Genomic DNA, 288,358 nt, shown 5'->3' with positions numbered 1-288,358 from the left:
TCAACCACTGCGCCACGAGGGAAGCCCTTCTTCATTCTTTAATGACTGTTTTTCTGGATATAGAATTCTTGGTTGATCATCTTTTTCTCACAGCACTTTTCATATATCATTCCACCACCTCCTGATTTCCAAGGATTCTGAAGAGAAAACAGCTCAGTCTTACTGAGGATCCCTTGTGTGTGACAAGTCAAGATTCTCTCTTTGTCTTTGACTTTTGAGATTTTGATAATGATGTGTCTAGGTGTGGATATATGTTAGTGTGTCCTACTTGGAATCCATCGAGCCTCTTGGATGTGTAGTTTAATGTTTTTCATAAAATTTGAGAAGTTTACAGACATTATTTCTTCAACTTTTTTTCTTTTCTGCCACTTTCTCTTTTTCTGCTCCTCTGGGACTCCCCATTATGTGTATGTTGGTATGCTTGATGGTGTCCCACAGGTCTTCTCAATTGACCCCTCTTCAAGTTTACTGAATCTTTCTTCCTCCTGGTCAGATTTATTGTTGAGCCCTTCTAGTGAATTTTCAGTTATTTTACTTTTCAACTCTATAATTTCTATTTGATTCTTTTTAGAAAATGATTTCTATCTCTTTATTGATATTTTCTATTAAGTGAGACACTATTCTCCTACTTTCCTTAGTTCTTTAGACATGATTTCCTTTAGCTCTTTGAGCTAGATTTAAAGACTTTGTCTAGGAAGTCCTATGTTTGGGCTTCCTCAAGGACAGTGTCTGTTGAATACATGTTCCCTTTTTATGGACCATACTTCCTTATTTCTTTCTATGTCTTGTAATTTTTTATTAAAACCTGGACATTTTAAATAACATAATGTGGCAACTCTGGAAATCGGAGTCTCTCCTCCACTTCCCTGGTTTTGTTGTTGTTTATTGTTGGTGTTTGGTTGTTTAGTGACTTTTCTGATGTAATTCTGTAAAGTCTGCATTCTTTGTCCTGTGTAGCTACTGAAGTCTCCGCTTGGTTAAGTTAATGGTCAGCTAATGATAGGACTGAGATTTCCTTAAAGGTCTGAGGGCCCTCTAGATTCCCCAGAATATGGCAGAGCTTTTCATATTATTCCTATTCCCCAGTTTTTACTTTAAGCATTTTGGTTAGCCTCTTTTTTGTCCCAGCTATTATCCACTCCCTCAAACATCCATGAAGTTGAACCATTACCTCTAAATGTTTTTAACATATGCACTAGAGGAAATGGCTTTTCTACTGGGGAAACTCCAAATCAGATTAAACAAGGACAGAGTTGCAGGTGAGGTCTTCCAGAGAACCACCAGACTGGTTTTTCTCATGATGGAAGCTGTTGGCTTTCAAGGTTACCGTGGAGCTGGAGAGAGAGAGTGATGGACGTGGGACAGGTTAAAATGCCGTAAAACTCACTGTTTTGTGTTGCTTGCGTAAATATTCCCTGGATAGCTGCTAGCATTTGGTTAATTTCCAGAGTTCTGAAAAAGTTGACTCTATTTTTATCCGTTTTATCATTGTTTTTATTTTTTATTTATTTATTTTTGGCTGCATCGTGTCTTAGCTGCGGCACATGGGATCTTCACTGTGGCATGCAGGATCTTTAGTTGCGACATGCAGGATCTAGTTCCCTGACCAGGGATCGAACCTGGGCCCCCTGCACTGGGAGTGTGGAGTCTTAACCACTGGACCACCCGGGAAGTCCCCTGCATTGATTATTAATTAATTGTTTCACATCAATTTTAACGAATTCATTTGGACTATGTCACCCATACATATTTTTATTAAAGTAAATAAAAGCTAATGAGGTTTCTGACTAAAGAAAGAAAGAAAGCCAAGAAAGAAACATGGCGATAAGCTGTGCCACATTCTTAGGGTTAAAGTCACATTTTCTAGTGGGCATTTTGTTAAATGTAGTATTTCAAACATACATGCAAATGAGCCTAGCCTCAACATTTGTCATTTGGTGGCCCCTTTTCTATATCACCCTTGTATCTGTGTCACCACCTACTTCACACCCCATTCCTGTATTATCTTGAAACAAATTTCAGTACTTAGATAACTTTGTTTGTAAAACATTCAGTGTCTATCTCCAGAAGATAAGAGTTCTTTTTTTTTTTTTTTTTTGGCAACAGCTTTATCAAAGTATAATTGCCACTTAATAAACCTTATATAATTAAATTGTATATTTGAGTAGTTTGGACATATTTATACATCTCTGAAACTGTCATTCCAATTAAGATAATGAACATATACATCACCCCCAAAAGTTTCCTTCTGCCACTTTGCAGTTCCTGCAGCCTTCCAACTCCCTCTCCCCCAAGAGGCAACTACCAATCTTTCTGTTACTATAGATTAGTTGCATTTTTCTACCATTTTATATAACTAGAATCATAGTATGTACTTGTGTTTGCCTTTTTTCTCTTATTCAGCATAATTATTTTGATATTCAATCATGCTTTTGTGTACATGAATCTTTTCTTCCTTTTTATCGTTGAGTAACATTCTATTGTACGGATATGTTACAAGTTGTTAATCTGTTCATTTGCTGGGGTCCTCTTGTGCTACTTTCCCAGTTTTATAATTTCAGAAAAAACCATTATGAACATTGGGGTGCAAATCTTTGTGTGAATATATTCTTTCTTTCTTTCTTTCTGTGTAATAACAAGGGGTGGAATGGCTGAGTCATATGGTAGATATATTTTTAGCTTTCTAAAAAAACTGACAAAATGCTCTTCGGAGTGGTCATACTATTTGCCATTCCCACCAGCAGTGAATGAGTGTTCCAGTTGCTTCACACCCTTGCAAACATTTCGTATGGTCAGTCCTTTTCGTTTTATTCACTCACGTGGGTTAGTCTCATTTTGGTCGTAATTTGCATTTCCCTAATGACTAACAATGTTGAGCCTCTTTTCATGTGCTTAAATTCCAATTCTGTGCATTCTTTGGCGAAGTTTTCTATCAGATCTTTTGCCCACTCAAAAAATTACGTTGTTTGTCTTCTTATAAATAACTTATTTATAAATTCTAGTACAAGTCCTTTGTCATGTATATGTTTTGCAAATATTTTCAGTCTGGGGCTTTCCTTTTCATTTTCTTAAGTGTCTTTTGAAGAGCAAAAGCTTATTTTTTATTTTGATAAGATCCAGTCAATAGATTATTTCTTTTATGATTTGCGTTTTATTTGTTGAATTTAACCAGTTGGTACCAAAACCGAGGTCACTAAGATGTTCTCGTATGTCTTCTTCTAAGAGTTTTATAGTTTTAGCTCTTACATTTATGTCTATGATCTATTTTGAGTTGACTCTGTATAATGTGAAGGATTTTTTTTTTCTTTTTGTATATGGCTGCCCATTTTTTCTTAGCACCATTTGTTGAAGATTACATTTCTATACTGAATTTCCTTGGTGCCTTGTCAGAAAAAAAAAATCAACCATGTACGTGTGGGTCTATTTCTGTATTCCTAAGTCTGTCCCATTGATCTATATGTCTATCTTGACACCAACCCCACTGATTATTTTAACTTTATAATAAGCTATGGCAATCATAAAGTAAATTATAAAGTTTTATAATAAGCTTTATGAGAGGATGTAGGGCTCGAGAGGTTCCTGGGCTGCTCCAGTGTGCCTGTCCCCATATCCTGGAGGGTCTTGTGCCCCTTTAGGCAGTGAGGCTGGAGTGAGGGGAAGCTTTGAGGTCCTCTCCTGCCCTGGCACAGATAAGAAGAGAGACAGGGACTCTGACTCAGGAGTCCAGTCCAGGCTGTACCATCCAGCGTGACCAGTTAGGCTAATTCTTTAGAGGGAAAGACCAGATGTGATGAAAAGTGACTGATGAAAAGCACCAAAGAGGCAGGTGTCATTGCCTCCAGACAAAGAAGACAAGGAAGACAGCAACACAGCAGCTTAGGAAAACCAGCCACTGGTAGGTTCAGCCAAGAGCGTGGCTATAGAATTCAGGAGACCCAAATATCCCCCTTTTCATCCCTGTCTCTCTTCTAAAAAAAAAAAATAATAAGAATAAAATCCCTGGGCTTCCCTGGTGGCGCAGTGGTTGAGAGTCCGCCTGCCGATGCCGGGGACATGGGTTCGTGCCCCGATCCGGGAGGATCCCACATACCGTGGAGCGGCTGGGCCCGTGAGCCACGGCCGCTGAGCCTGCACGTCCGGAGCCTGTGCTCCTCAACGGGAGAGGCCGCAACAGTGAGAGGCCCGCGTACCGCAAAAAAAAAAAAAAGAATAAAATCCCTACCACGGTTTTGGGTGTTGCAAGAAGGGGCTTGTTTGAATTATACTGAGGAGAAAGCTTCAGCTTCTGACAAAGGACTTCTCATAGGGCTCAGGTGAGAGGCCATGCCTGGCCTGTGAGGCACACACACCAGGGCGGTGTGCCTGGAGGCCACACTGGGCTTCAGGAAGATCCCAGAGGAGACTCAAAGCCCATAATCACAGGATCAACAGAGACGCCCCCCGGGGAATCAGAGGCGTGGACACTGTTAGAGGGCCCGGATGAGGTTGTGGTTGGCTCCCGGGAGGACAGAGGGAGGATGCTCCCGAAAAGACACCAGAGCAATGAACGGACTAGGAGATGGGCACTGCTTCTCCAACACTTGGGAAGTTCTGGCCTATGGTCTGTTTGGCTTATAAAGCCCAGGACGCCCAGGACCGCATCACTACATGTGTTGGGACAGAACTGGGACTAGGGTGCCTCTCTGTCCCCGTGAAGTGATCTCTGGGAACCTGGAGTCCCCAGTCAAGCTGAGACAACCCAGCGCAACCGAGATGCCCCGCACCACGTCTCCAGCTAAACCTGAACCATTTTGGGGGCAAAAGCATTAAGACAATCTTGCAGAGTTGGCCACTGCTGGCCACAAGAAGGGACACGGGGGTATGGGGGGTTCAACTTCCCCAACTCTCCCTGTCAAACAACAGAATTTTTACAGTTTTCAAGGAGATAGATCTTAGCCTGCTTTTCCCTTTTCGTTTTAGCCAAAATTACCCTTGACAAAGTTTCATGTAAAACAGCAAAGAGTTAAGAATTCTTTACTTTGAGAAAATCTTGTAAAAGTAATGCCCTAAAGGTGTTCCCCAAACTCACATTTCCGGGCACAGACAGCTTTGGGCCAGTGCATCCCAGCTTTGGACTGTGGGCTCGCATTCCAGGAGCTGCCCTGTGCAAGGGTGATCTGTGGTGCAATGCATTAGGAACTGTTGCGCACTGTGTTCCCTTTGGAAGATTCACAAAGCAATCAACATATCAAAGATTCCAAAGCCCAGGAAAAGATGCCCCACATCATTAGTTCATTAGGCAAATGCAAATCAAACCCCACTTCACACCCACTAGGATTGCTAGCATAAAAAAAGAGGGACAATAAAGGGCATTGGTAAAGACATGGGGAAATTAGAACTCTCATGCACTGCTGATGGGAATATAGAATGGTGTAGCTACTTTGGAAAACAGTTGGGTGGGTCCTCAAAATGAAATACAGAGTCACCGAGTTACCCAGGAATTCCACTTCGAGGTATATACCCAAGAGAATTGAAAACCTGTTCACACAAAATGTGCCCATGAAATGTCTACCAACTGATGAAGAGATAAACAAAATGTGACATCACTAGACAATAAAATATCAATCCTCAACAAAAAGGAATGAAGGGCTGATGAACTTAGACGAACCTTGAAAACATTATGTTATGGGAGCCAGTCACAAAAGGCCGCATGTTGTATGATTCCATCTATATGACACGGCGAGGACAGGCAAATCTACAGAGACAGAAGGTAGATTAGTGGTTGCCTAGGTGGGAGGGTCATTTCAGATGGCCACAAGGTTTCATTTTGGGGTGATGAAAATGTTCTATAGTTACCATGGTGATGACTGCCCAGCTATAAGTATACGAAAATCTATTGTAGATGCAAACTACTATATATAGGATGGATAAACAGCAAGGTCCTACCATATAGCTCAGGGAACTATATTCAATATCCTGTGATAAACCATAACTGAAAAGAATATGAAAAAGAATGTATATATATGTATAACTGGATCATTTTGCTGTACAGCAGAAATTAACAAAACATTGTAAATCAACTATACTTCAATAAAATAATTTTTAAATAAAACCTATTGGACACCTAAAATGGATAAATTTTGTTATGTAAAATTCTAGCTCAAGAAAGCTTTTTTATTTTATTTGGCCATGCCGTGCGGCTTACAGGATCTTATTTCCCTGACCAGGGACTGGATCCGGGGCCTCAGCAGTGAAAGCACCAATTCCTAACCACTGGACCATCAGGGAACTTCCAATAAAGCTTTTTTTTTTTTCTAAAAAAAAAGGTTTTCAAGAAAGCCTGTGCTAAAGAAATCTGCCTAAATTGGTCCTGAATTCATCTAACCACCACATTTTTTTTTTCTCACATTAACACCCAAAGAAACTGATATCCTGAAAAACATGCTTTAGGAAAAACTGCTTTAGAAAACAGGAGTTCGATGACAGAATTTGTTTCTGTGAACACAGCTTTGGCATGGTTGGGGTAAACCATTTTATATTTTATTTACTTTTTTTTTTTTTTTTCCGGTATGCGGGCCTCTCACTGTTGTGGCCTCTCCCGTTGCGGAGCACAGGCTCCGGATGCGCAGGCTCAGTGGCCACGGCTCACGGGCCCAGCCGCTCCGAGGCACGTGGGATCTTCCCGGACCGGGGCACGAACCCATGTCCCCTGCATCGGCAGGCGGACTCTCAACCACTGCGCCACCAGGGAAGCCCTTATTTACATTTTTGACGTGTCAATGTCTTGTCTTCTTGTTGGCTTTATGTACATTTGGGGAAAGAAAGTGTGATTTTTGTCTCTTTGAATCCCTGTCCCCTACCAGCCATAGAGTAGTTTACACAGTAGGCATGCCATAAATATCCAAGTGGGACTTTGTGTCTCTAATGAGTTTATTCAACCAGTCAAGCCAATCAGAAATTACTTATTAAGGGCCTGCAAGCGCTAGGCAGTGTCCTGGGGGCTGGGGATGCAAGAGTGAGGAAGGCGGATGTGGGGCTGCCCTCACTTATGGTCCAGTGGCCGAGTCTCTGCCAGGGACCACACAGTGGAGGCACCTCTACCTGGGAGCGAAGTTCTAAAGTCACCCCAAGGCACAGTTTTCACGTAGTCAAACCTTCTGAAAATCCTAACGGAGGCACCGCATTTGAGATCACCTCCTTTGCTATTGAAAAGTCTACACAGCACATTTTTTTCTCCAACGCTGGAAAAGATGCTTTCTCTGGTTGAGCCCCAGTTTCAGACTTCTACTTAGAGGCCGTACTATAAAACAAGGGGCCTCCAGCCTGAACAGCCAGTAGGAAGGACAGCATCGACGGACGGAGAGATGCACTAATGTACCCTCCCCTCCCTATGCACTCCTGGGTATAATGAGGATGACACACGAAATATTGGCACTGTCCAAATAACTTTGATTTATTTAGAAAAATGTGTTGAGTTTGCTTAAGTGAGCTTGTGATGTGACTCTCCTGTTTCTGGAAGTTCGACCTGATCAACAAACACTGGGCTCTGAAGGAAGAAAGAGGCCCCGGAGACACAAAGGACAATTGGTCCACAGCCGGCAAAACCTGAGGACAGAACCCACTAACCTGGGGTCTCCTAAGACACCCAGTGAATTCCTGGGAAAGGTGCCCCCAGGAAACCACCTCAGGAGGGAATGTGAATGTGATATGAGGACCCCACTGAGGGTACTCAGTACAGGCAGCCTCTCTCCTGTTTTAGAAGCAGGAGGAAGTCTCTGGGGAGAGCTGACAGGCAAGGTTACCAGCTCCACTGAGAGTTCCTGGGAAACCGGTCTTGCCAGCTTCTGTGGGGTCAGAGGGCAGCCTTCCCAGCAGGCCGCCTGGCTCTCTAGAGGCTCCCGGGACCCATCCCACCCCTAGGAGACTCTGGGGCAGGAAGTTTCAGCTGATTGGCCTTCTGGGTCACTGCCCAGCGATGTACCTTTTCATCCCCCCAAATGCATGTGAACACAGAAGAAATGCAAGCCTCAGCTGGGCGCTCGCACGAAGCTTTGCAGCCAAACACGTGGGGGGCTTGATGAACACCTGGTCTCTCACTGGTTCCAATGCTTGAAGCTACCCAATTTACATGTAATTAAAGACGCAAGTTTCAAAAGGCAGAGTCTGGGCTGGAGATAGGAGGCCTCCCCCATCAGATGGTTTTGTTTTGCTTTCCCTCTGCATATGGGCCTTAAATTTTGCCAAGAAAGGTTACAGGGGCTGAGATTGTTTAGTTTGGAGATGAGAAATCTCAGGCATGACTTAACTACTGTCTTCAAATACTCAGAGGCATTTATTACAAGGAGGGATGGGCTGCCTGTTTTCTTCTTAAACTGCAAGAACAGAAAGCAGTTGGAATAAAGGAAGGTCTGCACGCTGGGCCCTCCCTGAGGGCGCCCCCCTCCGTGGCTGCTGCTGCCAATGTGGCCATCTGTAGGGGGTTAACATCAGTGGAGTCACCCAGGTGGCCGCTGTGCACCCACTAGGACGGCCCAGACATCTAAGTCTGGTCTCTAGCGGCCAAGATGAAGTGCAAAGATTCTGTTGGTCCCAACTGGGCTTGGGAGCTGCCCCTGCAACCAGCAGAATGCTGGCATACTCTTGGGTAACAGACAGATGAGGATGAAATGTGAGAACCAGACCGCTCTGATGGTGGGTGGGGTTGAGGGTGTGGGGAGGAAAGACTGGTGAAGGAGCAGGTGGGCTGCTTGGGAGGCCAAGGCAAGGGGCTGATCAGGCATGGCCCCAGCTGAGCTGCAGCGGGAGGGTTCTGGATAGAGTGAACCTTCTATATTCTTTACCTGCTGTGGGACCAGGGCTGAGACCTCAGACACTCTGGTATTGTGATATGACAAGAAATATATATTTGATTTTCATCCTCTGTTCCAAGCGAAGAGCTCCAAAAACCTTTGGAATTTCCTGAGTGATAGGGGAGAGAAGAGCATCTTTTGTGATTCATAACGAGCCCTTTTAACCATACCTGAATTTATGCTAATGAGGTGATTCTTGGTGGGGTTTCTGGATAGCTTCAGGACGGGGGCTGGTTGCCAGAGAAACTAACCATATGACTAGAGGGTTGGAGCTTTCAGCCCACCCCCAACCTCCATGGAGGGGAGAGATACTGGGGACTAAATTAATCACCAAGGGCCAAGGATTTAATCAACTCTGCCTATGTAATGGAACCCCCATAAAAACCCTGAACAAAGAGGTTTGGAGAGCTTCCAGGTTGGGGAATGCATCCATGAGCCAGGAGGGTGGTGCACCCCAAACTCCATGGGAGCAGAAGCTCCTACATCTAGGACCCTTCCAGACCTCTATCCAGCTGTTTGTTTGTATCGTTTACAATATCGTTTACCATAAACTGGAAATAGTAAGTAAAACTATTTCACTGGGTTCTATGAACTGTTAGAACAGATTATCAAGGCTGAGCAGGAGGTCATGGGAACCCCCAATTTGTAGCCAAACCAGACAGAAATGTGAGTAACCTGGGGATCCACTACTTGTGATTGGCATCTGAAATGCAGGGAGTTTTACGGAACTGAGCCCTTAACCTGTGGGTTTTGTGTTAGCTCTGGGTCGTTAGAATCAGAACTGAACTAAATTGTAGGACATCCAGTTGGTATCTGCAGAGAATTTCTTGGCTTGGAAAACCCATGCATTCGCTATGAGAAGTATTGTGAGTAAAGGAACAACTCTCCTTTCAACAGCCTTCTCATTTGTGGTTCAGTCCATGGCCCCCTCTCCAACTCATCTTCTCTGTAAATTCCATCCACACTGAGATCTAGTTCTCCACCCTCACAACTGCTGATCAGTTCCACCTGTTTCTCTCTATTCCTTAGGGCTTGGTTAGGTCTTTGGGGCCCTCCCCCAACTTATTCCACACCCCCTGTTCCTAAGCAGATTCTGTTCCTCCCTCAAGATCCAACTCAAGTGCCCTCTTCCCCCACCCTTGCCCAGGCTGCCCTTCTGCAGCTATGCACCTCCATTCAGCTCCTCTGCAGGTGGGATCACACATCAAGGGCTGATGGCTCTATGCCTTGGTCTTGTCTTCCCAAATGGAAGTCCCTTAAGAGAAGTCTCCCGGGGACTCCTGCTGTGGCTGGGCTCCCAATCCATCATCACGGCCCTGACCAGTTCTCAGATTTTCAACCCATATTTCAACTGCCCATGGAGGATCTTCACAGAAACTATCTTCTCTCTCAAATTTGCTCCACTCCTGAGTTTTCTGCTCGGAAAACTCGCACGCCCTCGGTCAAGTCTTCACCTCCCTCCTCCCTTGCTGCCTCATGGCACATCTTCAGCCCTACCTCAGTAGCCCCTCTCCTGCCCATCCCCAGTGGTCCACCCCCACCACTCCAGAGCGGCTTCCCCTCTTCCCCTGACACTTAGGGGCCTCAGGAGTTCTCCTCTTGCCAAAAACTCACTTCCTACAGTGCTGCCCCAGAAATCTCCTTGAGTATGGCTCTGACCATGTCATTGTCCTGTTTGGAAATGTTGGTGGCTCCCACCACCTGCTGATCTGGGCAGCAAAGGTCCCCCTGCTCAGGCCTCCACCTTCCTTTCCAGCCTTCATTCCTCTCCACAAACTCTCTGCTCTGCCTATCACAAATGTTTGGAGTTGCCTATAAGGGCCTCACTCAGTGATGCCACATTTCTTTCACCTCTGTTTCCCCACCTGGGAAGTCGCCGTGGTCCCTGGAGCTCCCACCTGCTTCCCATGAGCCAGTTTTTCCCATTCTGCTAATTCAGGGCCGAATGACACCCACTGCATGAGGTCTTTCCCGATCTCCCCGTGGTTGGGGGGAGGAACCGTGGCCCCCGACTGTCACGGCACCTCGGCTGGGTCTGTCCCTGTGATGTGCAACCATCATCCACCCTCAAGGTTAAGATGTCCACCCTCAAGGAAGGACTTGCGTTGCTGACAGCTTCCTGCTGTGGCCCCTTCAGGGACCACCTCAGGTGCACGGAGCCAAGCAAGGTTAGAGCCCTTCCTGGGTGGCCACTCATCACTGTAGGGGTGTAAGCGCATCTCGACCCAACTCAGGACAATTCCAAAGGGTCATCCTAGCTCCAGAGTTCCCTGTAGGGTCAGCCCTATGTCACTGTCCTCGTCTCTCACCGCCTATTCTTACTTCTCCTCCTCCTTTCACAGGTATTCATCCTGACACCCCACAGTAAACATTCTACCTGCTAATCTCTGTTATGCACTGAACTGTGTCCACCTCAACATTCACATGTTGAAGTGCTGACTCCTAGGACCTCAGAATGCGACCTCATTTGGAGACAAGGTCTTCAGTGAGGTAGTCAAGGGGCAATGAGGTCATCAGAGTGGGCAGTCCTTGGGGCATCCAGATGAGTAGCTGGGGCCAACCCATCAGAGTGGACAATGTGATGGGACAAGCCAGATCTGGTGGGAGCCTCAACCTGGCTTTCTAGTATACCTTTTCCTAATGCATAAAAATTTCTCTTCCCCCATGACCTTGGTGATTTCTGGGGGGACTTTTCTTTGCCAGCCCTTCCAATTTTTCAAGTTGATCTATTGGTTCCTGCTTCCTAGCCTTTCCGTGAAGTCCAAAGGCAAATGCCCTGACCCATTTCCCACTCCTTCCATTTGACATTCCCTGGTTGGTGAGTCAGGGGCAGCCTCCCTTTCCATTCTTGTCCAGACACACATGCCAGCTTGTTCAGCTGTGCACAAGTGAGGATAACAAGAAACGTGTTCCAAACTGGCCTCGCCTCCATTCTGGATCACCTCGTCCCTTTGTTCGTCCTTCCTCTAGTCCAGGGGTCCCCAGCCCCGGGGCCGCAGACCTGTGCTGGTCTTCGGTCTGTTAGGAACAGGGCCGCACAGCAGGAGGTGAGCGGTGGGCTCCAGCGAGCAAAGCTTCATCTGCTGCTCCCATCCCCCGCCCCCGCATGGCTCTCATCACCGCCTGAACCATCCCCTAACCCCAGCCCCAGCCATGGAAAAAGTGTCTTCCACAAAACCGGTCCCTGGTGCCAAAAAGGTTGGGGACTGCTGCTCTAGCCCCTCTATTGCTGCGGTGCCAACACCTACACGGGCTCGCCTTCTGAATGAGTGAAAGCACGTCTTTGTTTTCCGAGGTGTAGAGGAAGCTGGTGAAGGGCAGATGTTGAGTCATGAACACAGCCCAAGGCAGTAGGAGACCAGAGAGGTGGTTTTTTGCTAAAGGTTCATATCCTAGACCCATACTTCCTCAGCCTTTTGTGTCCTAAAGAGTTTCTGGAAAGCTCTGAAGTGTGTGCTCTTTGAGGCTGTTTTAGAAGTGAGATTTTTTTTCATCCCAGGTCCTATAGCTCCTGACCTTTCTTGTCTGTGATGTCTTCGGTGGTTTCCCCTCCTTGTCTTTGAGAATGGCCCTGCCCCTCCCTCCCACGTGGCACCCGCAGTGTCTTCCAGGGATCGTGGCTGAATTCCAGGCTCTCTTTGCGCTGAGCCCGTCTGAAACCTCAAACCATTGTAATGAGTCCCAGGCAAGGGTATTCTTTTTTCGACATCATCATTCTAACTTTGTCTGTCCTGCAAGGGTCACAGACTCAACATGTTTATGGTGGAGCCACTGTGCGCAGGGTGTTGTCAGTGGTAGCAGGGAAATGAGGTCTCTGTTCTCAAGCTGTGTTCAGTTTAATGTCCTTCGGAGGGGTGCAGGGAGGAAGAGAGGGAGAGTAGAAACTGATTGATGGCCATCACGTGCCAGGTGCTCCCAATCACAACCTCCCAGCCAAGGCGTGCACCCCTCAACCAGGTTAACGGGCTGGACCTGTGTGGATTTCTAAACAGTGGAACTTCAATGCTCGAATTAGGTTTTTCCCTTTTCCCAGTTTTTAAATATATAACAATGGAAATAGAATGCTTCTGTTTCCCCCTCTGGATTTCTTGGTTTGAAATGGGGTTCCTCCAGCAAGTCAATTTGCTCAGTCAAGTCCTGGGTGATGGTTTCTCTAGGACTTTCCACTCTGTTGCCCACCGTGAGAATCAGCTCATCCACAAAACGCCGTCCTGTCCTGCGGCCACCTTTCCTCCTCTGTCTGGCAGCCTTGTCCTGCTGGACCACGTTCCGGTTGAAGGCCTGGGGCCCTGGCTCTCGGCTAGCGGACACAGCCTCATCTTGCTCGTGTTTCTCCTGGTTGCTGGACACAGGCCGTGGCATTGCTCTGCACACTGTTACCTGGAACTCTCCATTCCTTGGCTCACCCCATCTCCAGCCCTGTGGTACTCTATGTGGGTCCAGGCTCACCCCCCTCCACTGCCTGGGAAGCCCGCCTGAATGAAGGGATTCAATACCCATAATACTGGTGGTTGAGGAATGGGGGCCAGGAGAGTGTAGGTTGGCAGTGACACAGACATTCAGAGGGAAATTTTGCATATTCATAATATATTGGTAAGTGGAAAAGGAAGCTTACAAACAAGTGTGCGATAGGATCATGTATATATGTATATATGTCTATGTATGTGTCTGTATGTATATATGTGTGTATATATGTGCACATATGTATACATACAGATCATATATACATATATGTATGCATATACACACATATACATTTAGACATACAGGATAAATGCATTCCTCCGCAATTGCACGCCACTCAGATGCATAAGCAGAGAGAAAAATGCCTGGGAAGATTCTAGAAAAATTTTCGATAAAGTGTAAATGTAAATAGCAGTGGTTAGATTATAGGTGACTTTAATTTTTTCTTTTTACTTGGTTGTATTTTCTAGTTTTTCTGAAAAGAATGTATTATATAACAAAAAATAGTAAGAGAAGAAAAAACAAATTGTTTTCTATAGCTGCAGTCCCCAACCTTTTTGGCACCGAGTACCGGGTTCGTGGAAGACAATTTTTCCACGGACAGCGGTGGCTGGGTGCGTGGGGACGGGGGCGGGTTGTCCAGGCAGTAATGCGAGCAATGGTTCAGGCGGTGATGCGAGCGATGGGGGGCGATGGGGAGCTGCAGATGGAGCTTTGCTCCCTTGCCCGCCGCTCACGTCCGGCTGTGCAGCCCAGTTCCTAACAGGCCGCGGATGGCCAGCGGTCCACGGCCTGGGGGTTGAGGACCCATTTTCTATAGTATTTCATAAAATCCAAGCACTCCTCTTGGGAATGTAATTTTATCTGTGGATCCAAGGCCAGGGGGGTGGGGTTGAGGGGTGAAATAGAGGCTGCCATGGGTGGTTTTTGACCACTTGGTGGGAGGGTCTCTGAGCTGCTCAGTCTCCCGTGTCAGCTGATCTGGGTTCTAGATCTCACTCTGCTTCTGAACTCTCTGTCCCTCACTTTCCTCTGGAAAATGGGCAGATTCAGCTAGCATCCCAGGCAGGGATGGCAAATCAGAGAAGGTATATGAGCTTCTCAGCTAGGCTGACAAAGATGCTGAGCTTGATCCAGCTTCCTTGGGAGAGAATGCTGTGATTGATTAGTGATGTCTGCTCTGGGAAGCGCATGGTGAAGTTGCCTGGAAACCCTCCCAGCTGAACACACAGCTGCAGTTCTGCCCTCCTGGGCTCCCCTGACCCTCCTTCAATACCTTGATTAAAACTGTTACTGTGTTTAGCAATTACACAGTGGGAGCTCTGTCTTTTTTATTTTTTAATTGCTGATACCAGAGTCTGACTCACATAGGCATTCAGGAATGAGTATGAATTGTAGATGGATTACTCTGAAAGGAATTAACAAATGTGAGTTCAATTGCTAAACATAGGTGTGCAGCTTTCAAGGAACTCAAGGTCGTTGTTTGGATGTATAAATTCTGTTTTATTAGTGTACTGTTTAAAGCACACCAGGTTTTAAAATGAATATCTGTTAGAGACAAGAAGCCACCACATTCCATCGTCCTATGTGGGTTTCAGTGTGTGTTGGAGGATGATGTGGGCAGAGAGCTCTGACTACCAGCCCACCATCTATCTTTATCGTATATATTTTTATTGAGGTATAATTGATGTAAAACACGACGTTAGTTTCAGATATATTTGATATATCTTTGTCATACTTTTGACCTGCCTTATTATATAGCGTGACGGTTTGGGACTCAGGGTTTGAATTCAGGCTGGATTATTTGGGGCAAATTATTTGGGGCAAATCACTTTATTGTCAGGCCTCCGCTTTCTCATTTATGAGAGGTGCCTTCTGACTCTTAAAGGTCCGTGACCCTGTGTTGGTTCTCAGTCTCCACGGAGACTTCTTCCCTCCTGAGACCTCCCCTGACCCATTCTCCAGATGGATAAGTTGGTGGCAGCTTCTCTCTTGTGACTATTTTAATGAGACATCATTCGCACCTGAAAATTTCAGCGAAACCTCGGAGATCTCCCATCCTTCCCTTCCTCCCGGACCTGCACACTTTTCTTTCAAACAGACTCTGCCGACTTGCACCTGGAGCTGCTGTTCCTCATACTTCTCCCCACGACCCCAGCCTGCTTCTTTCTCTCTCACTCTCCCCCCACATCTGTCCTGTTCTTCTTTTTTTTTTTTGCGGTAATCGGGCCTTTTACTGTTGTGGCGTCTCCCGTTGCGGAGTACAGGCTCCGGACGCACAGGCTCAGCGGCCTAGCCGCTCCGCGGCATGTGGGATCTTCCCGGACCGGGGCACGAACCCATGTCCCGTGCATTGGCAGGCAGACTCCCAACCACTGTGCCACCAGGGAAACCCTTCTTTTTTTTTTTTTTAATAATACTTTTTTTTTTTTTTAAGATTTTTTTCTTTTTGATGTGGACCATTTTTTTAAGTCTTTATTGAATTTGTTACACTATTGCTTCTGTTTTATGTTTTGTTTTTTTGGCCGCGAGGCATGTGGGATCTTAGCTCCCCGACCAGGGATGGAACCCGCACCCCCTGCGTTGGAAGGTGAAGTCTTAATCACTGGACTGCCGAGGAAGTCCTGTGTCCTGTTCTTTTTCCTTTCTTTTTTTACAGCCCCTTGCTGTCTTCCTATCTTCAGCTCCCAGGGAAGGGAATGTTACTGCCCTTCTACCCTCTACAACAGAACCTTCCATCCCTGGTCCAGTTCCTCAGTCTACCCTTCCCCCCCCCCCCCCCCCCGCCCCATCCAGTGCTCTGACCTGGCTCCTCAACATGGCATTTCCCCCTCTGCTAGCGGGGATGGGCACCTGGACACCGTCTGGTTAGGAAAAAACAGCCCAGGCTGACAGCTCCAACTACTGTAATTGCTTTCAAGTGTTTGAATGCGTTATGGATGGGAGCTGGGCCACGGGCTGGGGCCAGAGAGCTTCGCATATTCACAGGATGTACTTGGACAAACAATCCAGGACTGCAAAGCCTTCTGGCTGCTGCTCCCACCCCAGCTCCATCTGACCTGATGCTAGTCAGAACTGCTTCAGCACAACACATTGGCGTTCTTGCTTTCTTCTCTCTCTCTCTTTTTTTCGTTTAATTTCTATTGGAGTAGAGTTGATTTACAATGTTGCGTTACTTTCAGGTGTACAGCAAAGTGAATCAGTTATACAAATATATATGGCCACTCTTTTTTAGATTCTTTTCCCACATAGGTCATTACAGACTATCAATAGAGTAGAGTTTCTCTTTTAAACAGGTTTCTAGTGTCTTCAAGGATGCTGCAGCAAGATTCAGCAGCTGGGGGACCAAAGGTACCCTCCATGTGGGGCTCCCCCTGGGGGAGAGCTAAGCCCCCAAACCTGCAGCACCGTGCATGTAAACGGCAGCTGGGAGGTGGGCACAGGGCTCCTCTTCTCCCCAAGTCCTGAGCAGGAAGATCTTTGTCCTAAGCCCAGTGGCGACCCCAGGGACAGAGCGAAAATAACTGAGTGGCCGCCTGACCTTGGACACAGAAGCTTCTGGAAAAGCAGAGTGGCTCAATGCCTGGCATTGTTAGGAGGCTAGGGGAAGCTGATTAAGTGCTCCCTGCTGCCTGGGACCATCCTGAGACATGGCGGCCTGGGGACTTAGTCCAGGGCCAGGTGTCTAAGTGGCAGGGCTGGGTGGGAGGATGTAGGTCTTGGGGCAGGTCTTTCGCGGTGCTCCTCTGTGGAAAGCGGCCGGGAGCTCTCTCCCCACTCTGCCGGCGGGTGGGGGGCATTGCATGTGATAAGATGAAGGGGCTGCCTCTCCATCCTGTCCCTGCAGCTGGATTGTGCTCCCAGGTCCATTGCCAGCCTTGCTCTGAAATGGCTCAAAAATCTCACTGGCCTTGCTGGTGGTTGGCCCTCACACCTCTGCCTGGGGTGAGAAACACACCCCCTCTCCATCCCCGTCCTCAGTGGCTCGCCAAGCACCAGATCTGAGCCCCATCCATATGTGATCTCACCAGACCCCACAGCCCGGGACGCAGGGGCCAAGGCCATGCTCATGTCCCAGGAGAGGCAGGTGAGACCTTGAGAGGTAAGCGGCTGGCCACCGTCACACAGCTAGAGTCGCCAGGCTGGGCTGGAACACAGGTCGCTGACTCGGCCCGAGCTTTATCCCTACAACTGACCAGCGTCAGCCACAGGTGGTCTGTCTTGTAGGAAAGGCACAGATTCCCAGTTGTTAGAAATGTTCTGGTTAATGCTCAGAGTTTGGGGTTTCCTAACCATACAACCTGAACAGATGGTCTCAGCTCAGGGTACCAGGAGGTTAACATCAAAAATGGAGAAGGAGGGCTTCCCTGGTGGCGCAGTGGTTGAGAGTCCACCTGCCGATGCGGGGGACACGGGTTCGTGCCCCGGTCCGGGAAGATCCCACATGTGGTGGAGCGGCTGGGCCCGTGAGCCATGGCCGCTGAGCCTGCACATCCGGAGCCTGTGCTCCGCAACAGGAGAGGCCACAACAGTGAGAGGCCTGCATACAGCAAAAAAAAAAAAAAAAAAAAAAAAAATGGAGAAGGAGTAGTAGTAATGGTGTAGTACAGATTCTATACTGAACACCTAGGTTTTGTTTGGTTTTGGTTTTTTTGCGGTATGCGGGCCTCTCACTGTTGTGGCCTCTCCCGTTGCGGAGCACAGGCTCCGGACGCGCAGGCTCAGCGGCCATGGCTCACGGGCCCAGCCGCTCCGCGGCACGTGGGATCTTCCCGGACCGGGGCACGAACCCGTGTCCCCTGCATCGGCAGGCGGACTCTCAACCACTGCGCCACCAGGGAAGCCCTGTTTCGTTTTTTTTCAATTGAAGTATAGTTGATTTACAATGTCGTGTTCATTTCTGCTTTACAGCAAAGTGACTCAATTTTCTATTCTTATCCACTGTGGTTTATCACAGGATACTGAATCTAGTTCCCTGTGCTATCCAGTAGGACCTTGCTGTTTATCCATTCTATATATAATAGTTTGCATCTGCTAATCCCAAACTCCCAATCCCTCCCTCCCCCATGCCCCTCCCCCTTGGCAACCACAAAACTGTTCTCTATTGAAGACCTAGGTTTTAATCCCATGTTTGTGCTTCCTAATTAGCCCTTAGGTGTGGGCCTTTGGTCTTATTAATGGAGGTGGCTTAGAACTCACACAGACCCTTACAGGCCTCAGTCTCCCCATCTAGACGGGAAGAGTAGCCCCAGCTCTCCCATGGGGTGAGGGCTAAACGAGCCCAAGTGTGTGAAATGCTCAGCCCAGCCCCGGCCCGGACGGGCAATGACTGTTAGTATTAGCGTGAAGGGCAGTGGCCGGGGGCCAATCACTCAACCTCTGTGAGCTTCCATTTCCTCATCAGCAAAACAGGGAAATAAAAATAACCATGACACAGGAGGCTGGGAGGGTCAGAAGGAAAATCCTTGTAGGCAGTCAATGATTTATACCCGCAGTAGCAACTTGTTCAAATCTCCTCTGAGCTTTACACGGCTCGGTTAGACGCTTACCGACCGTTTCCCAAAGCTGAGCGTTACTGAGGATTGGCATCCCGATCTCTCCACGTTTTTAAAGATGTCCAGACAGTTGTGTCTGAGAATGCAGTACCCTGTCAGTCCCAGCCCCCTCCCCCCGCCTTGTTCTCCTTCTTATGGGCTACATGGTCCACTGTGGTCAATGGGAACTCGTAGGAACAATGAATGGGAGACTTCGGGGGCAGGGCCAGCTCTAATCTCTACATCTTTGTGTGAATAGCAAAAGGAGCCCCTTCCCTGGGGTGGACATGCCGAGGATTGGGGACCCGGATGTGAGCTGGATCTCACCCCCAGCTCCTTGCTGTCAATAGCTTCCCGTCATGCCCCTGACCTGTGTCCAGGCTGTGAACCTATGTGTCAGGGACAAAGCAGGGCTGTAAAGGGATGGGAGAGAAGCCGGCCGAGCACGAGGCAGTCAGTAGAGTGGGGACATGGGGGCTGAGGGGCCCAGTCCCCGAGTCCCAGGTGCCACATGACCAGCTCTGGCCAGCACTCCAGGTGTGGGCCCACGAGGGCCAGGCCTTTCAACTGTTCAGGAGATGCCAGAAATCGAGATATCTATATAAAGGTTTCCCACTTTTAATGATCACGGTGCAGGTCAGAAAAACACATCTGGGGCTTCCCTGGTGGCGCAGTGGTTGAGAATCCACCTGCCAATGCAGGGGACACGGGTTCGATCCCTGGTCCGGGAAGATCCCACATGTTGCGGAGCAACTAAGCCCGTGCGCCACAACTACTGAGCTTGCGCTCTAGAGCCCGCGAGCCACAACTGCTGAGCCCACATGCCACAACTGCTGAGCCCACGCACCTAGAGTCCCTGCTCTGCGGCAAGAGAAGCCCGCACACAGCAGCAAAGAGCAGCCCCTGCTCGCCGCAACCAGAGAAAGCCCACGTGCAGCAACGAAGACCCAACACAGCCAAAAATAAATAAATAAAATAAATTTATTTAAAAAAAATAAAAGAAAGAAAACCACATCTGCAGTGGAATCCTGGGTGGGGGCCACAGCCGGCTCCCCTGCTGCACTTGGCCTCAGTCATAACCATAACCCTGGCACCAGGGGGCAGGGATGTGCCCCTCCCTCCCCCCACTTTTCCTGGGGCTTCTGGCCCAATCACCCCGGCCTGACACTTCACTGTTCCCCACTCTAGCTCTCCCAGCTCAGGGGCTCCCCTTCTACGACCACGTCTGTCCACTAAAAATGACTGCCACACCAAACCCTTGGCCGACATCCACCTCCTCGCCCCAGAGGTCCTCAACCCCAAGCCGGCGCTCAATGGCTCCCTCCTGACTGCTGACTGCTGCAAGCCAAGAGACACTTCCCTGCATGGCATCTGGTACCCAAGAGATATCTCTACGAACAAATCCACCAGGTGGGAGGTATCTGCGCCCCACCTCCCAGCTGGTGTCCCAGGACCCCAGGCACCAGCTCGTCACTCGAAGAGCAAATCCTGACCGTTCTGCTTCCCCGCCTTTGCTGTGGCCGTGCCTGCTGCATGTGACTCCCTCCTCCCCAGACCATCCTTCAAAACCTAGCACACGTCTCAATGTTTCCAGTGAGTCTTCTGGAAAGACCTCCCTGCTCTTCCCAGATCCCTGCTGTCTCGAGGAGAGTTTGACATCAGCGATTTTATACTGGCTATCACTACCTCTCCAGGGCTGCATCCTTTTCCCCACTAGAGTTTGCTGGGCACCAGAGACCCACCTGCAGCCTAAAGTACTTTGGAGTTCTGTTTGTCCTGCACCCAGGAGGTGGTCACCAAGGGCTTAGGGAGAAACTAGGAAACTCGAGCCTTGCTTATCAACCAGTATTATCCACCATTTTTCCTTTCAAATCTCCAGAGAATGGCAAGCAGCATCTGTGTTTCCCTAATTCAGAGAGCAACAGTCCTCTTTGTCTGGCTCCATACCCCATGCCCTGCAGTGCTTGTTTCTACAAGGTCTGTCCTGGGTTTGCAGGAGGAACCAGAGAACAACCTTTGTGGGTGAGTGTGGCCTTGTATTTTGCTGCTGTTTTTGCATGTGTGAGCTCCTGTTCGAGAAAAGATCCTTCCAAAAGCAACTCAGCCCGTGTGCCAAGGCCATGCTGAGCACACCCACCTGGCTCGCATAACTGTCAGACCAGGGCTGGCAGTGCACTGCCCCGGGGACACCTGTGAACAGCCAAAGCCAACTTCCGGAGGAGGCCAGCGTGCAAGTGGGGCCATGCACTGGATCCCAGAAAGGGTCTCTTCTGTGATCTTGCCCTTCCCTTCTCCACTCTGCTTCCTCCTTTCCATGGTCAGCTGGAGAGTGACAAAAGTGGTTCTCAGCTCTCAGACGTTCTGCTCAGACAGGACTGTTGCCCAGTAGTGCTTCTGCAGAAAATTCCTGTCTTCAGATTTTATAAGATGCAACTTGAATCAAAGGGTTCTGTGATCAAAGATGTTTGGAGAACACTCAACAAACATTCATCATGTTTCTGCAGGACTTCTCAGTGCCTTTAATGTGTATGACTCTTCAAGAGCATGACAGTTGCCGTAGCACTTCTAAGCTTTTTGAGACCGTGGTGTGTTTGTTCAAGGAGGCTCTTGAGGGAGTGTGCGGTGAGGGATGGGTGACAGGAGGTGTGGTTCTGCAAGACCAGCACCAGGCCTGAGCCTGCTCACCATACTGGGCCCTCATGCAACAGGGCCCTCTTCCCCGCTCCAGCCACGCTGGCTTCACTGTAATTGTATTCCCATATGTGTCCTGTCTGGCTCCATACAACTCTGGCCACTGACTTCCGGAATTCTAAGGCCTGACACAGGCCTGTGTGTCCCGAGGTTACCTCTCGTCGCTGGCAGCCTTCTCTACGAATTCCGGAATGAAAAGTACAAAAGCCAGTGGCCAGACTGGCACGGCTGACCACACGTGGGCAGGACCCATGCTACACTCTTCTTTGTCTGCCCCGTGATCCTGGCATGGCCAGGGAAGCCCAGGGCTCTAGGAATCCGGTCGCCCTGCGCTCACACCCACAGACATTTACAACAGGACATGATTTTCACAGTGGCTCCTGGGAGTCCGACGTGAGTTGGGCCTTCAGCTGCCACCCCATGATTTTAACTCCTATTTTCTTTGACTCTAAGATGCCATCAATTGTAAGACATGGCATTGTTTTCAGAAGAGCTTTTTTTGTGCGAGGGAGAAAAAAAAAAAAAGAAACACCCATGTAATGTACCAACTAATTGTAAGACATATCCTGAATCCAGAATAATTAAAATCTGAACAATTGTGTGCCTTGGAATTAAGGAAACAGACTATTTCTACAGGTCAGGGTCAGCTTCCTTTTTCATCACTCCTGAGGAAGCTGAGATGCCAGTTCCAAGGCAGAAGGCAGGAGGCGGGGTGCTGGGCAGGTGTTTGATCTCAATAACCACTGACCCTCCACGCTGCCAGGCTCTGTGCTAAGCGAGAGGAGCGTGGGGTAAAACGTGCCCCACCTCTACCCTCCAGCATACAACCACTGGATCCTTTCAGGAGGCAATGCATCCGCTGCAGCTTCCCAGAAGGAAAGGCAGTGGTGTGTAACTCCCAGAAACATAGCAGGACTGTCCAAGTGTGGATGAAGCCAGCTGTAGACTGAGCAAAAGGGCAACACTCTTTTCTTCTGATATGACATCAAAATTACTACTAATAAAGATAAAATTAAAACAGAAATTTACTATGAGTATTTTGGAGTAATTATGAACTGACAGTGACCCTCCAGTGGTTCCACATCACAGGGGACGCACCTCTGCTCCATCACTAACGTGATCCCCTGCCTGTTTGCCTCAGTTCTCACTAACGCTCTGTCACACTACTGATGGGGGCAGGTCCTCGGGTACCTCCCAGCGGCCCTGGGCAATAGAATCACATTGGAGGAAGGTCCAAGTGCAAGAGAAGGCCTGGATGGGGACTTCCCTGGTGGCCCAGTGGTTAAGGCTTCGCCTTCCAATGCAGGGGGTGTGGGTTCCATCCCTGGTCAGGGAGCTAAGATCCCATATGCCTCGTGGCCAAAAAACCAATACGCAAACAACAGAAACAATATTGTAACAAATTCAATAAAGACTAAAAATGGTCCACATCAAAAAAAGATCTTAAAAAAAAAAAAGGAGAAGGCCTGGGAGGAGTGACCAGTTGCTTGGGTGACCCCAGGGAGGATGGGAGTCTTCATGAAGTGATGATGTTTGAGGCGGTTCTTAAAAGTCAGACACAGTGGTGAGGCTGGAGATTTTAGCCAGAGAACCGAGGCTGGAGGCAAGTTGTGGACTAGTGAGAAGTTTGCTGCTGGGACGTGCAGGCTGGGAAGATGTGTGGTGGGAGATATGGGGGATCGGAGCTGTGCTGGGCTGTGAAGGGAGCTCGGACTTTGAATTTATCCTGTCGATCTGCATCACGTTTTTTTGTTTGTTTGTTTGTTTTTAATATTGGCGTATAGCTGACGAACAGCGTTGTGTTAGTTTCAGGTGTGCAGCAAAAATACATGTATCTATTCTTTTTCAAATTCTATTCCCATTTAGGTTATTACAGAATACTGAGCAGATTTCCCCTGCTGTATAGCCCAGGGAACTCTGTATCACCTTCTTGCTGACTGATTTCTAGACCTTATCTTCACCAAATCAGCCGAAGACACTTCACATGTTGCCATGGCTGCTGCAAGCGTCCGCGGTGCCCCAGATACTCTGTTGTTTCGTGGATCACAGTCCTGGGGGCAGAGCTCCCATGTAGACCGCAGTCACCGGCACACACACCTTCCATCTGGGGAACCTGGCTGTTCCTCCTTCTGGAATGCTCTTCTCATAGGAAAGTGCATGGCTCAGTGCCCATTTCATCCAGGTCTGAGCGGGCTTCCTTCCTGAACCTCTTAGTATGAACCATGCCCCCTCCTTCTGTCTCCTCCATCACGCCTCGTTATTCTGCAGGGAGCTCTGCATGCATGTGTTTGTTTTTCTCTGTCTCTCCACAACACTGTGAGCTCCGTCTTGGCTTCATGTTCAGAGCATAGTCTGACACTTAGCAGATGCTCCATGTTTCTTGTTGTTGAATTACACAGTTTTCTGAGTTCTTCCACATTCATTACTTTATCAGATCCTCAATATTTTTCTGATTTATAAATTGCAAAAACATCTAAAAGAAGCTAAAGGAATCACCCAAGATAGTATTGGGGCTGGGAAGGGGGCGGGGGCACAGAGCCCCACCCTTTTCCCACATGGCATTGACCTTCAGGATGACACGCCCTTGCACCCACTCAGCACTAGCTTGGGAGCCCCAGGTTCTCGGGACTTAGCAGCCTCCTGTTCCAGATGGGCAAGTCGAGGGCCCCTCAGATGAGACTGAGGTTGACACCCGCCGTGGGATTCCATCACTTGGTAAACAAGACCCAAATGTGAAGTGTGAGGTGCAGGATGTGGGTGGAGGGTGGAAAACCGAAGAGACTTCCCATGGCAGAGGCTAACTCTGGACCCACCTAGAATTTGCAACTTCTTAAAGGTTTCTCTAGCCAAGAGGAAGTAGCCAGGTGACATCCCTGAGAAGGGTTACAGGAGGCAAGAATCGAGCAAGAAGGCATAAGGAGATGACGAGGATTGAAAACCGGCCCCTTTATCTGGACTACCCCATTTTCCTCGGTCTTGGGAGAACCGGCCAAGAGAGCCACCAGGCTCTGAAGCCGGACATGGCTTACCCTGACCCAGCTCCCATCCAAACCTGAACGTGGACCCAGGGCCATCACTCCCTGAAGTGGCTCCTCTGGGCGCCTCCCGTGGCGTCGGGATACAGGTTTGCTCAAACCATCACTGAGATCCCCTGGGCCCAGTCTCAGGCTGGCCCAGGTGAGACACGGTTCTGCAGGGTAATCTCTGTTGCCGCGTTGTGCGTACCCACGCTTCACAGAGACCTAGCTGGAGCACCCCGACTCCAGTGTGGCTCTGAGGGCGTCACAGACATCATCTCTCAGTTAAGAAGTCTTGGAAATTGAGGCTCCTGAAGGTCGAGTAACTCCCCACAAATCCCTCACCCCATAACAGCACTTCGGGGAGGGAGGTTCTGACAAGTTGACCCTCTGCATCTCTCTCACCCATCACACTGGCTTCTCTATGGAGCCCAGCACTCCCAGCCCCAGACTCATGGAGCCTGGTGTCCAGGAGGTGCTCAAATGATGTTTTTCATGAAGCCCTTCCATGTCCATTTTTAATTTTTTTTTTTTTTTGCGGTACGCGGGCCTCTCACTGTTGTGGCCTCTCCCGTTGCTGAGCACAGGCTCCGGACGCGCAGGCTCAGCGGCCATGGCTCACGGGCCCAGCCGCTCCGCGGCACGCGGGATCCTCCCGGACCGGGGCACGAACCCGCGTCCCCTGCATCGGCAGGCGGACTCCCAACCACTGTGCCACCAGGGAAGTCCCCCATGTCCGTTTTTAAGCCCACGGGTTCAGACAGAAGCCCCTGGGAAAGAGTATTCCCTCCACCCCAGAACGGCTCTGTGGAGAGACCCAGCCAAAGGCGGTATCAACCAAAGAAGGGACTGAAGTTTCCTTGAAAGGAATCCCTCTCTTGACGTGACCATTTGAAAACCACCCAGTGAAATGGAAGTGGGCTTTTAAAGCATGGAAGTAGACACTGGGCCCACCATCTGGACTCAAAAGGGAGAAGAAATATACAATATTGGGTCTTTCTCTTTCTTCCCCTTTTGTTTTCAGAGAAACAATTAGCAGTCCTGAAGTTGGCAACCTCTAAGGTGGCCCTTGCTTCCATATTTAGTTGTTTATTTATTTATTTATTTGGTTGTGCTGGGTCTTAGTTGCAGTTTGCCAGCTCCTTAGTTGTGGCACGTGGGCTCCTTATTTGTGGCATGCGAACTCTTAGTTGCGGCATGCATGTGGGATCTTAGTTCCCTGACCAGGGATCGAACCCGGGCCCCCTGCATTGGGAGCATGGAGTCTTAACCACTGCGCCACCCGAGAAGTCCCCTAAGTGACTTGCTTCTAATGAGCAGAATAGGGCAGAAGTGATAAGCTGTCACTTCTGATATCAGGTTACGAAAAGACTGTGGCTTCCATCTTGGGTGCTCTCTCACCCTCTCTGGGATCACACAGCCTAGAGGAAGCCAGTCACAGTGCCCTGAGGCTGCCTATGGAGACACCCAGGTGGTGAGGGATGGAGGCACAGCAACAACCACATGAGTGAGCTCGGAAACACTCCCACGCCCCACATCAAGCTCTTGGATGAGACCCCAGCCAACAGCTTGACTGCAACGTCATGAGAGATCTTGAGCTACGGGCACCCAGCTAAACTGTGTTTATGTTCCTGACCCACAGATAGTGTGGGATGACAAATGTTTGTTCTTTTAAGTTGCCAAGTTTGGGGGTGATTTGTTACACAGTTAAAGACAACTAATATAGGTCCTTAGCCTGGTGATGAATAAAAAGGGATGAGGAATTCAGACAGGGTGATTCTGGTAAAAATGGGAAACTTGGCAGATGTCAAGGGTGAAGAGCTAACATCTGCAGAATTCAGAGAGGGATTTCCAGAGCAATTCAAGGTTAGAGTAGCGAAATGAAAGGCCAATGGGGCCTCATGGTTGCACCAAGCACATGGTGTAATCCCAACACAGAGCCACTCCGCTTCCTCTTAGCCTTTCTAGTTTACAACCCCGCAGCAACGTAATAGCATCAATGAGTAAACTTCTAAATCAGACTGCTGCCCATCTCAGTTAGATCAGAACCTCAAGCAGTGGTGTTTGGGCAATCACATGTTTTGTTTTGTTTTTTTTTTTCTGTTCAAATGATGTATTTATTTTCTTGTTTCTTTCTTTTACAAAATGTGTACATTTCACTGAAAGATATGTGTGTGTGTGAGTGTGTGTACATTTATATATTCACCACTACCACCCCCTGCCCAGGTGATTGCTATTCTGATCTCTATCAGCAGAGATTAGTTTTGCCTGTTCTTAAACTTCCTACAAATGGAATCTCACCGTGGGTCGATTTGCTCGCTAGTTGAGTGATTTGGGTGAGTTAGTGATTTTCAATGCCTCTGTTTCCTTGTCCATAAAAAGGGGATAGTCAGGGCACCTATCTCATGGGGCCATTGGGAGGATTAAAGGAGTTCATACATGGAAAGCACTAGGAATCGTGCCTGACTCATAGTGAGCACCCAATATATAGTAGCTGTTACTGTTAGTAAGCTTTAAAGTGTTCCTCATTTTATAAGACAAGAAATTGTGTCTTTGATGCTGATCTGTGTTTGCTCACAGCAGCCTCAAGGTGCTATAGTTTTGGTCAGTCTCTGTCAGTTTTCTGAAAACAGGCGAGTCTGATGGGACCCAGCGAGGAAGGGGAATGAGAGCGGCAGTGATAGCAGATACGCAACAAGCACCACCATCAGGACCCCAGCCATAGGCAGCCCACGGTCAGCTGCCTTGTATGGCACGTGTGGGTGCGCACTATGTCTTGTCACAGGTCCCAGGAACCACAGGACACAGGCATTATTTTTCCCGTTAAACAACGAGGAAGGCTCCAAGAGGCTAAGTAACAATCTCAAAGTTTCTCAGTACAAAGGGATAAAACCAGGATTCGAATTAGTTCTCTCCAGCTCTAAAATAAACAGGTTTGCTCATCATTATTATTTTAAAATAACCTTACAGTTGTAATCTTGTGCATTTCTTCCACATCTTTCTCTCTCTTTCAGTCCCATCGGCCCAAAACAGAGAAAGGGCAGGAGACAGGCAGCCTCTGTTAGCACCCACACGAGTATCAGACCAGGGATTCAGCAGTGTCCCTGCCTTCACAGCGACAGTCTAGTGACAGAGAAAGTAAGTACAGGAGGCTAGGGCTGGAGGTGAGCAGCTTTTCGCATCTCAAAATGCCGAAGAACAATGAGTTGAATAACCCTCAGACAACGTGAGAACCAGCGTGCCCAGGTTTTGTGAAAATCCAGAGGTTTTGAGGAGCATTTTGAACGAATGAGTGAAATTTGAAAAGAAACATGCATCCCAAAGTTCATAGCAGCATTTTTTACAATAGCCAAGCTATGGAAGCAACCTAAGTGTCCAAAGATGTTATATATACATACATATATACATATATATATAGGAATATTACTCAGCCATAAAAAAGAATGGAATAATGCCATTTGCAGCAACATGGGTAGACGTGGGGGATATTATACTGAGTGAAATAAGTCAGACAGAGAAAGACAAATACTGTATGATGTCACTTATATGTCAAGTCTAAAAAGTACAACAAACTAGTGAATATATCAGTAACAAAAAAGAAGCACATTCACAGATATAGAGAACAAACTAGTGGTTACCAGTGATGGGGGAGAGGCAATATAGGGGTGGGGGAGTAGGAGGTACAAACTACTGGGTGTAAGATAGCCTCAAGGAGATATTGTGTGACATGGGCAATATAGCCAATATTTTGAAATAACTAAATGGAGTATAACCTTTAAAATTATATAAAAAATAAAAATAAGTAAAGGAATGAGTGAATGAATGAATGAATGTGTGTATGTACATCTTTAAAAATAAGAGAACACATGACCACACTGGAATACAAAGAAAATCATAAATAAGTTTCCCAAATAGAAAGCAGATTCTGGATTCTCTGACCACAGTGGAAGAAGCCTTGGGTCAACTACAGAAAAGATGGCCAAATTACTAAGCAAAATCAAAACATGAAATAGTTCCAGGCTACATGAAGAATACTTGCAAGGCCGTCAGGTCTACCTATGATAATTAAGCTAAAAGTTACCCTAAGATTCTAGGAATTGGTGAACCTGGGATGCTACGCCTTGGTGAACAGGAACTGGTTTTAGAGAGGGAGGGGTATAATAAAAATAAATACTTGGTCTCTGTCCCCAGTTCCTGGCATAGACTGCCTAAAATGCTCAGACTTTACTGTCCTTTGTATGCTCATGAGATGACCCATGGGGAGGCCCTGGATAGCTTCAGGATGGGACTAGTCAGCCAGAAAAACCAACCACAGGATTACAGCGTTAGAACTTTCAGTCCCACCCTTGACCTCCTGGGAGGGGAGAAGGGTGGAGATTGAGTTCAATCACCAATTGGCCAATGGTTCAATCAACCATATCTATGTAGTGGAACCTCTATAAACATCCCTCAGCAATGGGATTTAGGAGCTTCTAGGTTGGTGAACACACAGGGGTGCTGGGAGGGTGGTACACCCAGAGAGGGCATCAAAGTTCTGCCCCTTCCTCCATGCCTTGCCCTACACATCCCTTCCCTTCAGTTGTTCCTGAGTTGTATACTTTATAACAAATCGGTAATTGTTAGTAGAGCGCTCTCCTTAGTTCTCTGAGTCGCTCTAGCAAATTACTGAACTTGAGGAGGGGGTGTGGGAACCCCTGAGTTTGCAGTTGGCCAGGCAGAAGTGTGGGTAGCCTGGGCTCCTCACCTGCAGCTGCCATCTGAAGTGGGGGTAATCCTGGGGGACTGAGCCCCTAACCTGTGGGCTCTGCTCTAACTCTGAATAGTTAGCGTCAGAATCGGTTGGAATTGCAGGACATCCAGCTGGCTTTGGAGAGTTGGAGAACTGGTGTTGGAACAATGTACTTGGTGTCAGAAGAAACCACACAGGGAGACTCAGGCTTCATGGCTCAGCTTTACCCAAGCAGTGGGGGGACAGCTGGAGACAGAGCCTGGCTTTCTGGTCCCTGTTCCCTTAAAACTCACATCAGAGCCAATATAGCACCCTCTCAGCCTCTCTGCTTGCTTCTGTTTTTGCTTATTTTCCAACAAGTCACTTTCAAGACATATAAATGGGCGTTTCTGCAACAAAATTTCTATGTTCATGCAAATGTATGATTCTATGAGAATATTTAATATTTAATTTTGGTATTCTCATCTTAAAGTGGGTATTCACTTGTACTGCTATGCAGAGATGTGAAAAGAATGATTTGGGACTAAAATTTGGCTTTATACTTGCTGTTTGCACTTACTTTGCTGTGTGACTTGAATTTTAAAGTTACCTCTCTGAGCCTGTTTCCTTATCTGTAAAAATGGTGATTATAATACTCAGGCAACAGGCCATTCCACGAGACAACGTGTGCAGGAGCCCCAGCCCAGTGCCTGGTCCAGGGAGGCATTAGATACAGACCGCGCGTGGTTGTTACCATAGTCTTTTGATTACAATATGCTTGAAATCTTAGCTGTAAAATAAATTTCAACCTACAGAGTGAACTAAATGACACACGAAGGTCATGATGTACTAATATGGACAGTGTCAGCTTCCCAGGGGGTTGGCAGACTCCGAGGCGAGGACCAAGAAGAAAGGGTCATGTTGGTGGGCAGAGAGACCCTGCCCCCCATCCCCTCCACTCCCATTTTAGTCGGAGGCCCCAGAACTCTAGCCTCAGGGGAAGCTTCCGGAATTCCGATCTGGGTTTCAGGCCAGTGCATTCCCGAAGGCCATCGGGTGGCTTCTCCAAACATGTACCTGGTGTGTCTTTGCTGCCCTCACACACATCGCTGAAGCCCAGCATCACATCCCTCTGGCCCTTTAATACGTTACTTATGTCGCATTAGCTGGCTTTCTCTTCCTTCTCTGGATCTCCGCATTTGCTGGGAAGGAGCTAGAAAGGCTCCATTCTCCTTTATTACCAGCCAGCTTCTCTGTTTCCAGACTCAAAGCAATTCATTAAGATCATCTACTTTACCCTCCAAATATTCCTGTGATTTCTGCTGAGTCACACCTCTGGGTTCATGGCACTGGAGAAATATCCCAGAACTGACACTGATAGTGGCAAGGGCAGAACGCAGAGCGTGTCGGGGAGACACTGGCTGGGCTGTCCCTCTGGGGTTTATTTGATGTCCACCCTTTAATCGATAACAACGAGGCCATGATGGGGGATGACTAGGGTCAAGCGTCTGGGCTCAACTGAAGGTGCCCGTTCCCTGTGCGGTCCATCCTTCCCTCCTTCCCAGGTCTGATCCAAATGAGGCGCCACCTTTATCCAGGAGACCCTCTGCTCCCAAAACAGACAAAATTCACTGCCCTCGTGTGCCTTACAATGAAAAATGTTAACAAGTTGCAGCCTGAGACCCTTAAACTCACTTTGAGTCAACAGATGTTTTCCCAGCCCATCCCAGCCCCGACGGAGATACAGCTGGTTCTGGATGGAGATACAGCTGGTTCTGGATGGCTTCGTATCACGACTAAGAGAAAACAACATCCTTAAAGAAAACGCCTCTGAATACTCTAAAATATCTCCTCCTCCACACGCAGAGGTGGAGATAAGCATAGCACTGATTTACTTCCTTCTCAGTGACTCACCTGCATGAAACCCCTGCGGTGCCAGCTGCCAGAGCCCTCAGGTCCTAAGAAGAGTCCCAGGGACCTGTAGCCCCAGTGGAAGATCTTAGTCTAATTTCCTGCTACCCCCAGGGTCCTTTTCTCATTTCTCGGCCCCATTTAAGAAACATGTTGAAAACCTAAGGGTTCAGTGCTGAGGTCATAAGAGTCAACCCACATGAGTGACTCAATTCTTTTCCTGTCAATAGGTCTCTTGGAGGGGAACTTGAACCCACTGGAACGGACATGGACCAGCCCCTCTCTGGAGAAAAGCACCACCGCGCTGTACAGTAATTAATTTCTACAGCCCCCAAGGCCTTGTGCGTGGTCCTCTGCACTGGCTGTGTCGAGCTGGACAGACCCCCACCCCTTCCTTTGCACTCTTATCTTTGTAGGGTCACCAGCCTCTGGGTTTCCACCGTGCTTCGTGCCCAGACTCAATGTACCACAGGGGGGGTATTGCACCCGTCACCTCCGTGTTTTGCTCCTCCTTGGGCTCCTGCAATGCTGTTCGTCTGTAAGGATTGCCACCAGCATGCAGGAACACCCCAGGGTCACAGCCTGGCATTTGGGGCACTTTTCTAATATCTTCTACTCCTGTACACTTATCTTTACTGGAACATCTCACCAGACACACAGAACCCTCTGTACACTTCTCTTGGGGAAATATTTCAAATACATGAACAAGTGGAGAGAAAAATATGACAAATACTCATGCACCCCCATGGCTTCATTAAGTCAATATTTTGCCACATTTGTTTCAAGCCTTAAAAAAAAATTAGTAGGTAAACATTATAGACACAGCTGATGGCCTCTTTGATCCCATTGCCCATCCCTCTTTCTCAGAGACTGCACGACCATGAATTTAATGTATATTCATCTCAAGCATGGTTTTTAGATTTCCCTATGGTGTTTTTCCATAAATATTATGTAGTATTGTTTTGCATGTTTTTAAATTTTATGCAAATCTACCCTACGGTATATATCCCTGTGAAACTAGGTTTTGTCCTTCACCATTGTCTTTAGGTTTACCCATGAAGGTATGAGCTGCTTTCACTTGTTTATTTTAACTGCTGTATAATATTCTATTGTATGAAAGTATCACTTTGAATTTATCTATCTCTTATTGATGATTTTCCAGTTCCGTTTCAGCTTTTCACTGGAGTCACAGACAAGGCTGCTCTGAGTATTTATGCATGTGTGTGAATTTCCCATTGTGGATCCCCACCCTCCAAAGAGATGGCCCCACTCTACATCATCAGCACAGAATAAATTCCCAGTGCTCCCTGTTCATGCCAACACTTGGTACTGGCACACAAACACTTTGGCCAATCTGATGCATAAGAGGTTGTGATGGTTCATTTTATGTGTCAGTTTGGTTGGGCCTATTCTGGATGTTTCTAGGTGGGTGTTTCTCCATGTTTATGTTTTAAGTGGTGGACTTTGAGTAAAGCAGATTGCCTTCCATAATGTGGATGAGCTTCATGCAATCAGCTGAAGGCCTGGAGAGACCAAAAGGCTGACGACTTCCCCAAGCAAGCAGGGATTCTCCAGCAATCTGCTCTTCAGACTTCACCTGCAACATCAGCTCTTCAGACTTGAACTGCAGCTTCAGCTTCTCCCTGGGTCTCCAGCCTGCTGGTCCACCCCACAGATTTTGGACTTGCCAGCCTCCATAATCAATGAGCCAACCCCGTAAAATAAACCTCTTTCCATACATATGCACATCCTATTGGCTCTGTTTCTGGAGAACCCAAACACAGAGATGGTATCTCTTTGTTGTTTGAGTTTGCATTTGTCTGTTTACTAGTGATGTTGACCATCTGATCAAAATTCGTTTGACATTTGGATTGCCTCATCCAGGACTTGTCCTCATCTTTGCCCATTATTTTTATTGAGCCATTTTTTTTTCCCAGTGATTTGTAGGTGTTCTAGATTCTGACCCTTTGTCGGTTACATGACTGCATGGCAAGCATCTGTATCCGACTTGACATTTAACCTTTTTTATAAACAATGTTTTTAAAAAATTAATGTAGTTCTGCTTATTCGAAATAGTCTATTAACTTTTTGCATTAATGTTTGTCTTCTTGTAACTAGTTTGAGAAAATAATTTCTTACTCTGAGTTCCTAAAGGTAGGTTTCTATATTTTCTTCTAAATTGTTTAGAGTGGTGGCTTTTTACACTTAGGTATTTAATAAACATAGGATTTATTTTTGCATGTGTTGTGATGTAAGTAACTAACTTATTCTTATAGGGATAACCTATTACTTCCAGGCTATTTATTGAATGCGCTCATCTGTCCCTTTTTTTTTAAACTAATCTGTAATGACCCTTCTGTCATAAATCAAATTTCCATATGCATAGGTCAGTTTCTGAGTGCTCTATTCTTCTATTGATCTATATGCTACCTCTGTACCAATATTTCACTATCTGCCTTATCGTAACTTTATAATTAGTCTTGATGGTTATCAGCTTTTCGAATTTTACGAAAAATACCCTTTGTGATTTTGGACAAAATTGTATTGAATTTAGAGAATAATTAGGGGATGATTGACATCTTTGTTAAAGTCTAGTTTTCCATTCAAGAACGTGATAAATCACTCCACTTTTTAATATTTTTTCATTTTCTTTAGCAGTACTGCAAAGTTTTCTCCAAAAAAAAAAAAAAAAAACCCCCAAACCAAATCAAAACCAAAACAACTTGCACATCTTTTGTTAGAGGCATGCAGAGATATCTTATAGCTTTAGCTGCTAGTATAAACGAGATTTTCTTCCTGTTATATTTTCTAATTGGTTTAACTACTTTATAAAATAGTGCTAATTGTTGTGTATAGATATTACATCTATAGCATATTTGCTGAATTCTCTTTCCATTGGACTAACTTATTTGAAAATTCTCTTGAATTTTCTATGTAGATTATTATATTTTCTGCAAATAAGGACATTTTTGCTTCTTTTGGGGTCAATTCTTATTTTTATTATCTCTTTCACTTGCTTTAGTGCCCTCAGTGAGGCTTCCGGGCTACTGATAATGAACATCCTTGTCTTTGCTCCTGACGCTGATGGGAAGATATCTTTGATCACGTTACGGAAGTCCCGTATCATTTCTATTTTGAACGCTCACCTCATTTACTTTAAATCACTTATGTTTTATAAATAAATTCATTAATTTATTTATTTGCTTCTAAGTATACTTTCAGTTGCCAAATTGTTGAATTTTGATACGCAGTACTTTTACTGTCAGTCTATCCAAGGAAATTTCATTTGTAATTTTCTCTTTAACCTACGAATAATTTGAGTTCCCACACATACGAGTTTGAGACTATGTTTTTAGTATTGATTTATAATTTAATTGGTTTGTGTTTAGAGAATATAATGTGTGATTTTGGTGAATTCTAGACATTTGTTCAGTCTTTCTTTGTGACCTAGCATGTGGTCAAATTTTCAAATGATCTATGTATCTCCAAAGAAAATGATGACGATTTTTCTTTGGTTGCAGACTTTTATACACACACACACACACACACACACACACACCCATGAAATAATGCCCATTAATTTTATTTTCTAAATCCTTTATATCTTAATTTTTTCCAGCTGCTTGCTTTATTAATTCCTGGTGAAGTTAGATGAGTCAAAATCTTTGACTTGTACTTCTGTAAATTTGCTTACTATATTTTGAGGTGTGTATACATTGGATGAGTATACATTTAGAACTAAGATGGCTTCTGATCTGATGTCTTGATTATTATGTGGTTTTTCTTCTTCTAATTCGTCTCTTATTGCTAGCAGTGACCTAGTGTATATTTTTCTGTCCCTCTATTTTAAATAGCCTTTCTGTGTGGTTTTGTCTTAGATGGTATCTTGGAAGCAGGATATAATGGGAGTTTTTAGAGAAATCCAATCAGCTAATTCCTCTCTTGGAGTAGATGAGTTTAAGCCTATTTATAGCTACTGTAATTATTATTTTGCTATTACACGTTTCGTGTGCTTTAAAAAAAATTGTTTTTTCTTCTTTCCTGCCTTCCTCTTACTTTGTTACATAACGACTAGAGTGAAGCTCCATGAAGAAGAGTTTGTCGGGGTCCTGAAATCATGAGGGACTATACCTGCAATACCAGTAAAACCTACTCTCTCTTGAAGCAGCCAATGCTCCCTGGGCTGAGAGCAGCTGAGCTGCTGACTCTTAATAAATTATTCCTTGAATAAAGAATGATGCTAATTCAAGACTCACCCGGCTCCAAAATTCTATTTCTAAAGTCTACGTTGTCATTTGACATCACTGAGCACCTGCTCTGTGCCTGCAGACAGCAGTGGGACCACCGCGTTGCCTTTTGGCAACAACTACCTGAAGCTGATTATCAGCCATCCCTTTGGGTGGATCCACTTTCCATTTTACCACTATCCTCACCAGGGATGGACTAAGGTGAGGCAAGTGAGGCCCAAGGAGCAAAATTTAAGGATGCGCTCACTTTCAGGTGCCAGCCCTGTACTTGCAAGGCCCTGAGAGTGAGTGCCTCCTTAAGATTTGTTCACTGGGCAACTTGCTGGCCTTGTCCTAGTCTTAGCCCTAGTCCCCACCACTCTCTACTCTCTCCCCAGCAGTGAGGCCGTGTGCGAATGGTCACACCTTGCGTGCTGTGTTGTTTTACTACAGAGTGAAGAGGAGAGTAAACTATTTCTGGTATTTTGTCCTCATCAAAATTGAATAAACAAAATAGAGACCAAAAAATGCCCTGGGTTTCATCTGCTGGATTCACCTATGACATTCCCCATGGTCTTGAGTTTGAGAACCCACGGTTCTCAGTTGGACCATGAAGGGTCCTGAGTGCCAGGCTCCAGGGTCCCAACAGTAGGAACTTTAGACAGAGGAATGACAGGAACAAATATCTCTTAGAAAAACAACCCTGGCTTCCTTTTGTCTGAGACCTGATATGGGCTGAGAAATTGAAAGTCTCCTGCAAAGGTGAGGGCCTGGGGAGGAGAGGGCGGCCAATGCAAGGCCTTCCGACGTGTCCCTGTGCTCACTGAGGGATTCAATAAGAGACTGAATGAGACAGGACTCAAAAAATTACTAAATAGTTCTATCAAGGCTTCCCAGTTAAACAAGTAGAGAGGACAGGAGAAAGTGGCCTGTCTGCTTTGGGTAAGCTGAGTTTGAAATCAGGTCAGGACAGCTGGGTGTAGTGGAATAACAAAGGCCAGGACTGGGGGGGCTCCACACCCAGCGCTCCCTCACTCCAGGGTCTCCCCAGGGGTGTCCCATCAGCCTTCTCAAGTCTGCCTCTGTTTAGAGCTACCCCCGTGGTCTGAGCCTAGCAGGAAACAGACCCCTCCAGGCAGCCAGTTATTTCACAGCAGAGATAAAAGTTAATCACAGATTAGAATTGCCCCAAAAATATCGATGACTTCATTCACCTGAGTCCAGGCCCCAGGGGGAAGTATTCACCTCTGCTGAGTGGCCAGACCAGTTCAGCCAGTTCTCTGCTCTTCAGAATGTAGCCCAGCCTTAAACAAAAGCCTGGACTCCTGAATAGAGGGCATTCATAGGCATTCAGAGTCACTCTGCAGACCTACTGAGTGCCCTGCCGTCTAGACGTTGGATTGGAGAAGGTCTGTTTACTCTGTGCCCTGCCTTTTCCCCAGACCCCTCCGCCCCTCTCTCATTACAACTTTTATCTGGCGGCACCATCACCCCGGGAGACTCCCAAACAGAAAACCAGGCATTGAGGAGAAGAGACAGGAGTTACAAAAGAAAAGTTCCTGTGTTCCAAGGCAGGGTGATTTCTCGATTCCGACTATCAGGTGTAGGATTAGGGGAATTTATCCCCTTGGGTCACTTGAAAACTGGATAAAATTCAAGGTGTGTTTGAAATAAAAAATTAAGTTATTATTGTTTGTTCTGAAATGTTCAGCCAGTCTGTAGTGGGTCATCGGGAACCAAAGGAGGAAGAAGAAAGCTCTCATGATCCTGGATTCCCCTGACCTCCCAGGCTGTGGCACCAACCCTGCCCTCCTGCGCTAGAATATTCTGATCACGCAGGAAAAGTCCTGCGCTCAGCTGGCTAACATGCACACAACAGAGACACTCCCCAACCCCACACCAGCTTTGGCTGGGACAGGGCTGGGTGGCCTGGATGCCAAGCTAGGCCACCCTGATCACTGGCTGGGTTGAGAAACTAAGCTTTCACAGAAAGGTCAGAGGCTAATCAATGCCAGGGGAAGGCGGTGACACAGATGCTTCAAGAATATGACAAAGCTGGTTGCAGAGGAGCAGTTGACTGGACGATTTTTATTCCCAAAGTTGGAAGAAAAATGAATCACCAATCAGAGTGAGAGGGATTCCTGCTGGAGGCCCTCCGAGGTACCCACCACCCACTAGAGGGGGTGCCAGTCCCCTAGCCCAGCTTTCAAGGCCCCGCCCCCCCCCCCCCCCCCCCCCCAGCCTGCAGGGCTGTTCTTCTGGAAGCTTTCTTGCTGCTGCCCTGCTCTGCACCTACCAACCACTCCAAGCATCTTGGCTTCATCCTCCAAGGGGCTAACCCTCCATCCCGCTCAGAACACACCCCCTCAGCCTTTTTCCTTGTCTACATTTCTGCTTCTGTCAGACCCCAATGTGACCCAGCTCCTCTGAGAAGCCTTCCTTGGGCCCCTGGAAACCCCTCCCCCAGCCCAGCCTCTGGACCCTCCTTCAGCACAGAAGCGTCGAGGGAGCACATAATGTATGTCTGAGGATGCCCCGCAGGGAAGAATATGGGTTAGAAGGGACCAGGGGAGGGATCCATCCGAATGTTTTAGGTGGAAGAACAGGAGGATGGGTTTATAATGGCATCAGTGCTACCATCAGAGTGGAAAGTCCTGGATTACTGAGGACCAAAGAGATGGTGTCTTGAGGATCAAGGGGAGACAGGTAGCAGAGCGTGAGGGAAGCTCAGAGCACGCAGGGCAGGGGCAGACTTGACTTCAGAGACTAAAGTGACCTCAGGAGAAGGCAGGGAAACTAAAGTGACACCCTCTGTGGCAGGGTGTTGAGATCCAGGATGCAAACAAGAGGCTCAATCAAAACTCTGCTCTGCGTCTGATGCGGCCCAGGTCCCCAGGCTCCCGAGAACAGGCGAGGCCACGGTGCACAGGCTTTACTGACAAGACAGTGCCCAGGAGCCCAACCTCCTGTACGCGGGAAAAGGAAGGAGAGGGTGAGATTCACACATTTCTACATTTTAAAAACATAGGGAGGGACTTCCCTGGCGGTCCTGTGGTTAAGGCTTCGTCTTCCAATGCAGGGGGTGCAGGTCCGATCCCTGGTCGGGGAACTGAGATCCCACATGCCTCAGGGCCAAAAAACCAAAAACATAAAGCAGAAGCAATATTGTAATAAATTCAATCAAAACTTTAAAAATGGTTCACATCAAAAACAAATCTAAAAATAAAATTATATATATGAAGCCCAAATTGGATTTTGAATGTGATTCTCATTTTTATTTTTTTATTTGTGATACACGGGCCTCTCACTGTTGTGGCCTCTCCCGTTGCGGAGCACAGGCTCTGGACGCGCAGGCTTAGCGGCCATGGCTCACGGGCCCAGCCGCTCCGTGGCATGTGGGATATTCCCGGACCGGGGCTTGAACCTGTGTCCCCTGCTTTGGCAGGCGGACTCTCAACCACTGCGCCACGAGGGAAGCCCTTATTTTAATTTTTTTTTCAGAGTGGTCGACGAGCTTACTCCTAGTAATGGCTGAATCCCGTCACAAAGGCGGCCTTACCACCAGGAGGGATCATTGCTGCCTCGTAGCACACCCTGTACATTGCTGGATGCTTCTATCCGGCCCATTGCCAAGATTTGGGGGTTGGCAGGACTGTTGTCTCATGGGGCCTCCTTTATAAAAGATCTCCCAGTAGTAGGTACTGTATTATAACATGTAAAGTGTGTCTCTCCAATCGAGCCCTCGAGAGACAGGGAGACGGAGGGTGTCAAGCAGGTGAGCGGAATGAGATGGGAGCCGGAGGGGTATCACAGTTCTCCTTATTCCCGAAGCCTGCGGGTCCAACCTGATGGAGCCCATAATAGAAGCTGAAGGCTTAAGATGTTCTAAGGATTTTTCTCTCCTTTTTAAGGAATAATAACACTTGCCACAAGTGTGGATGGAGGCACATACTCTCCTGAGAAGCAGAGCAAATTCCATATCTGTTCATTTTAGAAGAAAAAAGAACCAAAACCCCTGCTCAGTCACCAAATCTGCTCATTCACTGCTCCCGAATCCATCGGCGTGATTAACACGAGAACAAGACCCCACGTGTCCACGAAGCACGTGAAATGCTGTTTTGATACCAGAAATGACACAGCACGCTGTTGCAAGGTGTGCGTCCAATTGAAATGAACCATCTTAGTGTGGTCCCAGCACAAACCACATGAGAATGTTCATTTCCTTCCACCGGAGACCGGAGCCTTTGAAGTTACCTGGGTTGGTTAGGAATCAGAGTTTGCTTTTGCTCGGATACCCAGGCCCGCGTGGTATGGACCCTGACAGCTGCTCTGGGGCCTCTAGGGCACCCAGCACCCCCAAGGAAGACCCCTAAGTCCACCAGTGTCATTTTTCCAGCATCCCTCGCATCCCTGGCTGGGACCCTCCACTCTGCAGAGCCCTGAATTCAGGGACAGGGTGGCCACGGTCGCCTGGAAGACAGCACAGCACTTGGTGCTTGGAAGGTCCACACAACTCTTTCCTAAAGAACAGAAGGAATGAGTGAATGGACAAAAAAAAAAAAAAAAAAAAGCAAATCAAATAAAGAAAGAGGGTAAGACAAATATTACAGCTGATGTACTGTTTTCAGCCTGAAAACTGAGGTCACTAAGCTCATTCTAGCCTGTCTCTAAATGCAACTTCAACATCGATAATTCAAATGTAGTTTTTAAATTGTGCATTGGAAGGGGGTGGAAATTCTTTTCAGTCCTTTTAAGACTTGCATATCTGTAATGGAGCATAATGGTAGAACGGTGGTCAGAGCGTCTTAAATTTGGAGCCCATCCCTCCCAGCATCCAGGGTGCAGCCAAGGCCCGCACAGGCTACCAGGCACAGAGCTGCGAGGGGCGGGGCCTCCCTCTTGCAGTCCTGTTGCCTGCTGCCTCTCTGTCCTGTTTGGGTCCAGCTCTGGCCTTTGCTGCCCTGTAGTTGCCCAGCTTCACACCAGAGGTCTCATACCTTATCGATTAAGTGCTCCTATCCTACGTGTCGGCAAACTAATACATCACATTGCTTGGGTTCATCTTCAGGTAATTTTCTTCTTTATTTTTCTTTGTAAAATTTATATAAGAATAAGCTCTCACTGGAAATAATTTGCACCATAGAGATAAAGCAAGAGTCCCTCCAGACCCTCCCACTTTATGAACTGGGTGGTCATCTTTTTATCTGATTTTCCATTGGGTTGATGGTGTGGTCTTCTTTCTTACAGATTGCTAGGAGTTCCTAATAGAGTCTGGATAATAATCCAACCTTTATGTATATGTGTATACATTTCTGCATCTATGTAGATATATCTGTATATGTATACACACATATGCATAAATACACATACATACACACATCTATATATATATTACAAATATCTTCTCCCACTCTGTGGCTTTTCTTTTACCTCAGCTTCTAGTGATTTTGAATCAGAAGTTTCACATTTTGATAAAGGCTGACATCACTCTCTGTTTGCCTTTGTGATTTGTGTTTGCTTGAGGCGTGCCCTCTCTAACTCCAAGGTCATAAACATGTTGTCCCGTCTTTTCTACTACTTTAGTCTTTCTTCCATGGGTAGCCAATTGCCCCAGCACATTTGCAAGTGAGGAGAATTGCAATTGGCCCCAGATCCCATGGGCCTCTATTCAGGGAAATTTTGAGGTTGTTTTTGCTGTCCGCTGCTTGCTTTCAGGTCTGCCCCTCTTTGCTAAGGTGGAGAGTGGAATGTAACATGAGTTGGTGCAAAGGTTGACCTTTGAACCAAGTTTTACTTTATCTCCAGTCACTATTTGCTAACTCATCTGAGAGTTTTGCCAAAGATAACATAAGAAGTACCCTCTTCTGGTTTATACAGTCTGCTCCTCGGAAAACGAGGGCATTTGCCTGCCCTGCTTTTCTGGCATTTCTGGGAGTGACTGTTTTCTGCATGACTTTTCATTGGCCAGGCTCCCCAGAGGGAAACATTGACCAGCAGAAAATGTGACAGATCACAGAAAACAAACTCAGTCTCAATGGAGACTTGAAAACATGGCCCCTAGACTGTGAGTTCATCGTTCCTCTTTGCCGCTGGTTACTCTTCGATATTATCATTTCACAAGCCCTGTTATCCCTGTGCAACCACTTGTACATTTCATACATGTGGAACACATGGTTATTTTGGAGTGGGGCATGGATTCTGCATCCAACTCTCTTGGTTGGGGGTGAAACCAAGCAGGAGCCTGTGGGGCTCCTGGGCACGGAATCCTTTCTGTGTCCCGTGTTTCTTGTTTATAGGGAATAAACTCCAGCCTCCATGACCTTCCCTGGGTTCCAAAGGGCAGATTCGAACAGTTGCTAATCAGGGAAGGGAGGGGGTGCAGAGACAAGGGAGGAGCAGTCGAGACAATGGTGCAGCCTCGGGGCAGGTCCTGGCTCCACCTCAAGGGATACACAGAACAATATCTTTGAGCTCTTCTACAGAACTAAAATCCCCAACAAATGGAAGATATTAAGTACTTGATGAAGCATTATTCATTCCTTGAGAATCAGAGAAGCCATCAGGAGACTACCTGAGCCCAGATTAAAGGAATGCAGGCCCTTCACACATCGAGGTACTTATCAGCAAACCACCCTTGAACCATTGCTATAAAACTCCTCACCAAATCCCTCCTGGGTTGGAACACACAGTTTTTCAGGGCACGAGCACCCTGTGACCCCCTTTGCCTGGCAAAGAAATAAAGCTATACTTTTCTACTTCACCCAAAACTCTGTCTCTGAGATTCAATTCAGCACCAGTGCACAGAGGCTAAGTTTTTGGCATCACGGGTACACGTGCCATGCTCAGATGAGCCAACGGTGAGCCCTTCTCCCACTTTTGAGATCTTTTATGGCCAACTCTCCTTCTCCTCCTGGGGATTTTTAAAACCTGTTTTGCCACAAAAAGCAAAGAGGCTCAGGTCCTTCAGAAAAATACACAAAATGGAAAATCCACTCCCGGATCATGAAAAGTTAACGACAGGTCTTGGAACATGAAGTGGAAATGTTAAGATATGACATAGATATTTCCATGGGAGAGTAAGAAAAACTGCCTCTTCGTTTAGGGTTCATGTCACCCTTGAATGTGAAGACCAGCCCCCTCTGAAATGACGTGGCATTACATCTTTTCCTCATGTAAACATTCCAGGAGGAGGGCTCCAGTTCCCCCAAAGGAGCAATGTAGAAAAACGAACAACAGTAGGTGGGATCAGAGGCCAAGGGTGAGAAGCCCTGCTCTACCCCTCACTCTTGGGGCCCCTTGAGTGAGTCTCTCGACTCTTTGGGCTGCAATTTTCTCATCGACATAATGGAGAGGATCTCATCTAGAAAACTCCACAAGGTCATGTGAAAAACAACTCTGTCAACAAAAAGATACAGAATTGTTGGTGTGCTTCCTTGTTTGACACCTCAGGGCCTTTGCTGCTCCCTTGTCCACACAGCCTCACGTTTGGCTCCCTCACGACCTTCTGGTCGTGAATATCTTCCCCATATGCTGTGATATTGACCAAGTCTACCAAATTTTGCTTTTTTAAAAAAATTAAAGTTTAGGGCTTTAAAATTATAAAACTTTGGAACTCCCCAGGTGGTGCAGTGGTTAAGAGTCAGCCTGACAATGCAGGAGACATGGATTCGAGCCCTGGTCCAGGAAGACCCCACGTGCCGCAGAGCAACTAATCCCGTGCACCACAACTACTGAGCCTGTGCTCTACAGCCCACGAGCCACAACTACTGAGCCCACGTGCCACAACTGCTGAAGCCCACGCGCCTAGAGCCCGTGCTCCGCAATAAGAGAAGCCACTGCAATGAGAAGCCCGCGCACCGCAACGAAGAGTAGCCCCCGCTCGCCGCAACTAGAGAAAGCCCACGTGCAGCAAAGAACACCCAGTGCAGTCAAATAATAATAATAAGTAAATAAAATTGTAAGATTTTATAAGTTGGATGAAGGTGATCAAAAGGTACAAACTTTCAGTTCAAAGAAAAATAAGTACTGGGGTGTCACGGACAACAGGGTTAATATAATGAACACTGTTGCACGTTTCCTACGAAAGTTGTTAAGGGAGTGAATCCTGAGTTCTTCGCATAGGAAAATAAGACTTTTCTTTTTCTTTTATCTTGTAGTATGAGATGATGTATGTTCGCTATGTCTATGGTGGTCACCATTTCCTGATATATGTTAAGTTAAACCATGATGCTGGATGCCGGAAATGTATGCAGTGCTGTATGTCAGTTATGCCTCAGTAAAACTGGAAGAAAAAAAGGAGAAAAATAAGTTTTATACGGTTAAACCCAACTTGCAGATAGAAATGTGTCTTGAGGTTTACAGTTTTCTAAAACGGGGTCTGGGGAACGTTTGACCTCAGAGTTAGCACGTGGGCCCAGAGGTTCTACAGGCAGGGCTGAGGGAAGAACAGAGTTAGAAGCCACGTGTGTTTGCTGCCCTGACACACGTCCACACGAGGAAGGCCTGTCCTGTGAGAGCCCCTGCCCGTGGCGTGGACTGTCTATCTTCAGACAGGTCTAGTTTCCTCAGAAAACCTAACCGGATGCGTAGTCTAACAAAATTGTCAAAACCTGCCAGCACTGCACCTACCATTTGCTGTGGAGCTTGTGGTGAGCGGAGCTCCTCATTCTTTTTCTTTAAATTTTTTATTCTTATGCAATTTTTAAAGGTGACTTTCCATTTACAGTTATTACAAAATGTTGGCTATATGCCCCATGTTGTACGATATATCCCTGAGCCTATCTTACACCCTACGGTTTGTACCTCCCGCTCTCCCACCCCTACCTGGCCCCTCCCTCCTTCCCCCACCCCACTGGTAACCACTAGTTTGTCCTCTATATCTGTGAGTCTGCTTCTTTTTTGTCGTATTCGCTAGTTTGTTGTATTTTTTAGTGTCCATATATAAGTGATAACATACAGTATTTATCTTTCTCGGACTTACTTCACTTAGCAGGATGCCCTCCAAGTCCAGGGCCTCGTATTTAAAGGCACTTCCGAGGTGATTTGGAAAACCAGTGCAGGAAACTGGAAAGAATGCATTCCTAGAACGCTGTGTGACTGCTGGGTTCACTTACAGGTTCTAGAGCCAAGAGGGACACCAGATACAGAGCAGCTGATGACAGGAGAGTCTTGCCAAGTGGAGAGTTGTGGGGGGGCAGTAGAAGCGGGTTAGGGCTCTGCACCTAGCTGTCGGAGAGGAAGCTTCTGGAAGTCCACCGGGATTCTGCAGGTTTCTCTTGCTGAGCCAGTCCCGACAGAGCCCCCCAGCAGGTCTCGCCTCTCCTCTATGGGCCCAGCTCCTCCCTGAGCTCAGTGCCTGGGCAGGAGCTTCCTTCATTTTCCACCCCAACTTTCTCTCACTCAGTTTCCCCTCTTCATTTCCATTTCCCCTTTTCAGTGTCATGTGTCCTTTCCTCCCTCCCCGCTCCCCCGCTCCAGTGATGCTAATCCAAGAAATGCATCCAGAATGCGGGTCAACCCACAGTGGCAGCTGCAGACGGCCTGAGAGACCCAGGCCCTGGTGGAGAATTCCACTACACTGGGCCACGCCAGGAAGTTCATCTCTCTTAGTCTCCTCACCTGCAAAGGGTTAATAATGCCACCTCGCAGGCTATGTTGGTCACACCAAGAAAGAAGACTCAGGGTTTTTTTTTTAATTAATTAATTAATTGATTGATTGATTTTTGGCTGCATTGGGTCTTCATTGTTGCGCGCGGGCTTTCTCTAGTTGCGGTGAGCGGGGGCTACTCTTTGTTGCAGTGCGCGGGCTTCTCACTGCAGTGGCTTCTCTTGTTGTGGAGCACGGGCTCTAGACGCACACGGGCTTCAGTAGTTGCAGCACGCAGGCTCAGTAGTCGTGGCGCATGGGCTTAGTTGCTCTGCGGCATGTGGGATCTTCCTGGACTAGGGCTGGAACCCGTGTCCCCTGCATTGGCAGGCGGATTCTTAACCACTGCGCCGCCAGGGAAGTCCTCAGGTTTAAAATAATCCCTAAAGTGCTCTCCATATGAATCTGAGGGATTGTGAATAAAATGTTAAAATAACCTTTCCTCCTTCCCTGTGCCGCCTGTGATGGCACATTTATCCTTGAGAATAAGCCAAGGTGCTTCTGGGTAAGTCAAGCATCAAGGAGTACCTTGAAGTACTTAAATAATGCATGTTATCCTTCTAGCATTTTTTGTGACTGTATTTCTAAAACTACATATTTCTGTTCTTTAGAAACAGCACCCAAGGATCAGAGGTAAGTGTTTTTCTCAGGACCCAGGTCCAATTAAGAGGCGCCTCTACCTGATGTTCCGTGTTATGCAAATGAGCCCCACCCACCCAGTGTGGGGCCCCCCCAAGCTCCGCCCACCAGCCCTGGCCCTTTCACAAGGACATTCAGAGCTGTCAGAATTCTCCCGTCTGCCTTTTAAATCCATTTCTTTCTTTACCCTGCTTGCCTCTTGCCGCCAGCTGGCATCTCTCCTTTCTCTCCCAGCCTCAAACCGCCCTCCCACCCCAGGGGGCTGAGTCCTAGATTCTTAGCCCTGAGCACAGACTGGCTGGAGAGAAAGGCCCTGGCTGTGTTGGTATAAAACGCCTCCCACTTTGTGGCTGGGTGTGTCCTCCAGATTTATTTTAGAATAGTCATTTTCGATTTCTTTAGGGAATGGTGCTTACCAGCATGACCAGTTTATTGGAAGGATCCAATAATGAAAGCAGTGGGTGGTCTTTCAGATTTGGGTTATACTATAATCATATTATAATAGGAGGCATCACAGTTTAGCGGCTCCAAGTTTGGTCTGCGTGGTTTGAATCTCAGTTTTGCCATGATGAGCTCAGTGTGGTTTTGACCTTTTTAAATGACTTTATGTAAGGATGGGGGGAGGAACAGAGGCATGCGTCTCTGCTGAATCCTGTCCAGCCCTCACGTCAGGGCCTGCCACAGATTAGGGGGACCTTGAGGACACCAGCTCCTCCCAGGGGAACGTGGGAGCGGGGGAGGTGATGCTCTGCTCGCTGGAAAGCAGGGGGGCTTGGGGAGAGATGGCGCCTTTGTCCCACCACATATACAGTACAAAGTGGGGTTATTCTGGAGGCGATGCAGTGCTTGAGGGTGTTTTGTAACATGCAGACCACTCTGAGTTAAGAGTAATTCTTATCTGTAAAACAGAAATCACGATAGTAGCTACTGGATAGGTTACTGCGGTGACTAAAAGAAGCAAAGCCCAGAAAGTGCCGCAAAGTAGGCCCAGGACAGGATGAGTACTCAACCTCACCACGGGGGCTCTTGCCTTCTGGGAGAGCATTTCCAAAATGATTTTCCCATTTCTTTTTTATCAAAGGATGTCCCAATAGCCACCAGGCACAGAGCCATAGGGTTAGGGTCTCTGGGTTCTGTGTTTACGGTACGGTGTTCTTAGCTGACTCTTCCCGGCCTTCTTTAGAGAGGCCTCAGAAGGGTGCTGAAGGATGGATATCAGAGAGGCCTTTCACATCCATGGACACCCATGGGTCTCGGGGCAGTGAGGAGACAGCACTTTCTGCTCCCTGTTGGGGAGTAGACCAAGGTTACACTTTCCCAGAGTTCATGGTCACACCGTAAGAACCTATACAACATCCTCCAAAGAGGTCTTTACACCACAACAAAAAGAGGCAAACTCCTGTCAGACCTTGGAGGCTACCTGCAGTAACACTCCCTGAACATTTAACAATCTCCAGTCAACGTGAGAATGATCTTTAATTTACGAGGAACCCTGAGTTGAAGAGGGCTCTCCCTCCTCCACTGGATAGGACACTGCTGTGAGGGTCAGCATCAAAGCTGTCACACGTGGGCGTGGCACCAGCACACAGAATATGCCACACGCTCCTCCCACCAGAAACCTAAGAGAAGCCTTGGTTGGGTATGAAGACCATGGTCTTATACACGGAAGCACAGGAGGCATCTTGTCTTTGGGGTCTTTTCATTGAGATGTGTCTTTTTTTTTTTGCTTTACGCAGGCCTCTCACTGTGGTGGCCTCTCCCGTTGCGGAGCACAGGTTCCAGACGCACAGGCTCAGCGGCCATGGCTCACGGGCCCAGTCGCTCCGCGGCGTGTGGGATCTTCCCGGACCGGGGCACGAACCCGCGTCCCCTGCATCGGCAGGCGGACTCTCAACCACTGCGCCACCAGGAAAGCCCGAGATGTGTCATTATTACTTCACTGATAGGCCTAGCATTTGAGGAGGAAAACATTCTTCTATCCCTCAGGGCAAACCTGTTCAAGAAGGTCTCCTTGGAAGTGAGTGGTGGAGCAGGGTGTCCTCTCTGGGGAGCCAGCTGTGCTGTGGGGGGAGGGTGCAGCACTTGGAATCATACGGTTTGGGGCACTCTTTGAAGTTAGTTGTGACTTGGGACTTACTGGGGCCAATGAAATGGGAGTTGAGGTAACGAGTGCCTCTTCTGTGAAGAGGCCCGTAAGCCCAGGGCTTGATATACCACGTCCCCTTCTCCCTGTCACAGAGACCGATGGCAAACCTAGAAGGGAGTTTTCATCACCCCGCACCCCTGAGTGAGGGTGATGCCCAGCAGAGCCTTGCCGATGCAAGACAGGCATGAATGTGTGCACCAGATACACCTGCGCTGGTGCAGACATTGAGTTTGGGGTTTATTTCTCACCACAGCATAACCAGCCTATCAGATGGATACCATTGACATCCAACCATATTCCCTACTGGTCACATTGGACACATGTCCAGGGAAGCCTCATGAACTTGGGAGCCAGGGGTCCTATCCCATTTGACAGATAAGGAAACTGAGGCTCTGAGAGGTAAAGTCACATAGCTGACTCTGAAACGGGCACCTCAGCCACCCACTACCCCATAGACTGGGTGGCTTCTAAACAACAGACATTTATTTCTCTCAGTTCTGGAGGCTGGAAGTCCAAGACCAGGGTGTCAACATGGTCAGGTTCCAGTGAGGGCCCTCTTCTGGGTTGCAGACCGCTGTATTTTTTTCTTTCTCTCTCTCTTTTTTTAATTGTATTGGAGTATAGTTGATTTGCGATGTGTGTTAATTTCAGGTGTACAGTATAGCGATTCAGTTATCCATATCCATATATTTTTTCAGATTCTTTTCCCATATAGGTTATTACAGAATATTGAGTAGACTTCCTGCTATACAGTAGGTCCTTGTTGATTATCTATTTTATATATAGTAGTGTATGTATGTTAATCCCAAGCTCTTACTTTATCCCTCCCCACTACGTATCCTCTTTGGTAACCGTAAGTTTGTTTTCGAAAGCTGTGAGTCTGTTTGTTTTGTAAATAAGTTCCTTTGCATCATTTTTTAAAAATTAGATTCCACATATGAGTGATACCATGTGATATTTGTCTTTTGATGACTTACTTCACTTAGTATGATAATCTCTAGGTCCATCCATATTGCTGTAAGTGGCATTATTTTGTTCTTTTTTATGGGTGAGTAATATTCCATTGCATATATGTACCGCATCTTTATCCATTCCTCTGCTGATGGACACTTAGGTTGCTTCTATGCCTTGGCTATTGTAAATAGTGCTGCAGTGAACATTGGGGTGCGTGTATCTTTTCGACTTAGGGTTTTCTTCAGATATATGCCCAGGACAGGGATCAGACTGCTTATTATATTCTCACATGGCAGAAAGAGGGCAAGAGGACCCTCTGGGGTCTCTCTTATAAGGGCACTAATCCTATTCATAAGGGTTCTTCCCTTAAGACCAAATTACTCCCCAGAAGCCCCATCTCCTTATACCATCACATTGGGAATCAGGATCTCAAAATGAATTTGGCTGGGATGGGGGAGAAAGGACACACACACACACACACACACATATCTAGTCCACAAACAGGGAAAAACTGTAGGCCAAACGGGGACCATGATGGAGAAGAAAACAGGGCAGCTGCTTTTCTGCTGAGCATCCTTGGGTGGGAAGGTGACCCAGATCATCCCATTTTCTAAAAGAAGTTTAAAAACACAGATTTTTTTTTTTATGTGCAAGGCAAGCTCCTGATTTTTAAATCTTGACAAGTAAAACTTAAAACACATGTGTGCCAAGCAAAACACATCCTCAGACTGAACGTGGCCCACAAGCCTCCAGTCTGTGACCTCTGGAAAGGTCTAGAATCATTTTGCTGCTCGAAGGCCTGTTACTGGGGGCAGAAACTCCTTGTCTAAACAAGGAGTACATCTGGAATCATTGTCGCCCGCCTGACATGTGGGTGGAGTTGGCTGCCATCTGGACCACGGCATTTCAGAGCCCACCACCTGCTGCAACGGATGTGACAGTCCATAACCGGGGACAGAGTTCTTGTCTTTGGGTTTTGTCTCCTGGTTAAAAATAGATCAGCCTTGACTGCCTTCTCAATAACTCTTCCCTTGGTAAAAAGTGGTAAGTCTGAAGATAAGGCACTGAATTTGGACCCGTGGTGGGTTTGGTGGTGAGTTGGCTTCCTGGGGTGGGACAGAGTGGGGAGGAAAGAGAAGGCAGCGGGTGGGCATATCTGGAGGCTACCTTGATCTATTTCATGGTTTCCATTCTGGCCCATGTGGGACCCAGATTTGGCCTCCAACGTACGATCTTCAATTCCCAGCAGCGCCTGAGAAAGGTCATCGACCATGAGGTGACCTTCAGCTGGGCCAAAGGAACAGTTGCTATAGAACCCCTCAAACTCAGTTCTCTCAAAAGCACCCTGAATTTCCACCCGTGGCTATTTGTAAAAAAGATGAGTTTCCTTCCCCTACCCCAACCTGTTCAACCTCTTACTAATAGCAAGCAAGTTCTGGGAGAAGACAGTCTTATACACACTCTGAGACTGAACATACATAAGGATAATGGCCAGTGCATGGATAAGATAGAACTCGGACCCACCATTTGCAGCAACCAGCCCAGGAAGTCAAACAACTCCATAGCAATTGGCCTCAAACTGCCAGGACTTGATTAATAACTCAGAGTTTCCCTAGCGGTTGTCCCCACTTCCAACTAGGGACCAACAAGAGAAAGACAGATGTGCATCCCTAACCCACCCCATAAGGATGCCCCACCTACAGCTAGTTGCCGCCTGCAGCTTCCCCTACTGACAGCCTCCAATCAGGGCACACCTGGAACCCTCCCTCTTTTCCTCCATGAGTCTTCCCCTCCCCTGTCCCCAGCCCAAGCCCTGCCTGCCTCAGTGATGCCAAACACAAGTGATGGTGTCTGACGCCCTGGCTAGGACAAGCCCCCACTAAACAGCCTTTGCTTGTTCTCACTTAGGTGGTTTTTGTCCATTTCCACAGCTCATGCACACTCACACACACAGTTTGGTTAGCAGTCGGGGTCACCCCCAGGCTCACACTAACTTCACAGACCTGACACGGAAGAGACAGTTCCCACAGAGTTGATGGACCAGCCCGTCCCAGATGAAGGGCAAAGGGGCCCAAGGGATGTTTGAAATCGTCGTGTTGTGACCAAAATTTTATTAACCTGGAGACAATGGGGCAACTGTCCAGGGGCAGACAAAGCAAAATGCTGGAGTCTGGGACAAGCAGAGCTGCCTGAGCGGCCTGGGTACAGATTTCTGCAGGTCGAAGCTGGCAGTGGAAAGGGCAGCCACTGACCATGAACGGGCTGGGCCACGAGGGCCGGCAGCCCTGTCACCTCCTCGTTGGAGAAAGTCACAGAGATTCTTAGCAGCCCAGAGGCAACTCATTCTTCGAGCCTCTGAAAATGAACCAACTTTCCACCTTTATCAAGTCACCAGACCTACGTTAAAATCGACTAAAAGAGTAGGTGTTGGGACCTACATCATTTTGTCATATAAGAACAGAATGACATCAGGGACGGAGAACTTTAAATATATCAGACCTGTATTTTGCTGGGAGAAGCAGTGGGAAATTAAAGTAGAAATTTATATATATATATATATATATACACACACATATATGTATGTATGTATATATATACATACATACATATATGTGTGTGTATATATATATATATATATTTTTTTTTTTTTTTCCCTTTGGCTGCACTGATGCGGTATCTTAATTCCCTGACCAGGGGTCAAACCTGCACCCCCTGCAGTGGAAGCACGGAATCTTAACCGCTTGACCACCAGGGAAGTCCCTAGAAATTTATAATCTTCGATAAAAAGAAGAATTGGGATCACTGGGAGGTGTATTCCTGGCTCTGTCTCTCTCACCAGTTTCAGATAGTTTAAAGCCTCAAGAGAAGAATTAAGAGTTTTTCTCCAGACACGATGCTACAAAGAGCCGCATTTAGAAGTGCTGCCTGGAGCTTGGGAGATCAGGAGGGAGGGTGAGGGGGTAGTAGGTTGCAGCCTCCCTGATCCCAGCACAGGGCCCCGCGAATGGGAAGAGCAGGTGCTAAAACATCTTCATCTTTAAGAACGTCTGCCAGTGACCTAAACCGAAGTCTCCATTCCACGCCTGTTAATTAGGCTGACTTTGTGGAATTTGCCAGAAGTCTGGAGAGCAGCTCTCCTGGCTCCACTGCCTCTGTGTTGTCACGTGACACAGCAGTTGCTGTGGAGATTATCAGTTGTGAGCGCGTTGTCCATAAGTTGAACTTGCATCTGACAAGTCAAATTTGTCAGTTTGGGAAAGAGTAAAGATGGTTCCTTTTTTTTTTTCTCTTGAAGAGATTTCCTTGACTCCTCCCCCTTCCCCTTTCCCCTTTCCAACCCTGGGTTGGCTTTTCCCACATTGTGGTCCGGAGCTGAAGAAAGGTTGCTTTATTCTCTCCTGTGATCTGTAGAGTCTGCAGAAAAAGCTTGGAAGCTGGCACCGGTGGCCCTCCGTGACGATTTAGGGATAAAGTCAAACGAGTCCTGTGATTTAACTGCAGACCACGGGGCACCAACCACGTGTTTCATCTCTACTGTGCCGGGAACGGTACGCCAGTGGCTGGGTTTTCTCTCCAACGAGTATATTTAATTTCCTTCATTGGCATGAACCTCCCCCAACATACTACTGGTCATGCGTGTGAACATGTGTACGTGCATGAGTGCATGTGTATTTGCACTGCTGCTTTCTGTCCCTCTGGAGGTAATGACTTTCATGGACTGGCTTTAACAGATTAAAGGTGAAACAGCCATTTAATAAAAGCCAGCCCACCAAGTCGACTGACTGGGAGAAGCTGGGATGGAGCCAGGCCAAGAAGGGACAGACAGGCAGCAAGTCTGGCCCGCTGAGGCCATCACACGACTTTGACAGGGGGTTGGGAAAGAGGCTCCTCACATCCAATGAACCTGCCTCTCTTGGTCCCCAACACCTTTGTTTTACCTTGTTCCTCCTTTGGTTCAGCTCCTAACCAGGGCCTAAGGTTATTGGAGCCCTGAGCCAGTCTCTCATCTATCACGTACACGACCTTACATTCAAAGGGCCACCAAGTTTGAGCGCCATAACTTGGAGTATTGGTGCCACTGGCCTTGATCAGATACATGCCCCCTCCTCTTGGAAGCCTTCTTAACCTCTCAGATGAGCCCAGGCCTGAACCGGGAAGGTGGGTTCCAGTCTCATTCACGCTGGGGGTCGGGGGGTTCTGAATCCAACAGTGTTCCCCCTTCCCTGTTAATTATAGTGCCGATAGATCCCCCCTTTCATCAGTAACAGAAAAGTTTCCAACAGATATAGACATTTTTCCCCAGACAATTCAGCTGCAAGATCCTTAAAGACCAAACCAAAAGCAATTCCTCAAGAAGTAGCAGCAGGGGAACCAAGAATCACAATTTGATTCTGTAATTCTTGAGATAGACCCACTTCGTTTGCGCTCAGCCAACCACTTATCTATACCTGAGGCTTTCATTCTGTTACCTGTGTGAGTTATCTTTTTATTCTTACATTAACACCAGTAACCTTCACTCTTCCCCTCACTTAAATGAAAAATCACCCTTGGGAGTTTTATCTGGTTGAGGACAGGAGTCTTGCCTCAGACTTTGATCTGGGAAATGTTAAGGAAACAAAAACAAAGCAAAACAATAAGAAAAGCCATTCAATTATAAGCATCTGTCGTTGTTTTCTTTCCTTTTTAACAGCTAAGGTGGGAGACTAGGGTCTTTTTGTTTAGCAAAGACTCTTAGTGCCTTTGGGAATATGAACAGCAAGGTCTGGAGCCCAGAGGGACCTGGGAATAAAGATCATCTGCTCTGTGTGGAAAAGGATCAGAACTTAGCACTGGGGGTGGGAGTGGAGGGGAGAGAAGTAGGGATGGAGGGGCAGAGGGGCGGAGGCTTGGAGGGGCGGAGGGGCGGAGGCCCATGGTCCACAGCACAGCTGGAGGCTGATGCCTGAGGGAGGACGACCAGGGATGGAGTGGAAGTTACCGCTTTTTCTTGTGCCTCTTCCTGTAACTCACCCAGCACCTCTGGCCACAAGGGAGGACCCCAACTGAGGATACTGTTGCCTCATTCTCCTGGCTACGGGACCTGGTGTGAGAGGGGAGAACAGAACACCTGGGCCCGGGAGGGTTAGCGGGAATCTGCCTTGTGCAGCCACCTGCGGGGCCAGGGGTGGGCACTGGTCACCCCGCCTGCCGCAGACTCGAGTGGTGGTCCATGGAGTCCACTGGCTCCCATGCCGGGTCCTGAGGATGGTGGCTCAGGAGGTGACCACTCACAACAAGTTCCATGCTAGGACTGGCCAGTGGGTAACCCGGATCCAACATTTCATGGTTTTTCCTGTGGCCTACATGGTCCACCTCACACAGGGGCACGCGTGTGGCCCGGGGGCAACAAGGAGCCTGATGCTACCACGTCCAACTGGGCAGCGCCCACTGCTGAGCCCTACCTGGAGACCCCCTGCCTGGGGACTCTGAGGCTGCCCTGGGTCAGACCCCTTGTGCCTGAGGGGAACAGGAGAGGATGGTGGACAAAGGTCAGTCTTTTTTTTACTAAGGCCAAAACCCTGTGTATCAGCCAGGCCCTGTTGATGGTGAGAGTGTGAGTGTCTGTGTGTGCCTGTACATGTGTGTTTATGTCTGAGTGTCTGTCTGTGTGTGTATATATATGTGTGAGTATGTATGTACAAGTGTGTACATGAGTGAGTTTGAGTTTCTGTATGTGTGTGTGGGAATTTGCATGTCTGCGTCTGTGCACAGGTACGTGTGTGGCAGTGGTGAGAGGTGGGTGGCACTGAGTCCCTCTCCTGGGGGCAGTTCTGGAAGCCTCGGGCTGCTGCCGCCCGGGGCCTGTACACACCCGCATCTTGGTTGGAGCCCAGCCGGCTTCTCCTCTGACCTCACAGGAGGCTGGGCTACTCTGGGCTGTAGGGGGGGCTATTGAGTTGGGAGGATAAGGACAATGTTTCAGACATGAAGTTCGGGTGCAGCCCGGGTGAGCTGACGTTACGAGCGCGGCAGTGCCCGCAGTGGACGCTTTGCTGAGAGAGCTGTGCGTTTGCGCAGCTCCCCAGTCTGTGCGAAGCCCCATCATGCACACCTCATCGCTTCATCTCCCGACCGTCCTGCCAATCGGCACGATTAGCCCGTTCTTTAGGTCTGGACGCGGGGACCCAGAGGCATGAAGTAAGGCTCCCCATGGTGGGCAGCCCTGTCGGGATCCGAGCTGGACTCGGGGAGGGCAGGACCTGTGCTCGCCCCACGCCTGCCCATGCAAGCACCCAATGAGCACACGGCACTTTCAGAAAGGTGGCCAACGTCAGGGCAGGGGGTCTGTCACCCTCTGTAAACTGGGGGCACCGAGCCCCCTCTGCCTCCTTATGGCTGTGCAGAACTGCTGGCCCCGCATGGTTGACAAGGTTAGGGTCTCCAGGCCCCTCTCTCTCTGATCTGCGAGCGGTACCTGGTGCTGGGGAGAGCAGAGGAGGGCCTCTCCCAGCTCCACCTTCACGCCCATCTCCTTCCTCTCAGCTGCATAGCAATGAGGATCAGCTTCGAGGCCAAGGGCTCTGCTGGGTATGAACCGGGGGTGGCTTGAGCACCAGAGAAGAAAAGGCAGAGTCTCTGCCCCTCCTGTATCTTGCTCCTAAGTTCAGGACTCTTAGAAGGTCTAATTAAAATACAGTCAGTCCCCTACATGTGAACGAGTTCTGTTCCGAGAGCGCGCCTGTAAGTCCAATTTGTTTGTAAGTCCAACAAAGTTAGCCTAGGTACCCAACTAACACAATCAGCTCTATACCGCTGCTTTTATGCTCGCTTCCGGACATCCTGGGCTTGAAATAAAGATACTGTACTCCCTACAGTACTCTACAGTAAAGTACACAAAAGCACAACCACCTGTAGAGGAGGCACACACGTGACAAGGTGCCAGCCACGGGAACTAACTTACGTGACTGGACATGCAAACGCACGTTCACATCTTTGAAAGTTCACAACTTGAAGGTTCGTATGTAAGGGACTGAACTGTAGGTTTTGTAAAAGCACCGTAAAACCCCCTAAATGATTGCAACATTGTATTCAGCGGGGAAAGGCAGGCAAATCACAGGACTGTCCCCCAGTGTCAGCTCTTCTTGCCACAGCCCCCAGCTGTGAGCTCAAGTGCCCATCTCCTGGGCTATCATTTTTATTTTTCTGAGTGCTGCCAGGTACACGTTTCTAGAAGCCCAGCACTCCAGCTCTTCTGGTGAATAGAGATACAGGCCAGGAGCCAGAACCGGAACATAAATACGCAAAGCCAGAAACCTCATGTGCTGACGCAGCTGAAAGGTAACAGATATGCGCCTTATGGAGAAGCAGGCTCTCCGGAAACCAGCCAGAGAACTCTTCCCACCTCCACCCCCAGATGCTCAGCTCACGAGCTGCCACCAGCTCGCAGAGACGGCAGCAGCGGTGGTGGCTGTGCTCCTGCGGTGGCTGCCACAGGAGGGCCAAGCTGGCGCTGCTGGGAGAATGGGCCCATACCCAGCCGGGCCCTGTTCACCGCTTCCTTCCTCACTCCATGGGCTGGGGGAGGATGCAGAATCATCTCAAAGTACCTGGGGACCATGAGCAGTCCAGGCTACCCACAGATCCACTCTCTCCAAGGGTTAGGCTGGTTGGGGCCACCCATTGATTTACGTAGGGGCCCACGCATCTCTGGGGAGGAACCGTGACGCTGAGCTGAGGGTCACGGGGTCAGCCCTCAAGGGCTGCTCCCTCTGCAAGCCTCATGGCCATGGGCTGCCCTTCCAGAGCCCCTGAGTGCACAGATGCACACGTGAGGTGAGAGCGACCGAGTCACATACACGGCCCAGTGAGGGCAGTCTCTTCGCCTCCCTGTTTGGAGAGGGTGCCATGGCAGGGTCTCAGGAGAGACCATCAATCCACCCTCCTCAGCCCACAACAGGAGAGGCCTAGGCGGGGCTACAACACCAGCCCTGAGCCAGTCTGAGCTAGATTCCCAGCTCCTCTAACCCGCTACGTGACCCTGGGTAGCTCAACTCACTGGGCCTGTTTCCTCATCTGTATAATAGGCTGAAAATAGGACCTACCTCACTGAGTTGACCAAAGGATTAAACGAGGTTTTATGTATATACACAGACATAGCTATACACACACTCATGTGTATATATGAAATTATATATATAAATATAAAGGAACTATATATGAGTGTTTAGGTATATAAATATAAATGAGATTTTATATATAAATATCTATGAGATTATAACTACATATTTAAAGTACTTAGAACAATGCCCGGCACATAGTGAAAGCTCCATAAATATTAATTGTGCTGCTTTTTCTTCTTCCTCTGGTTCTCATTGTCATTATGATAAGCACAGTTTTGGAATCAGGTAGCCTGGGTTCAAGTCTCCATCTAGCCCCTTAATAGTCCTGTGAGCAGAGGTGAACTTCCCCAACCTACGCAAGCCTTACTCCATATCTGTGGATTAAGGTCCGTTAGAAATCATAGGCCTTAAACTGTACACTTAAAACTGGCTAAAATAGTAAATTTTATGTTGTGTATATTTCACCACAATAAAAAAAACTATATAAATTAATATCAGATATTTGTCACACAAGTATCAGGAATGCATTAAGTGAAGCCCATACTTTAGTGGTAGTATTACTTGAATGAGTGATCCCTGAGCCGTGTGTCTGGGGCACGGCATTGACATTTGGAAGAGACCTTGGAAGTGGGATCACGGTGGGCCTGGGGATCTGGGAAGTGTCCAGGCGAGATGCCAATGAGGCTGGGCCCCCTGTGGCTCTGGGATGGAGGGTCTGTGCTACTGCACCAGGGACAAGCTGGTGGCCCTGGGGACAATGCACTCGGGCCTCTGGACAAGCCCTACCTCCTGGGCAGATGTCTAGAGGAGGATATTTCCAAGGTTGTCTAGGCAAAAGGCCTACCTGCCTTCTTTCCAGACCTTTCCAGAAAGCACGCTCCAGCACAATCTCAGTGCAACAGGCATCTCTCTGCCCTGCTCACCCCCAGGGTGACCCACGATGCCTTTACTCCAAAGCTCCAACAGTGCGTGAAAGGAGGGTTTCAGTGTGACGGCTCCAGGTCTGAAGGTGACCCAGGAGTTAGGGGCAGGGAGAGCTATCATTCATCACCAGGTGCCCACATGCCTTCCTCTGGTTGTCTAGGCAACCTGGCAGGCCCTCTGCCTTCCCACCAGGACAAGCCTGCTGCTTCCCGTGATGCAGACAGGGTTCCAGCAGGGAAGGATGGAAGCGGTAAGGACCATAGGTAGGAGCCTGGGGGACCCTGCAGGAGGCCTCACAGCAGAGCATGTGGAGGCCACCTCATTTGCTGAGCATCCCATGTGCCAGGCACCGTGCCAGGTACATCCTCAGTCCCCCTTTGTCTTAATCCTTCAGAGAAAGCCTCTCATTTAGGCCTTGTGATCCCATTCTGCAGAAGAGAAATCAGGTTCAGAGATCCGACAATCGCCACGGGGTCCCAGCACCAGTAAGAAAAACAGAATTTGAACTCAGAATTGTCAGACCCCAAAACCACATGGTTCCTTCCACTCCAGAACTGCCCACATTTCAGCAACTCATGTTCCACCAGGTGCCAACTTTACTTAATATATATTCCTTAGGATCAACTTTAAATTAAGTCAATTTTTACTTAGCTTTGTCCTAAGCAACAATATCCCTGAAATGATGGATTGGATGTGCACCTTATACTTTTTCCAAATCTCATTAAAATGTATATATGACTTTCTTTCTTAAAAGATTCATTCATTCATTTATTTTTATTGAAGTATATTTGATTTACAATTTTCAGGTGTACAGCAAAGTCATTCAGTTATACATTATATATATATACATAAATAGGTATATATATATATTGTTTTTCAGATTCTTTTCCATTGTAGGTTATTACAAGATATTGAATATAGTTCCCTGTGCTGTACAGTACATCCCTGTTGCTTATCTATTTTATATATAGTAGTGTGTATCTGTTAATCCCAAATTCCCAATTTATCTCACCCCCACCTTCCTGCTTTGGTAACCATATGTTTGTTTTCTATGTCTGTGAGTCTATTTCTGTTTTATAAATAAGTTCATTTGTATCATTTTTTTTAGATTCCACCTATAAGTGGTATCATATATTTGCCTGACTTACTCCATTTAGTATGATAATCTCTAGATCCATCCATGTTGCTGAAAATGGCATTATTTCATTCTTTTTTTATGGCTGAGTAATATTCCATTGTATATATGTACCACATCTTCTTTATCCATTCATCTGTTGGTGGACACTTAGGCTGCTTCCATGTCCTGGCTATTGGAAATAGTTCTGCAATGAGCACTGGGCTGCATGTATCTTTTCAAGTTAGAGTTTTTGTCTTCTCCAGATATATGCCCAGGAGTGGGATCGCTGGATCATATGGTAGCTCTATTTTTAATTTTTTGAGGAACCTTCATACTGTTTTCCATAGTGGCTTCACCAATTTACATTCCCAGTGTAGGAGGGTTCCCTTTTCTCCACACTCTCTCAAGCATTTATTATTTGCAGACTCTTTAATGATGACCATTCTGACCAGTCAGAGGTGATACCTCATTGTAATTTTGATTTGCATTTCTCTGATAATTAGCAATGTGGAGCATCTTTTCACGTGTCTGTTGGCCATCTTCATGTCTTCTTTGGAGAAATGTATATTTAGTTCTTCTGCCCATTTCTTTGTTTGGGTTTTTTCATTCTTTGATATCGAGCTGTATAAGCTGTTTGTATACTTTGGATATATATGACTTGTTTGTATGCTTTGGATATATATGACGGTGTGGGGAGGGGAGGATGAGAGGTGCCTGTCAGTGAGAAGCAGCTCCGTGGCGGAGAGGTACCCCGGAGAGGATGTATGGGGACACTCTGTGTGTCTCTGGTCCCCTCACTGCTGGGATCTTCTAGAACTTTCCACCTTTGTCAAGAGAGGCGATCAGAGATCACCGGATGGTCTTCAGGCTTTAAAGTTCTATGTCTATGCATTCTGGTGTCCAAGGACATCCAGAGCTGTCAGATCAGAGACAGAAATGCATGACCCAGAGCCGCCGGGTTCCACACCACAGCTGATGTCATTAAGCGGTTCACCGAGGGTGGACACACACGGATAGGATAAAGAGGAAACAGGGTGAGGGAAGGGGCCGAAGTAGACAGGCACCAGGCCAAGGGTGCTCACTGTGGCCTGGGGCAGGGCCCACTGTGGCTGCCTTTAGAGGGACAGGCAGGGCAAGGGGTGAGCGTCCTCTTGTTTCCTGCTGACACCTCCTCCCACTGTGGTTCCGATGATGCTGGGCTCTGAATAAGGAGTTCCGGAAATAAGGGCACAGAGGGGACGCTGCCATCCTGGGGCTGCGCAAGGTGAGCGGCAGCCCGCTGGGGCACGCCCACGGCTGGCGGAGGCCGCCCTGGGGTTTGGCTGGCATCACTCATCCTGCAGGTCAGCCTTGTGTGAAAAACATCACAGCCCGGCGAGGCCCCTTTGGTTTCTACCAGACTTAAAAACATTTGAAAATAGCAACAATAAACCCCCATGCTGGGCTTAGAGGAAGGCTGCCCTGGAGTCTTGCACTGTCCCATTGGGCAGCTCCTCCCTGACCCTGCAGAACCTGCCTGGAGGCTCTGGGGACACCTCGATGCTTTAACTTAAAGCGAGGACAGATGGCGTGGCCTCCGTGCTGGGGTGGGAAGTATCTGGAGCACAGGCTCTTTCTGTCACCACTACTCAGGGTGGCTTGTGATCCTCTGGCTCTGTGTGCTGACGGCCACCTCAGTCCTCAGTAATTCAAAAGCCACACTTGAGCACTGTCCAGCCTCGGACTAGCCTTTGACATACAAAGGCTTAAAGACTGTCCCAAAGTGAACCACTGGCCTTGTGGAGTGCAGAGACTGGATACATGCGCACGTATGGTTACATGGATGTACGGGCAACATGCCCCTGAAACACAGAGGAGGGTCTCCCGCTGCTCCTGGTGTGGCATGGCCACTGTAGACCCCTTTGGGTGTCTGTTCAGCTCACGATGTCCTCTTATCTGGAAGCTGCCTCCCCCTTACAGAGATGGGCCTTAGGTAGCACTTGTGATCCACAGGACCTTGCCTTTGTCAGGTTCTCCAGAAAAACAGAACCGGTAAGATACACACACACACACACACACACACACACACACAGTGATTTGTTGTAAGGAATCAGCTCACATGATTATGGAAGCTGAAAAGTCTCAAGAACTGCAGTCAGTAAACTGGAGACCCAGGGGAGCACAAATATAGTCCTGGCCCAAGCCTGAAAGCCTGAGAACCAGGGCTTTGATGGGGTGAGTTCCAGTGTGAAAGCTAGCAGGCGCAAGACCCAGGAAAACCTGCTTGAGTCTGAAGGCAGGAAAAGATCAAAGTCCCAGCCCAGAGGCAGTCAAGCAGGAGGAGTTCCCTCTTACTAGTGGGAGGGTCAGCCTTTGTGTTCTAGCCAGGCCTTCAACTGATTGGATGAGGCCCACCCACATTAGGAAGAGCAATCTGCTTTACTCAGTCTATTGATCTAAACATGGAACTCATGCAAAAAAGCCCTCTCAGAAACACCTGATTTAGAATAACGTTTGACCAAACATCTGGGCACCTCATGGCCCAGTCCAATTGTCAATCAGGTTCCCTCTCCAAAGGAATTTCCCACTAGGAGCGGGGGACCAGCTGGTCTCTGCCTGGGCAGACCTGGGTCCCAGTGGATTGGAGGTTTTCTTTACAGACTCCCTCCAAGTCTCCTTCTCAACCCTTGAGTCCCTTAAGACACCACCCCTCCCTGCCCCTGTATCTGGATTACGTGCATACCTTTTCCCTTAAACGAACTTGGGCTGAGTTTCCTTAGCTGTACCACCCCTGGGGCCCCTGTGAACACTGGCTTCTTTTCATCAGGCCCTCCTTCCGCCGTGGGGTCTTTGGGGACCCCTCCCCTACCCCAAGCTGTTGGCACTGGGCTGGGTCACCCCCAGCAAACTGGCCTGACACAGAGTCTTCCACCCTCCGTTTTGTGATAGCAATCAGGGTGAAAACAGGAAACTGCGTTTTTTTGGGGTTTTTTTTGCGGTACGTGGGCCTCTCACTGTTGTGGCCTCTCCCGTTGCGGAGCACAGGCTCCAGACGCACAGGCTCAGCGGCCATGGCTCACGGGCCCAGTCGCTCCGCGGCGTGTGGGATCTTCCCGGACCGGGGCACGAACCCGCGTCCCCTGCATCGGCAGGCGGACTCTCAACCACTGCGCCACCAGGGAAGCCCAGAAACTGTGTTTTTATTTGTTTGTATGTTTGCTTGTTTGTTTTTTTATCACCAGCCACTCACTTCTAGAGACGTGTTTCCACCCACGTGGAAACCACTAACCTGTGGTCACTAACTAGCAGTGGCACCTCTCAGAGCCTTCTTCAGTGTAAGTTTGAAAGACTTTAGTGGATAAACTTACAAGTCCTGCAAATCGGTGTGTCCAGAAATGCCAGTATAGTCGGATATCTGGTTTTCATAACAATTCTAGTTACGGAGGCTTCTCCTCCATCCTTGGCCTGGTACGTGCAGGATAGTTAAAACTAAAATGTCAAAGAGGAATGATTTAAAGCCAAGTTCTGGCTAGGAAATGGGCCTTGGGAAACCTGCCTTGAAGTGCGTTTTATTTCTGGAGGAGAAAAAAGCAGAGAGATGGGAGGACAGCCAACCCAGTGTGAACACGGCTGCGTCTTTGCAGGGCAGGTGGAAATCTGTGGAATGATTTTATCCTCACGCTAACTGGGGCATCACTCTGGTCTCAGGTTGAATCAAGGAGGACTGAGTTCTCACAACTACAGGTTAGGAAGAAGCCTCAGAGATGACATAACCTAACCTTTCACCTGTCAGGTGGGAACACGGGGGTCCTGAGATGCTCCAAGTCACACAGCCAAGCAGTGGGGAGCTGGGCTTCACACAGTCAGACCCAAATTCCAGATGGATTAAAGACTGAATGTAGAAATGAAGCTTTCCAACCATAAGAGAAGTATCTTTACGATCTCGTGACAGGGAAGAAAGGACTTACAAGCCAGACACAAAAATCACAAACCCCGTTAAAATTAAGAACGTCTCTCCATCTTAAAACAAAAAGGAAAACCAGCATCTTAAGTCTGAGTTTCCTGGGTTCTGAATAATTCCTATTAAAAGCGAGAGGGAGGGTCTCGTGGGAAAGAACGGCAGTGTCCCTGTGCCAGGCAGGCCACTAGGTCCCTTGCAAACATCCAACCCCCAGAGCAGTCCTGTGACCCGGGACTGTCACTGTCACACGGGCGAAACTGAGGCTGGAGAAGCCTGTTGCTAGTTACAGTCACATATCTGGTAAGTGACAGGGACCACCTGTCACCAGCCTCTGCAAGCACCTCCTGTGGACCCATCAACTCCCCTCTCTCCCTCTGATTAGTGCAGTAGCTGGGGTGCCCTTTACAGAACGCAGGTCAGACCACGTTACCCCATCGTGAGGCCCTTCAGAAGTGTCCTGACACGTGTCACGGTAAACCCAAACTCCTCCCTGTCCTGGGGCCCTTGGTGATACGGTCCCTAATTTCCCCGCCTCGCCTCTTCCCACTCTTCCTTTCTCCCTAGCTCCCACCGTGCAGGCTTCCTCAGGGCCTTTGCACAAGCTGTTCCCTCACCAGAGACCCTCCTCTCACTTCCCCACGTGACCAACACCACTCATTCTTAACCCTGTCACCCAGGAGAACCCTCCCTTGACCTGGGTAAACCCTCCCCTGACCTGGGCAAACCCTCCCCTGACCTGGGCACCCACTCTGTTAGGACTCTCTGTACACAATTTATTTCTATTTATTTGTTCAGCCTTTCTCGCCGTAACAGACTCTGTGTCCTAGAAAGGCAAAAATAAGCAATTTTATTCTTGACTGGACCTTTAGCTCCAACACAGTGCCAGGAACATAGTACACACTCGATAAAAATGTGTTGGCTGGATGCTGGATCCGTCCTGAAATGCTTGGAGCATGGTCCCTAACCATCTGTGTGACCTCAGTGACTCACCATTACTTTCTTAGCTTCATGAAACCCAAGCAAGTCTACCACACCTTCCAGCTCTGACACACTCCCCCACCTTCTTCAAGAGAAACAGCCCTACTGTGCGCCAGACACCGTGCCACGTGCCGGGGAGGCTGTACCGTGTAGTGTCAGGCAGCCTCCGTGACAAGTCTAAGCTCACATGATGCTCTCAGCCTCCAACTTCCCTGGAGGTGGCTGCCTCCCCAGATGATGGTCTGCCTGGCCAGGGGGGCACTCTCTGGCTGGGGAGGTCATTGTGGGGATGCGTTCCAGAGTTAAGGAAGGATGTGTACGATCCCAAAAGCCGAGGTAGCAAAGGAGCGACAGCTGGTGGCCAGTCCGAGGATGGAACCTTCAGGACAGCCTCTGTCTCTACTGAGGACAGACAGGTCGGCTGCAGCCCTGCCCACCCTGGCCCGAGCACCCTCACTTTGGGATGTTATCCCCACATCAGTCCTGTCTGTTGACTTGAAAACTATTCGAGGAAAGTGAATCTTTCCTCGCCTCCCAGCTTTGTACAAAACCGTGACCAAATAATAGAATCTGCGAGTCTTTCTTGGTGGGAAGGGAACCTGGGTGCACATTTCATCTGTGCACAGCCGGGGTGGTGTCAGCAAGCCTGGCGGCCACAGGACGGGCCCCTGCCAGCATCTTTTGTCACCAGCAGGCCCCCTCCACAGTCTTTTCTTCACAGTGTGCCATTTTATTTTTTAACGACGGTTCTAAAATTTACCTGGCTTGTCTTAGGAAATCCCCATGAAGACATTCATGGCTTCCATAGGGAAATAACTTCCCAAGGGAAATAAGCAAACTCCAACCGCAAGGATATTTGGAAGGAAAGCACAGGGCGGTGTGGCCAAAATGTCGAGCTATGTGAATTCCATCCTGGGTTGTGATGCTGACAAGCTGGGCAGCCCTGGCTGGATTTGCTGCCCTCTCTGGTCTGTTTCTGCCTCTGCAAATTGAAGGTTCAAACTTGGTGGTCTCTGGCTCTCAGCTGCTGTGGTTTCAGACCTCAGTCAGGGCTCTTTGCATGAGGCCAGGATGCTGGGTAGAGAGCTTCTTTAGGGTCAGGCTTCTGAGGATGGGGGAGTCCCCTGATGGGGCCACAGAGTGAGGGGCTAGAATGGGCTGTGGGCCAGAGACTACCTGGCTCCTGGGAATGGCAGAGACACTGGCCAATCCTGGCTGTCCTTTGAGGTAGTCTCATGTTCCTTTACACAGGTAAGTGCCCCCAGAAGTATAGAGGAAAGATGGAAGGAAGGAGGAAGAAGCTGGCCCAGCCTGAGGACCAAGAAGTGTCACGTCCTGGGCTTGTGGGTGACCTCGACAATCTCATTTAAGCCCCATCAACCCCGTGAAGAGGATATTGTCACCCCCATCTGACACTTGAGGAAATGAAGACTCAGACAGGCTAATCGACTTGCCCAAGAGCACACGGAGGTAGTGGCAGGGGTAGGGTGTGCCCACAGGCCTATCTGAGGTGTCTGTACTGGGCTGCATCCCATGGACGGGAGAGGATGGCCTGGGGAGCGAGTCTGACCCGATGGCCCCTGCCCTGTCCCAACTGAGTTGGGATCCTCACTAAGGATTTGCAGACACACAGGAGAGCTATTCCAGTTAGAAGGTCCTCACGTGTTTGCCAACCAAGCACTGGCTGCAACCAACAGGTATTCACGTTCCCCCTTCCACTCGTCCACATGTTAGCTTTGGTTCGATACATCCACCTTGTAGACATGCACGTCAAAGGGAAAGTGTGTGTCTGGTCAGTGGGATCAACAGCCCAGCTTCAGGGTCCAAAGGGCTCTTGGCGCCAGCCCAGTGGCCAGCTGTGTGAACCTGGAGGTGGCAGTTCGGACGTTCATTCACCAAGACTGACTTCGGCATTGATCGGTTTGCAGAAAGACTCCACAACTGTCAAGCAATGTTCACCAAGTTCACAGGCAAAGGCCAAGGAGAGGCCAGGGGGGCCCTGAACGAGGAGCACGGTGGGGTGGGTAATCCAGAGAAGGCGCACTGAACGGAGGTGGAGGGATGACCTGGAAGGTGGGGTACGAGAGCAGCAAAGGTCTAGGTCCTGGAGGAGAGTTAAGACTCACAGACTTAGAGAACGAACTTACGGTTACCAGGAGAGAAGGGTGGGGGAAGGGATAGTTAGGGAGTTTGGGACTGACATGTACACACGGCTATATTTCAAATGGATAACCAACAAGGACCTACTGTGTAGCGCAGGGAACTCTGCTCAGTGTTATGTGGCAGCCTGGATGGGAGGGGAGTTTGGGGGAGAATGGATACATGTATATGCAGAGCTGAGTCGCTTTGCTGTGCCCCTGAAACCATCACAACGTTGTTAATCAGCTATATGCCAATATAAAATAAAATGTTAAAAAAAATAAAAAAAGATGACCAGGGAAAGCACAGAGGAAGCATCACGTGTGCTGCTTACAGGCGGAGCTGAGGGGCCTGACTCCAGACCTCGGGCTCTTCCTGGGTGGTCACTCAGCCCCCCGCATGTTCTAGAAAGTGTCCATGCCTTCCTAAACAGACTTACCAGCCTGGGAGGGAACCCGGATGGAGGTGGCTTCCAATCGAAGCAGAGTTCTCTGCAACACATTCTTTTTTATAGTTTCCATATTGTGTTGAACCGGTGGGGAGGGGAGAAGACAGCAGGCTGTCCAGAAAGTTGCCATGTGACCATGGCCAGGACAGAATGCAGCTCGGGTCAGTGTGGAAGGCAGGGAAGGCGGCAGCAGTGGCACAGGTAGGTCCTCCCCAGACCTACTGGGCCTGCTGTCCTTGGAGAAATGGGAGAGGAGGTAGTCATGGCAGGGGTGCTCCTTATAAATGGTTTTTACTGTGAAATATATCACACAGGCACATTTTGAACTGTATCTCACGTACAGAAGAGCTGTAAAATGCATCCAAGCAGTTTAAAGAATTATCATAAAATGAACACTTGAGGATCCACACCCAAGTTTAAAAAAGATAACAGCACCTTCACCCCAATGTTCATAGCAGCACTATGTACAATAGCCAAGATGTCCATCAACAGATGAATGGATAAAGAAGATGTGCTACATATACACAATGGAATATTACTCAGCCATGAAAAAGAACGAAATAATGCCATTTGCAGCAACATAGATGGACCTAGAGATTATCATACTCAGCGAAGTAAGTCAGAAGGAGAAAGACAGATACCATACGATATCACTTATATGTGGAATCTAAAAAAACGATACAAATGAACTTATTTACAAAAGAGAAACAGACTCACAGACATGGAAAACAAACTTATGGCTACCAAAGGGGAAAAGGGGGGAGGGATAAATTGGGAGTTTGGGATTAATAGATATATACTACTATTTATAAAATAGATAAACTACGAGGACCTCCTGTACAGCACAGGGATCTGTATTTACTATCTCGTAACAAACTATATTGGAAAAGAATCTGTAAAAGAATATATATATAATGGAATCACTTTGCTGTACACCTGAAACTAACACAACATTGTAGATCAACTATACTTCAAATTTTTTTAAATGGTTAAAAAAAAGAAAAGGGCTTCCCTGGTGGCGCGGTGGTTGAGAGTCCACCTGCCGATGCAGGGGACGTGGGTTCGTGCCCCGGTCCGGGAAGATCCCACGTGCCGCGGGGCGGCTGGGCCCGTGAGCCATGGCCACTGAGCCTGCGCGTCCGGAGCCTGTGCTCCGCAGCGGGAGAGGCCACAACAGTGAGAGGTGCACGTACAGAAAAAAAAAAAAAAAAAAACCCCAGCATCTTACAGAAGAGTCCTGTGTTCCCCCACATGGTGTCATCCTCCTTCTCTCCAACAGAGGTAATGACCCTCCTGACTTCTAGGTCAGCCGTTCTCTTGCTTTTCTTTATAAGTTGTACTACATACGTACGGTCTCTAAACAACACATTGTTCAGTTTTTTGGTTTTGTTTTCAAAGAAGATGTTGGGGGTAGGAGTTATTAATTAATTAATTTTTGCTGTGTTGGGTCTTCTTTTCTGTGCGAGGGCTTTCTCTAGTTGTGGCGAGCGGGGGCCACTCTTCATCACGGTGCGCGGGCCTCTCACTATCACAGCCTCTCTTGTTGCGGAGCACAGGCTCCAGACACGCAGGCTCAGTAGTTGTGGCTCACGGGCCTAGTCGCTCCGCGGCATGTGGGATCCTCCCAGAGCAGGGCTCGAACCCGTGTCCCCCACATTAGCAGGCAGATTCTCAACCACTGCGCCACCAGGGAAGCCCCATTGTTCAGTTTTGAGAAAGTTTTGGGAAAGTGAGGAGCAAACACAAGCCCAGCCATGTGAAGAAAGGGCCCCAGGGCCCCAGTAGGCAGAAGGCCCAGGAGAAGATCAGATGAGACAGAGCGTCTGCATCAGAGGCTGGCCTCAGCTTCCCCGATAACAGCCTGATTACCTGGTGTCCTGGGAACTGGGCCAAGAGGCAGGCCGTTCTGCCAAAACATCAAGTGCAGCAGAGAAACCCGGGCTAAGAGGCCCAAAGGGGCAGAGTAAGGCAGCTGGTGTCCTGAGAAAACCCCACTGCCTTCCCATCCTGCCTCTTTACCCACTGGTGATGGGGGCATCGGGCAGAGGTGATCCCACACACAGACATACCCCCAGAGCATTTCGGGTGGAGAAATGGGATGATTGAGCACATCAGTCCCAGCAGGCAGGACTAGGAGAGTGGAGGGGTTAACTGAGACCTTGAGCAGTAAACCCAGGTCACCCGGCATTCTTAGCAGGGGTGGGAGGGTTGTGATGCAGGATGAAGCACCCAGAGTAAGATCCTCAAGGGTGGGGGACTGAAAACTTCTAAGAACAAAGGTGTCTAATGTTTAACTGAGAGTCTTTGGATTAATCCCTCCCATAAATATTTATTGAATACCTTCTATGAGCCAGGTACCCTCCTCCCACCACTCAGTAAATTCTATTATATACACAAATGTCTTTTGAGACTGAGATTTTGTGTGACATCACGGAGGGCCTGGGGCTTGTCTCTGGGTTTGAGGACCTGGGCGATCTGGGGGACCATCACACATGGGACTAAGCCAGCAGAAGCTTGGAACTGGGTTGTGGAAAGCTACGAGAGCCCACCGCAACTTGGGGTGATCTTAGCTAACCCACACCCTAACGTCTCATCTCTCACTCTCCCCCCACCATCCATCGGTTCTCATCACGCATGTCTCTGGACTAGTTATCTTTCTGCGTCATCACCACCAACTCGAGTGCAGGGACCCAGCTCTTGCTTCTCTGTCCCCACCGTGTGCTTAGGACAAGTTTTCATCACAGTCAGTAGGTTAGAAAGAAGGTTTTGAAGCAGCAGCCATGATCTGTTTCATCGTGATGCAGCTTTGCTTCAAATGGGACGTTAGTCAAGGACTAATCTCATCTGAAGAGCAAGAAAGTAAACAGCAGACAGTTAACATTTTTCTCAGGGGGAAAAGAAACATTACAGTGTGTATTTTTCCAGTCGTGCAGCCAACTAATTTCCTCAAATTGTCATTATGCAAATATTTAAAAAAGAAGAAAACTCATATTAAATGAGTGCCTATCGCATGCATTATATCTTGGATTCCTCCTGGATTAAAAAAAAAAAAGTGTCACTCAAATCCTGCAGGGTGCTCAGCTCTGGGACGTTCTCTAGCTGTGACTGAGACTCGGGGAAGAAGAGCCCTGGACAGCACAAAATACATCTTCTGCTCACGTCCAGGCCTCCGCCTGGTAGGAGGCAAGGCTGGGGCCACCGTGGGCCACCGTTAGCCGGTCTGTGCCACGGTCCCCTGTGCTACCACTGAGGAATGAGCGGGGCCAGGCCCAGGATGAGGGCCCTCCCTGCACTCACCGGGATGGCTCCTTTTGGGAAACCCAAGCAGGGCATGAAGATTCAATGGAGGAAAACCCCTCAGGGCGGGCAGACAATGAAATCCCCCAGCTCACCCAAGCATCAAACAAAAGAAACCCCAATCAGAAGGTAAACAAACAAGAAATGTCACCCGCCCTGTGAAATGTCTGCTTTTTCTTAAAGCCCTGAGTCCAAACTGTGTTATATAGTAAGATGACTAATCCTCACGTCTCCCTCAAACTACAGAATTTACCCAACAGCCATGACAATTCACATCCAGATTAATAAATGTCACATGGCTGCCTGATACATATTAAGGAAGCTGGAAACAAACGTATGAGATTGGAATCATCCTCCTGGAATGAATAGGGGCAAGTGACGAGAGGGGAGAGGGTCCTGTGGACAGGAAGGGCTCTCAGAGCAGATGTGGCTTCTTGCAGGGACCCAGATGCACCCCCAGGACCCAGGGACCCCCGTCAGGAGTAGCATCAGATAGTTAATTATATTAACTCCACACTTTGTGAAATTATGTACTCAATAGGTCATTAGCAAACAAGAGTTACACCTCTCATTCCTTCCTCAAATTACACCTCTAATTCCTTCTTCAGATTCTGATTTTGGACCCTGGACTCAAAAAAGACTGAGGTACTCGTAACAGTTGGAGTTTAGCCACTGAGGGAGTTAGCATTTCCTGGGGTGGAGGGAAAAAAACAGATAAAAAAATTGCACTAGAAAGTGAAATTGGATTTAAAAAAAAAATCGATGAAGTAACCAGGCTATTAAAATGGAAAATAAGTCTGATGTCATTCTGCAAAATAAAAGGTTGAGTCACATGCAGAGCCACTTAATTAAACACAGGAAGTAACAAGAGAGCTTGAGTGATTTTGCCTGTGAATGTCAGGATTTCAAAATGAGTGAGGCTTAGGCCAACAGCGTTCCTTCTAATCAGAGAGTTAAATCCGTTCTTTTGCCCTCAGGACATCTTGATACATTTGAAGTTGAGGAAGAGCAAAACGGAAGGTATTAAAAATGATCCAAAAGGCGCCCAAACAGTGAGCTTTCTATTGTACTTCAGTTCCCCGAGATAGTGTGAGATGAAGACCACAGAGTAGGCACTGGGGCCCTTTGGGACAGGAAGGCACTCCGGGCAGGGATGGAGGAGGCTGCACCCACCTTCACAAGGTCAGAGGAAGGTGCCTAAAGGTCGTTCCAGGGTGCCTCGGATTGTAGGCTTTCAGTTGCGCCTGTAGCAGCTGAGAGGGGCGGAGGCCAGGTTTGGGGTTTAACAGGAGTGATGTGGGACTCACAGGAAACTCAGGACGTTTTCCATGGTCCATCTGAGCCAGTGTGGCAGTGGTGCATGCGGGGCCTGGGGCGTCCTCTGCTTCCACCTGGCCGCTGTCACTCCAGCCAGCGGGCAGGTCTGGGGGCGCCCCCCAGCACAGCAGCAGTGTTGGAATGAATGCCCAGTCCCAACCCAGAGAAGCCCAAAGTGCTCCTGGGGCCCTGAGCCCCACGGGGAGGAGCTCCTGGGATCCCAGCTCCCAAACTACAATAGACTCGGCTAGAACCAGGGTCCATCGCTGAGACCGGACGCTCACTGCATTACCCACACCCCCTCCTTCCCCGGTTATAAAGGCCGAACCCTTCCGGCCACTGGGATGAGCACGGTTCACACCTAGAACTTCAGATGCCGGCTGCCTGTTGTACCTTCATTATTATCATTATTTTTTAACTTTGCTGGCAGCGCGAGAACGTGGAAACTTTAACCCCTAACTCGGACCTGGTTTGGGTCTGGGCTTGTTTGGAAGATCTCAGCACCCAAGCGGAGCGTGGCTGCCCGCTGAGAGCAAAGCTGAGGGGTCCTGGAGACACGAGGAATGGCCTCTTTTACCAGAAGTGTGGAGTCCTCTTCCCTTGGTCAGTAAGGCAGTCCGTTCTGAACAAGCTGGAGCTGAATCAGCAGTTAAAACCCCCAAACTGGCCACAGCCAGGTGGTGCCCTAAACCCTGAGGACAGGCCAACGCCTTCCCGATGTTAACCAGAGAGTCAAAAATGGGCAATGCTCCATTCCTAACCTCAACCGACATCAGAAATGATTTTCCCCGGTGTGATACTTCTCTACTGCTTCATCCTGAAATTGACAATGCTGCCCTGCATTTCCCCCTTATCTTTCTAAATGTTTCTTCTCCCCATCCCACTCTGAATAGGACTGCTCAGCAAAACACAGCAAATAAATATTTGGTGTTCACACTTTTTAACCAATTAGCCAGTTGAGAACCAGGTAGACTAATTGTCTTCCTCTTTTGAGGGCTGTCCTGAAGGCAATGCATTTATCTGATGCCAGGAGAGCATTGGGTTGTAATGCTGGGAGCTTTGGGAATCATTGGATATAATTATTACGGGGAGCAGTGGAGTGTGACAGGTAAGTATATCCCCAGTAATATTGATAATTCTCACTTGAAGAATCTTTTCTAATGAGAGAGACCACTAGGGTCAGGGGTGTGGGTGGAGGGAGGCGGTAGCTTTGCATCCAAGGGAAATAGAGCATGGCCTGGGTTGGGAGTGTCCAACATGGTGGATTCATTTCGGTGTTGCTGTTTTCAGCCGTGTGACCCTGGCCTGCCCACTTCCCCTTTCCGAGCCTCAGTGTCCGCATCTGTTAATGGGACCAGTCACGGAACCTACTTTGTGGGCTGTAATGAGACTCCTGGGACAGTCCTGGGAAGAGTCTGGCATGGTCCCTAGGACAGGATATGCACAGAAATATTAGGAGCTGCCGTATCAATATTTTGTTCTAATGCAGTTCTTGCTTTACGTAGTGGGTTGAGAAGGCCAGAGAGGAAGTATGAATCAAACTTCAATAGTCACTGATGTCACCTGACCTGGCTTCATCTTTGCATGATTTCAAGTATCGGAGAGAAAAGGGAGTATCAGTGCAAGAGAGAAAACATGAATTTCGGGCAGGCTAGAAACCATAGTAAAACGTTCTTGCAAATTGCAGCAAATGTCTCTCTAGGGGACAAGCCCAGGGTGGTCTGACCCTGACTCGGGTGGTGCAGGGGGGCAGCAGGACATGCACAGTGTACCTTCCTCAGACCCTCTGCCTGGCATTCCCTGCCAGCCTCCACAGACCAGATGGCCAGAGCTGGGGGACCGGGGAACATGCCTGGGGAGGCCTGCAGAGAGAGGGGTGGCGTCCTGTGTCAGTCCCTCAGGGCCTTTTAAGAAACCCATCCCCGAGGCCCACACCTCCCCATGTGCACAAAATCTCCTTCCCATGTGATAATACTGAGAACCACCCCTCTGCTGGAAGTATGCACACCAAGCTTTGAACCAGCCTTGAATTCCAGTTACCTTTGCAAAGTTCATTGAGGTGAAACCTGGCTGTGCCCTGGGGTCAAATTTCAAATGTCATTTGAAGCTATGACAGTCAGTCACTGCGGGAAGGGACAGGAAAGGGAGAGACAACGTCTCAGGCCGCTAAGGCCATTCTCCACTGGGGTAACAGGTTCATTTCCCTGTTACCCGCCCTCCATTCCTAATTCCCAGGAAGGCCGGTCCCCTGTCTAAGCAAATCCATCCTCGCCTCGGGTCACAACACTGTCCCTGCATCTCCACCCATCCCTGTTCATATCCCGCTTGCTGTTCTGTCTGACAAGAGGCACTGGGGTTTGAACCCCGGCTCTGCCGCTCACTGACCCAGTGCCCTGCCCTGGGGAGGGGAGGTGATTTGCCCATTTTATCATCTGTCCATTGGGGACTATCTGAGGGTTGGGGTTTGAACCCCGGCTCTCCCACTCACTGGCCCAGTGCCCTGCCCTGGGGAAGGGAGGTGATTTGCCCATTTTATCATCTGTCCATTGGGGACTATCTGAGGGTTGGGGTTTGAACCCCGGCTCTGCCGCTCACTGGCCCAGTGCCCTGCCCTGGGGAAGGGAGGTGATTTGCCCATTTTTTCATCTGTCCATTGGGGACTATCTGAGGGTTGGGGTTTGAACCCCGGCTCTGCCGCTCACTGGCCCAGTGCCCTGCCCTGGGGAAGGGAGGTGATTTGCCCATTTTATCATCTGTCCATTGGGGACTATCTGAGGGTTGGGGTTTGAACCCCGGCTCTGCCGCTCACTGGCCCAGTGCCCTGCCCTGGGGAGGGGAGGTGATTTGCCCATTTTTTCATCTGTCCATTGGGGACTATCTGAGGGTTGGGGTTTGAACCCCGGCTCTGCCGCTCACTGGCCCAGTGCCCTGCCCTGGGGAAGGGAGGTGATTTGCCCATTTTATCATCTGTCCATTGGGGACTATCTGAGGGTTGGGGTTTGAACCCCGGCTCTGCCGCTCACTGGCCCAGTGCCCTGCCCTGGGGAGGGGAGGTGATTTGCCCATTTTATCATCTGTCCATTGGGGACTATCTGAGGGTTGGGGTTTGAACCCCGGCTCTGCCGCTCACTGGCCCAGTGCCCTGCCCTGGGGAAGGGAGGTGATTTGCCCATTTTTTCATCTGTCCATTGGGGACTATCTGAGGGTTGGCACGTCTCTTCAGATAACAGGCCTGGCACAGGCCTCCTGATCTGCGACCTGGCCTGACCCCCCCTCTGGAACTCCTCCCTTTGTGATCTCAGCCCCTGGCTGCTGCTGTAGCCCTACTGTGGGCAAACAAGCTCCCACACCGCACCCACCACCCCAGGGCGCTGACTGCCCTTCTCTGCCAGCTGGGCCCTGACCCCTCTCCTGGCTCCCTGCCCCGCCTCTCACCTGGCACCAGCGCAGAAGTGCACCTTGCTAAGACCAGGAACAAGTTGCACTTGTCACTCATTCCAGTTGAGTCATTTTCTGTGTCCCAGTGGTCAGCTGCACAAGGAGAAGGGGGTGACATCCCCAGACTTCCACAGTCTCTGCCCACGGGGTCCCTCCGTGCCTCTGCCCTGAGGAAGCATCACCCTGCCACTGCCGTGCCGGGAGCAGTCTCCTCGGCCTTGGCCTTGGCGGGGAGGACTTGGGGCCACTGCCGCCGAGACTTAGAGAGTAAGGCAGCTGGGGCGTCACCTTTCTACGGGAGAGCAGAGAGAGCTTAGGGTGTTCTGCCGAAGTAAAAAACCCATGAATTCTCCATCAGGCACCAGCTACTCCAGATGCACAAACATACCCTGAGATTCCTAGAGAGGAAATACTTGTAAAGCCTTGTATGGGTCTTGACCCTTGACTCTCAGTCCAGTGGGAATTGGATATTTATCTGGGAGGGCTATGATTTACTGTATGTACTGGGTTTCTGGCTCTTCCAGTCCAGTCCTACTTCCGGTTGGCCCCCCAGTCTCCTTTTGGGGATGACTCCTCCCCCATCGTGTTTGGGGCAGGTGGGAGAATATTGTAGGTGTCACCCTCCACCATGGAAGTCTAGGAAGCAAAATCCTTTCTCTCCCTGCCCTTGGCCACTCCCAGAGGGGTGTGTGACCCAACCAGGTCCTCACCCAGGGTGTGGCATCTGCAGTAGTGAAGCAGGGACAGAGGGGCAGTGGGTCCAGCTGGGACCTGGGACAGACAGCTTCTTCTATGAGGCAAGGGCTGTGCTTGCTGCTTTCCCAGCCCTCTGGAAGCAGCCTGGGTTCCCGCACTCCCAAATTCCCTGAGCTTCCTTGTCAACTGCCCTTGCGTTCTTTTGTCTGAGCTGGCTGGACTCTATCTCTAGCAATGATGGAATCTTAACTAATACTGCTGGGGACACTGCCGAGCCTGCAGTGAACTACCCTAAAACGCCACGGGGTCCATGACAGTAGCCTGGGTGGGCATGCCATCAGGGCACAAGATAAGAAGTTCTGGGCTGCAAGCATGCCAAATGCGTGTAGTCATTGCTAATAGAGGGTAGTCATTGAAAATATCTGTATTTGATGTCTCTCTCTTTTGGGAGAGCTTGTGTGTGTGTGTGTCAGTGTGTGTGTTTCTTTCTTACCAGTAAATTAATAAAATGTAGCTTCTTTTGTTGTCCCTCGTCTTCTAAAGGAGTGAAAATTTTGTGCCAGGAGGATTTTCCTTACCTGGGAAACATCTGATGCTCCAAAACACTCTAGTGGCCAGCACCTCTGGATTTTCCAGAAATGCACAAGGCCATTCCATTTTGCCTGAGGGATGTCTGCAATCACTACATCTGTTGGCATCCCAGGACAGGTCTCTGCAGAACTGAAAGCTCACCCTCAACCTAGTCCTGTGGACCCCACGGGTGCCTTCGTAGCTGAGACAAGAGCCTGTCAATGGTGAGGAATGAAGCTCTGGGACAAAGGCCACTGCAAAGGCCAATGGTTCATCCCTCCATGTTCTTGATAACCTATGATGTGACACACATTTCTCTAAACATTTCTTTTTTAAAAAGTGTACAACTCTGTGGCATTAAGTACATTCACAGTGTTATGGAACCATCACCACTATCTATTTCCAAAACTTTTTCATCAACTTAAACAGAAACTCTGTGCCCTTAAACTATAACCCACCCCCCAACACAGTCCTTCTTCCCCCAGCCGCTGGTAAGCGCCATTCTACTCTCTCTATGAACTTTCCTATTCTAGGTACCCCTTCTAAGTGGAATCATATAATATGTGTCCTTTTGCATCTGGCTCACTTTACCTAGCACAGTGTTTTTAAGGTTCATTCATGGTGCCGTACGGATCAGCACTGCATTCTTTTTCGGGGCTGAATAATATTCCACTGTACGTATACACCACGTATTATTTATCTAGTCATTTGTCGATGGACATTTGTATTGTTTCCACCTTTTAGCTGTTGTGAACAATGCTGCAGTGAAGTATCTGTGCAAGCCCCTGTTTTCAGTTCTGTGGGTTGTGTACCTAGGAGTGAAATTGCTGGGTCATGTGGTTATTCTATCTTTAGATTTTTGAGGAACCACCAAACTCTTTTCTGGAGCAGCTGCACCATTCTACATTCTCATCAGCAATGCACAAGAGTTCTAATTTCACCACATCTTCTCTGTTTTTATTATTTTTTTATTGTTATTGCCATCCAAGTGGGTATATAGTATGTCCCTGTGGTTTTGATTTGCCTAATAATAATAAATGATGTTGAGCATCTTTTCATATGCTTATTATCCAATTGTATATCTTCTTTGGAGAAATGTCTATTTAAGTCTTTTGCACATTTTTAAATTAAGCTATTTGTCTCCTTGTTGTTGAGCTGTAAGAGGAATTTATATATTCTGGATATCAAGTCCTCATCAGATATATGATTTTCAAATATTTTCTTCCATTCTGTAGATTGCCTTTTTACTTTCTTGGTAATGCCCCAAACTTTTGAATTTTAATGAAGTCCAACTGAACTGTTTTGTTCTTTTGTTGCTTAGGGCTTGGTGTTAAATCTAAGAATCCATTGCCAAATATGACACAATGAAGATTTACTCCTATTTTTCTTCTAAGAGTTTTATGGTTTTAGCTTTTATATTAAGGTCATTGATCTATTTTGAGTTAATTTTTGTATGTGGTATGAGGTAAAAGTTCAACTTCATTCCCCTGCATGTGGAAATCCAGTTGTCCCAGCACCATCTGTCGAAGTGACTCTTCTTCCCCGCAGGATGGACTTGGCACTTGTCAAAAATTCAACTGGCCGAAGATGTATGGGTATATTTCTGGACTCTCGATTCTATTGCATTGATCTGTATGCCTATTCTTACGCCGGTACCACATTGTTTGGATTACTGTAGCTTTTTTGTAAGTTTTGAAATCAGGAAGTGTAAATTCTCTGACTTGGTTTTTCTTTTTCAAGATTGTTTTGGATATTTGGGGGCCCTTGAGAGTCCATGTGAATTTGAGAATAGGCTTCTTCGTGTCTTTTTCTTCATGAAAAAGGCTGCTGAAACTTTATAAGGATTGCATTGAATCTGTACATTGCTTTGGGTAGTATTGACATCTTGACCGTATTAAGTCTTCCTACTCATGAATGCAGGGTGTCTCTCCATTTATTTAGATCTTCTTTAATTTCTTTCAGCAACCTCTAAACCTTTCTTGAACCTGTTTATGGCTATGACTTACATAACCTCTCAGGATAATGAGAGCCATAGGTTTCCCTTCCTCACTACACAAATTAGTGTTAAAGCCAAGAGAAGATGCTGTCTCTTTCCATTTTTTCAGGTCCCCTTAATTTCAGTATTTTCAACTTTGGTAAGCAAATCCCAGTATGGGCTATCGATTGCTTTCATGATTTCCTTGATATTATCAATACATACATGCCCTCTGAGTCACCATCTCCATAGATTAAAAATTCTCACACTTTTTGGGGTCTCTTTACACCAAGTTTTATCAGTTGCCCTTCTCCTAGTTTCTGTTATATTTCTGACCCAATAAGCAAACTTAAATCCAACCAAGTTGTGTTCTGCTCAACCTGTGTTAACATTTGGGTGAGACAGAACAAAATGTCCAGTGTATTGAAGAAGAAAACCATAATCCCTCATTCCCTGAGACCCATTCAAAAATTGAATGAATATGTTGAATACATTGACCATATATCCAGGTGCCATGGCAAGAGGTACTGGGAACACATAGCCTTGACCCCTGGGGTGTCACAGGGTGAAGAGCCACAGAACAAGTGGGGAAACCCAAGGAAGCAGAGAGGATTTCCACCTGGGGGTTTAGGGGAGACCCCATGGTGGAGGAACCATCCTAACTGGGGAAATGGGGGGGTGGGGATGCTGAGACTCAGAATTAATTGAATGCCATCAGAAAGCAGAGCTGAATTTTCATGAACAGCAGGAGGAATGTGAAACTTCTGAAAATGAATGCTAAATTTTAGATGTATTAGGATATATGCATTTTTATGGGGGAAAAAAACCCATGGTTTTCATTAGATTCTCAAAAACGTAGGTCAGGCTCAAGAAAGATCCTAATGAGGGCTCATTTCACACTTGCTGCTAGAAAGCTTGGCGTGGGTGTGGGGAGTTATGTATATGGGTCAGAGGTTAATGCATCCAGCGGCACCTAACCTAGATTCAAGGTGCCTTCAACGTCCTAAAATTGTGTCTTTGTTTTATGTTTTTATTTGTGTGCATTTTTGGGAAACGGTCAGAAGTCACGGCCATAATAACTAAGCACTGGGGGCTCTTAGAAGGCAGATTCTCCCAGCGAGGAGACACGACAGATGCAACCGCAGAGTGAGAGGCAGACGAGCGGGCAGGCCCGGGCAGGACCTGGGTAGGAGGCTTTAGGTATTAGGGAGCTGGACTAAGGTCCTGGGCTGCAGAGGGACCAGGCGGAGAAAGCCAGAATTTGAGAGACAGACAAAAGAAAAAGAATTCAAATCGGGGAGCTTTGGATTCAACTTTCAAAGCTCAGGGCAAAAGCTTCCTTCTGATGGGCCTTGTCTGAAGCCCAACCTTGATGACGATCACCTTACCCTCAGCCCCGGAGCCTCTTCCAGGGGCTCCTGAGAGCACCAGCCTCCCACTTCCTGGGCTCTCCCTCCAGAACAGCGACACCCCCCCCCCCCCCACCTGGAGCAGCTTTGGGCCCAGAGAGGGTCTGACACATAACAGATACTCTGAGTGGCTGCACCTGGCCCCCCAGCACTCCCAAAGGCCGAGGACCCTCTCGTTCTCAGAAGGGGACCCTCTAGAGGACTGGGCTGTCCCACGGATCACATGGACTATGGTGCTGACACCCTCCTCTGTGTGTGTATTCGAGAGCTAAGCTGTGCCAAACGTCCCCCCCTACCATAACTTTGGCCATGATGACACCCGGTCAGAGCTCTCCGGAGCTGGGATCACCCTGACCTTCCAAATGCAGAAGCTCAAACTCTTGCCGCTCTCAGCTCTGCGTTGTGATGGGCCTGGGAGAGTGGGGAGCCTGCTACTTGACCCTGTGTCCTATTTCCAAAGCAGGTGGCGGGACTGTTGGCAGGGCAGGGTCAGAGGAAGCCCTGACAGTGAGTTCAAAACACTCGCTTTGTGTCCTGGCTGAGAGTTCCCTTTTTGCAGTCACAAGGGGCCCTGTGAATGTGGCAGGAGGAACTGCAGGGGTGGGAGCTGACCCGAGCCCGTGGAGGGAAGGAGAGCCTCCGACCCCTGCCCCCTGACGGCACACGGGCTGGTCCGGGGCACAAGGGCACACAGCCTTGACCTCTGCCTGCCCAAAGAACCAGCTGTTTCTATTTCGACCAACTTGGTTGAAGAATATGACAATTGACTCCTGACCAGCAGCATTCCACCAAAATCATAAAACAAACATGCCATCGCGTTTTCCCAGGGACGAGCCACCCGCTTGTTTTTTCTGCCCCTCTTCCTGGGACGCATCTGTTGGCTGTTGACTCACCCTGCAGGTGACGTGCTGCCCACCCCACGTGTGTGAGCTCCTTGGCCACTTGCAGCCTGTGCTTCCCCCGTGAGTCAGGGAGAATTGCGACATTCCTGAGCAGATGTTACGGAGGTGACGTGGTGGCCACGGGGTGCGTACCGAGGATGAGATCCGAATCTTGGGAGAGGAGAATTCACACTCAGGTTTATTTTGAATCAGCTGAGTCATGGCCACTTCGAGAACACTGCTCAGCTGTTGACACCAACAGCAAACCTCGACCCTGGGGGCTTTGTCTGGGGAAAATTCGAAGTTTCTAGAAAATGTGATTTCTAGTAGAACTAGATCGTTTTATTTTTCTGATGAAAACGTAAGTTTCTATAAAAATTTCAAGATGTTTAAATGTAGAAAAATTAAATTTTCACTCCTGCTAAACAAACCGTGGTTCATATATTTAAACATTTGAAATCTACTTGCAAATTACAGTTTGCTCTAAATTCGGTACAGAAGGGAGGGGTGCGTACAGGAGAACAGGGAAGACTCTGGGGTGAGAGATTTCACAGCTCACGCAAAGTGTGATCTATGTATCTTCTTTTCCTGTCTACAATGACGTTGACATTGGCAGTTTGGTGGGTGAGTTGTTTGGTTTGGGGATAGAACCTCTTCCAGAAATTTCAAAGGAGTCAAATTGAGCATCTCTCTCTCTCTCTCTCTTTTTTTTTTAAGATTTATTTTATTATTTATTTATTTATTTAATTTATTTTGGGCTGTGTCGGGTCTTAGTGGCGGCGCGAGAGATCTTTCGTTGCAGCACACGGGCTCTTCGTTGTGGCACACGGGCTTCTCTCTAGTTGTGGCGGTGGGTTTTCTCTCTCTAGTTGAGGCTCGCGAGCTCGGTAGTTGTGGCACATGGGCTTAGCTGCCCCGCAGCATGTTGGATCTTAGTTCCCTCCCCAGATATCGAACCCGAGTCCCCTGCATTAGAAGGTGGATTCTTTACCACTGGACCACCAGGGAAGTCCCTGAGCATCTCTTGAGATGCTTTTCTGTTCCCTGAAGCATCTTTGCTTCTTCTGGCTTGGGGGGGAGCTGGAGTGGGGGGGAGGTCCTCAGCCATGCTGAGTCCTCTCGCGTCCTGGGTGGCCGGGTTGTGCTGTCCGTGCGGTGTGAAGGGTCTGTGGGGACAGCTGGAGTGGATTTCCTAAGCTCTGCCTGGTGCAGGGAGCTCCGCAGATGTGAGCTGAGGCAGAAGGTGGGCTCACTTTGGGCTGTGCACCCATCCAATGCCCAGGCAGGGGGGCCCCACTGGGGACCAAGAACCCCAGAGCCCGCCCATCCTGGGGGTGGCCTGGGGGAGCTTGAGCCGCACCAGCAGGTGGAGAAGTTGGACGGCAGAGTAGCAGGTGGACCGCCTCCTGTCTCCATCTGTCCTTAGACCTCCCAGCCTGGTGGAGGCCTCACCGCATGCTTCAGACGAGGCCCGAGCCATAGCCCCTCCTCTCTGACTCCTCAGATGGACGAATCCTCACACCCTCTGTCTCCCAGTCACTTATTTAACCCTACGTTCTGCCGATATGTCTCTTCCCTCCTCCCCCAAAACGGATGTGACTTTAACACATGTTGCAGTGGGGAGTGGGGGGCTGTTTAGGGCATGAGGGGAACATGACGTAGAATCACCCACGGCTTCTACAAGACCCACCCGCAAACCCAGGTCTACGTCCCCAGCAAAACCCTTCCCAGACCCCTTTTTGCAATACTTCCCCTGAAGGCCCTGGCCTCCCCTCTTAGCCTGGACCCTCCCTAGAAGACAGCTTGTGAAGCCTCCCCACTGGACAACATTCCACACCCGCCAGCCCGCCCTTGCTGCTAAGTTTTTATTCCGTGATGCCCCTGGATGGTCACCGGAAGCCAGACGGCAGAAGCAGCGGAAGGCCTCATCACAGCCTCGGCCTTGTCTCCTGCCGGGACCCATGTCCCCTGTGCCCTCTGTGCTACTCTCCCCTGTCCCACGTACACGCCTGGAATTTCCAAAGCCCCTCAGACTAGGTGGCTTCCTTCCCAACACAAGGATGCTTCCCTGCAGCGTTCTGTCACATAAATTCTTCCAAGAATTCGTTGCCAGGGAAAAAAAAGTTCCCTGAAGAACTGGTGTGTTTTCCTTTATTAGACAATAAGGGCCGCATACCATCCTGTTTTCCTTTCTTTTTCCCTTTCCTTACCAGGAGGTTCAGAGCGATTACTGATGCAATCATCAACCCCTTTGCAGTTCTCTTCCTGCTGCCATTTGTCTAGTCTATTTTTGGACCTGTGTCCCCGTGTGCTCACCGTGAGTTCCCCCATTCTGGGGCAACAAGAAGGAGAAGGTGGTAAAGGGGGAATTTTGGTCTCATAAGTGGGTGGAGGGGATCTTGACAAAGAGAGAAGTCGGTGACTGTCAGATCAACGCCGGCGAGTACAGCCACCCCTGGAGGTGGCTCTTAACCCATCCCTGGGAAAATCTTCATCCCAGTGGGTCCGGGTGGAGTCTGCAGTGAATGCTGACAGATTCCCCTCACCAGGCCCCAGAATCAACGGTTTGGAGGTACTTCTGCAACTTCCTCCTGTCTTCCCAGACTTCTAAACAGAACAATAAACAGGACAGAAACTTGCAGTCAGCAGGGAACGATTTCTTTTGGGGAAGGAAGCTCAGCCTTTCCTCAAGCCCCAAGGCAGACCAGGGGCTCTTTCTCCCCTTGGGGAGAAAGGCTGCTTCCCGTCAGCTTTGATTATTTTCTTCAGCAGGACTGCGTGCAGTTACCGTGGAAGCTTCACCCCAAATGATAACTGGACACGAAAACCACTCTATCTGGGCTTATTCATCTGCACACCCCAAGGAAACTGGAGATGTAAAATCATTTTAAAGTTAAGGGTAAGTATGGCGTTAGAGCCCCTAACAGAACCAGAAAAGGGCTTCAAGTAAAGCGCAAAGTTTACGACCTGAACCTGTGGCCTCCACCAGCTCCATCAAATCTGAGATGGACAGACATGCTTCACGTCTCCAGACATCACGCCATCTCACTGATTTGTTGGGTAAGAGTGTGAGTTGGGTAAAGAGTCATCCCTAATTCCAGACTTGGCTTCGAACCGCTCATAGGATTAAAGCCTCCATTGTCTGCAGCCCTGAGCCTGAACCCCAGCATCTGCCAATCGGCCCACTGTCAGCTACACGGAAGGACAGGCCCAGTGTCTGGTCACCAAATGGGCCAGCATCTGAAACGATCTTATAAATAAACACGGGGGATGAGGCCCATGTGCACACGTTTGCTGAGCGCGGGATCTCTCCACCGGGAGGTGATGGCGCACCCCATCCTCCCCAGCTCCTCCACCCCCATCAGCGGCTGGAAAGCTTTGCAAGGTGCAAGAGGCGACCCATCAGGAGCGCCCTGTATGCCATCGCCCTACCCAGGAGAGAGCTCCAGGCACAGGGGATAGGCTGAGAACTGACTCGTGCCCGGCTTTCGCTTGTCTGCCTTTCCAGGGATACTTCTGGCGCAAATCAGGAACAGAATTTGGGAGGAGGCCTGCCTCTTCCCGGACTGCCCTGCCACCCTTAGTCCTTTGGCCCCTGCCCTGAATTCTTTTCAGATCCTTGCAGAGGCCAGGCTCTGGCCCGTGCTCCAGCTGGGTCTCATTTCCTCCACCTTGGCCTGTGGATTAGTCAGGGGTCAGCAGAGGAACAGAACCGATAGGACATACAGAGACATATACAAGAGGAGATTTATTCTACGGATTGGCTCACATGTTACAGAGGTTGAAAAGTCCCGTGACCAGTTGTCCACCAGCTGAAGGACCAAGAGAGCTGGCGGTGTAATTCGGCCCGAGTCCAAAGGCCTGAGAAGTGGGGGGCGGGGTTGATGGTTAAGTCCTGATCTGAGTTTGAAAGGCAGAGAACCATGAGTGATGTCTGCAGGCAGCAGAAGACGGATGTCTCAGCTCAAGCAGAGAGAGAGTGAATTCACCCTTCCTCTGCCTTTTTGTTCTTTTCGGGTGCCTTGGGGTGGGGGGATGATGCCCACCCACGCTGGAGAGGACCTCTGCTTTACTCCGTCTACTGGTTCAAACGCTAGTCTCTTCTGGAAACACCCTAACAGTCATCCCCAGAGATGTTTCGCCTGCTATCTGGGCATCCCCTAGCCCAGTCACACTGCTGCATCAGATTAACACCGCAGCCTATCTCCTCCTTCCTTCCTCCCGTCCCAGGCTGCAGGGCTTCTCCTGTCCCCCCAGGACTATGTTAGGGCCCCCTCAGTGCTCCCATGGTCTCTGTCCTCCCCACCCCCATCGCTGTGGTGTGGTTCTCCCCTTGTGGGTCTTCCCTGGGTAGGGCCGAGTCAGTCTGAGCCACTGATACATCCCTGGTGCCCCTTAGAGGGTCTGGCAATATGAAAGAATCTTTGTTTACTGAATACGGGCCTCCGACTGGACAGAGTCAATAGTTCACTTTGGAGCAGCTGGCAGGCAGAGTCCAGCGCCCCGGGGAGGGTGGGTCCTCCAAATCCAGGGAGCTGCCGTCAGTTCTAACACTTGGGACTCTTGGGGCGGGGGTAGGGGTCTGTTTCCGTGAAGCAGCTGGGGTTCTAGGAAAACTAGAAACACGTGGATGGAAGGTGATGGGCTCATTCATTTTCCAGGTTGGAGTTGCCCAGGCAACTGGACAGATATTCTGCCGCCTCCACAAAGGCAGAAGCTCCAGGCATCCCGACTCTGCAGTCTCTATGGACCTCTAGGATTTGGCCCCCTGTTTCCCAGCACCCAGCACAGTGCCTGACCCAGGGTACCTGCTCAACAATGGTTGGCTGAACGAGTGTAGGAAGAAAAGAATGAGTTTACGGACAAAGAAATTTTCTCTTGGAAAACTGATAACGTAGCCCCAGCTGTGTATCTGGAGACCTTTATACTTAAATTGGAAGAAAAAAACCCCAAAACCTCCTTTTAAATATATTCAAAGATAATTTCCCACGTCCAGTGTTTACTATCCCCCATGAATACCTGGAAACACTGTACAGCACCTTCACTTAAATGCCCATGAGGATGAGAAGGGTCCATATGACGAAATACCTACCACCTGGCAATGAAAATGAGCCACACCCACGGGTAGCAGCAAAGACAGAATCAACAACATGGAGAGAAGAAAGAGGACTGCAGAATCCCTCCATTTATGTTAATGCGTAAAACCTAGTAAACAATGGGGGTGTACGGTGGGGCATCCAACCGCATCTTCTTTAAATCACTGTTCATGTACTTTTATATTGCTCTCTGAAGCTTTTTGTACATTTGAAAGGTCCATAATTTTTGGAAGCAACACTCTTCTCGATTTATCAGAAATCATTTAAGAACCAAGGGGTTTCTTCGCTCAGCCTTTGCTATGGAACCGAGCAGAGTTATTTAGTTATTTTATTTGGATAGTGCAAAAATCACCCTCGGGAACAAGGATTTTTTTCTTTGAATTAAATTCTCCCAGTTCCCTGACTCCCCCAATCAGCCTCCCCCTAAGCCATCAGGCTGCCCCTTAACCAATGCAAGTCCTTAATGGAACACAACAGTCTCCCCTGCTATGAATACCCCACCTCTCACTCCTCCTTGATCCTCCCCCTTGCCTCCTACTCAGCCTTCCTCAGACATCTGGGGTCCCCCACGGCCATTTCCAAATCATCAAACAATCGTTCAACTTAATGATAATAATCGAGATATCTACGCGTTAGAAGCGATGGTTTTTAAATTTCAAGATGGATCAGAATCACCTAGAGCTTGTTAAGACAGATTCCCAGGCTCTACCCCCCGAACTTCTGATTCAGCAGGTCTGGGATAGAACCTGAGAACTTGCATTTCTAACAAGGTCTCAGGTGACGCTGACACCGCTAGTCCGGGTAACACACTCTGAGAAGCGCTGTACTGGAGCTGCTGGAATCACATCTCTGCCTCACTCTGCACATGCCAATGAGCATGAATGACACGCCTCCTGTGAACGGGTCTGTCCCTTCCTGGTGCCCCCTGCTCCCAAATTTCATCATCACCACATTATCTGGCATCGATCTTTATCTTCATCCCTCTCAGCGCAGACCTAATCCTGTTTATTTCCACGTAGCCTGGACCAAGCCAACTCTCGACCAGAAGAGAACGTTCAAAACTAAGTAAACATTATGGTATGAAGAATGAAGAGAAGAATGGGAAAGGAGATGAAAGGCCAGAGAAATGATAAGAAAGGAAAGAAGGAGAAAAACAAGGCCAGAGAGTGGGAAATAGAAGGAAGTTGATGTTTTCCATTCCCACTGATGGTGGCCCTGGAGCTAGCAGATGTCCTGCTTCTCAGCCAGCAGAGAAAGAGCAGAGGGGCCATTTTTCATTCCTGTGTGCAAATAATCACCTCTAACAACAGTAAGAAATCGTCGGCATCAGAGAAGGAGAGTTTATGACAGGCAGGAATTCCCCCTTTTGAAAACTCGCAAATACAGAGGTCTGTTGTCACCGTCTTTTGTGAAGCCTTCAGATGTCCTCAGGACCTGCCCACTTTCTCCTGGAGGCCCACAGTCCCTGAGTCAGCCCCACAGCAACCTGGGCCCACAGGGCCTGTCCCCGCAAGAACCCACATCCAGACACCCACGGAAGCAGGATGAGAAAGTGAGTTGACATTTTCCACTCTCAGGGACTTTGGGCTTAAACACATCCATCCTTGAGTCGGGAAACGTATCTGTGGCAAACAGTACAAGGTGGGCGTGGAGGAGATGGGTGGGGCGGGGGGTGGGGCTTGGGCCTTCACCAAGGTCAACGCTGGGAGAGGCGGAGGGAGGAGCCATCCATTCCAGAATTCCCCTCCCTCCCAAGTGCATGGGAACCCCCGGGACCGCTCCCCCAGATTCTCAGGTGCAGTCGGCCAGCCCTGCATATTGGCGAATACGGAACTTGTGGATACGGAGGGTCGACTCTATTACGCCATTTAATATAAGGGATTGGAGCGTCCCGTATTTTTGTATCCACAGGGGGCGGGGGGGGGGCGGTCCTGGGAATAATGCCCTGCGGATACCGAGGGACCACTCTGATTGGCCTGGAGTGGAGTCTGGTTGCCAAAAATGTCCACAGGTGACCCTAAAAGGCAGACTTGAGTCTCACGGTTCTAGAGTTGAGTCCAGCCCATCACCTTCCCCCTGTAGGAGAGGAAACTGAGTCTCAGAGAGGCTAAGTGACCTACCTCAGGTCACATAACAAGTTAGGAGCAGGAAAAGGGTGAGAACTCCGATGTCCTGACGAATGTCCGCAAGTCGGGAGAAAATGTCTTCTACGAGCCGGAGGTTAGAGCTAGGCAGCCATCCTCTCCCATGTCAGCTTCCACCGGGAGGACTGCCCCCAACAGTCACCTAGGGACACCTAGGGAATAAACCTCAGAGCTAGACAGGAACAGAATCCAGGTCTCCTGTGTACATTTCCCTGTGGGGCTCTGTCCACACGCTGCTGAAAGGAGCCCGGAATGTTCCTATCCTGTCAACTGGGCTCCTGGGAGGCCTGACGCCTTCAGGCTGCTGGCTGTTGAGCCCTCTGCAGGAAGTTACACTGTGTCTGGCCAGTGCCTGGGACACGGGATTCCTCCCTCGTGTATCTTTTTTTTTTTTTTAATCATCTTTATTGGAGTATACCTCTTGTATCTTTTTTTTCTTTTTTCTTTTTGGCAGCCCCATGCAGCTTGCGGGATCTTAGTTACCCGACCAGGAATTGAACCCGTGCCCCTGGCAACGAAAGCACGGAGTCCTAACCACTGGACCCCCAGGGAATTCCCACCTCATGGTATCTTCACCCCTCAGAGGGAGCGTGTGTGTCACTTTAGATGGTGGCATGGAAAAGTGACACAGGGGGTCATAAGCAAGAGTAGGAAATGAATCAGAAACAGAAAAATAGTGCAGGGCAACTGTGGTTTACTGAGTGTCCGCCCTGTCAGGCACTGAGCTTTCAGCATATGATCCCGGACAGCCCGTGAAAACCCTCTGGCAGGCAGCCCACTAGACAGACGTGGCCATGAGCCAGTGCAGGCACTGCTGGGGAGAGACTGTGACAGGGTTGGGGAGATGGGAGCTAGAAGGCCAGGCCTTATTTGCATTTGATTTGCTGAGCACACCAAGCAAGACCTGGACCAAAGCAGGCTGGGAAACTCCCAAGATGCCAGAGAACAAGGCGGGTTTTCCAAAAGGAGGAGGCGCCATTGCCCCCATTTTGCAGGATGACCCTCAGAGCTTAGAAAAGAGCAAACTGAGGTGACTGGGCACGATGTCCTGGGTGAGTCTGACTGTCCACTCTGAGCAACCCCAGGACCCGGAAAGAAAAGGAAACTGTGAGGGCAGAACGCCAGCTGGTTGAAGCCCTACTCTTCTCATCTGTACACGGGCTGATGTAGGATTAGGTGAGAATAACACAACCCAGCTTCCTGGTCTGGTGCTCAGCACGCAGAGAGCGGTCCACAGACAGTAGCTATTGCCGTGGTTCCTGGTTTTATTATGAGCGTCTAGAGACTGCTTTTCCTTCCTTTAGTCTCTTAAACAGTCACGCTAAACCCTAGAAACAGAAGCAGACATGGAGTGGATGAGAGCTGGTCAGAATCCTGCAATGTCATTTTCACGAAAATGCAGCCGAATGTCATCCCCAGGACAGCTTCTCATCCATGTAAATGAGCTGATGCTACATCTTTGTCTTTTAAACACTTCACAGGTTCCACTGGAGCCTTTATAGGAGGGCCCACATGGCCTGTTACTAAGGACATCACCTACTCTGTTTTATTGAATGTCAGGATTAAGTGGCTGGAATCAGCGTGTGCCCCTCGGACACCTCCCACAGGGTCAGTGTGGGGTGGCAGGAGAAACTGCCCGGTTCATTCATCACCTACTCATTCATTCATTCATTTACTGAACACCACCTCCGTACCAGGCACTGATTCAGGTGCTAGGAAGAATACCATGCTAGTCAGGGGAACAGATCACAGACAAGAAACCGTCAGGGGCGCCGATGAAGGTTAAGCATGGTGCAAGGCGGAGAGCAATGGTGTGGAATGGGAAGCCTGTCTGGAGCGTGACCGCTGAGAGCTAAGGGATCAGAGGACCAGGGACGCCTGGCTGAGCACTCCAGGCAGAGGGAGAGGCAGGGGCCCCCTCGTTAGTCAGCGTGGGTCTCAGCGATTAACTAACCAAATTTAACGTGGCCAGCCTGAATGCAGTGCACCGTCCCAGCCCTCTAGGGTGGGCAGACCCTTGCCACATTTATGGCGCCTTCGTTTTCTGTACCTCCTCCCCTTCCCTCCAGCTCTGCCCCGTCCCCCATGACACAAAGCAGAGGTGAGATAGGAAGCACTTGGGCCCAGGAGCGCCCCCATCTCCCAACGTTGGCTGCTCTACTTGGAACGATTAGAGAATGGGGAGTAGCCTTCTCTTTCCTCATCTGTAAAATGGGGACGAGCCCTGCTTCACAGGGTTGTTCAGAGATTCACAGGAGACACAGCAGAGAAGACACTGTGTAAAATGTGAGGAGCCACCCAAGCCCAGCACAGCTGGAATCGGGGCAGCGCGGAAAACTGGCTGGTCTCTGTAACCTTTGCTGTCATGGCTCTTTCCTTTCAGACAGGAGGCATCCCTAAAGCTTTCTCCCATACTTTCCTTAAAACCTGTTGCATGCAACTCACAGAATTCGGAATCAAGGCTAATTCGTCTTCTCCTCTGCCAGTGAGGGCTCCGCTTTTAAGAGAGAATCAAACATTAAGCCAAAGAAATGGCTCTCTAACGGTGGACATTGCAGCCATCACCTGACAGATCCCCCGAGGGAATGTTTTCCAGGGGAAAGACTTCCCTGACTTTTATTTATTTATTTTAAATAATTTTTTTAAAATTTATTTTTGGCTGCGTTGGGTCTTCGTTGCTGCACGCGGGCTTTCTCTAGTTGCAGTGAGCAGGGGCTACTCTTCGTTGCGGTGCATGGGCGAGAGGCCAGGGTTTCCCCAAGGCCGGATGGTACAGTGTTAGCTTGGGCAATAGATAGGCTCTACCTCCCTGAGCAAATGCTGCATCTGCCTCTTTTTCTTACCTAAGAAATTGGAAGAATGTCCCCTTGCCTTTTCGGGTGGTCATCTACCCTCATCTCAGCATCACAGATGCTGTTCTAAGTGCTTCACACGCTAGTCATCGCTCCCAGCAAGTGACAAATTGGATTCCACCACTCTCCCTGCCTCACAGGCAGGGAGACGGGGCCCAGGGAGAATAAGAGGTGAGGGTGGGATTTGAACCGGTGAGGTACACTTGCAGAAGCCAAGATGCTCACACAGCCCTCTGCAAGGCCGCTCAGGGACGTGCGTTTCTGGCTTGCCCGTCCACACAGCTGCCTCTCTCCTCCAGCGCATCCAGATGAGGCTGCCTGCGCCCATTCGCTCCTAGCAGGAGGCACAGCCAGCTCCCTGGGCCCTCCTAAGGAGGCTTCTGGAACCAGACTTTGATGGTAGGAAGACAAGAAAAGGAACCAAGGGGAGGAGGTGACAGCTAATTTTGGAGCAACGAGACTCGCTCTGTCCTCAGATCCCTGATGTGGGGTGGCTGCCGGGTGTCCCCGGAGACCTGTGTTCTTACTGCTCAGCTGACAAGCCCCTTTCCCTCCTCGGCCTCGGCGCCCTCCTCTGCAAACCAGGGGGCTATGCTGGGTGTTCTCAAAGGCCCACCCGCTCTAACATAACTTCAGCCTCCTACTGGGGAGGGGGGATGACGGACCTCACAAAGATGGTCTGTCAAAAATGTCCGGCTGGTTATACCAACACCTCTCACCCGGTGGGTTGATAAGAGTAAGGGATTGGAAAGCCCTAAGATCTCATGAGGACATAAAGCAGCCTTTTTTTGGTTTTGTTTTGTTTTTTATTTGTGGTACGCGGGCCTCTCACTCTTGTGGGAGCACAGGCTCCGGACGCGCAGGCTCAGCGGCCACGGCTCACAGGCCCAGCCGCTCCACGGCACGTGGGATCTTCCCGGACCGGGGCACGAACCCACGTCCCCTGCATCAGCAGACAGACTCTCAACCACTGCACCACCAGGGAAGCCCAAAGCAGCCTTTTTGTGTAGGGCCCTTTCTTTCACCAGATACACCTTCCAAATTAGAGCCTCTTTTCTCATTTAAAAAGTGCCTGGATGATTTTAGCCACGTATCTCAGCAAAGACGCCTTAGTATCTTTAGGATCTCAGCAAAAGTTCTCTAGATGTTTCCAGAGAGAGGAAATTCCCAAAGAATTCTGTCCCCAATTCTATATGTCAGGGGGCATCAGCATGGGATGAAAAAAATGGGTCACTAGGGCTTCCCCGGTGGCGCAGTGGTTGAGAGTCCGCCTGCCGATGCAGGGGATGCGGGTTTCGTGCCCCGGTCCGGGAAGATCCCACGTGCCGCTGAGCCTGCGCGTCCGGAGCCTGTGCTCCACAACGGGAGAGGCCACAACAGTGAGAGGCCCGCGTACCGCAAAAAAAAAAAAAAAAAGGGTCACTAGTGAGCTGTACAGTGACAAGGGAGGGCTGACTCTGGCCCAGACTCCCTTGTCCCTGGTCATGGTGTCTGGTGAACAGATGGGCGGAGCGGCCCAAGGCCAGAGAGTCTGGAGGCGGGGACTCCATGGACTCAGTGAAGCAGACGGGCTGAGAGGGGAGCAGCCACTGTGTCAAAAGGGGCCTGGCCTGTCTGTGGATGGGAGATATCAGGACACTTGGTGTAGACTGTCTATAAGTAAGTCATTTGTGAACCCACTTACTTTTCTATTAATTTGTTTGCTTATTGGCTCAGAGGGAGAGACCAGCATCCTGGTTTCTCACATTTTTGACCAGCATATAAAATACTCTTTGCGAGGCAATGAGGATTTTGTGGTTCTTTTCAACTTTGCAAACCCAAGTACATTCTTTTAAGTAAACTCTTTATTGAAGCGAAACACGCAGAGAGAAAAGTGCACGAACGATAAGCATAAGAGCTCGACAGATGTTCACAGTGTCCAAACCTATGAAATCACTGCCCAGATCAAGAAACAGGACATTAGCTGCACCTCAGCACCCCTTGTGCCTCTTTCCAGTTACATCCCCCAATAACTACCGTCTGGACTTCAATCTTCATCAGCTTTGTCTGTTCTTGAACTTGGTGTACGTAGAACCATTCAACCCTCTTGGTTGTCTTGGTTCTTTCACTGGGCGTGAAGATTTCAGTTCTGTGTTACCGTGTGCTGCATTCAATTGCTCAGTTTCACTGTTAAGGACGCCACAATATATTAATCCATTCCACTGTTGTTTCCAGTCTTTGGCTACTATAACTGGATGGTTACGAGCAGCTCTGTACATGCCTTCAGTGTTAATGAGTACGTGATTCAGTTGGGTGTATACAGAGGGGTAGAAATGCTGAGCCATGGGGGTATTACAACACTCACCGCTCAATACTGCCAAACAATTTCCCAGAGTGATGGTACCACTTCACGCCCCCACTAGCCAGTGGATGGCAGGTGTATTTGCCCCATATCCTCGCCAGCACTTAGGTTATTAGTCTGTTCATTTTCAGCCACTCTGGCAGGCGTCTCCTTGGGATTTCACTGTGCACTCTGCTTCTCATATTTACGGGTAAACTATATCCCTTCTTTGTGAAGTGCCTATCCAAGTCTTTGGCTTATTTTTTTCTATTGGGTTATTCATGATTTATGGAAATTTTTAATGTATTCTGGATACAAGTCTCTTGTCAGTTTTATGATCTGCAAATATCTTCTCCCACTCTGTGGCTTGCATTTTCACTCTCTTAATGGTTGCTTCTTGCAGTGTTTCCAGAGTTTATCATTGTCCCTAGCTGAGAGGAGAGAAGAGAGGAATGACTTTATGCTACCCTGTCTGGAGCACAAGTCCTTTCAATGAAAGAATGCATTGAATGAAGCCCTGATGAGTCCATCTTGAATACAATTCATTGACCTAAATATAGCCAGGCTATAAAAAGGAAACAAATCCCAGACTCTTAGAATTGGTAGGCTCTTAGGCTGTAGCCCACCGTCCTTCACAAAGGAGACCTTTCCATAGAGCACCCACCCCTCACATATGGACCTCCACCATATCATGGGATTGTGGGAATTATTCAACTAGTGGCCTCTCTGTTGCACTCTGGGCAGAGATATTCAAGGAAAACGTCATGGATCCATCGTACAGAGCTAGGGAGAAAGAAGCAGAGTAGCCAGTTTTAATTTCTGTAACTAGTATATTTCAGGACAATGCATGAATACCCAGTAAAGATGAATGTGGATTATGGATGAAAAGGGCACACGCGGAGAAGAGAGAAAGCAAAACAAGTGAGCTTTTCAAACACACAATTTCACTCCTTCTCAACTCAAAAAAGGAGGCAGAAACCTGCTGTCCAAAGCAGGAAACACCAGCTGACAAACTGCCCACTTGGCACCCGTGAGCCCCAGCTGGCCCTCTGACCCCACTCCTATTTTAAGTCCATGACGTACAGTCAAGCTTTCCTTTTCTGCACCTGAAAGAATGACTTCAGTCCAGACTGAGTCCTTGTTAGAAGGGATGGAGTTATTTTTAGACCTGGGCCCGTAGTTGGCCTCAGTCTAATCACTGAATCCTTCAAGGGAATGGAAAGCTGACTTTCTGAGTAACATCCTACCTGGTGTCCTGCTAGAGGGAACCTTATTTCTCAGACAGTTTGTTAGTTTGGAGCCAGTTGCCACTGCCAAGGATGACTCTTGGCTCTCCCACTGCACGTCAAAGACTGCACTCTGAGCCTCCCACAACAGATTATACCCACCTTTCCAGTGCAAGTGAGCCCCAGGCCAAGCTGTTCTTTCCCTCACTGGCTTACTTTCTCTGGGAAGCATGAGAACACAGCCAGATCCTGGGGGGTCCAAATCTGGATTCTATGGCTCACAAGCTGTGTCTTTGGGCAGATTACTTCTTGGGGACTAGTTTCCCAATCTACATAAATTAGACTAATAACTCATGGTTATAAGGATTAAGTGAAATGTTGTAAGTAAAAAGCAATCCATGGTGCTGGTGGTAGGGAGTGCTCAAAAAATTTTAGCTGCTGTTATTATTATTATCATCATCATCATCATTATTATTATTAAAGTGCTCAAAGCACTTTTATTTGTTGTTTCGTCCTGTCTTAACAAGAATCTTATGAGAGAGGGGTTATTGTCACCATGTTGTAAATAAACCATTTATAACCATTCTGCAGTGAAGCTCAGAATGGATGTGTGAATTGACAAGTCACAGGACCACTGAGCAGGAGAATTGAGTTTTCTTGGCTCCAGTGACAGTCCTGGGGGCAGCACAACAGACAGTGCAGGATCACATACAACAGCAGCAAGTAGTAGTAATACCTGCAGCAAGTACACTGCTCAGTTGTCTGTACATTGCTCTCACTTAATACTCACAACCACTATAGGCTCTTGTTTCTGCCATAACCTCCACTTCAGATGAGGGGACCAAAGTTCAGAGAGGTCAAGGAAGGTGCCCAGGGGTACACAGCTGGGAATGGTGGAGTTGGGGTGTCCACCTGGTCTACCACGCCCAAGCTGTGCTCTCAGCCCCTGTGCTTCTGTCTGCTGCAGCAACACCCTCAGAACAAGTGGAAGCACTTGCTTGATCAAGGCAGTCAGTGAAAGGAGGACAGCTTATTCTTCTATGTGGACAATCGTGTTGCCTGCAACAAAAGATAGTTTTAGTTTCATTTCTTCTTTTCCAATTCGTATGACTTTTATTTCTTTTTCCTGCCTTATAGCAGTGGCTAGAACCTCCAGGACTGTGTTAAATAAGAATGATGACAGCAAACATCCTTGCTTTATTCCAGAACTTAGAGTGAATGCACTAAGTCTTTCACCATTAAATACAAAGTTTGATGTAGGGTTTATGAGGTTGAAATAGTTCCCCTCTGTTCCTAGTGTACTGAGAGGGTTTTTTTTTTTTTCACCATTAATGGGTATCTAATTTTGTCAAATGATTTTTCTGCATCAATTGACATGATTATATGCTTTTTCTTCTTTGATCTGTTGATACAGTGGACTATATTGACTGATCAAATAGTGAATCTGTCTTACATACCTGGCATTAATCCTTCTTGGTCATGGTGTCATGTTCTTTTATAACTTGCTGTATTTGATTAAAGTTGGTTGATAATTTTTCCATCTAAGTGCTTGACAGATCTTGGTCTTTAGCTTTGCTTTTTTTTTTTTTTTAACTGCCTCTGGTCGGTTTTGGTGTCAGAAATGATGACCACATAAAAAGAATCCCCTCTCCTATCTTCTGAAAGAGACTGTGTACAATTGGCAGTAATTGCTCTTTAATAACTGTTCGGTAAAATTTTCCAGGGAAAGCATCTGGGCCTGAAGATTATTTTGGGGGAGTATTTTAACTACATACTCAATTTCTTTAATAGTTATAGAGCTGAATAAATTATCTATTTAATCTTGGCTGAGTTTTGGTAGTTTGTGGTTTTTGAGGAATTGGCCCATTTCTTCTAAATTGTTGAATTTATAAGCATAAAATTGTTTGTCATATTTTCCTATTATCATTTTAATGGCTACAGAATTTGTTGTGGTATCTCATTTCATTCCTGATACTGGTGATTTGTGTCTTCTCTCTTTTTTTTTTATCTTTGCCAATCTTGCTAGAGGTTATTAATTTTACTGATGTTTTTCTGAAGACCATCTTTATGTTCCCATTATTTTTTCTATTATTTTCCAGCTTTCAGTTTTATTGATGTTCGCTCCTTAGTATTTCCTTCCTTTCGTTTGCTTTGAGTTTAGTTTGCTCTTTTTAAGTTTTTGAAGTAGGAACTTAGATTAGTTATTTGAGATAACTGCTTTCCAATGTAAGCATTTAGTGCCATAAATTTCCCTTTCAGCATTGCTTTAGCTGCATCTCACAAATTTTAATATATTTATCTTCATTTTCTTTCTTTCTATGTACTTTTAAAATTTCCTTTGAGATCACCTCTTTCACCCATAAATTATTTAGTTTATTGTTGAGTTTCCAGGAGTTTGGAGATTTTCCTGGTTTTGATTTCTACTCTAATTCCATTATGGCCAGACTCTATATGATTTCGATTCTTTCGAATTTGTTAAAGTTTGGATGTGGTCTATCTTGGCAAATGTTCCATGGGCCCTTTAAATGCTGTTGCTGGACAGAGCATTTTATAAATGTCAATTAGATCCTTTCAGTTGATGGTATTGTTGAATTCTATATTTTTTCTTTTCTATATTTTTGCCGATTTTCTCTTTAGTAGCCCTATAAGTCCTGAGTGGGAGGTGAATGGGGAATTTAAGCTCCCAACCACAGTAGTGGATTTATCTCGTTCTTCTTTCAGCTGTCTTAGTTTTTGCTTCGTATATTGTGAAATATGTTGTCGTTTGGTTCACAGGATGGCTGTATCTTCTTTGTGGATTAATCCTATATGTCAACATGTAATCTCCCTCTTTGCCCATGGTAACTTTCTTTGCTCTGAAGCCTACTTCGATATTAACATAGCCACTTCCTTTTGATTAATGCTTGCATGGTGTATGTTTTTCCTTTCTTTTGCTTTCAGTCTACCTATGTCACTGAATTTGAAGTGGGTTTCTTGTAAATAACATCTAGTCTGGTCGTGCTTTTTGATCCATTCTGCCAATCTCTACCTTTTAATTGGTGTACTTAGACCATTGTATTTAAGGTAATTACTGATCTATTAGGACTAAGTCTGACTTTTTTTTTTTTTTTTTTGCGGTACGCGGGCCTCTCACTGTTGTGGCCTCTCCCATTGCGGAGCACAGGCTCCGGACGTGCAGGCTCAGAGGCCATGGCTCACGGGCCCAGCCGCTCCGCGGCATGTGGGATCTTCCCGGACCGGGGCACGAACCCGTGTCCCCTGCATTGTTAGGTGGACTCTCAACCACTGCGCCACCCGGGAAGCCCCAAGTCTGACATTTTATTATTTGTTTTCTGTTTGTTCCTTCTGTTTATCATTCTTCTGTTTCTTTTTTATTGACTTCCTCTGGGTTACTTGAACGTTTTTAGAGTTCTTTTTTGATTTAATTATATTTTCAGTATATCTCTTCATACAGTTTTCTTAGTGATCATTTTGTATGGAGACTCTGTTGCTGGGAAACCTTTGAGAATGAGGAAGAAGCTGCTGGTGGGCCTGGGTCTCCTTATGCCCCTGCGTAGAGGCCAAGGAGACGTATGGTTTCAACTGCTGCTGCAGCTGTGGGTGATTCAGACCACCTGATGGTATCTCCGTTTGGACCAGGAGCCAGAAGTGTCCAGGGCTTTGCTGCTGCCAGTGGACTGGATTGTCTGCGAGGACCTATGGTCCTCGCAGACAATCCAAAGGAGGCTGGAACTTCTTACTGGGTCTCTGTTGTGCTTTCCTTTTCCTGGACTTTGGCCAGAAAGATTAGGATATTCTTGGGGTTTTTTGTTTGTTTTGCCTGAGCCTGTTGGTGATTCCAGGTTGCAAGCCTCTCCTGTGCCCTGTTCAGGGTACACGGAAGATAAAAAAGCTCAGGGAACTCAAAAAGTTGTTGTTTCTCAAGTCTTGAGGATTCTTGCCAGTCTACCTTCTTCTTTTCCAACTTTCAGAGTCCTTTTATCATTGTCTATTGAATAGCTTCCAGAGTTTTTAGTTGTATTTAGAGAAACAGAGTAGGGAAAGTGAATCTACACCATCTTGTTCCAGAACCATATGCGAAAACAGCCTATTTTTTAAATGTTTCAGGCATATTTTCTTTCCTGGTTGATTTTCCAGAAAGCAGAAAAAAATACTGTCAGTGATGCTTCCTAAGATCAGAACTCCACCCTCTGTTTTCTTGGAAGAGATCAATTGCATTATTCAAGGTTTCTCTGAGCCTACTCTGTATTCAGTCCACAGGATATTAATTCCTTTGGAAAACCCAAACAGGTTATCACTTCTTTCCTGGATCGAAAGTTGGTTCATAATGTAAACACTTGTCTGTAACACCGAAAACGGCTTTTCTCTGAGTTCTCCCCGTTCCTCACCCAGTGTCTTGAAGGAAGAGGTTTTCCTTTGGAGCCGAAGGCTACGACTACGTTTATCTAGAAACAGATTACCATGGAACTACTGGAGTTTTCTTAATTACAAATGTTTAGCTGCACCAGTAAAGACGTATCTGTGTTTTACTTGTTTCTCATCTTGGGCCTTTGCCTGACAATATTGGATGGGCTTTTGGCCCAGTGACCTGCGGGAATGTGCAGTATTAAAACCTGGAGTTAATGTTTTAAATTTACCACAGACACAATAGCCAGTACACGCTGCCAGCTGATCGAGCTTTTCCCTCATCAAAAAAATTAAAAAATAAAAATACTGCTTTCTATACCCTCACCATAGAGATAATCTTCTGGTTTCTCTTAAGTAACCAGAGAGTAGAGAAAAAAAAAAAAAATCCTATTTGCTGAATATCTTATACCTTGAGGACACAGTTTAGGAAAAAGTACACTGGATTTAACATGATTTATGCCACTCTTTTCTTGTGCCATATATTACTCTTCCCAAGATTTTGAAAACAATTATAAAATGAATTAAAATATGTGGCAAAACTTGTGAGTTTACATGATTTTAGGCTTACATCACTACAGTGATTCATACAATGTGGTAAATAAAAGAAGCTGTTAAAATGGGATGTCTATCCGTAAGTTGAAATTGAATGTTCACATGTGAAGCAACACATTTTATATTTTCTTTTCTGAATTCCCCTTATCTCCCCTGACCATCTTTAGAAATATTTTTTCAAAACATATACCATTTTCTGGCACTACAGGAAAAGTTTACTGCTTGAGTACAGGGTTAAAAAGAAGGCAGTAAATTAACATGCTCTACCTGATATGGGCACTGCTTGCTCCAAATTTTCAAAAGACCCAGAGAAATCATGTACACACAACTAACCAGCATATTAAAACCGCTTTTATAAATTTTTTGAAATTATTTTAAAAATCTGTGTTGAAGCACATTTAATTTCTTTTAATTTGTAAAAGAGGGGCAATTTGAGTGATTTTAATTTACAGATGAAGGGAAGAGTCCCAGAGACATCTGTAACCTCAGTAGAAAATGCGAACATAAAAGTTTACACAAAACCTCTATTTCCCGTAGACGTGTGTAAAATGAGCATTTTATATCATCTCTCCACATAGTATCTGCCCTCTACACTGATAAGGCAAAAAAAGACAAAAGCAAAATAAAAATATGAAAGAAAGTGACTGTCTTTGCCTACCTTCAACAGATCTAATGTTAAAGAATAAAATAATAATAATAAACAAATCAGCTCACAGAGAAAACTGCTTTTCCTCTGGTTCCTGTTGAAGTGAGGCTCCTTTTTTACTTTTTATTTTGGGAAACCTGCAAATGAAGGCTTCCTTGAAAATGGATGAATTCTGTAGAGTTTCCAGACTCAGAAGATAAACAAAGCAGTCAAATTCTCTCCCCTCCCAACCCCTACCCTGTAAGTAGCCTCAGGCCACAGTCTGGGCCTCCCTCTGCTCCCACTGTCTACCAGGGGGCTGGGGGCTGGGAAGGCCAGTGAGGCAAGGGTGAGGCTATAGAGAAGGGGGAAGGGAGGGGGAGAAGGGGAGAGCCAGGGGAGGTGTGCTCAAGGGGTGAACTCCAGCTGCCGCCGGTTGACAAGATCACATGCATGCCCGCACACACAAAATGTATACAGTGGAACTGGTAGAGAGAACTGTTAAAAAAAAGAAAGAAAGAAAGAAAGAAAGGAAAGAAAGAAAGAAAGAAAGAAAGAAAGAAAGAAAGAAAGAAAGAAAGAAAGAAAGAAAGAAAGAAAGAAAGAAAGAAAAGAAAGAAAGGAAGGAAGGAAGGAAGGAAGGAAAGAAAGAAAGAAAGAAAGAAAGAGAGAGAGAGAGAAAGAAAGAAAGAAAGAAAGAGAGTACTGCTACATCAGCTAAAACTCAGTCATGTTCTTTCCTGGTTTGATGTCAGCTCGAAGGACTGGCTTGGAATTGCCCGCAGCGATATTGGGCCCCTGCCCACACAGCAGGCAGACAGCTTTCCCAGCCAGCAACAGGCTTTTAATAAAACAGAATGCTGTCCCATTACTAAGGCCACTGACAACTGTCCTGAGAATGGGCCCCAGTCCAGAAGAACTCCCTCCCCCAAAGCAGCAGCCCTGTTCCTTATCGGGAACGCCCACTCTGGGGCTGCTGGCCCAGGAGAAAGGCCCATCTCCCAGGAACTTGCTGAGTGAATGTTTGCAGGCGGACACCCCAGATCCTGCAGCTGCCTGCTTCTGCAGGGTCCTCACCACCCTAGAGCATGCTGCCCTGCTAATTCTAGGAGTGCATTTTGGCTTTTATGAAGGCTCCGACCTTGACAGTCAAACGGGATGGGTTTAAAAATAAGGAGCTGGCTTTCACAGATAGGTTGAAGACCTTTTGTCCCCCTCTTTCCACAGCAAGCTCTCATGAATCATGCCAGGTCTGGATCTGGACCCGATTTCCCGTCTCAAGCGTAAGGAACTTTAACATTTTGGAGAGGGTCAGTGGGCTATTTGTTTTCTCCCCACTTGGAATGAATTGGAGTATATTCAATTGGGGACAGTAGTTTCTGAAGTTTTCAGCTGCAGTCTGATAAAACAACCCCACTTAATGGGTGAGCTCCCAGGGCCGGCACCGCCTGGACTGCCCTAGGGCATCGGAACTGTGATCCTGAAAGTTCTCCATGAATATTGCCCCTAGCCCCACAGGCATCCACAGGGTCCTGCTGCAATGCCCAGAAGTGGCTGAGCATAGAATCCACGCCATGCAACCAGCAAGGAGACTTTGATGACCTCATATGAGACTGAACTCCAACCTGAAGAGAAGTCATTGTCATTGTTAGGAAAGGTGTGACAACCTAGATTCTATCCCTAAATCTGCCCTGGCTTCCTATATAGCTTTAGACAACTTAATATGTGTGTAACTCAGTTTTCCTCATTTGTAAAATGCAGAGCAGGTTGTTGGAGGAGAGCGAATCATCAGATCATAGGCTGGTACTTTCCTTTACCACGCCCATGCAGGCATTGTGAATCCCTCACAGCACCTTTCAGTGTCCAGATGTGAAACCCAGTCAGCCATAACCAATCGATCACAGATGGCACTTGAGTAAAGACCTGTGATGGTTTCTAAGTCTTCTTCCAAGTGTGATGGTCTATGAGTCTAAATCCAATCTATTTCTATTTATGTGGAAGTTCTGGGGAGGAAATTGAAGGAATTGGTATTACAGGTGGTGTTTTCATTCCTTCTTTCACTTGAAGTTCGTGACTTTTGCAGTGAAAGGAGGAGAGAGGAAGTATACGGAGGGAACATCTGGGCATGTAGATGGTGTCAGAGTGCAGAACTGTGTCTTCTGGACCGCAGCCCAGATCCACCCCAGAACAGTGGGGTCCTGGCAAGAAGCAAGATGTATGAACCCAAATCTGAGAAGAACACGCAGCGGGAGACTTGCTAGTGTGACCAGAAAGAGTTTAACTGGAAACTTCAGAGGGAGGCATTTTTAAAAAGCTCAAATAAATCTATAAAGCCAGAAAAGCTGAAGCACAGCCCTAGAATGTCAGCTCTGTCCTTGAAAGTCAAAGAAACTGCTCTTGCCGACTCCAGCAAAAAGGGAAACGTATTAGAAGCTACAGAGAAGCTCATGGAGTCAACAGGAAAGCTGGATCCTGAGCTGAGAGCCAGTTCAGCCCAGGACAGAAACTCTTCCACTGTCAGGCGTCTCCGTGCGGAATGAATGGGGCTGGCGTTGCTCAGTCCAAAGCTGCTTGACCCAGCTTGGCTCGGGACTGCCCTGGGGCAGAGCAGGGGGCTCAGCAGACAACACCGTGGGCACCTTTTCTACTTCCTTGCGAGGGGCACAGCACCTGGACTCCCTGATCCACTGAGATGGCACAGGGGTCAAGGTCGGGTCACAGAGGGTCACGGAGCTGCACAAAGGCAGGGGACAGGGATTCCAGGCTACTAAAGAAAAAATGGTGCCTGGCACTGTACGTGACGGTGTCACACTATAACCACAGTGAGTGACCGGACTTGTATTAGGACAGCCCAAGAGTGCATTGCAGAGAAGTAACAAACGAACATAAAATCCGGTCCAGCAGGCCCACTGGGCAGAGTTGAGGGTGATTGCCAAGGTTAATTGCCAGGTGTGGAAAACCCATCTGGAAGGCACGGGTGGGGTTGAAGGACAAAGAAAAAGCCAATTAATTACCAGCCATCAGGACCAAGCTGAGGGGAGTACAGGATGGAGTCTAGCAGGTGTCAGAGTCGAGCATCAGGGCCAGGGCCAGGGTGAAGGAGGGAGTAAAATGCGGGACCCGAGGGCAGGGCTCAGGGTCATCTTTCTCCACTCTGGTGGGGTTTGTCTTGCTGGAAAGAGCAGCATTTAGTGGCTAGCTGCCATCAGCTGCATCAGAGCGGAGGAGGTGCCCAGGTGTCCGTGAAATCACTCACAGTCAGGAAGGCTCCCGAGCTCTGCTTTTTGGTGAGCGCGTCTCCCAAATTCAGAGCCCAGCTCCCCCTTTTCTGGGCATGGTGCCAGTTCCCAGGGGTAGGAGCCAGGCTCTGTGGTCCTGACCCTCGCCATGGCTCTGCTGGGCTGGGGGCCCGGGTCGCTAGGAGGTTGGGGGAGGGGCTGGTGGAGGAGGCGGGCAGGGGAAGGGGCTGGAGCACCATCTCCCTCCCAAATGAAGCATCAGCAGAGTCAGATGGAGAGACCCGAGCCTGGGGACGTTGACAGGGCTCTGATCCAGCTGTGCCGGAAGCCGATCGACTTTTGGACTTTGTTTGATGGTGAGCCCTTGGGGAAAATTCCCTGAGCCAATGGACTCTCTTTTTGTGTATAAGCCAGTTTGAGTTGGATTTCTATCGATTGTCACCACAAAGGGTTTCAGTAACAGATAGGTAATAATACTGATATTGATCACGACTATGCACTATTTCCTTCATAACAGCTCTAGGAGGTTAAAGCTATCATCACGCCCATTTTGACATGAAGAAACTGAAGCCTGAAAAGATGGGCAAAATTTCCTAGTGCCACACAGTCTTAACTTGAGGGACCAGGGGCTCGAGTATCTGATCCCAAGTGAGGAAAGAGGTTGGGGGGAAATCCCAAATTCTGCTTATATAATAGCGACTAATCCCAGTGAGGGACAAAAAGAAAGGAAATACCTAGAAAAAAGCCCAATGTGGTCCCAAAGGGTGATCACTGGTGATCTCAGATCTTTAGAAAGGCACCCAAAGGTGAAGAGAGGCACAGAATCAAGGAGAACATGCATGAGGGGCCTGTACCTGTGAGAACAGTCCTGGGAAGGGCTAATGTCCAGAATAAGCAGAAGTTATTGTGAAGCCACAATGTTAGGAAGGTTTTTAAAGCTACTGGAAGAGTAGAACAAGAAAGGGACAGGGCTCTGCATGGAGAAGACGCTAAAGTATAAAGACTTGACAAAAAGGAGTCAGATTCAGCAATTTCAATTTAGCTTCCCTGTTTTCTAGTTCTTTATAATGTTCTTCCAAAGGTAGAACCGGGGCTGGTGAGAAGACAAGGCAGCGCTCGGATACCCAGACATGCTAAATGAGTTCGTCTTCAGCCCAGGCAAAGATGGAAGCCCTCAGATGACCTCAAAGAAGCACCGTGATTAAACACTGGGCAGCTGACCCCTGGGCAAACTGTCCATTTTCAAAAATTGTATAAAAGGGTAGATTGCTTGATGGTAATCCCTGGGGGAATATTCTAGAACTTTTGACCATGCAGATTGAAAACTTTTCAAAAAGAACATGGGGGTGGAGGACTTCCCAGGTGGTTCAGTGGTTAAGACTCTGCCTTCCAATGCAGGGGGCACGGGTTTGACGAGGAACTAAGATCCCGCATGCCGCAGGGTACAGCCAAAAACTATTATTTAAAAAACAAAAGAACACGGGGAACAACATGGGTTCAAGTCCCCCACCGCTGCCCCCTACCACCAAACACCCGGGAATCTTTTGGGATCAAACAGGTGCAATCTGGTAAGCGTTGTATACCTAAAATAACACCAGCCAAGCAGTTGACAAAGTCTCGTTCTTGAAATGGAGGAATGTGGATCAGGTGAAAATAAGATGAAGTGGATCCCTAGCTAGCTGAAAAACAGAGCCCAAACAGAAAGATGAACACTTTGAAGTCTTGTTGAGGTCGGGAACGGGGGGATCCTAGATCTCTACCAGCGGCTGTGTCCTTCCACCCGCCCAGCCCTAATGGTGTCCCTGGAGCGTCCTTTGACGCCACTGATGGCGCAGGAATCAGAGCCGCACCACGGTCGAGGGTATCAGTGCTGGGGGCTGATGCAAATCCATCTGCTAGCCGCTCCCTCATGACCCTAGGAAACTCACTTCCGCTCTCAGAGCTGCAGTTTCTTTCTTTGCGCAATGGGGATAAAAACAACCCCATTCCCCACCCGCCCCCAGCGATGTCATCCGTAGGGCTGAGGCCGGGGGATGTGAAGCACACGGTTCGGCGTCCGGCCGTGACGGCTAATGCCTTTGTCAGCATTAGGCTGTTGCCCTAGTGCTGGGCATCTCTGTGCCACCCCACTGCCCCGACCTGGGAGGCACGGGACCTGGATCCCCGCTGCCTCGGCTCCGAGTCACAGTAGGCTTGTGACTTTGGTCAAGGCACCCCACCACTCCAAGCCCCGGTTTCCTCATCTGTAGACACAGCTTTCAAAGCCTTGAACAAAGATGTCAAAGGCACTTGTGTCCAATAGGTGGGCAACTAGAAGCTCAGAGGGGCAACAAATGTAATAAATAACCAAATCGTGAATGACGCAAGCTCATTTCAACTGGACGGAATAAGAGGCCAAACCAACAAGATCAATAAAAATCGAGTCAGAATATATGTCAGTAAAAACACTGAGAATGAAAAATGAAACACAGAAGAACATGCAGGGTAGGAGCATGGCTGTCAGCTGCCTGTGTGAAAATAAGATCTAGGGAATAACCCAGATGTCCAAAAGTAGCATGTGAAATAGCTAATGGACCAAAGTGACCTGGGAAGCCATGTACAGTTCTGAAGGCTGAGAAGTAGGTGTCAGAATATTCTGACACCTTGGAATTTAAATGGAAATTATGCTACAAGATAAAAAGCCAAAGACCAAATAATATCTACTTGATAGACATAGTTATGTAGAAGTGTTACATGCAAATTTATAGCAATTGGTGGAAATGTTTCTCTAAAAGTTGTACCCTCACCCCCAGAACGAAAGAAAGTCTGGTAGTTTTCGTTGCCATGGAGTTAATGTCAGTGAGTAATGCATGGGATTGCTAAAAGCTGATGTAGCTTTAGTTGTATCAGTGGAAGTATAATGTCTCTATAATGTGCTGGCCCCAGGGGCTGGTCCAGGTACCAGGTATGGCAATCTCCTAAGAGTTCGTCCAGGTAACAGGCATGATGGAACACGGTGATGGGTGTGGCCATCCCGCACAGACTGATTCAAGTATACTTCTGGACTGACCTTTTGAAGAGAAAATTAACAATAGTTGGAGGAATTAAATGTGGAAATGAACTCACTGTACCACTAAAAGAAAATAGGAATAAACATTTATCTGCACCTGGGAGGGATGAAAGCATCCTAAAGATAAAATTAATGGGAATAATCATAAAGGAAAATATTGGTAGACATAAAAAATTTTAAACTTCTCAGTCATAAATTACCATAACAAAATTAAAAGACAAGAAAATAACTGGGAAACATATATGACAGATAATGGGTAATTATGTGTGTGTGTGTGTGTGTGTGTGTGTGTGTGTGTACATAGCACAAGACTAACAGAAAAACAGGCAAAAACACACAAGCAGGTATTTTAAAGGAAACTAAATGCAAATGATCTGTAAGAAATTAAAAGATGCTCAAACTCAACAGCAACAAAATAAATGCAAATAAAAACAGTAAGCTAGAGACTTCCCCGGTGGCTCAGTGGTTAAGAATCCACCTGCCAATATAGGGGATACAGGTTTGATCCCTGGTCCGGGAAGATCCCAAATGCTGTGCAGCAACTAAGCCTGTGCACCACAACTACTGAGCCCACGAGCCGCATCTACCAAAGCCCGCGTGCTCTAGAGCCCGTGCTCCGCAACAAGAGAAGCCACTGCAGTGAGAAGACCGTGCACCGCAACGAAGAGTAGCCCCCGCTCGCTGCAACTAGAGAAAGCCCGTGCGCAGCAACAAAGACCCAACGCAGCAAAAAAATAAGTACAAATTTTAAAAAGATCAAATAAAACAACAACAGTAAGCTAACATTTGTCCTTCAAGATGGCAAAAATAGATGACGGTATATACAAGGGTCCAGGGACAGGGCAACAGTGTAGCCGGGGGTGCTAATTAGAGTCTCCCTCCTGGCACTCAGTAGCTGAGTGTCTTTGAGTAGTTTATTTAGCCTTCCAAGTCATAAACGGAAGATAATCATAATTCCTGTCTGACAGGGTTGTCAGGAGGATTGGCTGAGATTACTCTCACCCGGTGGTGACACTTCGTGAAATTTTTTCTAATTAGAGGCAAGCCAGCCGGGTATGGCTAAATAATTCATGATACATTTATAAGGTGAACTATTACACAGACATTAAGCATATTATAAAAGACTATTTCCTAATGAAAACTGCTAGAGATATTATGATCCCAGTATTGTAAAGTAAAATACGATATACTTTTTTATATACAGAAAAAAAAATAGCCAACATTTTGTTTCTTCTTTCATCTTTACAGGTGTTTTACAGGTGTTTTTTTTCTTTTTTTTTTTTTTTAGAAAAAACAAATGCTATAAGGACAAAAACGGTATTGAAACTAAACAAAGTCAAAACGAAGCAAATATCTTATATTGTGCCCTGACAATGTCAACTGGCATGTTTAGATTGCTGGGAACCTTGAATTACATGAAGCAGGTGGGGAAGATGACTCTGGGGGTCCAGGGAGTCAGGCTGAGAGGGAGACTCTTCTCCACACACTGGTTTGAATCTCTGACACTTTGGACCACGGACAAGGGTTATCAATTAAAAATACTTTTTAAAATTTAAAAAGTAAGATAGCTGTGTTCTTTTTTTCTCCCCAGGGGCAGCCAGAGACAGCAGGTAAGTAGCTAGGTGCCCAGGTGGACGCCATACCCCTGAATCCTGGCCGGGTCACCACAGCCTGGCCAGATATCCTAGGCGTCAAGACCACAGGATGGAAGGTCTGGGGCCGGACCTCAGCTGTGTGCCGTGTGGAGGTGTGTTCCACGCTCACTTGTGGCCGTCACCTCACGTCTGGGGACCTGCTGGAACCCGCTCCTCTGCTCGGAAGCTTTCATCTAATTGTGAATTAATTAGTACACGTTAGCGGTGAATCCTATAGCCTCTCAAAATCCTTTTGGAGGCAGGCAGAGGGGAACATGTTTTAAATCTGAAATCATTAAAATGTCACAGTTACTTGTGCCCCCTAGGTACCGGGGAAGGGGAGGGGTTCATGGATGGTGAGCCAGTTCATGACCAGGGCACTGTTCACAGCTCCAGGTCCCCTCATTTGACCTCTCCCCAGGGCAGGTTTCAAACAAAACCCCTCAGTCTGCTCTTTTCACTGCACCTCAATGAGAAACAAACTCTCACCGACCCTGGACCCTGAGCGGGGGTGAGCCCATCTCAGGGTCCCACGGCTTCTTCAAGGACAGGGCTGCCCTGTGGCTCTGGGCTCTGTCGCAGTGTCACTACACTCAGGCTCCTGGCTCAGAGTCTGTCTTCTGAATCCCAGCAGCTGTGGGTGATGGCCTGCTGCTAAATTCCTAGTGGGCCCAGCTTGGCACTCGGCTCCTTGGCGAGCTCCCAGCTATCACGCTGTGAAGGACGGGTGTCCTTGTGGCCCTCGAGGGCCTGGCCAACTGCCTGTGGATGTGTGCAGATGTTGAAGGCTGTCTCGACCCCTCTGGAAGGTTTGCATCTACTCAGGGCTTCCCTCAAGGCCCACTCGAGGCTGGCTGTCAGAGGAGTCCAGCAGAGAACCTGGGTTACTCTTACAGATGGCCAGATGGAGACTGTTGTTTGTTTGTTTATCTATCTATCTATTTTTGGCAGGGGAAGATTTGTTTTGATTATACCTTTTTTTAGTTAAATTGAAGTACAGTTGATTTACAATGTTGTGTTATTTCCTGCTATACAGCACAGCAGTTCACTTATACATATATATAATGCATACATATATGTTCTTTGCCAGATTCTTTTCCTTTATAGGTTATTACAAAGTATTGAGTATAGCTCCCTATGCTATACAGTAGGTCCTTGCTGGGTATCTATTTTATATATCGTAGCGTGTATCTGTTAATCCCAGCCTCCTAATTTATCCCTCCCCCCGCCTGTCCCCTTTGGTAACCATAGATTTGTTTTCTATGTCTGTGGGTCTATTTCTGTTTTGTAAATAAGTCCATTTGTATCTTTTGTTTTTTTAGATTCCACACATAAGCGATATCACATATTTGTCTTTCTGACTGTTTTTCGATGAGGTAGGGAAATGCTGAGTAAGAGGCCTGGAGCAACCCCTCCGTGGATGAGCCTACGTGGGGGTGTGCGTGCACAAGTGCACGTGCACGGATGCTTGCACGTGGGCTGAGTGTGCATGTGTGATGGTGCACGTGTGTGCTCTGTGTCCACGTGGGCACCAGGCAGGTGCAGACATCCCCCGGCAGCTGCACAGGTCTGCTCCGTGGTCTGACTAGAATCCCCTTCCCGTTCATCGGACGTTTTACACACGGAAAGGTTAGAGACATTGGCCACCTGCCGTGCGAGATCAAAACATCTGGGTGCCTGGCGTGGCCAACAGGGCTGTTTCCGCGGGCAGAGGCGCTGCCTGGCGAGACATCAGCTGACCTGTCGGTGGACAGGGAAACAGAGTTGTTTCCTGTGCCTTTGATGTTGGGGCCCTGAGGGGTCAGCCTGGGCATTTGTTCTGTGCCCACTTTTCTGGCTCAGGAGGAAAGTAGGCCCACGCTGGGCAGGAAGCACAGCTGCCAGCATTTCTGGTTAAGGACATGACGAGGGAGGAAGAAAGGAAGAAGGAGAGAGGGGGTGGGGGAGGGGAAGAGGAGGGACTACCAACTTGGACTGAAGGGGAGGGGACCCCGATGAGGTTTGGAGAGGGCAAGCAGGGAGCTTGGTGCAAACCCACACCTGCGTCTCTCTCTCGAAATCACTCGCACGCAGGCTGATGGGGGGCAGCACAGGCCCCGCTACCCGGGCCTCCTCCGTGCCTGGCTGGCTGGGTCTCAGATCTACTGCAGTCCTTTCTGGTCAGCTCTGGGCTCTAGACGACAGCCTCAAGGAGACGGTCAAGGTGGCTGAAAGGGTCTCCTCACCACCATGGCGTCCTGGCTTGTTTCGCGGGGACCAGAGAGCCCTTGCAGCTAACCTGCTGGGGACCTCTGGGAAATGACACTCCTCCCCTGGGCCTCACCATGTTGAACACTAATCGCAAAGTGGACTATTAAAGTATTTATCTGAGGGGAATGGAGGGTCTGGAAGCGGAAGCCAGGGGGAGTTTGTTAAATGTGGAAATGTACGGTGTGCATGTACATGGGGGGCTTTTCCTGAAAGCACAAAATATTGCCACAGTGCTGTTAGGAGGTCCTGCATCCCCAGATACACACGTGGGTGGAGGAACACCTGTAGCAGCAGAAGGGGGTCGACGGTCCACGACGGCATGTCTGTATGAAGGCCAGCATATGTGTGTGTGTGTGTGTGTGTGTGTGTGTGTGTGTTGGGGTGAAGGGGACTCCAAGGACCCCTGAGTAGCATATGGAAAGCAAAAGTACCCAACACTCAGCTCAAGCAATTGTTTTGCTCCTGGAGGCTAAAATTCACGGGCAGGGAGCCGACAGGTACATTAGGATAAGAGATGTTATCTGCTTAAAATACGTTTGCAAAGTACATCTCGATGCAGTGAGTGCGCAGCGCGCCCTAACCCGTGTGACACTGCCTTGGCCCGGTGGCCACGCCGGGCTCACCGGAGCTCACAGGCCAGCGTTTGCAAAGCCCAGCCCTCACTTCTCACTCGTCCACTTCCCTCCGGGGTGGATAAACACATTCCCAAAGACCACAGCTGGGGTGTCTGGGAGCCAACAGAAGCTTCTGCTCCCTGCCTTGCTGGAGCCGTCGCTGCTACCGTAGCAAAGACTCGCAATCTCCAGGTTGGAAGACACCCCAGAGGTCACTCATCCCTCAGATGCTGGAAGCCCAGGTCCCTGCGGATATCCTCCTGCAAGGGCCTGGGTTCTGCCGGCCCCCCCCCCCCCCCCCCCCGCTCCTGGGTAAAGCACTGCCCCTGCCTGCACCGCACGGCTGTCCTTTCCCGCAACTAAAGTTTCCGGGTCTGTAGTGCCGCCACTCTTCAGGCAATAGCAAACCAGCATTTATTGGGCATTTACTGTGAGCCTGGCACTGTCTAAGCACTTTATCTGCATCGCCTCATTGGACCCACCCAGCAACGTTTGAGAGAGATACCATTATTACCCCATTTTACAGATGTGGAAGTGGAAGCTGGAGGTCTTAAAGGATTTGCCCCAAACCCTGCCATCCGTGGAATTAGTGTGGAGTCTGGGCTTGAACCCAGGTTTTTTCAACTCTGAATCCCAGCTCCTTCTCATCAAACTCCCTGTTCTCCCGACTCCACATGGACATGCACATCACTCCTCTCCTGGACACATCCTCTAGCTTTTTTTCCAGATCCCTCCCACCAACCTCTACAATTTCATATCCCCAAAGGGCAGGGGTTCCCCTTTGCTCAGAACTGAGTAAACAATAAAACGCAGTGGCTCAAAGCACCCCGGTGAGGGCCGGACAGACCCGACTTAGCATTCTGCTTTAGCCTCAGCAAATGCCTGTCTCCTGTTTCCCATGGGTAAGAATAGAGACCTACCCACAGGGTGGGTGTGAGAGTTAAAATAAAACAGAAAGAGCTCCCAGCTGGTGTCTGCACAGGAGTGGCAGCTCTGCTAAGGGGTGCATAGTGACAGATGTGATAAAGGAAGGAGGACATGTGGGTGGAGGTCGGCCACCAAGTTTCACTCCGTCCCCAACTTCTGACTTTAAGCATCTCCCACCAGCAGGAGAGGGTTTGCTCAAGGACACACACACTAGGAACCCTCAGACCTCAGCCTGGCCGTGGCTTTCTCACTCCACGTTAGCATTTCCTGGGGAAGCACCTGCAGGAGTGGGAAGGGGGTGAGCAGAGGGGCTGGGGAGACTGAAGGCTCCCCTTCAGGAAGCCAAGGAGAAGGTGGGCTCACCAACACTCGGGCGGTGGGCACAGACCTCTAACCTGGGTGCTGTGGAGTTCCCTGTGCCACATCTTGGCCAGCTGCCTCCTCTCGGGGCCTTGGGTCTTCCCACCCTTTAGGGATGATGGGGAAGTCAATTCTGAAGTTCATGAGTTCCCAGGCATGAAGGTGCTGTACAAACGTAGACTTTTAAACAAAGGTTCTCATGTCTTCAAACCTCACCTTCCCTAAGAATCCTCCCTGCCCACCTCCGAGGTCCTCCCTTGACCTCTGGTGCTAAAATGACATCCTACCTACCCCTGGGCCATCTGTCAGGCTCCACCCATGGACCTGGCTTCACTCTTCCTTCATAGCACACATCTGTCCTCTTCCCTGCTAATCCCATGGCCTAGAATGACTCCTGGCACCGAAAACAAGCTCACTAAATAGTGGTTAAATGAACAAATGAACGAATGAAGGAATGATTCTTTATATCATTTCAGAAAACTACAAAACTCAGTATGTCAGAGCTGTAAGTGACATTTTCAAATATGACCCTGTGTTCTGATGAAGGTTTATTCAGACCATTAAAAGGGCCTGGAAACAGCTCGGGGATCCCTCGATAGGAGGAGAGATCAACAAGCCGTGGTATATTCGTGTGATGGAATACAACTCAGCAGTAAAAAGGAATGAAGGACGAAACATGGATAAACCTCAAAACATTATGTTGAAAGAAGAAAGCCAAACACAAAGGAGTGTCTGATGCATGTTTCCATTCACATGAATTCTAGAACAAACAAAACAATCTAGGATGCTAAAAAGCAAAACAATGTTTGCCTCTGGGGGGTGGCTGGGGATAGGGATTGACTTGGAAGGAGGAGGAGGGAATTTCTCAGGTGATAGACAAGACCCTATATCTTGATAGAGGGTGGGTTTTACTCATCAAGCGGTCCACTTAAGATTTGTGCATTTTAATGTGTGTACAACTTTTATCTTAAAAAAGAAAGATATAAACAAATACTGAACTGTAATTAATAACACGCACGCTGAGGTATTTAAGGGTGAATATTTGCAACTTACTTTGAAATGCATCCTAAAAGTGAGATGAGGACTTTCACTTCCAGGAAGTTGGGACAGGCATACTTATCCATTCCTCCTGCCACCCACCACTAAAAACCCTGGACATTATATACAATACAAACATAAGAAGATTCTGGAAGGTGGAGAGAAGACAGACTGATACGGACCTCGGGATGGGTAGAACAGAGTGGTGAGCTCTCTGGTTTCTTTTTGCCTTATGTATCCCAGGTGAGGTATTGAAGAAGCCGGGAACCCAGAAATTCCAGAAGAGAGCAAACAAAGAGGAAGCTCCCACAAAAGCCTGCTCTCCCTAGCCAAATGGCCCGGAAAGGGCCAGCCCACCAAGAAAGAAAAGTTTTAGGCAATAACTGTTCCACTCTAGCCAAATACCACAGAAAATACTGCAGCCCTACCTTCATCAGCAAAGGCCAAGGGGAGCCCTGACGTCCACCCTCATCACTAGGCTGAAACATGCCCCAACCACCCTGCCCCACCCTCCCTGCCTCCCACCCCAGGGTGGGGTCTGAGAAGGCTGAGCAGGGAGCTGAAACTTTCATTCACCACTCAGTAGTCACAAGCTCCTCCCCAGTGTCAGCAGAGACCATGCGGGGAGGCTGGACTTTCGTCCCCACACAGCAGTAACAAGGAGCAAGGGTGGTATCTGGGAGACCTAGTGGGGAGTCAGGACCCTCTTAACCTCGCAGGGGTAGCAAGGCCACGTGAGGAATAGCATTGAGGCACTCTGACACCGCCACATGGGGGAGCTATCAGTGGAAGCCTAGCACTTCTACCCACACCCAGCAGTAAGAAGGAGACCCCTTCCTTGGGTATCAACAGAGGTCAAGTGAGGGACCTTGACTTCCACCCCACATGGCAGTAATGAGAGAGCTCACTGCCACTCCCCCCGCCACACCTTCACCCACAATGTCAGAGGAAGCCAGTGAAAACAGATCGAAATAAGATACAGAGTCTCAAAACATAATACCCCAAATGTCAAGGTTTCAGTAGAAAATTGCTCATCATACCAAGAACCAGGACGACCTCAAACGAATGGAGAAAGCCAATGAATAAATGCTAACACCAAGATGACAGAGATGTGAGAATTATCTGACAAACGCTTTAAAGCAACCGCCATTAAAATGCTTCAAAGAGCAATGACAAATACTCTTGAAACAAATTAAAACATAGGAAGAGAGATAAAATATAAAGAACTAAATGGAATATTTATCACAGAAAAATACAGTAATAACAACAGCAACGACCAAAACACCCACCTGAATGGAGGCACTCAACAGCAAAATAGAGGAACACAGTGACCTGGAAGATAGGACAGCATTAAATATCCAATCTGAACAACAGAGAGAAGAAAATAGGCTGGGGGATTAAAAAAAAAAAAAAAAAAGGAACAGAGCCTCAGGGACCTGTCTGGCTATAGCAAAAGATCTAACTTCTGTGATATCCAAGTTCTGGTAAGAAAGGAAAAGAGGGCAAAACTGAAAAAGTACTCAATTAAATAAGGGCTTAAAACATCCCAAGTTTTGCCAAAAACAAAAGCACAAACAAAAACACACAGATTTAAGAAGCTGAGCAAACTTCAAACAGAATAAACCCAAAGAAATCCATATCGAGGCACATCATAGTCACACTTCAGAAAAACAAAGAGAAAATATATATATATTGAAAACACAGAGAAATGACACTACCTGTAGGGGAAAAAACTTTGAATGACAGCACATTTTCATTAGAAACCATGGAGGCCAGAATACTCTCATGTGCTGAAAGAAAAGAACTGCCAACACAGAGCTGTATATTCAGTTGAAAGGTCCTTTCCAATGAAGGATCCTTCAGGAATGAAAGGGAAATGAAGACATATTCAAAAAAAGAAAAACTAAGAGTACATACCACTAGCAGATATATCAAAACCACATAAGAATGGCTAAAAGAAGTGTCCTAAACAGAAAAGAAACAATAAAAGAAAGACGTCTGGAATGTCAGTAAAGAAGAAACAACACAACAAGCAAACATATTGGTAGTACTGGTAAATACAATGGGCTTTCCTTTTCCTCTTAATTTTTCTAAATTACGTTGACAGTTGAGGCAAAAACTGTGATTCAAAATGTATATAGAAGAAATATTTTAGACAGTTATATTATAAACAGGGAAGGGAAGGGGACGTAAAAAGAGATAAATGTTCTGTAGTTGACTCAAACTTGCTAAATGATGACGCTGGTAAACTATGGTCTCAACAGATGCAAAAAAATCATTTGATATAATCCAACAGATATTCCTGGTAAAAACTCTTGGCAAACTAAGACTAGATGAGAACTTTCTCTATCTGAAAAGGGGCATCTACTAAAAACTAACAGCTAACATCATTATTGATGGTGAAAGACTGAATATTTTCCTCCTAAGATCAGAAACTCTCACAGATTCTATTCCACATTGTACTGAAGATTCAATCCAGAGCAATATGGCAAGAAACAGAAATAAAAGCGAGCTAGATTGGAACTAGAGAAGTAAAGCCGTCCTCATTTGCAGATGACATGAGAATCTACGTAGAAAATCCTATAGAAACAAAAAGTTACTGGAATGTAAAAAGTGACTTTAGTAAAGATATGCGGTACGAGATTAGTGTACAAAAGTCAATGGTATTTCTGTATACTTTCAATGAAAAATTGGAAATTGAATATTTAAAAATATCACTTACAATAGTATCAAAAAGTATAAAATATTTAGGGTAAATCTGACAGAAGATGGACAATACCTATACACTGAAAATTACAAAACATTGCTGAGAGAAATTAAAGAGAACCTAAATAAATAGAGAGATAGTGAGTTCATGGGTTAGAAGACTCAATATTTTTAAAAAGATTTTTTTAATTGAATGAGTCTTTAAATTCTATAGTGCTTTACAATTTTCAAAAGTTTCACACACATGATTTCATATAATCCCATAATTACCCTTTTTCCCCCTACCCCTATATTACTCCTCCCCACTTCCCTCTCCCCACTAGTAACCACTAGCTTGTTCTCTAGATCTGTGAGAAGACTCAATATTTTTAAGGTGTAAATTCTCACCAAATTGATCTGTAGATTCAATGTAATTCTGATCAAAATCTCAGCAGATTTTCTGTAGAAATGGACAAGCTGATTCTGAAACCCATATGGAAATGCAGAGGACTTAGAATAATCAAAACAACTTTGCAAAAGAAAAGCAAAGTTGAAGAACTTACATCACTTGATTTCAAGACTTATTATAAAGTTACAATAATCAGGATAGTGGAGCAAAGACAAGCACGAACACCAATGGAACTTCAGAATCAAAGTCTAAAATTAGACTCATTTATGGACAACTGATTTTTAACAAAGGTGCAAAGCAATGCAGTGGAGAAATGATAATTTTTTCAACAAATGTTGAGGGCACACTGGGATATCCAAAGGCCAAAAATGTGAACTTTGATCTGTACCTCATACCATTTACAAAAATTAACTCAAAATGATCATCATAGATTGAAATATCTATAGCTTCTAGAAGAAAATCTTCATGACCCTGGGTTAGGCAAAGATTTCTTAGATACAAAGCCAAAAGCATAATCCATAAGAGAAAAAAATGATAAATTGGAATTCTTTAAAATTAAAAACAAAAAGTCATTGTTAAGAAAATGAAAAGACAAGTTATAGTCCGGAAGAAAACATTTGCAAATCATGTCTAATAAGGGGCTTATATTCGTAATATATAAAGAACTGCCAAGACTCAATAATAAGAAAACAGCCCAATTTTTAAAAAAATGGGCAAAAGTCTTTTCTTTTTTTTTTAATAAACTGGGTAATGTTCTTCCTTACTGCAAATATGAATTCAACTTCTTTTTCCTAAAAACATGGATTAGAAGTCTCATGTGAGTCAAGGTCAGGCTCACTATGGCGTTGTTTCAACCACACTTCTACTATATTAATCACCACTATCAGAGAAACCCAGATTCAGGTCTTTTAAATAACAGCTTGTATTTACTGAAAATTCTCTCTCTCTCTCTCTCTCTCTATATATATATGTGTGTGTGTGTGTGTGTGTGTGTGTGTGTGTGTGTGTGTATGCAAAATATTTAAACAGACATATCACCGAAGAACATATATGAATGACAAACAACTATATGAAAAGATGCTCATTATTATTAGTCAGAGAAATGCAAATTAAAATCACAAAGAGTTCTTACTACGCATGTATTAGAATGATTACGACAGAAAGTCTGACTGTAGTAAGCACTAATGAGGGCAGGGAGCAACTGGAATTCTCACATTTGGCTGGCGGGTTTTTAGAAATGATGGGGAGATCCTTAACCAAATCTTTTCAAACCCCACTCAAGGAATCCATTCAAGGAACTGTCTTAACTTCTTCCCTGCGCAATTGCCTCTTCACAGGGCTATGGTAAAGCCAGCTTTCCAGGGTCACACAAGGCCACCTCCAGCAGCAGTGAGCTTCTCACGTCAAGCAACCTGGAGTAGATCTAGTTTAACAACAATCTTTCTGGTGTTTTCTTGGAGGCCCCAGACTGCCCTCTTTAGGTTTGCTTGTCCTTGGATTGAGGTGACTTCAAAGGCGGCACGGTGCCCAGTGCAACGGGAAGAGAGGAAGGCAGAATGCACCGACTCTGCAATCTGTTCCTAACAGTTTTTTGAGGGTTGAACACAACTCTCGGTGTGTGTCAGCGCTTGAGCTGTGCGTTTCTGTCTGACTGTGTCTCTGCCTAGGTGGTAGGAAGGGCCCCGGGCTGAGGCCAGGAAGGACCTGCTCTAAGCTGATAAAGCCAACGCCCTTATGTCAGGAACCCTGTGGCTTTTCTGTCTTTGGAAGCAGCAGGAAGTACTTTTCCCCCAAAACACAGCCCTGTATATTGCTCGCGGGAACAATTCGCACACGTCGGGCTGGGAGACCCTGAACACCCAGGGCTGTGTGCTTCATTTCAGGCGAACTGGACACAGTTTTCTCCCTTACACTTTGGAACTTCGAGTTCCGTGCCTGCCCCTCGCCTACCGGGGATGCGCGGGGGAAGGCAGCCTCCAGGCTGGGCTGGAGAGGGGCGGGCTGCAGCCCCACCGACATGCCGGGCGCGCGTCTGTCCGCGCCAGACCGCTCAGAGGTGCCGGCGCAGCCTAACCGTGACCTTGGCCGCGGTGAGGCTGGGCGTCCGCCGGCGCGCGCCGGAGCCGCAGACCCGGACACAGCCTGGCTGCTAGTTAAGTTTTGCTGTCTTTTACTTTTCCTAAAATAATTCGGGGGAGTTTCCATCACTCTGAAACAATCTGCGAAAACTCTCCGGAGCTAGAAATCAATCAACTCAAAAAAGCATGCTGATTTTTTTTTTTCCCCTTTCTTTTTGAACCCGTGGTTGGTGCGTAAAGGGAGCTGTCAATCTAGAAGCCCCCTGGGCCCCAAGTGAATCTGCAGAGCTGGTATTTTTAGAGACCGCGCTTTCTGAGATTCCAGCTGGTGGACCCCGAGCCGGCTCCTGTCGCCCTCAGAGAGCACGTGGATTTTCAGCATATGATGCAACCCAGCGTGGGCTCAACCGATGCAACGCGCACCGAGCTGTAGCCTGAGAAGCTCCGGGACACACAGAAGGCCAGCTCGCATCCCTCGTCAATTTCACTTTTTTTTTTTTTTTTAACTCTCCACAGGTTCAGATGCCATTTGGCTGGGGAAAGGGATTCATCAAAGGTTTATAAATGGAGCAATCTACTAGTAAAAATAACAATCATCACATCATCTCACAGGGTGGCAGGATATTTTGTTTTTCTCTGGCAATGATCCGTAACTGAGTCATTGATTCAAATATACCCTACGAAGTACACATTTTTCTATGGAATGTCTCCCTAAGTAAAATTTGCTGGCTTGCTTCTGGATTAGGAGCCTGGTGAAGCTGACCCTGGCTGCAGGGAATGGCTTCCCACCCACGCAGGCACTCTCTGTATCCCTCCCTCCAGCAGGGATCTGGGCTGCTTTGGGCTTTGTCTTCTGTTCTGTCCCCTGAGCCCAGCACAGGGCTCAGAACACGGAGGCCCTCGTCCACATCCACTGGGGACCCAAGCTCTTCAGCTATAAAGGGGGACAATAATGCTTGCCTTACCAGCTTGAGAATCTTGTAGGGATCCAGTTCGTAAAGAAGAGAGGTGCCTCACTCAGCCTTTAGCCGTGTCCTATCCCCTCCAGCTCCTCGCTTTACCCATCTGTGAAATAAAGGAAAGAAAACAACTTTATCAGTAATGTTAGAGTCATCATTACAAAATCGTACCATTTGTTAATTCGGGAATGTGGGTACTTAGGTGTTTGTTATATTATTCTCTGCATTTTTCTGTATTTTTCAGTCTCCTGCCCCAATAAAAGAAGAGGAGGGAAAAATGTTTAAAGACTTGTAGAAAATCTGGTTTCCTGCAGTTGCACTTTCTCTGGTTCTGGATGCAGGAAAATGCTCAGTAAACCGGACTCCTGGAGAAATGAGCAGCCTTACTATCACTCATCTTGTTTCTGCCCCTTCCTTTGTTCCAGGAATTTACTAAGACCCAGCAGGGGGTTTCACCCCTACTCCCACCCCCAGCTGTTTAAGGCAGCTGTTTGCTCACCAGGCTCTTCGACTTGGGATAGAAGTTTTCTAGTTGAAGGCAGGTGAGTCCAGAATGATGTCATTTATAACGTTCTGATTCAATTTCTTCCAAACCTACCCACCCCCTGCCGCCAACGATCCCGACCCGTACTAAGCAGAAGCACACATGTATGAAAAGAAAACCTCTATCTGTAGTCAGTAAAAATGTGCTTTGTTTAACACAATCCCAAACTTTCTCGGGCTTCACAAACACACATGGCTCACGAAAACTCGCATGGACATTTCCACTCCCCTAACTTAAAAACAGCCGAACTAAATTAAGTAACAACAACAACACAGAGTTGTTTCCCACAAAGTTTGCTGTGCTCTCACCACCAGTTTTCAGCCTGAAACAATTTCATGCTTGAGTTATTAACTTATGAAAATAGGCACAAAAGGGGAAAAATGCGAACAGATCCTCAACTATATTATTAGTCATTGCTACAGCTGACTGCATTCCGGCACAAAGCTTGTTATTCTGCCCAAGTATCTCAGCTTTGAACAAAATGTAGCTCACTAATGGGTTATGCCTCGTATACCTTTTCGTAATCATTACATTGCCGTTCTCTGTAATTTATCCTGGTTTCCATCAGGCGTATGTGCGTTAGTCAGGCATGCGCTCGAGCACGCGCGCACACACGCACATACCTTTTAAGTCCCCTTTCATTTGTGGCTGCAAAGAAAGGTCATGCAGCTGTCAGTCATTTTAGGGCAACACCACTGTACTGATAAAGATAATATTTGGAAACCAGAGTGATGGGTGAATATGTGTGTCGTTTCTGAAAATATCGGTGGTTGGGGGGTAGCAACGTGAGTAAAGGAAGGGAATCTAGAAAGCAGTCTGGAGAAGATGGAGGCAGAGTGGGAGAGTCTGACCAGGCTCACTTCGGGGGTCTCTTGTCAGGAGGGGCAGCTCTGGACTGAAACTCCCCCGGGGTGGGGCGAGGGGAGGGGCACACTTGCTAAGTGTTGCTCAAGTCTCCTGTGTGAGCAGTGAGATTCCAGGCAAGAGCCCCGTTTGCGGATGTTTCTGGCTGGGGTTCAGAGGCGTTGCCCCAAACCAGCTTGAGTCAAATGGATAATGAAGCCAAGTTTTGAGCCTATTGATTTTTGCTCCTGTAAAGTCCAGAACTGGTCCTAGAAATCAAGGCTTTTGAGTATTAACTTCTGGAAATGACAGCAAAAAGAGCCGGTAAGAAAATCATCAGGGGAAAGAAATACAGAAGGGATATGAAAAGCCTGGAGAGGATCACGATGTCATACAGACAAGTATGAAACCCTAGAAGCATCTCCTAAACAGATCAGAGGCTGGGATCCGGAAGCAGCGCCCCCCGCCGAGAGCAGGGGGCCTCCCCACAATTCTCAGCCAGCAAGAGAAGCCCTTGGCATCTTCCCCCTGAGTAGGATAATGGGATTCTTCACCAGACACTTAACCGGCCAGGAGAGGTAGCACTTGGGAGCCAAATGGGCTCTTTTAACTTCTTTGAAGTGTTAACGAATGCTTTGATTTTGTTCTTTCCTACTCATTAAGACAAATGTGGTACCGCTTTGCCCCAGGAATCTGATCTCACCTCCCAAGCCAGCTGCTCGTCTTTCTATTCAGATGAGTCCAAGCCCTGCTGGGGGTCTCCTCCTGTCGGGTAGCAGAGATGCCTGTCTTGCTGAAGATCTCTCTGCCAGGGCCTCCAAGCCTCGTGCTGCTCCCAGGGCCCAGGACATACCACCACCAGGTCCCAGCTCACATAAGAACACAGAGGTGCTGTGTTAGCGCTCAGCTCACAAGGTCCTGTTAGGTACCGAGCAAACTCAGGCATGTGGAGGGGACCAGGCTGGACAGAACTCGGAGGACAGAGCCCCCCCTCCCCGCTACCCCGCAAAGATCTGGAATCTTTAGAGATTATGAAGCCCAACTCGGCCCTCACCCCTCTTTCACCCATGACACACTGGGGCTAAGGGGTTCCAATGGGGCAGAACTGGAGCTGGAAGCAGCTGGCATTGAACCCCTGAGGCTCATCTGCTATCATGTTCCCCCATCCAAGCTCTCCCTCTCCCTCCCAATGCAGGGCAAATTCAATGGGATGAAAGCCTGCAGACAGAAGGAACTGGGGGTCCTGTGGTTTATTCAGAGGCCACTGAAAGCAGCCGGGCAGCCTCTCACAGCCAGCGCCAGCTGGGGAAAGCAGGCCAGGAGGGCAGAGCTCTGTGCCCCAGAGGCACGGGCTGAGCCCATGGGGACAGTCCTCGAGAGGGCTACAGCCTGTGATGGGGACCTGGAAGGCCGGATGAGCTCTGTCAGGTGGGCAATGGGAAGGTAGGAGAGGAGCCTTCTGGAGAAGAAAAATTCAAACCTGGGGAAACAACCCGCCTTAACTCATTGCATCTTAGTTATAATCTCCGCAGCCCACAGGATAAAGTCCTGCTAAGTGCGCATTATCTCACGGAATCCTCTCACCCATCCATGGATCGGTAGCACGATTTGACCCGCTCTCCCCCATTTTCATTTTTACCATCTTAACCATTTTAAGTGTACAGCTCAGTAGTAAGTACATAAATATTATTATGCAACAGATCTCCAGAACTTTTTCATCTTGCAAAACTGAAACTCTATACCTATTAAATAGTAACTCCCCACTGCCCCCTCCCCCGGCCCCTGGCAGCCACCCTTCTACTTTCTGTTTCTGTGAATTCGCCTACTCTATATACCTCATGTAAGTGGAGTCATACAGGATTTGTCTTTTGGCGACTGGCTTAGTTCAATTGGCGTAATGTCCTTGAGGTTCACCTCTGCTGTAGTGCGTGTCTGAATTCCCTTTTAAAGGCTGAATAATATTCCATTGTATGGACGGAGCACGTTTGATTATCCATTCACCTGTTGATGGACACATGGGTTGCTTCCGCCTTTTGGCTACTGCCAATACTGCTGCTATAATCATGAGTGCGAAAGAGTCTCTTTGCAATCTTGCTTTCAAAGCTTTTGGCTGTATACCCGGAAGAGGAATTGCTGGCTCATATATGGTCGTTCTATTTTTAATTTTTCGAGGAACCTCCATACCTCCACTTCCCACCAGCAGTGTATGAGGGTTCCAATTTCTCCACATCCTTGCCAATACTTGTGATTCTCTGTTTTTTTTAAAAAATTTTAATACTAACCCTCTTCATGGGTGTGAGGCGGTATCTCCTTATAGTTTTGATTTGCATTTCCCTAATTCTCAGTGATGCTGACCATCTTTTCATGGCTTCTTGGCCATTTGTCTCCTTTGGAGAAATAGCCTTTCAAGTCCTTTGCCCAGTTAGAAATCAGATGATTTGATTTTGGTTGTTGCTGAGTTGTAGGAGTTCTTTTATATCCCCCCTCACCTTTTTTTTTTCTGCTTAAAAAAACTAAAGGGTCAAAGAGGTGAATAACTTACTTACTCCAGCCTTCGGACAGGGGCTGCTCGACTCCCCAGCAGCCGGGAAAGCACCCTTACATGGGCGGCAGCCAGAGAGAGCTAAGGGCCCATCCTCCCAGCCACACGGGGTCAAACATCGTCCGTTATGGCACACCCTGTGCTCACAGCCTCGTGAGCCACATTGCTGTTGGAAAACCGACAGCAAACGCTGGTTGCAGAGACTCAGAAGCGTGTAATATCCATCTTAATAACGGTCCCACTTTCTTATTCTTCCCCCCTCAAGGAAGGGCAGAGGGAAAACGCTGCTCGTGGAAAACTACATTTAAATGGATCAGTGCTGGGCGACCATCTGCACATCTGTTCTTAACAGGTTTCAGCTGAAACTACTGAAAATATACACAGATCTGTTTATGTGGAACCAGTTAAATATGATAAGATTTCAACTTGGAGGGTAACTATGGATTTGGTGGTGGGAACACAAAAAGCCTCCCCACGCTTGGTCTCCACACACACTCCTGATACTTTACTGTAGATGTTGTCGAGGGAATCGGATTTACTGTGAATTAAAAAGATCTAAATTACTGGAGATTTGTTACAAACAAACTCAAGATGGTCCCAGCAGCCTTTCTTTCTACAGCACGTAATTCTTGCCTCACCTCCCATGTGGGCCGAGGGAGTCCTTTGTCATCAGAGAGGAGACCGCAGCTGGGAAATCACTTGTTTCTGAATAATTCTGTCTTCACTCCTCCAACAAAGCATTCAGGAGGACGACGGCATGCAGGCTGCTGACACACAGAGTACCCAGCTGACTTCCCTCCAGAAAAACACACCGGTGGCCCCTGAGGATGTGCAGGCAGAGGGGAGGGAGCTTTTACGGACCACCCTGTGAGGGCCCATTGTCATCCCGTTATAGAGATGGGAAAACTGAGGCTCTAGGATGATTTGCCCACAGCTACCCCGGTAGGAGGGAGTGAGGTGCCCCAAAGGAAGAAAGATTGTTCTTCCTATCTAAATGTCCCGGGAGGCGAGGCCACAACTCAGAGACCCACAGGGCTCAGTAGCTAAGGAGTGAGGGACCATGGGCAGCTAATAAGAAGCTTTAGCAGATTGATACTGGGGGGTCAGACATTGTGAGCCCAAATCCTCTGTTTTTGTAAAGAGAGCCCGAAGCCACTAGATTTTTACACGTTGGCTCAGGTGTTGAAAACAAACCAAAAAACCAGGCCCTACTGTGGTTTGTGACCCCCATGGTGGGCCTTTGGGGCCTTTGGCAGAGGCTGCTTTGGTTTCACTCATTCTCCAGGTGAGACTTGGGGTCTGACCATCAGGATTCTTGTCTCCGGTGCAGGAGGTCTCGGTCACAGACAACGGGCGCCCAGCTCAGCGCCCTCGTCCCTGTCTGTCTTCTCAAGCCTTTTCCTGCAGCTTCGCGGGGCTCCCCACCTCAACTCCAGCACATTGAATGTGCATTCATCTATAAACATTCATCTAATAATTTATCTCTAAAAAGGGACATCAGTCTATAAAATGCACCACAGGAAACCCAAGAATCGTAGTCACGTGGCCTCAGAAACAATCAGCCCAAACTGACATCTGACAACATCCCTGCCACACACACACCCCCCTCAGGGCCTGGGCTATGATTGGTAAGTTTTTCATTCCTGATGGACCCCATGCTGGGAAAATGCACCTATCTCTGTTCCTTGAAAATCATTTTTTTTTCTTTTAATAAGCAGCCCAGTGGAAAACAATTGTGAATGGCAGCTTCGTTACATGTGGATTTCTAGAACAAAGAGAATATTGCTCACACTCTATGACCTGTTTGATGACACTGAATTTTAATTACAAAAAGCTCACGTGTTAAAAATTGATGACAAGGAAGGTGTGACACTAGGGCTAAAAAAAAAACTCAGAGAGGCAAAATATGGTTGACAGGCTGCCTCAATGATCTAGTCAATGTTATTTCACATTTGTCTTCTCTCTGTCTCTTTTCTTTTCTCATTTGAAAATTTCAGTTTTGAGCTAGAAGGCACGTACTTCAAGCTGTGTAGACCTCAGAGGGGGAGGCTGGTGAAATCAGCAGAGGGTAGGAGGAAGGGAACCTTATTTGCCCTCTGGGGGCCTCAAATACCCTGTGCAAAGGATCAGCTGTTGTCTTAAAGTGTCCCCTCCAAGTGGCTACTGTCCCAGGCCACCTTTGAGTAGCTCTTTGAAAGGGCCAGTTTTTCTGAGCAGCAAATATGGGGCTGCTTCCAGGTGATTGGTGGATCTCAGTGGCCTGATAACTGGAAACAAATTATTTTGAAGCAATAGATCAAATGGTGTGTGGGGAGGTGCTAGATGTTCAAGCCAGCCCAAGCTATGCTAGTTATAAGAGAGTTTTCTTCTGAGATGAGGCAATAATTGAATAGGAAAATCCTAGTGCAGAATGCGCTGGGTTTAAGAAAGGCCGTCTAAAGCAGGCAAAGGTTGTCCTCTTCCCCTCTGGACAGGCCTCTAGGACATGATGTGTCAGTTCATGTGCTAAAGCCCCACGAATGAGGAGCCATTTCGCCCTAATCGCAGAGCCTTGAGCTCTGGCCGAGGGGACCTAGGTGGAAAAATCACATCCACCAGAGCCTGTGCAAGAAGGAGGCAGCTGCCCTGCATCTTGGGAGCGTGGCTCACGCTGGGACAAGGGAACAGACTACAGGGTACTGATGTGGCCTGAGCCTTGGCGATGGAGGTACCAGCCCCAGAGTGTGAGAGCCGGAATGCCTGCTTCCTGCCCAAGAGAACAGATGTACAAGAGTGGGCTGCAGAGTTAACCTAGAACAACAAAAAAAAGCTAGAACAGTGCCTCAGACCTTGCTAGGAAGAGACCAGAAGTGTATTCAGAGTCCAGGGTCCAAACCAGGGGCACGGAATAGCACATGCAAAGGCCCTGAGGCAGGACCAGCCTGAGCATAGTGGGTGAGCCACAGCTAGGACCTAGGGGAGGTGCTGGCTGTGCACAGGGAGAAGTCAGAATTCCATTCTAAGAGCAGCAAGAAGCCGCTGTCAGGTTCCAGGGCGGAGCATGCATTTCCCAACTATCAGGCTGGTCTGTGAGGAATGTGAGTCTAGCGGGGTGAGAAGTTGGGCTGCGGGCGATGTTGTGGGAGACCAAGGGGCTGCATTTCACAGAGACAACCAGCAAGACGTGGTGGGGAGCTGGGCAAGGAGGGTGGGGGAAAGGTCCACGGACAAGGCATTTAACCCTTGGTTTCCTGAACGGGAAAAAGGACTCGATAATTCCCACCTCACAGAGGGGATGTGAGGATCAGAAATGGTGCGTGGCGCCCCTGGCCCACGACAGGTGCCCAAGAAGTGAGAGTCCCACTGTGTACCCACTGCCTCCTTGCCCTCCTTGTCCCCACGAGCACGGGTGACAGACGCCTGTCTTCAGCGGTGCCTCTTCTGACCCCTGTCCCCAGTAAAGTGGGAAGTAGCGCTGGGCAGCGTCGGCGACAGGGCGGGTTTGGATTGTTCTTTCTGAGAAATCATGTGCAGATTCACGAGAAAAGCAGTGATGCAACAAACCTCCAGGTTCATTAAAAACACTCTGATAGCTAGAGGGAAGCAGCCGCATAGCACAGGGAGATCAGCTCAGTGCTTTGTGACCACCTAGAGGGGTGGGATAGGGAGGGTGGGAGGGAGGGAGACGCAAGAGGGAAGAGATGTGGGAACATATGTATATGTATAACGGATGTACTTTCTTATAAACAGAAACTAACACACCATTGTAAAGCAATTATACTCCAATAAAGATGTTAAAAAAAATTTTGATGGTTACGAAAAGAAAGTTAACTGGGTGCTGATGGGGACCCGCTGAATCATCACCACCACGAAGCTCTCTGTGCCTAAGGTGACATTACTCCCCAGAGTACAATCATGGCGTTGGACCCAGGACTGTCGTTCGGGCCAGGATCCCTGCGTCCACTCCCTGCCACACTGTCTCCAGCCCTCACCCCTGGAGAAGCAGGAGTGGGGAAGGTAGTGGAATTTCCACGTTCACGTCCAACATGCCCTTCTGAGCTCGGAGCTCACACCTGGCCTTGCAAACAGTGCTACACTAGGTTCTCGTGGTCCTCGCGAGAGGGGGGACGCTTGTGAAGTTTATTAACCGGGAAAACCGGGCCTTACCCTGTGGGGTCTTCCTACAGGCTGGGAGGGCTCCCCGGAGAAGGAAGCGGGTGTCAGAGCTGTGTGAAGGATGGGGAGCACGGGGCGGGGTTCCCAGCTCAGTGCGCAGCCTGGAGAAGGGCACATGACCAGTTTTCTCTGAGCCAGCACATTTTCCATTCTAAATATAGCCCAGGATGAGCCAAGACATCTTCCCCTCTCAAGGAGACCCAAAGTTCTGTATTTTTCAGCATTTCCGTGATGGCTGAGAGAAATAAACAGCGAGACTAAGGCTCTTCACTCCCACCCCCTGATCCCGCGGGGCCCTGGGGCCTGAGGAATGATGTCCACCCCCCCTTGAGAGCAGAGCCCGCCCTGTGTGAGGAGCTCTCTCTGGCCACCACCCTTTAGTAGGTACCAGAATATTTGGCTAGCCTGCATCTCCCTCCAGCAATGTGAAGCAAGGTTTCTATTCAGCCAGGAAGGAACATCCATCCATCAGCCCAGGCCGCCAAGAGTGACTCTTTCTACCATCCTCGGGTCGGTTCACCTTGGGCATCTCAGGAGTGAGGCCCAGCCTGATAGGCTTTCATTGGACAACAGATTCCCACCTTCCTTCTGAATCTTGCTGGAGTATCAAGCTTATCCTTCCATCTCATTTCTGGAAGCTACACGACCTGAGCCTTTGGCAAAGCGGGTACCTGCCGCGGGCCTGGGGCACATGGGTGACTCTTGGCTCTGAGGTCCTTTGCTGCTTGTTTGTTTATAATCGATGGGATCTTTTTCTATATCTGAGTGGGGCTCTACTAATTACTGCACAAGCACTTCTGGGGGAAGTTCAAGTTTCCAGAGGCCCGCTGTTAACTCTGACAGGGCTGGCGCTTCCCAGACAGGGCGCCTGAGGGAGTTTGTGAAGATGCATTACAGGAAGCGCAAGACGCAGCGCCCATCCCCAAAGGGTTAAGGACCGAGACATGAGGACAGTCGTGTTAGGGTACATCTAGCAAAGAGTGAGCAAGGCAGGCAAAAGAAAAAAGGAAGATGGAGAGGAAAAAAAAAACCACATGGATACACTCCCCTCCCCCTCCGGTGCCCCCCCCCGTTCTCCCCTCCCCCTGCAACAACCCAACATACACAGACACAGATGGGGCAGAGTTAAATCTGGCACACGGTGACTACAGCAACGAAAGAAAACATATCGAGTTACGCAGAGCCCTGTTCAGATTTGGGCCTGGGCCTCCCTCCCACAATGCTCTGTGGAGGAGAACAGGCCTCCTTGGTGTGGTGTCAGACCCACGCTCGTGAGCTTTGCTCGCCTTACAACGTTCGCTGGCCCGGCCCTGGGCAGCAGGTTAATTCCCTGCCCCGCAGGTGGAGACAGATAAAACGAACCAAAACGGTGTCACGGGAGGCAGGAAACCTTTCTTTTAAAACTCAATTCACCTCCAGAGAGGAAACACGCAAGGACCTGGCTCTGGACCATAATCGGTTTTCTCAGGGCGGCCAGGAGAGGCCTGGTGGCCAGGGTAAATAAGGCAACGCGGCGGCAGGAGGGCTTCTGGCAGCTGGGGCTGCGAGGGACGTTTGAAAAGACCACTTCCTATACTCTGTGCCCAGCCCAGAGTCAGCTGTCAGTCTTGCAGGATGGAGGCACTCTGGAAAAAAAGCTGGGGCGGGGTGGGGGGGTGGGCAAGGGAGAAACCGGAGCCACAGGTGCAGCTGGCTCACCTGGCCAGAGCCCAGCCCCAAAGGCTGCTGCCCTCAGAGCTCAGCGCCCAGGAGGGCAGGCCGGGACTCCTGAAACGCAACCCGGATGGGTTTCAGCCTCTGCCTTGAGCAGCCGGAGAGGCAGGGCAGGCTGCCAACGAGGACTGGCTGAGCCTGTACTGCGTGTGAAGCGGGGCTGGGGAAGGCCAGGTACGTTTTAGTCATCAGACAGTGTTCCTGCCAGCAGGCACTCGGGATGCCCCGAGGAGGTGAGACAGCCGGTTGGCGCCCGCTGGCCAGGGCTGCACAGAGCGTCAGTACTCTCTGTGTCACTAGATGTGGGGTCTTCTCAAAGCCGTCCCATCTTGGTTTCCCGCTGGGGCTTCGCCTGACCCGAGGTGGGCAGGGCAGGACAGAGCATCACCTCCGTTTTACAGTGGGGGAAGCTGAAGCACAGCGGGGCCACGTCTTACCTGGGTGGGTTCAGCTGGTGCCCGGAGCAGCCCATTATTCCGGGTCTGCCACACGGGGCAGTGGTTCTCACCTCTGGGTGTGTGCCAGAATCCCAGGGTCATCCTCAGCCTGGGGTAGCCCCCTGTTGGGGTGGGTCTGGGAGGCCTGCCCCAGGGCCTGCCCCCAGCAGGGGGATGGAGGTCCCGTGATCTCAGCTCACACCGGGCTCTGCCGTGGACCTGAGCTCAGTCTACACCTGTGATGATGGGTCCTCCAAAGCTGCTTCAAACAGGGAGGGACCCAGTCCCCTGCATCCCTTTTCCTGGGACCTGATGGGTCCTCCAGCTTGGCTCCCTGTGCAGAAAGGATGCTGTTATGGGTTGAATTATGTCCCTCTAAATTAAAGGGACATGTTAAAAGCCTAACCCCCAGAAACTCAAAATGCGATCTTACTTGGAAATAAGGTCATGGCTGATATAATTAGCTAAGACGGGGTCCTACGGGATTAGTGTGGGCCCCTAATCCAACATGACCGATGCCCTTCTAAAAATTAAAAAAGGGAAATCTGGACACAGAGGCATCCACAAAAAGAGAACACCATGTGAAGATGGGGGCAGAGATTGGGGTCATGCAGGAACAAGCCAAGGAGCCCCAGAGACAGCCAGCCAACCACCAGGAGCCAGGAGAGGCCTGGAACACATTTCCGCTGCGGCCTCAGAAGGAGCCAGCCCTGCCGACATCTTGATCTCAGACCTCAGATCTGCAGAACTGAGACAGTAAGTTTCTGTTCTAAGCCCCTGCTTTGATAACTTGGTTATGGTCCCAGCAAACTGATACAGATGATGAAAAGACCCAGGTGTCGTGGTTAGTTTACCTTTAAAACCAACTGTGAAGGCCCCTCCAGCTCCGTTCCACAGACACTGAGTCTACGTTCTGTTGTTGGAACGAAGGGTAGAACCGTGCAATGCAAGCACAGCCTGTGAGTTCTCAGCTCAGACCATCCCCTTAGCAAGGAGGACTCCCTTCTCGGAACTCTGACCCCGCTTTGTTCTCGACAGAAATTATATTCTGCTTAATTCCCCCATGAGGTCTCCAAAGCAAGACAAGTATCTACTTCCCCTTCTGGACGCAGGTGGGACCCTCTGTAAGTTATGATGCAGAAAAATCCTTCTTGTCCAGCCAACTTAGAGACCCAGCCTCTTGCGAACTTCCCAGTTATCTCAACTTGTTTCCAGGAGGAGACCTGAAAACTCGTTCACATGATGAAACTTATGAGTGATGGCCAGGAGCTTCTAGTGTTAGCTCACGCCGGTGAGGAATTAGGTCCTACGGAGCGTCAGTAAACAGGTGTGTGGGGGTAGAGGGGGCCCACTTTGCCTCATATCCTGACCCGCTATGTAGTCCTTAATATAAAACAGCCCCCACTGTGCATCAGGCCTCGGCCTCCCTACCCCATTCCCCTCTCTCTCCAGTATCCTCACAGCCCAGTGATCCCAACATCCTCTCGAAACCTGCCATCATCCCCAGAATCCTGGTAGCCCCTCCTAGTGATGGAGCTTTGGGCATGGTGGTACCTAGGGCTAAATTCTGGGGTGCTAGGATCGACCACAGAGTAAGGCCCTATTACTGGGCTTGATGCTTGAAGGCTACCCTTCCTCCCTTTCTTTCGTTGCTCTACGCCTGAAATTGACCTCCTGCTCTACATCTGTCTCTCTTTTTAGCCTTACTGTGCCCACAGTGCCTATTGTATATGCAAAGTTCTGGGTTATTTTTCCTCTGCTGAGCATTACGGAATGCATCACTTAGAATGTAGGATTTTCAGGGAGAGAATCTTGGTTTTATCTTTTCTCCCTCTGACAGTTTGGTGACTCTCATGCAGAAGTTACTCAATAAAGATTTGTTGAAAGTTGATTCAACCTGAATTTCCTCTGTTCATATACTCTTGTTACCTGTTTTGGTCCCCCATCCTTCCCCATTTGGTCCCCAAATCCTTCCCTCTTCAGAATTTGGTCAGCTCATCTCTGGCTGTTAATGTTTCCTGACTTCGACCATATAGAGAAGAGGACGAGATGTAGCCGATTTCCCATTAACTCACAGACAAAAGAACTCATAGACTTTTAGAGCTAGGATTCTTCAGAAAATATTCAGTCCGCTTCTTTGGTAAGAGACCATGGGACTCACCCAGGGTGCCATGGCTGGTTCAGTGGCAGAAGAGAGCATGGAAGCCAGGTGTTCTGGTTTGAAGGGAGGCTGTTTATCAGGTAGAGGCAGATGTCACCTGTATGGCTGGTGTGGGTGAAGGGGGTCATGTCATACACTGTTCTGGAAGGTTCCATCTATGGGCTCCTGGACATTTCAGTTTAATCTTGACATCCTTCCCAGTAAGTCCAGGCACCTTTGTCCCCTCTTCTCCGCAGCTGGAAGAGGGACCCACCCCCAACGCTGCCAGGTCACACAGGCGCCGTTCCAGGCGGCAGAGATGTCATTCCCTGCTCTTTCTTGCAAATCCGTGGAGACGGCCGACAGGGGGTGTCCTCCATTTAAAGTGTCGTGGGGATCTCCGAGGCAGGTCTGTTTCCAACCACTGAGGCAGCAACAAGAAAAACAGTCCTGTCGGCTTAGCCACGTGCCTCATTGTTTTCAACCTGAGCACGTGTTTGACATCAAGAGAAGGGCTGTGGTCGGGGTAGAGGGAGCCGAAGGGAGATTCAAAGGTTCTTCAGCTCTCAAAGATGTCAACCTCTTCAAAGTTTCAACCCTCAGAGTACTTGCAAGGTTTCATCCCACTCAGCAGGAGCGCTTCTGCCCACACTCTCGGGTGCCACGTGCGTGCGTTGAGGGACTCGGCTGTGATCCAGAAGGACGGCTAGAGGAAACAAGACGGTCCCCTCGCCACAGATATTTTCCCCAGAGGATGCAATTTCCCCTTTGGGATTTGATAAGCTCCCTAAGGCGCACTCGTATGCAGAGAACAGGTGATTATCTGTGAGGGAGGCCGTGTCAAGCCATGGGTGGTGATGGATGTCATGAGCTCACACCTGGGGGAATGAACAGCTTCTATCTGGGACCCCAGGCAGGTGGGTGCTGGTCAGAGCCAGAGCCAGGGTGGACAGGTGATCGGGAAAAAGGAAAAGGGTTTGCCTCCAGTTGTAGTCACTTTCTAGCCTCCGTGTTCTCATCTGCAAATTGGGAATAATCGCCTCCTCTCATGACATTTTGGGGGTTGACCAAATGACATCGTTACATGTGAGAGTGCCTGGCACAGAGAGATGAGGGCTAGTTCTGTGGACAGGAAGGCATTCCAGCACCAGTGCCAGCTCCTGGCTGTCTTCTTTCTGCTTCCAAGGGGAAGGAACAGCAAGATGGTGCCTCCAACTTGTAGGTCAAGTCGAGGCAAGTCAAGTTGGAGTATAAGTGTATCAATTCCCATGCTTTGTGCTCAGAGGGACGTGTGGAAAGCGGCGTGGCAAGGTGATGGGGTAGGGCCAGGAGAGCCCAGTCTGAGTCCTGGGGTCACTGCTCACACTTTGCTACTCACGACATGTCACTTCCGCTCCCTGGCCCTATTTGCCTGTCTGGGGACTGGAGCAGACTGCACACACACAGGGTCTGGAGAAGCTCCTGCAGAGTGATGCAAGGTACTGGAACGTGTGTGATAGGGCTGTTCTTCAAGGAAGGGAACCGGGGAGGGAGGAGAGAGGAGAGAGGGGGAGGGGAAGAGAGTAGCTTTTTTATTTCATGAAGTTTTTATTTCGGAATAATTTTAGATTTCCAGAAAAGTTGTGAAAGTAGTCCAAAGAGTTCATCGCATCTAGTTTCTTCTGTTGTTAACGTCTTACATTACTATGGCCCATTTGTCACAATGAATGACCACACTGCTGATGAAAGTCTACACTTTATTCGGCTCTCCTGAGTTTTTGCCTGATCTCCATCTTCCGTCCTCGGAGTCCATCCAGGACATCATATTACATGAAGCTGTCCTGTCTCCTAAGGCTCCTCTTGGTTGTGACAGTTTCTCAGACTTTCCTTATGTTTTATGATCTTGCCATTTTGCAGGAGTGCTGGTCAGGTATTTTGCAGAATGTCCCCAAATTGGGATTTGTCTCGTGCTTTCTCATGATTAGGTTGGGCTTATGGACTTCTGGGAGGAAGACCCAGAAGCTGAGTCCCATTCCCATCACATTACATCAAGGATACAAACATTCAAGATGCCTTATTACTCTTGCCGCTGACCTTGATCATCGGGCCGAGGTAGTGTTTGTTGAGTTTCTCTAAAGCTTCTTTTTCTCCCTTTCCATGCTGTACTTTTTGAAAGGAAGTTGCCCTGCACACAGCCCACACTTAGGGAGTGGGAGTTATGCTCTGTCTCCTTGGGGGCAAATTATCTATATCAATTATTTGAAATTCCACTGTGTGGAAGATTTACCTATTCTCCATTTATTTATTCATATTATCAGCATGAAATTATCCATATTTATTTTATATTTGGATTATTTATCATCCAAAACTACTTTATTGCTCAGATTGTTCCAGCGTTGGCCACTGAGAGCTCTTCTGCATGGCTGCTGTGTTCCTTTGACACACTTCCATCATCACGCATTGCTGTTTGTTTTTCTGAGCACTTCCTTACTCTCTAGCACCGTAAAATGCTCCAGGCTCATCCTGCATCGTCCCTGCCCGTCCTAGAAACAGCCACGTCTCTAAGAAGTCCTAGAGCCTTTTATGGGAGAATGGTCGTAAAATCTAAGACCTGGGCACTAGGTGTGCTCATTGCTACAGGGGCATCGTTTCTCTCAGGACTTCTTAGCTGACAGAGCAAGTAAATATGGGTATTTCTACCAACCCACACCTGCAAATACTTTGTATGCATCCAAATACTTTGTATGCATCCGTCTGTATCTCTATTAAGCTGAACATGAGCCCCTATTGAAGTCTCCATTGCTATTCCTCTACCCCGTGGATCACTGCAGCCTTCTCCCCTGCCTTGTCTGTAACCTCCCACTCCAATGGTGAGAAACTTGGCTCCCACAATCTGCCATCCATTTGTTTAACTTTTCAGCTCCAGATTTCATGACTAGTGGCTTCATTTTCCATACCCCCATGGGAAACAGCTTTCTCGACTAGAATACACTGATACGTACGACTCCTCCTGCTTTTGGTCTCTCACAGTCTCCCATCATTTCCAATGCAACTTAGGTCGGACCCTCTTCCGCCCACCCCTTCAGTGAGGTGATTTCATACATTTGCAATACAGTTAGATTCTTTTGTCACATTCAGCATTCCATCCCAGAACCCTTCAACCTCTTAAATCATTTTTAAAAATTTGCATACATTTAAAAATTTCCTAAGAACTTGAATGTGGATTTTAGATCTTTCTGTTTTTCTTTTTCCTCCCTCCCTCCCTCCCTTCTTTCCTTCCTTCCTAACTTGTCTGTGCCATGCAGCTTCCACGACCAGGGACTGAACCCGTGCCCTTGGCAGTAAAAGTGCAAAGTCCTAACCACTGGACCGCCAGGGAATTCCCTAGATCTTTCTTTTGTTTCTAATATATGCATTTAACACTATGAATTCACACTCTTCTCCTCTCTGTCACTGTAGATTAGTCTGCAGCTCCTGAAATTACATGTAAATAGAATCAGGCATTTCGTATTTTTTTTTCTCTGACTTCTTTCACTCAGAGTAATTACTTGCAGATTCATTCATGTTCTTGCAGGTGTCAATAGTTTATTCCTTCTTATTGCTCAGCATTCCATTATATGGACATGGTACTGTTTTATTGACTTGTTGCTATACCTTTGGATTGTTTCCAGTTCTGAGCCATTAAAAATAAAGCTGCTCAATCCCACTACTGGGCATATACCCTGAGAAAACGGTAATTCAAAAAGAGTCCTGTACCACAATGTTCACTGCAGCTCTATTTACAATAGCCAGGACATGGAAGTAACCTAAGTGTCCATCGACAGATGAACGTATAAAGAAGATGTGGCACATATATACAATGGAATATTACTCAGCCATAAAAAGAAACGAAATTGAGTTATTTGTAGTGAGGTGGATGGACCTAGAGTCTGTCATACAGAGTGAAGTAAGTCAGAAAGAGAAAAAAACATACCGTATGCTAACACATATATATGGAATCTAAGAAAAAAAAAAAAGGTCATGAAGAACCTATGGGTAAGATGGGAATAAAGACACAGACCTACTAGAGCATGGACTTGAGGATATGGGGAGGGGGAAGGGTAAGCTGGGACAAAGTGAGAGAGTGGCATGGACATGTATACACTACCAAACGTAAAATAGATGGCTAGTGGGAAGTAGCCGCATAGCACAGGGAGATCAGCTCGGTGCTTTGTGACCACCTAGAGAGGTGGGATAGGGAGGGTGGGAGGGAGGGTGATGCAGAGGGAAGAGATATGGGAACATATGTATATGTATAACTGATTCACTTTGTTATAAAGCAGAAACTAACACACCATTGTAAAGCAATTATACTCCAATAAAGATGTTAAAAAAATAAAGAAAGCTGCTATTAACATTCAGATGTGTGCTTTCATTTCTCTTGGGCAAATACCTAAGAGTGGAATGGCTGGGTCAAAGGATGAGCGTATGTTTAATTTTCTAAGAAACTGCCCATCTGTTTTCCGCAGTGGATGTGCCATGTTACGTGCCCACTGGCAGTGTGTAAGGTGCCAGTTGCTCCACATCTCGGTACGATCAGTATTGTAAATTTCAGATGTTCTAATAGGTGTGGAGTGGTATCTCACTGTTGTCTAAATGTTCATTTTCCTAATTACTAATGATATTGTGCTTATTTGGTATTCATACATCTTCTTTGATGAAGCGTATGTTCAATTCTTTTTCCCATTTATAAAGTTAGATTGTTCTCTTATTACTGATTTTGAGAGTTTTTGGGTTTTTTTTTTAATATTCTGGATGCGAGTCTGTTGTCAGATATGTGACCTGCGAATATGATCTAGTCTATGGCTTATCTTTTCATCCTCTTAACAGTGCCTCTCACAGAGCAGAAGTCCTTAAATTTCATGAGGTCTAATGTATCAAATTTTTCATATGTCATGCTTTTGCTGTCATATCTAAAATGTCTTTGCCTAACCCAGAGTTTCAGTTTCAGTTTCAGAGGCTCTCTGACCTCCCCCTTCTGCCTAGAATTTTCTTCTGTATTTTCTTGTAGAACTTATATAGCTATAGGCTTTAAAATTAGACCTATGATTCATTTTGAGTTAATTTTTGTATAGAGTGCAAGTTATTGATTGAAGTTCGACTTTTCGTGCAGGTGGATATTCAATTGTTCCAGCATGACTTGTGGAAAGAGTATCTTTTTTCTACTGAACTGCCTTCTCATCTTGGTTGAAAATCAGTTGGTCTATTTCTGAAATACAGATTCTGTTCTGTTGATGCATTTGTCCCTCTGCATTCCAATACCATACTGTTTTATTCTTGTAACTTTATAATAAGATCTAAAATCAGGTAGTGTTAGTTCTCCAAATTTGTTCTTTTCTTTTTCAAAATCCTTTTGGCTATTCCAGGTCTATTATGTTTTCTTTTGAATTTTAGGATCAGTTTATCAATTTCTACAAAAAAAAAAAAAGCCTTCAAGGATTTTTGACTGAGATTGTGTTGAATTGATATATCAACTTGGAGAAAATCACCATCTTAAAAACAGAGTGTTCTGACTCAGATCGTGGTATATTTTCCTATTTATTTAGGTTTTATTTAATTCTTCTCAGCAATACTTTGTAGTTTTCAGCATACAGCCTTTCAAATCCTTTGTCATATTTAATCCTAAGTATTTCTTATTTTTTAGGTTACTATAAATCGTATTTTTATTTCAATTTCTGATTGTCCGTTGCTAGTACATAAAAATGCAAGTGATTTTCTTATATTGATCTTATAACTTGCACCCTTTCTGAACTCAGTGTTCAGTTCTAGTAACTTTTTGTAGATTCATATAGCTTTGCCATTTTTTGTTTGTTTCATGCGAGAGGAACAATCTGGTCCCTGCTACTCCTTTTGACTGTAAGTAGAAGTTTAGAGGATCTGCTTTTTAAAAAGTGTGTCTACTAAGGTGAGGCAGGGCATGGGTAGAGTTGTTGCTTGAAGTAAGGGCACAGTGTCAGCAAGACCCGCACACATCGGAAATAATGCATCTAGTCTACTCTGGCTGAGGCCCACAGATAAGGGAGGGTGGGTGATTCTTAGAACCCTCTGCCCCAGTCAATAAGAGTGAGATACGTGAGGACTTGGCTTGGGAGTCTCATCTGCAGATGAGCGCGTTAAACTCAACGATGATTTACTGTCCGTCGTTAAAAGGACACCCACCAAAGTATGGGACATCCACGTGATAGAATACTCTGCAGCCACTAAGGCATGTCAAGTAAGCTCACTGGCATGGAAAATGCTTGTGGTTTATGACAGGATTCGTTTTCTCATGCTGCATAACCATTTATCACGAACTCTGGCAGCTTAAAACAACACCCCCATTTATTATCTCACAGTTCTATAGATTAGAAGTCTGGGTGGGCTCACTTGGGGCTCTGCTCGGGGTCCCACAAGCTGAAATCAAGGTGTTAGCTAGCCTATGCTCTTATCTGGAGGATCTGCAGAAGCCTCTGCTTACAGATGCTTTAAAGTTGGCAGAATTCTCTTCTCTGTGATTCTAGGGCTAAGATCCCCATCTCCTTACTGGCCATCAGCTGGGGTCATTCTCAGCTCCCAAAGGCCTCCCCCATTTCCTTGGCTTGTGGCCCCATCTTCAAAGACAGCAGTGGTACATCAAATCCCTCTTATGCTTCGAGACTCTCTGACTTCTCCTTCTGCCTTTAAGGGCACATGGGATTCCCTTGGGCCCATCCAGATAATCCAGGATCACCTCCCTATATTAGAGTCAACTAACTAATAACCTTAATTAAATCTACCAAGTTCTTTTGTGCCATGTAAGGTAATATTTTCATGGGCATGATAGCTCATGGCATTCGTAGGTTCTGGAATTTAGACATGGAATCTTGGGAGGCCATATTTAGAATTCTACCTTACACAAGCACCAAATAAGCCCATATATGATGCCGTATGTGTAATATGATAACATTTCTGTAAGAAAAAAGAATGTATGCAGTAAAAAACTATGGGTTATATTTGCTTTCTCCTTTATCCTCCAAGTTCTGTTTTTACAATAAATACATATCACTAGGATACTATGAAGAGTTTACATAACACTCAAGCCCATAAAAATTCATTTGCAAGATGGAACTCAAGGTACATTTTCCCATGGACACAATGTTTTGGGATGACTAGAGTCCTTTGACATTCCACAAAAGACTTAGTTCTAAAACTCCATGCCCCGTGCATTATTTCTAGTGGGCACTAAATTCCAAGCTCTAATCAGGATGCCAAGAACATGGCTCTTTCCTCCTCACCTCCCAACCCCCAAGAAGCATCAGCGGGCAAGGGGGCTTGTGACCAGGAGCTATTAATATTACATCTACACAAGAAAAGACCACTCCCTGATGTTTACAAAAACATCTGCCTTAAAAGAGCAGGAGACAGGGCCCCTCACAACACTGCTACACTGGGGCTGGCCTTGTGTGCACACGTGCAAAACTGTGTGTTTGCAAAAGTGCGTGTGCAAGAGCAAACGAGGGAGCGTGTCGCAAGCACGTGCAGGCAGGACCTGTGCTTCCTCTTCCCAAAAGAAGAAGAGTCCATCGTGAAAGTTCCTGTTTGTCTGGGAATATGAGTCTCACTGCAAATAAGGAATCTATGGGGGCGTGATTATATATCTTATGACCTTCCACTCTTTGTAGCTCTCTCTTCATCCCCGATGGCCCCTCCTGGAGCAGTCACTTCCACCACCCCCCATTCCCCGCCCCCACCCGCCCCCCGTCATTCTCTCCATCCTCACTCTCTGTGCAGCCTCGTTTGTTCTCTCTCTCTCATTTTTTTGTTTCTTGGTTGGTTTGCTTTGGTTTGGTGGGGTCTCTCTCTCCATTCTCTCTTGGACCACTTTCTCCCTGATCTCCCTGTCAAAAACTACAAACAGCCCAGACGTCCTTTGGTGATGAGTGGTTAAACACAAACCGTGGTACACCTACACCACAGAATAGCACTCAGCAAGAGGGAGGTTGGGTATCAATACACCCAACAACATGGATGAATCTCCAGAGAGGTACACTGAGCAAAGGAGGCGTATGTACCATGACCCCATTTATATATTATTCTTGAAATTATAAAATTATTAAAAGAGAACAGACCATTGGTTGGCAGGGTTGAGGAAGGGGGGAGAGTGGGAAGGAGTGTGCTGGGGTTATAAGTGGGCAACAGGAGAGATCCTTGTGGTGATGGAAATAAAACATACCTTGACTGTGGTGATAGATACGCAAACCAACCCATGGGATACAAATGCACAGAACTAAATGTGCACACATGCAGGCATGCACGCACACGCACACACACACACAACCGATGAGTATACATAAAAGTGTACTGATGTCAATATTCTGGTTGCGATATCGACTATCATTCTACAAGATGTTACTTTTGTGAATAAGGGGCACACAGGACTTCTCTGATTCATTTCTTACAACACAGGTGAATTTCCAATTATCTCAAAATAAAAATTTAGTTGGAAAAAAGTGAAGGAGAAAGAAAGATTTTCTCAAACAAAAACAGAGGGCGTTCATTGCCAGGAGATCTGTCCTCCTGCAGGTAATGTTAAAAGAAGTTTTTCAGGCAGAAGGAAAGCGATACAGGTCAGAAACTTGGGGCTGCACAAGGCAGAGATGAGTGTGGAAGAAGGAAGAAATGAAGGTAAAATAAAATCTTTTGCTTTCCTTATTCTTTATGGATCTAAGTTCCTAGCTGTGGTTTTGCATCTTTGTTCTTACACCTTGGAGCTACTTTTTGTGCCAGTGCCAAGCATGTTTTTTGAAAGCTTGCAGGCCTCAGGCAGGCTCTGTGCTCTTGGGCCCATGGCAGGAAGACACAAGGGTCTCCCGAGGGTGCCCTAGCCTCACCCAGCCATGATCTTCATTCTCCCTGAGGAACCATGACAGTATTTATGGGAGGGAGCACATGGATGCTGTCCAAGGCCACCATGCTGAGTGACAGAAGCAAGGGCACTGGAGTCAGGCAGACTTGAGTCAAACCCCAGTTCTGCCTTTTAGTGCTGTGTGACCTTCGGCAAGTTACTTTACCCCTCTGGTCCCAGATCTCATATTTAACAGTACTTTTCAGGGCAGTGGTGGCAGTTATAAGACCTGACACACGGGATAGAGTCTGCCACGATAGGTGCCAAAATATGTTCATTTCCTCCCTTATCAGAATGTACATGACCGTTCCTCCTACTGGGTAGACAGCTGTCACTCACATAGGAGATTCCATTCCTTGACAAAATTCACATGTGAGGTCTACAGTGCTCTGTCCTCTCCTGAAAGTATATACTTGCAGGGAGGCAAACATAACTATCACTTCTCAGTTGTCCTCAAAACTTAGGCTGGGGACAAGTTTCGCAGGAAGCCTTGCAGTTTAAGGAAACAGCTCTTGACCCAAACAACCTGAAGAAACAGTGACCCCCAACATCTCCCTCCTCCCCAAATCCCTTGAGAGCAGAAAACTCCTGCTGCCTTCTCGAAGCTCCGAAAACTCAGCATCTTGGTTTTAATACAATTCTACAGTCCATTCTCCAGAGACCCAGCAGCCAAAATGGCATCTTTAAAACGAACATCAGTTTGTGTCAGGCCTCTACTCCCTAAATCCACTCATAGGCTCACGTTGTACTTGAAATAAAAGCTGTTAATCAGGAAGGCTTGTTTACAAAGCCCCCAGACCTGACCCAGCCTCACCTCCCTCTACTCCCCGGGGGTTCACACCATCCCAGCCACCCTCACCTTCTCTCTGTTTCTCAACTCCACAAGTGCCCCAGGGCCTTTGCACTTGCTGGCCCCGCTGCCTGGACCGCTTCTCCCCTGACCTGAGACCCGCTCGTCTCCAATGTCAGCAGGCAGCCTTCCCTGACCGTTTGTCTAAAACAGACGCCCTTCCTCGTCTCCAACAGCCTTCTCTTCTCTCCCTGTTTGTCCCATATGCTCTCTCCACAATCTGAAATCGTCACATCATTTACATACTTACTTGTCTTTTTTGCCTGTTATTTTTGCCTGTTTCCTCCTTCAAGAATGTCAGTTCCATGGGACAAGGGACCATGGCTTTGAAGTCCCTGGTGCCCAGACCTGGGCCGGGCATGTAGTGTGCGTGGTTCCTAATACTGATTTGTAAATAAATAATTGTTCCTTCCCCTCCTGGCACAAGTACTCACACCCTGTATAGGCCCCTGATCCCTGGAGAACCGTCTGTGGATCCCAAGCCGTCCCCAGACCACACTCTGGGAAGCTCGCCCAAGGGAAACAAGCCAGTGACCCCCAGACAGTCACGTCTGGTGTTAGGCCCAAAGACAAAGGCTTCTCAGGCCAGGCTTGGGGGGAACCAGGGCAGGAGATGCTGAATAAGGGGTCACTGAACATGTCACCTCCATGCCTGTGCAGTCATGTAGCCAGATTGCCTGGGATCAGGGAGCAGTGCCAATTCAGCTGCCACCGAGGCAAAGGGATTGTACCTGGGAAAGATTTACTTCTCCTCTTCCGTGTCTCAGGTCACTGCCGTGCCCCGCCCCCTGCTGAGCTGTACCCCACTCCCTCTGTAGGAATAACCCGCTCAGCTGCCTGCCACTCAGCTGGCTGAGCTGTAGCCAAGACCAGAGTGACTATCTCCCCTGCCCCCAGCTCCCCACCAATATGTACAGATGTCTAGGTATCCAAGGAGGAACATTTGTCAGGAGGCTCCAGGAGAGAGATGACTCTTCCATAAAGATTTCATTTTTGTTGGAGTCTATCCACGTCTCTGTATCTTCATAAAAAGTCAATAAGAAACTTCCATTAAAAAAAAAAAACAACAGGCATAATTAAATAGAAATAGGGACAGCTCCAGGAGAGGCTGAAGATTAAAGACCGAGAGGCCCAGGGCAGACGGGGGAATTTTATGAGCTCCCAAAGAAAGAAAAACACACCACACAGAAAACGTGCCCAGTAGAAACCGTCTTGGCTGCCTTAGGCAAGGCGAGTCGGCCAGTCTGGGGAGCTGGTCTCTGCAGATCCAGGGGGTGGGGCCGTTAACCTCACCCTGTGCGTGGCCTCTGGCTGGAGAGGAGCTTGGACCCCCGAGAAACGCTGCAGCTACCGCTGTCGGAAGCCTGTGGAACGTCAGGCCTCTGAAGCAGAAGAAGCCTGCCCAGGTGGGAGCCACGGCGGTCAACAGCTCGGGACAGGCTGATCCTCTGTAGTTTCAGGATCTGGGGCTCTCTTCTGAGATGCTCTTGGAATGGCCCTTATGGAATTTTCCAGATTCCAAGAATACAGAGTTAGACTTCCTTTCTGGGTTTAAGAGACTGAATATCCAAATGGACAATGACCAGACCGTATATGAACACAGACTCTGCCCCACAGCCTGCAGGAACCTGCCCAGGGAACCAAGCCCTTATCCGCAGTAAACAGCCCAGGAAGCGAGCCTGCGCTCAGTCACACTCGCAGGAACCCAGATTCCTATTTTGTTTGACAGTCCGGGAAGCTAAACAGTGACTCTGTAACACTCAGCCAAAATGACCAGGGCTTGATGAATCCCTGCAGCTTCCCTAATTTCCATCCCCACTTCCAGCACAGGACCACCAAGAGAAAGTCAGATGTGATCCCTCACGTGGGATGCCCCGTCCAATACAACCGGTCTCCAGATCCCCCAGGCCAATAGCCTCCAACCCCTTCCCACCCCTCCCCCACTATAAAGCTTTCCCGCTCCCTTGTCTGCCTTTGAGCCTCTGCCACACGCAAGTGATGGTGGCTGACCCCCTTCCTCTTGCAAGCGCTGAATAAATTAGTTCATCTTCGAGACTTTCCACAGGTTAAATGCCAGTCTCCCATCCATTAGTTGCACAACCTTATCAGATCCCTTCCGGTCTCCGAGCCTCTATCTGGGCATCTCAATCACAAGTCAGTGGCAGTAGCTGCCTCCACGGCTTGTCACAGGGATTCGTGAGGTCATTCACGTATAGCTCCTGGCAGAATACCTGGCACACAGTTACTGCTCAATGAATACGGACCTCCATTTTTATTATTATGTCATTGCTACCCACCCTCCAAGATACTTAGAGATGATCTTCTCCCGGAACTGTTCTAATGGCCAAACAGTCTGGGAGGTATGAAAGCTAAGTCACCTGAAATTCACTGGTTTCAATCCTTAAATCAAAATGGGAGCCTGAAGCTTGGCGAGCCGTGAGGGCCATTTGGAGAGGGAGCTGATAGGACCTGGAAATTCGATATCTCCACGAGGTGGGTGGAAGGAAGCCAAAGGGACTTCTATCCACAGGGCAGCACTTAAATACTAGGCTCGGACCAACCCTGCGAGGTATGCAGGGAATGTCACGCCCATTTTGTGGATAAGGAAACTGAGGCTCATAGAGGTTAAGTGAATCTCTCTGAGTCACACCGCTAGGTCTTGAATTCTAAGGTACTTGGGGTTGCAACAAGCCAGGGAGAGGGAGTTTTCCCCATAGAGTGTGGGTCCCACAGAATCAGAGGCAGTGCAGGACAGGGGCAGTGTCAGAGGGTTCCAGCAAGGGTCCTGGCAGAGAGAGCCCAGTGACTCAGAGAGACAAGGGGGACCAGACACGAGGGGTGGGCTGTGGCTGCAGTGGGTCAGCCCTGGTCTCTCGTGTGGCTTTCTGGACAAGATCGGAGGGGACAGGGTGAGCTCCTGAGTAAACTCTCAGGTCAAAGAGCCAGGCTCAAGGGAAGCGGCTGGAGGCGCTCAGGAACCGGGCTGTGGGTGTCAGACCAAAGGCTGAGGGTGGATTTTAGAACTGGGCTCCAAGGTCAGGCAATGACCTTGGTGCCAAGACACTCAACTCACTGAACTGGCTCTTGAATTCCTCTGGACTCAGAAAGGCCCAGCCCCGAGGCCTGTAACCTTGGTGGCTTGCAGGTGCCTGCAGATGGCCTTGGCTGTGGGGAGGTGGGCAACTTAGCCCAGAGGTCATTCTCACCCAGCCCTGTACACCCACACTCACTTACACACCTGTACCAATGGTGTCGATTGGTAAGCAGAGAAGATGTTAACAAATGGATGCTGTTCTAGAACCAGCCTGGAAGGACACGCAGGAAACTGGTAACAGTGATTACCAGTCAAGAGAAGGAAATCAGCCTTCGGACAAGGGTTAGGGGGCTTTTCGTACTTGAAGTTTTTTACAATGTGCGTATGTTAATTTTCAAAAAAATAATTATGACAAAAGAATATCCTTGATAACGAGGATGACAAAAATGACACAGAGTTGAAAAGACAGCTGAAAGACAGTACCGGGACCCAAACCACAGTCTAGGAAGTACATCTGCTCTGTGTCTCGACGCCCCTAACTGGGCATGGGGACAACAACGGCATCTTTGGCTCCAGCAAGAAAAGCGAAGTTGAGGAGTGTGTACAGGCCAGGGCTAAGAAGGCAGGAGGTAGCCAGACTTCCCTTTCACCTAAATGCAAAGAAAATTGGGATCTCTTTTAGCAATTAGAAATGTGAAATGAACAAAGGGAAAGGAAGCAAAATAATGTAAAAATGATGATGGCTCACACTTACATAGTACTTTCTATGTGCCAGGAACTTTTTAAGAATTTCATACATAATAGCTAATATAATCCTAATAATGATGAGATAGCTACTATTATTGTCATATTCTACAGATGAGGAAACCAAAGACCAGGCAAGTTAAGTAACTTGCCCAAGGTCACACAGCTAGTATGAGTTGGAGCTGGGATTAAACCAGGCAGTCTGGCTTCAGAGCCCACACATATTTTTATATGTGTCCTGATAAAAGAAATTTTCACATGTTGAGGTGTGGGGAAGTCGTTCTGGCTTATATATGGGTTAACTTGAATTTTATGCTGACTAAAACAGCCTGTTTGCGGCCTACCAAACATACATTGTACATCTGCTTTAATTATTAAAGAAAAGGGTGCATTGACCAAAAGTAAAGAATGTCCGTGTTAAACATAAAGATCAAATGCCTTTCTTCCTGCGACGCCAATGCTGGAACCTTTTTGATGATAAGACTCCCTTCCCAGGTGCCAGAGCCATACTGACTCACTATGTACACGACGATCTGGTCTGGTACCTTGAAGGAATGGATCCCCGACTCACGTAATGTTCTTTGTTCTGACAACATGTAAAACTGTGCAGAAAACCATGCTTCTGCGGAGCAGTTCCTCAGTCATCTGAGAGGCTGTCTTCTGGGCTATAGTCCTCAGTTTGGCTCAAATAAAACTCTTTTCCAGTCCTATTATAAATCGTTGATTATTTTTGTTGGCAGTCCAAAGCATTCAGCTTCTCAGATCTTTTTATTTGAAGAGCTCAGATGAAAGTGAAAGAAACCCCACAATTTACAGATTCCCAATGGACTGGCCTAAAGTCTAAAGGGGCCCCTGGTCCTGTTCTCACCCCACATATAATTGTCACAAATGGTGACAAGGACAAAGCAGAGGCAGAAAGCAAGGCTCTCTCAGTTCCAGCTGCAGGAGAACAGACAAGGTCGAGAAGGAGAAAGAGATGGCGCGAGGGGATCTGAAGCCCCAGAAGGAATCATGCATCCTGCTCAGAGGGCTGCAAGGCCTGGACCGAGAACAGATCCCTTTCACATCTTATCTGCAACTGCCCCGCCCTCAGGATTAGCATTGCACAACTGGAGGGGCCCCTGGCCTGGTGTGCTTCCAGCCTTGTTCTCTGGATATAAGACTGAGAAGGAAAGGATTTGACTGAGTTCACAGGGTTCAAGGTGGAGAAAAGACAGCCTTCCAGGCCTCCTGCTGCCGGTGTCCTGCACCTTTCACCTCAGATGGCTGAATCCCCCTCCTCTGGGAAGCCTTTCCTGCCCCCTCCTTCCACAGCCAGTCTCTACAGGGCTAATGCCCCCTCGCTGCACCCTGTCCCAGCACCATCCCAGGTGTCTTTTTGTTTTTGGCCATGTTGCATGTGGATCTTAGTTCCCGGACCAGGGATCGAACCCGCCGTGGAAGGGCGGAGTCTTAACCACTGGACCACCAGGGAAGTCCCCAGGTGTCCTCTTGAAATTAGTCCTGGCTGCAGCGCCAGGATATGGGGCCCTTGGGTCTTCCCTCTTTGTGACAGTGCTGGCCTGGCTGGATGGAAAACAAGTGGGAAAGGGTTTGCTCCTGAGGTGAAGGGGATAAAAGCCTATGGTGTCCTGGAGGTTAGAGGCCTCTCCACTCCATGGGTTGACCAGCTTCTCCTTCCTGTTGAGGCTGCTTCCTTGCCTCCCAGGGGATCTGGTCATCCCAATCCCAGACCCCTGAGATGGGTCTGAGGCAGCTGAACTGGGTCCTGGATTTCTGAGAGAGCTCCATACAGCACCGGGCAGGACTGCCCTGGCCTCACCTGACCCTACTTAGCCGGCTGGTCTTCTGAGAGCACGGGTAAAAGTAAAGTGGCTACTCTTACACACACGACCACACACACACACACACACACACACACACACACACACGCACACACGCAGCAAAAGGCACCTCGTATCTCTGGGTAGAGGCAATTAAAGGTTGACCTAAGTGCTTTTGAAGCAATAAAACTTTGACAAAAGTCTCCATGGCTTCATGACCACTGCCTCCAATGGGGGACTCTGATTTCCCTGGGAAAAAAAACGTGGTGAAATAAACTTAAGTTTGGCTACAGAAAATATATACTAAGGAATATGTAACATTTGCCTGGATGTTGGAGGAGTGCTAAAAGGAAAAGCAATCTGTGTGTTTACATGACTCCAGTCATTTCGGCTTTTACGAAAGATGGCAAGTGTTTGCCTTTGGAAATCTAGGAAGCAGAACTGAAGTGAAGCCACACACGCAAAGCCAAACCCAGCATCAAAATATGAGAAATGAACACTGTAGCAAATAAAGGAAAACCTGGTAAGATACAACGGGTCCCGTGCTCAGCGAAAATCTGTTCACCTGTATTCCACCGGGTCGTCCTTGCCTTGAAAAGTTAGTGACACGGGAATCACAGGCACTTCAAAGAACACAGCTGCCCATCCGTTAAAATGCTCCCAAGACAGTTCTCCAAAATACCCTTCTCTGAGTTTACCTTTTTCTATTTTCCTCTCTGAACCATGGTAGATAGTAGAGTTACTCCTTCACAATTAAGATGTGCCCCTGTAGGGGATTCCCTGGTGGCGCAGTGGTTAAGAATCCGCCTGCCAAGGCACGGGACACGGGTTCGAGCCCTGGTTCGGGAAGATCCCACATGCCGTGGAGCATCTAAGCCCGTGCACCACAACTATTGAGCCTGCGCTCTACAGCCCACGAGCCACAGCTACTGAGCCTGTGTGCCACAGCTACTGAAGCCCGCGTGCCTAGAGTCCACGCTCCTCAACAAGAGAAGCCACTGCAATGAGAAGCCACGCACCGCAATGAAGAGCAGCCCCCGCTCACCGCAACTAGAGAAAGCCCACATGCAGCAATGAAGACCCCACACAGCCAAAAATAAAAATAAACAAAATAAATAAATAAATTTTTTAAAAAAAAGATGTGTCTCTGTGTTCAGAACAAAGGCTGATCTTGGGTTTTGATCTCTGCACCCACAGTGGGAGTAAGTCTGTGCGACTCCAGGCAAAGTTTTCTGAGCTCCTTGGGCCTCAGTAAATAAAGAGGTTAAAGCTCTAGCCGACAAAGCTATCCAGACAAAGAGAGATCCAGTGATGAAGTCTAAATTCACCTGCAGGAAACGCCCATCACTGCTCAAAGGGTCCGGGGCCACCAGCAATTCCTCTGATTCACTTTCTCCCCAAGGTTCCTATGTCCTAAAGGCCACACTTTGCTTATCGGTAATAATGCATTTTGCCAATTTGGGTTGGCCAAAAACATAACTAACTACCAAGCAGAAGTCCAGACTAGAAAAAGAAACCAAAGTCTCTATGAAAAATGTCATTTTAACCAAAAGTAATGTCACTTAAAGTTTTAGTTATGGGTAACTCTGCTTTTTATATTTGGAAATAGTGTTTGCAACTTATAAACATTGTCCTTCAACCCTATACTACCTTCATGAATCCTTTTGGGATCCAGGGACCTTGAACCAGGAATTACTGTATCTGGTGGTCTCTAAGGTTCTGGCATTCCATTACATTTAGCCTCAGAAATTCTGGCTGCCAAGGGGGCAGGATATCAAGGACTCTCATCCACCACCAGCGAGAATGTAATTTGGTACCATATTTGTGGAGGCCAGTTTTGCAATATATTTTAAAATCCTTAAAACGGATATAGAAGAAGTTCTAGTTCTGATAATGGTATAGTAGCTCCTACCGGGCCAATTCCCCTGCAGATAACAAGTATAAACTCCAAACAAAATATTAGAAACCAACGATTTGGAAGCATTGGAGAGCAAGCAGAAGCAGGCAGGGGACTTTGACCTTTGAAAGAAGGAACCGCACTGGATGAGATCTATGTTTAGACAGTTTTCTGTTGAGGGCTCTCCTCAGTCTGCCAGACAGAAAGCTGCAATCTTACTGTTTGAAGTGTCAGAGGACAGAGTTCAGGGCTGCCAGAGTGGCTGGGAATTGAAGAGCTGGATCCTGAAAGAAGCTAAAACTTTTAAAAGCTGAGTAGAGATTTTAACTGCTGCCCGTTTAATGAGAGACAGAGTTTGGAGTGTGAATCCTACCAGTTTTTCCAGGAGAGATTTCATAAACATGTTGGACTTTCTATTGATATCCAGGGAAGGGGGAGGGGAGGGGAGCAAAGATTATGTCCCAGGATTAAAGACATTTCCCTCAGACTAAGAAAACTATCAAAACAGATCCATCTTAAAGAGTAAAAATCAAGCTTCCACAACTTCAAGGTGATATGCCATAATTAACTGCCTTGCTATCATCAAAGCAAGACAAAAGATACAGAGTCTCTAAACACATTGTCCACAAAAACAGTATACAGTAAAAAAAACTACTAGATATTCAAAGAAACAGAAAAATGTGACCCCTACTCAAGAGAAAAATCAATCAACAGAACTCCAAGGTAACCCAGATGTTGGAATTAGCAGACTGGAAATTTATGGTATTGACAGCTATTATAAATATATTTGAGGAATTAAAGGAAAACATTGCCATAATGAGTGAAGAGGTAGAGAATCTCAGCGGAGCAACAGAAACGATTCTTTAAAAAGAACCAAATGGAAGTTCCAGAACTGACAAGACTCATAAGTGAAAAATTCAGTGGATCGCTCTAACATCTTGGAGGCAACAGAAAAAAGGATAAGTGACCTACAAGACGGGCCAATACAAATTAGCCAATCTTAAAAACACAGAGCAAAGCAGATTTTTTAAAATGACAGAGCTTCAGTGACATTTGGTACAATGCCAAGCATTATAATAAACGTGTAATTGGAATCTCAGAGGGGAAGAGAGGGAAAATGGGCAGGAAAAGTATTTAAAAGAATATGGTTGAAAACGTCCTAAATCTGATGGAAAACATTAACCTGTAAACCCCAAGAATCTCAATAAACTCCAAGGAAGATAAACATACACACACACACCACAGAAAGAGGCATGTCACAGTTAAACTGCTGAAAAATAAAATGTTTTGAGCAGCCAGAGAAGAAAATGACACAGATACAAAGATGAATCACATTTGACTTTTTATCAGAAGCAATGAAGCCAGAGATCATGGGACGATAAGATAATGAAATGATTAATGCTAAAGTTCTACATCCAGTTAAATAAATCCTTCAAAAAATTCGGGTCCTAGACATTTTTAATTAAATGAAGCTGAGAGAATTCTTCATCAGGAAATGTGAAAGGAAGTTATTCAGGTTGAAGAGAAATGACATCAGAAGGAAACCTGGGTCTTCAACAGGGAAAGAAGCTACCAAAAATGGTAAACATGTGAGCAAAATAAAAGACTACCTTTTTATCCTTCTGTAATTTCTTTTAGAGATAACCAGTAATTGTTTTTGCCTGTGATCTATACGATGGCATACAGCATGTATTTCTGACCACACGGGAATTAGAAATCACCAACAGAGTATCTAGAAAATCTCCAAATAAAAATTAATCAGCACGTATTTAGGTTTATCCATTATAAACTTAAGAGTAAAATCCTAAAGCTACGAAACCTGTGGAAGAAAACATAGAAGATCTTGGCAATCTTGGGGCAGGCAGAGATTTCTTAGGACATGCAAAGCCCTAATAAAAATTTTTATGATACATTGGTCCTCATCAAATTCTTCTCTTTAAAAAGAGACAAGCCACAGACTGAGAGAAAATATTCACAATATATTTAACTGGCAAAGTACTTGTATCCAGAATAAAGAATTGCTATAAATCCATAATGAAAGATATACAATCCAGTATTAAAAATAGGCAAAGAACAAGCAGAGACACTTTGCAGGTGACCAATAAACACGTGCAAAGGTGCTCAACATAATTAATTAGACAAATGCAAATTAAAACCACAATGAGATATCATTTCTCATGCGCTAGAATGCTTAAAATTTTATAAAGACTGACCCTTGCAAATGTTGGCAAAGACGTAGAACAACTGGAACTCTTGTACTTTCCTGGTGGGAACACACAATCGCTTTTACTTATAAATTCAACATACACTTACAGTATGACCTAGGTATTTCTCCTAGGCATTTTCCCCAGTGAAAAAAATAAAAAACATTTGTCCACAAACAGACTTGCACATATTCTTCACAGCTTTATTCACAGGACCCCAAAATTGGAAATAGCCCAAACTACCATCAACAGGTGACTAGATAAACAAATTGTGGTATAATCCTGCCACTGATGACTTCCCAGCCAATGTGAGGACAGACACAGGTCACAGCAGCCCTTAGCGCTGTGCCCATGGTGAGAACAGCCCACAAGTAACCCCAGACACAGATGCCAAGGTGGGGGACACGGTGAGGTCAGAGGCTGATGACCAAAGACCAGGAGGGAGGAACTCTGCTTCCTTGGGAGGCCAGAGCCTCCTTTCTGAATGTGACAGGGCACACAGATCCACTTCTGGCGCCTGGACTGTGTCTTGGAAAGGGAAAAGGGGGAAGAAAACCTTGGGTGACATCAGAAACTTAGATCTCACCGAGTCTAAGTTTTAAAGCAGTGGAAACTGAGGACTCTTCAGTTAGTTAAATGAAAAATTTTGTTGCTACCAATAGGAAAGGGGCTTTGAGTGCAAGATGAGCTTAGATATTAACAAAAAAAAAAAGATGAAAGTTAAAGTTTTTTGCACTTCTGACATGCAGTTGAGTTATTTGCGCATTTCTAGAGGATCAAAATATGAGAGATGGGCCATGAGAGAAGCAGCGTCTGGGAAGAGAGAAGGGGAAACAGTGGCCAGAGACCTCACGACTCCAAATCTAGATTCCAGAGTCCCTCTGCACTAAGGTGGACGCCTGGTAATAAGACATGCCACAGTTCGATTCATTGAGCTGTGTTGCCTCAAAGTAAGCTGCACTCCCTTTGAAATTCAAATGAACTCCAGTGCAGTTTCACCTCTACAGAAAGGATATTTCCTTTTTTTTTTAATTATTTTTTTAAATTGAAGGATAGTTGATTTACATTGTGCCCATCTCTGGTGTAAAGCAAAGTGGCTCAGTTACACACATACAGACTTTTTTTTTTTTTTTTTTTTGCCGTACGAGGGCCTCTCACTGTTGCGGCCTCTCCTGTTGCGGAGCACAGGCTCCGGACGCGCAGGCTCAGCGGCCATGGCTCACGGGCCCAGCCGCTCCGCGGCATGTGGGATCTTCCTGGACCGGGGCACGAACCCGCGTCCCCTGCATCGGCAGGCGGACTCCCAATCACTGCGCCACCAGGGAAGCCCACATATAGACATTTTAAAACATTCTTTTCCATTACAGTTTATCCTAGGATATTGAATATAGTTTCTTGTGCCCTACACCTTGTTGTTTATCCATCCTATATATAATAGTTTAAATCTGCTAATCCCATACCCCCAGTCCTTCCCTGAGAAAGGATATTTTCTACACCGACTCAGTCCCAACTCTGAGAAACATGTCTGCATTTGTTTGAATATTAAAATTTATTGTTAAATAGAAAATCTTATTATTCCCATGAAATCCTAAAGGTTTTTAAGCATTCACCTTCCACTCCAGAGTCCAAAATCCTAGAAAAGCCCTTCTTCTGCTCCAGGAGGGGATGGTAGGGTTATCCTTCCCCCTATTCTCACCCCACTCCCACCCCAAGCGTAACCAGTGGACAACAGGGGCATCTTGGTGGCCCCGGGGACTGAGGCTCTTTCATTGCTACAGAATGCTAGAGACAGATGGGAACCTGAGTGACCCACCATCCCAGCTGGCCTGAGACTGTCCCCGTTTTAGCACCGAAAGCCCAGTATCTCAGGAAATTTCTCAGTTACCCTGCCAGCAGGTCAGGAGTTGCTGGTCAGAGGCTGTCCCTCTCCACAGGGCAGCTGCCTCCTGACTTAGATAGAGCCTCTGTTCAAAAGGCTTCTTGATGTGGGTGTCTCCACCTACATCCTGCCTGTTTCAGCCAGTTCTCCTGGCTTTGAGTTCTGTTTGATATCATCCACCCCATCCCATGACTCCTTGGATCTCAGCTACAATCAGTCTCTCTTGGCTGTTCTTGGTACCTCCAGCCCAAGGACACCAGGTTAGTTTCCAAGAAGACCCACAGTTTAGAAAGAGTTTTTAACAACTGTAAGTTACCTGTAAATTTCACAGCTATCCATTCTGATGATAAAGAATATTTACTTCTTGTTGTTTTCTTTAGATCTATGTCATTCCAAAATGCTTGAAAACTGTACAGCATCAATATTCACTGCCCCTTTCTGAGCCCTCTTAGCTTCAAGTAAAAGCCCGAGTTGGGGATTCGAGTTTTGATTTTGTTTTTGGTCCATGGGAGTCCTGGAGGGGTAAAACATATACACAAAACAAAAAGGAAATGAGCAACGTTCACTGCTCTTCAGCTGGGTTTGGGGGTTTGTTGCTGAAGCGTGCCTGCAGCTTTAGATGGGCACGTCGGTCCACCAGCAAGAAGGCTGGTTTGGACTGCAACCTTCATTCATTCATTCATTCATTCATTCAACAAATATGCATTGCACACTGAGGTGCTTCAGAGATGAAACTAAACAAAAACGCGGCCAGCACTCACTAAGGCTCTGGCCTGCCGTTACTAACCCTCATTTCTGCTTCTGTATCCTCTGTGTCCTGCACATAGCCGGGTAAGTGGGAGTTTAATGAAAAAATATAGGGCTGAAGGAGAGGAAAAAGTCTTTCCTTGATCATTGTGGGGTCCTGGGGTCTGAAAACTAAACTGACAAAGATGAACAGGAGAAAAGCGTATGCATTTATTTAACGGAAGTTTTACGTGATCTGGAAGCCTTCATAAGGAAATGAAGACCCAAAGTGACAGTTAGACCTGAGTGTTTTGTGCTGGGTTTAATAAGGAGCGTCCAGGCATGGAGGAATATGACAGGTGAAGGAGTATGAGTGTATTAAACTGGGGGGATCTTAACAAGGTCTGTTTGTTAGGGTTCTTCTTGGCGTCTCTCTGTCTTTAGAGATAAGGATGCTCTTTTCCTCCAGGTAAAGGGAGGGCACCTCTCACATGAGGTTTTATGACCTGTTTCAGGGAAGAAGGGCAAGTGGGGTAGAGGTCAGGGTAAGTTTCCAGCTGTATTTTCTCAAGTCCCTTCAGCTTAAAATACCCGATACGTCCAGGTGCCCTATCTTGGAGTAGCACATTCTGAACCCCATCACGGCTCTGGCAATAATGATGCCATTGTATGTAATCGAAGAGCCTGTTGTTGTACAATAGATAAGCAGGGGCAGAGATCAGTAAAACCAACTCCATCCTCTACCGCTGCCCCTCCCCCGCAAAGCACCCCCGGCACACCCCTCCTTAACAGCAGCCAGGGTCTTGATGCCGGGACCTGGTTTCCAAGACGCATCAAGCCATTTGTAAGATGGCACTAAAATGAATTCTCAAGTCCTCCGTTTATTCAACACAGTAAACAATCCTTGTATCACAGGTCCTGAGTGCAAGCAACAGAATTTTCATCTTTGAACTCCATCACAAAGGGCCTGTGTGCTAAGAACATGGCAGTTCCCTGAATCACGGGGAAGGCTGGGTCGCTGGGTTTGGGAATGGGCAGGGAGGAGAAGAGAATGGCAAAAACAGGCACAAAGCAGGACTAATGTGGTCGGGGGGGCACTGCTGAGCTGAACAAGGTAGGTACCCGAGTCTCAGAAAACAGCATCCCAATGACGGAGCGTGGTGATGTGTCCCCCACCGGCTGCACCAAAAGAGGCAGGGAAGAACTGATACCTCTCGCTCTGGTGTGGCTTTTGCAGCCATGCCCCCTCCCCAAGATATTACAATGGAAGGAAGGGGCCCTGCCCCAGCGGAAACTGGATGCAACAGAGATGGGTAGCCCCGAACATACTGCAGCTCTCCTGACAGGCTTTGGTTGCATCTTTGTAACTAGGCTTCTTCAAGTATCAGTACTACTCAGGGGTGCAGGCAGCCTCTAGAAGCTGGAACAGTCAAGGAAGCTGAATCTCCTCTAAAGCCTCCAAAACAGAACGATACTTTGCCTTGACCCCAGTGAGACTGATTTGGGGCGTCTGGCGTCCAGATCTGTCAGAGAATACACTTGTGTTGTTTTAAGCCACCAAGGGTATTACAGCGGCCACAGGAAACCAAAACACTTTGCATGACAAGCAGGAAGGTAGAGAGGGGCCAAGGGGCTCACTTGTCACATCCCAGGAACACAGACCCTGCCTCCTGCTGGGGAGCATCGTCCTCACGCCCCAACCCAGAACCTCTACCTAAGTGGGAGAGTCCTCCGGGGCTCAGTAGAGCTCTGGGACAAGCGGTGGTCCTTCATTAGCTCCAGAAGGACGGCTCACCTGCCCTCAGCCTCCAGCAGACAGGGCATCTTATGGCTGTTCTGAATCTGGCGACACTCGCGCTTGCCAGGGCCCAGGGTGGGAAGGCTGTAAGAGCTCTCAGGGCTGATCTGGGTGCCGCCACAGTTCCCGTGAGTCTGAACTAGCGTATCCATTGTATGAACAAGCGCATATTGGAAACATCCAGCTCAGAGTAGGAGCTGAGCTACAGGCTAGAAAGGTAAACAATGGTGCTGCTCTGAGAGCAGCCGCTGTTACTCAAGGCATTTTGATCCCAGAGCATCAGGCACACGGGCCCGTCACAGGTATCCTCTGAAAGATGCACAGACAAGCCCAGGTGAAAATGAAACATTTTCTGCTCTTTTTGTTCCAGCCTCAGCCCAAATGTATTTATCTCAACACTTCCCAGCACAGTGGGGTGTGAAGCAGGGGAGCGGACAGAGGAGACGTCCCAGCGACTCATCATAGGGGAGGGTAATTGGGTCAAAGCTCCTGTTTACTGGAATGGCTTTCCACTGACACACACAAAAGTTCTGAAATAAAGGAGGCCTGTAATTGTTTGTTTCCTTTTGCTTTTTTGGTTACAACAGTAAAAACTGTCCTTCAGACTTAGCCCCCAAAGACATCAGAGCTCGACAATGACGAATGGGGAACAGATGTTTCTGGGCCGTCAGAATGGCAGCTTCCTCCTCGACACGTGGACTCCAGGATGCAGGTCACTGTCTGGCCTTGAAGGCCAGACAGACCAGGCCTAGCAGCCAGGGCTCGGGCTGTAAGGGGGTGTGGGACGATGGGCCAGGCTTCCCCGGACCAAGTTGGGCAACTCGGGGTTTTTAACTGCCTTGGGGATAAGCGTACGTGCCTTGAATGAGGAGCTAGGACAGACCCTGACTTCCCAGCAGGGGTACAGCTCAATGTACAAAGTTCTTGCTCCCCAAGGCCTCTGAGGCAGGGGACAGAGGACGATCTGCTCTTCTCAGGGCCTGGGGGCCAGCTCTGCAATTCTGTGCCACCCCCCTTCCCATGTCACTTCACTCCCCCACTTCCCTCTCCCTGGAAACCCCACCTGGCCAGCCTGCGGATGGCAGATGAGGGTGGACGGATCAGGGCTTACGGCCAGGCAGACTCTTCCTCTCAGAGGTTCCCCACCTCATCCAGTCTCTGGTCCCCAGCGGCACCGGCCTCCCAGCAGGTCACCCCATGGTTCTCCAATGGCCTCAGTACCTGCTACTTGGGCACCTGCTGCCGGTGTCCTTGGGGTGTTCAGTGGGAAACCCGGGGTTCTGGAGGGTCTAAGAGAGTGCAGTGGACATGACCATGCCAACTCCCAGGGCAGCTGATACCAGAGGCTTGGGGGGCAGCCCACCAGGAGCCAGAGGGGACCCTGCCACATGCCCTGAGGTTCCTCCACATTCACAGCCCCTCCCCCACCCACCAGGAAACAGCAGCAGGGGTTGAGGTCACCCTACACCCTCTTTCCCGCCATACTCACAACATCACGTGCAGTGGCCCCATCTCCACTCCTATTAGGAACCACTGAGACCTACCGTGTGCCAGGCTCTCGATGCCAGCGGCTAGGTTAAGAGGCAGCCCCTGCAGTCCAACTCCCCGGGTTCAAATCCCAGCTCCGGACACATCATCCTCCATGTGCCTGCGCATTTCATAACCTCTGCGTGCCTCAGTTTCCCCATCCTTAAATGCTGAGAAGTTTAGTACTTTCCAGGGGGGCTGCTTGTGACTATTAAATGTCAAGTGCTGGGCGCTGGGCTGACACGTGGGAGCGCCAGTTACAAGAGGCTCAGAAAGTGGAGCGCCTGGCCTCAGGGGTGGACCCAAGTGGTCGGGCGGGTTGCCTTCCGGCCACGGACCCCACCCCTGCGAGCCTTCAGTGGGCTGGCAGTGCGCATGCGCGGGCCGGGCGGTCCATGCGCATGCGCACCAGCTCAGGCCGGGAACGCTGCTGGGAGCCGCATCCTCCCGCCGAAGGTTCGGAGCAGAGGGCAGGGGTACGAGGGGGCGGCTGGAGCCCAGTTCGCTCTTGCGAAGCACTTCCTGAGCTGCACGTTCAGTTACCACAAAATGAGTCAAGGTCCCTTTCAAGTGGCTTGCTGAGCTTCCCTCTGATCTGGCACGGCCTCCCCGGGATGGACGGGCCGCAGCCTTTCCTGGTGAGCTGTCAGGCCCCGCTCGGAAACCCCTCCACTGGGCACTAGCGCTGGGCCCTGCACAGGCACTGCGTCACTTCTCCCCTGCAACAACCCCACGGGGCAGGGTTTAGTCTTGTCCCCATTTTAGAAATGAGGAAACTGAGGCTCAGAGAGGTTAGGTGAGTGGCCTTGGATCACACAGCTAGTCAGGGTCAGGGCTGGGATTTGAACTCATGCCTGTCTGGCTCATAACCTGCACGCTCTTTCTCCGGGCTCACTGTGGTGAGGGGAGGCCACATTCACTTTGCCTGCCTGGGTCAGAGAGAGGCCTGGAAGCTCTCATTTGTAAAATGGAGACGCTGGGGAGGTGAGACTATGGAAATGGAAGGATTAGAACCAATTTCTCACAACCCAGGAGGAAACAGGGGACTGTACTTTCTAGGCAGGAGATACAAGGGCCCCACTGATAGGGGTAGTGTCTCCCTGTGGACTGATTCCTCATAAGAAGGGGGTCCCTTTGCCCATAAAATGTCTCATCTGAGGGAATTCCCTGGCGGTCCAGTGGTTAGGACTCCACGCTTCCGCTGCAGGTGGCACGGGTTCCATCCCTGTCGGAGGAACTAAGACCCCGCAAGCTGCTGCGGTGTGGCCAAGAAAAGAAAAAAAGTCTCCTCTGAAAGACCAAGGATGAGGGAGAGAGCCACAGAAGGCTTTCCCTGAAACCTGGCTTTAGGAGCAGGCACCTGCCTGGGTGGAGGGCGAGCCTCACCTGGGAAGGCCCTTCATCCTGGGGTGGGGAGGTGGGGGGAAGGAAGATGGGGCTCCCCAGCTCTGCCAGAAATGCATGGCCCCAAGGCCCGTGTGGGTCCCACCACAGGGAGGTCCTTTTGGGCCCCTGGGAACGAGGGAGGGCTTCTCAGTGGTTCTCGGGGAAATAAGAAAGAAAAAAGGAAACAGGTGCATTTGAAACACAAAGACGGCCTGTGGAAAACCCACACTAGCCAAAAGGGTCTGAGTTGTGCTGCTGGGGACTTGGGTCTTTGTTTTTGCTTTTGTCATTGTTGTTTTGATTCAGTTTAGGAGTTTTCTTAGTAATCACCACTAGGAAAGTCAGGTGGCCACACAAATGGAAAAAAAGAGAGAGAGAGAGAGAAAAACAAAACGGGGTGATAACAACAGATCAACAAATCTAAGGACATTTTCACAGGACTCGCCCATCGTTTTGAGATGGAAATGAGTCTACGCCTAAAGTCACATCTTTTTTCCTGATTCCCTTTGTCTTTTTTAAAAACCAACTTTCAATTACAGAAATAATTCACAGCCTCCTCGTAAAATACTACACATTATAAATAAGGCTCAGGAACCCCTTGACCACTGCCCCGTGGAGGGGCAGAGGCCCTCCCCCATCAACCGCTGTGTTCCATATGCTGGAGGTCTTTTCCGACTGGATGGAGCTTTTTAGGCCTCTCATTATTTACTGCTTAGTTTTCAAGAGTGGGCTCAAAGCCGGCGGCTAAAGCATGTGCTTAAAGAAGCTTGTCCTGTAAGTCAAATCACAAGCTTTGCCACAATGCCTAGCTCCTCGCAAGGACCCAGAGAGGTCTGAATTGCTCCCAGACGCTTCCTCCAAACAATCACTCAGCCTTCATTGCAAAGCTCTCTCACACACCTCCCCACCAGCCCCCATGCTCCCAGCCCAGGCTTGCAGGCATCAGCATTTCTATTGTAGAGATGATGCACCAAAAGCTCCTCAGAGCTAAGTCTTGCCCCAAACTACCCTCCCTGGATGGTTTCTCCACAACAGCAGTGACTCCCGACCTCAAGTCCTGCCTTCTCACCGAGGTCTCAGAAGGTGATGACCTTCCGGGCATAAATGTCCCGTATCCGTGCTCCCATCAGAGTCCCTACATTTCCTGACTAAAGCCAACTGTTCCTGTGTCAGGCTTCATGAAGCTCTGAGTCTGTGTTCTTATGGAGATTTTCCACCTAGCACAGGAGACTCTTGAGGTTCTGGAACATTCTAGCAGATCATAAATACCAGACCTTCAAGCAGCAGGTTGTAGAAACAGAGGAAAGAGATGCACCAGCCTCCACGTCAACCCTGTCCTTCTCACACCCTCCACGCTGACCTCATCCACACTGGGTCATGGGAGACACAGTGTCCAAAGTCCCGGACCGGACCGCAGTGTTGCTCTGAGGATGCAGTGGGCTATTGTGTGCGTGGTAGCAGCTGAGGTGGGTGCCCTCAAGTGGGAACAGGTGGGACAAGAGGTAGAAAAGTAAGACAGTGTGAAACACTTTAGGACCTGGGTCTAGAACAGTCTTCCCAGAGTGCAGACACCACGCTCTACACGCAAAGGACTGTGCCCGAGTTCAGGCCAGAAGGGGAGACTAGAACTGCTTTCCCTTCCTGGAGATTAATAGGATTATTAGCACATTAAAGGCCCTGAGAAGTCTTGCAGTAATGGAAACAGTTTAATTCTCTAGCGCAACGTTTCCAGAACTTACTAGTCCAGAGGACTCTTTTCTGGCAAAATGCTTGTCGCTATGTCTCTGTGGAACACATGTTGAGACCTGCTGGTCTGGCTATCTGGGGATTGTAGCAATGTTGGCCGCAGTGCTTCTTAAACAGTTGTCGACTTCTGCCCCCTTACTGCAAGGGCCCTGGCTCCCGCCTTGCTTCTGATAGGTTAGACAGACCCAGTGTCTAAAACCCTAGGGTATTTTAATGATGGCTTGAGTTTCAAACTATAGGGTCTCAGCCTGTGGCCCCTGGGCCAAATCTGGCCCACTGCCTGTCTTGGTAAATAAAGTTTTATTGAAACACAGCCACTCCCATTCTTTTCCATATTGCCTCTTACTGTTTTTGTGCTACAGTGGTAGAGTTGAATCGTCATGACAGAGACTCACAAAGCCTAAAACCTTTACTATTTGGCCCTTTAGAGAAAAATTTTGCTGAACCCTGTTTTAAGAGAAAATCAAAACTTACCTGAAGGGCTTCCCTGGTGGCGCAGTGATTAAGAATCCGCCTGCCAATGCAGGGGGCAGGGGTTCGAGCCCTGGTCTGGAAAATTCTCACATGCCGCAGAGCAGTTAAGCCCGTGTGCCACAACTACTGAGCCTGTGCTCTAGAGCCCGCAAGCCACAACTACTGAGCCCACGTGCCATGACTACTGAAGCCCATGCCCCTAGAGCCCGTGCTCCGCAACAAGAGAAGCCACGACAATGAGAAGCCCGCGCACCACAACGAAGAGTAGCCCCTGCTCGCCGCAGCTAGAGAAAGCCCGCGCACAGCAACGAAGACCCAGCGCAGCCATAAATAAATAAATAAATACAAACTTACCTGAAATACTGACTCTATAAAGCCTCAATATCATGGAAACTTTAGACTCTAAATCCCTATAATTTGGCCCAATGCAGTTGTGCTGTGGTAAGTTGTTGGTATTACTGGCCCACACAAGGGTGTGTGTGTGTGTGTGTGTGTGTGTGTGTGTGTTAGGAGGATGAGAATAGAAACAGGGATGGGGAGGGAGGAAAGTTTTACTGCTTAAGAATGTTGAATCTGGAGTCAGAGTGGGGCTCAAATTCCAGCTCCATTACTGTCACCCCATAATAAGCCTCAGCTTGATCTCAGGTGAAAAACACGGAGACAATTCATCACCTGGACAAGATTGTTATGGACAGTGAATAAGGTCACATGTGCAGAGACCCTCTGCCACCTCGCAGAAGACTCGGCATTTCTTATTAAGTGTGCCCAACATGCATTAAGAGCTCAACAAATATGGCTTCCATCCAGGAATTATTCAAGGGACCCATAATCATATTTGAGGGGCTGGCACCATCTGGGCAAGACAAAAAGCCCCGCTCTTTCCTGATTGGATGTTAGGTGCTAATAATTCAAGTCACCTCCTGGGTGTGACCCTCAGCCCCGTTCTCAGATGCCATGTGTGGGCATCAATCACGTCACACGTACCTAGGGAACACCCAGCTACTCCATGCATAGACCACGTGACCGCCTGGGAAGCAGATGGTCCTGGAAGTGTAACCCACAGACTGAAGACCAGTGGGCAGAAGCAAGGTGTGAGCCACTTTTATCCTGGCATTCGTGATGGGGGACATTTAAGATTCCGGAGGGCAAACGGAGCAGGGCTGCTCTCTGTCACCCAGCAAGGTCTGCCAGGAGAGACGCTGGTGTTTACCCGCCGCATCCTTTAGCTTCTATTGCACTCACTTGCGTTGTATATTTAATGGGGAGATTTGCTGAAGTGGTTACTAAGCCACAGGGAATAAAGGAAGGGAGCGGGGAGCCCCTCTCTGACCCTGAGGTTGGCAAAGTCACCTCCTTAATCAGACCTGTGCTGGGCTACGACGTTATTCACGTTTAGGGCATCAAGCCTGGAAACTACAATTGTAGCAGGAGCTAACTGGAGTACAGACAGCCTGTTTCTGCCATAGATTTATGATGTTTACTCAACGATGGATGGGAACTTTCAGGGAAAGGATTTTCCCTCCCTCTCCTCACAGTACATTGTCAGTCCACAGTGATCAAGGTCCTGACTTGGGGGTGAGTGTGCAGAGCCTTTTTTTAAATGTCTTCATAGGCGAGAAGAACAGATCCTGTATCTGACCTTCACCGACTGTTCAGCGCTAAGCCGAAGGAGCTGTCAGCGGGACGAGGGTTTATCGCAGGACTGAAGGACCGCATTGCTTTGCCCGAGATGCCCTATTGGGTGCCATCCACACAGGCCCGATGTTGAAACAGGAGCATCTGGTCGCTGTGCCGCCACGCCAGAGACTTGGAGAATCCCCGACAGAGGCCTCCACGCTCCCTGCCGAGGGTTTGTTTTCAGCTTCTTGGAGCTGATTGCTGGTGACTCCAGAAAAGGGAGGTCTCCCGTTTCCCAAGTTTTCGTACCTCCTTTCTGTGATGAGACACAGAAAAAAGGAGAGCCGCGTGTTTCTGTGTCAGTCTAGGCAGAACAAGCCTTCTGGACCTACAGAGTGAGGGAAAGGCATCGACTCTCAGAGGGGAGCCCCTTTCTGGAAGTAGGTTCCTTACTCGCGTCCATCCTGCACTTGGACCCGGAGGAGAGGAAATGCGCAAACCCTAAAGCGCTCAGGAGCGTTTATCTCCCCTGCTCTGGTCCTGCTGGTCTTTAGTTGTATGACTTTGCCTTGGGCCTGGTGATGGGTGATAAACTGGGGACAATAATACCAACCACATGAGGTTGTTTCACAAACTAAGTTCACATTTTAAACAGTTTGGTTAAATAAACCCACTCCGAGTACCAGCCTTGCCGCTTCCTAACGGGGTCGTTTGGGGCAATTCGTTTGCCCGCTCTGAGTCTTCATTTCTCCATCTTGAAATGGGGAGGAATGGGCCATGGATGAGTGTATGGAAGTGCTTTTTTTAAAACAAATATGCTCAAAGGTTTTCAATAAACATTATTTTCATGTCTCAATTTGATGGAAAGATGTATTTCTCCTTGAATTTAAGGAGGAATCAGAGGAGATCGTACAAACACTGGCATAAATCAAGCTAAAAATCTATTTTTACAGGCACTGGGAGGGGGGGATCTAAATGACACCCCAACATGTTACTCTTAGAGGATTTGAAAGTTTTGCCTAATTTGAACCCTGTAATTTCACAACCTTTTCTTTAAGAGAGGCCCAGCTTTCCAGTACTTGTGTTTGTTTGTTTTGTCATTTAAGCCAGTGTGGTGCAACAGATATAAAGTAGGCACTACTTTTTTCTTTTTTCCAGTAAACACTAGAATTTTCCTGTTTGAGCTCAATATAAGAAACAGGGAGTATTTGCCACACTCGGGGAGCCCTTTTCCTAACAGGGGTTCAGGAAAGGAGAGCTGAAGGAGATTCAAACGTGACTAGCAGTGGTGAGGATGAATTGTTGGGGAAGATTTATTTACCAGTGGAAGGAATACTTTCAAATATACTTTTCTCGGGGCACACCACAACTTCCATACAAGTATTTATGTAACTTTGCAAAGCACTTTCGAGATAGAAACACACACGTGCACATACACAGGCGCTATATTTAGTAATACTACCCATGCAGTCTTTGCTTTTAAAACTCCTATTTCATCATCTGGCTGGACAGCCAGCAGCCTAGTCATTACTAGGAACCCAGGGAGGAAGAGCCCTGTAGATACTAGAATCAACCACCCAACCAGAGCAGGGACAGCAAGCACCACCACAACTAAATGACTTTTTCAAGATTACAAGCGCATCCTAAAACAGCACACAATTTTTCCAATTTCAATATTGCAAATGCAAATCAACAGATTTACAAAACCAAAACAGACTCACAGACATAGAAAACAAACTTATGGTTACCAAAAGGGAAAGGGGAGGGGGAGGAATAAATTAGGAGTATGGGATTAATAGATAGATGAATAGATTAATACACTCCAGTATGTATAAAATACATAAACAAGGACTTGCTGTATAGCACATGGAGTTATATTCAGTATCTTGTAATAACCTATGATGGGAAAGAATCTGAAGCTGTGCATCTGAAATCAGCACAACGTCAACCATAGTAAATCAACTATAATTTAATAAATAAAATGTTTTAAAGAAAAATAGTCTGAAATGAATCAAGAGAAAAAAAAAGTATGAACTGCCGGCAACTGAATTTCTCAAAAATATTTATTTACAAGTAAAGCCTCACAAATGACTATTCAGACTCACCAGTCCCAGCAAACGTTGCACTGGACTGATACCCTTGTCAACTAGAAAGGTCCAGAAAATGAAGGAGAAGTTTCCGTTCTGTAGTATTTACTGACGTCTCCCCTTGTTTGATTTGGGAGAGTGGTGATTTACAGAGGCTATTGCAGTGTGTGGAACAGTTTGCTGGTAATGCAAGCTCAGGCCTTCCAGAACTAAACCTTCAGATGAATTGCGGGGGACCAAAGACCTCCTTAGGCTTTTCTGCAGAGTAGACTCATATGTGTGTATGTTCATAACATTTACAGAAGTGAGGTGCCTGGAGAACAGGAAAGGGGTGCTTTACAACACAGATAAGCTCTGATTAGAGTATGAGGTCATCCATCAGATAAAAATATCATACACACAACCTGGATTTTAGCCCATTCTTTAATTTATTCTGAAAGACAGGAGGGGAGAACGATGGGAACCCAGAGCCTTAGGAATTGACTTCCCACGAGCTGCCTCTCTCAATACATTTGTGGTTTTCTTCCAATCACATCTTTAAAATTGGTGGGAATAAAAATTGGTGGAGCCACTGCAGAAAACAGCATGGAGGTCTCTTAAAAAACTAAAAATAGAACTGCCATATGACCCAGCAATTCCACTCCTAGGTATATGTCTGACAAAGCCAAAAACAATAATTCAGAAAGGCACATGGGCCCCAACATTCATAGCAGCACTATTTTCAATAGCCAAGATATGGAAACAACCTAAGTGTCCATCAAGAGATGAATGGATAAAGAAGTGTTTATATATATATATATATATATATATATATATATATATATATATATACACACACAATGGAATACTACTCATCCATTTACAATAACATGTATGGACCTAGAGGGTATTATGCTTTGTGAAATAAGTCAGACAGAGAAAGACAAATACTGTATGATATCACTTAGTTTTGGAATCTAAACAATACAACCAACTGGTGACTATAACAAAAAAGAAACAGACTCACAGATATAGAGAACAAAACTAGTGGTTGCCAGTGAGGAGAGGGAAGGGGAAAGTGGTAAGATAGGGGTAGGGGATTAAGAGGTACAAACTACTATGTATAAAATAAATAAACTACAAGGATATATTGTACAACACAGGGAATGTGGCCAGTATTTTACAATAACTATAAATGTAATATAACCTTTAAAAACTGTGAATCACTGTGTGTACACCTGAAATTCATATAATATTGTACATCAACTAGACCGCAATAAAAATAAACAAACACATAATACATAATAAATCAATAAATTTTTTAAGGTTTTGGCACTTGTTTCATCTTCTCTGCCCCCTTCTCCTGTGCTTCTTCCTCCTTCTTCTAAGAGGGCAGCAAGAAACTCTCTTAGAAGTCCTTTCAACCCTGCCCTGTATCTTAGGAGACTTGAAACATCATCAGTGTCCTTGGCTTCCCTTCCAATGGGGGCATGACTTGAAAGGTAGGCTCTGCCAGCCTTCACCCGAGAGACACAACAGCTGGAGGTATAAAAGTCAGGAGAGGAAGAGTTTTCGGAGGCTGGGGTTGCTGTCGGGTCTTAGGAACATTCAAGGACTTGCCAGCATCCACTACGAGGCTGATGCAACTCCATCACAACTTGATATGGAGAGGGTTTCTCTCTTCTTCCAACTATTTCAAAGCAAGTTACAGATCTGGTGTTTTGACCACATCTCCCTGAGGCTTCACAGCCCAAAGGTTCTATCTTCACTTAACAGTTAAGAAAATTACAGGGTAGAGGTTAAATGACAGTTTCAAGTGAAAAGCTCATGCTACAACCTAGATCTTCCTTGTTCTGGTTAGTTCCCTGTCCTGGTTCTCCTTTATCACAAAATACTCTTGCACAGTCCACCCACGGGGACAGTGATGGCTGTGAGCCACCTGCGTGGAGAAAGAAAGGCTATTACATGTGTACATCAAGGCTCAGCCTTTGCTGTCAGGACTTCAGATGCCCTCTTGACTTCCATTAACATCTCAGAAGTTACAAGGGCTGGAAATGGACCAAGATGGTAGGCCAGGGCCTGAATCTCCAGGGAGATGAAGTTCGGGGAGTTTCTACCTATAAAACAACAAACTGGAGTTTGGATTGGTTGCTTTTCTTGTCTCAGAAACCTTCTAGAGAATGACTTTTCTCCCTTTATTGTGTGAGGTTTGCTATTTTTTGAATTGGTGTGTTTATACATTTTAAGTGTTTTTCATCAATTTTCGGTGGCCAAGGCGTCTCATGAAGGCAGAGTTAAGAAGCAGAAAAATGAAGCTTTTAATCATGCATGAGACTGACAATTAGCCAATAAAAAATCCTTTTTTTCTTCCTATTTCCTCAAAAGGCAGTTCTCAGAAAAACAATTCATTTACTGTATTACCCTGTTTACCAGCAAGGTTAAAAGTTCAGGAAAAAAGAAAGGACATCAAAATATTTACATTAAAGCAAATCGACGTCCCTCTACCACGTCTGGCTCTGCAGATTCAGGATCGGGCCCTTGTCACACTGTCACAGCAGAGGAAACTGTGCTCTGGCTGGCTAGCCCTGCACTGCTCTGGCTCACTCTCTCTCTACCCACTTTTTTTTTTTTTTTTTCTTTTCCTGAGACCGCTGTCTCTGCTTCCTTTGCTTTCTAGATCTTTTCTTCCTTTTGCTATGATTTTACATCTTAGGTCATTAGGACCCCATCTGAGTATTTTTGCTGATGACATATTTCCTGATACATTTATTATTTTTTAAACCTCAATTTTTATGCGTTAAAATAATAGGATGATGGTCACCATTTATTGACTCTGTACTCTGCGCCTGGCGTTAGGCTAAGTGCTTTCATACATCGTTGCAAATACCCTCCTAGGTCGGCGTGGGAAGCGTTATCGTCCCTAGTTGATGATTTTGGAAACCGAGATTCCAAGAGATCAAACATGCAGACCAGAGACCCTGCAGACCAGACCTGGGGCCCGACGGATCGAGTTCTGGAATTTACAGCATCTCCATTTCTCCAACTCTAGAGGAAGGGCCCCGGCACTGACCATGCCTTCAGAAGTACTTTCCGGGGTCATTCTTGCCTCGGGAAGAGACAGGTCAGGGAAAGTCAGGTGGCCCTCAGCTAACGTGAGCAATGCTCTTCCAGAGGGGATAGCAGGTGAGGGCTGGGCAGGGGAACATGCCGGCCATGGGCCAGGCCAACCGTCCTCGCCCGTGGTCAGCATCTAGCCACTGTGCTGATCACTGTGGAAACCTGGCCTTGACCAAGAGAAGGGCCCCGCCTGGCTGCGCTTGGCGGCCTCTGCAGTCGGTCCAGGAGGATGCAGTACCGGGGTGCCAGCTGGGGACGCCGAGCTGAAGCGAGAAGGTTATCTCTCCTCACGCACGGACACCGGGCATGAAATGTGGAGTAAGGAGCGCTCCTCGAGTGCCCCAAGTCAGTGAGAGCAGGGCAGAGGGAAGTGGCTTCCAGAGTGATTCTGCCCTGAGTACATCCTTCTTGAGGTCCTACTGTGTGCCAGTCGCCAGCTGGGCGTGAACAACATGGCCCGGGCCCACCCTCGAGGGCTCCGGGTGCAGGTGGCTCAGGGCCTGGGCTCACCGGACCCGGAAGGTGTCCCCATACCTTCCATCCACGTCACCTCTCAGAGTGGCTTCCCCAAAGTGCTGGGGCGGGGGTGGTGGTGGGAAGAGGCCTCCCTTTCCGCGGTGTCAGGTGGGTCTGAAGGGAGACTGCCAACGACCCCCAAGGGCTCAAAATCACCCCTCACACCTACCCATTTCCACACACAGACACACCCACCCGCCACCTGCACACACCGTGGACACACACACACACACCGCAACACGCACACGCACACACCGACCACAGAGAGTCAAAGGCACAAACACATCACACACACACACCCAGGCCTCCACGCCCACTCCACCTGTGCGCCCTGCGAAGACACCCGCCACACACGCAGGAACACGGGTGCTCACGCCCCACAGACACCTGTACCCACGCCACACACGTGCCATCCCCACGTCCGGGCTTATGCACGTGTACACGTACACACCACACAGAGCACACACAGCGGTGCCCATGCCCGCCCATCCACGCACCACGCCCACATCACACACCCGCTCCACACGCACGTGCCACGGGCACCCAGCTCACGTCTGCCCACACACCACACCACATCACACACACCACACACACAAGCGCGTATGAACACGCTCGCACCACAGACACGCACACCACCCACACGTACCACACGTGCACCCCGCAATACTCACATGACCACACACACACACACACACACACACGCACACAGGTGTACATGCACGCACTCATTCTCACTCCCCCGGTTTTGACTCTGCTAATTCTAGGGCAGCCCTGCCAAAACCGTGGATAAGCTGCCAAACCCCTCTCCTTCTGGAAGGGGTGACAGTTGTGTGCAGGAATTAGTGTTTATGAAGCAACTTCTTGGAAAAATTAAAAAGCAGATATAAGGTGACCTAAAGATAGAGCGCCCACTATTTTATTGTCCGAACCAGGACATGTTTGAGAGTGAAAAGCAGAGCGGAAAGGAATTAACAGGCACTGATTGATGTCTAACTGGCATGGATGGGGTCGTCCTGGGCAAATACGGCAAATGGTTTCCTCCCCTAAAGGGACTGTGGCGTTGCGCTGCCTCTAGTGGCTCCAAAGGTGAAAAAAATAATGGAATCAGAACTGGTGGGAGCTGGAGACAGGACGCTAGTAGTTTGGGATGATAGATTTCTCTAATTTTTACTTTTCCTTCTCAAATGGCAGCGAGGACCACTTCCACCGGCGGCACTCGTTTCGTGGTTCCTTATCCTGGACCCCTTCTCCATCTCATTGATTCTTGAATGGCCCCGCCGTTAGCCGAGGGCTGGGGGCCTGCCCGGGGCCCCAGGAGCCTCTGTCTAACTGATTTCCTCACCCACCCCACGAGCTCCTCAGAAGAATAAAGACCAAATTCACTTTACTAGCCTTTCTTCAGCACCTACGTCAAGCAGGCATATGTTGGGCTTTGGAGGTGAAAGGTGTGACCACAGAGCTCTGACCTCAAGGGGCCCAGAGAGCAGAGCAAACAGCTGTGCTCTCCGGTCCCCTGGGATCTTGTTGAAAACCAGATACTGGTGCCAAGGGGCCAGGGTGGGGCCTCTGCCTGTTTCACCCACCCTCCCACCACACTTTGAGAATTAGGCACTTTTCAGAGAACAGGTGTGTCCACATCCTGAACCTTTTGCGACTGAGGATCCTCACCCAAGGCTGGCAAGAGGCAGGACCACCATGGTCACTGAGTTACCCCAGAAGATGCTCGTGGGCTGCCACCCTCTTGCAGGGTTGCTGCAGCAAGAAGGGGACCAGGACCTCGCACGGATCATTTGATTTCCAATCGCCCCATTTTCCACGATGCTCTAGGATCTTCCTTCCAACTGGCACTTACCATTCACAGTCCTTCGTAAGGAAAAAAATGGCATTTGCTTGTTGTACATATTTAGAAAATGTAACACGGAGAGGCGCCGTGAGAGAGATGAGCGAGGCCAGACTGCTCTGGATTTCAACCAAGACGAACCATCACGTTCCTAGTTTTGTGCCTTGAAACAAAGGGAAACTCGGTTTTCTTAGCTGAAATGAAAGGATAATAATCCCACCTCTGCGGCCGGTTATGAGGACTGGAAATAATGTTGTGAATCACCAAAGAGCTGGGATGATTCTCAAGGTGCACCTTTATTAATCCATCTACTAAGCCAGTCATTACTGAAAACGCAGTACCTGGAGACCTGGGAAGATCGAGGCCGGGACTCCCAGCTGAGGGATGGGGTGTGGAGGGGCTGTGCCCCATTCCCAGCCATGGGGACTCAGATGGCTTCTGAGATCCGGGTAAATCATGGGAAAAGAGAGACAGACCCGGGATTACAGAAGTGAGAGCATCACGCATAGGGAGACCTTCACAAGGGAATCCAAGTCTCACATCTGGAGACATCGGTGCTCCCCAGGCGTCTGTGAGTCAAGGCTAGACTTTCCCCAGGTAGACTCCCTGCCACTGAATCAAAGCAAATGTGACTCAAAAGTACTCCAGTCTTAACAAAAAGGTACTTCAATCTAGAAATTTCAAGTAGAGCCATTTATCAGAAAGCCTCAGCCTCCATAAGCACGCTGCAGCTCGCCTAAAACTATGAAACCCTCATGGCTTTTGATAACGGAGTCAGAACCCAATGTGGGGGTTCACAGGAGTGAAGCCGGGCCCCGCTGTTTCAATCACAGTGCATTTCTGAGCTCACGTGGGGAGCAGGGGAGGAACGTGGCTTCACCCCACGAAGTTTTCATCTCTACCGGATTCATTTTCTCTTACCGGCATCTCTGATGAAAAGGGAGCACGTGGACCCACCAGCATGAGGGGGAAGCCACCTGAATCCCAGGTGGGGAGCCCGTGTGTGACCATGTCCATCTGGACAAGTACATGGAACCTTAGCTCAACCATGTTTGTGCTGTGATTGAAATACATGCAGATTTAACTTCAGAGCAACTTGCAAACATCTTAGAGACACTGGAGTGAAAAGGAGAGGGTCTGGAAGACTGGGGACGAGCAAATATCCCCACCACTTTCTAAAAGAATGGGTTCTAAAAACTACAGAAGAGAGACTCACTCCGATTTCCGGGCAAGCCCAGAAGAGGTGTGAGACAAAGCTCGCAAGCGTTTGGGAAGAAAGTGGTGGTCTCTAAAGAGGCGACACGAGTTCTCTAAGAGAAAGTCATTCCATGCTAACCTCATTTCCTGTTTTGACGAGCTTCACCAGAACAGTCGATTAGGGGAATGCCCCAGAAAGTGTGTCTTGCTTTCAGTAAAGCATCTGAAAACCTCTCATCGGATCCTATGCACATAAGATACAAAAGATGGGCCAGAGGATGGTGTGACCAGAAGAATTCACAGTTGGCAGGACAGACATCCCAAAGAGGTCCACTCACGGCATGGTGTCAATCCTGCTACCTTGAATCCCACTTCAGCTGCTGGAGATGGCCAGGCTGGCCGCCTGGGAGGTCTTAGTTGGACAGACTATTCAGTATTCTCTCCCCTGTGGCAAGTATGGTTTGAAATGGTTCCCTGCAGCTCCACACATAGAGAAGGTTAAAGATTGCAAGGGGACGGTGTCATTCTGTAGCTAGTTTTGCACCAGTTATAACCATTGGAGGGAGGAAAAAATGTTTCCATGAAGGGGCACAGGGCCCAGTCCTATCACCATTTAAAAAATAACTTGACAGAATGGGTAAACAGGAAGGTCCTACTGTATAGCACAGGGAACTATATTCGATATCCTGTGATAAACCATAATGGAAAAAGAACATAAAAAAAGAATGTGTGTGTGTGTGTGTGTATATATCTGAATCACTTTGCTGCACTGTAGGAATTAACACAACATAGCAAATCAACTGTACTTCAGTATAAAAATCAATGAATTAAAAGATAACTTGGAGGGAGACACTGAAAGCATATTTACCAAATTTACAAATCACACAAACCTCTGAGAAAAAAATGGTTTCAAAGAATCAACTCACACGAGTTGGAAAGCTGGGATGAAACAAGACAGAACCCACGTGAAGTCCTACGTTTCCTTTCAAACCACAGCTCACTGTAGGAGCACAAAATCGGCGTACATTTGATCCTAGTCGTGCTACAACTACTTGAGTGTGGCCAGAAATGACAGAACAACGTTTCAGAGTCTTCACCTTTACTTGTAAATTCTTTCCATAATAATAAGCTCTTGGGAGTTTGTGACAAGCCCGAAAAATCCCTTCCCTACTTATGGGACAGCCTTGTTGTGAGGACAAAATAAGTCAAAGGTGGTAAAGCGCTTTGAAAAAGGGAAAGCTCTGAAATTCAAAATAGTATTATTATTTGGTGGAAGGTGCTTTCCCTCCAAAAAAAGAAAAAAAAAAAAATCTGACAGAGTCTGCAAGCGATAAGCAGAAAGTGATTCAGTGCTGGCTTCTGTCTCTCCAGCCCTAACACTGGTACTGGTAGAGCTCGCCGAGCTGCCGAGCTGAGCCCAGCTCAAAAGCCCGAACACCTCCAAGACTCCAAACCCCTCTTCTGGCGATCTGCTTTTCCAAAAGCTCTTTCTGGAGGGCCTGCTTCCCACTCCTTAAATAATCATTCAGAAAGTTCCCCTTCCAGGGCTGGGTCTTCAAAGATGCAACCGGATAAGTGGTCAGAGTGAACGCCAGACGACTTCAGTTGGGGGCTTAGACGTTTGCAAATATTTTAAATTCCTTTCAATCCCACCACTCCTGCTGCTTGTACAAGCTCTGGCTCAAAAGGTAGGTGAAAACTACAATGCAGGCCCAAGACAGGAGAGCAGGCCTTAGTCAAGGTAACAGACAGGGACAATTACCTTAAACTTCTTTCAGGGTCAGTTCACTAGGCAGTTACAGGCGTCAAGAGTTGCCCTAGACTTTGCTCTTTGGTAGAACTTTCTGTGACAATATACATGTTCTGTTACCTGAGATGTCCAAGATGGTGGCCATCAGTCCCAGGTGGCTATTTACATCTAAATTAATTAAAATAAAAAGGAATTCAAAATGTAGTGCCGCAGTTACACCAGCCACATTTTAAGTTTTCAGTAAATACTTGTGGCCAGTGGCTACCATAGTGGACAATAAAACCCTAGACCAGCAGTTCTCAACCTTGGCTAAACGATGGACTTACCTGGGGAGGTTTAAAAAACACTGATGTCTGTGCCTGCCCCCCGCCCTCCCCTCAACCAGATTCTGGTGTGATTAGTCCTGGTGGAGCCTGGGCATTTGGATTTTTTAAAACTCCTGGGTAATTTTAATGTCTGACCTGGGTTCAGAACCATTACTTCAAACATGTACCCACAGGGCACGTCCACAAACCCACGACTGGGCCTGGGTTCCCGGCACTCTCGGGGTCTTTGTCTCTGCTGCCCTGTGATACTTTTCTGCACTGATTCCTCCTCTTCTAGAACCCAGAGAGATGGAACCAGCAGAGGTGGAAGAAAAGAATCTCAGAGCAGGGTGGGATCTTGGGAATCATTTCATCTGGTCTTCCTAGTGTTCTGAGAAGGAAATTAGCGTCCAGAGAAGTCTGGTGACTCATCCGAGGCAAGGATGAGAGCCCTGTCATCCAGACACCCCTCGGAGGACACATGCCTCTACTACACGGTCACCTGTCATCTCCCGGAACGTAAGCAAACACAATGTAACTGAAGGATGTTTATTAGCAGTGCAAAGCTTGGTTTCAGATGAGAATCTGAATATTCAGAGGGCAGATAGCTCACGATCAAACTTTGCTGCCGGGCGGTGACCTGGCAGACAGCCTGGGTCCTCTCCGAGGCTACTCTGTTTACCTCCTCAGCTCATCAGAGTAAAGGGACCGGCAACATCCTCATCCACCCAACTGTGGTTAGGATACTGGGCTGCTCAGCTTCACATTGTTGCTCTGAGAAGCAGTAAGATAATGGATCCGGTCAACACATCATCACTGAGCAGAGTGTCAGGTGCTGGGGACAGACTGAGGGATAAGACAGACTAGAACCTGCCTTTATAGAGCTGAAATCTGAGGGGCAGGGGAAGGGTGACAGCTAATTAATAAGTGAAAACACAGGATAACTGTGGGTGGGGGGGGCGGGTCTCTCGGGACAGGTGGTCAGAGAGACACCTCAGAGTTGGGGACCTTTGGGCTGTGACCCAGATATACGTCTGAGTAATAAGTGATACAAGTTCAACACGCTTCTTCTAGACGCTGTCATAAGGATCTGTGTGGTTATGGCAGCGTTGCTCTGTGGTCCTAGAGAAACGAATCTCAAATGTTATCTGGTAAACTTTCTATCAATATTTAAACGTAACTAATAAGCAAACAATCCATTTTTCTTTAGTTATGCTTTTAATGAAGGAAAAGGGATGAAGACACACAGAGACTGGCCAGACTAGACCCTAACCACCATATCGCAGAGACATCATCACGGAATGTGGAGGCCCTTAGAGTCCATGGCAGATGGAGTCAGGTCCCAGGGCCAGCCCTTCCCCTGCACTCGGCCGTGGGCAGCAGGTAGAGGTGCTGCAGGGGGCTGAGTCCTGGTTTTTCGGTGCCTGTGTCATTTTCGAGCAAGTGTGTCATAAAGCTTCCTGTTTAATCTCCCAGTTATTCTGAAACAAAAACATGCACGAAAAACACAGGTCACTGCCAACCGCATTGAGACACAGTCACCCCAGTACATGGAAACCGAAAAGGGAAAGACAGATCTTAAATGCCACGGTAAGATGGGGAATCAAATTTATCAGCATCTATTGATAATCAACAAAGATTGCGGTGGGGATAGGGGGGCGGGGCATCGGTTTAAAAATAATTCGCAAGAGACTGTGAAGGCAGATGTTCCCCGAAGCCCACTGCCTGTTTACTGAAAAGTTGAAGTCAGTTCTACCCCTCTGGGTCCAGGTCTAAGCCTGGGGCACACCGAGGCCCTTCCCCTAGGTGCTCCTGTTGGTCTAGCTGAAGTCACATAGGACTCTCAGGACAACTCTGGTGTTTGCCCAGGTGATGTCCTGAACACCTCTCCCCAGGGGTCCAAAGAGACTTAAAAGAGGTCACCGCGGAACTGCAGTCCAATGAGGATGGAGGAGGGGGATGGTGGCTGAACCTCTGGTCCCCTCTCCTCTTCCCATCCAAGAGAGCTGGGCTCCCAAGCACATGACAGCATCGTGATCAGACAAGCTTGTACCGAGCAGCCTCAGCGAGGTGGAGGGAAGGAGAGATGGTAAGAGGGGGGACCCTGACCAAGCAAAGACCCTGAGGACAGCACAGGGTTGAGAACAGCTCCCAAACCTCTGATTCTATTAAAAACTGCCTTTGCCACTTGAGACCAGCTCCCAAGCAGCACATCGTTTGCGAAATCTCATTCTTAGTTCTCCCAAGCAAGTAAAGGGATACTTCGAGAGACTGACAGAAGGATTGCTTGATTCCTAAATACGAATGGTGCCACCTCCCCCAAAGACCGGCTTTGTGCTTAAATCTGCCGCTCGGATGCTTGGAGTAGGAAGAGAGGGGTGGAGACAGCATTGCCATGGGAGCAAGGTCAAATCCACACCTGCCTGCTATTCCCAGCCATATTCTCTGACCAGCCACTACTGATGGTCAGAGAAGAAATGGGCCCTGCCCGTGACTGCTCAGAGCTTCCCTGAGGACCCTGCAATCCCCTCCACATGCGTTCTGCCCCAGATGCAGCCCTGAGTTCACGGGGAAAGCCAGCTGCCCTGGCCCCTCTCCATTTCCTGACTTTTGTTAACGGCCCAAAATTATTTGCAAAAAGGTTGGGGTGGGAGGGGCTGCATGATTCTGGAAAAGCTCCATCCTTCCGGGAGACATTCACTCACAAGGCACAGTAACATACAGAAGACCCCGAGAAGTTAGGAAATAAAGAAAGCCGTTTACGTTAGTTTCTTGTGTGCTTCCCATACATATGTGGAGCGGAAACCCTCTTACTCAGGAACCTCTGCCCGCAGCGTTCCACAGGGCAGCAGACAGCAAAGCTTCTCTTTGATTGAGTCCTTGCCGTCCTGACACTCACAGGACAGTTGTGACAGTCTGCATTTATTTCTTGAAACTCTGTATTGTTTTCCCTCAATATCTTCCCCAGATGCCCTCCACGTATGAGTTAGCTGAAGCACACAGACTCCCGCAGCCTTTATTATTTTTTTTCTCAGAGGCCTCCTATCCTAGTGGCAGTGAAATACTGGCCTTTCTGAGAGAGGATGAGCCTGGCTGTGTGGTCGCTAGCACTCTGGGGAGAACACTGCTCAAATGAGCCTGCTGGGAAAACCAGTTTCCTGACGTGTGTTCTATGAGCTAGCATTTTCTAATGTGACAGTACCCGAATCTGGGCCCAAGATTTTATACGCAGTGCCTTCCTGGGTGGGCAAAGAGAAACAGGAACTAAGAAATGCATCAGTGGCTGACATGGGTGGAAGGGGCGACCTTGTTCCTTTAGTTTGAAATAGAGAGACAGCTTAGGAACCTACGCTCCTCTCCAGTTACCCTACTTCTGAGTGGGGAGGAAAAAACCAAAGTGCAAGAGCCCGGGCAGGATTCGGTATGGACCCAACCACGTGGGCTTGGACCAGGATCACAGAGTGAGAGGTGGCAGGGCCGGAAGGGTCATCTGATCAACCTGCATTTTACAAGCATACAGAGCAAGGAAATCGGCAATCTTCCGAAGGTCACACTGGAAAAGACATTGCTGGAACCGAGACCTGAGTCTCTCCTACCTTCGTCCCTAGATTCTGAATTGCAGCTTTCCGCTGTAAGACCTGAGCTAGTTTGTGTGCAAGCTTTTGCACACATAAGTCAAATCCTGAGTGACTTCACATTGACCTGGCTGTCTGGTTAACACTGAAGAAACCCAAGATGGAACATTCAGGAACTCTAAAAGATCTGCCCCCAATTCAGGGCTGATCGCACATCTGGCTTCCCTTATGCCAGCAGACACTGGGAGGGAGTGGAGACCACCAGCGCCTCCCCTGGGTTAGGACATTCCTAGAGAATCTTCTGGTCACACGTTACTTCCTTATTCTTACTCCCAGCTTGGCTGAGCTGTGCTGTTTCTGCAGGTCTGTAGCATTCAGGGGGCCCCCAGTAGGTCTCTCCACTGTGGGTACCCAGCTCCGCTTTCCCTCAGATCTGAGGGATGGCCTCAGGGTCACGTACATCACACCGTGAATATGAGTCCTCATCAGGGGCCTGAGATGCAGCCCAGGCAATCTCCTGGATGCTCCCAGAGTCAGCTCCCAGATCACACCCTTTTGGTTCCTAATGGCAGAGGAAAGGCTTCTAGCCTGGGAAACTGAGAAGGGGAGAGAGACAGCAGCTCAGATGCCCATCCCTGGACTGGATGGGTCACCTGTCAGGGCATTTGCCCTTGATTCCATCCAAACTTCTATTTCCCAGGCAGTATGTACCAGGGCAGGGGTGTGGGAAGCAAGGAGCACAAACTTCAGCTTGCTGTAACATCCATGACACTGCCAGTACCTCAGTGCCGAAAAGCCAGACCAGAGCCCCCAGCCACCCATGTGCAAAACACACACTCGAGCCCGCTGTGCATCAAGGGTTCCGTCAACGCTTGGGAAAACAACCGGCCAGGCGCTCACATCCTGTTCGTGTTGACTCACGTTGGATTCGGACAGGCTTGGAAGCCAAATTTTTTGAGTTTTTGAAACAGTTGCCAGGAGGGTGGGACCCGGTAGACAATACCAAGGTGTTCGCTCTCAGGAGTCCTCGGCTTTTATGTCTCAGAAAGTTAAAACCTAGAGGACATGCTCAGAAAACGTCATCACTTTTTACAGACTAATTTTAGGGATGAGTGATATGGATCCCGTATGTAAAAGATTAAGTTTTTGTGCTACTAGAGACATCAGGGCAGGGGAGAGAGGAGCCACCCTTGAGGGCCCCCTTCCTTTGCTTCTGGGGGGGGGGCATTTGTAGAATGAAAGCCACATAACTCTGAGCAGACTTAGAACCTCTCCTGAGGGGACCTCCCCGAGAAGCAGTTTTTACGAAGTGTGCCACGCATCATTACAGACTTACCCGTGGTTCAGAAAGTTTCAGCCTTTAACTAATCCATCAGCAGAGTGCGAGCCTTCCCCAGGGCTGCCCCAAACACAGCCGGGTCCTCTTGGCCGCCGGGTCCTCTTGGCTATCGTTTGTTGAGCTCATCCCATCCGCTAGATACTGCTCCAGATGTGTGCTCTCCTTTAAGCATCCGCCCTCTCAGGTTGCTGCTTTAGGAGAATCTCTCTCACTGGGGGGCAGGGGATGTTCAACCACCAGCCAGTGCATGGTGGCACCCAGCCTCCAGTCCAGCATCCTGACCTTCACACTCTGACACCTTCTGGGATGAACAGGATCTCACAGGTGATTCAAATACCCTGAGCCCCTGAGGATCTCGGAAGTTTGCCCACCTTTTGGTACCGAGAGGGACCCCCAAAATACCTCCCTCTGTTAATACTAAAGGTTTCCACTAATGGAGATAAGAGTGGGCAACCCAAGGGCTGGGCCTCCCTGGATTCTTTCCTGATCTAGTCAGTACCGTCCCCCTCACCTTGGTCACTTTCTCTATCCATAAAAGAAAACCTACTTTTCAAAGAACTAAACCTCAAACACATTTTAGCAGATGTATAGTCTGGTTGACATTGTAAAAGGTCAAAATTACAGGTAACCTTGCTATACCATTACTAAGAGATGCAAAGGGCTTTCTGAAAGGCTGGTTTTACCTCTAAGGTTGGTCTAGAACACACGAAGAGCAGCTCAGGATTAGAGGGAAAATGGAGACAATCTACAGGCTTCTAGGTTTTCCAGTCAGCCATGGCCCGTGGCCCTAACCAGTGGTCCTCAGAGTGGCTCTCTGGGTCTGCAGCATCACCTGAGACTTTTCAGACATGCAAATTTCTAAGGTGTGCCCCAGATCTTCTGAATTGGAAACTCTGGTGATGAGACCCAGGGGTGTCGGTTTTCACAAGCCCTCAAGCGATCCCAACGCACGCCCAAGCGTCACCAGTAGTGAGTGATACCTGGGCCGCGGGCTAAGTCCCTGTGACCGTGGTGACTGCCGGTTGGCCATCTACTGATGTTCTCAGTCTGGTCAACTGTACCCAAGCTCCTCACTGGATGGCTCTGTCCCAGGATCCCCAGAGTGGGAGGACGAAGCCAGCGGCCCAGAAACCATCTGAGACTTTCAACACGTTCTCGGGGTGACCTCGGGAGAAATGTTGGTATGATTCATCCCTCAATCCCCTTTTCCAGTTGCTGCTCATCTGTAGAGTGTGGGGCAGGCACCATGGGATACTACACCTGCACCCGGGACTTCCCCTCCGCATCACATTTCTTTCCTGGCCAAGCCCCACCCTCCCACACTGTAGCCTTCCTCTCCCCTGCTCTCTTTGCCTGAGGAGAAGTCTCGAGCCAGCTGTCTACTGGCATTTCTCTCAAATAGGAGACTAGAAAATGTCTCCACCAGCTTGACCCTCCTGACTGCCACCCTGGGAGGAGAGGGGAGCAGAGCCCACACTGCTTTGGGGCCCTGCTCACATCGACACCTGATGATGTTCAGGTGGGCAGCGCCAGCCAAAGGCTCACAACCGGACAGGTAGGAGGCGACCCATGACCAGGTCAAAAAAAAAAAAAGGTTAAAAAAAAAGAGTTTGTTTATCATTTAAAAAAAAAACGAACCTCATACAGGAAGTATGAGAAGAAGAAGAAGAAAAACACAAACCCAGGCTATGACACTGAAAGTGGCACTGGATACAGACAAGACGAGGGCTCCTCAGTTTCCATTCCCACTTTTCAGGGGCTGTGGGAACGGGTAGGGTAGGGCACCAGGGGAGGGTGGGGACTTACAAATCATGGGGACGCAACAAAGAAGGGGACCGTGAGTCACAAGGCACAGCCTTATCAGACACAGGGCAGTGTGCGTGGGGTAGGACGATGTCTCATCCAGGGCCCTCCCTGCAGGTGTGACTGTCCCAGCCAGACTTGGGGAAGAAGACACCTAAAATGGAAACTGCCCTCCGAGAGCATCCCACGCGCCGGCCTCTCCCACCCCACGTTCCACCCCTTGTGTGTTTCAGGTCAAGACACAGGAGTTACCAGATCATGATCACCTCCCCCCACGCCCTTTCCTAGCAGCAGTCAGCTAGGGAGACCCCACCATCCCAGGCCTTCCATCCAAGCTGGTGGCTGTACAGACCTTCAGGACCACAAGCCCAAACTGGCCCGACTTGCTTCGGTCTGATGGGCACTGACACGAGGCCACCCAAGGCAGATAGGAGTCAAGTCAGATGCCTAACCCAGAGGCATCTGCCCTAGCTGAAATGTGGCTCAAATGGATTTTTTTTTAATGGGGGCATGGGATTCACAATGTCTACCCAAGAATTCAAATGAGGGAAAACAATGAGACTAAAGAACATTTCCTCTTTCACAGCACAAAACAGTAGGAGGATAGGAAATAGGAATCTTCCCTTCCCACCATAAAAAATAAATACAAATGTTCTAAAATGGGCCCACACTGAAAAGATACCAACGAAAGGACTCCAAGTCATGACTATCGCTGTCAAAGAAAGCCATTTAAAAAAGAAAGACAGAAAGAAAAAGAAAAAACTCTGCACACCAAAAAAAATCTCAAAATAGAACCAAAACCTGCAAATCATACTCAGGCGTCTATTATGAACCTATGTTTTAGCATGCTGTTGAAAAGGTTAATAATTTTCCTACCGAAACTGAATGTGGGTTGTGAAAGAACATTAAAATGAAGAAAATTTCCCCGTGGCTGCTAGTTTATTATCACCAAAGCCATCAAGTTTCAGTTTGAGTTATTTGTATTTATTTGTGAAAACAAAGATTAGATAAGTAGAAACATAAACCTCATCCTAATTAATGCCCTGGAGTATCTGATTTTTAGAACAAAAAGAAAAGAACAGCAACAAAAAAAAGACCATAAGACACACACTCAAGGCATGAGAATTCAGAACAACAGAGAGGAGAGAGAGGATGCTGTTATCTCGTCCTATCACTTGAAAAAATGTATTGTCTCATGTAAAACATTAATATTTGTTTACAGTCTGTGACGACCACATGAGAGGCAATGTGTACTTTCAGTTGTTAAAACTTTTGTCAACTGTAGGCTCAGACAGGGAATTTTTTTTTTAACTGCAAACTATCATTTTTGTTTTACACTTGCAAAAATGCAGTCACAGCCATGTATTTCCACGTTGAGTCTTGGAAAAAGGGAATTTACACTGCTGCTTGAAAAGATCCAATTATGAGCTTCGAGACATTTACAAGCAGGTGGAGCCCGGATGAAACGTGGGGTTTAGGTGCAAAGCTGGATTTTAACTCAAATGTGTCTCAGATGCCAGGGGAGCAGCTTATTTTCTGAAGTTTTAAAAGAAATCCACTAGCTGAAATGGTTCATCAGAATGAGGGGTAAGCAAAAACCTCTCTCCACGTTCTGCCCGCACAACATAAACATCAGAATGAAAAAAATAACATGCAAAAAGCCCTGCAGTGGTCTCACATCAGCGAACAAACTGTTTTTCTACCTATTTTGTGTTGCTGGCTTTTGTTATCTGCCCAATCGGCAAACTGTGGCCAATTTTATCATGGTTGAAGCAGACATTTTGTTCCCAAACTGCTTTCAACATTTTAGCTACTAAATAGTTTATGAGTAATTGAAGAAGCCACAATACACAAAGAAAAGGTACCTAATCTTGCTAAATTAACCCCTTTTTCAGGTTACAATGACACACACACATAAAAGATTAAAAACAAGAATTCTAGCAAATTCAAATTCTGAAATAACCTAAGTAGAGTTTCCTGGAAACAAGAATAATTAATGATTAACCTACAGATTGGATTTTGAAACTAACTACATGACATTCCCTGATTCTGACCACATGACACCACGAAAGGTGCTTTTAATGATACAACATGTAATTTTTATTTTTCATCCACACACATCAAATGTTGTGTGAAAGTGAAGAGCAAATTTCTAAAGGAGTCAGTTGAATTATGCTAAAGGAAAAGAATCGGTTAAGCAGTTATTTACTACTGAAAATAAATGACACCCACGTAGTTCATCTTATATATTAATATTGAAACCAAATAGCAGTCTTCTACCACAAATCATTTCATTAAAAAAAATAATGAAACTAGTTAAAATGAAAACACAGGGTTTTATTTGATGAAACATTAAATATTCAGATCAAAAATGATAGAAAGCTGCCATGGCTTTTCAAAATTTGTTTGTGCTAAATGCCAACAACAAATTGAAGATACAAAAGGATGAAAGAATCCTCGCTAAAAATCCAAGAATTAACTAATGGGAAGAAAAGCAGAATTTCAGACAGAAGACTTAAGAAAACTCTTCTCTGTTTGCAGTCCTATTTCATATTTGAAGGTACAGCATTATGGACATTTTTAGCCTTTTAAAATACCAGCATGCCCACACACTATCTCAGATTAAACCAAGGAGAAAATGACACATTCTGAAACCATTTTCTAAAGCTCCTTTTCCTGATAACACTCAGGCACTCACATCAATTTAATGAGTTTCTAAAAAGCCCAAACAACTCTCCATAAAGAGACAGAATTGTTCACAACAGCCTGCAGACATTTCTAGATTTTACAGGCAATACTAAGAGCATTAGTCCTTGCTATTTACACTCAGAAGAACGAAACTGTTTTCAACATCTATATCAAAAAGAAATACTACTCAGTGCTTTGGCTAATTAAATACAGGAACAATTTGAAAAACCCCAATAGATCCAGCCCAGCAGTCCCCTGATTTCAAACAATTTAAAAATTAGTTAATTCTTTCCCCTCCATGTTCTTTGCACAAACATATATTCTCCTAATCTATTCCTACTTGAAAATTCTTAAGGTAATAAAGAAAGTAAACACTCACAGAGGGTACAAAGTCATTTCTTCTGAAAGTGGATTTCTTCCTAAAACATAGGGCAGCAAAGTAAACACTGAAAAGCACTCCAAACAAATAACACAGCTCAGGATGAACACTGAGAACATGTACTGATGGACAGAAAACTCTGGAGGAATTTTCAATCCTTCAGAAGGAGGGACACACTTGTGGTGAATTTACAGCACTCTCTGGGACAGGATGGCAAGGCTTTTCGTAAACTTGAACTGAAGACAATATCAATGGAATCACATCTTCTGGTCAAGAGAATGTGTTAGGCTGCTCAACATCAGACATGTTTTAACATGTGGTTCATTCAGAATTTACACACTTCTTGTTTTTATGATCCAGCTCTTTCAATATTATGGGACTGATCTGACACTTTAGAGCAGGCAGCCTGACTTGTGTAAGACAACAGCGTTAAAGAACAAACCAAAAAACCTTGAATGAACCCTACAATGAAAGATGACAGGGAATAAAAAGTCTCTGGGAATCACCTGAATTTGTTACTTGAAGACATTTTCTGTATGAGTATCTTACCCTAGAATATCTGTCCTCACCCTTAACCAGCATAATCGAATATTCACATTCAGAAAACCCCTGACCTTAGCTAATGCTTGCCTCTTAAACCACATATATCCCCTTCCCCCGACATAAGACTTGGAAATGATTGTGATTTTAGTCATCTGGAAAGAGTGAAACATGACATGGTCCTCAAACACTTTCTTCAGAACCGTTGTCATTTTAACTCTGTTTTACCACAAGTAAAAAGGCCGTGCTCACGGAACAAATTCAAGTTCCCTCTCAATTGTACCTATTACCTGGTAATTTCTTATGATCAGGGTAGCACAGGACAAAAGCTTTCAGTGAGGAAAGATTCAAAGCATTTTTTAAAAATTCCCAATTTTTTGGCAAGTAGAAAAGTCCAAAGGTAAACTCTTCCATATTATAAATTAATGTTCTCAGCACAGCTACTTCACCTGCAACTAAGTCTTCCTTTTTTTTTTCACAAAATGCATGTGTTAACACCAAGGTTTTAAAATACCATTGTTACATTTAGAGCCATTCCTAAGTGTAAGTAAGGGTTTTCTCCCCCAATTATTAGATACACATTTTTACTGAGAGCCAATCCATTGTGTATGAAATGACACTATTTTGTTAGAGCAAATCTGGCTTTAAGGGTTAGGACAGGTTACACTGTAAAATTGAAATTAGAAAACCAAGCTTTTTTTTTTTTTTTTTTTTTCTTTAAAGCAAGCAATAATTTTCCAGAATCTAGAAATAACTGCAACTGGCAAAAAGAAAATAAAAAAGCCAGACAGACAAGAGTGAAAGAAAAGCTCAGAAACTCAGAATCCTTGCCCTGGAAACAAAGGTCTCTCACATTCCATTTTCTATTTTCCACAAAGAAAAAACAGATAGCTCTCTAGTCCCCAAATGAAATATGTAACAAGTATAAGAAATGTTCAAGATCACAAACACTAATATATCTAAGTGAACATAGGAATTGCATTTTTTCTTGTTAGTATGAATTCAACCTACTGTGTTGGTAAGTTGACAGAGACCAGACCCTGTAACTGCAGCATCAGAAATAGGACGATTTGTGTTGGAAACTCAAGTTTGAGCTAAATGATTCTCCTCTGACAGGGTCTGTTAGCACAATTAGAAAACATCGTGAACACCCCCCTGGATCATGAATAGTACAGTATATTTTTGAGTCTAAAACTCTTCAATGATGTTGGCTTGAAAGCTGTTTAATTAGCTGTAAGATGCCAACCAATCTCTTTATCAAAGCCAGCTGAAAACAAAACTGAGAGAAACAGCTTGTGGTTTCACAAAAAATGTATTTACATGAAGTATATTTTAAAGGGAGTTCGATCATTAGGTACGATGTCATCTGGGCTGTGCGGTGCAGTTGACATTTAAAGATGTCAGAGGTTGTCAGATTTATCTCCAGTCTAAACTTAGTTTAGAAGTAACCACTTCTGCTAGCAAATCTTGTTTTGTTGCTTTCCAGCCTCAAAATCTGCAAAGATTTAACTCTTATTTACAGAACACAAATCCCTTCCATGTCCTCTCACTTCCTTACCTAAGATCAACTAAAAAGAAAGTGGGGCCGTGGGTGACAAAGTGGAATCGAAGCCCGCTTTCACACCGAGTCACAGGGATGGGGACAGAGCAAGCAAACCACGGTGAACAGAGCACGGAGGGACAGAGTTATTACTGACAAGCATGATATTTCCTGAAATAGAGAGGGGTCCAAACCTTTAGCCCACTACTTCCTGCTGCATGTCTTGGAAAAAACATTCTGATAAGACGGGGTGCCCTTCACTTAACACTTAACATTGTCCAAGACGAAGAAAACCCAGAGTGACACCAAAAGTTTTACCATGATGAAAGCTAGAGCTGTCTCAGTAAAAGTCCCATCAAAGGAGCAGCAAAAAGATCCAGAGAAACATCGGCCTTTAGGCATCTTCAAGCAGGAACATGGTTTGGTAGTTTTGTCAGACTGTTCAGTGACCGTAAATTCATGCTTTATATTTTATCAAGAGTTGGGTTAGTGAATCACCACCATTTAACTATCACAAGAAAGATGTTTGAAGAATGGATTAGTCACTCATTCACTCTTTTCCAAAGACCACTTTTCATTTTGCCTAATTTGCTGAAAATGGAAATTAAGCTCTAAGACAAATTCGGCGTAAGACAAGCTGTAGCAGACCCAAGTGAAATCCGTAGCCAACGGCACCCCTGAACCACAGAGCCTCATGCCTGGGACCACACAGATATGTCAAACAGAAAGGGAAATGGTTGTTGATGTTATATGACCAAAATGTACATTCAAATAAGAACTCTGTTCCTTAGGACCCTTGGACCTTAATTCACATCGTAGAGCTCAAGGGGTACCAGATCCAGGATGTTAATGAAGGAGTTTGCATGCAGTTAGCAACAGAGTTTTTAAAGGGTTACAGAAAGAAGTGTTTTCTAAGACTGCCACTACCCATCAATTACTTTCCATAGTTTGTTTTAAAAAGGGCTTCTCCCCAAACCCAACTCTTTCATTGTTAATCATTTTGTTAAAAAAAAAAAAAAAGATGTAGCATAAAATGTGTCCATGTAGGTTGCCGTTCAACCCCAGGAGAGCCAGGTCAGAGGAAATCCCCACCAGGGTTCTGACAAAGCCGCTAGAAAAGGAAGCAGTGCAGGGGCCCAGGGAACATGCAGAGGACAAAAATGGGTATGACTTATTATCTGCTCTGCAACTGCCTTGTTAGTGGGAAATAGCCATTTGATTTATTTTCTAAACTCAAAGGCAACTGGACTTCATTTACTAAGAGCTCTCTTCTTGCCTGTGCAGTGGCATTCATTTGGGAAGTTACAAAAACCAATGCCTAAGTACCACGAAAAGCTGGTGTCCAAGGAGGGTGGGAGAAAGGGGTTTCACTCTCCCCTAAACCCAGGGGACTCTGCTCCTAGATTCTGAGAGGCTCCAATCTGCCCGGTCCTTTGAACACCAGACTGAGGTTCTGAGCCAGCGCACAGAGGTCCCAGGGACAGCTGATCAGCAAATTTGCTTGACGGATTGGTTTTGAGAAGGACAAATACAGAAGAAAAGAGTTATGAGATAGCACTAAAGCACTTCTGATGGAACGAATCCAGAGCGGCCATGCGAGCCTGCAAAATCCAACGTGAAATCTTCCAAATATTTCAGCACATCAGAGGGATTCCCACATCGGCAGGACCCTTCCCACCTGCCTGTGGCCACGGGCATAGACAAGATGGCCGGGAGGTGACGCACTCTGCCTGGCGTGTCCCTCCCTCTGGGGCCGCCTTTGTCCTTGATGCTGTTCCCACTGTGTTTATTAGGTGACATTCTTGCAATGCTTTCTGCTTTCTTTCCGCTGCTGCCTGTTGCTAGGGGATGAGCCCTAATCGCTTCAAGGGAACAGAAGCAGCCGCCACGAGCACTTGGCAATGTCTCCGTTTGGTGACAAGGTAGAAACAATCCTTGAAATCACCCTCATTTGCATTTTCCCTCCAAAGGATGGCAACATTTGCTCCATGCTGGAATGTGTGTTTTCTTCTTCTTAACGTTGGGTTTGGTGCCTTTGGGATGGATCTCACGTCCTCACCGACTGTCTCTTCTTGTCACCAACCGTCCTGCCCCAGGTGGCGGCAGGCGATTAGAATAGCTTGGCTGTGGATCACACTCCACTGTCAGCCTTTATTTGCTTTTTTCTTTTTTGTTCTTGGGGAGAAGCAAACCACATCGTCAAAGCATTTAAAAACAAACCAAAGGAAACTCGGTTTCCAGGCTTTAAGTAGATGCTATCCACCCACAGTTTATTTCCACAAATCACTGGGAAACCGTTGTCATTTTTCACTCAGATCCACTGAGAAGTCTAACACTGCGGTGGTGTCTATGATCTATATTTGCTTCCTGCCAGTGGGAAGCAAAGCCCAGTCTCTGTCTTCAAACCCAGACTCACCTTGACTCTCTGGACGTGGCTTCCCCAGCTCTCTCATGTGCCTTCTGTGGGCGTGGCCAGAGTCTGGCCACTGCTGGTGGCCGTGACTCAGACACGGGTGGAGATGGAGTGAGCCACTCTCTCTTTAGACGCTACCACCCCTCATTTGAATGGAAGGGCAAATGTCACTTTGTGGTTTGAAATGTACCTCCTGTTACCTCTCCCTGGGAGGATGGACCTTGTCACCAGGCAACAGGTAGGCCTCGTGCTTCGGGCTTCCTTCGAGCAGTTGGGTGACCAGGGTCAGGGCAGGCTCAGTCAGGCTCGCAGTGTGTCCCCTGCCAGCACAGGGTTTGGTCAGAGCTGGCCCTGGGTGAGAATCTGCTGAATGGACCCATGAATGGCAGATGGATGAGCTTGTCAGGTAGCACGACCCACTCGCTAGCTTGGGACACACCACAGGTCCAGGGTGGGCACAGCTGCGGGGGTGACCAAGACTGACAGCTACCATTTGCTGAGGTCCTGTCCTAGGTGCATTGTGTAAATTATCGACTTTGCCCAAACTTCTGAGGCCGATACTCTTATTAGCCTCATTTAGAGAGAAGGAAGCCATGGGGTCGGGGTAGGGGGTTTAACCGTCGGGAAGGATGGCAGACGTCTGTTGGCCCCACCCACGTCCTTGCCTTCTCACCAGGCCGCCTTCACCACTGTTTAAATCAGGGGCCACCACCCCACAGCCCGTGGAGCCCCTTCCACGGAGGTTGCTGGTCCACAGATCTGTGTGTCTTGTGGACTGCAAGTCCTCTAGGATGGACCCCGTGGCTGGCTGACGCAGCCTCGCCAGCACCAGGCACCCTGGCTGGAGCACCATGGACACCCCATTAGCGTTTAAGAAGTGGGTTGCCATCTCCTGCCCGTGGAGCCTTCCAAAGCCAAGAGGACAGTGTCTTCAGTATTGGGTGTTTGAGCTTATGCTAAGAGGAAGAAATCCGAGTAATAGGTTCATCCCTCCCACCTGGAGAAGGTTCCTCACTCCCACCATGCACTTCGGTGAGCCTGGGTCTCCATCCTTTAGACTCCCTTGGTCCCTGAGTGTCCCCCACAGGCCCTCCTCCACCATGCCTGCACCAAGTCCTGACAAACACTACCGTCTGCCATCCCCACCCGCCTCTGCCCTTCGGTGGAAAGACTGAGGAGGTGGGCTGTGGTCATCCACCCCCGGGCTCAGCCACCCAGACCAGCGGTGAACACACACCTGGGGGAGGCTCGTGTGTTCATGAAGCTCTCCAAGCAGGATTTCTGGTCTCTTTTCAGAGCAAACTTTGGGAGTTGGGAGGAGGGGAGGTGATGTCTGGAGATAAGACTGTCCCCGCAGCTAGCAGATTCCAAGATTTCTCCCAGGGGAGCCCTTGGTGTCTGTTTCTCCTTAACCAGTTTCTTCTCCTGCTTGGCCCGTGGTACCACGTTGGAGAGCAGATGGCCATGGTCACCGGGAAGGCCAGTGAGCCCCAGGTGGCGCTCCCTCTCGGACCACCCAGGGCATTGTGGCTTTTCTGTTCCTTCCCACTGTTGGTGCTCTGACCCATCTCGTTCCTGGGGTTCGGTGGGGAGCATGGGCCACGTATGGCCAGCTTGGTGGGAGTGCAAACCTCTCTGAGTCTCTCCACAATTGGAAAAAATAAAATAAAATAGTTCTGCTTCTGTTATTTGCTGCTTCCCTTGGCCTTCTTCTCTTCCTGTAGATTAATATATTAAGGGGTGGTTTCAGTGTTGAATTCTTGTCTTTTTTTTTCAAGCAAAAATACAAAAGTAATTTTTCTTGTATTTTTTAAAGCAATTTATGTACATTGTTTAAAAAAAAAAAAAAGTGCAGGAAAAAGAGAAGACGAGGGCTTCCCCGGTGGCGCAGTGGTTGAGAGCCCGCCTGCCGATGCAGGGGACTCGGGTTCGTGCCCCGGTCCGGGAAGATCCCACGTGCCGCGGGGCGGCTGGGCCCGTGAGCCATGGCCGCTGAGCCTGCGCGTCCGGAGCCTGTGCTCCGCAATGGGAGAGGCCACGGCAGTGAGAGGCCCGCGTACCGCAAAAAAAAAAAAAAAAGAGAAGACGAGGGGCTGGGAAAAAAAGCAAGAGGACAAAGAGAGGAGGAAGAGGAGACGTTTGGGAAGAAAAGAAGGAGGGAGGGAGGGAGGGATGGAGGAGAAATCCACACAGACACCGAGGTTCCTCCCGAGAGAACCTGATGGAAGACGGGGGCTCCTTTCTGACTCAGATACTTATTCCATGCAGTGTTTAAAAAACAATTGTAGAAATTAAAGGGGAAGGCGCTTTGGTCACAGAATCACTATTCAATGGAACATGATCCTTTCACGTTGCGAAGAGGCACTCTTCCCTTGTGATGAAAATATGACTTTGCCTACCTAGCAGTGTGACAGGACTATTTTCAAAGCAGGTCAGTACATGAAGCCAGGAAGAATTATCTCAAGACTGTCAACATGACACTGGAAACCCCTGCTATGGGAATAAATCTCCTTGCCTGCAGGGGGAAAACAAATCCAGCCAGACCACTCGGGGAGGCAACGGGGACATTTCTGGGCACTTTTAATAAACTATGTTTTCATGGAAAATGTGCTGATATGAAGAAGAATTCTGCAATTTGTTTGGAAAGTCCAAAGATGTAGTAAAAGAAAAGGTACAACCATTATGGTCATCCATGTCATTCCCTGTTGTGGCCTCATAACACTAAGTCACAGTAATAAAGAGGCTTTCAGAGGAACTCCAGCGGCCAAATTTGGGACGCTAGGTGTTAAGGTGACAAAAAGCTCAGCTTTCGGCAGCTCCTGATTCAGGGGCAGAACTGCAGGTGTAGACCTGGCTTCCCTGATGTCCTTTCGCTTGGTGGTGGTGGGGCGGGGGGGTCCGTAAAAAGCCACACTGTCCCTTGGGCCCTCACCTGGCCCAGTGCTCTGCCAGCACACACCTTATTTGCTAGTTCGCCCTGTTCGTCAGCTTTTCCTTCTAACCTTCTTGGCAATGTCACCAGAACCAGTCTCCCAGTTTTTTCTGATAAGCCCATTTCACACTCTGACGGACACACCCCTGTTTGGAAGTTAATTTCTAATATTAAATTCCAGGACGTCCCTCCTTGTTTCACCCCATTACTCTGGTCACCCTTCCTACCATGCTAAACACTGCTTTTATCTCCTGGGCATCAGTCACCTTCACGTTGGTGAGTTCTATTCCTTTTCCCGCCCAAGCTCCCTTCAGGCAAGATCAACACATTTAATTCTCAAGAGCCTTGGATCACCAGGCTGTCCTCGGTGACCTCCTTTCTACAACAGATGGTCCCACCTGAACGTGTGTGGTCCGCTTCTGAAGGAGCTCAGACCCAGGGAAACACTCATCAAGTTAGGAGAAATATACTTTTGCCTAAGATTCCCAGTGAGCTGAATTAACAAAACTAACCACAGAAAACAGCCCGGAACAACCTTGATGTTGAAGGTGATATATTTGGCTCCACATTGGGACGGCGTGGGTTGGCCACTCCTAAATCCCCCAGAAGTGCTGTCATTTGTGCAAGATTTTCCCGAACGGCATCTCCACGGGCAATGGATGGGACGAAGCGATCCTTTTCTCCAGCAAGACGTATTTTAGAAAGCGAAAGGCAAAATGGCTTTTTAGTTGTAGTGCTGCCTCATTTGGAAAGAAAAAGTATGTCATGCTCTTGTTTCACTGACATGCCTGTCTCCACATCAAGCATTTGTGGTCCCTCGCTCGGGCAGTTCCTTCATCTCGCTGCAGCCTCTACCCAGAATTATTAATGCTGACATTGGGCACAAATGTGTTACAATAAAACCTTGCACGGGCACAGTGTTTACCCTCAGGAAGTAGGCAAGTCGTCTACAAGTGGGACTATAGCTTGTGTGAAACTGAACATAATTCGTGTTAATTCCAACGAAGTGGAATTTTTTTTAGTCAAACGTGGCTCAAGAACTTGTTTGATGATAGGGGCTATACACTGGAGTAAAAAACAAAGGCATATCATAGAAGAGGCTTGAGAGATTGTATTCCAATGCCACAGAGTGGTTATTGCAATTTGTTTCATGAGGGTTTAGCTCCCGAGCTGATTTAAACCACATTACAAACATCACATGGATAAGTCTCGCATATATACTTCCCTTGGTAAGATGGTACACTTGAGAAAAGTAGATGTAAACTAAATATGAACTAAGGTTCGAAAGCATAGATGGAGCCCATCAAATCCAAAACTCACATCGAGGGACAGGTATCTTGCACTCTGGCAGAGGCAGTGGGCTGCAAACTGCCACTATAGGAGCCACTTTGGTTTGAAACACGATTTTCCCAGGAAATAAAAACCTGTCACGGGGCTGGGGAATCGATCAGCCTCCGGTCTGGGAGCCTTCCCTTAGTGACGCACCCAGCTAACGCATGGACCGTCTGGATTAAAGACTGCAGGATTAAAAGGTCCTAGCTGCAGGGCTTTATCACAAAGCTAATCTAACCAATGGCACGGTTACTCCAAATGAGAAGGAATGGCCATTCTGGGGAGAGGCAGACAAGTGTCGTCTAAGAGTCCTGGACTGGTCTCCCGTCATCACTCAGGGGTGAGAACAGGCTTCCTCCCGGGCCTCAGATCTCAGATCTGTAAAACCAGACGTCTGGACTCAGTGGTGGCTATTGAGATTTTTTCCCCCTATAATTCCTTGCAAATCACATCTAGCATCTAACTTTATTACACATGGTGATTCAGGTGCCTTATTTCCGTGCATGTGGTTTTTTTTTTTTTTTTTTTACTGTGGCAAAATATACATAACAAAATTTACCATTTTAACTATTTTTAAGCTTAAAATTTAGTAGCAAAAAGCACATTCACAATGTCGTACAACTATCACCACTATCCATGCCCAGAAATTTGCATCATCTCAAACAGAAATCTGGTACCCGGTAAACAATAACTCTCCATTCCTCCTTTTCCCCAGTCCCTGGTAACCCCTCTTATACTTTCTTTCTCTTTGGATTTCACAGCCCTAGGCATCTCATGTGAGAACAATCATACAATATTTTCATATTCACAAACCTTCTCAGCATGGTGAGGATTAAATAGGATTACGGTCTATTTGGTGCACTGTCCTTTTCCTTTCCTGCTACATGTAAGTTACATTAAAACAGAGTGGCCTCCTTTAGGGCCACTGGTGTGAGAAATTTTTTCACAGATTTGAAAAATGGAAGTTGAGACCAGACATCTAATTGCATAGAAAGCCGATATGCAGGGAGAGGATCCAGTGATAAATACCGCTGTTTTGGTTTGGTAAAAGACACACTTTAAAAACTGCTATTTTAAAAGTCATTTCAGAAGTAAAATTAGCCAGGCTGTTATCTCATACCCATCGTGAGTCCTCTGTACGCGAGCTCGCCCTCACCACTGAGTAAACTTTTGAGAACGAACAGGAAGCTCATCATGGATCCCAACAGAAAATACAGTGAGTAACTCCCCTGAAGAAGGGATGGCTGAGGTTGATGATTTAGTGGTTAAAAAATGAAAAAGAACCAACAAAAAAAAAAAAAAAAAAAAAAGAGGAGGGAGGAGAGAAAAAGAAAAAGGTTTTCTTGCTGCTAGGAAAGGCAAGTTTTATTTTTCAAATTCATCTGTTAACATCAAAAATTATGGATAAGGCCAGCATGTGTCATTTAATTTAATAGGTGAGCAATTATGAAATATTTATGCCATGCAATGTGGGTGAATTTGGAGATAAAAATCACGGACCCAGTGTGTGAATTACTGATTAAAGAGCATTGTTTACTATATCATAACAACAGCAAAATATGTGAATGATCCTATGACAGTTCTAATTTGAAATATAATTCTAAATCATAGTTACCTTAGATCTAAAAAGGCCTGATGTGTAAAAACTACTAAGGCTTAACAGAGAAAAAAAAAAAAAAAGAAAGCTAAATGCTCCATTTTAATTCAGAGCTCAGCAGATATCAACTTGTTTCAATTTCTGAACCCTCTCCTGTTGGGATTATTATAATGTCCTTTTTGATATTGAAAAGAAATGGAGGGGAATCAATTAATATTATTTTTCTCTTTAAAAAGGACTCAGATCATTGGTATATATACATTAGCTACATAAAATATACAATATATAAATATATATGAAATATTACAATGACCAAGAAGATTTATTAACAGGTTTCCTAAGAAAAAGAGGAAAATCTTCTAGAAGAGCAAATTCCTGATTTGGCACAATTAATTGTAGGCTCTTTGAATTATCTGGAGGGTGAGGTTACAGACAGTACATATTTACATATATTTATAGAAGAGAATGGATCTTTCAGGCCAATGACCAAACATTAAAGCTCTAAAATGACACCATTGAGGTCCTCTGCTGTTTCCTTCTTTTGGACAAAATCTAATTTCCAGTCATATGCTGTTTGGTGCAAAGTCAGGCCGATTAATGGGCCAAGTTAGCAGCCCGGCCACACCAGAGCCAGACTCTTAAGACCAAGCCTGCTCACACCGTAGGGTTTTGAAATCATCAAGTCACTAGACCACACACCAGGCAAGGAGAGATTACTTCACAAAAAGAAAATAACTATGTTTAAAACGAAAGCATTATCGACTTTGGTCTTAAGCTGGTAAAATGACCTTCGGGAAATTTCAAAGCGAAACAGATCAAATTCATTCTCAATCCCTCCTTAACTATAAATTGTCAAAAATAAAAACGGGCTGATCAGGCTCCGGGCACCAATGTTTAAAAACGACTCAGACAGCATAGGTCATGGAAATTCCTGCAATTTCATAACAGGGCCCTTACAAACTGGTGTTCAGTCGGATTGCATTTTAGGGTAATAAATTGTCCAAACTTTCAAATGGCAGAATCCAAGGGTGGGTGACCTTCACAGGACTCTGGGGTGGGTATTTTATTTCACACACATCCCACCACCACCAAATATTGTGACAGAATGGGGACGAACATGCTTCAAAAATACCTCTCGCTCACACATGACTGCTAGTCAACTCACATTTGACTGTGGAAGCCACAGAAGGGGAAAGAGGTCTAAACCAGCTACAGGGGGAGGTAGAGTGGTTCTGTTCTGGAACCCTTGGCATCTGTGGGTGAGCAGATTATTTTCTAATGAGTAAGACTGAAATCAGTGAAAATGCTCAGCGTTACAGAGAAAAATTACTTATCTGTTCTCTAACCTCTAAGCCCAGCCATCTAAGAAAAGACTCAGTAATCCAGGAGCTAGAATATACAAAAGCAACCCGACACTTCTTGCAGAATATCTTCACCTGACTCGACTTTTGGATTTAACTCCAATCATTTATCCTCACAGACATGGCAGGGGTCTGGTCCAGGAAGCATTTAGATGCTCCATTGCTGGAACATTCTATTTACTGACAGGGGCTAACTTAGGTGGATACAGTTCTTGACTCTGAACAGAAAATAAAATGGTAAAAATAGTCATGAGACTGCCAGATACCTATGTACTCAACCTAAAATGGGCAACATCTTAGGGAAACCCACTGCTCACCTTTTCCAGAAACAGTGACCACTGCCCTCTGAAAGCAAACTGGCTAATCCTGTCAAAATGAGGCTTCTTTGCCCTAAAAAGACCCTGAAAGGTCCTTCAAACACCAAGTTCCACATGGAGACATTTGTCTCCCCGGAACCTTTCCCCAGAACCTGCGGGGATGTCACACACTTACACACGTCCTACTTCTTCCCCAAAGAGGGCTAAGCCCAGAAGAGATCTCATGGGATTTCTAATTGGTGAAATCCTACGGCCCCAGAGGTTTGCTTTTCTCCAGGTTCAGGGTGAAAGAGAAGGGATTTATTTACTCTCTCCCATTTTTTGACTTTCACAGCAACAAGAGCTCGTTTGAATGGCATCGAGGCTCCAGACCGAGGGATCCCTGGGGCAGGGTCTGGGCAGTTGGCACTCTCCCTCTTACCTCTGCCCATGCTCACGTTCCTGTGGCGGCACCTCTATCTTTTCCTTCTAGTTTTTAACACTGAGTTTCACTTAGTACTAAGTGCAAAAACAAGCAAGACAGAAGGGCAGGTTCAGGACAGGCAGCTGTCTGGGTGGCGCAGGCATCAGCCACGGGCCCAGGCTTGACCAGAGCAGGCACTGGGGAGGTTAGATGAGACCCAGGTGGCTATGGATGAAAAGCCCGGGTGATGGTGGAAGGGGATCCCCTGGGTGCCTCTGGGGAGGGGTGGGGACCCTGGGCACACTTGGGACAGAGCCTGGCCTGCCCCCTCCCTAGCATCCCCTTCCTGCAGCTCTGCCCCCCTCTTTCCTGCCTGACATCCCCAGCTATGGGACATCCAGGGAGGTGACACCATCTTGGGGGAAAAAGGTAAAAAGCTAGAGGGTCTAAAACTCCAGGCCTGGTTCTGCAAGCCCTCACACAGAACGGGGAAGCCCTGGAAGGCATAGAAACCCCACAAGTGCAGGGTTAGAAGGACGGAGGTGGCATTACCCTGTGACTGATAACTGTCCCACAAGAATCGGCACGTCCCCGCACCTCCCCTGTCTCGCTTCTGCTTGTCCCAGGGGCCGGAGCTCCCAGACCCCAGTTCACACAGGCCAGGACTCACTGAGGGCAGAGGGCCTGGGGAGGTGAGGGTTACTTTCAGAAGTATCCATTCTTGCCCGTTACCTCATCATAGATCATGAAACGAACTACTGCTGTGATTATTAAAGTCACCCTTCCAGCAAAGGAAAACAAGATTCAGATTCTCTTAACCACTTGTTCCAAATGGCAGCAGCCCATGGCTGTAGCCAATGAACTGTCTTAAAGATAAATAAAGGTCGCACATTCCTGTTAAATTGTTTGCTCCTGGTTCTTTAACACACACACAGACACACTCACAGACACACACACACAAATGAGCATTCAGGGGAAATGAAAAAGTCTCGTGAACTCAGAATGAGGAGTAAAGAAGAAAAATGTTTTTTTTCCATAGGAATGGCCTTACTTTCACATCCTTAAAATTCTACAACTTGGTTCAGGGCCAATAAAGAGGAAACCACTGGGAAGTCTGAGCAGCCCCCAGGGTCCCGGAGGCTGAGGCTTCACGTGGGAAGCAGGCAGCTGCAGAGAGGGGCGGCTCCAGCAGCCCGACTGGTTCATTTCTTTTTTAACATCACCACCTACAGGGGCTGCTTTGAATAGGATGGTCTGGGATGGCCCATAATAAAGCCTCATAAGAAAAACAACGCTCAGAACAATTGCACCACATTTTTTTCAACTTCCTGTTTATTCGTATTTTATCTAAGAGCAGAACAAAAGTCTGTATAAATGGGGGGAAAGAAAACAAAAGCGCTCACTCTAACATCTTACCACACACGCACGCACACACACACACACACACACACACACACACACACACACACACACACCATCTTTTCCAAGGCTGTTACGTTTGGATTTTTTTCATGGAACCCACTTCAGGGCTTCAAATGTCTTTTGTGGCAGAGGTTAAGATGAAATAACTAGAATGCATCATCCTATAAAAGTTATATGTTATTAAAAATATTTAAGTGGGCTTGTTTTCCATACATCTGGACGACAGTATTCATTTCTATGCTAGAAGAGTTCACACGTTATCAGTAAGATTTTGCATTTTGCCAGACAGACCCATGAACACAAGGGAAATACAAACGCCACCCATAACGTCTGTTGCAAAGCTGGGTTGTGCAAGAGGAGGATGAAGACGCGGGATCAAGGTGAAGGGTGTCCACTGCAGTTCCCAGGCTCAGAGGTGGACAAAAGGCTGAGACACCTGTATTTCTCCTCATAGAAACAGGGCCCCTGAGAGGGTCATTCCAGCTAAGACATGAGGTGATTACTGAATTATCAGTGACTTTTGTGAACTCTGTCTTTCTTCCTTAATCTGACTACCATGTCGTTCTTTGAGCTCCTACCCTGCCCACATTTTACACAAGATTCAGGACCAGTGAGATTGAGGGAATAGAGAATAAATGGCCACAGAACTTAAAACATTGACCTGGGTGGCCACATTTTTCTCTTCAAAATGGCCTGGAGTGTACAGTCTATCTTTGTGGACATGTGTTCATCAAAGGCCTTGGCCCAGTTCCATGCAACCCTTCTCTGGACAGTTCTAAGATCATGTCTTCTCTTCTCAAGAAGGACACCTGAGAATTTGGAATCATCAACTCAGGTAATTGCTTAGGTTATTTTCTGTGCCCCAGTAATCCGGAATTTTCTATATTATCTCCATATCTTATTCTCTTAGAACATTAGCCTGCCTAGCCTTGCCTAGGTATTTCTGATACCAAATTACCTTGTTCACATGAAAATGAGAGGAATAAATAAGAAGAGGTCTTCTGTTGTATGGGGTAACAAGAAACATATCTGCAGATAGGGGAGGCATAAATCAAAGCTGAAATGCGAACTTAGCCCTGGTCAAGAGCATTTGAACTAATCAGAAACAGACTGCAAATGCTCTCGCAGAACACATAAGCGTCTTTCTAAATGGCTGAAAATGAAGTGAGGTCTAAAAGTGAACTGAACAATCACAATGAAGTTCACCAAATAATACAGCAGCCATCCTTTGCTTGCTGGTCGTAATCATTGAGAACTCACTGAATATGCCTTGAACTTGGACGACAAAGAAATAGGAGGTTGTTTTGTTCTGCTAAGTGGCCTCGATCGACCTCTCAGCGGTCAAAACTGAGAAAAGGGATTCTTATTAGAGAGAACATCTCTGCAGCATTTGATTGGCAAAACAGATGAACCTTTAGGTGATAGTTTCTGCTAAGGAAGGACTTGCTCCTTGGGCATAAGAGAAGACAAAACATTTTATCAACATCAGAGAGCATTTTGGAAGCAAATCATCCTAGCTAGATGACACGTAGAAAAAGTCAGAAAGACAAAAGGCCTGTGTTTGCTTCACAGAAAGAAAATGTGGTTGCATGAAATAAGAAATCCTTCTCAAACACAAAAGACAACGCTTTGGGCCAATACGGAAGGAGCTAGACACTTGGCAACAGGAGCTGGGGTTGCTGGGAGGGAGGTGGAAGAAACGACAAACAATATCTAAATAGAGACTATCCTGCCGCCAGCTGCACGCCAGGCTTAAGAATAATAGACATAATACTCAATTTGTAAGGGGCTACCTTGTAAGATACTGAGGTCCCTCTTCCAGCCAACCTACAAAAGGGATAGCTAGTGTGACAAGTAAGTGACGGATGGCTGCTTGGACGTCAAGACATGGCTCCTTTGCACACCACGAAGCATACATTTAGTGAGTCACCTGTGTCAGTGAGTAAAATCTAGTGGACACCTGTGGTTTGCTGCCTTAGTGATCCATTCTCAATCTTCGTAACTCCATTGCCCTGGCAGAGGAGTGAAGATAAGGCAGGTAAATCAATGAGTACATCACAGTCCTTCACCCCCTGTGATTGGCCCAGGGATAGGCACATGACCTCAGCTGGTCCAATCAGAGTGAGTTTCAGCACTTCTGCAGGGAATGGTGGGACAAAAGCTCTTTGCTGCTGGATTTGGACCCAGAGGACGAGCGGCAGCCACTTGAGGCCCTTAAAGTTGGGTCTGTTTGAGAAGGGAGTCAACACATTAGAGACAGAACCAGGAGGAGAAAAAAGTTGAAATGTCTTGACTTCACTTGAGAGGTATCTGTGCGAATCCTATTCCGAGATTGCTTACTGACATGAGATGGTACGTTCTAGAATTTCTTTAAGCCAGTTCGAGTTGCATTTTCTGTCACTCTTAACCTGGAAAGATTCTTAATTAAATCCGAAAGCCTCTGCAATTATATACTCTCCATTCCTGAAGGAAAGGGTCTACAAGTGTGGATTCCTCTTTTATCCCTAAAGTATTTGACGTTACTGAACAGTCCATCCCATGTAACTAAAGACACAGAAATGTACACCGAAAGATACAATCAAATTCAACAGAAAACAGTTCTCTTAGTCCCTCCTAGACTTAGCACGATGAGAAAGCGTACTCCCAGAGATGTTACCCCGGGCTTCCCAGGTGGGTCCCTCTGAGAGTCCCTTAGAATTGTACAATCATAAAGAAAGTTAAAACATACAGAAAATAATAGAAAGTCAGATGAAACTGCTGAAACAGAGAAGAGTAAGTCATGACAAAGGACTACATGATAGAATCATTAGACTTCCTTCTACTTTCAACATTATTTCTCATCCAGCCGCCACCTTATAAAACTCCAATTCCCCCTGCCCCAGGAAGTTTATTTTCTTTGGGGCTCAACAGTCTTTGCTATGGAATCTGACCAAGTAGGTTAGCATAATTCTTGAAGAGTTTAAAATATAAAGGCTCTTGATTTTCATTTTATGATAAATAACGCTCATGGGTTTCTTGGCCTTACGGGTTTCAGAATAGCTCTGTATAATAGGGCTTTTAAAAGGTGTTCACACATTGTAAACTTTGAAATAATAAGAAATATGGATTCAACTTTGATCAAAGTGCACTCTTAAAAAATAATCTTGATACCGTAAGTTTTGCTTTGCTTTGTAGAAGCAACTCTAATCATAAGGGCATCTGCTGAGATTTGACATCTGATCTGCCCTAATCTTTCACTCATTCATCACTGTGCAGCCCTGAGTACAAATAAAGAGCAATAGGATATTGAACTAGAGTTTAATGTGTAACCAAGATCCACTGAAGCCAGCCTCCCGCTGGCAGTGGCAGAAAAGCCAAAGAAAGCTGGTGGCACTGAAGCACGAGTGGCCAAGTCAGCCCGGGAGCCCATCAGGCTGCCCACGGGCCTCACCCTTCATGGCCTCTTTGGTCTACAAATGGATTCTGGTCATGGATGCCCCAATTCACCCTCTCTTTACTTTCCAGGGCTGGGTATCTGGGATGCCACACCCCTTAGGGGAAAGCAACTGTCTGGCACTGCGAATACACCAGGTCCCCCTAAAATCTCACCCGCCCTGTGGAACTCCAGGGGTGTGGATTCTCAATTCCTTAGAGGCCGGTGTGTTCGCTCTCATCATATAGGTGAGGAAGCTGGTCTCTGTGCAGTCAGATCAGAGCCTTTGTGGGCCTGTCTCCAGGTAGAATTGCAATCTCTCGGTCCCTCAGAACTTCTCATCTGTCCCTCCAGGTGAGAACACTGACATACAGGGAAGGAAGGAGTCCCCTTCATTTCATCATCTCCCATCAGTTATCCCATAGCCCTTTGTCAAGCTTTCTTATGGTTCCCAGGCCTGGTTCCTCTCACTGGCTCAGAAGTCTAGAGCTTCACCATACCAGTCTTCCTAAGACATTGCTTTGGCCATGGAATTCCCCTGCTCTAGGACCTACTGTGCTCCCTATTGCCTCCAACACTGAATTTAAATTCTCTGCCCAGGTTGAGAAAGACCTCTACGGTCTGCTTCTCCTCTAGCTATGCAACAGTTTCCTCCCCGCATCCATCTCACCATGGGTTTATTCAACAAAAACACATCGGCGCTTGTACCCGTCTGCTCAGGCTGCCATAACAGAGCACCACACACTGCGGGGCTTAAATGACAGGAGTTGATTTTCTCAAAATTCTGGAGCCCAGAAGTCTGAGATCAAGGTGTCAGCAAGCTCAGTTTCTTCTGAGGACTCTCCGCTTGGCCTGTAGGTGGCTGCCTTCTCGCTGTGTCCTCACATGGTCTTCCCTTTACATGCGTCCGTGCCCCAATCTCCCCTTCTTATAAGGACACCGGTCATATTGGATTAACGTCCACCCAAATGACTTCATTTTGTCTTAATTACCTCTTTGAAGACCTATCTCCAAATCCCACCACATTCTAAGGTAGTGGGGGTTTGGGGGCTTCAACATAAGAACCCATAACAAGCATCAACAAATACCATGGGATGGAGAGGGGCGGACAAAGATGGGTAAAACACGGTCACTGCTGTCAGGCAGACACATTCCCACTGCTCACGCAGGAGGACGCTGGGCTTTCTCCTAGCTCACAGCGGTGCTGGATTCTGAGCACGTCCTCCTCAGGCACCATCACCCTCCTGCCTGAACAGGCACGTGAGCTGCCCCAAGAGGATCTCATGCAAGGCTGGCCATGGTGGGCGCCAAACAAATATTTAGTTTTCTAACTAAAAGCCACCGAAGGGCAGGAGGGCCATCAGGCTTCTCCAAAGCCTGGCTTGGCATCTTTCAGGTGCGTATCACCTACATCAGAACGTTTCAAAGTCAATGTTTCTCATGACTTACTGGGAGACCTTCTAGTAAGTCTAATACTAGACTTCAATAAGTGAAATCTGCAGTCAGCATATCTTGATGAAATATTCTCTTTAATGTTGTATTTTTACTCACTTTATGCCCTGAATGACGTGTATGAGAAGTAACATCTTGCTCTGGGGGGCAGGAATGTCATCCTCACCAACGCTAACCACATGGCCGTGGCGTGAGATCGAAGAAGACGAAGGGTAACCAGGGTCCTTTAAAATGTGATGTATCTTTAGGTGCAAACAAATGGCCTTGTGACACTTTCCTTCTACCGTCATTAGCAGGAGAAGCCACCTTATGTATTTATCCAACACAGGTGTCCCAACCCTTCCTGGCTGAGCTAAACATCAACTCTTCTTTGAACACATCCTGGACGCCCACAGACAGAAGCCTCAGGGTTCTTCTCTGTGCTCCCAGAGGGCTTCGTTCATAGTGTGGTTTAGTGCCATGGCAGTTGAGAATATATGCACTCTGGGATCCAACTGTCTGGCTTCAAATCCAGGCCCTGCCACCTACCTGCTGTGTGACCCTGGACAAGTTACTTAGCCTCTCTGTGCCTCAATTGCCTCATCTATAAAATGGGGATCATAATAGGACCACTCTCTTGGACTGTGTGAGGAGGAAGTGAGATCATTCACAAGTTGAACCTGGTCCAGAGCCTGGCACACATTGGCCCCCTGGGAAACAAGAATGCTGATATCACAGTATCTTTCACAACTGTCTGTCCTTCTAAACTGTGATCTTCCTAAGGACAAAAGCACTATTTCCTTAGGGTGCCTTGGTGCCTGGGACCTAATATCATTTATGTAATAATGTGTGGAAATAAGCACGTGTAATAACCCAATCCTAGGTTTAAAACTGTTTTTTCCTCCTTCTTCCAAAATGTAACAAGAAAAGTAACACAGCCCAGTTAAAATGTTTAGGTGAATTAAATAAAGCTCCCCCGCTCCTGTCTTTTGGCCTCAATCACATCTTTTCAGTGCAAACACTCCACGAAGGCCTAATAAAATCATACATGTGTAAATTATCTTCTTTTCAATGGTCCATAAAATAAATACTTTTAAATTAAGAAGTTGATGGTGAGAAGTTATACCCATTATGGAAGAATGAAAAGTAGTTCCGTGATGTTAATCCTGAGGCCAAATGAACAGTAATCAAAGTTTATAAGTGAAAATTCCTAGAGAACATTTTGCCACTCATCTCCTGAGCCTCTGTCATCACCCCTCACACACATTATGCTACTAGTTCTATTTTTATAAGCTGGTAATTTTTTTTAAAATGATAGGCGTTTAGGCATATAAAAGAATGTTTATCATATACATTCAAAGAGCCCCGGGGCTTCCCTGGTGGCGCAGTGGTTGAGAGTCCGCCTGCCGATGCAGGGGACACAGGTTCGCGCCCCGGTCCGGGAAGATCCCACATGCCGCGGAGAGTCTGGGCCCGTGAGCCATGGCCGCTGAGCCTGCGCGTCCGGAGCCTGTGCTCCGCAACAGGAGAGGCCACAACAGTGAGAGGCCCACATGCTTTAAAAAAAAAAAAAAAAAAAAAGAGCCCCCATGTCATAGACTACATAAATGCCAGAGCCATTAGTTTCTCAGTTATTTACAATGGCTGACATGCAGGTGGACTTCAGAGGGCCTGAGAACATTAGTGGGGCTGAGACCTCCAGGGTGGGACCACTCGTCCAGGAGACCGTCTCCCCACTGTTGACGCGCAAGGGTATCAGCCGACTGCTGGCTGAAGACAGAACAAAAAGAAACACGGCTACCATAAGGCTCCTATTCTCACAACTCCTACAAGGAGTATATATTTTACAGCGGAAAATCTAGTACCGAGAGCAAACCCGTCTTGTATGAAAAACACTCTGGTGCTAACTCCCCAACTGCCCCAAATTCACCCTGCTGCTTAGAGACATTAGCTAGGCAAAAACGACAGAACATGTAAGATCATATAATTTTCAGACTACTACAAACCCAAACTGCCTTGCAGTACATCAGGGGTACAGATCGAGTAGGTGAAAGATGCCGTTCCAGGGAGCTGCCTTTATGACACCCCGAGGGTTGAACTGTTCTCGACGAAATAGGCGGCCATGGGCTGCCCGAATCCTCTGGTTTCAGGCTCTGCAACGCTCAAGCCGACTGAGAAACTGACTCTCAGGGCGGGGAAGAAGTAATTCTTTAAAAATGTGATCTATCCCCATTTTTCAAGACTTGCCCTGTCACACAAGATGAGACATTCACACACGCCTCAGGAGAAAAGGAGGAGTGTTCCTTCACGGGTGAGACCAGGGAGCGCACAGCCGGCCCAGATCCAGGTGTTGATTCTGGTTTCACACTTGGTTCCCCAGCCCCCAGCGCCCGGCCATCCCTCGGTCTCCGGGGTTGGCTGCAGAGCGTCATGTGTCGGCGGGGGCGGTCGTGGGCGACGGCGCTGACGTTAGGAAACAGGGCTCCACCTACGCAGCCCGGGTTTCAGTTTCCCCCTGCAGCAAACACCATTATGCAAATGACTTCCCCGCCCACCTCACCCCCTCCCAGTCTTACAAACTCATTCTTCACTCTGAAGTGAACGTACGTACAAGGCCAACTAAGTATTTGCATCGTATTTACTTTAAAATGCCCAGGTGCAATTCTGAAACAAGATTCTCCTTTTCCCGAAGGGCAATCGCGAATATAAAGTAATGAGTTAGGAGCAGTGGCAGGAAGAAAGCCCTGAGGCTAAGAGCACACTTCTCACAGAAATGGAAGTTGAAAGGCACGTGCCAGGAATTACACAAATCCGAAGAAAGAGACAACTGGAGGTGTGTTCTGGCTCATTCTAGAATCCTGGGGTCTCCTGGGGTTTAGGAAGACAAATGTCTAATTCACATGTAAGTCACGTTCTCGAAATTGGGAAGTACAGTCATTTTTGTCTGCATTATGTGTGATTTTATTTGCAGTTTAACTCAAGTGATATAATTTAAGGTAACATCCATGCTGACAAAAAAAAAATAAAATAAAATTCCCAAGCAGAAACTGTGTAGGTAAAATCTGGGGATGGAGCGGGGATGGGCAGAAAGGCGTGCCCTCCAGCACTTTTATGCTAAATAAATCATTTAGGGGTATTTTAATACAAGTTTTAGACCGGAATGATTCTTTTAAATTGTAATCCTTATCTCTTCATTTATGAGATTCACATAATCTTGGTGAGTGATTTAGGATTTTTTTTTTTTAATGTCAAGTAGATGCGCTGGAGGAACCATTTGCTGGACAGTCATTTCTGTTTCCCTCAAAGGGATGCTTCCTCGCTCCCACTTACACACGGTTTCATTTTCAAGGTGCATTGGCAGGGTTTGTGTGAAGCTCCAGCTGCAGTGAAGTGACTGATGACTCTGTAAATTATCCTGAGTGCAAAGGAAATCTAGTTCATTTATAAAAAGCTTTGAAGTAATTATAAACTCCACTGCAGGTGGGAAACTTTTATAAGACAAAAACTACCTAAGCACAGACGCTTCTCGGAAAGCCCCAAGTAGTAAAGAAATCCTCTAGTGACCTGTCACTCAGTTTAAAGCTGATCCACGTTGAGAGTGATGCCCTGCAGCCCTCACGGTGAGACCCATCCAATGTAAGGCAAGACAAAGCCCACACTTCCTTGCAAGGGATTCTGAGCAAACTTAGAGGCTGTTTCTGCCTCCGTGGAAGAAGGTCCCGGGCACAAGGCCAGGTTGAGGAAGAGCTGTAACTGCACAGGTGGAGTCCTCCTGGGCTATTCACTGATTCCCCACCCGCCACTGGCCTGAGCAGTATCCCTACCTTAGGTGGGACCCATGAGATGGGCTCTGTCTCCAGTTAGAGTTCATAAAACCAAGACTTTGGAGACGTTAACTTGCCCGAGATTCTGGAAAAGCTAGAAGTCAAGGCATTTGTTGTTTTTGCCCAACACACACTATTCCATCTGAGGGGGGAAAAACAACAAGATGTACAAATTCTGTCCAACCTGTGAACACCGTTTACTCAAGAATGGCCTTCCTCTCCCTGGTCTGTGTGGACACCTCTGGTGAGCACTGGGATGTGAGATTCGGGATCTCATCGTTTCCACATACGAAAGCCATGTTCTACACCAGCTCTGTCACTAAACATAACTGACATCTGGGAGGAAATGTTGGTCTTGGTTCAGGACTCTCCCCAGTGTCCTGGCCTGCAGGGAAACCCACATCCCTTTCTTACCCCTGGAGGGAATCTGAGAATCTAGGTCTCCTTCCCACTCTGCAGGGGACGTTGGTCATCTCCCTTCCCTGCGTTCTTCCCTGAGGAGCTTGGAGGTTGCCACCCTACCAGCTGCATCTTCCCTGATGCAGGGAAGGGAGGAGGGTCCCTGCATCCCAGTGGGATCATTGGTGGGTCTTCACGTACATTTGTAAGGAATGTAGCATCCAGGTGTTCAAAGTTATGGGGCTGTCAGGACTCCTAGTCTCAGAGTCGCCCCAGGGAGGGTGAACAAGCTTTCACTAGGGACCCGGGGACCTTCCCTGGCACCTGTCTTCTGTGAGTAAGTGTGTCTGAGGTCCAAACTAACAGTCCACCCCGGACTCAGCCAACAACTTGCACTCTAGCTGGGAAACACCTTTTTTGTGTGTGTGTGTGTGTGTGGTACGCGGGCCTCTCACTGTTGTGGCCTCTCCCGTTGCGGAGCACAGGCTCCGGATGCGCAGGCTCAGCGGCCATGGCTCACGGGCCCAGCCACTCCGCGGCACGTGGGATCTTCCCGGACCGGGCCACGAACCCGTGTCCCCTGCACCGGCAGGTGGACTCTCAACCACTGCGCCACCAGGGAAGCCCGAAGACATCAAATTTTAAATTGATTTATATAAAATCCACCTTCTCATCCCTTCCAAGGAAGGTGGATTCTGGAGATGTTGAGGGTGAGTGTTGGGAGGTTTTAAGGGTGAGGAAGAGATAAAAATTGGAGCAAACCAAATAAGATGCCACCGGCAGCTGACTAAGGAAGAGTAGCAAGGCCCAGAGCTGGGGTGAAGGGGAAGGGAGACTGGGAGGGTGAATCAGGGGGAGCTGAAGAGAGGTGGGCTGCAGGAAGAGACAAGGCTGCCTCGAGGGGGAGAGGCGCAGGAGGTGAGAATCACATCCTACCTGTTTGCAGTTGGGTCTGGGCTTATCTTGGAGGGACACAAGAGGGACGTGAGAACAGACAGATTGAACTGCTCTGTACGAGGGGCCAAATGTGGACGAGAAGTTGGCAAGTTTTCAATAAACAGACTGGCTCGATGAAAACCCAACTTTTCCAGCCATTAGAAGATGGCCCGGCACCTGGTCACGGGAGGAGCTGTTACAGAGTAGAGAGGTATAGATGGGGTTATACAAGATGGTCATGGGGTCCTCTCGAAGCTTGAGGTGAGTCTAGGGAAAGGAATAATAACTTTGTGAAATGCCACAGCAAGTGCAAAGTGAGAGTAAAAGTTATGACGTAGCTGACATTTTCCAAGCACTGACTCAGTATCGAACTCTGTGTTGAGTTTTACATTTGACACTGGTAGCAGCCTCAGAAATCGGTGTTATCATTTACCTGCATCTTACAGGTGAGGATGTTGAGACTCAGGGATGCAAACTGAATTAGCCTAACTCACGTGACTAGTAAGCGGTGGGCTCAAAATCCAAACCCTGGTCTGTGGGACTCTGGTGATAAAAGAACCAAAGCTCTCAAGGAAAGGTCAAGTGGATAGTGTTTAAGGGCGTAAAACAGATGAAAAGTCTGGGAGAGAGACCTAACTTATTCATTCTGGTCCTCTTGGCCCTCACCTGAGTGAATCCATATGTGATAGAACATGTGGGAGAAATTAATATCAAAAATTGCCAAGTAAAAAAAAAAAAAAAAAAAAAAATTGCCAAGTAAAAGAAATAAAACCCATACCTCTAGAGCAGAAAAGCACCACCAAAGATAGCCAACCCTTTGGAGAATGAGCCTATACAATTTGACCTTGAAATGTGCTTAGAGAAGAACCCTCGAAGGTGGGCCGGATGGAAGCCTCCCTATGATGGGACAGACCTGCCTGGGGGCAGGAAGTTCGGCGGGGGAGGGGGGACCAAATAGATCAAGCCATTTAGCAGGTGGTACAGCCCCTTATCCCGGGAATAAATGGTCCTGCTCCAAACACCAGGAGCCCCTGTGCTCCCACAAGCATGAGAATCACATGGGTCAAAATATGTAGAGATGAAAGCGTACTTCAGAAAGAGACGTAATACTCCAGCTAGCAAAATTCTGGATTTGCTATTTAAAACATGGGCCCCAGAATGAAGAATGCAATGGTGAAAGTATTTTGTCTTTATAATCAAGAACGATGATATCAACTGGCCAAACATTTCACCCAGCCACTGTCTGCCTGATGCATCCATTGGTATGGATGTGAGTCTTTGAAATGCATCATCATAAATGGGCTGAAGTGTGTTTCCCTCAAATTTATACGTTGATGTTCTAACCCCCATTCAATCCCTCAGAATAAGACTGACTGTATTTGGAGGTAGGGCCTTTAAAGAGTTGATTAAAGCAAAATGAGGTCGTATGGGTGGGCCCTAATCCAATATGACTGTCCTTATAAGACGAGGGGGATAAGACACACAGAGAGGTATCAGGGGTACTCAGGCACACAGGAGGGGCCGTGTGAGGACACAGGGAGAAGACGGCCATCTGCAAGCCAAGGAGAGAGGGCTCAGGAGAAAACAAACCTACCAACACCTTGATCACGGACTTCTGGCCTGCAAAGCTGTGAGCAAATAAATTTCTGTTTAAGCCATCCAGTCTGTGGTATTTTGTCACATCAGCCCCAGCAAACTAACGCACATTTGAAAATCACTTTGGTTTTTCTATTTGCTTACAAACAGTTACAAGGTGTCCAGGGTTTGTATCTTCTGGGCCACCGGACACAACTGAGGCCGTGCCAGCCTGAAAATGCTCAGAAGACCCTCAACCCACATGGGCTCAGCCAATTTATGAACTTTGATTTCACAAAACTTAGTATTATCCTCTCAGTGGAATCCTAAATAATAAGGACTACGGTATAGAGCCAAGACTGCCACATCGACAACAGTGCATCACACAGATACACACATGCCCCGTGGAGTTAGTGAGAAATAGCTGTGGAGAGAAGCAATTGAATCCACGTTGAGCATTGTGACAAGTCCATGATGGTAGGAAAAAAGTGCCCAGCATCCCCAAAAGAAAGACCCCAACTACGCAGTTTGGAGTCATATTCCTTATTCCTGCTATAACATGTTATCAATAAAGAATATCCCAGGGCTCCCCTGGTGGCGCAGTGGTTGAGAGTCCGCCTGCCGATGCAGGGGACTCGGGTTCGTGCCCCGGTCCGGGAAGATCCCACGTGCCGCGGGGCGGCTGGGCCCGTGAGCCATGGCCGCTGAGCCTGCGCGTCCGGAGCCTGTGCTCCGCAGCGGGAGAGGCCTCAACAGTGAGAGGCCCATGTACCGAAAAAAAAAAAAAAAAGAATATCCCAAAGGGATCTGGTTCTTTCAAGCCAGGGTGTCTTCTTGCTATTCGGAACCAGCAGAATCCACTGCTCACTGAAATGCCTGTCCCGGAATCTCACAAGTTTGCATATCGAGGTTGTTCATAAAGGACTAAGCAGGTAATTCAAACAAACCCTGTGGTTTGGGAGTCACAGTTTGGGCTGCTTCGGTTTCCATTTTCAAGCTCTTCTTCGGGAAGAGCTTCTGGGGCCACCGTGCTTTTCCCGGATGCCTAACAGAGTGACAGATTCCACGGGAGAGAGTTTAGAAACTGCCAGGTGAAGTGAGAGGGGTGTGGGCCTGGCTGGGTCACAGCTAGGGCGGCCAGGGCTGTTTCCACTGTGGCCCTCCGGGGCGCTGAGAGGAGTCCCCCGGAGGGGATTTCAGCCCTGCTTGGAGCAGCGTCGACCACGGCAGAGTGCGTGTCCTGAGGGCTCTGGGGTGAGGGGCTATACTCATCTGCATATTTATGTCACAGCAGGTCTGATCAGGACACACTTTTCCCTTCCTGCTGAGTTCCGCCTCTACCTCTGTTCATTCTTTCTCCAGCCACATGACAGCCGACACTCATTTCCGGCACCGTCTGGACTCACCCACCTCCGTGTTCCCACACCTGCTGCCCCCCACACCTGCTGCCCCCCACACCTGGACGGCCTTCTGTCATCACCGCTGCACATCCAGGTCCAAGTCCACCTGCCTCTCAAGGCCTGGTCCAGATGCCGCCTCCTTCACAGGCACCGTGGTCTCAGCGTAAGTCATTCTCCCCGCTGACCTCCAGTTCCTGTGGCCCAAAGCCCCCTTCAGCTTAGGCGTGTACCCCTCACTGTAAGTCATTTCCACCAGCATTCTTTTCTGACTGATGGTTGCGTCCTCATCAGAATCTATGGTGCTTAATAAAATATCTGTGGGTTTTCACGTCATTCAAGTCTCAGTACTTCCTCATTGCCACCAGAAATATTTCCCATAGTATATCTTGGTGTTCTTTATAATGTAAGATGATGATTGTGTCTGCCCCTCTAAGTACGAAAAACCTTCCATCAATCTGTCCTGGTTATATGCCTTGACTGAGGAGGGATTAAAATTTCATGGTCCCAGTGTCTGTATATGAGGGCACATCAGAGCACGTTCACACAGAAATGTGTGCCCGGGATGGGGCAAGAAGATGGGAACGGACAGAGACCGGGTGAATTTCTTTGGGAGATGGTCTGGAAGTGCTGCCTGTGATCCAACATAAAACCTGGCTCGCTTTAATCATCTAATTAGTCCTTTATTAAGAACTTTAACGTGCAAATCTGTGAGATCCCAGGGCAGGCAGCTCAGTGAGCAGTGAATTTTGGAGGTTCCAAATAGCGAGAAAGTCCTCTGCTTTAAAAGAGCCACATCCAGGGCTTTCCTGGTGGCGCAGTGGTTGAGAGTCCGCCTGCCGATGCAGGGGACACGGGTTCGTGCCCCGGTCCGGGAAAATCCCACGTGCCGCGGAGAGGCTGGGCCCGTGAGCCATGGCCGCTGAGCCTGCACGTCCGGAGCCTGTGCTCCGCAACGGGAGAGGCCACAACAGTGAGAGGCCCGCGTACCGCAAAAAAAAAAAAAAAGCCACATTCAACTGGAATATGCCTTATAAAGTGCACGTCTGGGACTGCAGTTACTGACCAGCAGTGCTCAGCCATCCATCACTGAAAGGGCCTGCCTATGCCTCCAGCTTCTGCTCGTCACCACACAGTTTCCGCATTGACAACTGGCCAAAGGAGCTGGCCACGCCAGGGTGGCCGGTGGGGCATGCTGACACGATGTGCACCTGGCACGCAGGTGTTCCCATTAGGTATTGGTGCCACTCAGCCAATGCACACAAGAGAAAGAGGGGGAATCCCTCTGCAATCTTCCTGATGCTTGGGTGAGAGAAACTACTTCCACCCCGTGCCCACCCCTCACATGGTCGCAGTCACCCTCCTGACCCATGTGTACAGATGGGCCCAGGTGTTACCATCTGCTCTGAGTTCTCAAATGTCAAGGGTGACACGGGCGGCCTAGAGTTTCACAACTCAGCCAGTTCTCCCTGCTGCCACTTCTGTCTTAATCGCGGCTCTCGTGTACCCATCTGTGCCACCCGCCCCCCATGGTCCAGGCCAGTCCTTCCTGGCCGTGCACGGCAAGTTTCCGTGCCGCGTGCCTTCTAAGTATGCTCTGAGTCTCCAGTAGGTCTTCAGTTCTTCCCAGAAAGTCACTTTTCTAAAGCTGCATCATCCTGTTCTCTACTCAAAACCTTTAAGTACTGCGCACACACGTGGGCACACACACGCTGCCTGCAGGTGAAAGGCCCAGCATGGTGACCTGGCAATCGAGGCTCTAACAAAGCGCCCAGGCTCCTCCTTGCACCCCGGCCAGCCCTGCAGGCACCACATGCCACTGTGTTCTGCCTCTGACCACACCACTCCTCCCATATGGGGCTCTTTTCCCATTTTAAAATTTCAATCCAAATGTCACCTCTCTTTCAGCCCATACTAATATATTCCTTCTAATCTTCTACAATATTGAAATGTGTTATCCCAAATTGCATTCACTGGAACTCTGGTTCCAAAAAATAAAAGAGAGGGGGGTTTCCCCACCATCTACCACTTACTGCCTATTTTATGCTATTTTGGATATTTACAAAGCATGGCCAAAGGCTCTGAGAAGTCCTGCAGTAAAAAAAAAAAAAAATCTCTTGGATCAACTTGGATTTTCCCACTCTATCCTTGCCTGTAGGCTTTTGGAGGAGTATATGCTTTATTGTGGTCTACACCCTCACCTCCACGGCCACGTTATGAGTGACTTGACCCACAGGTGGCCTGAACATGAAAGCAGCAGAGAAGAAGTTGTTTTGAAGCCTCTGCTTCCTAGGGGGGCAACTGCAGCCAGATGTTCTGGGTGTTTCACCATCATGTTGTTGAGCTACCAGATTCCAAGGACCCTGCAGCGGGCTGACCTCAGTGGGCGCTCAGCGGTCACAACCCGATCCGTGAAATCCAGGAGAACTCACCTGGGAGCCACGGGTTTAGGAGAATTGGGGCAGGAACCTGGGGTGTCATCAGGCCCCCTGGTGCTTTCTTTATAACTTGACAGCAGGTTTGTCCCCACGTAGGGATGCCTGAGCCTAATGTCCAGGAACATCCCTCTGGGGCTCTCTCAGTGCTGGATGCTGAGGCCACGGTGGTGCCTTCTGCACAGGGAGGACCACAAGGTAGCAGGACCGTGGGTGCTAAGCGAATCATGAACAGAAAGCACGATTCTCTCAATCTTGAGGGCTCCCCAGGAATGGGTGGGTCGATTGGAAACGTGGTCCAACAGCTCCACCCCCTGGAGTGTGCCTTTTCAGGACAGAGATATAGTCCCTCAGGCCCCTGGACTCTTAGTTCTGGAAGGGAACCTGTTTAGAAGAGCAGGGCTGAGCCATCCATTTAGCAGAGCTCCTGGGCCTCCTGCTGGCAGCCTCCTTTCTCTGTGGGCTCTTCCAGCAGAGAGAACACAGCCCAAGTGCAGGGAGTCATGTGGCTGGAGGTTCTTTCACAGGGGCAGAATTTCTCCGCAAATTCTCTCCTCACCCCCTTCCCCTTCATTTCCATAAGCTGCTTTCAAGCCATGTTTCATAAATCAGGACCTGCTGTTCCATAAAGCAGCCGTGGAGAAGCCAAGTCACCATGGCCAAGTCCATGTCGCCTCCCGCAGACCCTGCCTTCCTTCCATCGGGGGCTCCCGGGAACAGGGTGTGCAGGACTGCAAACGACAGCTGGGCTCCCAGGACAGCGGCTGGGACCTGTTACCTACGTCCAGGCCCAAATTCAGAACACATGGGGCCCAGGGAACAGGCACGGTCCCTTGTTCAAACACTATTAAGAATTTCAAGACGGCGACAGCAGAGCATTAAATCAGGCACCGACCTTGTGAACACGGGGACCTGTGTGATGCACAGGTCACACAATCACGTGGTTGGCTCAGCCAATCTTTGCCATGGACCCTGGGGACTAAATGGTCTCACCCTAAGTCTTCACAGTGGTAAGACAGACATCACAGCCTCCCAGGAAGACCTCTTTGAAAGGGGGCTCTCAGGCTGGCCCTCTGGGTGCCCTTAGCAGACCTGACAGCCCCTCTAATCATCTGGTTTGATTCCACCTCCACTTGGTGGGGTCGGCTCTTTCTTATAGATTGTGTCCATACCTGATCTTGGGATTCTGTCCATACCTGCTCGTCATTGATTTGTTTATTTTTAGCCCCAGAAAAATCAGGCTTCTTTTCTACCTGGGTAGCACGTCTACTTTTCCAGGTTCAGGTCGAATGTTCTCAATACGCAGATATCCATCTGACCCTGATTCTCCCAGCGCCCATGAGTGTCCCAGGAACTGGCCCGGCCTGGCCTGGGTCCACCTGAGCATCTGTGTTCCATGAGCTGGCCACCCGCTGGACACATTTACTGCAAGCTTCCCCTTAGCCCTCTCCTGACATCCTCTCCCCTCTGCTGTGGCTGTTCTGTCCTCCAACTGTGTGCACTGTTCATATGGCCCCATTTATCTGCCCCGACCCCTTCCTGTTTCTGTTTCACCTTCTCTAATAGTGCCGAGCATCCCTCAGCCCTGAAGCTACAGGATGTTTGAAAAGCAGACGGGTTGTGTCAAAGGCCTCAATCCCACATTCCAACCAAAATCACCTATGTCACCCCCTTCTAACTCCCCCAACCTAAAATATATAAACTTAAGATATATTTTCAGCAGGAAAAAGTGAACTGCTTCGTAAACGGTGCTGGGAAAAATTTCTGGCCATTTAGAGACAAATTTGACAACCCCCCAACACTTCAAATCATAAACAAAAATAAATCCCCATACACTTGGCATTTTGAATCTTGAAAATAAAATTACAAATCACCTGTAGGAAAAAAATATGTGAGAATATTTTTGTAATCTAGAGGTGGGAGCAGACCTTCTAGGCGAGCTAAAACCTCGAGGTCAGGAAAATAATAACAGGTTGGACTACGTAAAAACTCAATATTTCTTTAAAAGAAATAAGACACAAGAAACAAAGTAAAATGTCAAGCAACAGACTGGGAAAAAAAGACTTGCAGGATATACATCAAAGGTTTAAAATACAGAATATTTGAAGAGCTCTTACAGGATAACAACAAAAATAGGACGGAAGGAAGAAAGGAAGGGAGGGAGGGAGGAAGGGGGAGAAATTAAGAAAAGGAAGGAAGGAAGGGGGGACGAAAGAAAGAAAAGAAAGAAAGAAAGAAAGAAAGAAAGAAAGAAAGAAAGAAAAAGAGGAGGGAAGGAGGGGAAACGGGGCAAAACATATGAGTAGGCAATTTTTCAAAGAATAATTAGTAAGCCACAGACCTCTCCTTTAAACCAACCCTCCCCAGAACAATCTGCTAGTTTTTACATTTGTTTTTAAAAACCAGTATTTGTGGAGCTTGGGTTTCATCCTTTATATTTTTTGATGTATAGCTACAATTTTATCAGATTTATGCCATAAAACTCTTTAGCAGCGAGGGCAGAATTTAAAGACATCCCTGAATAGAGAGTCCCCAGAACAGAGACCAATTGTGCACGCACAAGGTAAGCTGACCCCAAAAATGAGGCAAAGGGTGTTCCCTAAAGTGTACTAGTCTAAATGTTAAAGGAGATTAGTTATGCTAGAGATTACTTATGCAATTACTAAATAAGTGCAGAGGGAAAAGACTGGAAGGAAATATGTGTGAACGGGGAGAGCAGAAAGCTCTGGCAATAGGAATATGGGTGAGCGTCACTTTTTTCCCAGTCTTAATTTCTAAAGCCTGCACCTGGTGTCAGGACAGCGGTCTGGGTGCTGCCATGGGGTCCCAGCAGAACCCCTTTTCTGTCCTGGGACAGTCACACAGCACCCCTACCTTCAGGTCACCTTCACCTGGTGCATTTGTATTTTCTTCAGATAGTACCTTAAGGTAATAAGCCGTTTACGTCCCGCAGATGTAGTATTTTTTTCTAAACAGTTTTTGCTTTGCCTCAAATCGTGCCCTCAATTTTACAATAAAAGAATTATTTAAAGATGTAAAAGCTGGCACTTGTAGCAAACGGTGGCGAGCAGGGGACCCCGGCGGCAGGTGCATCCCCCGCCCAGCACATGATGCCCGAGACGGGGGCTGTGTACGTGGGCATCCACCCCGCCGGTGGCCTTCTGTTCTGAGTCTGGGCTCCTGTGGACTTTGAAGTCAAGGTTTCACTTGACGACTACTCATTGCTGAAGGCTCGTCTTGCTGCTAAAATAACTTTCCATGAAATACTCTGAGAGAAGCTTCTTGACTGTAAATGCTCTTATATGATAAGAAATGCCCATGTTTGTGAGTGGTTACATCTTGTGTAACTGATCGCACCAGGTTTTCGAGGTGAAAACTGCTCACTTTTGTCATTTCCCAAACCTGACATTCTTTCACTATAATGTGGCAACTTCTCGGTTCTTTAAACTATTTTTTTCTTCAAGTTCTCATGAATTGATGGTTCCTGTTTTTCTGAACTGCTTGTCAAACCCATGTTTATGTTAGACTCACAGACACCCGTGCTCAATAACTAGGAAATGCGGCCAAAAAATCCCCTCAGAAAATGTGGCTTCCCGGGCACTAGGGATCCCCTGCCCTCGTTCTGTGAATTTGGAGTAATGCATGTGAACGTGGGCAGAAGGGAAAGGAGCCGGAAAACGACATTGCGGGTGAAAGTTCTGATTGTCGGTGAGGTTCTCGTGTGAGGTTCTCTGCTCACATGGGGCCTATGGCTCAGTCGCGGGCCCTTGGGGGTGACGGCCCCAAACAGCCCCCTATGGGGACACACCCCACAGGCTACCTACTGGACGGGGCATCAATCCCATCACTTACAAAGATGAAGCACGCTTTTCCTTTTCTTTCCTTTTTAACTTTTTATTTGAGCAAATGTAAAGACCAAATCCTATTTTTGCGCCTTTGCCTTTCGGCAGTTCAGGAAGTGAAAACAAAGTGAGAACATCTTATTTGCTTAAATAAAATCTGATTGCCTGTGTCCATCATCCACTCATCTACTCGTGGGCAGATGCTTCTTGAGGGTTAATCCACGCTGGGCTGGACGCGGATGGAGACCTGCTCCGAGGTGCCTCCTTCAGGACCTTTAGGGATGTGCACCGTATCGTATTCATTTCATAGAGCTGCCATCACAAAATGACTGGGGGGCTCAAACCACGGAAACGTATTATGTCACGCTTCTGAGGGCTAGAAGTCGGCGATCGAGGTGTCGCAGGGCCACGCTCCCTCTGAAGGCTCCAGGGAAGCATCTGTTCCGAGCCGCCCTCCTCGTCTCTGGTAGTCCCTGGCCACTTTCACACAGCATCCTCTCTATGTGGGTGTCCCAAAAGTCCCCTTCCTATAAGGACACCAGCCGTCGTGGACTAGGGGCCCACCATACTCCAGGATGACCTCATCTTACCTCACTACATGTGATACGATTTCCAAATAAGGTCTCCTTCTGAGTTGCTGGAGGGGTGGGACTTCAACATGTGAACTTGGGGGAGATACAACCCAACCCATGACACACCCAGAGGCCCCCGATGGTGACTCACAAAGTCGGACTCCTACTCACTTTCGTTATCATTGACTCTGCCCAACTCTTCCCCCAAACTCATTCCCCCGAAAATAAGTCCCCTTCTTAATAAACACCTGTCATTTGCTTTCTCTTCTGTCAGAGTCAATTCTGTGCCCAGAAGGAGTTGAACTAAAGGTATTAAAGCGCGTGGAGTTCCCTCCAGCTCAAAATCCTGCTGCTGATTTAAATGGTCCTCGGCAGGAAGGGCCTCTGAGGAAGCCACCGGGCCAGCCTGGCATCTAAAAGAAACAGGGATGGACAGAAGGGCCGGGCCATCCTCTCCTCGGCAAAGCTGTCACACACCCTGGGCCTCTGAGTTGCCTTCTGTCTCCTGAGCCCCTGGCTGCTCTGAGGGTAAAATCCAGCTAGTCCCACAGGCCCGGGGGCTGCCATGAGGACAGCTGTCCACTGAGAAGCTGGCGTGGCTGTGGCCTTGGGCGACTGGCTGGCCTGGGACTCCAGCTACCCCACTTGTCAGCTGTGTGACAATGAGAAGCCCACGCACTGCACGGAAGAGCAGCCTCCACTCGCTGCAACTAGAGGAAGCCCGAGGGCAGCAACAAAGACCCAACGCAGCCCAAAATAAAATAATAAATTAAAAAAAAAAATAAGCCCCTTTCATTCCACTTTACATTGAATCTGTTAAAAAAGAAAAGAAAAAGCAGCACCTCAGAGGGGAAGCAGTGCCTGAGTCAGCACAGTGACTCAGGCGCTACTTCCCCTCTGAGGAATGGGGGCCTTCATTTAGGGGGATTCGGTGAGTGACAGCGTGTGAGACACTGGCCCAGAGCAGGTGCTCGTAGAAAGCCAGCCGTGACTGCTTGGGGAACCTTCTCCCACCACAGGAGCGCTGACTTTCACTAGGCGCGGAGGTTTGCTTAGGAGAATTCTGAGATTAATTCTTTTGAACCCGCAGTCCCTGTCTCCGGATCTGCCTGTTCTGTAAACACAATTTGGTGTCAAGGTGACTCCAGGGGTCTGGGACCCACATGAAGCACCGGGCATCAGAGTCACCGCTCTCCTTCCTGGTCCTCGGCCGGTTTCCAGATTCTCACCTTGGGGAATGGAGACACAACCCCTGGGAACGTGTCTTAGAACTGCCCGATCCTGGCAACTCACCCCTCTGGCTCCCTGGGGCTTCGCTGGGGACCGGAGCCCACACGTGCCTTCCCAGAGTGTGAGGGCATGCCTGCCTGCCTGTCCCCTGGACACCTGGGCAAGCTCAGGGCCTCACCCGCAGTACAGAGAAGAAGGGGACGTTCAGCCAGCCCCGCTAGAACCCTGAGAGCAGGGCTGCCGAGCTCAGCACCCATAAGCCGATCCTCTCCACACACAAAAGCGGTTTCGCGGTCAAAAACGACTGTGATAGTTTTTATGGAAAATAGGAAAGAAAAGAAAAAGACTCTTTCAACTACGTGCTTATATTTGCATAAAGTCTGGATGGATACGTAAGACACTAAGAATAGGGTGATGGGCGGGGGAGGTCAGTGGGAACCAGATGGGAGACCGTGGGAGCAACATGCTTTCCAGCTTTTAATAGTTTTATTTCTGAACCTTCTTCGAACAAATTAAAGCTGGAAACCTTATTGCCTATTCACCACATTTGCAGATTAAAAGAGACAACCCATATGGTCATCTCAAGAGATGCTGAGACACACCAGCTAAACAGCGCCCCCTGTGCACCCCTTTCCAGGTGCCGCCCTCTGGGTGCCTGTGGCCGGAGGGTGCGCCCCATCACTCACCAACCTCAGAGCACCTGCGACACTCCCTGCAGCCAGGGACGAGCTGCCCCAGAAGGGATTACAAAAGAGTTGTCTTCTCTTGGAAATAATGTACTTGAATGATCCTAAAAGCCTTTCATCTGGATGTGCTCTTGGAAAATAGAATCCCTTCTCCAGTGACCATTCCTGTTCCATCCAAGTGTCCCCCAGTGATGGACTCAGCTGGTGAACACAGAGCAAGTAATGCCCGCTTTGGACCAGCAGACAGAGCCTGGGAGACTCACTTTCTCCCGGGGAAGCTCGTGGTTTGCAGTCACCTCTTGTGCTGCTGGGTGGCAGTCTGCACTCATTCTGCGTCTCACCTCTCCCTCCGCAGATCTTAACCCTGAGCTGGCACTTCTGGGGACTTCAAAGGGACCGTTCACAGACAGCCACCCGTCTGTCAGCCTAGGCTCAGTGGCTCCAGCTTGAAAGGCAAATCTGAAGCCAATCAAATGCATCCAACCCACAAACTCTGAGGATGTGACTATGTACAACGACTAAAACAGCAATCATTTGACAACGAAGCAGTCAAGTGTTCTGAAAGTTTAAGGTAACTTACTGCTAGCATCTAATTAACAGCTGCCCAAGAGTTAGCCAGCCTTGCCCTAAGCTCCCCATGCTTGAGGACGAGGGAAAGAAAGAACAGAACGGGAGAGAAGGAGGATGGCTATCCATCCGAAGTCTGGCTGAGTGTCTAAATTATCACTGCCTGCACCACCAGTCTATGGGATCACATCACACATCTGATTGTATGTTCCTCGTCCTTTCATCCACACGATTGAAACCTGTGCGGCAAGGTAAGCTGTTTGCATTAGGTGAGGTGCCCCGGAATGTTAACTGCTGGCAACCTCAAAGACGATCACTAGCGGAGTGCCACAGGTCTCTGCTCCTGGTCTACACTGATTCAAAAGATCTTCTGGTAAAGATATAAAAGGGATACCTCTCCAACTGGCAGGTGACGTGAAGCTTTACATTTTAATTAGCGAATATATGGGCCAAATCTAGAAGATCAAACTAAGGAGAATGTAAAATTTTACTTCTGTTTAAAAAAAATCAAAACTAAGTCAGCACCTCAAATGCAAAATGAGAGAGACGTGGCTTTAAACGTGTCTCCACACAGAGGCAGGATGGCAGCTGCTTGCGGGTCCAACAGATGGGCGTGTTGGCCCCAGACCTCAGCCTAGTATCCCTTACAAGGGAGAGTATGGTGCTCATGTGTAGAGGGACACCAGAGAACTGCGGCCTGTGCCAAGGAGGGCAGCACGGGGTCACAGTTGCTGCATCTTTTAGGAACCACAGGATGGGGGAAGAGCTGGAATACGAGTGCTGATGTCCGTGCATTTGGAAGGGCTCTGGCGTGGAAGAAGCTGGGGCTCATGTTATCATTCAGCAGTTTGGGAGCCAGAAGAATTGCTCAATGAACGCTAATGGACGTGCTGAATTGTGACGATAATTATGATCGTGACTATGATGGAGCGGCTTCAGGGGCAGAGCTAGGTCCAAAATGTGCAAACACCAGAAAAGAGGCTTTGGGTTAAGCTGTGTCTGGAAGGAGAGAAGGGGTTTAAGTATAGATCAGATGACCCCTTAGGCCATAAGGTGTCCCCGTCTTATGCAGTGGTCCCCAACCTTTTTGGCACCAGGGACCGGTTTCGTGGAAGACAATTTTTCCAGGGACAGGGTCGGGGGGCAGGGATGGTTCAGGCAGTAATGCGAGCAATGGGGAGCGACAAATGAAGCGAAGGCTCGCTCGCCCAGGCGCTCACCTCCTGCTGTGCGGCCTGATTCCCGACACGCGGTGGACCAGTACTGGTCTGTGGCCTGGGGGTTGGGGACCCCTGCCTCGTGGGGCTCACACAGAGGGACTGTGAGTGTGGTGGGAGTGCCCTTCGAACCCAGGGAACTCCCAGTGGCAAATGAAGCGTGTCTTCGTGATGATGATGACTCCAGGTTGGGCTGTTAAGCACCTGTCATTGTGGGTCCCCTTTTGCCCATATGCTGTACGAGGACCAGAGACGCTCAGTGACTGGCGCCTGGCCACAGAGCTGGTGAGGGGGAGACAGGGCTCCACTCTAGCTGCCTGATCTGCACAGGAAGGGCAAGCAACACGCACACACACGTACACCCGTACGCCTCTCAGATCTCCACTCAAACGTCTTCTCATCAGAGGGACCACCAGAGACCACCCCTTACGTGGGAGACACCCTCGCCCAGCACTGCTGTGCCCCCTCCTCTGGCAGCCCTCCTCACAATCGCATTTGTTCATCCCCTGCCTCCATAGGTCCTAAGAAACATTTGCTGAATAATGAGTGCGTGAAAGGATGTTGACATGTACACGCTACTGTACTGAAAATATGGGGTTGGCCAAAAAGTTCGTTCGGGTCTTTCCGTAACGTCTTACAGAAAACCCAAACGAACTTTTGGGCCAACCCCACAGATACCAAACAAGGACCTACTGTAGAGCACAGGGAACTCTGCTCAATATTCTGTGATGACCTAAATGGGAAAAGAATTTGAAAAAGAACAGATACACGTATATGTATGATTGAATCACTTTGCTGTATACCTGAAACTAACACAACATTGTAAATCAACTACACTCCGGTATAAAATAAAAATTTTAAAAAAAGGAAAGGATGGACTATTGAACCTCTTTCCCCCAGTGGTCTAGGGCTCCACAGCTCATGCTGCCCCTGAGCCTGGAAAAAAAAAAGCCTGTGGAATCCCTTGGATGCCGAGGTTGGAGTGGATGGACCACTGCTGGGGTGGAGATCTGGGGCTCAAAGAAAGGTCAGGAGTAAATGGCATATGAATCATCTACGCCTTGATTTAAAAAAAAAAAAAACAAAGGGAAAATTAAAACAGGTAAATGGCAAAAAGGCATCAATTGCAAGCTAATACTATGAAATACTATGTGTGGCACTTTTCTAAGAATTTTTCATGAAGGAACTCCTTTCATCCTCGAAACAATCCTCTGTGCTCATTGCTCCTGTTCCCATTTCACACATTAGGAAACTGAGGTCAGGAGGCACCGATGACTTGCCAGGCAGTGTGCAGTGCATTAATTGGAGGTCCAGCTCCAGCAGCTGCTTCATCACAGTGCCCCACAGCCTCCCCACCGACAGACGGTCCACGAACCGAGAGCAACCGGCACCGGGCCTGGGGGAGCCGCCAGGAGCGAAATCTTGGAATTTGGTGGGGGGTGCCTCAGGGGAGGGATGGCAGTGCGTCTCAGCCCACGATCCCATACGTGTGCAAGGACATCATCTGTGCCCGAGAGAACGTATGCTGTGCTGAGAGCTGCGAGGCCAGGGACCGAGGTTTGCCATCTTCCCCCCCGGGTAGATCATCTCCCCGCTGCTTGTGTGTTTCTTGTCAATGATGGCTGAACACAGTTTAATGCTTCTCTCTTAAAAAGGCAAAAGAGTCAAAAGACACACTTGGGGGATGTGTAGGAGGAACCAGTGACAGGAACCACGCCTGAGCTCAGTCCCTGGAATGGCTTCACGCAAACAAAACTAAGGATGCCTATCCCCAAACGGGAAAGTTCACTATCAAATATGCACAGACGGTCAGGCTGTGTGCTCCTCACTTGAGGCCCCCGCACCTCGAAAAAGTCATCAACCCCACTGGCAGAAATGCTCCAGGGGTCAGGCACCCAGCCCTGGCTTCCTCCTGGACAGGCCTCTCAGCTGGGGCCCTCGAGGCCCCGAGAGTCACTTGAGGTTTTATCCCCCAGAGATGGGGATATTGAGGCTCACGGCCACTGGTGGCAGAGGCCCTGGCCCCCCACCTGCCTGGCCCACAGCTCCTGGCTGAAGGGCTCTCCGCCTGGGAGGGACACCCACCCTCCGGGGGACCTCAGCACACGCGGTGCCCAGTTCTGAACTTTCACCCCAGTGCCACATCCTTCATCAGGGTGACAGCCCGACGCTCAAAGCTGCCCGGATTAGGAAAACAAGCTCTAGATCTGTGCTGTGCGATAGCGTAACCACTAGCCACATGTGGCTATGTGCCCTTACATTTAAATTAATTGAGGGCTTCCCTGGTGGCGCAGTGGTTGGGAGTCCGCCTGCCGATGCAGGGGACACGGGTTCGTGCCCCGGTCCGGGAGGATCCCACGTGCCGCGGAGCGGCTGGGCCCGTGAGCCATGGCCGCTGAGCCTGCACGTCTGGAGCCTGTGCTCCGCAACGGGAGAGGCCACAACGGTGAGAGGCCCGCGTACCACAAAAAAATAAAAAAAATTAATTGAAATGAAGTAAACATTTAAATTCAGTGCCCAGTCACACTAGCCACATGTGGCTGCAGTCACTCATTGGACGGCTTGCCCTGGAGGTTTGGGAAGCCACAGAGGACACCATGTGACTCCCATGGGTCCCCCGAGCGTCTTCTGTTTCTTCCCCTCTGTCATCACGGCCAAGACGGAGGCCCAGGTTAGTAGAGGTCCAGCAGCGGGCCGCAAAGGCACGCAGAAGGCGCTCCCACCGGACACAGCCGAGGGCAGCTACAGGGGCTGCGAGCTCACGCCAAGGCCCCGGGAGCGGTGGCGCACCTCCAGGCAGGGCTCTGCGGTCAGGTGACAGAGCCCCGGGTCATGCGGGTCCCCGTTCGGCTGCAGCAGGACCCTGAGTAGCTCTGGGGCCTCATCTTGACTCCTTCAAGTCTTCAGCGTTGAAGCAGCAGTGCTGGCGGCCGCCTCAGTGGACTCCCCCCACCTCCAGCCCCGGTTTTCTGGAACCGGGTAGCCCCAGGATTGTTTGGTGATACCAGGACGAACAGGGATCCCTAATCATAACAGAATCTGAATTCCCCAACGGGCAGGTTGAGGAGGTAAAGTAGGGGCAGGGTAAGCTTGGAACAGATTTAATGTAATTTAGAGATTTGGAGAATAAAGGAGTGTTCCAGTTTTGATGCCTTAGCATTGGAGGCTGAAACCCTTACCCCCTGAACAAACCCATTGAATGAGTGGAGCAATTACAGGGAGAAAGAGGAAAGGGGAAGTAAAAATGGACGCGGGGTAGATGACTCTGCTCTGCAAATCCTTATCTGAAAACCCACGTCGTCATTTCCAAAGTTGACTTGAGGCTCTCCAGCTATGCACAATAGGCCAGACCCGCCTGCCACCCTCAGAGGCACTGCCAGGGTCACCCATAGTCCAAAGGACCACCCACAGTCTAGAGAGCCACCCATAGTCCAGGGGATCACCCACAGTCCAGAAGCCACCCCACACCCCCCCACTGGGACCAGCCTCCATTCTCCAGGATGAGGCCCTCCCAGGGCCTTCCTCTGCACTGGGCACACAGGGGACAAGGCCTTGGGCCCATAACACTCTCAAAATAAAATGTTTTAGTTTATTTTCACATCAGAAGGAAAACCTGAGTATAATGAAATTGAATATATAATAATAAATCCAGTCTGGATGACATGCATCTTTGTACCAAGACAGTCATGATACTTTTTTTCATCAGGAAGGGCCCACGAAGGCAAAGGCACCTGAGGGCCATGGAAGTCACTCTGCAGCCCTGAGCCTTTGCCTGTTATACCAGAGATATGAAATGCAGCTGCACACAGAAGGGACGCTGACGACCCTATGGACCCTCCTAGTTGACCCACAGATTGAATTTCTCCATCAGTGATTTCTCCCACCTCTCTCTGCATCATGCAGGTAAACCCACTCCAAAAAGAGTCACATCTCCAGGTAAAGCTCCTGGCCTCCCAAACCTGCTCCATCTGCTGGCTCTGCCAGCCTTAGCACTGGCTTCCTTCCTCCAAATTGTCTTATGGTTTCAAGGAGGTTGCTGGATTTCCAGCCATCACCTCTGCATTCCACACAGGAGGAAGGAGGGACCTGAGGGGAAAAGGTTAAGCCTCTTAGATGTCAAGGTCCTTTAAGGAGCTTTCCTAAAATCCCCAGCTACCCCACTGCAGACTATGTCTTCCACTGGCCGCCCCATCTATACAGGAGCTGGAGGGAAAAGGCCCTGGGATGGTGCAGAGCAAGCAAAGTACAGGAGGGGCCTTAGGTCCAAGGTGGGGTAACAGCAAACACTCCTCCTTCCCCAAATCCTTCCTGTCCTCATGCATCCTCCTGGCCCTGATTGTGTCACTAGATAAAGGCAGTTGTGTGGAGTGGAGAATGTGACAGTTTCCCCTTCTCTCGCCTTTGATCAGATTGAGTGATGTGAATAAACTGCAGCCCCTTGAAGCCCAACCTCTTCTACTTCAGCCATTCTGCTCTTCGCTGGAACCCTGCCCAGCCTTTGAAGCCAGGTCTGGGCAGTTTCCTTGCTGCACCCTCAGGACTGGAAGGGCGTGGTCCTGACTCAGGAGGCCGAGTAGCTGGCTGTGAGGAAAGGGGCGAGTCATGAGCCCAGACATAGCTGAGATTCCTGGTGTGTCCCCTAGTGGGGACGTGGGGGCGGGGGAAGAATGCTCAGCTTGGACCCGATTCTATAATGCGTCTTCCCCAGGCAGGAGGTGCTGTCAGAAGTGAGGGCTCCCCACTTCCTTGGGCCGGTCTCCTGGGGCATCTATGGCGGCCTGACCTTATTGGATTTATTTATGTCTGTTTCACCAGAAAGATATAAATAGGAGAGACCTGTCTGCCGGTTCACATCTCTGGGTCCAAGAACCAGACGGTTGGGTTCAAAGCCAAGCTCCTCTACTTACTAACAGTGTGACCGTACTCATCTCCTTAAACCCTCCTGTGCCCCAAGTTCCTCATCTGGGTGATGGGGACGATACTTGATAGAATCTGCACACAGTTATGTGAGGACTAAGTGAGGTCATATGTACAGAGCATCCATAACCATGCCTGCTACCAAGTAAACACTCCATAAACAAAGCAGTGCTCGAATTATCATTATTTTATTGGATAAATGAGAAATATTTGCTAAATGCATGAATGAAAAGAAATCCTACTTAGATATAACAAAAAAATCAAACAAGTGATTTCTGTCCCTTTGAATGTCTCCTCCAGTTGTTCAAAGCCCTGGAAGCCACAGTCTCTTTGTACCCCCCTCCTGATACGTCCAGTGAGAGCAACGTGGTTATTTCATGTCTGCTTTTTGCCCCTCTCATATCCTTTTTCCTCTGCTTCCTGTGTTGTCAACAACCCCTGTTGTCAGGGGCAGCAATGTGCCCAGTTAAAAAACAACATTTCCCAGGATCCTCTACAGATAGGGGGCCAGTCAAAGACTTAGGCAGAAAGGGTTACTTGGGGATTCTAGGAAGGCTCTTTAAAGGAGCCTGACATCTAGGGTTCTTAGGCTTTTGCCCCCACCACCTTCCTTCCTCCTGTGTGGAATGCAGAGGTGATGGCTGGAGCTCTAGCAGCCTTGATAAAACCATAAGACAATTTTGAGGAAGAAAGCCAATGCTAAGGATGGTAGAGAAGAGAGATGAAGGAACTGACTGCCCTTTGACCTTCACCCTGGACAGACAGCTTGCTTTGTCTTTTTCTACCTGAGAGAAAGTAAATCTAACACTTGCTGGAGGCACTGTTATTTTGTAATTTCCCTTTATGCCCCTTTATATCCAGCTGAACTGATAGAAACCCATGCATCCCTCTCACACTCTATAAATGATTTGTCCAGTGAGAATAGCTAAAATGATACATTTCTGCCATCATTAAAAATTCCAAAGTTTTAAGTATGACACATTTTTGAAAGGACAGGGTGGCTAGAAGGGCTAAAAGTCCCTGTAGCAGAAGTCTTTACTTGCAGGATAATCAATCCTGAAAGCAAAAGATAGGCAAGAAAACTGTAATGGATAAGACTGGCCATCACTGTTAGCTTTTCCAATTATACAAGATGCAATAAAACCAGCTTTTTTTGTTGTTGTTGTTGTTGTTTTTTAATCAGAGTAATCCTCTGAGAACAGCCAAGCATCCCACCCACCCCTCCTTCCTGCGGCCTCGACTTCCTTCTGATCTGTTGTTGGCTTCTCCCTGCCTGAGCTCTGTGGTCTAACCAGAACCCTCCTGAGTCTGGTAGGAGCCCATACCCTGCCCCGCAGCACTGCCCCGCCCATGGCGCTGGGCAGAGGGTCCTCTGGATCATGGCACAAGTGGCAGCTGCAGGGAAAAACTCCCCACAAAGCAGTACCATTTAAGACTGACATACACGCTGGAGCCAGTGCCCAGGATGCAAAGCCTAAACTCAGAAAGGAGATGGACAGTGCACTTGGCGCCTTACTTTGACGGGGCCATTCTGGAGAGGGCAGACGGAGCAAAGGGACACACTTCTCTTGGAGCCTTGCAGAATGACTGTAAAGGCCTGGCTTTTGAGACTTGAATACTTCCAGAATCAACAAGGAAAGGTCCTGTTATGTGCCCCCGGGTTTTAGTTTTAAGTGTGTCTTACTTAATATTTTCAATATGAGTCAGCTCCATATACTGTGATGATTTTCAAATAACCAGAAGTTGACTGTAGCTGGCTTTAAGACAGGAAGCATGAACACAGAATCCAGCTGCTTCCACCCCGGGGGCAGGTCTGAATTCAGTGGTCCTGTATTTTCTGGCTCGTGGCCGCAGTCTGCTGGATGATGCACAGAACTCTCGTGGGCCCCTGCTTTTCCTGACTCTCCTCTCCTGATGGGGGTAAGGGGCTCTCCCATCACCCATGCACTCCTTGAAGCAACTGCTCTGCCTGATACACCCGCCTGGGAATCCTGGACCTCCAGTGAGTTGAGTAACTGGCCATCCTTTCTACCTTCCAGGGTGGGTATGTGTGTATGCTGGGAGGAGGGGGTTAAAGGTAATATACAGAAAGTTACTACCATACGGTTGGAGCTGAATGAGATGGGAGCTGTTCTCACTGTGACGATGTGAAGGGTAAGTGTGACGACGATGATGGTCGTGATGATGGTCGTGACATCTAGAAGCCCAGGTATTCCTGGAGAGAACCAAGAAGCACTTCCCGTTCACCTAATCAATAAATATCCTGCAAATACAGAACATGCCATGTAATTCATGACACAGACAGGATCTTACTTCGGGGGCATGAGAGCCAATTCCTTCTGGATTCCCAGGGTTCCGGGCCCAGGGAGAGATGGGAAGGCGTGTGGGTATATTTCTAAATCACTGAATGTGTACTTAATGGCTGTTGAGTCTCCTTGTAACTTGTGTGCCAATTATCACTGATCTTTACAAAGACCCTCGAGGGTGGTGCTATTATATTCCCATTTCACGATGATGAAGTTTGGACACCAAGAAGTTAAGAAACTTGCCCAAACTGCCAAACAGAGGGACACACACACACACACATACACACCCCTATCGGGTACCATGGAAACCTCGTGGCAGGAGGTAATGAGAGCCCAGGTCGGGGTGTTGACTAGGAGTGGAGAGTGGGGGACCAGGATGTCCTTTTAAAACGCCTGCTCAGTTTCTATCGTAGAATGTTTCCCTCTTTACTCCCTGCCTGCATCCACACTTAGAATCAGCATCTTTGGGTAGTTAGAAAAACATGACAACGCAGCAAATCACGTTACTAAATGCTCTCTTTTCAGACCTAGCCATGGCCTTATTTCTGACCTTTTTAAATGACTCTTTCTCCCGATTACAGAAATGATAACAGCAGTTCATCACAGGCTTATGTTTCATGGGTAAGAGACCAGTGGACCTCTAGCATCCATACAACTGCCTGACTTCTACATGACAGAATCAATGTCTAGGATAAAATCAGCCACTTCAAAGCCACTACCCAACAGTGCTTATCCGGGAGGATTTAAAGACAGTGATAAACACAAGTTTGATACCTGGTGTGGTCTCTGAAACGAGGACAGGAGAAAGTGCAGGCAGACATGGAACACAGAGGCACTTCCTAAGGCATTTCTCCTTTTACGGGCTCTTCTCTCCATGAAGATGGCATTTCTCTGAGCGCTTATGAAGATTACTCACCAAGAAAAAGACACTGGGCAGGTCTCCCACCTTGGAAACCCCTGGTCTCTGCCTGGCTGGGGCCCCAAGGTGACACTTGTATGGCTGTGGCTCAGCCTTGGAACACCGCTGATCCCACTGGAATCGCAGGATCTTGCTTGAAAATGTCAAGACACTAACTCGGGGAGCCCAGATACCTTTAGGGTAACAGGTAAGAAGAGAAGCTAGCAGAGCTAACATTGAGGGGGTCCCTTCTGAGTCCAGACCCTCTTCTACGCACTTGGCAGACGCTGGTTCTCTGAATCCTCCCAGGCGTCCCCTGAAACGGGTGGTGTCACACACGGTCTGGAAGCCCAAGGCTATCAGAGCCTTGAGACGTGAGGGTTCATCAGGGCCTGTGACCCAAAGAATATGGGATCCCTAACAACAGTCATCAGAACACGAGAAATCAGTCCCGGGCAGGTCAGCAGAACTTAGTGGGGGGGATGGATTCAAACAGGCCTGCACTGGGCCCTTGAGCTGCTAGCCTGCAACCCAATCATTAATTTTTTAAAAATTTTCTTAATAGTTTTCTCATTTTATAGATAAGAAAGATAAAACTGGAGGGAGGTTTTCTTCCTCGGAATCCCGCTCTCGGATTTTAAGCTGACAATCTTCCCAAGCCACGTGTCACCTGCAGCACTTGGGCTTTGAAGCTCACACGGTGACCGCCTCTCCCACTGGGTCCCTCAGCCAGGACAGCTTCAGCCCTGGGCCACGGCAGCCTCTCATAAACTCTGGATTCTTAATTGAACCAACCGTATACTCAACCAATCCGGTCATGGTGTAACCTACAAACCATCAACGTCAGCCAAAGGAGATGGTCCGGCACAGGGAACCCCTCCAGCCGCACATGGCAGAACTGGGACCGAAGCTGGAGGCGTCACCAAAACAGGGGAGGCATCCAAAGTTGGTTTTAACGGAAGACCAAACAGCTGAATCCTCCTAGAGGGGGCCCGCCAGCCACCACACGGGTGCTGGGGGCAAATCGAATGTTCTCTCAGCTGCTCCAATTTTAGAAATCAGGCGCTGACTCATTATTAACCCAGGAAGCCCACACACTCAAATGACTGTACTGAAAAAGCTCTGTCATACCCTGCTTACTGATGTGCAGATTTTTAAGCAAATTTGAAAATTGTTTACCATAAGGTATTTATGACATTTTAACCGTTTCATTTACAGTAAGCAGACGACGTTCGAAAAAAAAAAAAAAGTTTCCTGTATCTTACTTGACAGTAAAGCTAAGCTTTATCAGAATGTTAACAGCTTGAGAAACACATACGGAGGTCAAGTCAGGTCTCAGAACCACTCAATTCCCCCTTCCTCACCCCCTGCCCCCCAGTCCGCGGAATCATTTTCTTTCTGATTTTACTATTGTGTGTGACTTACAGCGTTAAGGAAAGGCGAGAGACACCAAATAAGCTCCCGGAATCTTTCTCACGCTCGTAGAGAGAAAAGCCAAAATTCTGCCTCTTTATTGTATTTCTTGCACTGAACGTGGGCAGCTCAGACCACGCGGCCAGAAATTGCTTAGAAGCTGTCTTTCCTCCACCTCCGAGAAGCGGAAGCCAGCCCGGCCTCAGCACCCCTGAGTTAGTCACCCACCTCCACCTCTGAACTTCCCTTCGGCTCCACAGAGGAGTCTCAAACAGCTTTTAAACCAGCCGAGCATCACTGTCTCCTTGGTAGTACAGGATGAACATTCTCACAATGAACCGCTAAGAAACTCCAAACAATCAGGCTCACAGACAGTAGCTACAGGGAACGAGGGCAGAGAGCCACCTTTCTAAAGTCAAAGATCTTCAACGTCTGAACGGAACACAACGTCTGAACTCCAAGACCCCTCAGCTTTCCTAGAGCTGAGACTCTGAGGCAAACTGCAGAAATGAACATGAAAGTGACAGAAACCTACTCACCAGGGAGAAGCTGAGAGCTCCACCTTCCCAGGACCAGGCTGTGAAGATGTGAAAGCAGATGTTGGCTCAGGCACAGCCCGCCTGGAATGTCAGTTTGAAACTTAAAAAGCAACGACCATACAGTCAGTTATTTCCCTCCATTCCCAATGATGTCCACACGATTGAGACTCAAAAAAAAAGGCGCACACCTCAATCTTCATTCTCATTGGAACGAGATGACTCATGCTGACTCACAGCCACCACTTCCTCTCCCGACATTCTCTTCATACTTGTGAGCTGGGCTGGTCCCGTTCCCAGGGTCTTTGCAGCCCTTCCTGGAAGAACAGCCTTCCTGACCCCAGCAAGCAGACCCAGCCACTGCCCTACATGTAGCCCTGGGAGCCTACACTAGGGAAATGCTTTATTTAGGAGATCTGGGAACAGCTGAAATAGAAAATGCATGAACTTCCTATGCATTTGAACCTCCAATAGACACTGAAATTTTGTAACGGATTGCAAAACTCCTGCACTAAAAACTGCTCTTTTCAGAGCATTTCAGGGGGAGAGAGGAATGAGGTATTATCTTCTCCTACCAGGAGGTTAGTTTGCCCTTAGTCGTGCTTATTTCAGTGCATGTTTTCTCCTGCACCTCTTCCTCTGATAGAGTAATAAATCACGGGCTCTAAAATCGTGACCTCTTCAAAGCTATTTATTAAGACGTTGTATGCCCTGTTTTTAGGATCAAGTGATGTACAAACTCTCTTCAATCCATCTTTCAGGCTTCAAGACTATGCCAGATTTGAATATTCAAGTCCCAAGGGATGAAATGAAAGTAGAACCCTGGCAATTTTAAAAACCATTGATGAATGTTTCCATGCAAGAACTGAGACTAGCTTCAGCCTCCCAGTTTTCTTTGGAATGATCCCGGGGGTGGGGCAGCTTTCCACAGCTTCCCACATTTTTAAATTATGAGAGGCAACGGAAGAGCAGGATCTGTGTGATGTTGAGCAACCAGGAAGCGTGGCTGTGGCTTCATCAGGCCCACCCTGGTTTCTGGAGGGTGACCCATGAAAGACCACGGGGGAACACTGGTGCCCTTCACCCTTTCTAACTTAGTACCTATCACTGTGCGGGCCACACTCTGATACCCCTAAAGCACAGAGGGCAAATGAGGAAATGGTGCTCTGGAAGAGGACAGAAGACCCGGGCAAGCGGCATCTGTGTGCACCCGGGAGGGGTCAGGAAACCTATTCTCCATTTACAGCTGGATTCATTTTAGGGAAATAATACTTGTTCGTTACTCTAGATCCCAGTTCTTTCAACAGGACAATCGGGGCATTTTCTATCAGACAACACCAAGTGCTTTGAGGTCCCTGTGAAAGTTGTAGTATATTAGTCAACTGGCCAAATATTCGTGTTTCTGGCAGTGTTTTGGTTTTTGATTTTTTTCCAGGAGAGTGGAAAGCCTGTTGGTTTTCTGGAATTTCAGAAGAGCTATGTTGTGCAGTTCGTTGCAGTGTGTTTTCTTTGGGGGGAGAGTGGGAACGGGGGTGGGCGCGGTGGGCTTGTGAGCAGCCTGTCCACATCTTAGGACATGAGGGTCTAGCAGCCCCACGAGAAGCAGGCATTGATGCCAGGAGGCTGTGAGGGCTATTGAAGCAGGGATTGTGAATTGTTATTTTTGTGCTATATGTAGAAAGCCAGCCTCTACTTATGAAGACTTGTATTAGGTCAACTCATTAATCCCTGGGGGAACTGAAAACTTATTAATTGAAAATAAAACACCAGGAATGAATTAAAGAAATTTGAAACAGTTGGGAAAGGTAGGCTCCAAGGGACAGCCACTCCCTCCTGCCGGAAGTGCCCTACCAGAGGCGTCATTGCTTTACCAGTGGTTTCTTCCTCAGCCACGCTGTTTCAGTGAAGCTTCCAGAGTCCTCCAGGGCAAGGCCTCCTCTTATAGCAGGAGCCTTGAGCCACCACGGTGGAAGGACAGTGGAACTGTGTTCTCCATGTCGTGTTGCATCGGATAATCCCAGGAATACTGTGTCAATTCCTGACTGCCCCTCCTTCCAAAGCTCTTCTCATCCGGGCCAGGAAGTGGGAAAGGGCACCGGTGTGAGAAGGGGCTGCCATCAATACATTCATAAATAAATCATTTATTAAGGCAAATCAGCACCACCTCCCATGATTGTTAATACGGAATGTTCTAGAGAGGATTCACTTCTGCATAGTTCACCAGAAAGGAACCAATGATGACATTTTAAACGTGGCTACATGGAAACACGTTTTAAACATCGGCATGCTTTTTCCCCAATGAAGATAGCACTGGAAGAATTTAGGTTTCCGTGACTTAGGAAAATAAACAAGTTTCACTCCTAAAGCCAGCGAACGGTCTAAAGACAGTGCATACTAGCATTGTCACAGGATTCTTACAAATACTGATGGCTCACGTGTAAGAGTATTTAATATGTGCCAGTCAGTCTCCTAAACACACACAGGTATGATGACCTCTGATCCTTAAAACAGCCCTGTGAGGAAGGTGGCGACATCATCCCCACGTCTAGCAAGGACTCCGAGGCACAGAGAAGGCCAGCAGCCTGCCCAGGGTTGCAGAGCCCAGATGTGAACCCAGGCCGTTTGGTGTCAGAGGCCACATTCCTAACCACCAGGCCACAGGGATCCCCAGGAAGGACTTTTTAAAAAACCTTTGCACATACATCCCCTTACCGCATGATGTGTTCTCCCAAATTCTGCAGATATGTGTAAGGTAGACGTGCTTTCTATTCATTAGAGAAGTGAATAAAAACCCTAGCCTTGAAGTGCCCTACCCCTTAAGATGGTAACAATTCTCATTAATGCAAAGAGTCAAATAGGATCATCCCCTGACACTTCCCAAAGGGTCCCATGACGCTGCACATGCCAAGACGGTGCTCACCCCACATGAGACATGAGGGTGGCAGGGATATCCTCAGCGGTCCTCCTTTCACTTGACTAACGGATCTCATCACCACCCCCCTTTGAGGGAGAAGATCCGTCCCTCATTTCAAATCGAGCCCCTCCCCCTCTCTCCGCCTCACTTCTTCTCCAGGATTTTGCTCCTAATCACACATAGGCCCTCTCCCTCCATCATCCTTAACCTTTTCTGTCCACGGGCCTAAACACAGGCCCAAGTCTCCTCCATCTGCAAAACACCCTCCCTGGCCTTTGACCCTGTGAAGCAGACCCCATGGATGCCCCCATATTCATTCCATCCCTCCCTGTTGGCAGCAGCCTTGACGTTTGGTTGGAATTGACTCCACAACCCATACCCAAGGGATAAATTTGATTGGATGAAGCAAAACAAGAGAATCCCACTGTGACTGATTCTGGGTTGGGCTCCCGGGCCCATGTCAATTAGGACATCACTACTTTTAGCCATGGTAATGGGCTCAAGGGTATTGCCATTGCCTCAGGGATGACAGAGAAGAATGCACAGAACTAAAGAGTCTCATTCTTGCTTTTAAGTTTCAAAAGTCGAGGACAGGGTATTATGAAGAGAGAAGAAAACATTGTAGGAGTGGGTGAAGCCAGGTAACAATACACAGCTGTGCATGTTGTACACTGCACAACCCCACGGGGTAAGTTCCCCTATAAGTGGCAGGGCTGGTCACAGTACCTCTCTATGATCCCACAGGCTGGGCAATGAAGAGAGCTGGGGGAAAGGAACAGAGAAAAGAGTGTGAACCCCGCCCCCAACCCCAATGGCTTGGGACAGAGAAGCTGTGCCACTCACCCCAGAGCAGCTCAGGGACTCTTAGAACAATGGGACATGATGGACATTGGAATGATGGGAGGTTAGAGTTTAATGGGCAGTGTTTTTTCCATCCTTGGTAGAGCTGAACTCAGTGGTGCTTTTAAAATTGAGGGCATCTTCAATTAGATGGAATATAGTCTGTAAAGCCAGGAGGCTGGAGGAGTTCCCAGAAGAACGAGGGTAGAAAAAGGAAGCAAGAACTGAGCCCAGGGCCCTGCATCTTTCAGGGGTAGCGGGGTGACGAGGAGTCAGCAGGAAAGAAATGGAGGCGGCGTCGGGAGGAGCGGACAAGGTGGGAGGAAGACAAGTGAAGAAGGGGCTTTAAGAGGAGAGAACGATCCCCTGTAAATCACTGCTGAGAGGTCACGTGAGGTGGGGACGGAGCGCGTCAGTGAGTTCGGCAAGAGGAGGTCTCGCTGGGGAGGATGGGGTGAAGGTCTGGGTGGAGTTGGAGAAAGGGTGAGAGAGACAGAAGACAGTGAGAAGAGACACCGCTTTCGAGAAATGGAGCTAAAACTGGAGGGGAAATGGGGTCACGAGAAATTTCCTTTTCCGTAAGATGAGAGAAATAATAGCTCGTCTGTAAACTCACTGAAAGAAATGATTTACCAGAAAGGAAAAAAAATTGATGCTACAGGAGAGAACCAGAGGGAAAAAGAATTTGGTCCAGTAGGAGGAAGGACCAGACCTACTGCACATGCGGAAGGCTTGGCCTCCGCGAGGGGGACCTCATGGGCAACACAGGACGCTGACCTGTGGGGAGGGGCCAATGCAGACCTGATTTACATGCTCTTGTATGTTTCATCATTTGTAATAAAAGAAAAATGACACCAATTTTTAAAATGCAGTGACAAGTAGTACACGATTATAGTCTTTCTATGAAAAACCCTAAAACATTACAGACTAATGTCCCCTTTGATGGGGAGGTGGCACTTTTCACTATGGTAATGCATTAGAGGGACAGAAGAGGTAGGATTTGGGATGTGGAGAAGAAGCATAGGAAAGGGAAGACAGTTCCTAGAGAGGATTGCCAGCGGTGGCCCAGGTTGGATGGAGGGTCAAGCCCAGTTCCCCGAAGGGAAGGCTGCTGGGTAAATATCAGTGAGATAGAGTATGCCCTGCTGTGGGGCTGGACACCACAGACGGACTCCAAGGGGATACCCTGCAAAGAGCTGGGGAAGGCTGGGCACAGAGCTTCCTGGGCTCTGCTGGGAAACGACTGAGGACACAAAAGTACTAGTGTATTCCAAGATAGCTTCAACACACTCACGTGTGCGCACCCGGCCTTGAGATCCACCCAAGTTACGTGTAGCAATATTTGCTTCTTTTTCTTTCTAAGGCTCTTCCATTGCATGGATATACCATTGGTTGTTTACGCATTCACCTGTTGAAGGACTGAACTGGTGTTGACAAAGAAAGCTGCTGGGAACATTTGTGTACAGGTTTTTGCATGGACACGAGTTTTTATTTCTCTGTTGTAAATTCCCAGCAGTGGGATTGCTGATTCATATGGTACCAGATATATAGATACAGATATAGGTATCTTTATCTTTATAAGATGTATATATATAGAGCGATATCTTTCTAAGAAACTGCGCAATTGTCTTCCTGAGTGGCTGTACCATCTATTCTGCATCTCCACCAATGTGTGTATGAGGGACCAGTTGCTCTGTATCCTTACCAGCACTGCTATTGTCAGTAGTTTTTATTTTAGCTGGTCTGGTGGGTGAGCATGGTCTCTCCTCATAGCTTTATTTTGTATTTCCCTAATGACTAATGAGGTTGAACAGCTTTTCACGTGCATCTTGTCATCTGTGAATCTTTTTTGGTGAACTGTCTGTTCAAATCTTCCACGTGCTTTTTTTTTTTTTTTTTTTTTTGCGGTACGCGGGCCTCTCACTGTTGTGGCCTCTCCCGTTGTGGAGCACAGGCTCCGGACGCGCAGGCTCAGCGGCCATGGCTCACGGGCCCAGCCGCTCCGCGGCACGTGGGATCTTCCCGAACCGGGGCACGAACCCGCGTCCCCTGCATCGGCAGGCGGACTCTCAACCACTGCGCCACCAGGGAAGCCCCCACGTGCTTTTTAATTGGATTATTTGCGTTGTTACTGTTGACTTCAGAGCTGCCTTTATACATTCTGGATGCAGCTTTTTAAATCGGATATGTGATTTGCAAATATTTTCTCCAGACTGTGGCTTGTGTTTTTCATCCTCTTTCACAGCTTCTTTTACAGAGCAGAACTCTTTATTTTGAGGAGGTCCAATAGATTGATTTCTTTCTTTATGGATTGTGCTTTTGGTCTCATATCTGAGAAATCTTTGCCTAACCTTAGGTCTGGGTAACGAAAATTTTTCTCCTGTTTTATTCTCAATGTTTTAGAGTACCGTATTTTATAGTTAGATCTATGATCAATTTTAAGTTAATTTTTTACAGAGTGTGAGGTTTAGATTAAGGTTCTTTTATGTTTGCTTGATTTTGGTTTTTGCCTGTGGACGTCCAATTGTTCCAACGCCATTAGTTGAAAGGAGGATTCTTCCTTCAATAATTTTTATTTTGGAGATCAGTTGGCCATATTTGTGTGTACCTGTATTGGACTTCCTGCTCTGTTTTCATTGATCTATGTATTCATCCCTTCTCCAATATCACACAGTCTGAATGATGTCTTAAATCCAGGTAATGTGATTCCTCCAACTTTATTTTTCTTTCTCAAAATTGTTTTAGCTATTGCTCTTTCTTTCTATACAAATTTTAGAGTCAGCTCTTCTGTATCTATTAAAAAATCCTGATGGGATTTTGAAAGGAAATGCACATCATCGATTGGGGTGAATTCACATCTTTACTACGTTGAGTCTTCCGATCTGGGATCACAGCCTGTCTCCCCATTGGCTTAGGTCTTCTGGATAGTCTATAGCTTGGTGTCTCCCATGTATGAGGTAAAAATTCTCTTCACGCCAGAGTATGGGTTTAGTCATTCTCCAAAAGTCCTCTTATCATCTTCAGAAAGTCCCAAATTTAACAACTATTGATTATTAAAAAGATACTGAATATAGTTCCCCGTACTATACAGTAGTTCCTCAGATCAGTTGTTCTTAATTTGGGGTACACAAAGATGTCTTTGAGGGTCTGACAAAAGCTACAGACAGCTCTGCTAAAGAGCCATAGAAGTATACACCACACAAAATTTTGTACACAAAGACCATGGGTTCTAATTCTGGATGCCTTAGGTGTCCAGGCATGTCGGGGTTGGAATCCCTGGACCAGATGATCCCAAAGGTCCACTCTAGTTCTGAACTTTACTGTTTACTTGGACTCATAGCCTGGTGTGAGGCGATATCTGACACATTAGGCAGTAACCTAATTCTTTAGGTGCAAAAACAATCCAGAATCTCACGTTTACATCTTTTCTTCATGTGAATTAAAATATGAAGGAACCTCAGAACCGAGGATGTTTTGGTTGACGGCAAGGGCCAGCAGCCTTGCAAACCCCAGCCCTCCAGGAAACACTGGCCCAAGTGCAGAGCAGAGGGCTGTTCCTAAGTGCCAGCTAGGAGCTCTGGCCATGGGGAGCTGCAGGTCTGACCCTGGTCTATACCACAGGGAGCACAGGCACACAGGGCCTTTCCAAGAAGACGACGTTGTAAAAAGCAGCTGTCCTCCTCAGAATGGCACAGACGCTCATCTCTTGGAACGCCAACTCAAATAAATCACATTCCATTCTCTCTGATTCATTCACTTGGAACAAGATGGGCCTCTGCCAGCACCTCTGCGGAGAGCCGAGCCAGGAGCCGTATTTTACAACTGCTCAAGGTCAGTCCTGGCACCTCATCTTTTACCCCCCCAAAAGCACCGTGTTAGACTTAAACCGACAACATTCTTGCTGTTAAGTGATCCCTGTCACTGTCAAGTGGTAAAAATGAAGAAGAAAAAAGAAACACTTGTTGTGGCTCTCTAGAAGTTTTTCTAATTAAGATCATTTGTGAGCATGGATTATAATTTGGACTTAATTATTGTTTGGACAATAATGATAGTCTCAGTCTTGTATCTTGGGTATTCAAGAAAACACTAATCTATTTGGGGGAAGGGATTTTGCAGACGTAATGAAGGCCAAGTCAATTGACCGTAAGATAAGGGTGTATATGGCTGGGCCTGACCCCATTAGGTGAGTTTCCCCTGGCTGAAAGCAGAAGAGGAAATCAGAGACTCAAAGCACAAGGGGGTCATGTGCTCAGGAATGAGAGCAGCCTTTAAGAGCTGAGATTCAGCAAGGACACAGCAACCTCAGATCTACAGCCACAAGGAACTGGATTCTGTCACCAAACCAAATGAGCTTGGGAGTGGATTTTCCTCCAAAGCCTCCACACAAGAGCCCAGCCCAGCAAACACCCTGATTTCACTGGGTAAGACTGCTCAGAGAACACAGTGAGCTCTACCCAGACTTCGGACCCACAGAACTGTGAGCTTATAGTAAATAGGGGTTCTTTTAAGCCGCTCCGTTTATGGTAATTTGTTACACAGAATTGGAAAACGAATACATCCAGCCCATTTGCAAAATGGAGACAGTAATAGCTCCAGATTCACAGGGTTATATGAGAATTAAAAGTTAATATATGTAAAGTGCATGGAATAATAAGGACTGTCTCTAAGTAATGTCTATTAGTCATAGATGCCATTGACTTGGTAAAATAGTTGACTACTTGAAAGTTTTCCCATCAATACATTATTTGAGTCACAGGATACACTCAAAAGTCTAGAATTTTTAAAGAGTGAATCACATACTAAACATACATCGCCTTTGAAAACTCAGTACTTATGAATGAGCTGCATGGTTACAAAAAATTATGTAACAAAGCAGACAGTAATAGAGAAGATGTCAGACCATATGGAGCAAAATACAAGACTTTTGGAAACTCAACCATCCAACAAATATTCAGTTAATGCTTGCCAGAGGGCACGCACTGGTGCAGGTCCTGGGGACACAGCTGGAAAAAAGACACAAAGGTCTCTATTCTCATGAAGCTAACATTCTGGTGGGATGAGACAGAAAATAAGGGCACGAGAAAAGTCCAGGCTAGCAATATGAAGTGTGCAAAAAAAGGGTGGAAGTATACTACTTGAGATGAGTAGACCATCTAGAAGGGCCATTCTAGAGAGAGAGGTCCATTTAAGCTAAGCTCTGAATGATGGCCAGGAACTAACCAACAGCATTCGGGGACAAGCAACCAGCTAGAGCCTAGGCCCCCAAGGCAAAAAGGAGTACGGTGTGTCTCGGGACCTCAGAGGGGGCCAACAAGGCTGATGCTTGGTAAGCAACAGGGAGGAAAGAATGGGCTTGGGAAAGGGACGAGGAAGGAGCTCAGATTTTATGCAAGGTCAACAAGGAGGCACTGGAGGGTTTTAAACAGAAGAGTGACATGGTCTGATTTGGATTTTCCAAGGCTAACTCTTACTGCTGAGTGTAAAGCCCTGTGTGGGACCAAGTGGAAACAGGAAGTGCAGTGAGTCCCGTTGGGAGTCTGATGATTGCGGCAGAGATAGAGGATGAGGACATACCAGAGTTAACTGTTTGGAGGTAAAGCTGATGAATGGGTTGGATTTGGGGGCAGTGAAGGAGAGACATTCATCAAACACAACCCTTAGATTTTTGGTTTGAGCAACTGAGCGGTGCCCTTGACTGAGATGGGAAGGTTGAGAGAGGAGACGGTTTGGGGCAGGGAAAAATTGAGGGTTCTTGCTTTGGCCATCTTAATCTGCACGCGCCTATCAGACATCCATGTGGAGATGTTAGCAGGTCTGGATTTCTGGGGAAAACTCAACGTTGGAGGCAGATTGGAGAGCGTGTGGTAGAGATGGAATTACAGATCTGGTCTGTAATTGACAGAGAGAGATAATGTGTAAAAACAGGGATGGAGCCCAGAGCCCTCGGCCAGTGAGGTTGGAAGAAAACCAAGACAAACAGTGCTCAGATGGGGAAGGTATTATATCAGGGGGTTCGGTGGACGCTAGTGAACATAGCATGGTACCATTCATCCGGGCAAACATGTTATTAGTTACCGTTTGTATCAGCTGTCTCTGATTTGCTGAAGACAGACTACACTCTTGAAATGTTAACAAGAAAAACATAAAGCAAAAGTATTATTAAGAGCCAAGGCAGTGAAAATCCTCCATTCTTGGCCAGCAGGAAGAACTCGTGAATGGTTTTTTCCGTTGTAAATAGTGGCAAGTGATAGTCTTCGTTATTTTGCAGGATTTGGCATAACTGGGAAGTCTCTTAGGCTTGATAACTGGTGAAACAAAACGCTTAGTGTCTAAAGAGTTCTTTGGTCTGAGACATACTGCCAAGAGATCGGATGGGGACTATTCCTCAGATGGACCATCTCGATTTAGAGCCGAGTGATGTTTTTCAATAGCAGCGTTAGCTTCTTAATTTTCATTTCATTTCACATGGACACATACACCCCCAAGCAATCTGAGTTTGCCCCTTGAAAATCTCATGATTAAAAAAAAATCGTATTGAAAAAAAATCAGCACACTTCCTGATGGCCAGGAATGGGTTATACCGTGTCATCAAACATGAACTTGAGATACTGCATTCATCTATAGTGGAAACTTACGAGTTAAATCTCATATCTGATAGGGACCAGCCTCACCAAGCGCTTGAGAAGGAGTTACCGGTGAAAGCACTCCGGTCCCGGGGACCACTCAGCGCAGCCTCACAGGCATTGCCCGTCTCCATTTAGTCCGACTCAATGGCAGGCTCTGCCGTGTGTCTTCCTGCCTCTGGCCTGCCAGGTACCACTCCCTTCTTCGATCTGTTTCTTTCACTTTTGTGATGAGACAAAGCCACAGATCTGATTGGGGCACTTTCCTGCTTTCGTATCTGCACAGCTTTCTGGGGTCCATGTAGGGCTTAAGGGTTTGTCCCTGAGTCAAAAAGATCCAGCTTACAGCCTGGCTCCCAAATAAGTGGCCTTGTAAAGTGACCTTCCTGAGTCTTTGTTCCCTCATTTGTACATTGAGAATAACCGTGGTCACAAGAGAGTCTTGTCACAACATTTTGGTGTGGATTAAATAATGGTGCAGGTTTAGCACCTAGCAGAGAGCTGAGCCCTTAGTAAGCACCCAGCAAGTGACAGGTCTTTGTAGTGTATGCTGTCATTTTGTCTAAGAGAACTATTGCCTGGTGGACCCTCCCCTACCCACTTTATTTGGCCCTGGTGGTTCTATCATCCTAGTGTACCTCCCACCCGACCTAAACCACCTATCACACAGTGGGGAAGTGCATCAGCCAGGATTCGATCTGGTTGTATATTACTAGAAAAAAGAAACAACTGTTTAAATTAGGATTTTATTTCCCACTCATGTAAAAGCAGTCTGGCACAGGTATCAGGGGCTGACGTGACAGGCCCAAAATATCACTAGGACCTTGGGCTCCTATCTTTCTGATATACCATCCTGGAGCATGGCTTTCAATGTCAAAGTGACTTCATGGTCCAAGATGGCTGCTGCAACTCCAGCCAGCAAATCTATATTTCTCCATCTTGACATTAGAAGGAAGTGAGGGAAGACAAAAAAGTGTATAATGTCTCCCCCAGCCCCACCACTACGGAGTCTTACTGAAAATTCTAAATAATACTTCCACAAGTAGAATTAAATCTCATGGCCTCTCCTAGCTGCAAGCTAGTCTTGGAAATGTCTTCTTTTCACTGGATACATTGCCATCTGAAGTATGATCTGTTTTTGAGTTAAGCAAGAAGGGAAGATGAGATATCAGTTGTCAGCTAGCAGTAACCCCATGGCATAGCCAGGCTGAGCCATCAATGCCCTTCCATGGGATCCGGTCTATGACAGTGCGAGAGAGGGGATCCACATTCCCTGTGGACCACAGGCTGGAGGGGCACAGCCCCACACACGGTGGACACTGGCAGCACAGAGACAAACGTGAGCCAGGGAAGGGGTAGAGCCTGAGCCTGAGTGAGGCTCCCAATGGATACCCCTCTCCCCTTCCCGCTTTCCTGTTTTACTGTAATCCTTTACCCCTCCCTCTAGACTGAAAGGTCCTAGAGGGAAAATCCCCTCCAACCCACATGCACACTCCTACAGGTGACCATCGGTGTTGGTCACTGGGTGATGGAAAGAACAGAAAATGTAGTCAGGTTTGGCAAATGAAAAATATATCCCAACAGGATGTGAGCAAGGGCTGTAGAGTCAGGCTGCTGGGTTTGACTCCTCTGTCTGCTTCCATTGTTCCGTTGTGTGAAAGAGATAATAATAATAATGAAAACTCTCTCCAGGGATAATCCACAATGCCTGGCACCGCGAAAGACCTCAGGAGATGTTGGCCATTCATATTATGATTATTACTGCATGCCAGGGACTCTGAGATGCACTTATTTTTTTTTTTTAACATTGTAACAGCATTTGTACTATATGACAGGTCGTGATTAATTAGCAGAGGGTTTTATTTTTCCCTTGGTGGTGCATAAGATCATGGTCTGTTTTACAATCAATGGTGTCTGAGAGCCAATGGAATTGTTATCGTCAGGAAAGGAACAGAGAGAGTTTAGAAATTCAGGGCCTTGTAAAGTCAAAAAAAGTCAACTGCTTCTAGATGCCAAATAGTAAGAGCTGAGCCTGGGATGGTCATTGAGTGATCAAGGCCTAAGTGACTCAGAAAGGGAGGAAGAGAAAGGCATGGCCTTCCCCACACCATGTTTCAGAAAGACTCAGGGGAGTTGCCATTCGATCAAAAGACAGAGAAGTTAGAGGCAAGAAAGGAAGGAAATAAAGCAGGTCTGAGACTAATGTCTTGGCAAGAACTCTGGGTATGCTTGTAGCCATGTGGAACTGACTAGAAGCAAAGAGATCAGAAGCTGACTGTGTATTCTTTTTTTTTAACCCGAACTGTCAAAGAAACCATGAGCTTAAAAAAAGCATTTGATGTAATGGAATATCATTCAGCCGTGAAAAGGAATGGATTACTGACGCCACAACATGGATGAACCTTGAAGACAAGAGCTAAGTTCCCAACCCCATATGATATACAACCAGAGACCCCAGAGAACAATGGGTGTGGTGGCCCCCCAAAGATGAACCCACAGATGGTGGGACCCTGCACCTCAGGGGAGGGGTCTCACTCTATCTGCCTGGAAGACTTCAGAATTTCTGGACCAGGAGCTCCTGGGTACCTACCATCCTCCCCTCATGGAATGGCAGTGCTGTCGTCATTATCCTGCTCCTATTGCCCTGAGGGAAACTGGCCTGTGTGGAGCAGCTCTTTCATCTCACTGCTTTATTATGTGTTTATAGGCTGCTGGGACACTGCTAAGAGATTGCCATGCCTCACCTGGAGATCCAGGAACATTCCACCAAACGTAGCTTAAGTTGTGGTCATGGCAGCAACTGCTGGCTGCCTAACCCTATGTCTGCTCTCCTTTTGCCCCCAGTAATGGAGCTCTTGATTTTCAGCTGGGCACAGAATAATTCTTCCTAGGACAATTCTGCATTTATAAGTCCCCCTTGCAGCTGGTATGGCCACCACCTGAGGAGGGCAGGATAATGAGCTAGAAGGGGCCTCAGTTAGCCAGTTTGGGCAGCTGCCATGTAACTCTAGACTGCCTGCCTCTGGGCTTCTTTTACATGAGAGAATAAAACTCCTTGTATTTGAGCCTCTGTTGTTGGAGGTTTCTGTAATGTACAACTAATTCTAATCATAACCGATACAGTGGTCTCTATCCTAATCAACCAATCAATCATTTGGGTACCTAAACGTAGGAGTCTGCAATGCAGTCTCAACTCCACCATCATCTGGGATTGGATGGACCTCCTCATTCTCTTAGAACTTTCCAAATTGGCCGGGCACACTGTTGTACAGCAGATCTCTCGAATGCGTTCATTTTGCACAACTGAAACTTTAGAGCGATTTTCCCCCTGTTCCCAACCCCTGCAAGCACCATTCTACTCTCTTCTTCTGTGAGGTTGACTATGTTAGGTACCTCATAGAAGTTGAATCATGCAGTATTTGTTCTATGACTGGATTATTTCATTTAGTATAGAATTCTGCAGGTTCATCCATGTAGTCACAAATGGCAGGAATTTCTTCTTTTTTAAAGCTGAATAATATTCCGTGGCATGTATATACCACATTTTCTTTATCCTTTCATCTGTCGATGGACATTTAGAGTGTTTCCACACCTTGGCTCTTGTGGATAATGCTGCAGTGAATAAGGGAGTGCAAATACCTGTTTGAGATCCTGATTTCAACTATCCTAGATAAATACCCAAAAGTGAGATTGCTGGATCGTATGGCAGTGTTTTTTTTTCAATTTTAAGAGAATAGATTTCATGATAAATATTCTCATCACAATTTTTAAAAAGGAAGGAAGGAAGATTTCATTGTCTGCAACAAACAGTATATAAACTATATTTTTTAAAAAGTTGGTCAGGGCACTAACAGTTTCAAGCAAAATGATCCCACAATTCCATACTAGAAATTGCAAAAAAGAACTTGCCAAGTGCTGGCAAGATGGTCATCTCTGACCTCCCTGGACCCTGGAGTTTCTAAACAGATCTACAAAGCAGTAAAGGAAAACAGCATTGATTACTACACCCTTCTGTTCAACGTAGGCTTGAAAAACTATTGAAAAGTACCTTAATTTTACTCAGAGCATTTCTTAACGTGTCCTGAAGTGCAAATTCACTTCTGACAGAGAATACAAGATTTTAATTTTGTTTTCATATTGCTTTTGTTTTGTTTTCATTTCATAGGCAATTTTATCTACCGATTACCCAACTGACACTAGTTTCTGTTTAGCAGTTATCTCATCAATGGTGAGAGAATACTGTCAAAAAAACAAAATTCAACCAAGTAAATGTGAAGATCTAATTGGCTTTCTTTGGCAATTCATAAATTGGGCAATGTCCCTTCTAGCAACCTTCTAGAGTTGTACAAAAAGGAGGTCTTTATAGAAAAGAGGGTGGGGCAAGAAGGGTATTAGCAAAAGAAAAGAAAGAGTTCTTCTGGGCCAGGACTTCTACTTTTGGGACTGGAAGGGGAAAGCAAGGGTCTTTATCCTGCAGATTTCCTCACTAGTGTTGATCGATAAATTTCAGATGGACTATTTTGAAGGTCACATTTCTGGGAGGGGTTGAAACTGTATTTAAGTCTCGTTGGGCTGTCATGGGGGGAAAATGACTCCATTTTTTTTTTTTTTTAACAATACAGTAATCAAGGTAGCAGCTGCTCCTTCAAGAACCAGAGCTTCTTTTATCAGATGCTCTTAAAGCTGGAGGGAAAGTATCAAGTCTTGAAACCATGGATATTTTAATATAAAGTTTATTGTTTTATGATTGTAGGAATTATAAATGAATTATAAATGTTGCCTGCGGATGATCTAGAAAATACAGAGGAGTAGACACCATTAATCTCACCTCCCAAAACCAAAGCGCCGTTAATATTTTGCTGTGTTTCCTTCCGCTCATGCATATTCTCTCTCTCTCTCTCTCCTTCTCTCTCCCCTGGTTTACATAGTTTTAGTCACACTGTACACATAACTTTGTGCCCTGCATTATTTCACTTAACACAACAACATAAGCATTATTCTCCATTATTAAAACTCCCTAGTGCCCACAGTGGAGGGCTATTTTCATGGTAAAACTTCGATGGTCCTCAAAGGGATCATCACACCCAGTCTTCATCACACACAGGCAAGTTCCCTGCAAAGTTGCGGGCTGCTCCTGGTCTGCTGAACAGGACACAGAACTAAGACAGTCACAGGAAGACAGACTCAGAACTAAGATAGATGGGAAGGACATGCCCAGACTTGCTCAGCTGCCCACTCCCAGGGACCAGTAGTTTGTTGCCTGCTAGGCAACCCCATTAATACAGAAGTTCTTTCCTGCAGAAACATACACTGGCTTTGAACCAAGGAGGCAGGCTCATGGCACAGCACCCCCAGGGTGATAAAATCCAGACGCCAAAAGAAAAAGGAAACTATGCTATTGATTGTGCGGTGGGATAGTGAGACTGCCCATTTTAGTTTCCAGAAAAGAAAAGAATTGTCCTAATTCACAGTCCTGGCATGGTGAAGACTGCCCAACAACCAGGTCCCCACCCGTAACACGTGGCAAGCACGTGGAGAGCACACTTGAGGTTACAGAGAGCCTGTGGACCTGGATGAGGGGAGACAGCAGGCATGATGCAATGAGCGGCCTCCGGCATTGACCACAGGAGGGACCCTGGTGAGGCTCCCTGGTGTCTGATTTGACTTCTCTGAAGCAAAACATCTTTTCTGCAAAAATGCAGCACCGTGAGGGCAGGCTCTGTGTATATGTAGATTTCTGTGCTCCCAGCACTTAGCATATACCTGGCACATATTGTAGCATTTGACATAGTCTGTTGAAGAATGACTCTTTACAAACTCCCTTAAATGTTGACAATTAGAACTCAGTGCTTGAGTTCACAAGCATTTTCTTGTGAAGGAGCACATACCTGGGTATGGGTATGCCTGCTTGGCTGTCTGTCCCTAAACTGACCGCCTCCCCAGGGTGAGGTGACCTTGGCTTCAGCAAAAGAAGAGTGGAAGGACATGGGAAGGTGGACATTATACTGAAGAATGGAGATGCAAGTGACTGTGTATGAACAACGTTGCCTGCCTTTTCAGTAAACAAAGGACGTTGCAGCCATCCAGCCATCACATTACAGCAGCTCTGAAGGTAAGCCCTGAGGGAACTCAGGACAGAAAAAGGATACCCCGCATCTAGCAGTCAGCTGCTGCAGCCACCCCCAGTGGTGCACCCTGAGGAGACTCAGGGTGAAAGCACAGGTTGCTGGCCCCAGATGGCTGAGGTGCATATCAAGGAATGATTTCAGTGAGCCCAGACTCTTGCATCTTCCCATACATAGAAAAGCACTGAATTCCTTAACTAGAGATGTCTGATTTTCTTTAATTAACAGTAATCTTTTGATGTTCCCACTACCCAGTCTTTGTGCAAAAACTCCTATATGTCCCGGCTCCTTCCCTTGCCTCTTCAGAGCAGTCCCTCAGAGTTATCTGAGATGCTGTGTCCTAGGCTTAAGTCCTCAGTTTTGTCTGCCAAGTAAAACGTAATTCTCAACTTTTAGGTTGTGCTTTTTTTTTTCAGTCAACAGACCATATTTCAAAAGTTTGCTTCGGCATACCTGTCTCCTTTAAATCTCTTCTTCTCTGTTTCTTATTCTGTTATCTTCTCCTAATTCCCAGGACCCAGAACTCAGGTTAGTCCTATTAATACTAAAGGTAAGCCAGGTTAAGAGTGAAATATATCTTTGGTGAGCAGGCCTGGGTACAATTTATATCATTTTTTTCCTGGGAAAATGCAATGACAGTTACGACTTTGAAAGAATACCTGGGACCACATGTAAGCTCGTAAGTCAGGTGTCACTTGTCTGTAGAATTGTATGGGCATCTGGACCAATCAAGAGTTGTTCTGACTGGTGGTTGCAAAGCGGGGGAGGGGTGGGAGAGGGTAGGAATGGGAGTTTGGGATTAGCAGGTGCAAACTGATATATATAGAATAGATAAACAGCAAGGTCCTACTGTATAGCCCAGGGAACTATATTCAATGTCCTGGGATAAACCATAATGGAAAAAAATATGAAAAAGAATGTATATATATATATATATATGTGTGTGTGTAACTGAGTCACTTTGCTATACAGCAGTAATTAGCACAACATTGTAATTCAACTATTTTCAACAAAAATTAAATTAAAAAAAAAGAGTTGTTCTGGAATCTTCCCTGCCCTGGGAGACAAGGAGGCAAGGGGGTCCATCTGCAGTGTAAACGTGTTCTCTCTGCATTAGGAACAATAGACAATATATACAGATAGACATATCCTCATAAGTAAGGAAAGGGTAACTACATTCTAAAATGGAAGCAATCATTATTCTCCCCATAATCATCATCACAATTATCTCTCTGGTTGATATGAGCACAGCTCTTACCATGCCCCTGACACTATGCTAACCAACATGCATCTTTTCATATAATTCTCCAATGGCTTTCTAAGGCGGGCACTTTATAAATGAGGAAACTGAGGCCCAGAGATATTCAGCAGCTCACCCAAGGGGACCCAGGAGTGCTAAGGCAAGGACCCACACCTAGATGGTCTTCCTCCAGGACCTGGACTCCTAACTATTCATTATTTTAGGGAAGACAGAAGCCAGGCAGATGGCACTCCAGGACTCATTTGAGCCCCTGGCAGACCAGGGTGGGTCTGGGACTCTCCGAGTTACTCCATGCTTGCCTCTCTTATTCTCCACAGTGGCCCCAGGCGGTGCCAAGCACACTCCAGACACTCAGAAGAGAGCTTCTGATGGATGAATGAATAACCCAGTTCCTAAGTCCGTTTTGCAATGTGAACTTACCCAAGTTGTTTTCCGATATCTGAATTAACTTCCTGAGCTGTATTTAGGAGGTTGTACTTGTGATTTCTGTGCCCCCATCGACAGTGATAAAGCTCTAATGCTGCCTTCCTTGTGGGCTTGAGAGTGAGTGGGATGGAGCGGGTATTGAGGTTCCCCTGCTCAGTCACACAAACTCACAAAACACAAGAGCAATCATTAGTCAAGGTGTGACTTCAGGGGCACAACGTTGGATCGAGGGGCAGGCATGGCGGTATAGAAGAAGGGCAGTCAGGTCTGTGTAGCCAGGAGTGGTGGGAAGGGGCTGGAGGCAATGGGCACTTTGAGATAATGGTGGATATGGTTACATTCCACAGTCTCTCTAGCAGCTAGGGATGGCCAAGAAAATGTGAATTGAGCTTTTGAATGGAACACTCTAGAATGAAGAGGATAGATGGTGGGCTGGCACTCTTTTTACCTCCTTCCTCCACTGCCAATGTATTCCACTGCTACTTGGAATGCAGACATGATGGCAGGAGTTCCAGCGGCAATCTTGGAGCTGTAAGCAAAAGGCTAGAAGAACCACAAAGCCCTTAGCCTCTGAGCAAAGGCCAGCAACTGTCTGCCTCCAGATTTCTTGTTATGTTAGAAAAATAAATGCTGTGTTTGAGCCACTTGGATCAGGTCTGTTACTAGCAGGTGAACCCCTGACCCACGCACCCTTTGTGGTAGGCAGTCCCCATCTGATCATGGCCCATAATCTCCTCCTGGGAGGCCTTATGAAGTTAGAACACTATTTAATAATGCCCAGTATTTATCTTTGGATATAAAAGTAAACAAAATTTTATTTGTTTCTGTGCTCAACTAAATGACACATGAACAGGATGTGTGAAGGCCAAAAGTCACCTCCGGTACTCATACTCTTGTGTTTTTCCCTTCCTCGAGTCTGAGCTGGACTTACTGACCTGCTTCTAACAAAGAATATGGCAGAAATGATGGAATGTCACTACAGACATTAAGTTATAAAAAGACAGTAGCTTCTGCCTTGCGTGCTCTCACACTAGCTTCCGTGTCACGAGGCTGCTCTCTAGAGAGGCCAAGTAGTGAGAGGTCAGGGCCTGGCAGCAGCCACAGGAAGCAGACACCACCAGCCCCAGCTGAGCCTTCAGGTGAGATCACAGCCCCGACCAACAGCTTCTTGACTGCAACTTCATGAGAGGTCATAGACCAAAGACATCCAGCTAAGCCATGTCCAGATTCTTAACCCACAGAAACTGGGAAAATAATAAGTTTATTGCTTAAAGCCTGTTTTAGATAACTAATACATTCTCCAAACAACAGCTTTCTTGGGTGAATATCCAATTTAGTGTCTGTTCTCTAAGTATTCCATTGTATGTCTTTGTCCAAACCAGTGGTCCCCAGCCTTTCTGGCACCAGGGACCGGTTTCGTGGAAGACAATTTTTCCATGAATCAGTGTGGGGGTGAATGGTTCAGGTGGTAACGTGCGCGATGGGGAGCGGCTGTAAATACAGATGAAGATTTGCTTGCTCACCCACCTCCTGCTGTGCGGCCCGGTTCCTAACGGGCCATGGACCAGTAGTGGTCCGAGGCCCGGGGATTGGGGACCCCTGGTCCAAACCATCCTCCCTGAATTATTGACACCTGAATAGAACTCCTGGCATAGAGTTCTGCTCAACAGATGGATGGACAGATGAATGAATGAATGAATGAATGACAGAGACTGTGTCTTGCTGAGCTATTCTACAGAACCTGGAGCCTCAATAAATGTTGAACAAAGCACGCTGGGAAGGATGAGGGGAAAATAACAACGTGCATATCAGCCAACCATGATTAGAGCGTCAGTAATTTTACTTGGGTTGGCACTTCTAGACTTCACTCTGTGATTTACTGACGGCACATTCCCCCTGAGAGGACTTATTAAGTTAGAAAAGCATTTAATAGCTCCCAACGTTTATCTTTGGGTCTAAGAATAAACCAAAGTTTTATTTATTACCATGCTCAACTAAACAACACGTTAATATGATGTGTGAAGGCCGGGAGTGACAAGTCCCATGAACGAACTGACAGCAAATGCAAAAACTCACCAATTTCCCTAATAATGTAAAAACAGATGCAGAAGGTAAGAGCTGACTTCAGAATTGGCTTCAAGGGCTGTGGAAACAGCAATGGCAGCTGTGTGAGAGGCAATGAGGGCTCATTCCTTGCCATCCAGTGCAGACAAAGCTCTTAGGTTCGTTCATCCAGTTTTTTATTTCATCATCCAAGACATTTAAATGGCAGCCTGAGGTAAACTGTAAATCCCAGAGTGGGCTTTAGTCTAAAGCACGTCTATGTATTTGGACCGACATATACACACTACTATATATAAGATAGGTAACTAATAAGGACCTACTGTATAGCACAGGGAACTCTACTCAATACACTGTAATGGGATTTTCCTGGTGGCACAGTGGTTAAGAATCCGCCTGCCAATGCCGGGGACATGGGATTGAACCCTGGTCTGGGAAGATCCCACATGCCGCGGAGCAACTAAGCCCATGTGCCACAACTACTGAGCCTGCGTGCCACAACTACTGAGACTTTGCTTTAGAGCCCGTGCTCCATAACCAAGAGAAGCCACCGCAATGAGAAGCCCGTGCACTACAATGAAGAGTAGCCCCCGCTCGCCACAACTAGAGAAAGCCCGCGCACAGCAATGAAGACCCAACGCAGCCAAAACATAACATAAATAAATAAATTTATAAAAAAAAAATTCTGTAATGGCCTAATGGGGAAAGAATCTAAAAAAGAGTGGATGTATGTATATGTATAACTGAATCACTTTGCTATACAGCAGAAACTAACACATTGTAAATCAATTATACATCGATAGTAAATAAATAAAAGCAAGACTATGTAAAAGCTTTGTGCCAACATGTGATGGTTTGCCAGATTCTATTTTTATATTAGAGGGGTTAGGGGAAAAGGATTTTGGGAAATAGAGATAGAAAGTATGCTGGTTGCTGGGGGCCCTGGGGAGAGGAGAGGAGAGGCAAGGAGGATGCATGGCGGGGTGGGCATGGCGGCTGGGCCCTGGCTCCGTGTCTGGCTCTGATCCCCCCTCACCAAGAAAGACACACTAAATGCCTATGGGCAGGAGCCACAGCACTTCTATGCAGTGGAGACACCATTCCCTCCAAAGCTATTCACACGGCAGGGACAGTATTTCTTAATCTGCTCTCTAAATCTGGTTTTCAATTCAGAGAAAAATCTGTCTAGGCTTTTTATATGATTCTCTAAAATGTGTTAAGTACATGAATGTTTGTCACTGGGTCTTGCAGAGAGCTAGCTGAGAGGAAATTCTACACAGCAAGGAGCCTGGGGGCTTTCTCTGGTATTTATTTTGGAGGCAATTCGAGTCCCCCCACCCCCTCAATGCCCCCCTCATTCTCTCCACGCCTGCGCTCCCACTCCACCCCAGGACAGGGCCTTATTGGTCTGTAACACAGGGCTCCCATGCCTGGCACGAAAACATCCCCTGAATGTCTTTGAAAGAATTTGAACCTAAGCAGCAACATCCTGGAAACATAACTGGGTTCTACTACTGGCCTCAGAAGACAAAGGAAGTTGACCGAATTACTCAAGGAAATAGTTAACATTGAGAAATAATTTCTTACATTGACCTTCTGGTGGAAGACAGAAATTTTCTGGGAGACCCAGGCTTGCTTGGATAAGGCAAACTCTGTCATCATTCTACCAGCTCCCTTACTGGCCCACGAGACAAAAGGAACTCTTCAATCCCACAGCTGCTTAGTTCCCGGCAGCTCTTATCGTGGTACATTTCCATCCTCATCGTTCTAAAGCCATAGCCCTTTCCTCAGGTCTATTAGCCTGTTTACATGACAACGTCATTCCCCAGCCGCAGAAGGAAATCTTCCCATGCTCCCCACACACCAAGGTTCTTCCATTGCAAAAGCCAAACGCCTCCTTCAAAAGGCACTCATCCGTTCTCACGGCTTCCCCAGGCCGAGATGGTGCGCCTGGGAAAATGGCCCATCCCCATAGCTAGAGGGAGGCGAGGGAAAGCCTGTGAGAGAACCAGCCAGAAAAAAAAAAAAAAAAACATGTGGCTAAAGAAAACACGCACACGGACTTCCCTGGTGGCGCAGTGGTTGAGAGTCCGCCTGCCGATGCAGGGGACACGGGTTCGTGCCCTGCACGGGAAGATCCCACGTGCCGCGGAGCGGCTGGGCCCGTGAGCCATGGCCGCTGAGCCTGCGCGTCCGGAGCCTGTGCTCCGCAACGAGAGAGGCCACAACAGTGAGAGGCCCGCGAACCGCAAAAAAAAAAAGAATTACCAAATGATCCAGACCTTCCACTTCTGGGTATACCCAAAAGAATTGAAAGCAGGGTATTCAAAGTGATATTTATACTCCCGTGTTTGTTACAGCTAACTCACAGTAGGCAAAAGATGGAAGCGACCCGTGTCCATGACAGATGAATGGATAAACGAAATGTGGTCTATATATACAATGGAATATTATTCAGCCTCAAAAAGGAAACAAAATTCTGACGCCTGTTGCCATGTGGATGAACCTTGAGGACATTATGCTAAGTGAAATAAGTCAGTCACAAATGGACAAATCCTGTATGATTCCATTTATATGCAGCATCTAGAGTAGTCAAAAATCATAGAGACAGAATGTAGAACCATGGTTTCTAGGGGCTGGGAGAGGAGGGAAGGAGGAGTGACTGTTTAATGGGTACAGAGTTTCAGTCTGGGGTGACGAAAAGAGTTCTAGAAACAGATGGTGGTGCTGGTAGCACAATATTATGACGTATTTAATACCACTGAGCTACACACTTAAAAATGACTAAGATGGTAAATTTTATGTTATATATATTTTTATCACAATTTTAAAAATTTTAATCAAAAGAAGATTTAAAAAAGATACAGATAAACAACAAGGATTTACTGTACAGCACAGGGAACTATATTCAATATCTTGTAATAACCTATAATGGAAAAGAACTTGAAAAAGTTTTATATATCTATATCTATATCTGTATCTACATCTATATCTATATCTATATAGTGTGTCAGTATATACCCTGTGCCGTGGACTCAGGGTCTGAGGGGAAGCCGCCCTCCCCGGCAGGGGCTAGATCTCTTTGCTCAAGGACCAAGGAGCCTTGTTTCCACGTGCACACCTCTTTCTGTCTCTCCCAGGTCCTCCTCCTAACATCTTTGTGACCTGGCAATCCTCTCCATGGTAACCAAACCTCCACTCCAGCAGTGCTTTCTCTAAGTCCAGGTTAGTTTGCACTGATAGAGCGGGTACCTTGGAGGGTGTCTACAAATCTAGAAAATGACATACCCACCCCTGTCACCATCCACAGGGCTGCGTCCCCATCTGCTGTGCTTCTGCTAGCCCCTCTGCCCGCCGGGGGCCAGGGCTGACACGGACTGACTTGTGCCCCACCCCTTCCCAGGCCTCACTCTTCAAAATTCTTTCTGATTCTATGAGATACTCCTGAATCTTCCCATAAACTCTCTTTCTTATGTGACCTCCAGTTTTCTCTTTCTTGCTACCAAAAAAGCCCAACAAACACAATATCTGACCCCCACCCCACCTTTCTGCAGCCCAAGGTACCCAGCACACCAAACGACAGTATTTCATGTAATTTTTACAACTTCACGAGCTGAACATTTTCCACAGCTGCAGTGACTGACCAAAGTTTTAACCCCAAGGACCAACATTATGATGACATTTTACGATCTCAGAGCCTCTCTCATTTGGGGAATGTGAATTAGTGTTTCTATTATTAAAAGTCGCCTTGAGGATATGGGGATAAGAGCAAATCCATTGGTTTTATGTGAGCAGCTGAATTAGAGGTCAAAGCACAGCCAACATGGTGCAGCTGACAGTGGCCGACATCCATCCCACTCCTGCCATCAGTGGTCTGTGTGGCCCTCAGCGAATCACTCTCCCATCTGGCCCTCCCTCCAGGGTAAAAGCATTCAGCAAGATGACAGTAATTTATTACCTGCCTGTAACATGGTAGGTACCATGGGGCGGGGGAGGACAGCATGTGAATCACAGAAAACCCACTGCAGTTTCAAAGGTATATGAGGTCTGACGGGCATGCGCAGTAGGTCCTAAACAGACCCAGAGAAGAGACAGATCCCCATCCTGCCAAGACCCCTGTCCTTGCAGGGTTTCAGTGTGTAAACCCAGAGACAGAGCCTGCAAGAGATGGAGAATCCTCTCCATGTCATTTTCACACCTCTAAGAGTTTGGGGGCTTACCCAAGGAGAAAAATGGGAACAGATCATAGCCTCCCTTCCATGGAAACCATGTGTGAAATTAGAGGCTCGGCGGTTGATAGGAGGAGGTGAATTTCTGAAGAGAGGTGAGTGGAGAGTTGTTAAAGCCAGATGAGTGGGGATGAAGAAGAAAACCAGAAATGCACACTCAGACAATGACAGAGTCAAAGGGACCAAGAACAGGGCAACGTGCACCTTTGATATAAGGGCTGAGGTCAGAGGAACTTCTCTGGGTAAGTCGTGGTATCTGTGCCAGAGTGAATACAAACATGGCTGGGAAAACTCAAATCCTGAGTCTCAGACCAAATCCCTTTGGTGGGTCCATGAGATGGAAACTCCAACTTGCTCCTTCCGGGAAATCGGTGCACATGTGTCTCTTAACACACAAGGTCACAATTAAGCAGAGAAATGGGCAGTAAATCAAATCCATAAGTGAACCGCATTAAGTTTAGTAAGCAATCAGTGCATGCTTCATCTTTAAAAGGTTTGTAATATTTCGGGAATTTTAACAAATCCAACAGATTAGCTTACTGATTGTAAAAGATATAACTGGGTATTTGATTTTCGAATCAGGATATAAGTTCAAAGGTAGAAAATGATTTGTCTTAGGTTGTACGTGGATTGAACATACATGGCAAGTTGAATTCATCAGAGTTACAGAAATTGTTTTAAATGCTTGGAAAGTTTTGCTTGTTACGGACGTTGGGAATTCTTAAGAGGACAATAAAATATATTAGATGTTAAATGCAGTTTAAAATATTTAGGGGATGTAATTATTGGTTGTGAAACTGGATTAGTAAATAAAGTAATGAAATTTATAAATGAAATTTATTCAAATTTATAAATTTGAACTCTAAAGCCTAAGGAAACGAGGTTTGGGGATGTTTAATAATTCTAGCATTCATTTTTAAACCTCAATCAATTGCACCTGTCTTCTCTGGGCATACTTGCCTCTCCAGTACTGTCAACACCAGTGGGTGAGTGATTCTGTAAGTAAGTTTTGGGGCAGGGGTGGGGGTGAGGATACAAATAAAATAAAAAATGAGGGGGGAAATGAAGAATGCAGTTGAGGCACTGGGAGACCAAGAGTGAAGGAGGTAGGTCCAGAGAGCAGGAGGGGGAAGGCATTCATTCTTCCCATGAATGTCAGTGGCTTCGACTGGCTCATGTTTAGTTCAATCAGATTGAACTGGAATTCGTCAGCTGGGGAGGAGAGGAGAAGGAGATAGAAGAACAAGATGGGATTAGACTACAGGACCTTGACCATCAGAGTAAGATTTATTTCAGGGCTTCCCTGGTGGCGCAGTGGTTGAGAGTCCACCTGCCGATGCAGGGGACACGGGTTCGTGCCCCGGTCCGGGAAGATCCCACATGCCGCGGAGCGGCTGCGCCCGTGAGCCATGGCCGCTGAGCCTGCGCGTCCGGAGCCTGTGCTCCGCAACGGGAGAGGCCACAACAGTGAGAGGCCCGCGTGCCGCAAAAAAAAAAAAAAAAAAAAAGATTTATTTCAGACCCAGGATGTTTAGGGCCTGGTGGTCATTAGCAAGTCTCTTACCTTGTGGGAAGCAGGTGGCCTCAGCAGGCTGCCCCGGGGAGAAGAGCTGTAAGAAAAGCTCATCTGCCGGGTATCTATTTTAAATATAGCAGGACAGCCCAGGGAACTCTGCTCAATACCCTGTAGTAACCTAAATGGGAAAAGAATTTGAAAAAGAATAGATATGCGTATATGTATAACTGAATCACTTTGCTGTACACCCGAACTAACACAACATTTTTTATCAACTCTACTCCAATGTGAAATAAAAATTAAAAAAAAAAAAAGCGCATCTGGCCTTGATGTGGAAGGCAGACTGGAGCAACAGAGGATGCCGGGGATGGAGCAGTGGCTGGTGGGACGGGCAGAAAAAAAGATCACCAGAGATGAAGACTGAAACTCACACGGAGGTGCCCGCAGGCGCCTGAGAAGGGATGGTGGAATGAAACAGGAATGGAGGACGAAGGACGAGACGCCTGGGAAGGAGGCCAGCTGGTGTGTGGCATGTGTATTTGCAGCCTGAGACCCTGGAGAGAAGATGCTCCCTGATAGGAGAACAAAAGGGTGGGTGGGGCAAGCAAGCTGGGGTTAGAGAACCAGATGTGGGGTTTGGGCTGCAGGGAGGAGGGGCCTGAGGAGGACTCTTTCATCAGGGGGTGTGGGAAGGAGACAGGGGGAAGGAGTGGACTCCATGTAAACCATTTCCCACCCACGGCTTACTGGACACATGAGCCGCTCCCTGCCCCATACCTCCATCCAACCTGGGAACTCAGCAAAGTGGGTGATGTTGCCCCATTTTATAGATAAGGCAACTGAGGCCTAAGAAGTGAGGATTCTTGCCCAAGGTCAGATGCCATCAGGTGGCAGAACTTGGTCAAGACCGAAGTCTGTGGGACTCCACTATTGGGTCCTTCCCTCTAGAGCCCTGTGTCTCCAGGCAAAGGCTGCACCCTTCCCAGCCCTTAATGGGATGTTTGCACTCAGAACAAAGGAGATTGGGGCTGGGGTTTGGTTACTGGATGACTTTTAGTCTCACAAGAACTTGGTACATCTGTGTTTTAGCGGGGGGAAAAAAGCTCTACAAAACTCTTTGCAGGTTCCAGTAAAGTTGTGAAATCCAGGGAAGTAAACAGTGCCAAGCTGGCTTGAGCCCTGGGCCAGTTCTTCAAAGGCTCAGCAACTCCTCTGCAACCCTGATTCTCAAGAAACAGACTCGAGATTAACCAGATGGTAGGTGCACCGGCAGGGCCCGCACAGCCCTGAGCCCTGTCTAAGACAACAGGCCACAGAGCTGCTTCTGTGTACTTAATTCCTTTCTCATTTGCTTGCTTTCTTTTTTTTTAAATTAAAATCAATACCATAACGATGAAAACAGCAGGCTTTGCAAAGCACAAGAAGTCCCTGGAATCTTTGTTTCTCCTCCCACAGCTGCCAAAATACAAATAAATTTCCCTAGGGCTTCGATTTACTCTCCATAAATAAAGATACAGCAGTCACTCAAACTTCCACATAAGAAGTATCAGACATCTTAGAGGAGATTTGCTTGTTAAGACCTTGAATAAGCACGTAAGATGTGGTGGAGAAGGTGTTTGCCAACCAAAATGTGGGACTCCCTCTGCACACTGTGACCTGTGCCCAGAACTCGTGACCCAGCCCCGCTGCAGCCTGCTGGGGCCGTGCGTCCGGTTCTTCCCAATGAGGGGTGATGAGAAGTGCGTCCCATCCAGGCCAAGGCTGTTGAGAGGCAGGTGGGGTTTCTCCAGCTCTCCCATCTGCTGGCTGGATGCAGACGCCTTCCTCTGAGGCTCGGGACAATGGGGGCTGTGAGATGGGAGGAGCCAGGGTCTCTGAATCACTAGGGGAAGGAGGGGGCCTGACGACTAGGAACCACGTGGTTGGACGGTTCCTGAGACTTAAGTCACCGGTATGCGGGGCTTTGTGTATAGCTGCTGGTGTGACTCTATCTGATGTATCTGCACGTCTGTAAATGGATTTATGGACACGTGGGGTTTGTGCGTTGCTTTTCGAAGGCTTTTATTAAGTGAACTGCATTTGCATCCCAGGAGGGCTCCTCATTGTACAAATGATTTACTACAAGACAATCCCTTCCTCCACTTCCGGTGCAGCTAAAATATCGTTCTGCTTACAAAACGCTGCTTTCCTTACAGCTTGAGAACACACTGCCCATGTCATGAATGCGTGGGCTGATTTGCACGGAAGCCAGGGAGGGCCCTGGCTAACTCTGGAGTCCCCAAAGGCCTTTCCCTTGTCCCCTGTCTCCAAGGTGATGAGGCTGGGCCAGATTTCCTACACAACCTGTTCACCCCGGGGGCACGGTGTGAACTGAATCTCCGTGAGGCTGTTTCTTACCGAGCCTTATAGCACGGTTGAAAAGTCCATGAGACGTCATAGAAACAGCAAAACCTGGATTTGAGCTGCAATGGAGTCACTTCTTGGTGGTAAACAGGGAAGGGACTCAGGCTTTTCCTTCCAGCACGTGAGACTGAGGGCCCAGTGAAGAACGTTTGGGCACAAGGCACCTGCGTGCACGGGGCTGGGAACCTAGGAGTCAAGGCTGGGAGTAAATGCGAATGAAGCTGGTGTGTGTAGCCAGAGATGGAGGCTGGTGAGACGGAAGAGGGGAGGAAAGAGGGGCCAAGCATGACAGCTGCACTGAAGTCATACTAATGCGACAGAGCAAATTTTATGAAAGCGCAAGGCAATCAAGCTGGGGATACGTGGGTAAATCCAAGATGGAGAACGGATCCTTCGAACCAGTTGCCTTTAAACCCATGAGTCGTTTATGTCAAAAGTCAAAGTGGCAAAATAGGATTTTAAAATATTTTTTTATCTAGATTTTGCTGGGGAGAAGTGTTGGTTTTTTTTTGTTTGTTTGTTTGTTTTGCGGTACGCGGGCCTCCCACTGTTGGGGCCTCTCCCGTTGCGGAGCGCAGGCTCCGGACGCGCAGGCTCAGCGGCCATGGCTCACGGGCACAGCCGCTCCGCGGCATGTGGGATCTTCCCCATTCAGATGCCCTGAGGATTCTGGTTCTGAAGGTCTCCGGGAAGCCCACGATTCGGCACTTCTTACAGGCTCCCAGGTGAGGCGACTGCTGCTGGCCCAACGACTGCGCTTTGAGTAGCAAAGGGTCTAGAGCAATTCAGAGACTAATCAGGAGCTACGGATATTAGCGACACGGCTTCTGATCTGGGACTTGAGGTGTGCAGAGAAACTGTGGCACCAACAGAGCCTGGCCCCGTCCTGAAATTGTCAAGGGTTATACACACAGACACAGACACACTGTTGCTCACACACATGAAGGCATCTATTCAAAACCTATGCTACAAATTTTTATTCACACCCTACAGCACATGGGTAATACATTCAATCTGGAAGTTTGAACATTAATTCTTGAAGTTTCTTTTTGAGTCTAAATCATAGGAGGAACTCCTAAAAGCAAAAGTCTAAAATACGTTCTGATATCCAGGCATATGTGCCAAGTCTTTTAATACCATTAACCTCAGCAGACGGGTGTTGGAGTTTTTAACTGATGTTAACATGCTACATGGCACTCAAGTGTTCAGAGCCCAAGACCCCAAAACGAGTGTGATCACCTCGTTCTTCATAAATCTTACAGCTGTTGACTGTCCGCAACATGAAGTGTACCAGACACCATGGAGGGAAGGAGATTCAAGGACACTGAGTCTGGGCCAGGTCCCAACAGGCCTTTCTCTAATCATTCAGTAGTTAACTGTCACCTTGAATTACCTTGGAACTTACAGGGAGGAGCTGGTCTCATTGTTCCCTGTCATCTAATTGTGTCAGACGATCCTCAAACTGAAAAGACTTCCAATGAAAGTATAATTTAGAAGTAAGGAAAGTTAACAGCACCATTTCTTTGAATACATGCTTCGTTTAGAATTTATGTTGTGATTTTTTTTTTTTTAATCAAACAGTTCATCCATACTCAGAATGAAACAAAACAGAACACGTGGCCAAACAGGAGGTCTCATCAGAAGAAAGCAGGGATGGAGCAGACAGAAACTCATGCTAAGTTGGGAATCAATCACTGGGCTGTGGTCAAGGGCACAGCCCCGTGGCCTGCACCCAGGGATCGTATGGCATGGTGCCCTCCTGGACCCACATGGGCTCAAATTTCCCAGTTACCATTTAAGAGCTGCCTGATCCTGGGCTAGTCATTTGACCTTGCTTAGCATCTTATCTACTTCACTGGCTCACCATTAAGGTGGAAAGAGATATCGTGTGTAAAGGGCCAGCACACTGCAAGCTCCCCAGCCCCACATGGTAGTGGCTGATGCTGCCACCCATGAACCTTTCTGCCCCCCAAAGAGTGTTTACCTGTTTGCCAATTAACACTCTTCTCCAAAGCCCGTTCTTCCAAGAGAAGGAAAATGTCCCACCCCCAGGCTCTTTCCGATTCTCATAGCCTTCTTTGTCATCCAGGTGGAGGAAATTAATTTCAGTACTCAACATGACATCAATGACATTATTTTATCCATTTTTTTCTTTTATAGTGCTTTTGGTGTCTGCATTAAGAAACCTTTGACTTTGCCAAGAACATGAAGACGGTCTCCTATGATTTCTTCTCAAGACTTGTTCTGCTTTTCACATTGAAACCTGTCAGCCATCTGGAACTAATTGTTAGCAACATTATTTTAAATATTGATTTGGTGTTTAAATATAGTGTGAATAGTCACTGGGTTGTGTTTGTCATAATTTTTTCTTTTTTTGTTTTTAAATAAGAAATCGGGAAGATAGAAAGTATTGATTTTCTGGGTGGAAAAAATGATAAACCCTAAAATTACAACATTGTTCTATTTTAACTTTAGGAGAGTCAGAATAGCAGAAAACAATTTTCCATTTTATGATGACAAATAAAAATCAATTTATTGGGAACTCCCTGGCGGTCCAGTGGTTAGGACTCCGTGCTTTCACTGCTGCAGGTACAGGTTCAATCCCTGGTCAGGGAACTAAGATCCCACAAGCCACGCGGCCAAAAAAAAAAAATTCAATTTGTCATATTAATTACGCGCAGAGAGAGACTGCTTATACGAGACGAATGAATCATGGCTATTCAAGACACTTAGACTGTTTTAGGGAAGGACCCATTTATTCATTCAACAACATTTTATTGATATTTGTATTGTAAGTACACATTCCCAATACATTTATTTATATTTTATATTTATACTTGTTAGCTGTGCTATATACATTATATTTACTTGTACTTAATTATATATTTATCAATATTTATTATGTTAAATACATTTATATTGGTGCACCTATGAAAATATGATTTGCTTGGGTGAAATTGGGGAAATTCCAAAAAGAACCTGGCCTAACCACCAAATGAAGATAATTTGGAGGATAGGTTAAATGATACCACTCGTGTGTAACAGCAAGCATTTCACTTTACCTCTGAACATGACCGACATTTCGGTCACAGAGGTGACTCCGTGAGCACCCAAAAAGCAACATGGTCTTCGTCTAGTATGGACGACGCTGGCGTTTACGGGGTGGCATGCTGAGTCAGAACCAGAACATCAGACTGATTTAGAGAGATGTGGCGAAGCACAGTTTTCCCGCTGGGAACTGACTTCAGATACTGGCTTTTCAGGTGGCCAAGCCACTGAGCAAGGGAAGCAGCTTATTTATCCTTCTCTTGAATGTGAAGACAAATGAAATCAATGGTCTTAGGTAAAAAGCAAAACCATATGCTGTCCTATTTATAGGATCACAAACAACATTTTATTCCAAGCTGTAAATGCGATCATCAGTGATCTTGGCAGGTTCACATTAAAGAAGAAAATATTGCTGCCTGAGGGAAGGGTCCAGCCAAGGGAATCTGAGTTCCCATATTATAAAGATTTGGGCAGGGTGAGATTCAAGTACCTGAATCCCAGCCTGCTTGAAACAGACAGAGCTGTCTGGCTGATGTGAAAAATTTTTTAAATTTGTCCTTAAATCTGCCCAGTTGAAAGACCAACTGAATTATACATCCACATGTCCTGTGGGCTCTGGAAGGACCCATGTTTTCCCCCCAATCACTTGAACCAAAAGTCTTGGGTAAGATACATGACTGAAAATGCTCTCCCACCTATGGGTCTTGAACATGACGATTTTTGAGCTGGAAAACTCTCTTCAGAGATAGATTACTAAGGACTCTATCAAGGACACAGGGATGTCAGCAGGGGACGAGCAGACTGTGTGGCTCAGGAAAGAGTCATGTCCATGCTGGGGCTACGGAGCTCTACTTAGCTCTGTTGTCCATGCCAATGTTGCAAACGTTTAAAAATACCCAGCTTTTGTTTGCTATAAAGGATTCTAAGCCACTCTTAACTAATTACCTGTATGATCTGCTTCTTTTAACTCCAAGTTAAGAATAATAGAACTGAGGCCTCAGCGCAAGGGAAAATGTTCACCTTCTGGGCACAGCTGTCACCACTGGCCGCTCCAAGTTGTCAATCAAAAGTTAGAAAAGGAAAGAGAGTTGATCCACGGCCCCGTTTTACATAGTGTTTCAGGTTGCTAATATCACCTTTCTTTGCTGATTTTTAGCGGGTGTGATCTAACCCACAGCCAGCCATGCCAGTGAGGCCAGCCCCTAACAGGACAAAGGAGCTCTGGGAACAGCCTCTCATGTTCTTGACTGGTTTGTTGATGAAATTAAATAGCGCGTAGAATGAAATCTACCACACCCGCCTACTCTTTACCTTGTGCCAGTGGAGAGACCCCTCTCTGCCCTGCAGGTCTTTCATATCCTTTCATATCCCCCAGTGCTCATCAAAGAAGATATTAGCATCCCTTTCTCTTCTGTGATAGGTCCCTTAACAGCAGAAAATGCCCCAGTTAACATCCTAGGAGCGCTGAATTTTAAAACTGCATTGGTGGATTCAAAATGCAAGTTCTTTTCTGTCTAACTTCAGAAAGAGACGGCTAATTCTCATTGTTATTCCATGATCTTCCCAAATCAAAACTTTATCCTAAACTTTGATTCAAGGAGGTAGTATAAAAGATGTGCAGCAAAGAAGATGGAAACAGCCATGACTGATACTGTGGCCAAAACTCTTCCAACTATGATAGAAAATTCGAGTTGATTTTTGTTTGGGGATGGGGGCAACAATACGTTGGAAATGAGAGATTGGAAGAGCTGGGTGCAGTATTTCCAACTCTTATGCCAGTTTTCACCTTCATGGCTTCAGCAGTGCAAAACGGCATCAGGGCAAGTCACCAAACAGCACATATACAGGGAATGCAAGTACCCATCTACTGAGTATGAGGCCACAGGAAGGACAGAGGGTTACATTTCATGCCCGCTTTGCTCCTCCATGGCCGACTACCTGAGCTGCCTTGTTTATCTCTTTGGCCCTTTGCTAAGTCACAGAACAGAGAATGAAGGGAGAAAAATACCAGCATACCGTTTTCCAAATGTCAGTCATCTGACATTTAATTGTGGTTATGCTGATTTTATTGCCCTTGGCAAAATCTCGTCCTTCCCACAGTGCAGCCAAAATACTAGGTTGTATCGATTGCCATTGAAAACACCACCACTTGTACGTCAGACACAAAGGAAATAAAAATCGCTGACACTCTGTTTTGCAAGGACAAATTAATTTGCCCCAGAAACGGCATGTTTGCCACCGATCTCATTAAGAGTACTGCAAGATTATCAGGAAAAACTAATACAAGCTTTTGGTTATCAGCCACGTCATTTCAGCTCACAAAGGCAGGTCCTGGTTGTCAGTTTGCTGCTGGAGGCAAGGACAGGCGTTAACAAAGAAAGTCACATTCAATTAGAAACCATCACCCGGGCTGGCATTTGCGGTTACTCTGAACGGATCAGCTTAAAGAACAGCCACGCTGCTGCTTTGGGGTTTGAATTTGAAAGCAAGGGCAAGGGGAATCCAGTCCTCCCTCCAGTGTGCTGATGAGAAGAAAAAGCAGTTTGCCTGGAAATTTGGAAACAGAGGCTCCATGATACTGAGCATACTCAGGACATTAGGGATTTTTTTTTTTTTTTTTTTTTTTTTTTTGCAATACGCGGGCCTCTCACTGCTGTGGCCTCTCCCATTGCGGAGCACAGGCTCCGGACGCGCAGGCTCAGCGGCCATGGCTCACGGGCGCAGCCGCTCCGCGGCATGTGGGATCTTCCCGGACCCGGGCAGGAACCTGCGTCACCCGCATCAGCAGGCGGACCCTCAACCACTGCGCCACCAGGGAAGCCCTGAATAATTATTTTTAAGGTGACCTGGCAAAACTCTTTTACTGACGATTGGGCTGGTTGAACCTGCCAGGTGCCAGTGTAGCCTCTCCCGTGCCCCTGTGCTCAGGGCTTCTCAGAACCTCTCAGGTGACTGGCCCATGGGCTCCCATGCTTGGCTCTTAGACAGTACAGGCCCCATGGGGCACTCATCTAAGGCCCTGGATGCCCACTGACAAACGCCACACTGATGGCCCTCATGTGTCTTCTGGAATAGCCACTTAACAAACTCTAATTGAGTCATGGCTATGGGCCTGGCACCACTCAAGGCACTGGGGGTAAGTGACCAAGAACACCAAAGGAAGAGGAGTCATGTTCAGTAATGTTTCATTACTAAACAAATCACGTTTGGTGTCCAATATTCACAGACTGGTCATTTGCGCTGAGGTTCATGTGAGTTATGTTCATCCAACACTTTTCAGGAAAAGCCCATTTTCCAGATGTTCTGCCCCAGCAGCTGTTGGAAGTGCTCCGCATTGACCAACACAGACTCAGACACGACACCAGAAGGCCACAGCCTCACCATCGGCGCCGGCCTCAGGACATTTGCATCTGCTGCTCTCTCTGCCGTGAGCTGGCTTCCTCCTGGGAATCTGCGTACATCATGTTCTCTGTTCCTTTGGGTGTTACCCCAAAGTCACCTTTTCCCGTGAGGCCTTCCCTGGCACCCTTCTCAAATTATACCATTCTCCCAATGTGAGTTCTTCACCCCTTTCCTGCTTTGCTCTTCATCCATGACCCTCTTCATTGTCTACGCTCTACATATCATGCATGTTGTTTATTCCTGTTCCCTCACGAGACTGTCAGCTCCCTGAGGGCAGGCACCTCAGTCTGCCTGGAAGAGTTGTCTATACATAGTAGGTGGTCAGTTGACATTTGCTGGGTGAATGCATGTGAATGAATGAATGAAAGCCTTCAGTGATTTTTCAACTTGGCCTTCCCTCTATTTAATGTATACAGTTGAAGCTTCTTATCACAAGCATACAACACTTTCATCCTGTTTCCTGTTCATTTTTATAAAATAATAGAAGCAAAATGCAATGGGCCATTTGGAAACTGTACCAACATGGCTTGGAGGACATTCCTGAAACTGACTTCGATGGCCCGGGGGGAGGGCTGTCATGAAGGGTTTCTCAGCCAGTTCATGAAAGGACAATTTTAGTCCCTGTTATAGGCCCCAATATATTAATGACCAAACTTGTTCCAGGTTATTTATTCTTAAAGGTATATATATTCTAAAGGCATATATAAAAGTCCAGGATGGTCTCCATCCGATTTAGCCTTGGTTAGAGCTGGCCTGTTGGCTGGCACTCTTGCTAGAACTTCGTATCCTCGGCGGGGAGGACAGGTAGGATTTGTCATATCATATCCTCCACAGTATTTTGCATACAACTGAGCTATAGTAAATGTCCAAAAGAAAGTGTTGAAATGACTTGACCGTGAAATTTGCTTCTGGATCTTTTCTGGGCTGTGAATCCCAGGCTCCACACCCAGGACTGCTAGCCTCAGTACTGAGCAACCCTTGCTCTGCCCTGAGAGGCAGGGGGAGGTCCCAGGCCTGTGGGTGAAGAGCCAGGAGACAGTCACCTAAATGGCCTGAGATGTGCATCTGAAGGACCTGGACGCAATGCAGCTCCAGCCTCCTGGGCCTCCAGACAAGCCTCCCCTCCCACTCCTGGCACTGACTCACGCATCCAAGAGGGTCCCAAGCCCTCTCCCCTGACAATGTGTCTGTGAGTGGCCGATGACCAAGCTGACCGAGGCTTCACTCCCCAGTGATGAGGTCGGGAGCCTCATCACGGTAACAGATAACAGAGGGGGTGAAGGGGTTCCACTCTGCTTTCTCCTTAACTGAGCTTCTCCCCGAGGCACCCGTACCTCTTCTGGAGGCGGCAACCTCCTCCCAGTTCGTTCTTAGTTCCACTTACCAGAGGGAAAGGGGTCCTCAGTGTTCAGCTCTACCAGCCTTGAGCTCTCAGAGGTGTGAGCCAGTCAGCTAGCAACATGGGGACTGGAGGACCAACCAGAGACACTTCCAAGCCGTCACATTCAGTTTCTCACAACGGTCCAGGAAGAAGCAAGAACCACTCTCATGGGCTGAAAGAAACTGAGATGATCCAGTAACACAATCTCTAGATCCTGCCTTCAGTCTGGGGCTCAGGAGACCAAGCCTCCCATCAGAGACTTGTGCAAAGACAAACCCACTGAAAACAACTTGATTTACACCCAGAGAGGGTCTGCTCAGGTGGCCTTCATGATCAGAAGTTTCTAGAACTTCTTGGGGGTCTTTCGTGGCTATGCAATAAGATGAGTTTGTCAAAACCCTACTTGCAGAGGGAGAGGAAGCCCTGTCTGGGGCTTCCATCTCAAAGACATGCACTTTGGAAAACAGATGGAACTCAAATGATGGAGAATCTACATCCGATGGAAATGGGAGGGGCAGAGTCACAGAACAGTGCCTGAACTTCAGGGTCCTTCAAAAGCAAGTGATTAAAATACATGTGATCACTTGGGACAGAGACCCACTAGGGCATCACTGCTATGGAAGGGGCCGGTGGGCACAGCACAGAGGAGAATGTTTTGGTTGGCTTCTAAGGGGTGAGCTAGACCATTGTTACAATAATGAGATAGAGTGAGGGACCTAGGTGCCTCCAGCTGAAAGAAACACATTACCAATTAGTATAGTAGAGAACATCTTTTCTTGTTCATCCTAGAGAAAGTGTCCACCTGGGACAGGGGACCAGGCTGGGCCAGAACTGCTTTCCACTGAATGCAAGTGAGTGGTATTTAATCAGACACCATCTGATTGTGATGAATAAAACAGCTCTTCACAGATTGGTTCCAATTTTCCATTTCTCTTCACTCGACATCCTCTGACGAGCTCTCTGAACCTCATTTTGGCTCAATATCTGAGGAAGTCATGATGGTGAATATCCATCCATATTATAGAACTTTTCCTCCATCCCTCCCACTTAGTCTTCCCTCCCAAGGCTCCTCCCTGGAGATGGGTGATCAAGAATGATGGGCTGGGTGGTCACAACCCGATAGGTGTGCTGTGTTTTTCTCAGCACATCCATTTTAGGCTTGTGTGGTATTAAATTTTTCTGCCAGTAAGTAGAAAAGGCAATTTTTGTAAAAACTAAGAAACAGCATGCAGGCGAGAGCAGATATTTCAGAAATGACTCAGAATCGTGTTTTGCTAGAAGAATACTAATGAAATACAGAGCATATATTCGTGAAACTGATAACACGCCCTCGGAAAAAAAAATGGCTCTTATTAGACATCTGAACTTGAGCAAAACATTCATGTCACGATGATAATATCATGGATCGACTCCTGCTTTATCAGCAAACTACAGAAGGGAAGGTTATTCTTCAGAGGATACTAAAAGAGCACATCTTTCCGATCATCTGAAAAGGTTTATTCACCTCTGAAACTGACTGTAAACCTTGGTGAAGAAGCTTCTCAGAAATGTCTGACCAGTAAGCCTAAGGGCCAACTCTCCAGTGCATCCCTCCACATCTAACCCGCACCTGTTGGGTGCTTATTCCCTGCGCTCGAGTTCTCTGTTCCAAAAAAAGTTGTGAAATCCACTTTGTGGAAAGAATTACATCGTGAATGCCTGAATGGAATTTTATTTAAAGGAAGTCCATTATGAGTTATCCTAGAGAAGTTCTGGGGTCATCTGTGCGACCTCAGGCAAGTTACCTAACTTCTGCATGCATCAGTTTCCCACAGATAAAACAAGAATAATAATAGTGCCTACTTCATTGGGTGGTTGTAAGGATTAAGTGATTAATACATTTGAAGGGCTGAGGACAGCACCTTGGATGTAGTTAGTACTCACAAAGCCTAACTATATTGTCATTTGGAATATCAAATGTTCAATACAGTGAGTTTTCAAAGATGAATAAAATTTGCCATGTTCTATGTGTTCATTTCCAAGAGTGTAAATGAAATATACAGAAGCCACATGTTACATAATGTGCAGACGCCATGCTATTCATAATAACCCAACTGCAACATTCGTGGGCATGCTCCCTACGTGCGCCCAGTGTACATCCAAGCACAGGCTCTCTCTCTCCTCTGGCCCTGACTGCTTCATTACACCTCCTGTGTCATTTTCCTGGCTCCCACTCATGGTTCTACAGCACTGCCAAGTAACTCCTAAAAGACTAGCTCTGTGTCACCTTCTGCTCAAATACTTTCAGTGGATCCCCTTTGTCTACCAAAACCCCAGCCTCTTCAGTGATATTCGAGGCCTTCCAGGATCTGACCCAAACTCCCTTTACATCTTCTGGAAGCCCCTATCCCTGTGGCCTGAAAATCTAATGAATCAGCAAGGATTTCTCTGAATTCTTCACTTCCCCTCCTCATTTGAAGCCTCTGCTCAAATCCCAATTAGACCTCTGGATTTAGCTCAAAGGACCTGCTGGAGCAGCCTGTCCAGCTCACTCAGCCCAACAGAAGAAGCCTCTTTCTTCCCAGTGCCCCCTCCCAGGCAGTGTGTGCTGGCCTAGCTAGGGCTCCTATTCCATGTGTGTTGGACCACATTGGGGGATACAGTTATTATCTCCCAACTAGGGTTGTTGGTCCCTTGGGGGCAAGGGTCATGTCTCTTTCGTGTTCTCCTCAATGACCTATCAGGATGCTTCGCATGTACTAGATGATCTAAGGACATTCTTGGAATTAAGTAATGAATGAACCAGCAATACACACACAAGATTTCATCCATAGGCACTGTTTGCTGTGGAAGATTTAGCTGTTCCTAGACCTTGGGTCTTTGAGGAAAACAGGTCTGTCCTATTCCGTTCTCTTTGAACTCTGACCTCATCAAGGAGAAAAAGTGGCTGCTTTTACTGGTCTGTGTTCTTGCTGATCTATCTTTTCCACAGAGAGAACAAGCCTGAGGTTCAGCCGCGGATGGGCCAGAGAATGGAGAACATTGCTTTGTTTCATTGCGGCCTTTTTCTATCAATATAAAGTTGATCGTACGGTTCAGTCTGATATCTATTAATGACAAGTGATACTGGCTTTTCATTTCTGATAGCAATGTAAAGTACGCACCCTAAATCCAGTTATTTACGCACGAGTGAGCCATCATAAAGGAAATGACCAAGCGAACAGTCTGCTGGCAGTGCGTGGATAAGGCAAGCACCGCGAGGACGTCATGGGATGCTTGAGAGATACGGGTTTACACACCCTCTTAGCCTTGTCAAGCTGACAGGGCAGGCATTTCTTCCCTAAGTGTCTGTGTCCTTCCCCCACCTGGTACCACCCGACCGGCCCCCAGAGCAGTTAGCAATAGTGTCAGCACAGGTGCCCAGGGCAGCCCCTCCCCTGCTCTGGGAGCTCTAGTCTGGAGTCATCACATTCTCAGGACCCAGCATGACGTCTGCCTCCTGGAAGTCACTCAGCGAGCGTTTGAAGTGAACAAGAAACGAGTGAAGTGAAACGCCCACTAGAAGACAGCCAGCCAAACGCTAATGGCGAGGGTCAGATTTTACGCAAACTAATAAAGGCCACCCCTGCCAACGTTTTATTAAATAGCTACCTTACACAGTACCATATTCAGAGTGGGTGGTCAACACACATTTCTATTCTATTAATTTTATAGCAATCTATTAATGCTATTTTATTTCTATGTGACAACCCATATTGCCCTAAGAGCTTTCCTTTCAATTTCCAGAAAGTTAGCTTACCACAGCTAAGGGTCTCTCTCCTGACTTTGGAGTGGTCCAGTGAACACTCTAGGGTTGGTCATTTCCGTTTTCTGCTCACCTGGACCAGGCTATGCCAGCCACAGGGCGTCATCTTTGTGCAAGTCAGGAATGCAGCATCCCCGCCTTCTGAAGCAGGAGGCTGAACTGGGGCGCCCGGGCGGTGAGGTAACCAAAGGCTGGGTGTGCCCCCGTGCCCCTCCTGCATGGGCCAGTCGGACCTGAGAAGGACCTCTCCTTATGAAGGCAACATACTTCCCTTTCAGGCAGGTCTCATCTCCATCCAAATCAGGGCTTTGTATGGAATCCCACTGGCAGCCCAGGGCCAGAGAGAAACTGTCATCAGCCTAGTGTCCTGTCGCCAGGCCTCAGCCCCAATCTCACGAGCTGTCAGAGCTCACGGAGACGCTTGCTCCCTGACGAGGCCGGGCTGTGTCTACACCGCGTGAGCAGTCCTCTGGGAACGGACAGTGCCCTGCACCCTTCCCCTTTCCTTTCTCATTTTTTATGACTAATTGATTGTTTTCCCTCTAGGTGGTTTTTTATTGATAGACTTTTTTTGAGCGGTTTTAGGTTTACAGAAAAATAACCAGAAGTACAAAGAGTTCCCATATACACCCTCCTCCACCCTCCCCAGTCTTCCCTATTATTGACATCTTGCATTAATGTGGCACGTTTGTTACAATGATGCGCCTTATCATTATTATTAACTAAAGTCCATAGTTTACATTAGGGCTCACTCTTTGTGTTGTACATTCCATAGGTTTGACAACTGTAAAACGACATGCATCCATCACTACAGTATCATACAGAGTAGTTCCACTGCCCCCAAATCTTCTGCATTTCTTTCCTTTTCTATAAAATCTGCTTCTGGCGGAGCTGCTTCAGGGGCGTCCACGTCGGAGGCCTGGCAGAATCTGTGCCGTCCATCAGCTGTGGGCGCCCTTGCTTACACGTGGGCTGGGTGGGGGGGTGCCGCGGGAGGGGCTCTGGTGAGAGGAGGGGTGTGGAAAGTGGCATCATCGCTGAGAAACAGCAGGAGAGCCAGTGAATTCTATTCTTAAATCATTGGAGGTGGTGAAGGGCATTCTTCTTCCTGCATCTATAGCGAGCACCTTGCTTCTGTGGTCATCACTCGTGGGGCTAGGACCCAGAGGATCTGGAGTCTGTGTGGCCCACGTGTCCTGACCACCGGAGTCAGAGGACCTGTGGCCAAGTTGCCATGCGTCTGTCCCTGCTGCCTCTGTCAGCAGCTCTGGGCAGACTGGTCGCCCCTCTTCCAAAACAAGGGGAGGGATGCGAGTAGGGACGAATCAGGGCCAGACTGGGATGGCTGTGACATGCAGTCTCTGTTCCATGGGCTCTGCCAGCACAGAGCGTGGGGCCCACATCTCAGCCTCGGGAGCACAGGAAGAACCCTCCAGGGAGTGCTGGGAGGATGGGCCAAATTGGGGGATGGGTGTCGGGAGGAAGACTGGCTGGCAAAGTTGAACTCCTCTGCTCAACTTAAGAAGATTCCATCGAGGTAAGTGTTCCCCATGCTAGGTGTTTCTGCACAGACACAAGCATCGCCTTCCCCCTTTCCTGGAAACATCATGTCCCGAGGCTGCAGCCAGCCTGTTCCCGGAAGTAGGGTGAGGGAGACCCCTATAAGGCAAGGTCTGTTCTGGTTGCCACTTCCTGGGTGCCCTTGCATGCTCTGCAGGTGTGTCCACATGACTCCAGATACAGACCCACACCAGACGTGGATCAGAGCTACAAGGCTTTCTGTCTTCTTTCCTATACAACCTAACGCAAAGGATTTGAAAAGCAGTAAAACAAAGAATCCTATCAAGAGCCTCAGACCATAAAAGGTAAAGCATCCCACCGCCACCCTGCCCCCGGACCCACGTGTGGTCTGCCCAAGTGCAGGGGGGCAGAGTGGGCCACAGGGAGCTGCGGGCGAGTGCCTACTTAGAAGGCCCCAGAACCACACCCCCCACGCCCACTCTTAGAATTCTGAAGAGAGAACTAGAGAATTTTTCTCCAACTCTAATCTTGGCAGACTCTGGGGAAATGGATGGACATGGGCCCAAGACAAAATATGACATCAAATGCACCTGCCTCTCACATCCTCTGGGAAGGTGGTCGCCAGAAGGGAGTCAGGCCTGGACCACACTGCTGGGGGAGAGTCCCAACGTAGCTGCTTATTAGCTGTGCAGCTCTGGGCAGGCTGGTCTTCCACTCGTGGCTTTATCTGTAGAATGGAGGTGAAAATAACCGCGGACCACAGAAGGCAATTGTGAGAAGACACAAGTGACTGTGCATAGCCCTTAGAATGGAGACAGGCAGTCAAAAACATTAGCTGTTCTTCTTTGTTCAAAGGACTTGAATGCATTCTTTTACTTATGTATTTATTTATTTTTGGCTGGAAGATGAGATGGATCTTTTCTCTCTGATTCATATTTGGTGACCAAAACCACCTGGCTTCTTGGGATTCGTACGAATAAATGGACAAATCTCACTTTCCGATTGACACCATTCCCATTCTTGCCCTGTGGCTGTCAAACACTGGGACCTTTGTTACCGGACAGACGCACGCTCCCTTATTCTCACCAAACTCCAAGAAAGAGATCAAGTTCTATAAAGCAGGAACATCAGAAGAAGGTAATCATCTCATTAGGACGTTCTTCCCTTGGCCATATTAAGACTCTTAAGTTTTACTAAAAAAAATTAATGGTGAAGATGAGGTAGTAAGACACTGTCAGTTCTATTGATACAACCCAGCAAATATTTTTAATGCTAATATTAAATATTAGTTTAATATTTAATTGCATTTTTAATAACATAAAATGTTTAAAATACAGCACGCATGTTTGGACATAGACGCGGTAAGACGTATTTCAGAATGCGCAGCTTTTCCAATGTTCAGCATTGACATCCTTAATAAGTACGTCTGTGCATCCACACCACCCTTCCGCTGCCCACTGAGGAACATCTCAGAATTTAGAGGAAAGGGTTTTGAGATATCTCTAACACACATTTTACAACCTAAGAAAAATTAGGCTAAAAGCAGCAGAGGCAACAGCAGCAAAAAAGGAAAAAAAAAAAAAAAACCACACTCTTCTGTGTCGGGGAGAGTGTTTAAGAGATGTGCAAAAAGAATTCCATGTGCACATGTTATACGCACACACTCATGCACTCATACACACACACACTCATACACACACACATAGTCATACACACTTATACACTCACACACTCATACACACACTTATACACTCACACTCATACATACTTATACGCTCAGACACTCATACACACACACATACGTACACACACTTGGTGTCATGCTAAGGGCCCTGCTGGTGTGAGGAAAACCATGTCATCTTTCAACACAATTTGGGGAGCCCGACTCTCAAGGGAAAGCGCCTCTTGGCAGCAGCGAACGCTGCCGAGGCTGATGCTTCCAAAGGCCAAAGAAAATTGAAACGAGTTTCTTTTAGCCTTCCCCCAGAGGCAACCCCACTTCACTTTTCACAATAACGCAGCTCTCAAAGAGCTCCTTTGGGGCCCTGTGTAATTTCCTTAACTTCTGTTGGCATTGGAAAGCAGGCCTGCCACATCCGATGGCTTGAGTGGTTTCATCCGAGGCACCTGCCCTCCCTAAAGCACAGCAGGGGGTGGGGTAGGACAGCAACCTGCCTTCCTGGTTGGCAGCCAGGCGGCCAGCGTTGGAAACACACCCTGGCCCCAGCTCTGGTGGAACAGTGGTCCCCAGAGGCAAAATCTCAGACTTGTACTGGGCGTAAAGCCCATGGCCCTTAGCAAGGGTAAATACTGCTCAGTCTTCTTCTATGTACGAGCCAAGAAACTAGACCCCCCAGTCTTGCTTCTCTTTGATTCTTGGGACCTGTTCTTCCCGGTTATGTGGGAATTGCCACTTAAGCACAGTTGCTACTAGTCCTGTCTGCACTTTCTGTGCCCCTTCGGGCAACCTGAAGGCTTTCTTCTTAGTCTCTGGGTTCTCACACCCATAGCGAGTCCTCAATAAAAGCTGCATGGAGACCCAGTGGGTGAATGAACAAGGATTTGCCGGGTGAGTTCGAGGCCATTCTTGAAGGACATGTTTAGTTACCGCATCCTGGGTGGTGACGAAGTAGAGAAAGGCTGCTGAGAACAGTCAGATCTGGCCACCTTTAGCTCAGAGATGGGCTAAAGGAGAACAGGGTGCCTCGTCCGCAAAGACAGTCACCTGTACCCAAGGGGAGAGCAGAAGCATGACTTGCTCTGCACAACTGCGTCTGACTCACGACCCTGACGCCGGCTGTGGGTCATCAGGAGACTGCTAGCAAGATACCTGCATGTCAAGACTGACATTTTCAGAGGTCACAGGGAAACATCTTTAAAGTCAGGCTTTGGCCAGAGAGGACACACGTTATTTTAGATTCCAAAAGCTCCCTGAATCGATCAAGAGCAAGACCTGGCTAACTTGACCATGGGGTTTGCTGTAAGCCTGAATGAACTACAGATGAGAACTTCCGTTCGGAAGCTTCCTGAAGCCTCGGGAAGCGGGGGAGACGCCCTCTGGCAGCGAGGAGAGTGGCTGAGGGACAGATGCAGAGAGAAGAGGGGTGCGTCCCCATCCTGTTACCGAATGAATGGGGTCCTCCTGCTTGCCACTTACAGAGTCAAGTTCATAAACGCTGGTAGAGGGGAACGTTGTCTTTAATCAGAATGCCGGCAGTCTGGGGAGTTGGTGGACTCAGTGTCCCCCAAGGACCACCTCCGAAGATTCTGCTTGGCTGTGAAAGTTTTAAAAGAAGGACCAGAAGTAATCTCAGTTAAGCATGGAGATAGGGGGTCAGAGTCGCCGCCAGCCCCTCCTGCACGCATGCTCGGGGACTCGTTATCTTGTTCACGCAGTTTGGTCACACCATTTGTTCGCGAGATTACTGAAGGGGAAGCTAGGGAAGAGATCCAGTCATCTGTTAATTACTTATTCTTCATTCCTACTTCTTTGATCTATGGAAAGAACCAACGAGTTGGGCAAGGTATTGTGTGATTAAAAGATTTGAAAGGTGTGCTCGGCGGGAGATGGGTAGAGCATGGGGTGCCTGGTTAAAAGTTAGTTACAATAGAGCTTTGCTAAAGTGACAAGGAAAGGGGCTTCCTGTTGAGGGCAGTTTCCTGCAAAAAGCTGCTTCCAACCCCTCCTGGCAGAGGTGGGAGGAGAAACCCCCAGCCTGGTGAGAACCAGAGGGTGAGATGGGAAGGGCTCTGAGAGAAGTAGGGGCTGAGCTAGGGTCTGAGAAGATCCCGTGTGCTGTTCCTCATTCACACCAGAAAGGCTGGGAGGTATCCAGGTAAATGCCCCTGCCTCTCCCACTACTTCCACATGGCCTGAAATGGCCCAGTGCTCCTATGTGCCCACGGAGGAGAAACAGGTGTAGCTGGGAGCCGACCTGCCATGCGGTCATCATTACAAAGCCTGGGAACAAGTGACAGACAAGGCTGAGGTTGAGAGGATCTGAAAGGCCAGGGAGATCAGAGCTGTGGTGGTCCCAAAGGACAGAGGGCCAGCCAGACGCAGTCGTGCCCAGTGGTGATGTTTAAAGACAGGACCAGGTCAGCCCCAGCCCAACCAACACCCTCTATGGACCAAAGGCTAGATGAGTGCAGTGGCCCCACCACATACGACCAGAATCCATCAGCTTCTCCCTCTTCAGCTGCCATCCTGGGACAGAAGCAGGGGAAGAGACACCTTTTCAGAAGCAAATATGAATTTGATTTAGCTATGTATTTACCCCAAAGTGAATTAAACCCAAAGACTCCAAGTTGCTTTCAGCAGGCAAGTTTAAGGTTCTCCTCTATCCCGACTGCCGTCAGCAGGAAATGAGATTTCTGTGGAGAATTTTTTAAATGAAATAAATTACCCTTTTCTAAACATCTGAGTTACAGTGTTAAATTTTTCCTCTGCCAGAAGTATGAGTGATATGGGAAGCCCAGCACACAGAAGGAGCTTAATACACGCTGCTGGTTTAATAAATGTTTGTCATGGAGGTGCAGGGAAGCTCCACTCACCGAAACACTCCTCTTAGCAGGTGTTTGTGCTGGACGGAAGTACACATTGGTATGTGGTTGGGGATTAAGAGAGAGGACCCCTGACTGTGTAGTCCAGTGGCTTAGGTTTTCTGGGCCGGTCCTGCCACGGAGCAGCTGTGGGATCCCTGTTGAATCGTTAAGCTGTTCTGGGATTCTGTTTCTTCCTTTAACGTGAAGGAATTGGTTAAGACAATTTCTAAAATTCTTCCGTCAATTACTAATGACAATAATGTCAGTAAATATTATACAAGCATTTCTTGAGTGCTTACTAGCTGCCAACCACTGAGATTTGCTTTGTTTGCATAACCCCAATTCACCCCTAAAATCATTTTATGAAGGAAATAAAACTGTTACCATGTGCATAAGGTTCGATTGTCTACATAGACATTTCCAAAAATCTATAAATTGTTAGATATAATAAAATTTAGTGAAGAGATAAAATGTATACACATCAAAGAACTAGGAAGTACAATTAAAGAGATGTTATAGAACCAAACTTGGGTCAGCTCATCCACACGCAGTAAAACCAATCTACTGACACCGGGTTGTGGTGAAGGAAAGGGCAGCATTTACTGCAGGGCACCAAGAGAGGAGTCCAGGTAGCTAGTGCTCAAAAGACCCAAACTCCCTGATGGCTTTCAGGGAAATGTTTTTAAAGACAGGGTGAGGGAGGGGGGTTGAGGTACCAACCAGTCTGGGGTCTATATGCTGTTGGCAGCATATAACTGACTTCTTTCCTGGTGGGGGTTTCAGTATCTGCAAAACAGCTGAAGGATTTGGCCCAGAGTATTATCTATAGCCCTGGAGAAGGAACTAAAGGCCCTTGACTTTGTTTAATGGCTAAACTCTTATTGTTTTGTCTTGTTTGACTGTTTTCCTTTGTTTCTGCATTTTCTCACTTCTCTGATTATTCTTTGGAACTCGGCCTAGGAGGCTAGAGTTTTTCTACAAACAAGAAGCAGGCAGAGGAAATGAGAGGTCTGTCCCATAAAGGTCCCATAGGTTCCTGTTCAGTTACAGAGAAATCATTTATAATAGTTTCAGAAAATATTAATTCCCTGAGAATGAATCTAGCAATAGATGTGGAAGACCTCTAAAAGGAAAGTATCCAATTTTATTAAGAGGTATTAATAGGGACTTCCCTGGTGGTCCAGTGGTTAAGACTTCACCTTCCAATGCAGGGGGTGCGGGTTCGATCCCTGGTGTGGGAGCTAAGATGCCACATGCCACATGCCTTGCAGCCAAAAAACCAAAACATAAAACAGGAGCAATATTGTAACAAATTCAATAAAGACTTTAAAGATGGTCCACATCAAAAAAAAAATCTTTTAAAAAACAGAGATATTAATAAATGGAGAGATAAATCATGTTCATGGATAATATGATTTAATATTATAATGTAATCTATACATTCAGTGAATTCCTATCAAGTTCCCAATAGGTTTTTTAATTGAACCTGAAAAGATGATTCTAAACTTATTTGAAGGAGTAAAGGACCAAAAGTAGGCAGACATTTCTATAAAAGAAGTGAGGGAGAGCTTACCTTACCAGACATCTGGACTTTTATGAAGCTGGAATAATTAAAACATTGTAGTATTGGTTCATGGATAGAAAACTTGACTGTGGAATACAAATGAGATCAAAAAGATTCTTGTGCATATAAAGAATTTTGGTATCTGAGAGAGGGGTAAAGAAGTTCAGTGAGGAAAGGAGAAACTCATCATTAAATGGAGTTGGAAAAAATAGTTAACCGTGTGAGAAAAAAGGAACTTGGCTATCTCCCTCCAACTATAACTGGAAAATAACCCCAGATAAGGTAAAAAATCAAATGTCAAAAATAAGTTTTAAAATTCATAGTAGATAATACAGGTGACGATCTTTTATACCTCCTGAGAGCTAAAGATTTTCTTAAACAAGCACTTAAAATTGATTATAAAATGATCAACTTAGCTATATCAAAATCAAGAACCTTTGTTCACCAAGAGATAATTTTAAACAGTGAAAAGTCAGAGTGGAAACTGGAACAAGATATTGATATGTAGAACTGCTACAAATCAATTAAAAAAAAAAAGCACAAACAACCCATGATAATAATGGGGGAGAGAAACCAAGAGATATTTTGCAGAAGAGGAAACATATATGCCCAATTCATTTATAAAGAGATTCACAAAGAAAAATGCAAATCAAGATCACAATGAAATAGCATTTTATACCCATTCAATTAGCAAAAAGTTTAACAAGTCTAATATGATGGAGTGTTAAAGATGAATCTTGTGGCCTCGTAGATTGGTGCAAACTCTTTAGAAAAGGGTTTGGCATGATCGCCTGAAGTTGAACTTTCAGATGTTCTCTGTCATGATTCCCTTCCAAGATTCATAGCCAAGAGAAACTCTGATACTTGTAAAACAGCAGATGTGCACAAGTATGCTTAAAACAGCACTGTTTTAACTAGCACAAGTCTGGGCCCCTCAGTGGGAGAGTGGATGAGTACATTATGGTATACCCTGTGATGCACCAGTAAGAACAAATGAACTACAGTGACACACAGTACTATGGACGGATATTAACAGTCTAATATTAAGTGAAAAAAGTAAGTCCCCCAAAGTTACATGTAGCATACCATCTTTACAAAGTTAAAAACACTTAAGAATATCCATACCTTCTAGAAATACATACAGAAGGATAAAACGAAATACAGGGAAACAGGGGTATTAGGAACCCAGGACTCAAGATGATAATGACCTCAGGAATGGAGGGAAGGGGTTAATGAGATATTGGGGACCATAAAGTGAGATGTAGGTTACCGTCCTGGTCATAGCTTTCATTTTGGGTGATGGAAATATGGGTGCTCATTACACTATTGTAAATAACTCATTACAGAGCTAAATAAATGACAAAGCCACACACAGATCAGAGGTGGAAACTGTTATAACCAAGGACTGTGATTAATCTAATTCGTGAGCTCTGAGGGATGGGGAACGGGTACCCGGTAGGGTAAGTGCTATTATTATCTACATGTTACAGGCAAGGAAACTCAGGCTGGTTAAACAACTTGCCCCAGACCACACAGCTAAGAAGTAGCAGAGCAGGACCCAAAGCCAGAGCATTGATGACACCCACGTAACCAACAGGCAGCCATGAATGAGTCCATGCATTAAGTGGACCGTTGACTAAAAGGAGATGCCCCCATGGTGTCCATGATGGGTGGGCCTCCCACTTTAAACCTGGGTCATTTATCTCCACATCAACTCAAGAGGTTGTTCATTTGCCGTCACAATCTGGAGGTCTTGGAAAGAGTCCCATGAGCTGATATCCCTCCCCCAGCCCCCCACACACACTCAAAGTATTTTCTGGCACCTTTTCAAATCATTTTCATATTCTTTTTGAGGAGTTTCATTTTCTAGGCCTGTTACTTCAGAACTCATTCATAGGGTACATATGAAAGAAGGGCTGCTCAGCATTGACTAAGCATTTGAGTAAGTTTTTATTTTAATCGCACCATGTAGGAGGTTGCTTTACAAATGAATGGGGAGAAAGGAGGCAATGCTTGCAAACTTCCCCCAGACAGAAGCTAAAACCTGTAAAACCGTGCTAACACTGAATTACCCTTTTCAGGTTCAGAGTGAGCTCTCTTCTGTAATATCTTTTGTAAAAAAAAAAAGACAACAAATAATCTTTTTACATTGCAGCTCTTAACAATGTCTGCTGACACAATGAGTGGAAATGGGTGGACCACATATACAGATGGCAAATTTATCAGGATCCCATTCTGGTCTGAAATGTTTGTGCAATGGAAATGCTCATCTCAGAATCGAGCAGGGCTGGCTACTCTGCGTTGAGGCACCGTTACTTTGCATTGCCCTGAGCTGCTCAATTCCATATGCAAAATCATTTTCAAAGAGATTGGGCCGTGACTGGATTTATGATGGGCTGTAGGCAGCATGGTCCTGGGAAGGACTGGGCAGAGTCAGAAAGTGCTGTTAACGTGTGCTCTCAGTCCCCCAGCTTGTAGACTGAGTCCCTCCCAGTCACTGAGGTGGCACCATCTCTAGAGGGCAGTGCCCTGTAGAGCTGCAGCTGAGCACATGGTGGTGTATGGACAATGTGGAGGCTCCACTGGGGAGGATGCGGGCAGTCATGCTAGAGTTGAGTTAACTCCTTACTGCTCTCCTCATCTAAGTGAGTGCTTGCTGTGCATTTTGTAGCCTCAGGACATGGCCCCAGCTCTCTTTTCCATGAGATGGTACCCCTGAGCCTCTCACAATGATGGGGCAGGCTCCGGAGTCTGCTGACCCCTCCCTGGGCTATGCACAGCAGGGGACTCCATCTCTCCCAATAGAAGACTTACCCATCACTCTGCAATAACTTCAATATTCATCTTTCTCTCTCCCAGACTTCCCTGGCCACAGGGACACAAGGCTCCCACGTTGCCAGCTAATGGTCATTTCTCTGGCTGTGGTCTGATGGCCGGGGCCGTCCTGATACTTCCCAGGCAATTCCTGTACCAAAGGGCCTGCCCAGGCTCCTCCCAGTAGCCTCTTCTTAGAACAAAGGAGGGGTTTCATCCCCACCCTTCTCTCTTCCTTTCTCCTGCAGACCTGACTGCCCCTTTTCTCTGAGTTTCTACAGGTGGCCAAGCCAGGGACAGCACAGGTGAGGGCCATGCTGTGGAGCTGGGGGCGGTGGGAGGCACTGCTGCCCTGTCCCAGAGCCTTATGGGGAAGTGAGGTGGGGTGGGCCCCCAGCCCAGAGAGAGCGGCCTCTTGTGGAGGATTCCTCCTAAGGAGCATTTACTCCCGTTTGAACATCCTGAGCCCCTCTCTATTATGTGGACTGGACTTCTGTGTCCTCACAAAGTTCATATGTTAAAGCCTTAATCCCCAGTGTGGTATTTGGAGGTGGGGCCTTTGGAAGGAATTAGGTTTAGATGAGGTCATGAGGGTGGAGCCCCCATGATGGGATTAGTGCCCTTATAAAAACAGGAAGAGACCAAGAGGTCCCCCTCTCTCTCTGCCGTGGGAGAATACAAGAAGGTGGCTGTGTGCAAACCAGGAAAAGAGCTCTCACCAGACACCAAACCTTGCCACCACCTGATCTGGAGCTTCCCAGCCTCCAGAACTGTGAGAAATTAATGCCCTCCATTGTTTAACGCACCCAGTCAATGCTTTTTGGTTAGCGCAGCCCAAGCAGATTAAGATGTTGAACGCATCCCCATGGCCCCTGGCGGATGGCTGTCACTCAGGCATACGGAGCAGATTGAGGGTGGCTGTGCTGCCCTCTGCCCAGGTGACTGTGCTGCAGAGCAGGACCAGCGGCTGGCAGTGGGCAGATGCTTGACGACCTTGTATTGAGATTTCCCACTGACCTCCTCCTTGTTTTCTAGGAAAGCCCAAGTTCCACAGCAGAACTCAGTCCTTCTTCCTTTATTATTTTTTTAATTAGCTGTTTTTTAAAATTGTAGATATTCAGCAGCTACCAAGGTGTATAGGTGAAAGGTCAGAATCCCTTCACCTCCTTCAAATCCCACGTCCCACGTGGGCCCACGGTCAGTGGCGTACTGGCGCAGCCTCCCAGTCCTTCTCTGTGCGCATCTGGTGGGTGAAGCTGAGGCTGGAGGCATGGAAATGGGGTGTGGGAACGGATCCACTGACCCGTCTCTTGAAGAAACTGACCAGGAGAGGCTGCTGCCCCATGGGGTGTTCATCCAGCTGCAGCTGTCAGGAAATGATCTGCCCTGGGAGCTCTGGGAGCTTTGACCCTAAGGATGCAGGGTGAGACATCCTAGATGAGGAATGAGCTGCAGAAGCCCTCGTGTCGTGCTGGAGTGATTTTCCTTCACACTGACTACAAGGTAAAGTGCTGGGGCTATTTATGGATCTTTAAGGCTACTTTTATTTTCAGCATCATCTCAAAAATGTCTTAGCATGCTTGTTCTAAAGGTAGCAGCCCAGTATTTCCTGATGTTTAGGGGTCTTCTGTAGGGCATTTTATCTCATCTAACTTTCATCTCAAAATTACTGACTGTGGGTGTATTGTTATTTAACACTAGCACCAAGATCATCCCTTGAATAATTAGATGATCTTGCTTCAGAATACGCCGTTTGTTTTAAAGATTAAAACACAGCCAGAGTGAAAATGACACAATAATTAGCAAAGGCGCAAAGGTCACAAAGCACATGAACTGCGTGGTTCCCACCAGAAAGCTGAGGCCAGCGGGATCGCTGCCTGCCTGCCCACCACTGAAACAGAAAACAATCCACTCACACCCACACTCCCACGTCTTTAAAACGTAATCTTTGTTTTTCAACTAGGGAAACTTTGTATTATTTCAAAAGTTTCAAATCCCCACATTCCTGTTCAGGCAAAGTTGACCACACTGGTTAGGTAGGAGCTGCACAGCTGGATCTCCAACAGCCGGCTGTGTGGCCCCTCACCAACCAAAAGGCCAGCAAGTAAGAGGTGTCCACTGGGGTCCCCCAGTCTCGCTCCAAAAGGCTGCCCCGGCTGCCAGGCCTCGGCATGTCTGGGCAAACCAGGACGCCCGACCCACTCAGGCCAGTGTGGTGGGACTGCCTTGAATGGGATGGGGGGGTGTTAGGGAGACAGCTGCGCCCCCCCAGAAGTGGAGCAGTGTCCCCAGCATGCTGCTCCCTCAGACCCAGCCCATTTGGAATATGGCTTGATGGAGAGGCCCTGCTCCAGGGAGCTCACAGCCGCGAAGCCTTCCTTTCTGGAGGCAGGTGGCCCTGGGGAGCCTGACCCTCACTACAGGGCTCAGCTCCCCACATCCCTGCATCCTTGCCCACCCCAGGCACTCTGCAGGGTGAGCATTGCTCCCTGCTGGCCCTGCAACTGCCACCCTGCAAATTTAGCTCTGGACACGAAAGGCTTTTGGTTTAGAGACGATCTGTCACCACCATGCTGGGCAATAAACCAGTGCCCACAGCTCTCCTCATTGCCTCGCAAGCCTAGCCTTATACCCGCTGGACAAAAGCTTCAGGGTGGACCCCTCCCTCTCCGTGCGCCTTCCCCATCACTTTCCAAAAACACTCCGCTTTGGACTCTCTCTTGGTTCCTGTGGCACATGCCATGGAGGCTTTAACTCTTTCTCTTTGTTTAATGTTCTCATCTTCATTTGCATCTTTCCACTAAAACTTTCTGCAAACAGCTGCCCACCACGAGGAAGTGTGTGCCGTATGAATGGTACCACGTCAGGGGGCAGCACTCCAGGCCCACCACACCAGGCTGGCTGGGAGCAGGCCCCTGGCGGCAGCCCAGCCACTCCCACTGTGTGGGACACCTGTGTGGATCAAATCCCAGGAGGCATGAGAAACTGCCTCAGGCTGAGCCCAGGGGTGCGTCTGCATTACAGAGGCCTGTTGACAGCTCTGGGGGGAGCACAGGACCTGCAGGAGCTCGCATTTTGATTTAGGATGCAGGAGCCTGGGGTGGGATGGCGATGGTTATGCTGGGGGAGGGGCATGGGAGAGGCCAGAGGAGAGAGGAGAGGGGTAGGCATGGGGACCAGAGAGAAGGGGGTGGGAGTGGGAGGTTTCTGAAGAAAACACTTGACAACTAGAGCCAGCAGGGTGTCCAGGAAACAGCTGCTGAGGGGGAGACATGGGCAGCCAAGGGTCACTCCACAGGTGAGGTGATTTATACCGTCCTGAGGAGGTCCTTGGCAGGGTCTGAGTTTGGGCAGTGAACAATCCATCATAGCCATCCAGCACGGGATCTGTCCCTGTGCTGAAAACTGGACGTGGACACCAGAACGTGTCCTTTTTCATCATGGCCACTACAACTTAGGCCCTTAACAGCATAAGTTTCACCCTTTAGAATCATTCTGATAAAACCTATTCTAACCATAGCATCAGCGTCAGATGGCTCACGTGGTGCATGAAAACCTACTGCAATCCTCCCCCTAAACTTGCACGATGTATCCTTTTATCTGGCAGTACCATGTTATCACATAGTTTTTATACCATCATGATCTCTCCGCACCAATGAACAAATGAAAAGAAATAGTACGCATCAACACTTCCTTTAAAAGTTTTGCTATTGAAATTTATGGTTACCAGGGGATAAGGGGGGAAGGGATAAACTGGGAGATTGGGGTTGACATATACACTACTATATATAAAATAGATCTCATAAGAACCTACTGTAGAGCACAGGGAACTCTACTCAATACTCTGTAATGGCCGATATGGGAAAAGCATCTAAAACAAGAGTGGTTAGATGGACATGTATAACGTTCACTTTGCTGTACAGCAGAAACTGACACAACAGTATAAATCAACTATATTCCAATAAAAAAACTCTTTTTTAAGTTTTGTTATTGAAACTTTGAAGGAATCATTGCAAATGATGGTGTCCCTTGGGGGGCCCAGGGAATCTTCTGCATCCCAGGGAGGACGTCCCTGGGAAATGCTCCCTAGCGAGCCCGGCCCAGCTGGAGGCACTGCCTTCAAGAGAACTGTCTCTCCAGGAGCTCAGGGCCTGGGCCTCGCGACCTGCCCAGGACATTTAACTTCCTGCCAGGAAGTTGCAGTGAGCAGTGCGGCAGGAGATGCTCCGGAGAAGAGCGGGTGGGGGGGAGAAATAGGAATGGGACCAGCTGGAGAGGGAGGGAGGGAGGACAGGAGGGGCTATGGGAAAGGGAGGAGCTCCGGTGACAGCACAGCAGGCGTCAAGGGACCAGTGGACAAGCCCCCCCACCCTTGGGGCTCTGGACACAGTACAAGGCAACTCACAACACCAGAAGGACCCTCAGAGATGCCTGGCCTGACCACCCCGCCTCTGTCTGCTCCCTTGCCTGGGAGTATCTTTTCCTTCTTGCCATCTGATAGTATTTCGTGATTATTCATTTCTTATCTGTTTCCACTACTAGAATCTAAGTTCTGTGGCAACAGAGTTTTATACACTCACACAGACAAACACCCCATTATTCATCACCATGGCCATCATTTAACCGTCCTGGGAAACCTGTGGGTATATGTGATTGTTCTGGCTTTACAGAGGAGGAAGCTGAGACACACACACAAAAAGCAAAAAGCAAAAAGCAGAGCTGGGGGCTTCCCTGGTGGCGCAGTGGTTGAGAGTCCTCCTGCCGATGCAGGGGACACGGGTTCGTGTCCCACATGCGGTGGGGCGGCTGGGCCCGTGAGCCATGGCCGCTGAGCCTGTGTGTCCGGAGCCTGTGCTCCTCAACGGGAGAGGCCACAACAGTGAGAGGCCCGCGTATTGCAAAAAAAAAAAAAAAAAAAAAAAAATCAGAGCTGGGAGGCACGCCCAGGGCCGTCGTGTGGTTTCACAGCCCCGCTGCTTCTCCTCCAGGGAGGACGCTCGCTGTTAGCAGCCGCCCAGAGGGAGTGGGGCCTGAGCTGGGCAGCCAGCAGCCGAACACCCCCCGGCTCCGGGGACCACCCAGCTCTAGGGACCGGAACTGGGAAGAGACGGGCAGCCACATACCATCATATAGTAGCGCATCCTCACTGTATGGATACAAGTGATGTAAATAACCTTGAGACTGATAATAGTAAACTATGGTAAAATCATTACAAGTGGTAAGTTTTGAGTTCATGACCACCTACTACCTTTGCTTTGGGTATAATTTATTTAATTGAAGACTTAAATAATTTTTAATAATGGCTGTGGGTAACAACCAGCTCACCAAATTCCTGAAGATCTCCCAGTTGGCTCTGGTGAGCTAGCTGGCGGCCGCACACATCTGTCTGCTGAGGACGGAGGAGGAGCTGGGGCCCAGGGGGGCAGCTGGGGGCTCTGCCACGCCCACACTTCCGGCACGTGGGTCCCACAGGGCTCAGCGCTCAGGGGCTCCCAACAGCAAGCCGGCGCCGAGAGTGGCGGAAATCGCGTGCGCTGTGCATCCCAGCGGATGGCTGCCGTTCCCACGTACGCTGGGGGAAAGGAAACACACTGGCCAGGCGGGGCTCCTCGGGAGTTTCAGGGATGTTGCTACAACGGGCCACGAAAGAAACCGACTGTGGGAATGTGCTAGAAGGGCAGCAGCCGGCGCACAGGAGCGGGGTGGGGGGGGGGGACCGTAGAACCTCCTGGAAAGACCCGGAAAGAGGCGGTAACGCTGGTCCTACCACCTCCCAGAGCCACCGACTGGATTCCTAGCCCTGAGCAAGGGACTCACGTGGAATTTCTAAAGGCTGGAAATGTTGGGTCGTGGGGAGGGAGGTACGGAAGAAAGGTGGCCGCAGTGGATCCTGACTCCCCACTTGCGTGGCTCTGAACTGTGCCCCGCAAGCCTCTCCACCTTGGTGAAGCAGGAACACTGGGACACCCCAGCTCCGCACTGCCCAGCACCGTTCCTCCCTCACGGGCCGTAAGTTGCCCAGGTCTCAGGCCAATATCAAAAGGTGACCCAGGACAAGACTGACAGAAGCGTCAGGGAAAGAGGACTCCAGAGAGGTGGGGGCTGATTCTAGCCTGGCCTTGGCTAGGACCCAGGAGCAGGGACCCGGTCCAGATTATCTCGGAGAATCAGCGAACCTTAAATGCTCACAGCTGCAACCAGCAGAGAAGGTGAGAGCAGTGGCTGAGACGAGCAAATGCGTGGCCTTGAGAAATGGGAGGGTTGCCAGATGAAATACACAATGCCCAGTTAAATTTGAATTCCAGATAAACAACAAATGATTCTTAGTATAAGCATATCCCAAATATTGCACAGGACATATTTATACCCAAAATTATTCATTGTTTATCCGGTATTTACATTTCACTGGATGTCCAGTTTGTCTCTTGCTAAATCCGGCAACCCAAAAAACAGGTCTAATGCATCCCCTTACAGGGGCCGTAACCATACCCTCCCCTCAAAGGCAAGACAAAGCTTTCACACGCAGTCGGCCTCGTGGGCTGTGTGACACCCCACACGTCCCTAGACCCACAGTTCATTTCATGGCTCAGGACAGGTGACCGGGACGACCAACGTCAATGTGAAGTTGTGGCACAAGTTTCTGCACCCGTGCCAGAGGCCTACGTTCAACTGTCCCTCAGCCTGTGAGTCTGGAATGATTGCCGTCATCCCCATTTTACAGACCAGAAAACTGGGCTCCAAGGGCCAAACCAAGAGGAGATTTACAAGATTTGAAATTCTTTTTTGTATCGCTTTACTCTCGTCTGATCAAAGAATCCCATGCTCATGCTGTCGCATGTGGAAAGTACAAGTAAGTTAAAAGAAGCCAAAAAATGGCTTTACAGCTGGGCTCCTATGAGCCCTGACTCACCGAGTGGGCTGTGAGTTCTGCTGGGCTCCACTGCCATGGGGTGGAAACATGCCCCTCTTGACAGTACATAGTGAAAATGTGCAACTACATAATAGGTATCACGAAGGACAGTGTCTAATGATGAATTAGCTAGGACAATGCCTGTCAGTCCGCCGACGGTGAAAAGGAAGATGAAACCCAGGGCTCACATCATGGCCAGGGATCATTTAATGTTACCTCCGTGGATTGTTGCCCGTCAAGGGGGTGGAAATGAAGGACCAAATCATGCCATTTTGCAGAGCCCAGTTCTGCATCACTGATGCTTCTCACTGACACCAGGCAGTGGGGAACAGAGTCCTGACTCCCCACTCACAGCCTCACTCAGTCTCTTTGCTTCCATGTGAGGGTGGGGCTCAGGTCCCACTGGTCTCCACTGACACTACCTCGTGGGAAAATCAGAGCACCTCTTGCTTCTGTGGTGGGAGAGTGAAAGATCTGCTCCCCGATTGCTTTCCCAGTGGGGGAAGTGGGGAGAAATCCCCAATCAATCGAAATTGACTAGAGGCCAGACAAAAAATTCAGGCAAGGCTTTACTGGGGCCCCTGATGCAGCACCGGGTGTTGGGTGGGGGTCGGGGGTGGGGAAGCGAGAACAAACAACAGGTTCCCTTGCTTGTTCACTGGCTGAGGTGGGGCGAGCTTGTTCCTTATATGGGGTGAGGGTAGGGGTGTGTCCAGGGGTTGGGCCGGAGGGGTGGCTTAGGTGTTTTGCCCACCCCTTGGGTGGTGTTGAGTGCAGGGGGGCATGTGCAGTACCCTGCTTTAGCTCCCAACACCATGTTTTTGCTCCTGGCTCTTCAGAAGTGGTAGCTGAGGTTTTGTTTGTTGTTTTTTTTGTCTTTTGTATCTTTTGGTCCAGAATTTACCCCAATTGTACATGCACACAGTTATTTTTAATCCCATATAGTTTCTTTGTATTTTGTAGCTCGAGGAGAGGTGTGTCCAGGTGCAAGCTTTGCAGCACTGCAGCAAAAGGTCCCAGGTCCCAGGCCTGTCTCACTACCTGCTTCTACCAGGTGGGGGATTGGGTAGAAGATCAATTCCCCAGCAGGGGAATCAAAGCGTCATCACCTGCTTCCACCTACAGGACGTGGGAATGTGTAGAAGATTATCTCCCCTGTTATCCTGGAATGGGAGACAGTTTTTTTGTTGGTGTTTGACTGATACAGAGCTGGTAATATGAAAAGGTTTTCTATTCTGCTAGGCTGCCGTCTTCCCAGTCTTTTGACTAGAAGAAGCAGGTTTTACTTACAGCTTATTTTGTTTGTATCTATTTGTGGTTCTGAGTTACAAACTTTTCCAACAGTTTGTGCTATTTAGGAGGCAAAAGAAATTAAATTCAAAAATCAAACAGACAATTCCCCACCATGTTATTACTCAAGTCTTGATGTCCCTAGACAGTTCATCTTCTTCTTTCCCCCTTTCAGAGTCTTCCTATGTTTGCTGTGTTATGTCCAGAGGTTTTTTTAGTTGTAAGAGGAAGGACCTAGAAAGAATGGAGCTACTCCATTT

The 288,358-nt window shown here is 47.6% G+C and overlaps 1 long non-coding RNA gene across 8 annotated transcripts; it reads right to left on the bottom strand.

Annotated features, from left to right (window-relative positions):
- Positions 1-91,486: 91,486 nt before the first annotated feature.
- LOC116764525 lies at positions 91,487-230,081 on the bottom strand. Of its 8 annotated transcripts, none has more exons than XR_004352921.1 (5): positions 229,445-230,053; positions 152,459-152,656; positions 120,547-120,712; positions 118,463-118,562; positions 91,487-94,689 (listed from the first exon to the last, which is right to left on the bottom strand). It is a non-coding gene; the product is annotated as an uncharacterized LOC116764525 (long non-coding RNA). The 8 variants fall into 8 exon arrangements; XR_004352920.1 differs by lacking the exon at positions 120,547-120,712 and adding an exon at positions 113,615-113,657 and having other exon boundaries at positions 229,445-230,049; XR_004352924.1 differs by lacking the exon at positions 152,459-152,656 and having other exon boundaries at positions 229,445-230,081.
- Positions 230,082-288,358: the final 58,277 nt, after the last annotated feature.

This window comes from Phocoena sinus, chromosome 13 (genome assembly GCF_008692025.1).
Source record: "Phocoena sinus isolate mPhoSin1 chromosome 13, mPhoSin1.pri, whole genome shotgun sequence".
Lineage (NCBI taxonomy): Eukaryota > Metazoa > Chordata > Mammalia > Artiodactyla > Phocoenidae > Phocoena > Phocoena sinus.
Note: the sequence above shows the minus strand (reverse complement) of the source record. Positions and strands in the feature narration are given on the sequence as shown.